Source organism: Lygodium microphyllum, chromosome 6, assembly GCF_053477565.2.
Source record: "Lygodium microphyllum isolate KBCC chromosome 6, Lygodium_microphyllum_v1.1.10, whole genome shotgun sequence".
Classification (NCBI taxonomy): domain Eukaryota; kingdom Viridiplantae; phylum Streptophyta; class Polypodiopsida; order Schizaeales; family Lygodiaceae; genus Lygodium; species Lygodium microphyllum.
This window is the reverse complement of record NC_141140.1, coordinates 114,365,143-114,653,500: the sequence shown is the minus strand read 5'-3', so window position 1 is coordinate 114,653,500 and position 288,358 is coordinate 114,365,143. Positions and strand designations below refer to the sequence as shown.

The 288,358-nt window shown below is 41.2% G+C and overlaps 1 protein-coding gene across 1 annotated transcript; it reads left to right on the top strand.

Annotated features, from left to right (window-relative positions):
• Positions 1-68,320: 68,320 nt before the first annotated feature.
• Positions 68,321-70,841, top strand: LOC148034994 (uncharacterized). Its single transcript, XM_087680752.1, has 7 exons — positions 68,321-68,663; positions 68,716-68,756; positions 68,812-68,935; positions 69,108-69,664; positions 69,761-70,002; positions 70,081-70,672; positions 70,752-70,841. The coding sequence occupies exons 1-7, from the start codon at positions 68,321-68,323 to the stop codon at positions 70,839-70,841; spliced, it is 1,989 nt and encodes a 662-aa protein (XP_087536878.1).
• The last annotated feature ends 217,517 nt before the right edge of the window (positions 70,842-288,358 follow it).

The window sequence follows — 288,358 nt, the reverse complement described above, 5'->3', positions numbered from 1 at the left end:
TCCAACAATAGTAAAATAATCTTCCATGGATTCAATCCAAATTTCTGGCTTTGTTGGAAATTATTGTGGGCGTGCGAACACTCGGACAACCCGTCCGATTCGGACACTCGAACAACCCGTCTGATTCGGACATTCGGACAGCCCGTCCGATCGGACTACTCCGTCCGATTCGGACGCTTGGAGACTCGGATGCTCGGACTCGGACCCACCCTGTCCGATCAGACAAATTAGGACAGACCACGTGCCCGGTCCGAGTCCCAGAATTGGATCCGTCCATAATCGGACACTCGGACCAGTCCGTCCGATTTTAGAAATCGGACCATCCTGTCCGATCGGACCATTCGGACGAATTGGACCACCCAAAATCAGACCAGCCCAGAATCGGACCCCACCCTGGCCCGATTCATTGAACACCTGCCCATCCGATTTTTGAAAATCAGACACTTGGACTCTGAGACTACCACTCAACTCTGACACACCTAGTCCGATTCCCAGAATCGGACCATTGGTAAATCGGACCACTGGTAAATCGGACGTCCGATTCCCAGAGTCGAAAAAAAAAGAAAAAAAGGGGGGAAAACATCAGAACTTGGCCCACTAAGGGACACACTGGAGCATTCCCCAGCGACCTACCCCCTAGTGAACAACGAGAAGCAGCGCAGACCCTAGAACACACTAGAACGGCCAGGACTTGAGTGACAAAGCCTATCAGGCCCGAAACGAGCGAGAGTGAGTAAGACACCGGGAAATTGCTTGCAGCACTCACATTGAATTTCCGCACTTAAAGTACACTTAGGAAAGCTGAAAGCCTGATTGAGCACAAGTGCACAAGGAACAACACACTCACAAGTGACCAAAAGTTGAGAATTGTATTCAGTAATTAAAGGAACTCACTCAGATAAATCGCTCAAAAAACCCACCAATAGGAGAGGACCCAAGACGTAGACAAACACGTGAAGCGCAGGGTAGAACCAAGCAAGGAGCGCCAACGACCGACTAGTCAACCTGATCGAGAGCGCAGCGGGGCGCAAGAATTTGACCATGACAGAAGAAAGCTCAGACCATCGGTCTACTGAGGAGCTCGATGTGAGTGTATTCCCAGACGCTATACAGCAGATGGTGAGCAGTTACGATGCACATGCCTGATACGAGCACCGTGGCAGGACAGCATATGCAATCATTGCAGACCTAGAGGAGGAGAGAAGGCTAGCCCATAAGGCATTGCAAGGCATAGCTGAGTATAATAGGGATCAACAAGCTAGGAGCCAAAGGCAAAGCATGGAGCTACATGAGGTGCAGCGAGTACTGAACTTGGCTGCTGGCCGGAACCGAACAGACCATGAGAGAGCACTAGAGGGAGACCTGACGTTGAGCGAGCTCCTCATGAAACGGCTGCTCGATAACACTGCAGTAGAGCAGAGTGCCACTGCACTAGCGACGTCTCTGCTTGCAAGATTAGGGGCAAACCAGGGCTCAAAGACCCAGGCCAAAATACCGGTTGTTGCCAAGCAACTCAACAAGTACCAACCGCACGACGATCCGTACAGGTTTGTTGAGCAGTTTGAGCAAGTCTACAAAGCCAACGGCCTCAACGACCAGACTCAACGTTTGCAAGTATCCGAACTTTGCTTAAGCGATAAGGGTAGGACATGGTATATAAGCCTGGATGCCACGGAACGAGCCAACTTCAATAATCTCAAGGATCTCTTCGTCAAGAGGTTCGCCGAGCCCGGATACTCCGACAACCTGCTAGTACCCTTGATGAATGCCAAACAAAAGGAGAAGGAGGACATCCACGACTATGTGACCCATGTGAGAAGTCTCTTTAAGAGAATCCCTTTAGGTGAGCGACCGACTGACAGAGCAGTTTCAACTCTATTCATCAGCGGAATTAGAGATGAGGAGTTATATAAGGCATTGGCAGGCAATTCAAGCTTGCAGCGGGACGTGGTGGCTAGAGTTTTTGAGGAAGCCATCAGAGTCGATGACCAGCTAAAAGAGCGAAGCTCTAGGAGCTCAACTCTGGAAGAGACTAACCCACGAAGCTTAGAACGAATGTCAACCTCTAGTGAGCGGTCAAACCCATCATCCCAAGATAAAGGGAAGACCACCGGGATAGACCAAGGCTTGGCTGAGGTCAAGATGGAATTAGCCAAAATACATGTTGAGATGACCAACGTGTTGAGTGTTGAAATGACTTGTTTTTTGGCTGATTTTTGTTGTTTTTGAGAGCTGAATGGTGGATTTTGTGGGATGATTGGTTGATTTGGAAGTGGATTGAGAGTGTTTTGGATGATATTGAGAGTGTTTTGGAAGATCATGATGTTTGTTGATGGTTCTGTGATGTTTTGATAGGTTCTGAATGGTTCTGTTTTGGTTCTGTTTTGTTCTGTTTTGGTCTGTTTTTGTTCTGATTGTCTTCTGTAAAGAGGGATGGAGTATAGATTGATGAAGAATGAGATATTGTGAAAGCTTAGTGAATGGTTTGTGAGAGTTTTGAATGGTTTGAGAGTGAGTTATGTAGTTTTGATGACCTTCTGTAACCTTCTGTAGGTCTTCTGTAGAGCTTCTGCTTCTGTTCTGTTTCTGTTCTGCTTCTGTACTGTAACTGTTCTGGTACTGTTCTGTAGACTGTTCTGTATGCTTCTGTAAGTGTTCTGTGGAATGTATGTGTGACTTTGAGGAAAGTTTTCTAGCCTTGGAAAGAGGTGAATACAAGTGTAAAAGAGCTGAAGGAAGTGGAAGAAGTAGCTGTTGAAGACTCAAGAGAAGACTAGAGTGAAGTGACAGTAGTGAGCTGTGAAGAGACACTGTAGTGGCTCTGGTGACCTTTCATATCAGACATACCTCTTGGGAGGGGTATCCACGACCTAAGAGTGATTATTGAGAGTAATTTTTGAGAGATTGTAGTGAGGATATGATGTATGATTGATGGAGTGTGTGAGAGAGAGTCAGAGATAGCCAATTCTACTGAAACAAAGTGATTGTATATGAGAGATTGAGAGAGAAGACTATGAAGATATTGAAGATGAATACTATGTGATGTATTTCCATTCAAAGATGGTGTACTTCTTTTCTTTCTTTGTTCTATTGATGGATTTTGTGAAGATGTTGAAGAATATGGTTGATTCTATTAAAAACCGTGGGAGATTTACATGATGCTGCATGAAGATTTGTTGTGCTTGGTGTTCTTTTCTTCATTGTGATCATATGAAACATGATAAACAAGCTTGTTGATGTTACAAGATAGATTTTCTTGCAAGAGAATTCCCTTTTCCTTGGTGTTCCTCTCGGGGCTCCATGTTTTTGGTGCGCAGCCGGGGAAACTTGCCATCAACAAGCACCAAAAGAGGCTGAAAATGAAGGAATTGGCATTGCCAAGAAGAGAAGAATTCAATGGATGTTTGTAAAATTCCTTCTTCCACTGAAGAGTTGGAATTCCTTATAATAAAAGCCACTTTTCACAAGAAGTTCATCCCACAATGGCGGAAACATATCACCATCATGATGCATGCTCTATGTGGTGGACAGTTTCCTCTTCCTGTTGAAGCAGCAGAAACTTGCATCTTGGTGGCAAACTGTTTGGGAACAAACTGAAGAGCAGAAACAGAGAGAATGAACATCCATGGAAGATTTGGCATTCATTGAGAAGTTTCCAGACAACATCAAGTGGGAAATTGTGAAGAAGCTACAGGAGTCTTGGTCTGTAGAGGTTCACAGGGACAAGAAGGAAAAGAGTTGGAATTTGTTCGTGGATGCTCAACAGCAAGATACATGGGATGCTTGGTGTACTGATAATCTTCTGTTTGTTCAATTAGCAACCCACTGGAAGTTGGTAGACAGAGTGTTTTTCACAACATACACTATTGAAACCATCAGAAGCTGGCATTACTATGATGATGGCACCACCACAATGCTCAGACGTATGCATTTTGACACCTTCAGAACCGAATACCTTCCTCTGTGCAGTGGCATGAAAGCAGAATTTAGGGACGTTGAAAAGAAAGAAGTAGAAGAAATGTTGGCAAGAGAGTCCTCCAGAGACTGAAGCCTTCTGTTAACCCTCTGTGGAGCACTAACAACATAGTGGAGTCAACCCCCTGATGAATGACGCAATAAAAAGGCAAGCGTTAGAACGAGTCCAGAGGTACGTGAGAAGAGAGAAAGCAAGAATCAGAGCCGAGAGCGAGCTCGCAGCAGAAGCCGCCTTTGACGCCCTTGCGGAACTCTTTACAGAAGTCCCAATGGCACATCAAGCCCTTCCTCCTCCTGCTGGAGGTCCACTTCCAAGCCAGATCCGTCCTGGAAATATTGATGACAGACCAGCGAATGTAGTCCCATTGCCAGTTTTTAAGGGAGAGTACAATGAAGACCCCGATCTTCATGTAGCAGAGTTTATGGTAGCATGTGTGGCTAACAATGCCAGAACCCCTGAGCATTGGTTAGCAATATTCCCCGCCACTTTCAAGGGCGCGGCGTTTCAGTGGTATGAGAGACAAGCAGCAGGAACTTTTGGCACATGGGACGACCTGAAGTTGGCCTTCCTCACTAAATTCAGGCGTGAAGGTTTTGAAGAGCGGATGAGAGAGGAATTTATGAACCTAAGTCAGTCCTCTGGAGAAAGAGTAGAAGCCTATGTCTCACGAATGGAATCCATCCTGAAGAGATGGACTAACCATAATCTAGATGATGGCATTCAGAAGGGAGTGTTTCTCAGAGGATTACAACCAGAAGTCCGTAAGTTTGTGGAGCTACAAAGACCAGCCACCCTGCAAGCTGCAACAGAAGGTGCAAGACTGTACGATGAAGTGGAAGCTAGATTAGCAATGAATACAGGAAGAGGAGTCCTACCTCCTCTGGTGCCAGGAATGATGTACCCACCAAATGCAGTTCCAGGGACTGTTCCCTATCCCTACCAACAGATGCCCCCGGTATCACAGTACAGTGCACCAAATCCTCAGTGGCCACAATCCATGCCTCAAATGATGGTTCAACCGCAACAACAATGGTCCCAACCAATCTCCTCAATGCAAAATCAACAGCAACAGTGGAATCCTACCAACTGGAGCCAACAGCCAACAGTTCAAACAGGAGCACTGAATCAGAACCAGAACAGAGACCCCTCTGTACCAACCCAACCAGTTTATGCAGTGATTACAGAAACTCCTCAAAACCCTCCTGCCAGTACGTCCGGAGGAGAAAGCTTGAAGGATTATTTATCCAACTCAGTTGCAAACATCAAAAAGGAGTTGATGGATGTGATTACAGAGCAACTACAGACGCTGAAAGTGAACACAGCGAGCATATCCAACGTTGCAGGAGCAGGAAGAGATGTGATGCGGTCAAATACTTGGTGTGGTAAGTGTCATCAAGCAGGCCATTTAGCCACTGAATGTACACGAAAACCAACCATCCCTGGAGCCTTCTGTTCCTACTGTTTGCGGAAGAACCATACAGAGGACATTTGCTCTCTGAAGGAGATGCATGATAGACGAAGAAAGGAAGAAGACGCAAGATTCAACCTGCTGGAATCCAAAATGACCACACAAGATATTGGACCCAAACCGAGAGAGTTTGGTCCTAATTTCGGACCCAGAAGATTTCCTTCCCAAAGTTACAGAGGAAGACAGTCTGGCGGTGGTCAGAGATCAGAAGTGGAGTGTTACAGATGCGGAGAAAAGGGCCACATCTCACCAAATTGTCCAAATCCTCGAAGGTCAGTGGATTACAAGCCCTTATGCAGTCGATGCAAAGGAGAAGGCCACACTGCAAAAGACTGTCCAAGCCCAGCCCCAGTGAAAAACAGTGCTACTGATAGTCCGTCCAAGGCCCAAGAGCCTACCTCCAATTTAGTGGAATTGGAAGTTGCTGCCATCACTCGTGCAAAGCAGAAGGAACCACCTATCCAGAAAGAAAATAACCCTCCTGCCAGAACAGTGAAGTTCAGTCTTCCACCAGAAGAACAGAACAGAACAGAGCCTAACAGTGCCGTACAGAGCCCTACAGTGCCACAGAGAGTTACAGAGACAGTTACAGAGGCAGGACCAGAGGTCCAGGATACAGAAGAGGAGGAAGTGCCAGAAGTGGCAGAAGAGGTTTCTGTAATGCCTCTGTTGGAAGAAAGAGGGAAAATGAAAATGGGTGTTGCCCCATTTCCTAACCGGTTAGAGAAGCCAGTGGATCCTATTAAGGAATACGATCTAGTTAGAGATCTAGATACCTTTAAACCAAACCTCACATTCCGACAATTATTGATGCTGTCCCCCAGTTGCCGGAAAAGATTCAAAAGTATACTGACGAAAAGACGTGGTTTAAGGATTGCTCCCTCAACAGTGACAAAGTCCAACAAGGCTCCAGAGCCTGTAAAAGAAGTGGATGTGGCTAATGCTTTTTTAGATCCGGGTACCCCAGAGACTGGCGTGTGGATAGAAGGCTGCTTCATTGCAAATGCACTGATTGATGGTGGTTCATCAGTGAACATTATGACGGATGTGACGATGAAGGATCTAGGCCTACAAGGTGTGCAACCAACCCAATGGCTCATCAGACTGGCGGATCAGAGTAGAATCAAGCCTTTGGGCATTCTCCCATATGTGAAGACTACAGTGGCTGGAAAAGATTATTGGCTGACCTATTTGGTGGTGAAGCCAAACTCTTATGGTACATCCTATCCTCTGTTACTAGGCAGACCATGGCTTTTTGAAGCCCGAGCAAGGACGGATTGGTTTAAAGGAACTTTGATCTTGGGTAGAGGACCCAACAAAGTGGTGCTGAAATTGTATGGTTCTCAAAAAGGACATGGATCCACCTCCTTGGAATTATCTTCTGACTCCCCTAATGAGGTTACGGATGGAACATCAGCAGACGAAGATGCTGTCAAACAGATCCTTCCTAAGAAAACAGTGGCACATTCCTTAACAGTGGATACAGTAAGCCGACTTCCAAAAGATGCAAAGCCATTATCAATGGGTGAATACTTCCTGCCTGAACCAGGAATGACTTCTGAAATCACTTCTGACAGTGAGATAGAAGCATGGATGTACTGCTCTCCCTGTTACATGGCCACAGCAGAGAGAGAAGCAGAAGCAGAGACAGAGGCAGAAGAGGAAACAGAGAATCTATTCTTCTGTTACAGAGCTCCTACAGAGACAGAAGCAGAGACAGAAGCAGAAGCAGAAGCAGAAGCAGAGACAGAGACAGAGACAGAAGAGGATGAATATGATATGGATGAAGAGGATTATGCAAGTGAAATGGAAGAGTCTATCCCACCTGAAGAGGATACATTGGAGGAAGAAGTTCCAGAAGCATCAGAAGCCGATGAGCTTATGCTATGGGACAGAATGGCGATGGTACCATTTGGTCTGGTAAATGGATCTTCTCATATGCAAAACCATTATAAGAAATGGATAAAGAAGAGCAAGCCGTCTTTTAAGTGTGGCTCATGCCGTCCTAACCCATCCTTGCCAAAGAAAGATGATGATGATGCACCGTGCCAACAAGCACCAATCCAACAAACCCAACAGGCATCAGAGGGTCCCTGTTATGTGACGTTCCTGGATGTATCTTCAGAAGATGAGTCTTCAAGCCAGGAGGTAATTAATTTTAAAACCAAACCCGGAACGGCTCTAATTCCATTTCAACATCTTAAGGAGCAACCTAAGTCTACACCAAAAGAAGAAGTGAGTTCTAGTGGGACATCAGAAGAGGACATCACTCCTTTGAAGGAGTCGGATCTGTATCCAGAAGCAGTCCGCGGGACCTTCATCCGTGAAGTAGAAGGTGAAAGGCAGTTAACCTTTGTGGATGCAGAAGGCACTGAACGCCACTTAAAGGTGGGTAGCAGTCTCCCAGAAGAGGAGTTGTCAACTTTGTACAACTTGTTGAAAGAAAATTTGGACGTGTTTGCATGGTCTTACAAAGACCTAAAGGGGATTGATCCCACAATATGTCAACATCATATTGACTTGGAGCCTGATGCCAAGCCAGTACGGCAACGACAGAGGCGAATGAACCCGAATTATTCCACATTGGTGAAAGCGGAGCTGCTGAAGCTTCTAGAAGCCGAGTTCATCTATCCAGTGGCAAATAGTGAATGGGTTTCACCCATCGTGGTTGTACCCAAGAAGAATGGCAAATTGCGAATATGTGTGGATTTTCGAAAGCTTAATTCCAAGACAAAGAAGGATCACTTTCCAATCCCTTTCACAGACCAACTGTTGGACACAGTGGCAGGACATGAACTTTATTCCCTTCTGGATGGATTCAGCGGATACAACCAAGTCCAAATCGCAGAAGAAGACCAATCCAAAACAACCTTCACCACAGAATGGGGGACCTACGCTTATCGAGTGATGCCATTTGGACTCTGCAATGCCCCTGCTACTTTCCAACGAGTCATGATGGCTGCATTTCAAAATCATCTGCATGACTTTATCGAAGTATATTTGGATGACTTCTGTGTCTATAGTTTGATCAGTGAACACTGGGGACATTTGGAACAATGCTTTGACCGATGCCGGGAGTATGGGATTTCCCTCAACCCCGACAAATGCATCTTTGGGGTCTCTTCTGGAGTCTTGTTGGGCCACATTGTCTCAGCACAAGGGATATCAACAGACCCTGCAAAGATCGAAAAGATCTCAGCTCTGCAAGCACCCACCAACCTCAAACAGTTGAGGGGATTCCTAGGCCATGTGGGTTACTACAGAAGGTTCATAGCCCATTTTGCAACAAAGGCAACCTCCTTGCACAAGCTCCTGAGGAAAGATGCAGAGTTTACTTGGACGGAAGAATGTGACAAAGCCTTCCACACTCTGAAACAGTGTCTGATAGAGGCACCCATTCTGCAACCTCCTGATTGGACGAAAGAGTTCCACGTACACACTGATGCATCAATTGAAGGCTTAGGCGCAGTCCTTTGCCAAAAGGGCTCCTCGAAGCTGGATCAACCGATCTATTATGCAAGCCGAAAAGTCACTGATAGGGAACGAAACTATACAGTGACAGAGCTGGAGTGCTTGGCAATGGTGTTTGCCCTGGAGAAGTTTCGCCACTACCTCCTATCTACCCACTTTAAATTTTATGTGGATCATGAGGCCCTGTCCTTCTTAATGAACAAAGCAGATGTGAAAGGACGAATGATGAGATGGCTCCTTTTATTCCAAGAGTTCGACTTTGAGGTGATTACTAAGCCTGGTCGTTCCCATGTTCTGGCTGATCATCTGTCGCGTATCCCACAAACTGCAGACGAGGAGCAGGATGATCCAGACCTCCCTGATGCTTCCCTATTCTTGGTGGAAACTGTAACTCCCTGGTATGCGGATATTGCCAATCTGCTGGCAACCCAACAATACCCTCCTGGTATCTCCAGTCGGGAAAGGAAGAAGCTCATGCTAGAATCAGCCCCATACACCTTGCTAGGTGGTGCACTGTACAAGAAAGGCAAAGATGAAATGCTCAGAAGATGTGTTGCAGGAGATGAGATTGGGATTGTTCTGAAGGCTTGCCACGACGAGCCATGTGGAGGTCACTTTGCAGGAGAAGCTACAGCCAGGAAGGCTCTGCTAGCAGGATATTGGTGGCCTACCATCCACAAAGATTCCTATGATTACTGTAAAAGATGTGATGCTTGTCAAAGAATGGGGAAACCCACGAAGACAAGTGCCATGCCGCTGCAACCTATCCTTCCTTTGAAGCCGTTTGAGAAGTGGGGCATTGACTTCGTAGGTCCGATCGATCCTCCCACCAGAAGGAAACAGAACAGATACATCCTCGTATGTACGGATTATGTCACAAAGTGGTGTGAAGCTAAAGCCCTCAAGCGGGACGATGGTAACAGCGTGGCCCTGTTCATGTACGAGAATATCATCACCCGGTTTGGCAGTCCCTTAGAGCTGGTAAGTGACAGAGGCACTCATTTCCTTAACAAAGTCATGGAGGAGTTGACAGAGTTGTATAAGATCCGCCATCGCAAGTCCACTCCCTATTACCCCAGAGCCAACGGCCAAGTTGAAGTCACCAATCGCATCCTCTGCTCGATTCTGACAAGGACGATTGCCGCACATCGTCGTGATTGGGATGATCGACTTACAGAGGCCCTCTGGGCGTACAGAACCTCCCATAAAGCAGCAACGGGACAAACACCTTTCCAGTTGGTGTATGGTACAGAAGCTGTTTTTCCTGTTGAACTGGAACTACCCTCTTTGAGAGTGGCGATCAAAGAGCGGTTGGGGGATGATGATTCACTGCAACGCCGTCTCTTGCACTTGGAATGTTTGGACGAAATTCGCAGGATGGCTCTACAGTGCATGGAAGCCACGCAAGCTCGACGCAAGGCTTACCATGACAGCTTCATCAAGCACAAGGAGTTCAAAGAAGGTGATTTGGTCCTAGCCTATGATTCACGATTTGGCAAGTTTCCTGGCAAGCTCCAACAGCGGTGGATGGGCCCCTATAAGGTACTTGCAGTCAACCCTAATGGCTCTGTCCAAATACAGACCCTGGATGCCTCTGATGATCCCTTTTTGATCAATGGATATCGCCTGAAGAAGTACTTTCCTCCTTGGGGATCTTGACAATTACGGACACTGGATCTTTTCCCTCGTTGGCGCGGCACTGTACTTCTTATGATGCTACTTCTGATAGCCGTTCTTCAATCACTCCTGCTGAAGTGGATGCAACCCTCTGTTCCCTTAAAACCTCCTTTCAGCCTTGATCTCTTATCTTCTATTTTCCACCAGCGACAGTGGCGAGGTGGTTTCTGACACATGGTCTTTCTACCATTCCCTTGTTCCATTTGAAGAAAAGAGAAAAAGAGAAGAAAAAAACAAAAAAAAAAAACAAAATATATCGGTCATGGGAGAAAAGGACTTAGGTCCCTGTCATGCCGACCTATTCTTCGAGAAAAGGTGGAAACACCCTCGGGGATAGGGAAAAAAGAAAAGAAAGAAAAAAAAAAAAAACAAACAAGAAGAAGAAAAAAAAAACAAATAAACAAATCTGTTATGAGAGAAAAGGAAGCAATTCCCTGTCATAGCAGGCCTCGTTCCGAGAAAAGGTGATAAACACCCTTGGGCGAGAAGCTGGCTGTGGAAAAGGTGGTAACACCCAGCAGTCCAGCAAGTGGATTCATTGATTGATATCCCTAGGATCCAATTCCGAAGCTGCCTCCCTTGGTACGTTGTGTCTTGGGTCTCTTTGCAAAGTGACTAATTGTCCTCTAGCAGATGACATGTTCTATTCACCACAATATTCGATTTGATGGCTACCTCCCTGGGTACGCCTCCTCAACAACTGATGACGCGATCTTCATCGACAACCCCTTGAGTGCTGTGAGCTTTCATCCTAACCGGATGGGGACGTGAGTATGGTTGCCCTCTGTAACTATCAACAGAGAGTGAGACAGAGGGTGGGGCGAGAGACCAGTCTTTTCCCTTCAAATCGAATGAGAGGTGAGAAGTGTGAATGAAGTGTTGCACGCACGGGGTGGGCCTCTCAATGCACAAAGCACAATTTGTTTCTGTGCACTGCACCATAAGGCTCCCTGGCCTTCCTTCTCGCACCGTATGCCGGCACAGGGCGGGATGCACAGTTGCACCATCAAATGCGCACAAGGCATACACCCTTTGCACAAGTGATTGTGAGGATTACATCAATGGGTTTCAGGAAAAGGTTGCCCTCCTGTATTTATCAACAGAGAGTGAGACAGAGGGTGGGTTGAGTGTGACTGGAGTTTCTTCAATCAATTACCGAGAGGTGAGATTGAGGGACATTACGACATTTGGAGTCAGGTATGTTCCCGTTTCCCTATGCACCCACGGGATGGGTCTTTACCATCAACACAAGACACATCACCCTGTTCTGTACACTGCACTGTAAGGCTCCCTTGCCTTCCTCCTTGCACTTATGCCAGATGGGTTGGACGCACTAATGCACCATCCACTGTGCACCCTGGCATACTCCTTCTGCACCATTTCCCCCTTTGTTGATTCCTCAACCGGGTATGAGATATGGGTTTTAATCATTCTTTCTCGTGTGATATTAGTCATGGGGCGAGTGACTGTTCTTTCATTTCGTTTGAGTGACTGTGAGTTGAGTGCAATATCCCTCATCATCGACGGATTTCTTGCGATTCCTTCCATCAGCTACCTCCCTGGATGCTGCTGCGTGGTCCCTGCCATGACGAACGTGTGCCAAGAAGATGCCTTGGTCCCTCTAGCGCCGACAACAACATTGGACGTGCCGTCGACATTCAACCCTGATTTTTGACGAAACGGGCCAAGTTTTTCTAACCCTACAACTTCTGTTTCTTAGTGATGGTCATGTTTTAAGTGTGGGGAAGTTAGTGGATGGTCTGTGGCATGGTCCTGGGTTCCTAATGCTCGGTTAACCCTATCCGTTAAGGTCTTAAGTGTGGGGACGCGTCCCTGCGCGTCTACATTGCATACTCATCTACATATGCCTTATCTTGCTCATGCATGTATACCATGACTTGCTTTTACCCTCCTGGGGTCCCTTCCCACCCGCCCGGTTATGTTTCACTCACCCTTGGGGCTGTTTCCTTGCAGTTTTCCTTCATTCCCTGATTTTGAGGTTTTTCTATGTGAATGCACCCTACGTTCACTTAACTCCAAATCCAACCTTATAGCCCTGTTCCTCCCATTGAACGGTCCATTTTTCCTTCTTACCTACCCCTGTTCCGGTGCACGGTTTTTGAGTTATTAATTTTTGAAGCATTTTACGCAATTTAGACGGTTTTCCATGTGAACGCGCTTTTCTTGCTTCGAAACCGTGATCTGACGTCATAGCCCTGACCAACGCTTTTCCCCTGACATTTTTCCTTTTTATTCCGCATCTTTCCGATACATGGTTTGTCCGTTATTAATTTTCCGGGTTTTTAAGCCTTTCTCGTGCGTATTTTTGACATTTTTTCTATGTGAACTTGCCCTCTTGGCATCGGAATTCCAATTTGATTTGACAGCCGTGTCCGCTGTGCCTTCCCCCACCTTTTCCCTTTTTCCTCTACCCTTTTTCGATGTTCGGATTTTTACTTATTAATTTATAAATGACTTTTCGGGGGTCTTTTTGGAGTTTTTCACATGTGAACCCCTCCTATTTCTGCCGGAACTGCGTTTTAACGTGATAACCCTGTGCCATTCCTTCCTGCGGCCATTTTTTCTTCTTACTGCATGTTATTCCGGTAAACGGTTTGTTCGATTTTAATTTCCGATCCCATTTTCGGGTTTGTTTTTTGGGTTTTTCCCATGTGAACGCGTCTTACCTCAGTCGGAATTCTGTTTTGATGTGATAGGATTGTCGGGCACATCTTTTTGCCTAGTTTTCCTTTTTGCTGCACCTCATTCCGATGCACGGATCTTTCGATATTAATTTTTAAATTGCGTTTTTGGTTCGTTTTTTGTGTTTTTTGCACGTGAACGCCCTTTACCCCTCCCGGAACCCCCGTCCCGTATTTTCCCTGTTTCCCTCCTGTCGTCCTGCCCACTTTTCGTTTTTACGCTATTTCGTTTTGACATCCGGATTGGGAGTTATTAATTTTTCTTTATTTTTACGTGTATTCGCGCGCCCCTTTTGCGCGTGAACGCGCCCGTTTTCGATTTAACGCGTCTCCACGCGCCCCGGTCGTGTCCGCGTACCCCGTACCGTCATCCCAGCGTCGTTTCACTCCCGTCACGGCAAATTTTTTTACCCCGCCCCGCGCACGTGCGCGGGACGGGGATACGTCCGCCATTGCCCCTGCCCATCCATCTTACCCCCCGCCCATTGCCCTTACCTCCTTTTTACAAAAAAACAAAAAAAAAAAAAAAAAAGAAAGATGAAAAAAAAATAAATAGAAGAATTTTTCACCAACGGCCACCTTTCCCCCCCGCCTCTCAACCGCCTTCTTCTCTCTCTCTCTCTCTTTCTTTCTCTCTCTCTCTCTCTCCCTCTCTGCACGTCTTCTTCCTCTCTCCCTTCTTCTTTCTTCTCTCTCCTCTCCCTTCTCTCTCCTTCTTCTCTCCTGCCACCATCGCCTTTCCTTCTTCTTCCCTCTCCCTTCTTCTTTCTTCTCTCCCCTCCCTTCTCTCTCCTTTCTTCTTTCTTCTCTTTCCTCTCCTTTCTTTCTCCTCCTTCTCCCTCCCTGCCCGCCATTGCTCCTCCCCTTCTTCTTTCTCCCCTTCTTCTTTCTCCCCTTCTTCTTCCTCCCTTCCTTCTTCCTCCTTCTTCCTCCCTCCCCTCCTCCCTTTTCCTCCCCTTCTCCTTCCTCCCTCCGTCGCCGCCGCCGAAGCCGTGGTCGACTGCGCCCGCCGCCGAACCAGTGGTCGCCATCGCCGCCCGCCGTAGCCGTGGTCGACTGCGCCCTGTCCCAGCCGCCGACCGCCCGCGCTGCCGCCGCCACCTCGCTGCCGCGCCGCCGACCGCCCGCGCTGCCGCCGCCACCTCGCGCCGCGCCGCCGACCGCCCGACCGCCATCGCTCCTCCTCCCTCCCTTCCACCTCCACCCTCCCACTAACCTAGGTTAGTCACCACCTAACCTAAGTTAGTTCATAACTACCCTAAGTTAATAACTAACCTAACCTAAGTTAGTTAATCAGTCACCTAAGTAACTTAACTAACCTAAGTCACCTAAGTAACTTAACTAACCTAAGTAACCTAAGTGACTTAAGTGATTAATGTGCCTTGTGACTAATGTGACTAATGTGACTAATGTGACTTATGTGACCAATGTGACCAATGTGACTTACTTAATCACAACCTTAATTTTTTCATTAAAAAATTTCAAAAAAATTTCTAAAAATTCCTTCTGTTTTTTGTTAATTTTTGGACCATTGTCTGATAGAAATTGCCTTTCCTATAATTTTAGAAAAATCCCTCTTTCCTAAATTACCCATAAATTGCCAAAAAAAATAGGAAAAATCAATTCAAAAATTATAAAAAATTCTAAAAATTTCTACAAACATTCTAAAAAATTTCCCTCACCTCCCTTGCTCATTTTTTATTTATTCCAACATAAAAACATCACAACTAAAAATCAAATTAAATAAATAAAAATAAAAACCCAACATCAATCAAATTCACACATCTGCTAAGGTGTTATTTGTTGTTTCATCAGTGCTTTTTGCTTTTCCTCTCCTGGGACTCTTCCGTGCGCTTTCCTGCATTTCATACACACCCTGCCAGGTATTTATTTTCTGTTATTTATTTATTTATTTTTTCCCCTTAATCACAATTAATTGTTAAAATAAACCCTTTAATTCACCCACCATGGCACGCGCATTCGCGCTAAACACACATCCTTTTTTTTAAATTAAAATAAACCAGCCGTTCACTTAGCACGCGCTACGTGCGCTACAGAGGCACTCTAAAATTTAAATAAAATCAACCAGCCGTCACATGAGCACGCGCTGGCAAAAAAGCGCTCCACATCACCTTAATTATAATCAATGAATTGCATTTAGAGACCCAGTCGGGAATCGAAGTCCGGGAATCGTATAACTGCACCGTTTAACCTAATAATTGGTAATTAAATTTGTAATAAGGAACCGCCGTTTTCTTATTAAGGTTTATCACCTAATAAAAATTCAACCATTTTTAATAATTGATTAAAATCAACCCTTCATTAAATAATCCCCCCCTCACTGCACTTAATCCCCTTTTTTAATGAACCGTTTCGTGGGATGGGTATACGCAGTTCTTAGTGATGTTTTCGATGGTCCCGTCTTGGTTTATCACAGTTGTCGTATTGATATGTGTTGGATATGGTATGGTTTTGGTTTCCTGTCTTAGTTACGGTTACGGGTACGGTATGTAGTTTTTTTTCTTTTATTGCCTGATACGGGGTTCAGGGTGTTTGTTTGATGCATCGCATGAAGCTTTCGGTCGCATTTGTCTCAAGGTCATGTCAAATTTTTTCTAGGATGTGGTTTGCCTGGGGTTAATAGGTCGAGTTACGTTTTATTGGTAATCCTCTTATCCTTGGTTTTTGTCTGTTGCTTTGCAGGCATTCACCTTGATTGTCTGTGTTTGTGGTGTGTGTGTAACCATCTGAATGGCGCCTTCTCATGCTCCTCCCCCTATTCAATACGTCCCACTAGTTAGTAGGGATTACTCGTCCCTACTTACTTTTGAGCCCCTCACGAAGGCAGGACTTGCTGCTTTTGTGGCCACTCCTTTTCCATTACTTCCAGAGGATCCGTCCGTCTGTGATGAGTTCCTGGCCTCTTACAGCAAGAAGACAGGAGTAGTCCAAGGCATGTCTATGACATTGACATCTCGAGGCTTAGGGAAGGCTCTGTCTTTACCCTTCAAAGGAGAACCTTTTGTGACCACTCGACAGCTCTTCTCTAATGAAGAGATTCTCAAACTGTTGCAGAAGCAGACAAGGGAGGTCCTTGATGTTAAGAAAGTGATAAACTCTTCAGGAGTTTCGTTTTCTATGATCACTGATCCCGTCTGGAAGACCATGTGCCAGTTCCTTCAGGACAGGTTCATGCCTGCCAAAACGCCATCCCACTATTTGTCCAAAGAGCTTTTCACAGCTTCCAGGATGGTGCTGAAAGGAGTTGCCATTGATTGGAGCACATACCTCCTTACTAAGATGGATCAGCATTTTGTTAAAGTCACGAGGGGTAATGTTACCAATGTTACCTACGGATCCTATTTGTCTGCCTTCTTGACCTATTCAGGTTTACAGAAGACTGTACCTCCACCTCCAGCATCAGATCCAGTACCTCCTCCTCCACCTTCAGAAGAGTCCGCACCTATTGACATTGAGGATGATGATTCTCCGCCTCCCTTGGTCATACAGCGCAAACGCTTGAAGAGGGTAGCGGATAAAGCCCCTGCTGTACTTCCCTCAGTACCTATCCCTGCTACTTCTGGCAGTGACCTCCCTGGGTTTCTCACTTGCAATAACCTATTCAGGGCACATAGAGAAGGATCCTTGGAGATCTCCGTTCCTTCCTTAAACAGTCTCGTTTCAGGAGATGCCATTCCTTTCCTCTGCAAGGATATTCAAAGTTCCATTGAGTTGTCCGTGACAGCCTGTGTTCAACAGCTGTACGCATCTTTCTATGAGGAGCTCATGCAGTCCAAAGACCAGTTGCATAAGGCAACATCTGAATTAGCTTCTACTAAGGATACCCTAGCAGATCTATTCAAGCAAATGGAACAGCAAACCCAACTGGTTGCCACTCAGAGTGATGAGATTTCTTCATTAAAGACTCAGTTATTCGAGGCTCAGTCACAGGTTACTAGCCTTTCAGCAGAGAAGGAGAGGATGTCCAGTGAAGCGAAAGAATTCCAAGTTCTTTTAGATGACAAGCTTTCAGCTTTACAAATGGCTAATGACACAGTGGCCAACCAAGCCTCCCAAATCCAGCAGTTGCAAGATCAGCTTGCAAAGTCCCGCTCTGTTCCTCTAAGCCCTCCTGTTCCATTCATTCCTTCTCTTTCACAGCCGGACTTGGCTGCCTTACAGAGACAGGCTACTTTGTGCCCTCTCTTCCAAGACAAAGTGGAAAGATTGCAGTCCAGAATGGACTTGTTATGGTCTACCTTTGAGCAATTTCAGGACTATGTCTTACCAGACCATTCTTTCTTTGTCCACTACCACTTACAGAAGCTGGTCTTCTATATGCAGCTTTCCACGATGGATTTACCTTTTCCAGAGGATGGCTGGAGTGGGGCTTGGTCTGCTGAGTTGTTGACAGAGGTAGTCAGAATGCTCTTTGAAGATTCTGTCACGCCAGACACCATGCTGATGTCATACATGTATCTCCGAGGAGATTTGTTAATTCCAGATGAGGTAGATATGGCATGGTATGTGGGGGATGTGGTCTTACAGGCTGTTCTCTATGTCAATCATTTGGAGTTGCGCATAGCTGATATGTTTCATAGTTATTCCTCCAAAGTAGCTGATTGTCGGGATAATTCATGGCATCCCATGATTGAGTCAGTGGTCCTAAATCAAAGACAAAACACAGCTCCTACCTTTGTACAGAGTACTAACCAACTGAGGATGGATCTCTTAACTTATCTTTCCAAACATAATCCATTTGATGCTACTTTCTTTGATGCCTATCAGAGACGATCTCTTTTGGGACCTTCTGTTCCTACCCTCCTTTATTACCAACAATTGGCTCACCGCTATGCTATATATTTCTCCCTTTGTCAAACAAATTCCACAGTAATTTTACCACTTCTTTTCCAACCTTCATCTTCCCCTCAAATTCCTATTTTCACTTATTGTTCCTTTATTGAGGATAGGGTATTTTCCCCTTCTCCACCCTGTCCTTCACCCCTCATAAATGTACCCTCCACGTTTCCTATTTATCAATTAACACCATTCCTTAGTGATTCCTTACAAATTTCTGCCACTCCTTCTTTAACATTTTCTTCCTTTTATGATTTTTCCTATCCTTCCCTACATCCACTTTCTCTTATTCCATTACCCTCTCCTAGCACTTCCATATCTCAACCACCTCAGTTGGTTAGTGACTGTGCTGGTTTTGATACTCAGATTTCCAGAAGAAGGGGATGGAGTTCAGATGATTGCCTTACAGGACCGCAGATTAATTGGCCAGTAATTCCAGGGGAATGGACAGTTTCAAGTCAAGCTTATCAAAACTATGTTCATTTTGCCCAACAATATTCACAGTCTGCAGATCCCTCAGTGAGATTAACTGCTCACTTTGCTTGGTACCTGGCGTATATGCATAGGCACTCCCATACTGATTCCAAGCCTATCCCAAAGTTGTGCATGAATGTCAATGTTAGCATTGATTCTCAACAGTTGGAGATATTGTATTTTCATGCCCTTTGTTTGCCTAGCAGATACCTAGTCCTGTTGGAAAGGATGTGTTGTCTCCAATTTTTTCAAAATCCTCCTAAAAACTTTGTAGATGAATCCTTATCTATGGATCGATTCAGACAACATCAATCTTTTAAGAGGGATCATCTTCATTGATGCCTTTCCAATGTATGGTGCAAGCTTTTTAATGCCAAACTCTTCTTTTTGAAGAAGTCATTCAGATGGTTGTGTTGTGTATTAGTGTTTGTGTTGTGAGTTCATTTATGTCAAACGAACGTATTGGATCTTGTGTACGAGCTATGTTTTGGAGATTTGAAAAGTTGGGGTCGTGGTTGGAGAGTTGAAGCTGATGCAGAAGAAGAAGAATCAAACTCTTATATCCTTTACAAATTTGTGGTGATTTTTAGTTTGATAAGAAGTGTTACTGTAAAAAGGGTTTTCCTTTCTTTGTATTTTTATATCAGAAACAGGTTATAAGTTGGGGTCGTGGTGGATGGATTCTTTTTGAAAAGATATTGAAGATCAAAGTGAAGCTTTTCCTTGAACTTGTATTACCTTTTTCCTGGGTCGCGAGGACGCTTCCTTATTAAGTGTGGGGATATGTTGAGTGTTGAAATGACTTGTTTTTTGGCTGATTTTTGTTGTTTTTGAGAGCTGAATGGTGGATTTTGTGGGATGATTGGTTGATTTGGAAGTGGATTGAGAGTGTTTTGGATGATATTGAGAGTGTTTTGGAAGATCATGATGTTTGTTGATGGTTCTGTGATGTTTTGATAGGTTCTGAATGGTTCTGTTTTGGTTCTGTTTTGTTCTGTTTTGGTCTGTTTTTGTTCTGATTGTCTTCTGTAAAGAGGGATGGAGTATAGATTGATGAAGAATGAGATATTGTGAAAGCTTAGTGAATGGTTTGTGAGAGTTTTGAATGGTTTGAGAGTGAGTTATGTAGTTTTGATGACCTTCTGTAACCTTCTGTAGGTCTTCTGTAGAGCTTCTGCTTCTGTTCTGTTTCTGTTCTGCTTCTGTACTGTAACTGTTCTGGTACTGTTCTGTAGACTGTTCTGTATGCTTCTGTAAGTGTTCTGTGGAATGTATGTGTGACTTTGAGGAAAGTTTTCTAGCCTTGGAAAGAGGTGAATACAAGTGTAAAAGAGCTGAAGGAAGTGGAAGAAGTAGCTGTTGAAGACTCAAGAGAAGACTAGAGTGAAGTGACAGTAGTGAGCTGTGAAGAGACACTGTAGTGGCTCTGGTGACCTTTCATATCAGACATACCTCTTGGGAGGGGTATCCACGACCTAAGAGTGATTATTGAGAGTAATTTTTGAGAGATTGTAGTGAGGATATGATGTATGATTGATGGAGTGTGTGAGAGAGAGTCAGAGATAGCCAATTCTACTGAAACAAAGTGATTGTATATGAGAGATTGAGAGAGAAGACTATGAAGATATTGAAGATGAATACTATGTGATGTATTTCCATTCAAAGATGGTGTACTTCTTTTCTTTCTTTGTTCTATTGATGGATTTTGTGAAGATGTTGAAGAATATGGTTGATTCTATTAAAAACCGTGGGAGATTTACATGATGCTGCATGAAGATTTGTTGTGCTTGGTGTTCTTTTCTTCATTGTGATCATATGAAACATGATAAACAAGCTTGTTGATGTTACAAGATAGATTTTCTTGCAAGAGAATTCCCTTTTCCTTGGTGTTCCTCTCGGGGCTCCACAACGCGCCCGCACATCCAGTGCGTGTACTGTGGTGGAAACCACTTGTTGCCAGCAAAGTGTCAAGACCCTAGGTCAAGACTTACGCTAACTGCGGTAGGTTCTGCCACGATGCCGCACACTGCAAACTACCACGAAGACTTCCATACTCGCAACCCTACGGCCAGCCTTATCCAGCTAACAGGCCGCAGCCATTCTTTGGAAGGGGAGCCCCGTTAGCCCTACCTGCGCCTAACGATATGAAACCAGCTGTCACTAGAATGGACATAAATCCTACCGGCATTCCTAGACTGCCTGGTCCTTATGTGACCCACCCACCGAGCGACGCTCCCGTACACTACGTGGAGGAGCCCAGTGACGAAGAGACCTACATATACCCTTACGTCTCGCATGACGACGAGGGCAACGTGGTCCTCATGGATTATCGACACGTGCCGGTGATGGCGTTAGGACGAGGATGGGGTAGAGGTCTAGGAGGGCAGCCATAGGATCCGGTCACTTGTTGGACTTGCAAACATCCCGGTCATGTCTGAACACGCTGCCCTGAAAGAGAGTAGCAAAACAGGGACAAAGCTGACCAAAGGTGCGCAGAGTGCAGAATCACCCATCTTTTCATAGACTACCCAAAGCGGAAGTCGTCCTCCGGTTCAACTAATTTGCCGTCCGTCCCATTGGGGCTGTTTGGTATTGAAAACCCCGATGGGGAGGCCACACCTATTCCCTTGCGAGTTATGACCCGAGCCCAAATGAAGCAGGCCGGCATCTCTCTGCCAGGACCTAGCAATCTTGACGCGACCTTAGTAGGAAAGAAAAGCGGAAGGCGAAGAAAGAAGAGATCGGAAGCTAAGGTCGCATTAAAGACCGACAGTGCTACGACCCTACCTAATGGGAAGAAAGTCTCAAATGCAGAGGCAGAGACTTCAGCCCCTAAAACAACCCAAAAGGGAAGCGCTAAGATAGGGAAATATCCGCATCCCAAGCGGCAATTAGAGGCCATAGAAAAGGTGAAGGAATGGGTGAGGGAGGCTCAGCAGTATCTCAAGGATGCTGAACCCATCATAGAGGACGAGATCGATGATCTCTTCAGCATGAGCATGCCAATGTTGCCATCTCAACCTAAGTCGGCCGAAGCCATGGCGCCACCAGCAGTGCCGTTGAGACCATGCAGCCGCGGCCAGTGGCCAGGACAATCTAGGCTAAGAGAAGGACGAGTGTTTGAAAACCTCCTGACCACGTTAGTGACCACGCCTGTAACACTTAGCCTGGGGGACCTGCTTAAGCAACACCCTGCCCTATGGCAAGACCTTAAGCAATGGGTCGAGGGATCGCAAGAGCAGGCCATGGCAGACCCTCAAGACCAGGATGCGGAAACACAATTGCCAAGTTTGATGCTACACTTCGTACCTAAATCCTTGCATGTCAACACCTTTTGGGAGGGCTCTGAGATGCACGCAGTCCTACCGGTCCTAGCCTTGGGTGACACAACAAGGAAGGGAATTGTAGACACGGGAGCCGGGGTTAGTGTGCTTAGCCACGCAGTGCTGCAGACTTGTCATCGAAGATTGGGATAACAGCCTGATCTTCCTTGGCAATAGAACTGACGCCGTAAGAATAGAGATGGACACTTGGAAGACCTCACCAGTCGGCCTAGACGCCATCTCTGCTATGCTCAAAGAAAACACTCAGGTCAGGGAACCCTATGGGTCCTTGACTAAGTATATCCCATGCCCAGAGGATGAGCGGGATTGGATGCACGTTCTCGCTACAATTGACCTGCCATTCTCAGACCATGAGGCGTATGAGCAGGCCATCAAGACAATTGGCAAGACAAATGAGGCACTCTCTACACCTGTCTACATGATGGCAGCAAGCCTCCATGAAAGGCCTAAGCCTGTTACCTTCCAAGTACCATCCAACAAAAGGGAAATCTAGGGGATACTGGAATACCTAGCAGACCAGCTAGCGGGTAACCCAGCTACCAACTTCAAACTACTCGAGGATCTCTTAGAGGATCCTAAGTGGCAATGGACCAAAGTGCACGAGCTGAACCTCGTGTATAACTGGGCCTTGATTCCAGACCAACAAGACGGGGCATTCCAAGCCCTAGGAGACGATGGGCAGTTGAATGACAAAGATTCCTACGATGAATACAAAGACTGCAAATCCTTCAGTGGTGGTGAGAGCGAAGGTGAAGTGGATACCATAGAATACGACACGGATGGACGAGAAATTGAGCACATACAAGCAGACACCAAGCCACAGAAGAGGCAGGCCCTTAGACTGGAGCAAGGAGTCATGCGCATGGAATGTGATCGTGCGTGATTGGAATGTATGGGGGCTATAGACCTGGAGCAAGCAGGCCTAGCCCAATCAGAAATGACACTTAGAACCGAATCGCCATCCGAATTGCTGCCACCAGGGGATACCACCTCTTCTAGCGAAGATGGAGGGTTTGACTCTGAATAATTGGAAGTTACTTCGGATAGCGACCCAGAGATCCCTAGGCCGCCCATGACCAGACGCACCAAGGGGGACTTACCTGTCCACCTGAGACGCAGCTGGTCACACCAGGATAGGGCAAAGCACCCCAAAGATACACAATCAGAAGGGCAGTGAAAGCCGCATGACCTCCCTAAGTGATTCACTAAATTCAAAAAAGGGGATAGGGTAGTGGTTCTGCTAGGTGCCAAGTGCCAAGGGCAAACAAGCGAACCGATCGAAGGACCAGCCAAGGTCAAGGAGGTAAACCTAGCCCTGGAAGGGGAGATACCTCGACCAGTGTTCATTGCCGATGACTTGACTGGTAAGGAAGAGTTGAGTCTTGTCGCTCTCTTGCGGGAGTTCATAGACGTATTTGCCTGGTCCTTAGAAGAGCTACAGGGGGTAGATCCGAGTGTTGTGACTCACAACATACCCATGACGTCGGACGCAACGCCGGTCAAGCAGTGATAGTACCCCATGAATCCAAAACATGCCCATGCTGTCAAGGAGAAAATTGACAAGCTAATGAGAGCTCGATTCATTTATGAAATTGAGCACACAGACTGGGTATCACCCATAGTCATTGTGATGAAGAAGAATGGCAAAATCCGAGTGTGCGTCAATTACAAAAAGGTGAACGCCGCTTCAAAGAGAGACAACTATCCTTTGCCGTACACCGAGCACATGCTTGAGAGGGTGGCAAGCAAGGAAGCCTACAGTTTTCTGGATGGTTTCTTAGGGTACAACCAAGTGCAAGTGCATCCTGCAGACAGGCACAAGACCGCCTTTGCCACTGAGTGGGGCGTCTTTGCGTATGTAGTCATGCCCTTCGGGTTGACCAATGCCCCCGCCACCTTTCAACGCCTCATGTGCGCCATCTTCAAGGACATGCTTCGCAAGGAGTTAGAGGTATTTGTCGACGACTGTGTGTCCATTCGACCTGGATTGAACACCTAGACAAACTCCATGCAGTCTTTGAACGGTGCCGCTTATATCGTCTTTCCCTGAACCCCTTGAAATGTCAGTTTTGGGTGAAGCACGGATGCATCTTAGGACACGTGGTGTCGAAGAACGGCATTGCCATAGACTTCTCGAAGGTCAGGGTTATCGTTGATCTTCCACCCCCAAGTAATTACAAGGGAGTTCAATGCTTCTTAGGTCACACAGGATACTATCGGCGGTTTGTACTGAACTACACACTGATCACTAGGCCATTGTACAAGCTGCTAATTGTCTTCGAGTGGACCGAGGCATGCCAACATGCATATGAAGAATTGAAAAAGGCTTTGAAAACGGCACCGATTCTACGAGCCCCAGACTGCACCATTACCTTCCACGTACACATTGACACTTCTAAGTTTGCTGTGGGGGTAGTGTTGTGCCAACCTGGTGAGCATAACCTAGATTACCTAGAGAGTTTTTCTAGCAGGCAACTCACTGAGACAGAGATGAATTATTCGACAACGGAAAGGGAGGGATTAGCCATGGTGTTCACCGTGAAGAAGTTTCGGCATTACCTATTGGCCACCCGCTTCGCCTTCTTCGCGGAACATCAAGCCCTACTCTATTTAGTGAACAAACCTTGTGCTACAGGACGTATAGCTCGATGGCTCCTCCTGCTCCTAGAATTCGATTTCTTCGTGGTGGTGCGGAAGGGAAAACAGCATTACATGGCTGATCATATGTCCCGTATACCCACAGGAGAAGCCGCTGGACAAGGAATCATGGAGAGTTACCTGGCAGCCACTTATTCCACCTGTCCAGCGAAGGAGATGTATTTAGGGCCGATCTGACACCATACTGGGCAGACGACATAGTCCAAGTGCTCAAGCATGGACTACCCGAACGACCAATAGAACGGGCATGACTTAGGCGCTTGATCCTGAAAATCCAGCCCTAGCTGATTGCAGGCCAACTCTATAGGCTGGGGCAAGACGGATTGCTGCGTAGGTGTGTGTGAGCATAAGATGCATGATGTGCTCTCAGAGGCGCACAATGGCATTGCAGGAGGACACTTTAGCGGAGATACGACAACACGGAAGGTGCTGCAGTCCCAGCTATGGTGGCCCACACTTTTCCACGGTGCTAAGCAATTCTCAAGCATTGTGACGAGTGCCAACGGACAAAAGTCCCGATTCGTAAGGATAAAATGGAGTTAACCCCTGTTATTGCTCACCAACCCTTCGAAAAATGGAGGATTGACTTCATAGGACCCATCAGCCCCGCAGCGCAATACTCACAAGCCAAGTACATCGTGGTGGCCACAGATTACCTCACGAAATGAGCAGAGGCGAGAGCCACACGAAAAAACGATGCTAGGACGACTGCCAAGTTCTTATGGAAGCAAGTAATCTCGTGCTTCGGTTGCCCCATCGAACTGGTTAGCGACCAAGGAACACACTTCATCAACGAAGTGATAGCCCATCTCCTATCCGCCTTTCTTATCATCCATCGCAAATCCTCACCATAATACCCTCAGGCTAATGTCCAGGCGGAATCAACCAACAAAATTCTCATCAACGTCCTGACTAAAGTGGTCTCAGCCTCACGAAGCGACTGGGATAACAAGTTGATGGCAGCCTTGTGGGCCTACCAAACAACTTATAAAACAGCCGTTGGCCAAACACCTTTTAGGCTGGCCTATGGGCTGAAGCCATTCTCCCATTAGAATTCTTCGTCCCTAGCCTGAGAATAGCGCTCCAAGAACGATGGAAAGGGAAGGAAGCATGGACACAACGCTTGGTTGAGCTAGAACGCCTATCAGAGACTCGTCTTCTAGCCATCCACGCACTTATCTGCGAGAAAGCCCGACGCAAGAGCTGGTTTGACAAACATGTCAAGAAACGGGAGTTTGAGCAGGGTGACTTAGTGCTCCTCTACTCAGTAAAAGGACATAAGCAAAAGATGAAATTCAGAGGTCTCGGACCTTTCAAGGTTCGGGCAATCAACCGAACTGGTAATGTCGAGCTTGAGACACTGGACGGCGAAGGAATAGGCTTCTTCAATGGCAGCCGTATCAAGAAGTACTACCCTCCCACTCATCCTTTGCATGAGCCACCAATGTTAGAACCTCCTATCCAAATACGAGTAGCCACAATTACTAAAATCTACGATAATGAGGAGGAGGCTGTAGAACCCGCCTACCTTCATGTCACGATCACTGCCAAGCAAACGTGCTCCTTCAACGCCTTGATTGATGAGGGGGCAGATTTCAATGTCTTAACGCACAAGCATTGGATCCAACTTGGAAAACCACTACTTCATCCCACAATGGCCAAATTAAGCCCATACGGGACTCAATCCTACGCGCGTCTCGGCAAATGCAGAGTCGCCATTTCTATCGAGTCTGAAACTGTCCCCATGCTGTTTTACGTATTGCCGAGTACCACGGACACAGGCATGGAGTCATTGCTTGGGTGAACCTTTAAAAAGCAGACTCACTGCAATGTTGATTATGAGTCGTAGCGCATCCACTTAGCAATCGGCAACGTGCGCATTGTCACAGCTTTCAGCAAGGGCCTCGTAACACCATCACCGTTCACAGGGCCACCGATAGAAACACCCGTAGGCAAGACTAAGGAGGGGGGTAATGCATGTCTGCTGCTCCCAGATTCCCATAAACTGCAGGCCGCAGCAACCAAAGAAAAACCCCAACAGCCTCGCTTGCAATGGGTGCCTAAATAACCTTGAGAACCACCTAGGACTAGATGCGCATGTCTGCATAAGACCTACAACTCTAAATCTAGGAAACCAAGACGTCATCACCGGAAGCGCCACGTGATTAAGCAAATATGGGTTCCTAAAATCCTTCTGCATGTGCAAGGCTACTATGAGGGGAATGCCTCGCTGTGGATCCCTAAAGCCCCTACTGCCAAGGGCACTAGTCCTACGCCGACCTCAAGTCTCATCAACCCATGTCCCCCGATACCTCAAAACCATAGGCTGCAGTGCTCTCCAGAGTCCCAGCCATCCGACTCCTCTATGTGTCGGCCCAAGAGAGTCGCACACACCTATCGACCCAAACAACTGCCACCACCACAGGTGGCATCATCCAACCAGGTCAACCCGCCTCTCTGCAACCTAGCTGACTGTAGTAGCCTAGCTGCTGTGACCGAACCTAATCCACCCATCTTGCCAACAGCCAGGTTGCCGACTCAAAGGGACTCCCAGCAACTCTGTACAGTCAAAACCTCTAGTTCTAGCAAACCTCAACCACCCGTCGGCCTTACGTCCTCCTATGAACGAAAGTCATTTCTAACGCTGGCGCTGACCTTGCAGAGGACATCGGAGATGATGTGGTGGACTGCATCAAACATCTCGATGCCACCTTTGTAGCTCTGGCTCTCAGCTATGACCGCTTGGACTTGGGTCTATTAGCAGAACCCTTTGCAATAGAAGTGCGCAATATGCCTTGCTCTTGGGAGACTTTTGAATTCGCCTTTGCGCAGGCTTCTCGTCTGTCGCTGAGTTGCTCGCTAGCGAGGTCTCCAAAGAGCAAGCCATTAAGCAACACCTCATCACATCATATGACCCACGGACAACGTCTGCCATCACCGACCAAGAGATCACAATGTTATCCCACCTTACTGATACGGGATCACCCTTCTTGAGGTAGTGGTACGCTCTTAGGTTGCCATGGGAAGTTGATGGATGTCGCATAATGACCAACGCCGAACAACGTCGAGCCATCAAAACGGCCGAGTATGATCCCACCTACGTCGCGCCTACCTCGTATAGAGTGTTAACCACTCTTCGGGGTGGACCCATGGACGAGCATACCACAGGGCACCCCTATCTTGACCGCCTCTTAACAGAGGAAGAGCTCCACATCGCAAGCTGCGTTGACTCCGGTGATTTCCTCACAGATGTCCTCACGTACATCACACATGTAGGAATTCGACCCTTTGATCTGGACTGCGCTGCTCAACTAGAATATAACCCCAACTTATACGCTTGGCTCCTACACAAATAAAGATGAACGCCTTGGCCTCACAACCTCCAATCCTAGGACGGATTCTTCTTTTCCAAAGGGGGGAAGGGGTAGTAAGGTGGATAAACGAAATAAAATCTAAAAAGTAAACCAAGTGTGAAACGCTTAAATTGGAGATGCAAAAGTAAAAGGTGGTGATAGAAGTCTGAAAAGCAAAGTTAAGGCTAGGTTCAATAAAATCTGCTATGCTTTTGTTCTTCCAGCAAATTAGTTGCCAAAAAGTACTAAAAATGAAAATGGCTAAATGTGTAGGTAGCGACCATGGCAAGCCAAGAAAAAGCAGACAAGCTTCCCTTCTCGGAGGAGGAACAAGTAAAGTACGGCCTCACGGTGGAAACAAGAGCTTTCAACCAGTTAAAGTTTCGTCACGTCTTCAACCTTGAAGACGTAGCCATCGAAGAACCGGCGGTACGTCAAATCATAGAGCAGTGCCACCTACAAAAGTACCTGGATGCAGTGGGCCGGAGGATAGATTACACCCTGTGCGCTGATTTCTTGCGTACCTTCAACAGAAACAGGGGCACCGTCACGGTGCATGACAAGGAAGCTACCAGACAGGTGCAGATCGAGCTAAACCCCAAGTTGAAGGAAAGGGCACTAGGGCTGCCAAACAAGGTGGAAAGGAAGCAAAAAAGAGACATCTATGCCATGTTGGGGATGGATAAAGTGAAGGTTCACACCAATGACGGAATTAGCCTAGCGGACATCCCCAACCAATAAATTCAGCTGCAGGCAAAGATGGTGCACGCCCTATTCTCAAGCCAGAGATACAACAGCATTATGACTCGAATCAATGTACCTCTGCTCGACAGCATTGCGGCGCAATCGTTGGATGAGGTGAACCTTAATGGGTTCGTGAGAAAGACAATTGAGGCCTCGGCGAAGGCCCTGGAGACAGGAGGAAGAGCCGTGGCAGGAGAGTCCCCGTCGTCCCGATCGACCCGCAAGGCATCATCCTCCAAGGCCTCCACCATAGGGTTTGGAGGTGTCCTTATGGAAATCATCCAAGAAGCGATAGGGCAGGGACAAGCAGGAGAAGACAAAGAGGGAGGTGATGAGGAAAGTGGCGAGTCACCATCACAGTCCCTGCCTCACATAGAAGAGCAGCAGAGGTCGTCTGATGAAACAGAGACGGACGCCGACGAAGAGGGACAATCCCAAGCTACACCACAAAGGCGTGCGGAACAACGAACCAAGGCCCTGCATGGAAAAAGAGAGGAGGAGCGAAAGAAGAAAGAGAAGGAAGATCTGGATAGGGCTCGAAGGGAGTCGGTGAAGAATAAGGAGGAAAGAAAAAAGAAGGCCGAGGAGGAGCTGAGAAGGAAGGAAGAGGAAGAATTGGAGCTGGCAACCCGTCGCTCCATCGAGGAGCAGCACAGAAGAGACGAGGAAGGAGCAGAGGGTCCGCACCAACCTGAGGAACCCGGTCCTAGTACCGGTGTGCCGGAAATCGCGCCCCTGCCCCCTGCAAAAGGAAAAGGAAAGGACCTGATGCTAAGGAAAAAGAAACCTTATGAGCTTTAAACATGAGGGGGTCTTCAATATGTCACAAGGGAAGGGAGATAAGGGATTTTACACACGGGGGTTTTCAATATGCCACGGAAAGGGTATAAAGGTTAAGTCATGAGAGGTATGGAAGGGTTTTTGAAAAGGCACAAGAAAGGGGGGGTGAAAGGGGCTTAAGGGGTTTTAAAAACGGGGGGGTGAAAGAAGACTTAAGGGGTTTAAAACCCGGGGGGGGGGGAGGGGTGGGTAAAAAGAGAGTCTCATAAAGGCCAAGGGGAATGGGGGCTAAGATGGCCCCCCTTTTTGGAAGCTTCCAAGCTTTAGGGAAACGACACGTGGGGGAAAAGTAAACTCCCCAATCGTGATGCGACGGCCAGGAGGTGGCCGCGACGGATTTCCATGGTGGATCAGGGTGGCCGCTGGCGTGTCTATTGTCCAGCGGCCAACAGGGCTGGCTCCTCCCTCTCCACGACCACCCTCTGCCTCTAGCTCGGCGCAACAGGGTGACGACACCCCTCTCCTCTCGGACCACTGCAGTCTCAGGATTCCCTCCCCCTCTTGTTCAGCAGCGACGCCTCCACACTATACCCTTAGCCTGCCCTTTTTCTTATGGCAACAACCCCTTTTCCATTGTCTCATCATCCCCGGCTTAAATAGCTAAGGGGGGGGAATCCTCCCTCTCGACGTGGCGAGAGGCATGGCCTCCTACACCAGCAAGCTCCCAGCGAGGAGCTTCCACTTCCTTGCTATTCCCCTCCCCTTCCAGCACATCAATCGGCTAGGGAGGGGAATATAAAAAAATTTATATTATCCTTTTAAAAAAATATGTTTACATGAACGTTACAAATATATGCATATATTGCTTTGCTTTAACGTTATGACTTTGCAAGATTAAATATAACAAACGTTTTTCCAAAAGATTCACTATCTCAGAGCTTCATTAAGAGTGCAAAGGTAGGAATGAGCACTCATAGGCACTCCATAAGATGTGAATGATATATAACAATAGTTTGGAGATATTTACTTGCTACAAATGGTGTCATTAATCTAAATATGAAGACGATAGGTAGTAAGTGGACTACTGCAAATGATGGCATAATGCTAAATATGATGGCGATAAGTAGTAACTAGACATGACATGATAATCTAGATGGTGGAAATAAATGAGAATTAGCCATCAATGTTGATAGAGCAACAAGATAGTTAGATTCTCTCCCCCTTAGTGGAATCGAGATGTCCTCATCTCGAGATAAACTGAGGATATTGGTGGTTGAGAGTGCTTTCATTTATCCAAGTAGCATCCTCTTCGAGATAATCTTTCCACTGGACAAGGCATTCTCTCAGGGTTCTGGATCTTAATTATCTCTCCCTAATATCTAAGATCCTATCAGGCCTTAGTTCAAGGACTCTTTGACTAGGCATTACAACTTGTTGGTCATCAAGTACATGGTTAGGATTAGGTACATACTTTTTCAATAGGCTGATATGAAATACATTATGAACTTTTAGGTTCTCAGGGAGTTGCAGTTTATAAGCATTAGGTCCTAGGAATTTGAGGATCTTGTATGGCCCACAATACCTTGGACTTAGCTTCTTGCAATTCCCTAAGGATAGAGAACTCTTTTTAGGGCGTACGCGAATGAAGACCATGTCTCCTTCTTCGAAGACTCTTTCTTGACGCTTCAAATCCGCGTATGCCTTCTGTCTATCCTTGGCCACTTGTATGTCTTGTCTTATTGACTTTATTTGGTCATCCATCTCTTCCAACATTTGCCTTGAAGCTTCAACCCTTAGGGTTGGATCAGAAAAGTTTAGGGGACTTCTGCAGTCATGACCATATAATGCTTGGAAAGGGGTCATCTGAATGCTTTGTTGGTAAGAAGCATTGTAGGCAAATTCAACCAAAGGCAAGTATTGAATCCACCTCTTTGGCTCACAACAGCAGTATACCCTCAGCATATCCTCCATGACTTGATTTACTCGCTCTATTTGGCCATCCGTTTGGGGATGGTAAGCGGTGCTAAAGCAGAGTTGAGTCCCAATAGCTTCAAAGATAGCTCTCAAGAAGTGTGATCTGAAGAGAGAATCACGATCACTAATGATTCTTCTAGGTAAACCATGTAGATTGAATATCTCCTTGATAAACAATCTTGCAATGTCTGAGGCTTTATAGTTTGTCTTTATTGGAATAAGGTGTGCAACCTTAGTAAGAAGGTCAACCAAGTCTCCTTATCACATGATTCATAACATGGTATCAGTAGAGATGCACCATTGAGATAGGTTTGTTTTAAAGTTTTAAGTGAATGACAAGGTGCAAGGATTCAAGCAAGCAAGCAATTAGTAAGAAGCTCTCATTCTCTCTCTCTTTTATTTGGATAGTATCTATGGAGGCATAGAAAATAAGGCAAAGAAAATTTCCCAAATCACTCTATGAGATTTGGTGAACAAGTAGAATGATGTATATTTTAAAAGACTAGCCCCTTAGGACTAAGCCCCTGCATTTTCGGCCATTTGAGGTTATTTCAAGTCCCATTTTAGCTTTATAGAGTTGTGAAGAATAACAATTTCAAGGCATATTGTAATTTTGGCTCTATCAACCGTTCTCTGGTGCATAGATTTAAAATCTAAAAGTTATGAGGTATTTTTCAAGAAGAAAAGCAAAAGGTTTATTTGCGAATAGGTTGCGAATTGTATGTATTATTGAGCACACAATAAAAAAAAGGTTGCTTTGGTTATTATTGTGCATATTATGTGTAGGGTATTAGAATATCAAGCTTCCATTACTCTTCAGTCAGTCTATCTTTATGTGTGTGATTGACACTAGCTGGATACACCTGCACACATGTGTGACATTCAATAAGTCAGTGTAATCAGTGACTTAACCATAGTTAGTCTTACTTAGTCATACTTATGTGTGTAAGTCTCTTTTAGTGTGTATGATGGAAGAATAATGCAAGAAGAACAACAATGAGGTGAGGCTCATCTTCTGCTCCACTTTGTCTCTCTTGCTCTCTTCCAACATGGTATCAAAGCTTGAACGCTTGAAACATGGAGGCTTGGTAGTGGCTATTTGACATCAAGACATCAGATCTGAAGAAAACATCATCAAAGGAGACTTTGCTTGCAGTCCATTTTTTGGCAGAAGCTATATCTTGCTACTGAAATGGTTTTTGGAGAAACGGACCACCAACTAGACCATTTTGATGTGGTCTACAACTTTGTAGAATAAAGTTTTTTCAAATTCCTCACAGATTTTAAGATATTCAGCATAGACTTGTGTAGACTGGTCTTTACTACAGTAAACAACAGGTGATTCTAGGACACTGGTGGCTTTCATCCTAGCAATGTATATGCCCTTATTATCATGAACTTGAGCATGATATTGGAGTGTTCAATGCTCAGTTTTGGAGCTTATTTGCAAGCTAGAAACAGTGAACTAGTTGTTGTTCTGAATTTGGAAACAATATACCTACAGGGTTGAAGTATCTGTGATGCTTATTTGCTACTGACAAATGCTTGGATCATACCACTTGAGTGGTAGATGCTTTTTGGGATATTGTGAGTACTGAAAGTCCAAAGTATGGACTGATTTTGTGCTAATTATACCAGGGTGTTGACGACGGGTAATTGTCTATAGGAAGAATACCTATAATCTTCACTTGACATACATGCAATATATTCTAACCGGTTGGACATATATCAACTCTTGGATAGAGTGACAATTGAATTAGATGTTTTGGGGCTTTTTTTGAGGTTCGAATACTCTTTTTTTAACAAAGAAAATACTTCTGGTTATAGTAGTGGGCTGACTGTATTTGGTACTGCTACTTGCATATAGTACAAACATTGATACTTGTATGGACATAGTTTGTTGCTGAGATGTTTTGCAACTACCGTAGAATGTTTTGAATTGATTTGAGCTTGGTTTATGCTCAGTTGACTGTATTTTTTCATTGTTAGAATGCAATTTATAGCAAGCACGTTGTTAATTAAACTGTCTTGAATTGCAGGAAATTGTCATGAATAGCAAGAAACTGGTCCTGAACTGTAGGAAAAGGAGTCAGATACTTACAGGTTGTATACATCACTGAATACCTAAGCTGCAACTATGGAAAATGTTCAAGGCACTAACAATATCATTCAAATTGTGGGAGAAAATCTGGACAACAAAAATTTTTCTTTATGGAAGTTTCACATGAAGAATTTCTTGGTTGGCAGAGATTATTGGGACTTATGTACAGGTGATGAGGCTGAACCTGAAATGCCTGAAAGGAATCCAAAAAATGATTAGAAAAGGGCTCATAAGCTATGAACTGAGAGAGCATGCAAGGTGTTACATTGGTTTTCCTTATGTATATCACATGTTATGACTTTACAGATTACTGGATGTAGTTTCCCAAAGGATGCATGGGACATACTCATGAAGAATTATGAAAATGTAACACATGCAAGAAAGATTTAGCTAAAGGAACAATTCAATAACATGTCTAGGAATGGCAGAAGCATTCAGGCCTACACTGTTGAGATATCGAGCTCCACTCGTGATACGCCAGGGTGACCGTTGTGTATTTATGTCACCGACTTGTCAGTTGCAGACGCAGTTGGTACACCGCCCATGAATAATAGCTACATGATAAATATCCTTATCTACTCTAGTTCGTGGCTCAGTTAGTATGCCACCTTAGTTAGTTGAGTTTGGTTTGAGACCCATATATAGGGTTCTTCTATTTCTTTGTACTTGAGTTCTTTTGGCTTACACAACTAAGAAGAGGAAAACTGTTTTCAGCCTCCATCCTTGTGTGTATTCCCCCATTGTGCAAGCAAGAAAGCTACAAGTGAGACTCCTTCCTTCTCTCCCACAATCTTGACATGGTATCAGAGCCTTGTTCGTGGTAAGGAGCTCAAGAAAGCAAGCCAAGCTCGCGGTGTTCTGGTAAGAGGAGCAGTGTTGCTTTCATTTTCTGTTTTGGGAGAAGATCTCTGCACGTAGCACAGCCGGAAAGTGCAGGAGTGCATTGTCTCAAGTTGAGACGCCCTTCGCGGTGAAGCAAGAGGGTAGTATATGCTACGGGAGAGGGCTTTACCCCTTGGCGACCTTGTTTTTTTTATTTGAGGCCATTTCGGGGCCTGTTTTGGAGACGGAAGTTTTCTGCACGCACTCAGGAAAAGGCCCAGTTTTATGCTTTGCAGCCACTGTTCTACAGGTCAATGAAAAGTTACTGTAGAAATTGCATCGTATGCTTGTGCGCAGAGACATTGGGAGTTACAGAATCATCCCTGTTTCCTGTTGATGCAAAATCGTCACTAGGAAGTGACTGTGTGGTCAAATACCACTCTCGTCAGTTTTGCAGATTTGCCTTTGTGAGGCTGAAGCTGTGTTCTTTGCAGTGACAGAATTTTTTGCAGTGTTCTGTAATGGCGTCTGATTCTCTCTCACAGATTGTCACTGAAAAGCTTGACAAGAACAACTTCCAAGCATGGAAGTTTAGAATGACGAATTTCCTTATGGGAAAAGGATATTGGGAATTTGTTGCAGGAAATGAAGAAGAACCAGTTCTTCCTGATGTTCCCAATCAACAGCAAATGCAGACATTTAAAGCATGGCATGAGAGAGCCAGGAAAGTTATGTATTGGCTGTCTATCAGCATTTCAGACTCTATGATTGTACATATTCAAGATGCAAGTACGCCAAAGGAGGCATGGGATACTTTGTCAAAAATGTATAGCACAAATACACAAGCCAGGAAAATGCAGCTCAAGCAAGAGTTGCATAATGTGTAGAGAGAAAATATGAGCATCAATGACTACCACATGAAGGTGAAGAAGATTGCAGATGCACTTGCTTCCATTGGGTTGCCAGTGGAAGATGATGATTTAGTTTCTGTGACCTTGAATGGTCTAGGAAAGGATTATGCACAGTTTCGGACATCCATTTCAGTTCGTGAAAGATTTTCTGATTTTGAGAAGCTGATTGCTCTTCTAATTTCTGAGGAGCAAAGAAATGGTGGTGCATCTTCTTCAGGAGGAACTTCAAAAGAAGCTGTCTTCTACTCAAATGCTGGAAGAGGTAGAGGCAGAGGTAGAGGAGGCCGATTTGGAGGCCGTGGTAGAAATCAGAATATGCAGCAAACTCAAGAAAACCAGTCCTATGGAGGAGGACGTGGTAACTCTAGAGGCAGAGGGAGCCAAAGAGGTCGTGCTGGATGGCAAAGAGGCCAAAATGCAAACAGTAATATTGAATGCTACTACTGTGGTAAAATGGGTCATATGGCTAAAGACTGCTATAAAAAGCAGAATGACATCATGAATAGAAAACTGCAACAAGGGAATTATACATCTTCTAGTAGACAGGGTGATGATAGAAATGAGCATCTGTTTATGGTGCAGCACATGAACAATTCTGTGACAAGTGCAGAAGAAAGCAACGATGTATGGTATGTTGACTCAGGTGCATCAAACCACATGACAGGTCATGCAGAATGGATGGAGGATGCAAGGAAAATGGAAAAACAAGGATTTGTGGAGACTGGTGATGATACTGCACATCCTATTGTGCAGATTGGAAAAATTCATTTGTCTATGCAGGATGGAAAAACGAAATACCTGTCCGATGTATTTCATGTCCCGAATATCACCAAGAATCTGGTTTCTGTTGGTCAAATGGTTGAGCAGGGCTTGCAGGTCAGATTTAATCCTCATGGATGCTTTGTTGAGGATATGAAAAATAAAGGTCGCTTGATAGCAAAAGGAAAGAAGAAGGGCAGAATGTTTACATTGGATGCAGACATGCCTGAATTGAGTGTAGCAATGTTTGCACATGGGACTGGTGTAGTTGCAGATATTGATATCTGGCATAAACGCATTGGTCATGTTAATGTACAACAACTTAAATCAATGCAGGCCCAAAATATTATTGCAGGATTGCCCAAATTCAAGGTTGCAGAAATACACAAGGTATGTGAAGCCTGTCAGTTTGGAAAACAGGCAAGGAAACCATTTCCTAGACATGTTCAAGAGAGTAAGAAGCCATTGGAATTAATCCACTCTGATGTGTGGACTACTAAAGCTGCATCTCTTGGAGGCTGTCATTATTTTGTCACTTTTATTGATGACTATAGCAGAAAAGTTTGGTATAACCCTTCTACTCGTAAGTTTACAGTGAGAAGGGTTATTGATGAGGGTTATAGCATCTTTTACGAGTAGAAGGGTTAAGCTGAGTAGAAGGGTTATTGATGACTATAGCAAAAAGGGTATAGATGCTATAACCCTTCTACTCGTAAGTTTACAGTGAGAAGAGATGTTGTTTTTGATGAGATGAGTAGCTGGTATAAACCAGTAAATGTGATTGATGATGTAGATGCACAAAATGGTAATGCTGCACAGAATTCACAGCAGCAGTCACAAAATATTAGTGGATCTGGAGCGTCCTCTAGCAGTGGTTCACATTCTTCGCCATGGACAGGCAGATTGAGATCAGGAGAATCTTCTCAAAGTAACGCAGATAGTGGTATGCAGGTATCACGAAAAGGAAAAGAGAAGGTTGATCAGCCCATGTTTGATGTGAATGCAGGTCACTCTTATGTGGATGGTGAATCCAGTGGCTCAGAACAGAGCATTGATGATGAGTTGGGTATTCCTTCTATTGTTACACCTGGAGTAAGGAAGACCAGGATGTTTTGAGAGCACCTGGGAGTGAACCTACTTTGCGCAGGTCTACGAGAGCTAGGTATCTTGTGGATAGGCTGAAATATGATGGATTTATAGCCATTCACTATGCATATATGGTCAAAGTGATATAGGAACCAGAACCCACTTCTTTTGAGCAAGCCATGGGAAAAGAAAAATGGGAGAAAGCCATGGATGAAGAAATGGATGCCTTGGAAGCAAATGCTACATGGGAATTGGTACCTTTGCCTAAAGGTAAAAATGCAATTGGCTGTAAGTGGGTTTATAAGGTGAAGCACAATGCAGATGGTTCTGTGAACAGATACAAGGCAAGATTAGTAGTCAAGGGGTATGCACAAACATATGGCATTGACTATGAAGAAACATTCAGTCCGGTTACAAGGATGGCAACCGTAAGAGCAGTCATTGCTATGGCTGCATCAAAGGGATGGCCTTTACATCAGATGGATGTAAAGAATGCCTTCTTGCATGGTGATTTGCAAGAAGAGGTCTATATGGAGCAGCCACCAGGTTATGTGCATGCTGTTCATCCTGAGTTTGTTTGCAGGTTGAAGAAAGCCTTGTATGGCTTGAAGCAAGCACCTAGAGCATGGTTTGACAAGATAGGACAGTATCTTGTCACTATTGGCTTTCAGATTTCCAAGGCAGATTTCTCACTTTATGTGAGAAAAACAGAGAAAGGTATTATGCTACTTGTCATTTATGTTGATGATTTGATTATGACAGGTGACAGTGATGAAGATATCCTTCATGTGAAAATGCTATTGAAGCAGAAGTTTGAGATGAAGGATTTGGGAGAGCTACGTTATTTCTTGGGCATTGAGGTGATTAGATCACCAAGTGGGATACAGCTCTTGCAGAGGCAGTATGGATTGGACATGCTGTCCAAATATGGGATGACAGGCTGTAAGCCTATTTCAGTTCCTTTGGGGCAGAATGTGAAGCTGAGCGCAGATGCAGGTGAGCTTCTGGAAGACCCTACTATGTACAGACGCATAGTAGGAAGCTTGATTTATATGACTATTACCAGGCCAGATTTGAGCTATGTTGTTGGATTGGTAAGTCAGTTTATGCAGGCTCCAAGGAAACCGCATTTGGATGCGGCTAGACGCATACTCAGGTATGTGAAGTCCACATTGCAGTATGGACTATTTTATGAGACTGGGGTTCAGATACAGTTGCATGGATACACTGATGGTGATTGGGCTGGTAGCATTTCTGATAGACGATCTACCAGTGGATATGTGTTCTCTTTTGGGAGTGTTGCACTCACTTGGAGCAGCAAGAAACAACCTACAGTTGCCTTGTCCAGCACAGAGGCTGAGTACAGGGGTGCAGCAATGGCTGCATGTGAGGTAGCTTGGTTGGCAAGTAAGCTACTTTATGATATGCATCAGCCTACAGATGGGCCAGTTGTCATTTATTGTGACAACATGAGTAGTATACACTTGGCAAATAACCCAGTCTATCATGCTAGAACAAAGCACATTGAGGTGCATTATCACTATGTGCAGGAGAGGGTTTTACTAGGTCTTATTGATCTAGTTTATGTCAACACAGAGGATCAGGTAGCTGACATATTCACGAAGGCATTGGGCGCAGAGAAGCTGCGCAAGTTTAGAGACCTGCTTGGTGTGCAGGAATTGGGATTGAGCTCGAGGGGGAGTGTTGAGATATCGAGCTCCACTCGTGATACGCCAGGGTGACCGTTGTGTATTTATGTCACCGACTTGTCAGTTGCAGACGCGGTTGGTACACCGCCCATGAATAATAGCTACATGATAGCTATCCTTATCTACTCTAGTTCGTGGCTCAGTTAGTATGCCACCTTAGTTAGTTGAGTTTGGTTTGAGACCCATATATAGGGTACTTCTATTTCTTTGTACTTGAGTTCTTTTGGCTTACACAACTAAGAAGAGGAAAACTGTTTTCAGCCTCCACCCTTGTGTGTATTCCCCCATTGTGCAAGCAAGAAAGCTACAAGTGAGACTCCTTCCTTCTCTCCCACAATCTTGACATATACCACAAAGATCAAGAATATAGTGGATCAGCTTGCCACCATTGGATCTTCAGTGTCTGAGGATGATATGATTACAATGACATTGAATGGACTTGGCAAAGAGTATAAAGCTTTGATATGTCTATTTTTGTGAGAGCTAAATCCCCTGATTAGGATGATTTGATTGCTTTGCTGTTGCATGAGGAAGTTAAGCTTGGGCTGAATACAAGTTCTAGTACGTCTCAAACCAGAGATAGTGTTCTTTACACTAGCTAGCGTGGTAGAGGCGGTAGAGGCCGTGGCTCTTTTTGAGGTCGAGGAGACACTCAAAACACTTATAGTAGACAATATCAACAAAATGCCTAGCATGGCAAAAATACATAGGACTAGTGTCAATCTACTGGCTTTAGAGGCAAGGGAAGATAACCCCATAGTAGAGATGGTGGATCCGGTTCATGCCATTCAAATGATCAATCAAATAGAGACAAGAACTTTCATTATTGCAGTAGCTATGGGAATATAGCCAAATATTTTCATAAGAAGCAGGCCTACATGAAAGCCAAGGGTAGATAGGATAGAAATTATACTTCACCTAGCGGAGTTCCTGATGATCAGGGTGACAAGTTGTTTGCTATGCAGCATGTGCCTAAGAATGCATCTAGGCAGAATAGAGATGAGACATGGTACATTGATTTAGGGGCTTCAAATCATATGACACCCCATGGAGAATGGTTTGATGATATGGTCACAGGTTCACATGGTTATGTGTGTATTGGGGATGACACCCAACATGACATTCAGCACACAGAAGTTATTCTGTTGTTGATGCCTGATGGCAAGAAAAAGAGCATCTTGATTTCATCACCCTCTTGCATACAGATCTACTGATACCTTGACCTCAAGCCAATCTTTGTAAAGAATCTAGTCCCCTTGAGCTCATGAAGAAAATCATCAATTCCTAATATAGGATACCTATTCTTCATTGTGATCATGTTAATATCCATGCTCGAGGAAGTTACTATATGTATATCCTCCACATCGTGTGCATTCAAGGCCTATTTATTTATATCCTTATCTGTGAATTTTCCATGAATAAAATCTAACCCTTTTCTATTCAATCTCTAAATGACCCATTTATATTATATCCTTTTGTATGTAAGAAAATGTATAAAAATAGTATTTTAAAAATACCTTATTTTGAACCCACTTGATACACACATATATTCATGAGTAACTTCCCCGAGGATCCATGTAATCAATACACATCTTGAAAGATCCATCTTTCTTTTTAACTAACAAGACCGGAGATGCATAGGGTAAAGAACTAGGTTCAATGAATCCCATTTCAAGAAGCTCGTTGTTTTTCTTGGCTACTTCTTAATGCTCACACTTGGACAATCTGTAGGGTGGCTTATTAATTGGCTTTGAGTCGGGCTCCAAATTAATGGAGTGATCTACTATTCTCTTAGGAGGAAATGAAGTAGGCACCTCAAACAAATCCTTATACTCCTCAAGAAGAGCTTTCAAGGCTAGATGACTTGTTGAATTTGTGGACTGATCTTCAACCTATGTATTCAAGTGCAAAACGAAAATCTATGAGGGCATCTTGTACTCCTTTTTGAGTTGTTGAATGGTGATAAGCTAAAAATCTAATTTACTAGGAATTACCTGTAAATGGATGAGCTATCCATCAAAGATAAACTTGTTGAGATATTTGCAATCACACCTAGTATAGCCTCTTTGTATGAGGTAGTTTGGGCTTAGGACATGCAGGCTGCAGTAATCCCATATGCACAGAGAGGGAAGATTGCTACCCATCCAACAACTATAAAGCATTGTACTTGACTACCACTTTTCATATAGAATGAATACAATGTCATGATGCTTTGTACTTTAAGTTAAGTGTCTTGTCATTGTCAGTCATACACAAGATTGTGTTTATGATCCCAAGTCTCAATATTGGAACCTAATTCACTTGTGTAACAAATAGTGTCTTTCTCTCTATCATCATGAGTTTATTATTCTTCTTCCATCCACCATAGCTCACTGCCATGTCCTAGATCCCGCTCATTTTGACAAAAATCCATATATAACTATGAGAAATCCATGGTGACTTTGCTTAATGTCATCGACTAATCACAACCTAGTTTAATATCTATGGGCTGCATTTCCAAGGTTATCAGATTTACTTTTGCTTCATAATTTTCAGCCAGCTGTAAGGAAACTTATAGGCATATTTGAATGCTTATTATTTCTTCATCATTGGCCATTTGAACTCTTATGGGTTGTTGTAAGTCAGTGGGAAGACAATTCAGGTTTAATGGACTTATTCACATAACTATGTGTACTGCCACTATCTATTAGGATGAACAAATCCATCCCATGAATGTTATCCTTCATACAAAGTGTATTAGGGATTTTAAACTTGTGCAAGCATCCATGGAAATGAAACTAGTGGCAGCAAGTTGCTCATCATAGATCCCTCCTAGGTCAAAAGGAACACTCCCACCTCAATCAAAAGGAAAAGAGTGGGCCCGATCATAAAAATGTTCTTCCCCAACTTTATTCTCAATATCATCATTTTCACTAGTAGGAACAATTGCATTGGCCTCATCAATGTCATCTTTCAAATCCTCAAAGACTAACATACTATGAATGTTTTCTTTTGCATTTTTGTATATACAATTAGTGGCATGATTAGCTGTATACTTTTCCCCACATGTGAAGCATAAGCCTTTTTCATTTCTTTCTTTATAGAGGTCCATATGAATAGACTTTGGACTCATATTGGCTAAAATAGATTTAGATTCAATCTCCCCTTGTTTTAAATCTACTCTTGGATTGTTTGCTTCCCTGAAATTGCTTTGAGGTCTTGAAGCATTGAATGATGGATAAGTCGGCACTCTTAAGTTGTCCTTGGTGTCCATAACTAGGCTAAAATGGGGACTGCATTATATATTTCCTTCCATAGCGCTTCGCAAGCTCAATAGCATTGAGAAGAGTGGTATGGTTTTGCGCCATAGCATTAGCTAATAAGGATGGCTCTAAACCATACATGTACTTGTGGAGTTTAGCTTCATTGCCAATGCTCTCTACATACATAGTAAGATTAAGGAATTGGTTGGTATACTCTTGTACACTTAGGCTTTTTGCTCTAATCCATACCATCACCATACCAATTTCTCTTTTCCAAGAGGAGAGACAAAGACCTTAGCCATAAGTGTCTTGAATGCATCCCAATTCTCTACAAGTATGTTCTCCTTCTTAATGTATCTCCACCAAATATGTGCAAATCCCTCCAAATACAAGGAAGCAAAATGAATCTTCATATCATCAGTTCTAGGGAATATATCAAAGTAAGATTCCAATTTGGAAATCCATTCCTCTAGATCAAATGGTGAAGATGATTGACCATTGTTCTTTGCTAAAATGATCTTATCTTTTAATATCTTTCATGAAAGGGCTGTTGTCCCAAAATAGACTTGCCATAAGTCTTAGGTATGGAACTCCCAAAATAATATGGGGCTGAGAACCAGTATGAAACCTTCCCATTGGTAGAGAACCTCTAGGAAGTTGGGTATTCAACCCAAAAGCTCTGGAATTAGCACCATTTAAATGGCCCGAATAGTCACTTCTAGGGAATATATCAAAGTAAGATTCTAATTTGGAAATCCATTCCTCTAGATCGGATGATGAAGATGAATGACCATTTTACTTTGCCAAAATGATATTATCTTACAGCTCTCTTTCATGAAAGGGTTGTTGTCCCAAAATAGATTGGTCATGATTATTAGTTATGGAACCCCCAAAATAAAATGGAACTCTCCCAATAGGTGGCTGAGAACAAGTACGAAACCTTTTGTTTGTAGAGAACCTCTAGGAAGTTGGGTATTTAGCCCAAAAACTTGGGAATTAGCACCATTCAAACTGCACAAATAGTCATCATGCCTTTGTGAAGTCTTACCTACTTCATATTGGCTATTTGGAATACCCCTTTGTCCAATGATACCATGAACTTGACCATTTTAGTTAGGTGGCTAAAGTGGGACTAAGGGTTCGCTGTTTGAATGAGCTTTCTCCTTAGCTTCTCTGGTTCCCATTTTCATTCGCATCCATTGGGGGAATTGAACCATTATTTGAGTATTAGATTCTACTAACCTGTCAATGTAAGCCTTTATTTTGATAATGGAATCAATCAATTTTGCAATGGAAGACTTTGTTTTGACTAGTAGACAATACTATCTGCCCCGCTCTTGATAATAGCTCCATATGACGTTGGGCATGCCTATTCTCATGTTCACACATGGTATTATTGAGTGCACTAATTTCCCCATGCACTTAAGGCTCTTCAAGGCCCTCTTGAGGTTTATTATCCAACATGGAATCTGTGATTTGTTATGCATACTCATCCTGGGCCTTATTCTTGCATTTACATTGTGCCATAGTAGTGCAATCTTGTAGTATCCCCTGTCACAAAATTGGATATAACTTGATCTAGGAAAATCTTATTCACAAATTTTTTAATTCAAAACAAAGACAAGGATTCCCTCTTTAAGATGAGCTATAGCATGTCATAATAGGTTTAGGACAAAAAAAATCTACAATTCAATCTCTCTGAGTCTGAATTGTCCCGGCCTGCACCTTCTTTCAACCTGTACATATCCTATTTTCACCTGTAAGAGTAAAAATGGTGGTCCCCCAAATGGCTACCAAACCTTGTAGGAGGTTGAATAGGATCTGTGTGGCACCCTATAGTACTCGCACCTATATTTCACTAATGAAATTGGTTCCTATAAAGAGCTATATATACCCTGTAGTGTCTTATAAATTCCTTATTTTGCTTTTGAAGGTAGTTGAGTCTTGAAAAGTGCTTCAATCTTCAATTATCCACTCACTATACCTATGTGAGGGATAAAATAGCAGGATGGACTCCCTACACGTGCTCTTGATCATCGAGAGGTGGGCAAAGTTCCCCCCGCGTCAGTTGGCTACAACCCTTTGGGATCTTTAATAGTGAGAGACGGTCATCTCTCTTTTGTCTCACTATCTCCCCTGGCATCAACCTTTTTCCCCAGTGGGAATATCAACATGGCAATAGTATACTACTCTAATCAATCAGCATGAGATGATTACTAGAATATCCATCCAGTCCTTTTCATGAAATGCGATAGGATGGAAATTTTGACAAAATGGATGGAAAGAGGGTCTTACCAATGCAATTCAAGGACTCACTGATTTCTTGTACTTACCCTTTATAATATTTTAATCTTTGGTAAAGGAAATCAGCTAATCAAGTCAAGGTTATATATCAAAACATTGTAAATAATATACATGTTAGAACAAGATTGAAATGAATCCTCAAACTCAATGTAATAAGATCTAATTAATAGAAAGAGCACTAATCTCTAATCTATTGATCAATTCAGAGAATTAATTGACCAATAATCTCTCATCAACAAGTGGAAAAGCTAAAGCAAGTGGATTATTGAGAAATTTTAGAGATTAAGCAAATGGAATACCTTGATTAAGCTTGAAGAGGATGATTGATGTTAGCTTCAATCCAAATAATAGAAAAGTCCTCCATAATCCACCATGAATCCATCATAAAGCTTGAAAGATCCATAAGATCAGACCATATACGCTCCAATATGGTTGAATCCATGAAGAATCAATACCTCGGGCTTGCTTGAACATTTCAATATCAAATATTCAAGCCTCTCGAAGAAAAGACCCTTCAATATGAGCTTCAAGGTCCTTAATAGGCTGAAATCATTGCAATGTCTTCAATCTTGGAGTCCATTTAACTTCAAAATGATGGTAAAGAATCTGTGGAGGTCCAGAAGGCCCCAAGATTGAAGAAATTTAAGCTCCTAGGTCTGTGGCAATGGCTGCCCTGTTGTGTTTTAGGGTTTTTAGCAAAGGGAAGGAATACAAGGGTTCAAATCTTGTTGGAACTTGCTGGAGATGTTCCCAAGTGAGTGTACTAGGATTTTTCAACCAACCTTGAAGAGATTAGAAGCAAGAGAAGTGTGAAGTAAGAGCAAAAAGATTAGCACATTTTTTGGCACAATTTTCGGGTTGCTACTTAGTCTAATCTCTGCATCAAGTGCCTAACATAGGTGCTCTATTTGATGTACAGGAGATAAAGAATATTTGCCCCATGGTTTGACTGGAAAAAAATGTCACTGGAGAGAAATTTTGATGGAATTCTTGGCAACCACCATTGAATCTTCCATCAAAATCCTAGGAGAGAGAGAGAGAGAGAGAGAGAGAAACTCCACTTGAAAAGGAACCAAAGTTTATTTCCATTCTAAGCCTGGTTAACTTCCAATTGACCAAGTTATCTCAGTATTGCATGAAAATTTGATGATGACTTGCTATTTTAGCCTTCCACCACCATATATGTCCTTAAAGATCTCCAGATATAATCTTCATCTAACTGGGGATGTCTTGCAAGCCACTATACTCACTCTCCATGTCTAGTACATGTAGTACTTGTCTAAATTTGGTTTTTATGGTGAAAAATTAGAATGAAATAGAAGAAAAAAATGGATCGAAGACCAATGCTCTGATACCACTTGTCGAGAAATGAATTAAAGAGAGAAAGAGTAGAGAGAAGACTGCAGAAGAGAGAGATGGAGTGCAAAAGTGAGAGAAAGAGAGTGATGAGGAGAGAGAAATACTAGAATAGGAGAGAGAAAGACAAAAAGAAGTAAGAATCCATTGAAGTTGAGAGCAAGGTAATGAGGAGAAGGACAGTAATGTATTAATGTGTCCAAAAATATGAGAAAAATTACATGTCCCCTCCTTTTATACCTATGTCAGTGTGACATGGTATTACTATTATTTTCACACTAAACCACTATTCTTCCAAGCTTCTTACACTCATTTTACACCATTTAGATGTTTTATGCTTCATTGTTACACACTTGCATATTACTATATTAGTATATGCATACTTATTACTTAACAAATGCATTGGTCAATTTAATAATCTATAATAGATAACTTTTGTCATCGGAAACCCTTGTAGTAGGCTAAATATAAACATTTTATGAGCTATAAAACCTTACAAGTGCATCTATATCAACTTGCTTACGTATGCATCAAATGACTCACATCTAAGATTGCATTTATCTTGCATAAAGCAAGCATGTTGAGGGCTGAAATGATGAACGGGTTGCCTCTTACCCATCCAACCTCCAATCCTCACTAAGAGAACTAAAGAGGGGCACCACCTAGCCAAAGGGAGGATGGGCTAGGACATCCCTTTTCTCAAAGAGAATCAAAAGAACCAAGACACAAATTTACAAGAGAGACTATATGTACTAGACACCCTATTAGAATATTAGAGAGAGAGATGAGAGGGGAGGGAGACAAGAGAAGAGGAGGTAAAGGAAGCTTTCCATTATGTATTTATGGAATGAGAAGATGAGAAGAGAGGGAGACAAGAGGAGAAGAGGTAGATGAAGCTTGCCATTATTCTACATAATAAAAGAACTTACTCATAGCTTACCTCAAAGAGATGGACTAGCATGAGGGTATTTTAGTGTGCACTCATGTGCTTGTCATTGTCATTTTTTTTCTCTCCATTCTCCATGGGCTCTTTATATTGCCTCCATGAGAGATTAGATTAAGCTAATCTTCTTGATTAACATAATCCTAGATGATGTATGGCATCTTTGAAAATATAGAGAATAATGGATGGGACAAGTCTCCACCTTGGTCATCATGCAAGAAGCCAAGGGTGGTGGTAGACAAAATAGAGAAATGGAGCTAGATTACAAGAGGTGGGTGCCCAAAGCACATTATTATAATATATTTACAATGAGGATAGAGTGGAAAGTTGGTGTGGTGAAAGAGAGAAGAAAATTGCATGTGGCCAGCAGTTTGCGCCTTCGTAACTTCAAATCCGTGAAGAATTTGAAAAATGTTTCTTCTATAACTTTGTAGACCAGGTCGAAACCGATCAGGCAACGCAGGAATTTTCTTGAAATTAACTTTTTCTTGGGAGTTATTGAGATTATAAAAAACCGCTTCCAAAAGCTGCTTTGACTTTAGTCCCCCATATATATATAAATACATATAAGCATGTGACAGAAGGGGTCCATGCTTGTAAGCTTTTGTGTAAGATCCAAATGACACCATGATGTGGATATTGACTTGTGTGCTTGGGTGAGATGTCCTCTAATGATGGTGATAGATTCCAAATCTTATTGATGCAGGCGGAACCCATGTGTAGTTGGAGGCTAGTCCTTTGAAAAATCTATGCACTCACTCAACTCCTAGGTGTAATCCATTTCCATCTTCACTAAGATAACCATCCCTTTTACGCTTTACATTGACATGCCTCCTAAGAACTTATTCTCCCAATTTACTAGAGTTATCATAATCAAGAAGTAATGTAGCATACCTAGTGCTCGAAGAGTAAACCCAAAGTGATATGGTAAGCTCTTGATAGGGGTTTTGGCCAAATTTTGTGGTAGTAATCCGGGTTGTAAAAAACCTGGATCATTAGCCCTCCCCTTAGGCTAGAGGCAATCATGCCTCTAGCTTGCTAATGATGGTCCAATAGAGCAAGGAGGACTGCACCCCCTCATTTGTGGCTCTTCATTGAATGACTGCTCCAAAGTATTCATATTTCTTTGAAAATAAGGCTTCAGTCTCACCATCCATTTACCCTTGTCTTGTGAACCTTCCCATCCATGTCACCTAGCTTATAGCTACCATTTGGATATCTCCTTATGACCATGAATGGCCCTTCCTACTTGAACACAAGTTTAGCATCCTTTCTGTTATCAAAGTGGTTATCATAGCGTAGCACAAGTGATCCTTCCCTTATGTGTTTGCTAGCCAGCTTCTTATTAAATGTCTTCCTCCTCTCTTCAGCCTGCATGGAGTAATGTTGGACTGCTACTTCTCTGTCTAACTCAAGCCTCTCTAGATCCAAGATCCTTTCCTCTAACTTCTTATCTTGATTCTTCTCTCGACTGGCTACTAAAACATGCAAATTGGCCAATTCCACCTCTATAGGAAGCAAAACCTCTTGGCCACCATAGACGAGGTGAAATGGAGTATAGCCAAGTGAGGTTTTGAATGAAGTCCTGTAGGCCCAAAGAGCTGCACTCAATTTTTTTTCCCAGTTCTTGGGGTGCATGTGTACTTGCTTGGTAATTATCTTACAAATCAGCCCATTCACTTTTTCGACCAAACCATTACACTGTGGGTAGTAGGGAGTAGAATGCCTATGCTTGATTTTTAGCCTTTCCATTAGCTCCCCTACTAGGTTGGCCCTAGAATTAGGACCCCGATCAGAGATAATTTCCAAAGGCGTGCCAAACCTGCAACAAATATTTTCAAAACTAATGCAGCTCCATCGACTAGACAAGAATAATGGGTGTACCCAGAGCTCCTTTCTCTCAAAAAGCTCTTTATGGACATGAATTATACCATTGTCTCCTTCTGTTATTTGCATATTCTTATGAGAAACTTCTTAGTTGTGAGAAGCCCTTGAACTCGAACAGATTCATGTGCATGTATTCTATAGGTACATATTCCGACCTCAATTCCAAGCTAGCATTGTTGAGTTCTGTAGGGCCACCTACGCTGATCCCGCTTATGGCTACGACCGGTCCCCATGGTGGAAGTCAAGGGGCATTGATCGATTGGCCAATAATTCCGACTTGCAGTTTCAGTTGACCAGGTCTTGCTGTCGCAACCAAAGGGCTCCTTCCCGGCTTGTAGTCCTTCTGGATTGTGAAGGCAAGGCAAGAAGCAGGCCACTCAAAGTGATAGCTAACTGCTGACGAGTTGGATGAACTCCCCACCACCATGGGTCTTGTAGGCCTCCCTATGATAAGTTGACATTGAGTGCTCAACAGTCTTCAGATGACCATTTCAATATCCGCAGATGACAAGTGCTACTCCATATTATACGACTTTCGTGCACTTTGATTTCTACTCCTTTAAGCTAATGCAGAACAAAGGCAACCCTATGTGAGTCATAAATGTCTGTAGCTTCCCATGATAAGGAACAAAATTTCCCTACCCTTCTTTTGTCATCGTGCCATGCTGGAATCGTCATCCTCTCCTTTCCATTTGAGGTGGCCAAATAGGATATTGAAACGGTTTTTCATCTTCGTCTTTCATCCTCCTCTTTTGTTGTCGTCGACTTCGCTCTTCTCTTGTCACCCTTGTTGTCTCTCCCTTTGATGTCCTTCTATCACAGCAGGAGTCACTGATGCTTCGATGCAATCTTTTGCTCATCCCCATCCTCGTCCTTCTTCACCTCCATCATTCCCTCCTTCAGTTAGTCGTTGATTCCTCACCATCTGTGTCGTTGTTATTGTCCCCCCTTCATCCTGTTGCATTCTTTCATATTTATAAAGCTTAAGAAAAACCTTAAAACTAGAATATCAATCTGCTTATTTTGATAAGCAGTCAACAAAAAAAAAATTCAAAGAAAACATTCTTAAAAATATTGTCCTCCTTTTGTTTGAGCATAGAAAAACATTCTCCAATTGACATTAGAGTTTATGTCAACGTGCCACCATACATTTGCCAATTTTAGCAATACCAGCATCCTCTTTTTCTCTGAATTGAAGGGTTCAATCTTTTGTATTTCACATCGAGATCTTATTTCTTCCCATTGCCTATAAATTTGGCACAACATACTTTCACAAGGGTCATATGATTTTTATCACTACAAATGCATGTTGTTGAGCCCATGGGCCTGCAAGCTGCTAGATTCCAAACAAGAGCTTTGTCATTCATTATCTACAAACTACATTGTCACCCCTTCCAATAAGTATGTCAATTTTTGTAGGACACATCATACAAATCATAAGCTCTCCTTTAGCAATACCTTCAGATCAACTAGAATGTATGGGATTTACATTCCAAGAACCACTAGGGCCATAGTGACCCATCATAGAGCCACCTGATGAATAAGTAGAATGATATAGGGGGCCACTAGAAAGTGAGGCATACTGAGTGTTCATTGGAGGCCTATGCGCCCTATTATGAGGATTGTCTTAGAACATTGATGAAATATCATACAATGTTTTTCTTACAAGGGAAGGAGTCCCACACAATTGCATTAGATCATTGATGGATAAGGCACACCGAGAAAGATTTTCTTTTGGCATCACACAATTCTGAGATGCAATAACCTTCCTTATTCAATCAATAACCCGACCTCCTCTACCAATAAGTCATCTGATTTGGCTGTTTAGCACTTATATTGTGAGAGTGGTCAGTATCTTAACACAATTTGAGAGAAAAATAAAGCTCTTATTGAATTAGCTGTTCCAATCTGATAAACAACTCAATGTTTTCCACAACCTCTTTTCACGTTTTTCAAAATCAATGATTCCAAGCACATCGTTTTATTGACAATTATATTGAAACAAAGTATGTTCCCATTAATGAAGCTAGTCAAAGTATCTTACAAGCTCTTTGAGTACCAAGAGTTCAGCCTCTCCAAAGCTCTAATACACAAGCAAAGTCCAAAACCAAGATGGTCTTTTCCTTGGATCCTTGAGCCTTCAAAAGAGTTACCTTTTTTTCCATGCAATGTGCCCTATCGAGAATATGTTTTGAAAAAGAACTTCGTGCCCAATCACTCGTGCGGTTTGCAAATTAGAATCCATGCTATGCAATCAATTGAGTGATGCTCTACACAAAAAAATTTGAATGCATTGAAAATTTTGTGTGTAGCCTAACTACATGTGCTCATGTGTCATGTAAATGCAAACACAAAAGAAATACAAAACAAATGACAAAAAAATTCATAATGATGCTGACTGCTGAAGAGTTCAAAATCTTGGTAGAAGACTCCACCCTTATGTTTGGAGTGGTAGACGTGCATCGTCACGGCATATGCCCCCTCCAAACCTGCACATCCTTTGGCATGTGCCAACTTGTTTACCACTTACATTATTATTCCCACCAGGATCATATGGATAATCATCTGGTTAATATGACAAATAGGTAAGTTGACATAGGTTATCACAACATCCTCTTGGAACATATGGACAAATCAAGGTAGGTATATCTTCATAGATCATCTCTACATCTAGTGGCTTGTTGTAGATCATCATAGCATCCATCATCTTTGGTTGATCATCAAACCATCTCCTAACTCTAATCTTCTCCATATCCACCTTCATAAATGGTGTAAAATTTGGAAAATTATCAACACTATCCAAAGGTCATTTAACCTTATTGTTTCGCAATTGTCTTATATTTTCATTGTACTCTGGCTTCTTTGCTACAACCTACAATTTTCACCCCTTGATGAAAATACCTAGATAAACATAAAATTTGTTGTGTATAAACAACAACACCCAAATCTTTTTGTTGAAATATGTCAACAAACAATACTTTTTTCTAGGAATCCTCAGCACCCAAATTCTTTTGAAGCATAAAACCAACAATTTCGTAATTCATTGTCAGAGAATTGACCTGTAAGACGTATGACATCTCTTGATTTTCAGTTTTCAACAATGCTAGAAGATTCTCAATAGTATCCAAGCACAATAGCCCATCATCAATAATCTTTTCATTAGAATTATTGTCCGCAATCTTCTTCAAGTCAATGTCAGGAAGCAGCTTAAATGTATGTTGTCTTTCTGTCTTCGAATCTTTGGTTTTCAAGGCTTTCTAATATTCACGTACTTACATCTTCTGAACTTCATCCATACTCTACCTGGTTCTGAATAAGAAGGCTGGGAAACTCAATCTTCTCTTTTTTTCTTCTCCTAAACAGGCACTTTGACTCCTTGAGAGTTCACCAATTTGAAAAAATTTGCAAGGGTAGATGAAATTGGGAATGATACTAGAGTTGGCTGCTGTAGTCTTCTAATTATCTTGTTTTGAAGGTCTTTTAGGTTCTTTAATATCTCCTCCATCATATCATTGAGAGTCGGTATTTCAGATGGTCTGTCAACCGTAACAAGAATAGGCATAGGCATGGACATAGAAGTAGGCATAGACACAGGATGAGAAATAGAAGAAGTAGTGGACAGTGCAACATGAGAAGTAGGAAAAGTCGAGGTAGGAGAAGCCATCACTAGAGTTGTTTGCATACTGTCCTGCAAGAGCGAGCCTTCCATCTCCGCCTCTTCGTCAATGTGGAAACCACATCAATAGCCTCTTGCCAATCAGTCTTCAATCCCATAGGCTGTGTATGGTCTTCCAGAATCTCTCCCTACTCATTGTGAAGTGTAGGATCAGTCACTTACAATAATAACTCCACATTGTCTGAGTTTAGGGCTCTTTGCTGAAGTGCATCCAATTGGTTATAACATTCTTCAAAATTGCGCAATAACTCGGATGTTAGGATGATAGACCCATTCTCTAAGTGTCTTTCACGTAGCAATACCGTAATCCTCCAGGAAAATATTTATCTTTGAGCCCCTTCTTGAAGACATTCCAGTTTGAATCTTGCATAAATAAATTAGTCACTCTGACCGGCAAAGCAAGCATGACAAGCCATAGGAAATAGTTGCTCAGTTGGTAGGAAGTCCAAAGAAGCGCATTTGGCTTTCAAAAGATTTAAGATAGGCTGAAACATTGTGGCCATCAAATAATTTATGCTCACTTACCACAGCCTCAATCACTTTTGTTGCACCATGCGTATGCACTTGTTCTTGATGCAACATTCATTGTTGATCCAATTGTTGTTGATGTAGCTATTGTTGCTGCATAAATAAGTGCATCTGCTAATTCTGCATCATAATAGCCGAAGAAAGAGTTTGCAATAAATTCTTCATCTCATCAGTCAAAAAAGAAGAAGCACTCGATAATGAGGTGGGTGGAGTATTCGAAAAGTCTCCCATCTCGATGATCAGAAGTGACGCTTTCATGTCGGGTTCAGCAGGTGTTGCTCAGAATTTGCACAGGGGGATTCTTGAAAATCGCTCACCCCAAGGACACTTTGCGAGATGGAAGCAAAGGATGATGAAGAGCACTCAACTCAAGGTAAATACACAAAGAAAAATAATCCATGGGTTTCTTATTCGATCGATTACATATATTGACAAAGAATTCACAAGTACTCATACATAGATTTCTTGATTTGAAGCATGCAAAGGATAGCCTAGAAGAAGTTTAATAATTCCAATCACAAGAAATCTTCAAAGTTTGGACACAAGAGACCATCATGAAAAGAGAAGCAAATTGGAAGTGTATTTGTTATTGTTGATATGCTACTTTGAAGTAATAAGATTCCATCACCCAAACCATTAAAGGTTTGAATATTGTGATAGGTTTATCACCTCATTTCATTATCCAAGGCTAGACATAATACTCATCATCAACTGCAGAGCTCCTTTCTCTCGAAAAGGTCCTTATACACATGAATTACACCATTATCTCCTGCTGCAATTTGTCATATTCTTTTAACGAGCCGATTGGTTGCGAGAAGCCCTTCAACTCGAACAAATCCACGTGCATGTATTCTGCTGGTACTTATTTCGACCTCAGTTCCAAGACAATATCATTGTCTTCTATAGGCCCATCTGCACTGATCTCGCTTATGGCTATGGCCAATCCCCATGGTGGATGTCAAGCGGCGGTGATTGATTGGCCAATAATTCCGACTTGCAATTCCAGTTGACCAAGTCTTGCTATCACAGTCAAAGCACTCCTTCCTGACTTGTAGTCCTTTTGGATTGCAAAGGCAAGGTGAGAAGCACGCCCCTCAAAGTGATAGCTAGCTGCTGACGTTTTGGATTTACTCCCCACCACCTGAGATCACGTAGGCCTCCCTATGATAAGTTGACGTCGAGTACTCAAAAATCTTCAGATGACCACTTCAATATCCGTAGATGACAAGTGCTACTCCATATTATATGACTTTTGTGCGCTTCAATTTCTCCTCCTTTAAGCTGCTGTAGAACAGAAGCGACCTTATACAAGTCATAAATATCTGCAACTTCCTATGAGAAGGAATGAAATTTCCCTCCCCTTCTTTTGAAGTTGTGCCATGCTAGAATCGTGGACCTCTCCTTTCCATTCAATTGCTTCGTTGCACCATGCGTATGCTCTTGTTCTTGATGCAGCATTCGTTGTTGATCCAATTGTTGTTTATGTAGCTATTGTTGTTGTTGCATACATAACTGCATCTATTGATTATGCGTCATAATAGCCAAAGAAAGAGTTTGCAATAAAGTCTTCATCTCATTGGTCAAAAAAGAAGAAACACTCGATGATGAGGTGGGTGGAGTATTCGAAGCTTCTCGCATCTCGACGATCAGAAGTGACGCTTTCATGTCACGTTAACCACGTGTCGCTTGGAATTCGCACGGAGGGTTCTTCAAAGTTCCTCACCGTCGCAAGGTCGCTTTGCGACACTACAAGGAATTGGACAATTAGCGACGGCGGATATCGGCGTCGCTATTGGCGTCGCTATGGGCGTCGCTATTGGCATCGCTATTTGCGTCGATGCAAATAGCGACGCCCATAGTGACGCCATTTGCGACGCAAATAGCGACGCCAATAGCGACACCCATAGCGACGCCGCAGGAAAAAAAACGCGGCCGAAACCCGAGCGCCGTTTGCGTCGCAAATGCGACGCAAATAGCGACGCCGCAGGAAAAAAAACGCGGCCGAAACTCGAGCGCCGTTTGCATCGCAAATGCGACGCAAATAGCGACGCCCATAGCGACGCCGCAGGAAAAAAAACGCGGCTGAAACCCGAGCGCCGTTTTGATTTCTTTTGTTTCGTCTTTTGAGAGCGAGAGCGAGGGAGAGAGCGAAGTCTTTGTGAGAGAAGAAGAGGAAGAGACTTGCTTCCGCCACGGCCGCCGCCGCCGCCACCGCCATTGTTCGCGAAGGAGAGGAGGAGCCCTCGTTGCAAAGAGAAGCCGCCCACGCTCGCCATATCTCATTGGTGAGTCTCCCTCTCTCTTTCTTTTGCTTGTTGAAGGTTTAAATCGTTCTCTTTTGCTTGTTTAGGAGAGGAAATGAAAGAGAAGGAGAGGGAGAGGGAGAGAGAGGGAGAGAAAGAGAGGGAGAGAAAGAGAGGGAGAGGGAGAGGGAGAGGGAGAGAAAGAGAGGGAGAGTGCATTCTCTCTCTCTCTCTCTCCCTTTTGCTTGTTTAATGTTTAAATTACTTTCTTTTTTGCTTGTTTAGGAGAGGAAACGAGAGAGTAAGAGAGAAAGAGAGGGAGAGGGAGAGGGAGAGGGAAAGAAAGAGAAAGAGAAAGAGAAAGAGAAATAGAGGGAGAGGGAGAGGGAGGGGGAGGAAATAAGAGAGGGAGAGAAAGAGAAAGAGAGGGAGAAGGAGGGAGAGTGCATTCTCTCTCTCCCTCTCCCTTTTGCTTGTTTAATGTTTGAATCACTTTATTTTTTGCTTGTTTAGGAGAGGAAATGAGAGAGAAAGAGAGGGAGAGGGAGAGGGAGGGGAAGGAAATGAGAGAGGGATAGAAAGAGAAAGAGAGGGAGAGTGCATTGTATCTCTCCCTCTCCCTTTTGCTTGGAGGATGTTTAAATCACTTTATTTTTTGCTTGCTTAGGAAATGAGAGAGAAAGAGAGATAGAGAGGGAGAGGGAGAAAAAGAGAAAGAGAGGGAGAGGGAGAGGGAGAGGGAGGGGAAGGAAATGAGAGAGGGAGAGAAAGAGAATGAGAGGGAGAGGGAGAGGGTGAGAGAAAGAGAGAAAGAGAGGGAGAGGGAGAGAGAGGGAGAGAAAGAGAGGGAGAGGGAGGGGAAGGAAATTTAAGATAATAGACTTATTGATAATGGTATGCAATGTGCTTTGCCATGGGCCACGTACTTCATCAAAATGAACCCAAAAGTATTGTTATAGAAGAAGAAACCCTTAAATTGAGTATAGGATAATTTCTCTCAGGTCTTATGACTATGAGTAGAATTGATTGAAATAAATTTTATTACTATAGTTATAAAATTTCATAGATGGCGCGCATTAATTTTAAAATGGATTACTTATACTCAAAGCCGAGATATAACAAATAATTATCTACCGGGACAAACAAATCGTTGAGCATGATACAAGGCCAAGATATAACATCGGAAAATCTCTCAACTACTATATACAATGCAAGATTTATGGTCAACTTGCAACTTGACGTACATCTCCATAAAGCTATCCATTTAAGCCTCGTTTGCTATAATGTAGATAAGATGGCAAATGAAGAAGGTCTTATTGTTCAAGACCGCGAGACGTATCTTAATCAGCGTGTCCCATGTCCTTGCTCTCAATGCAAGTTGGCAATTAGACGAAAACGCCGATTGTCTATAGAACATGTACGACGATTTGGCGAGTTTCAATCTGAGATCATTGATCAGGCGATTGCGGATTTTTAGCAAACGGTAATTTGAAGTTAGCATTTTTCATGCATTGTACTCTGAAGCTAATTGAAAACCATACACAATAAGATTGGGTCTTGTTGGCAAATTTTGTATCCAGGGGGTGATGTCTCGACCCAAGGGGGAGTGCACCCTTTGCGGCCAATTAGAAGAGTTCGTGGACGTGCGATGGATGGATTGCAGGAGCCAATCGACCACTCGCAAGGCCCATCTATACCGTCCATGCCAGAGGAGATAGACAACCTTCCCGACCTGCCTACAATCTTGGAGCCTGAGATGGAGACAATGATCGATACATTGATTCCCATGGATGTTGAGACATCTGACCCGCTTAGAGAGGAAGCATCCATACCATTATATGATGGGTGCCGAGTATCTCAGTTGAAGACATTGCTTGCACTCTTGAGTGTGCAAGCAAAATACGGTTGGAGCGATACGAGTGTGATTGAGTTATTCAGGTACCTTGCACACACGCTTCATTGATTTTTTTTTTAACAGTATTATTGCAAACATTTATGTTTTTTCAAGATGTTTTATGATTTTTTTCAGGTTATTGAAATATCATATATTGCCACCTGCAAATACCATGCCTGAGTCTCGTGATGATGCACGACATGTTTTACGGAAGCTTGGCATGGACTACAATAACATCCATGCATGTATCAACGACTGCATATTGTTTCGAGATGAATACGAGACTATGGAGACATGTCCAAAGTGTGGTGCTCACAGGTATCGACAGGACTTGCAAGGGCAAACCATCCCTCAAAAAGTTCTCAGACACTTTCTGCTCATCCCCCGCATAAACCACATGTTTCGCACGTCTGCCATGGCAAGCTTGACAACGTGGCATGTGCAGAATAGGTCTACGGATGGAGTTCAACGAATATCAGCAGATTCACGCGCATGGAGCCACATTGACTCTACCTTCCCAGGCTTTGCGCGAGAGCCAAGGAATCTTCGGCTCGGTCTCGCCATGGATGGTGTGAACCCATTCGGTCTGCGCTCGACTTCTTACAGTGTGTGGCCTATAGTGCTTGTCAACTACAACATCCCTCCATGGCTTTCTACGAAGAAAGGACATCTCATCCTTAGCTTGCTCGTCCCGGGCCGCTACAAAGTAAAAAATATGGACGTGTATCTTCGTCCATTAGTCGATGAGCTTAAGATTTTGTGGGAGGAAGGGGTCACGGTGCAAGATATGAGCAGGCGCAATGGTCGGCAGTCAGCCAACATTCGAGCCATTCTCATGTGGACGATGCATGACTTTCCGAGATTGGGAGAGTGCTCAAGTGAGCAGACCTTTGTTCTCGCTGGTAATATCTATATTTTATTTCATTCAATCAACTATGCACTAGGTCGTGGATCGCCTTGTAGGTCTGGTTACCTCAGGTTATCATGTATGTCCATTGTGTGGGCCACGGTTAGACTCCCGAAGGTCACGAACCATGAAGAAGTTGGTATATCAAGGACACGCCGCTTTCTTGCCGGAGGATCATGAACTCAGGGAAGGTTTTCTTGGACGACCTCTAGCACGTATGAACGCTGCAAGCTGGTACGAGCTGAAAATGGTAAACCCGGAATCACATCCAAATGGAATTTGACGGTTCTCAGTTTTCTACGAGTTGCCATATTGGACCCACTTACAGGTCGATCCCATGCATATTTTCAAAAATGTGGATAGCTTGCTATGGGACCACATCACAGGAAAGAGAGACACTATAGGGTCACTAGCCGCAGTCGAGTGCTGAAGGGGGAGTGCAGCTTCCTCGTGCTCCCTGGGTTTTGTCTACCAAAGAAGAGCGCATTGTGAAGCAAGTAATCAAGTCTATCCGTACTCTGACGGGTATGATGCGTTCTCTCAGGTCCGCATTTTCTAAAGATGACCAAATGTCTGGGCTAAAATCCCATGATTGGCATAAGATATGTCAGGTTTGTGAACAGAATGGATTTTAATTAGCGTGGACATTTTGAAATTTGAAAAGTGACCATTATTCTTAATGCTTTCTCATTTGTGGCAGTTTGTCCTACCGATCGCGATCGCGGGATGCTTAACTCCAGAAATTCGTGGGGCCATTTACAAGTTGTCGACTTTGGTGCAATGGATCTCACAGAAAGAGATTAAGACGTCCTCTATTGAATCCGCAAGGCGGGGAGCAGTTGAGACGGTCTGTGTCTTTGAGAAATACCTGCCCACTAGCATGCTCACGATACAAGTTCACCTTCTTGTGCATCTTGTGGACGAAGTGGAGATTGCTGGACCTGTCCATACGCGATGGATGTTCTTCCTGGAGCGCTTCATGAAAACTTTGAAAGGCTTTGTGCGACAACGAGCTCGTTTAGAAGGTAGCATGGCGGAAGGTTGGTTGGTGTCAGAGGTGTTAGTGCATATCTCACAATGGCTACCAACGGTGGAACCAGACAATGAAATGCTATGGACGCTGAAGGACGATGATAGGCTGACTGGAGATGTGGTGGTTGGAAATGGGGTAGAAAAAAGAATGGATGCCTCAATGGAAGAGAAGGTGAATCGCTTTTGTATGTTGCACCATACCTTCATGGAGACGTGGCTCGCCAAGTACCAGATTGCAAGGCAAGATCGAGAGGAAGCGCGAGCTGAATTCCGACGCAGTACGCATCACCGACCGATCCGCAAGGCCTTGAGACTCGATATGCAGAGAGGCACTGTTTCAGGGCATTGATCGACCGATTGATAGACGCAGCGGCCCTGTAAGTCACTCATCTTTCTTGTCCGTAGTTACCATGAGATATTTGAATGCATTATTGTATGGTGGATTGATATGTTGTTTCTTTTTCTGCAGAATCCGTTTGATGCTCCTTTGCAGCGGGACGAGCTTTCAGGGGACGAGGATTTGTAGCTCGCCCTTGGATCCTTAGAGCTCACACACCTTTAGTTTTTAGTCGCCCGATCTATGTAGACATTTTTTATGTATTAGTGATATCGTTTCATGATTGTACCAATCGCATTTTATGCGATCATGTATTTATTTCATGTATCAGTTTTATGATTTCAGTATACATTCTTTTTGTTTGCAAACGCTTTGTATGCAGCAGTGCATAAACTATTTTGTATGGCTCTCATACAGCACACAGGCCCTGCCACAAAATTTTTTTTTTCTCTGTTACCGTCGCTATTTGCGTCGCAAATTTACTGCACGCGTCGCTATTGGCGTCGCTATGAGCGTCGCAAATTCTCTCTAACCGTCACTATATGCGTCGCTATATGCGACGCATACAGCGATGATTCTATGGCGACGTCAATAACGACGCTTTTTGCGACGATGGGGGCAAATTTTGTTGTTTGTATTTTCGTCGCTTTAAACGTCGCTATAAGGTCTATATCTTGTAGTGCGAGATGGAAGCAAAGGATGATGAAGAGCACTCAACTCAAGGTAAATACATGGAGCCAAAAGAAAAGAATCCATGGGTTTCTTATTTGATTGACTACATATATTGACAAAGAATTCACAAGTACTCATACATAGATTTCTTGATTTGAAGCATGCAAAGGATAGCCTAGAAGAAGTTCAATGATTCCAATCATAAGAGATCTTTGAAGTTTGGACACAATAGACCATCATGAAAAGAGAAGCAAATTAGAAGTGTATTTGTCATTGTTGATATGGTACTTTCAAGTAATAAGATTCCATCACCCAAACCATTAAAGGTTTGAATATTGCACCAGGTTTATCACCTCATTCCATTCTCCAAGGCTAGATAGAATGCTCATCATCAACTACACCTTTATATCTTGTTTGGTTAGTTGCCATGTATGAGTTTCAGATGATCCACAAGGAATATGATTTTGTATCCGGTGATGAGGATTTTTGGGATTAATCCAATGAGTAGGGAAGAGAAAGAGATATTAGTTAAGCTTTTCAAATTCTCAAACTTTGGGGCGCCCCACGCTCAGCATGACAACTTGCAAAGTGGTCAAAAAGTTCGTTTAAAATTTTTAATACTAATCCAGCTCCACCGATTGGACGAGATTAATGGCCGCAGCATTTCTAAGAGCTCGCTTCTCTCCAAAAGCTCTTTATACACATGAATTACACCATTATCTCCTTCTACAATTTGTCATATTCTTCTGACGAGCCGCTTAGTTGCGAGAAGCCCTTCAACTCCAACAGATCCACGTGCATGTATTCTGCTCGTACATATTCCGACCTCAGTTCCAAGCCAACATCGTTGACTTTTATAGGGCCATCTACGTTGATCCCGCTTATGGCTACGGCCTGTCCCCATGGTGGATGTCAAGTGCCGCTGATGGATTGGCCAATGATTCTGACTTGCAATTCCAGTTAACGAGGTCTTGGTGTCGCAGCCAAAGCACTCCTAGATTGTGAAGGGAAGGCAAGAAGCAGGCCACTTAGAGTGATAGCTAACAGTTGATGAGTCAGATGAACTCCCCCACCACCCCGGGTCACGCAGGCCTCCCTATGATAAGTTGATGTCGAGTGCTCAACATTGTTATCTTCAAATGACCACTTCAATATCCGCAGATGACAAGTGCTACTCCATATTATACTTCTTTCGTGCACTTCGATTTCTCATCATTTAAGCTGCTATAGAGTAGAGGCGACCCCAATGCGAGTCATAAACATCTGCAGTTTCCCATGAGAAGTAACAAAATTTCCCTCCCCTTCTTCTGTCGTAGTCCCATGCTAGAATCGTCGTCCTCTCCATTCAATTCGAGGTGGCGAGATAGGATAATGAAACAGTTTTTCGTCTTTGTCTTTTCATCGTTGTTGTCTCTCCCTTCGGTGTCCTGTCACAGCAATAGTTGCCAATGCTTCGGTGTCCTTCTTCGCCACCGTCGTTGCCTCCTTTTGTTAGCCGTCGATTCCTCACCACCTTCATCGTCGTTCTTGTCCCTCCCCTTCGTCCCGTTGCAGTCTTTCATATTTATAAAGCTTAAGGAAAAGATTTAAACCAGAATATCGATCTCCTTCTTTTGATAAGGTGTCAACGAGAAAAAAATCTTCAAAAAAAACATTGCTGAAAATATCGTCCTCGTTCTTTTGTTTGACTGTAGAAAAACATTCTCTGATTAACATCAAAGTTTATGTCAACGTGCTGCCATACGTTTGCCAATTTTAACAATACTATCATCCTCTTTTTCTTTGAATTGAAGGGTTCAATTTTTATTATTTTACATCGAGATCTTATTTCTTCCCATTACCTCCAAATTCAGCACAATATACTTTCACAACAGTCATATGATTTGTCTTTGGAGTGAGCCCAAGGTCTCGCAGGCTCCTAGATTCCGAACAAAAGCTTTGTCATTCATCATCTACAAACCACATTGTCACCCCTTCCAATAATTATGTCAATTTTTGTAGGACACATCATATAAATCAGAAGCTCTCCTTTCGCAATACCATTGGATCAACTAGAATGTATGGGATATACATCCCTAGAACCACTACGGCCACAGTGACCCATCGTAGAGCCCCCTGATGAATATGTAGAATGATGTAGGTGGCCACTAGAAAGTGAGGCATACTGAGTATTCATTAGAGGTCTATGCACCGTATCATGAGGATTTTCTTAGAACGTTGATGAAATATCATACAATGTTTTTCTTACAAGGGCAGGAGTCCCACATAGTTGCATTAGATCATTGATGGAGAAGGAACATGGAGAAAGATTTGTGTTAGGCATGACACAAGTCAGAGCTACGAAACCTTCTTTATTTGATCAAAAACCTGACCTCCTCTACCAATAAGTCATCTGATTTGGCTGTCTAGCACTTATGTTGCAAGAGTGGTTATTATCTTGACACACAATTTGAGAGGCAAATAAAGCTCTTATTGAATCTGCTATTCCAATCTGATAAAAAACTCAATGTTTTCCACAACATCTTTTGATGTTCTTCAAAATCAACAATTCCAAGCACACTGGTTTCTTAACAATTACATTGAAAGAAAGTGTTTTCCCATTGGTGAAGCTAGTCAAAGTATCTTACAAGCTCTTTGAGTACGAAGAGTTTAACCTCTCCAAAGGGCTAACACACAAGCAAAGTCCAAAAACAACATGGTCTTTTCCTTGGATCCTTGAGCCTTCAAAAGAGTTACCTATTTTTCCATGCAATGTGCCCTATCGAGAATATGTTTTGAAAATAAACTTTGTGCCCAATCACGCGTGCAATTTGCAAATTAGAATCCATGCTATCCAATCAATCGAGTGATGCTCAACACAAAAAATTATGAATGCATTGAAGAATGTTTGCCTAGCCTAACTATATGTGCTTGTGTGTCATGCAAATGCAAACACAAAAATAACACACAATGAAAAATAAACTTATAATGATGCTGACTAAAGAGTTCAAAATCCTGGCACAAAACTCCACCCTCAAGTTTGCAGTGGTAGACGCGTAGCATCACGACATCTGCCCCCACAAAACCTGCACATCCTCTGGTATGTGCCAACTAGTTTACCACTTGTAACATTATTCGCACTAGGATCATATGGGTAATCATCTAAGTAATATGACAAATAGGTCAGTTGACATAGGTTATCACAGCATCCTCGATCATATGGACAAATCAAGGTAGCTATGTCTTTGTAGATTATCTCTGCATCTAGTGGCTTGTCGTAGATCATCATAGCATCCAGATCATCTTTGGCTGGTTGATCATTAGACCATCTTGTGACTCCAATCTTATCCATATCCATCTTCATAAATGATGTAAACTTTGGAAAATCATGAACACTATCCAAAGGTAATTTAACCTTATTGTCAATTGTCCTATATTGTCACTGTACTCTGACATCTTTGCTACAACCTGCAATTTTCACCCCTTGATGAAAATACCCTGGTAAACATAAATTTTGTTGTACACCCAAATCTTTTTGCTGAAATATGTCAGGAAATAATACTTTTTGGTGAGAATCCTTAGCACCCAAATTCTTTTGAAGCATGAAACAAGCAATTTTGCAATTCATCGCTAGAGAACTAATGTGTAAGACATATGACATCTGTTGATTTTTAGTTTCCAAGAATACTAGAAGATCCTCAATAGTATACAAGCATAATAGCCCTTCTCCTCAATCTTCTTTAAGTCAATGTCAAGAATAAACTTAAATCCAGGTTGCCTTTCTGGCTTCGGATCTTTTTTTTTCGAGGCTTTATGATCTTCCCGTACTTTCATCCTTTTGAACGTCATCCATACTCTACTCTGGTTCTGAATAAGAAGGCTAGGAAACTCGATCTTCTCTTTTTTTCTTCTCTTGAACAGGCACTTCGACTCCCTGAGAGTTCCCCATTCTGAAAGAATTTGAAGGGGTAGATGAAATTGGGACTGATACTAGAGTTGGCTACTACTCCCTTCTAGTCATCTTGTTTTGAAGGTCTTTTAGGTTCTTTAATATCTCCTCCATGATATCATTGCTAGTGAGTATTTCGAATGGTCTGTCAACAACAACAACAATAGGCACAGGCATGGACATAGAACTAGGCATAGACACAGGATGAGAAATAGGAGAAGTAGTGGATAGTGCAAGAGGAGAAGTACGAAAAGTCAAGGTAGGAGAAGACATCGCTAAAGGTGTTTGCATATTGTTCTGTAAGCGAGCCTTCCATCTCCACCTCTTCATCAATGTGGAAACCACATCAATAGCATCTTGCCAACAATTAGTCTTCAATCCGATAGGTTGGGTATAGTCTTGAATAATCTTTTCCAACTCGTCCTCAAGTGCAAGATCAGCCCTTTTTTGCAAGAATAACTCCACTGTCTCCGAGTTTAGGGTTCTTTGCTTAAGTGCATCTAATTGGTTGTAGCATTCTTCAAACTCGCGTAATTACTCAGAAGCAACAAGTCCTTTACAATTGGAATGATAAACTCATTCTCTAAATTTCTTTCACGTAGCAATACCATAATCCTCTAGAAAATATTCATCTTTGAGTGCCTTCTTGAAGACATTCCAGTTTGAATCTTGCACAAATAAATCAATCACTCTGACCCACAAAGCAAGCATAACAAGCCGTAGGAAATAGTTGCTCTAGTTGGTAGGAACTCCAAAGAAGCGCATCTGGCTTTCAACAGCTTTAAGATAGGCTGAGACATTGCAGCCACCAAAAAATTTACGCTTACTTACCACAGCCTCAATCAGTTCCGTTGCACCATGGGTATGCTCTTATTCTTGATGCCACATTCATTGTTGATCCAATTGTTGCTGATGTAGCTGTTGCTGCTATTGCATAGATAACTGCATCTGTTGATTTTGCATCATAATAGCTGAAGAACGGCTTTGCAATAAATTCTTCATCTCATCGGTCAAAAAAGAAGAAGCACTCGATGATGAGGTGGATGGAGTAATGGAAGAGTCTCCCATCTTGACAATTAGAAGTGACACTTTTGTTACAACTATATATATCATCTGAAACATTTGACGACCATGTGCCACCCATAGTCTTCTCATCAAATATAGTATCACGTCTAATGATAACCTTTTGAGTAGAAGGATCATAAAATTTGTAACCTTTGGAATGATCTGAATAACCAAGAAAAATAACCTTCAAACCTGGAGGAGTGTCCTTGGGCACATGAATATAAGCAATGCAACCAAATGTGCGAAAGTGAGAGACTGAAGGTGTCTTCCCTGTCCAGATTGTTATAGGAATTTTACCAGTAGGTGCAGTTGTTGGAAGATGATTTTGAATAAAAACGGCTGTTAGAAGTGCTTCAGTCCAAAACTTTCGAGACAAACTAGAGTGTATAAGCATGCAATGTATAGCATTAAGAATAGTGCGATTTTTGCGCTCAGCAACACCATTTTGCTGAGGAGAATAAGGATCTGTAAACTCATGATGAATACCTTGATCCTTACAGAAGTCATCAAATAGATTGGATACACATTCATTGCCATTGTCACTGCGAAGAGTCTTGATAGAGAATCCAGTTTGAAGCTCCATATAGATTTCTTCTTCAAAATCTCCATTGAGAAAAGCCGTTTTAACATCCATTTGGTGAATTTCTAGATCAAATAGTGTTGCAAAAGCCAAAAGCATACGAACAGTTGTGGAGCGCACAACAGGAGAAAATATTTCTTGATAATCTACTCCTTAGTCGTGATGCTATATTTGATGAGAAGACTATGGGTTGCACATGGTCATCAGATGTTTCAGATGATATATATAGTTGTAACAACTTTCACGTCGGGGTCACCAAGTGTCGCTCAGAATTCACACAGGGGGGTTCCTAAAAGTTCCTCGTTGCAAGAACGCTTTGCGACATGGAAGAAAAGTATGTTCAAGAGCACTCAACTCAAGGTAGATACATGGAGAAAAAAGAATCCATGGGTTTCTTATTTGATTAATTATATATATTGACAAAGAATTCACAAGTACTCATACATAGATTTCTCGATTTTGAAGCACGCAAAGGATAGCCTAGAAGAAGTTCAATGATTCTAATCACAAGAGATCTTTGAAGTTTGGACACAAGAAACCATCATGAAAAGAGAAGCAAATTGGAAGTGTATTTGTCATTGTTGATATGGTACTTTCAAGCAATAAGGTTCCATCACCCAAACCATTAAATGTTTGAATATTACAACAGGTCAATCAACTCATTTTATTGTCCAAGGATAGATAAAATGTTCATCATCAGCTGCACCTTCATATCTTGTTCGGTTAGTTGCCATGTATGAGTTTCAAATGATCCATAGGAATATGATTTAGTGTCGAGTGATGAGGATTTTAGGGATTAATACAGTGAGTAGGGAAGAGAAAGAGATATCAGTTAAGCTTTTCAAACTCTCGGAATTTGGGGCGTCGGGGGCTCAACATGACAACTTGCAAAGAGGTCAAAAAGCTTGTTTAAAAGTTTTAACACTAATGCACCTCCATCGACTGGACGAGAATAATGACCGAGTGATGAGGATTTTTGGGATTAATATAGTGAGTAGGGAAGAGAAAGAGATATCAGTTAAGCTTTTCAAACTCTCGGAATTTGGGGCACCGGGGGCTCAACATGACAACTTGCAAAGAGGTCAAAAAGCTTGTTTAAAAGTTTTAACACTAATGCAGCTCCGTCGACTGGACGAGAATAATGGCCGCAGCATTTTGGAGAGCTCCTTTCTCTCAAAAATCTCCTAATACACATGCATTAGACCATTATCTCCTTCGACAAATTTTCATATTCTTCTGACAAGCCACCTAGTTTGCGAGAAGCCCTTCAACTCCAATAGATTCACATGCATGCATTCTGTCGGTACTTATTCTGGTACTTATTCTGACCTTAGTTCCAAGCCAGCATTGTTGACTTCTATAGGGCCATCTACGCTAATCTCGCTTATGGCTACGGCCGGTCCCCATGATGGATGTCAAGCGGCGTTGATAGATTGGCCAATAATTCCGACTTGCAATTCTAGTTGACCAGGTCTTGTTGTTGCAGCCAAAGCACTCCTTCCAGATTTGTAGTCCTTTTGGATTGCAAAGGCAAGGCAAGAAGCATGCCACTCAAAGTGATAGCTAGATGGTGACAAGTCGGATGGACTCCCCACCACCCCGGGTCCCTATGATAAGTTGACATTGAGTGCTCAACAATCTTCAGATGACCATTTCAATATTCGCAAATGACAAGTGCTACTCAATATTATATGACTTTTGTGCATATCGATTTCTCCACCTTTAAGCTGCTGTAGAATAGAGGCAACCCTATCCTCATGTCTATGGTAAGGGGGGGTCTTTAAGGAGGGGAGAGTGGTGATCGACGGCCCCCTTTTTGCCCCCATCACATCCGATCATCTGGGCCGTCGATCACGTTGACTGTGAAATTCGAACGGATATTCGTCTTGTCGCCCAAGTGCCCGGCTCCGCACGTGCCCTACTCCAAATGTGCCCGGCCCCGAGCGTGCCCGGCCTCGAAAGTGCCCAGATCCTGGGGTGCCCGGCCCCGGGCGTGCCCGATCTCGGAAGTGCCCGGATCCTGGGGTGCCCGACCCTGGGCACATTCGGTGCCGCGAGCTCAATTTTGACGTGGGTTCTTTTGGAGAGAAACAATTATCTGTCTGGAACTCTTTCGGCCGATATGTGCAGGCTCACGGGGCTATGGTACTTGTAAGGGTCAGCTCTCTCTGCCTGGAAAAGCTTTAGTCCTGGGATTAGAGGTGATGCAAGCACGAATTCTTCTATATCATGGACATTGACGATGGAGCAGTAGCAGAAGGGTGGTGCGCACAAACTCTGGAGCAAGGAGTGTTGACCCTCAGTATCGATGGCCTGCGAGACGAGAATTTGCTCAGGTGAGTTCCTCTACAGCTTTGTGATCTGTGTTGCACCTGGCATAGAATAAAGAATTCCACTTAATTGCAGTAATTGCAGGGTATGTCATCCATGCCCGTAGTCGATAGCGTAGCCGCACATCATGGTTTAGGGCTTTTGTGTCCAGGTGTGTTGTGGAGTTCGTCCAAGTGCATGTTTCAAATTAAACGTGTGTTTGCTGGCTCCAATAGAATGAAGCCGGGCAAAAGACCCAGATCACAATGGCAGCAAGCCATGCACGTGGCATCAGCACCCCCCCAGACACCCCAAGCACGCTCACCAATGAAGCTCCAATCACAAGGGCAGCAATCACCATCTCCTAAGCAAGCCATGCATGTGGCCTCACCATCTCCCGACGTACCCCAAGTCCCCTCGCCAAGGAAGCTTCGATCGCAAGGGCAGCAATCACCATCTCCCAAGCAAGCCATGCATGTGGCCTCACCATCTCCCGATGTACCCCAAGTCCCCTTTGCCAAGGAAGCTCCGATCGCAAGGGCAAGAAGCCATGCACGTGGCATCACCATCTCCTCAGCAAGCCATGCATGCAGCATCACCATCCCCCGAGACACCCCAAGTGCCATTGCCAAGGAAGCTCCGATCGCAAGGGGAACAAGGCATGCACGTGCCATCACCACTCTCCCCTCAGCCAGCCATGCATGTGGCATCGCCATCTCCTGAGACACCCCACGTGCCCTCACCAAGGAAGCTCCGCTCTGGCAAGTTTATTCCTGTGCGCAAATTTGTGGTGCCGCCGGCTCCCAAAAAGCAAGCAAAGGCGCAACAATCTCCAACCAAGAAACAACTGCCATTTGTTCACATCAATCGGATGCTTTCAAGGGATTTCACTTGTAAGTTTTTATTTTTCGCATATAAGTGGTTTCAATTTATTTTTGCACCGAGGTTTAATTGCATTGCCTAAACAACAGTTAACCATGATGCAGGTACGGAAGAGCCTGCAGACGATCTTGCCCAGGAAGAGGATCCTATCCTTGACAGGCCTTCGGGGCTGATCTTGCCGATGAGGAAGATCAAGCCGCTGCCAGGTCTGCCGATGATATTCGTGATGAAGAACATCAAGTCCCTGCTGCTGACTCGTTGGCCGGTTCGGGGTTGGCACCAAGTGAGTACATTGCATGCCCATTTGGGATGATTTTAAAAACGTATACTATGGATTTCTTGTTGTTCTTGTCTGCAGATCAGAAACTCGCGTCAGAAAATATTGTGTATGAATGATGTCATCAAGTCAGATTAAATTCTGAACATTGTTGTTGTGCCATTTGATGCTTTGCCAGGCGAAACGACGACAAGTGCAGACACACATGGCATTGACCGAGGTGGTCCTAGAGCACGCCCTGGGCCTGTGCACCCCACGGATGATGGTATCGTCCGAGCCTTCGAGATTGTCTTTGACAAGAATGGTCGATTGGCTCGCCGGTGCACTTGTGACCAGTTCTGCAGCAAGCGCACACACTTCTACTATCGACGCTCAGCCATGGAGGAACATTTAAAAGCTGCGCATGGCCTGAACATTGCAGTCCCTGCTGTAGGTAGAATAGGGCCTACTGATGCACGTGTATATGGCACCCACACGGAGTACGAGGAGCATCGTAGCCGCCAGAGATTCGAGGATGTGGAATTCAAGTGGCAGAAAAATAGAAAAAAGCATGAGACTGATTCAATGGTCAAAGGATGGAGGATATACAGTGAGTTGCCAGATTCTCAGAGGATGGGAGGTCCGGAGCAATGGGTGGACGCGTACGTGGCAGAACAGATGAAAAGATACGATGCAAAGAAGGATGATCACATAAAGAGGATCCGTGCTCGCATTGCCGTAGGATTCAATAGATATGTAAGTGTATCTCTGTTCTTCAGATTTTCTGCAGTTGACTTTGTTGGTTTCCATTGATTTTTCTGCAGTTGACTTACTTTTTTGCGCTGCCAACAGTGGAGGACTGCAAGCACAGATGTTGGGGGCCCAGCTCGGACGCAGTCATCGCACCATGCACAGTCGATAGACGCCGCAGATCAGGAGGATGCTGCTGCAGAATACATTGTTGCGGACACACCCATAGAGCTCTTATCGCCAGAGGGGCCTTCATTATCGATCGCATCTTACGACATTACTGTTTTTCCTGGTCGTGTGCTATATGCATTTTCTGATGGTGACAGGGACACACGCAGGATCATGTTCGTATACAATTGATTCTTCTTGTGGATACCTATTTGTTTGCTTCTTTGATTTAACACTTTGATTATGTTGTGCAGATATCGATTCAAGTCAACACGCCTCCAACTGGAGTTGCCAGTACAGGGGGACTTCTTTGAACAATTGAAAGATCCCGCACAGCAGGCCAGCACCTTGGACATGAACTTCTTTGCGCTGTGGATGGAGTTCAGCCTACAGGAGGAAATAAGCTGCAAATTCTGGATTGTTGATCCCTTGTGGGTTGGCTTGGCAGGCACTGCATCTACAAAGTCAAGCTTGGCCAACTTTATGTCTCCGATTGATGAGCTATGTGACATTGTGTTTTTACCCCTGGTCATGAGCGGTCATTGGACATTGTTTGTGTGCTTCAACTGTTCGGGGCATGGGGTGACTCAGTTGCATCAGAAGCCGGGGCTGCTATTCTTAGATCCTATGAACAAGCCACCCACTCCATTGATGTGTGAGATGGTTAAGCTGGCCGTGGAGCAGATATGGGCTGCGGAGCGTCGCCATGAAACCATACTAAGCAACCCTCCTGTGCAGGCGGTGATACCGTGCCAACTGAACGCCGTTGATTGCGGATATTATGTGATGCATTGCATGCGCCTGCTAGTGGAGGCTTGCTTGCAGGGAGTGGTTACGGCATCTTTTGTGAGTATATTTAGTATATGCACTAATATGGATTGATTTAGGTCGGCTCAATCTAATCTGAATCCTTGTCTTCATGCAGCTGACAAAGCGATGGTTCGAGCATGATGATGTTGTGCAGATGAGGAGGACCTTGAGTCAGTGGGTTTCTCGCGTGGCTGGCAATGTCTGAGTGGGTGTTGATCTCTAGCCATAGTTTCATGGGATGTTTTTGAACTGTGGACCTGGGGATGGGTAGAATGCATTGTACATGTTAGGCCATTTTGGCGAGGCTCTTGTAAAGACTTCATGTTTGCATCAACAGCAGTTGACTGTGCATCCGCTTTCTCTTGAGGCGGATCAATTTTGGCTTTGTAAACTGTCAGCTTCCATTAACACGTTCATGTGGCTTGTAAACTGTTGACACTCATTAAGAAGATTACATATTTCTATTTGCAGCTTTGATGTCTACCCTGAGTTAATTTTGCAATTCATGGTAAATTTTGATTATGCCATTTGGGGCTGTGACACGTCTATGCAAAAAGGTGCTAGCATACGTATGTTAATAGGTTAAAACAACACGTTGTAAACATGATCCAATCTTTTAACTAAGAGTCTACCAAAATGGCAACAAGTATGAAATGTGTTTGGCAAATAGGAAATATACAACTGTTCAGGGCACCAAAATAGACATCATGCTTAATAAATGGATATCCTAGCTCTCGCATGGCCAGAGGCAAACCTTTCAGAAAAAGTTTTGTTTGTAAAATCATGATCTTCAATAACAGGAATCATCTCATGCCAAACAATTACTTTTGCAGGCAACTTTATGGTACTTAGGAATTGAAAGTTTAAAAGCCTATGCTGAGTAGATGTCTCATGAGTCGAGATTTAGCAAAATATTCAAGCACCTCAACCTACCTAATATTGCAAGCAGTACACACTTACATGGTGCACATTAAGGGTGTGTATGTAGCACGTAACATACATGTGTGGAGTGCACATGGTATACACATGCATGTCCCGCAATCAATTCAACAGCCTTTGACAGTGTCAATCAACAGAATCCTTGTCAAACAAGCTCACAGATTACCATAGGATCTTCCCAATTTGTTCCCTGTCTACAAAGAGACTATAAAGCTAATGGACACAGCAGTTTTAATTAGGGGCAACCTAACACCACAAGGATATGGCAGGAAGGACATTGACAGAGTAGCAGCACCCATGATGCATAAATTCTGGCATGCATCACTGAAACTGGAAGACAACAAACCGCCAAGCCAGTGTCTCTGTGAATTTATGGCTAGCTCAGAATTTAGTCTGAAATAGTACTTGTTTCTAGATCAATTACAGGTGTTATAGGCGATATCAAGCTGGAGCAGCTAGATAGATGCTAGGAACAGTAGCTCAATGATGGAAGCATAGGGACCATTTCCTATAGGTGTATCTTGTTTCAAACCTTACAATTTTTCTCATGTATGCAGTGTTTTGTCTTGCCTGCTATTTGTTTTGCCCCTACCCGGCAAAATAGGGAAAGAGCAATAAGCACATATATATTAAACAAATACACGCATGTTGACTTGTCTTAGAAAATCCACCAACACCGGTCCAAATTTGATGCAAGAATCTATAAAATCACTTGTAAGAATCAATTGCTCATATATATGTTGTCATTCGACATGTTCACAAAGACAGTGAAAGTTCAAATCACCTATAAGAACCAATTAGCCATATATAGATGTTGTCATTCCACATGTACACAAACAGTCAAAGTTCAAGCTTGAATCACATACATATTATATCCGAAATCCAAAGTTTTATGGCTAACATGTCATGAAAAATAACTCCACTGTCAAACCAAAAATTTAGACTAAAATGTAAAATAGTAAAACTCTAGAATCCCAATAGACAATCATCTTGTGTTCTTGAATTCTGACATTGTGTTCTTAAAAGCATATTTTGACAATCGGGAAAGAATTTCTGCCTTTAAGCTTTTCATTAAATGTAGAAACACTCCAGTGCATAGAGATTGACCCACAGAATATATTAAAAGATCGAAATAGACCCAAAGCCCTTCCTCAGTATCATGCTGACAAAATAGCAAGGCTTTGAAAAATTTGTGAGGGATGATACAACACTATGCTACATAGAGCTGTCAAGCAATCTAAATGCAGAAAAACAGGCTGCTGACTCACACACACAGGAGCAGCCAGCTTTAAAAAGGGCAATCAGCACTTTTGAGATTTACAAAACCAAGGCAGCAGAAACAGAAGGAATCTTAAAAGTAATTTTGGAGTTACTGTATACCAAGTCCAACAATATATTCATAGCAACCACCTCAGCATTGCCGAATGGTTTATCTCAGCTTCCACTAAAACCATGCATAGGAGTGGACTCGAAGGAGTCTTAAGGACCCTCCCAGAAGTTCATGAGGCAGTTGAGGTCCTTCAAATTGATCAAAATCGCTTACAATAAAATTGAGAGCTCTCTAAAGGTGTAGTACTCTTGAAGTTCAAAAATAGTCAGCAGAAAATGACCTGACCATAAACATGACACTCATACTTTGATAATATTAGACTAAGATTAAATGGAGTTTTGCAAGAAGTTAACCACCAGGTTATATTAAGCAATCACCAAAGATGTGATAGATTGACATGCATTTGTGAATTCCAACATATTTGATGATCATGTGTACACTCTGTTGTGTGTCAACCCACAAACTTCACCACTTGTCTCTAGCTTGGACTGCTAAACTTTTTTGCAGTACATGCACATATCCCAAAAGAACCTAATGTCTTAATCTTAAAATATATTTTTACTCATGTAGGCCTTGCCTAGGTTTGAAAAGGATGCATACAAATCCAAGAGAAGCCACAAACATAGCAGCGCCACTAAAAGCATCCACAAACAGCCTCTCTGCCATAAGCATTGAGAATATATAAGCTTCTGGCAAGAGTCCCAGTAAACACTATATCGCTATCATGCATAAGACATAGACCAAGCAACAAGTACCATCAAAAGTAACTTGGCATCCAACTTTGGCGATGCTAAACAAAAGCTAGATTTTTCTTTACCAGTGTGACATAAAGCACATGCAAATACATTACCAAAGACTGACGCAAGTCTGACCTTTCCAATGCCTTTGACAACTGAGAGACATCATTGGCACATGTGACCGAACCCCCATTAGGTGTACATTTTAAGAATATAAATAGGACATACCATGATGTAATGTGCTTCACTGCTTAGAAGCAACACTATCAAAATACTTGGTAGACATGGTATCAGTGGTAGACATAACACATCATAACCAAAGGGATCATAATGATTTGCCATTTTTGATCAATCATTGCATTGAGTTTAGCACCAAGAGCAGGTCCACCATATTTTTGACATGTCCTTGCAGCAGTCGGCTAGTTTTGGTAATTTCCAGCTATTTATGTTTGGCCCAATTTATTGACAGATACATTGTCTTGCAAATTTCAGCACTCTCCGACATCCAGTGGCACTCCTCCCTCGTCCGGTGCTTCTCTCTGTCATCAGCTTCATCCAGTGCCCTCGCTCTGTTGATAAACATGGATGTAGAGCTAGTTAACTATGGTGGATGCAAATCAAACACATGATACATTATCAAAAATGAGAGATTGTAACTCAAGTGAATTAGGTTCCAAGATAGATTAGCTTGGACTCATAAACACAATCTTGAGTGAATTAGGTTCCAAGATGGCAGCCATGGAACCTTGGCCTCGAGCTCAGAAATCCCGAAGATTTTGGTCTCTCCTTGGTCCTCGGGAGTCCCTCTTGAACATTGCTCGAGATTTCAGCCATTAAGAAGAACGGGAAGAAGATCACAAGCAAGGTTTGAAGGCATGCACTTGTGGCCAGCCATGGCTATGGAGTAGGACCTCCAGAGAGCAAGAACCCTCATGGGGAGGTCCTGAAACATCCTGCCCCAAGCTTGATTTCACCCTTTCTTGAGGAAGCATACCCATTTTGGAGCCATGGAGCATTCGGGATCAAATGGAGCTCTCATGGAGGACTGAGGTGGCATCACTGGCTGCCTTCTTCTCCAAAGACTCAAGGGAACTGACTCTTGGCTCTCATTCTCTCCGTTTAAGCCTCTTGTTGAATCCCATCCAATTTTTTGAGAGAATGTATGAGTCCAAGTAGATAATAGGAGACCCAGACCTTGAATGCATGCTGATTCTCATGTCCCAGTCATTTCTCTTTGATCTTATAGTGCTGAAATGGATTTTACTCATGCTGAAGCTTCATTGTGATTATATTTTGCTTACCCATAACCCGTTTGGCTTTTTGTGAATTGGTTGAGCCAAGAAGTGAAAAAAAATCCATCAAAGAAGTGACCCCCCCTTGCCATCAAAGACCCTGAAGGGGTGCACAACCCGGCCCGGGGGGAACTTTGCCCACCTCCCGGTGATCCGGAGCCCAAAAAATTATTACAGGTGCAAGTATATTTGATGGAATAGCCCGAACGCTGATCACTTGAGCCTACAAACCCCTACATGCATTGGTAATGTCATAAACTGCTTGCTAATGTATGGTGGATGCAATGCAAGAAGGGTAGGGAATGCAATATGGAACTGGTCTAAGCAATAAGCTATGGATGCAAAGAATGTATGGCTTTATGGGGCATTCAGAGCCACCATTGAGGCCCTACATGTCTGGGATAAGACCCTCACCATTGGGATAAATAATGCTTCTTGAGGGAGCCTTTGCAGGATATTACAGACAGCCAGTCCTACACAGTCAGCCCACAACAATTGATTACAGCAAAGCCTCTTTGTGTGATTGAGCGCAAGCTCTATAGCTTGACTCGAAGAGGGCATTTTCCCCTTCGATTTAAGCTAAAAATCTCCACATTCCGCCCTACGGTTTCAGAGATACACTCAGTTTTGTACCCAGAGGTACTGTGGGACAGGCAGCGGTCCTACACAGTCAGCCCACAAAAAGTGATTACAGCAAAGCCTTGATCATTTACTGTCGGAGATATTTTTACATAGACTCATAGAGGGGATCGAGGGCTTTCATTTGAATCAGAAAGTTTGGCAATCGGAGTTCCCTAGCTCAAGTTATCATCATTTCTGTAACAGGGGGTCTGTTAGACTGCACTTGGGATGACAAGCCACAAGGGTAAAGCAAAGGCCTAGGAGGAATTTCAGTGTGAAATAAGGGACTCCCATGCCTCGATGAACGATCCTAGCTTAGCCCAGGAGGATCGTGAAGTCTTGTTTGAAGAAGGTGCCTCCGAGATAGATCGCTTATCTCTGCTCAACCAAACCCTATGCCAACATGAGACCCGTCATGCTGATCGACATAGAGAGATGGAGCAACGCCACAGGGAGATGGAAACCCGCCAAGATCAGCGTCATTCCGAGATGATGGCCAAGATGGACTGACTCATAGAGCGCATGGGCGCCCTCATTCCCGCCATTTCCCCCCCCTCGGATCGACCCAAGGAGTATGTCTCTCCCCGTGACGCTAATCGCCCTCCCCCCTTGGAGACCGGGCATAGCTCACAAGGTCTTGGTGGTACCCATGGCATTTCCCATAGCACTTGATCAAATGGCAAGGCCTACCAATAGAGGAAGCCTCTTGGCACCCAGCATCTATATTGGACGAATTCCCACACCTCAAGGAGGCTATGTTGGCTGGCACCTCACTATGACCCCTGTTTTGGGCTGCAGTTTGCATCTGGACAGCCACTTGTTTTGTACCAGATTTGGTCCTGGTCCACTCTCAACCCCATCCTCCATACATGGCCAGAAAGTATACCTCGAGGGCTCCATTCCGACACCTTACTTGCCCTGATCGGAGTTCCCTAGTGGAAGTTATGGCTATTTTTCTCCAGCCATACCATCTGGGACCGCATGTTAGAAATTCCTGGATAGCCCTTTATTTTGTACCAGTTTTGGTCCTGACCTGATTGCAGCCCCGCCCCAGCCACATGGGCTGAAAGTACATCTCATGGGCTCCGTAAAGACACCTCAATTGTCCCATTCGGAGTTGCCCACACAAAGTTATGGCCGATTTCCTACAGCACACTCTTACAGTCCATGACTACATCCCTTGTTTTTTAGGACAAAAACTTTATGAGACGGGATGGTTTGTAATGAACAGGGATCACGGGAATATCTTGTTCAGTGGAGGATAAACCCCGCTACCTTGTTCAGTGGAGGACAAAGCTAAGGTTTGGACAAAGCTATCTTCTCTCTACAAGCTGAAGACCTTTGCCCACCGTATTACCACAGACAAGAAGCTCTAAATGCTTCCCGTCGATGATTCTTCTTCTACGAAGGATCACATCAACAAGATGGAGGAGTTGCGGGATGCGCTTGCATCCCTTGGTAGGACGATATCATCCAAAGGTATGGTGATGATTCTCATTACTCATCTCCCATCTAATATCTTCTACACTAGCTTATTGACCTCTAGATCCCATGGCAACCATTTTGTGGGAGGAGTTAATGTTAGTGTAACACCTCTTCTGTGAGATAGGGCCATGAAAGTATTATCACATGTCCTTTGAAACCATGAAAGTATTATCATCTGTAGTCCAAGATGTGAAACCCTGATGCATTGTTTCCATAAAAAAGCGGACTATGCATACCAACATCACTAAGCATTGTGAGCGCAAATTAAAAACCACGCTTTCACTTGTTGGAACAGTAAAAAAGGAGCCAGCATTGTGGACTATGTAATGGGGTCGCTAGCTTTAATTCCAGAAATTAGGCGATTTGAGATATTTGCCAAGCCCATCAGCATAGCAGCTGACCATGCAATCCTGAAATTTACCCTGGCATGTGGTCAGGCATTTGACATACAAGCTGTTGCATCATGGCTAATGCACATGGGACTGATAATATCACGCAAATAGTTGGAGAAAAGCTAGACAACAAAAACTTTGCATTATGGAAATTCAGAAGGAAAAATTTTCTGGTTGGCAGATGATACTGGGACTTATGTACAGGAGATGAAGCAGCTCCTGAATTGCCTGAAGCAAATGCAACAAATGAACAGAAGAAAGCTCACAGGTTATGGACTGAAAGAGCATGTAAGGTACTGCATTGGTTTTCACTATGTATATCCGATGCTATGGCTATTCAAATCATTGGCTGTGAGTCTCCGAAGGATGCTTGGGATATACTGATGAGAAATTATGGAACCATGACACATGCACGGAAGATCCAGTTGAAAAAACAGTTCAATAATATGTGTAGGAATGGCAGGAGCATCCAGGTGTATACCACGGAGATTAAGACCATAGCTAATCAACTTGCTACTATTGGCTCAAGTGTATCAGAAGATGATGTGATTGCTGTTGCAGTAAACGAGAGGATGTGCCAACTTTGCGGATGGGAGCCAGAGAGCAATTATAGACCTTTTCAGTATGGGATCAGAGCCAATCCCAGCCACGTCCACCCCTCCAGAGAGCAATTACAGACCACAATGAAGAGAGCCGCTCTAAATAGAAACCACAACAACAAAGAATGGGTTGCACTACATTTTTATTTAAGCATGGGTGCCAGGAAGAGACGGAGATCGGAAAGCTTTTACCAAGTAAGCTGAAAGCTGGACACTGTACAATTTCCCTCAAATATGCAAATTCTCAGTATCAAATTCCATTGCCGAGCATTGAGAAACTTGCATTGCATAAACTCTTGTAACAACAATCCAAAAGACTAGAACTGAGATGGCCAATGTACTATAGTGATACTAGAAAACACAGTTGACCCATCATTTTCTGCAAAGCTGTGTGCTCTGACCATGGTACTGAATGATAGAACAGCATCCTCTGTAAGGACATGTGGGACATCAATGTCACCCAAGGCAAAGAAACCAATAAGGACATGTGGGCAATCAACGAGGACGTGTGGGCAATCAATGCCATGCAAGGTAACGAAATCAGGAGAGCCTAGGCATCTCTCTCCACAAGATGGAAATTGGACTAAGGAAAGTCGAACGCTTTTGTAAATACTTTCCAACAAACCTTGGAAGCACCAAATCCTGTCACCAAGAATATGCACAGACCAGTCAAGATCTCTGAGACCAACAAGGCCTCCATTTGAGGTGAATGGTTTCATGTTTTCCTTTACAGCATCAAAGACAGCCATTCCCTCCATTTCTGCGATGTCTGCCAAGCACCATGGTCCTGCTTGGAGAGTACTGCAAGCATTGCACACAGATTCCAGAGTGTGAGTGTAGCATTCCATGTCCATTGGAAGGCTGCTTATCACCTTCTCAATAAGCTCCATTAGAAGAAGACCACATCAATCTGGATCCAAGAGAGTTCTGCGAGAACAAGACTAACAATCAAATGAGCTATGCTGCCATCTCTTATACTGAGAACCGTCAACACCACCCTCACAGAAACCTGACGATGGTGCCTCACAATCTGATCAGACAAAGCCACGTCTTCGATCATAGAAACCAAATAAAGTCATCACAATCCTTTGCAAGTTCAATATATGAACAGCCCAATGGCCATCCACACACCCAAAGATTCATCTGCAAAGTTTCTATGTCAAAGAGTCCCTTCCCACCTCTAACTGTCTCCCTCCCCCACATTCAATACATTTTATCTCGTTTCTCAATCTTGTTTTCCCTCAAAAATATGCATACAGTAGCCTTGGGGTCTGCATAGTTGCCTTTCTGCTTTTCATTAGATATCAGAATAATCAACTGCTGTAGACTGTGTCATGCTGACATGATTATCACGCAATGCCAAACAGAATATGCATACAATATGCAGTTGATTATCTCGTTTGTCAGTCTTGTTTTCCCTCAAAAATATGCATACAATAGCCTTGGGGTCTGCATAGTTGCCTTTCTGCTTTTCATTAGATATCAAAATAATCAACTACTATATACCAGAGGTAGCCATGCAGCTGAGAGAAGACTTGGCCACAGATAGCCCCAGTATCAACTTTGCAAGAGTGAGCACCCAGATATAGACAAATTCACATTTTGAACTGTGATCAGACCCACAAGCAAACAATTGGTGAAGAGCAATCAACTATTCAACAGCTTGGGGGTGTGACAATCAGAAGACCCACGTATCATCATCATTATCATCTCTCAGCAAAGTTCCCCACCAAATGCAAACGATTGCAGAGTTTTCAGAATCAGACAACAACCACAGGCCAGAAAGGCATACTAGACCTGGCACTTGCAGCCAGCTGAAATGCATGCCGTAAAAACATCAACAAAGGATATGACAAAAAGCTGTGGACTCAATGGACATCCCTGCCGCCTAAGAGATCTGTGTCCACAGAGTCCATATAGTCTGCCACAAAGAAACAAACTGACATGTTCGTCCTCAGACAAAAGTTGGGACACAGCAAGCAGTGTGTGGCCCAAGGAGCCGTGCTCTCTACTTAGAGGCCATAGCGGGGGACCAACCTGTATCTGGAGGCCCTAATTGCCTCCATTGAGCTGTCACCTGACATTTGAACAAGAAAGCTCCTTTCCCCCCCTTCGGTTGGATACGCAATGTCTGCAATTGTTCCATCCCACAACATTGCATCGCCATGGAATGCAGTGATTGTAAGACCAGTCAATGTGCTACGAGCAATTTCTGCATTGCAATCTCTAGCACCCAAAGGCAGCATTGCATCACATGTTTTGCAAGAAAATGTGGACCGGCAGTCAATGATTAATGTTTTGCTACAACAATGTGGACACTGAATACGATCTTGCTGAGGAAACCTGATTCGTTTACGGCCTCGTTGATGTTTTTTTGGCAGTGGGCCTGTCTGATTCCTTGGGCGCTTAGGTGAGATTCCAATTTTCGGATCAACATCACTCTTCTTTGCACCATGCCCGAGTCTTGTCTCCATCACATTTGCTTGGATCTGCCGAATACTTCCCCCGGATGGCATCTCAATGGTTCCAGGGACAAGCAATCCAGCTATATGGCTCTGCAATGCTTTCATGTTTTCAATACAGCCCCTGACATCAGCAGCAGACAAAGAGGTTGCTACGTCCTCAAGTCTTTCCAAACTCCGACATAGCTCGCTGATTTCAGCCTGCAGACATGCATCTTTCTGCGATTCCATGATATCCACGTCAGCATCAACATCTTCATGCACCCCAACTACTAGCAATGCTCCTCGCATGGACATAACATGGTCAACCACAGGAAGAGCATCGCGAAGATGTGAGAATTTGGTATGTAAAATTTGTCTTAACCCAAGTAAGTGCTTGCATTCTGTGGTCTGGTCAGGGCAGTCACAATAACTTGCTTGCACGGAAACATTGTACCAAATGTCCGAGTTTGACTCGCTTAAAACCTTGAACAGCATGGACTCCTCACTAACCACTAGGACAGTAGATGGGTCAAGTTCGAAGCGCTTGCATATACGGTATCCCCCTTGCAAGCGCTTTGCATGGTCTTTGGATGCCCCTCTGTGTGCATATCTGCCGGACTCTGCAATCCCCTGCTTCATCTTGAACCATTCAGGAGCGGTTCCACCCATCCTTGTGCCCATCTGACTATCACCAACCAATGCATGCACAAGCTCAGTTATGGATCGATTGATCCTTCCATCTAGCAAGGTGTACTTAATGTACTGCCACAATCGCTCTACCAAGTTTGTCGTGTCAACGTTTCCATGGTAAAACAATCGCCCAAATTTGGGCCACATATATCGCCACTGGGAGCTTCTACCACACCAACCATGAGAAATGTAGCTTGTGACATCTGGAAACTGTGAGTACTCGCGCATGGTTGCATCAAACAATGTGTCAAAGTCTTTCTCACTTGTGCAATGCATTAATTGACTCATTCTCTGGTACAGGCAGTTTCTATCAGCGCTTCCAACCTTTGGCAACAAGTTTTCTACCCAAGCTTTCTTGACATGAAACCAGCATAGTAAAATTCTGCATGCTACCAGCTGTCTTTCAGCATCATGGGACTGCCAGCAGTGTGGATCTTCAGCAATGACATTAAGAAGGGCAGAGTACTCTGTAGGAGACTTGTCGATAACAATAGCCGCTAGTCTCACGTGATCCATTCTTGCAAATACAACTTTGATGGTTACTGTTAGTGCAGCAATCTCCTGTGCAGTCCCTGGATCAGCCGAACACAGCATGAGCCATAGAGGAATCCCATGCCCAATATGGTTTGGTGCGACGGCTGCGTACAACGGAAGACCGAACATATTGGTTTTGAAAGTGCTATCTAGAGCCCATGCATTGTTAGGAGACAGACGCTTGCACATTTCCAACATCCACTCATCTTGCAGTATCAAAATAAATGGTTGCTTTGCCACATTTTCAGCAGTTGGATCATATGGCTGCACATACAACACCTTGCCAGCCTCTTCAACTTATATGCCTCGTGCATCATTGAAACCCAATCATTTTCAGACACCTGACTTCCCATCCGCAACTTGTATGCCAGTTGAGCAACCTCTTTTGGTATCATAAAGAATCTATGTCTTGCCCTATCCAAAAGAGGAACTCTGGACATCTGCCATGTTTCTTTCTTTGAGCTCATTTTTGCTACGTGTTTAATTGAACCCACGTCAAACAAATCATCCACACAACAACGCATTACATTCTCGTGCACGGGTAGATTGTATCTGTCACTACGAGTACCCGGCTGATGCCCTTTGTGATCTGCGTATAGAAATATTGTAGCCCTGTCAAGCGTTGTTTTGTTAACCACATTCACGCGAAAGGGACAGCCACATCGCTTGGATTGTTTAGGTCTTCGCACAGTTGTGCCTCTTCTGTTGGGCTTACCGCTACGATGGCAATCGTACCGTTCATACCTGACATCCGGACAGCTTCTCTTCCATGGCCTGCCCTTTCTTAGCCGACTATTGTGCTTGATCTGAATTTCTGCCAACACTTCTTGCACCTTGTCTATCCGACATTGAAATGTCTCAGTCGCATTCTCTTGGGCCAGCAAAGTATGTTTAAACTCTTCAGCAGATACACGGCGCACTTTTTGACAAGCACAAGCAAGCACCAGGGCAGTCACATAGCCTGTTGGAATCCCATGATGCAAGATATCTGTACACCAATGCTTTTTCAGAAAGCTGAGAGTTTCAGCCAAGCTCCTGTGACATCCGTGATCTCTATCGAAGCGAGCATCCCAAACGATATCAGACCATTCTTCGACCCATGCAATGTAAAGCTTGTCTTTTGACTTCAAGCACAAACGGTCGTTCACAGCAATGCATACATTCTCTTTTATTTTTCGCCATCTTCGTATATCAATGCTCTTGTACGGACATGCATGCCTCAAGCTCTCGATGGTTGCATGATTTGTGCCAGTAATATCCTGAGTCATTGTCTCATACAGCGGCTTTGTAAAGGCTAAATATTTGGATGACAGGAAATCTTGCGCGTTAGGCACATTTGTGTGTGGCCATTTGCGGTTATCACTTGAAGCATCATGGTCGTTTGTGAAGGAGTTGTTCCCTCCATTGGATTCCTCGCTGCTTTCAGAAACAGAAACAGAATCAGCATCTGAGGAGTATACATCTAAAGACATACAATCTTCTCCACTGCTGTCAATGATGTCTGCTGGAATTTGATCCTCTCCAAAAGCATATGCCATGGAGCCTGCCATTTGCAAGGAATGTGTTTACTTAGCAGGGGGGTTGCCTTCTTTGCAGAACGCTTGATTCTATGCATCGCCGATCAGACCTTATCCATTCTGTGCATCCAGATCAAGCACGAATTCCGTTGCACTAATCCATTGCCATGCAAACATTCAAAAGTACCTTATCCAGTCAGTGCATCCAGATCAAGTACGAATTCAGTTGCATTTTGCATTTAAATGTACCTTATCCCTTCAGTGCATACAGAAAAAGCACGATTGTAGTTGCATTCTCCATCCAGATCACACACGAATCCAAATCAAGGCATGAATTCTCCGTGCATGTCGCATATTGGGTGCTTCGAAGGTGGTGCAGGCATTCAAATGTACCTTGTTCATTCATTCAGTGCATCCAAATCAAGGCACGAATTCTCCATGCATGTTGGGTGCTTCGAAGGTGGTGCGAGCTTTCAAATATACCTTATCCATTCATTCAGTGCATCGAGCTGGATCAAGTACGAATTCAGTTAACTGCATTCTCCATCTCTGCAGATCAAGCACGAATCCAGCTGGATCAAGCTTGGCACGATTTCTCCATGCATATCGCGCGCGTACTGGGTTGCTTCAAAGGTGGTGCAAGCCCGGTTTTTTCATTCGAATTTAAACTCTGTTCCATTTTGTTAAAAAATAAAAAAGCAGGGTCGAGCACCCCAGGATCCGGGCACTTCCGAGACCGGGCACGCCCGGGGCCGGGCACCCCAGGATCCGGGCACTTTCGAGGCCGGGCACGCTTGAGGCCGGGCACATTTGGAGCCGGGCACATTTTGAGCCGGGCACATTCGGAGCCGGGCACTTGGGCGACAAGACAGATATCTCGCAATCAACGTGATCGACGGCCCAGATAATCGGATGTGATGGGGGCAAAAAGGGGGCCGTCGATCACCACTCTCCCCTCCTTAAAGACCCCCCCTTACCATAGACACGAGGCAACCCTATGGGAGTCATAAATGTCTGCATCTTCCCATGAGAAGGAACAAAATTTCCCTCCCCTTCTTCTATCGTCGTGTCATGTTGAAATTGTCATCCTCTCCTTTACATTTGAGGTGGCAAGATAGGATATTGAAACAGTTTTTCGTCTTCGTCTTTTCATCCTCGTCTTATGTTGCCATCAACTTCGCTCTTCTCTCGTCACCCTTCTCGTGTCTCCCTTTGATGTCCTTTTGTCACAGTAGCAATCATCGATGCTTTGATGCAATCTTTCTCTCATCCCCCTCTGTCATTTCCTCACCTCGGTCATTTCCTCCTTCAATTAGTCGTCGATTTCTCACGTCCTTTATCGTCGTTCTTGTCCACTCCTTCGTCCCGTTGTAGTCTTTCATATTTATAAAGCTTAAGAAAAAGATTTAAACCAGAATATCGATTTGCTTCTTTTGATAAGGCGTCAACAAAAAAAAAGCTTTTAAAAAAACATTGTTCAAAATATCATGCTCCTTCTTTTGTTTGAGCACATAAAAACATTCTCTATCTGACATTAGAGTTTATGTCAATGTGCCGCCATATGTTTGTCAATTTTAACAATACCATGATCCTCTTTTTCTCTGAATTGAAGGGTTCAGTCTTTAGTATTTCACGTCGAGATCTTATTTCTTCCCATTGCTTATGTTTAGGCTAGAGCTTAGAAGAAGTCATTTTAGTAATTTGTATTGTCTTTTATCTATTTTGGACGTTTGTCAATTTTGATGATTTTTGGAATCTTAAAAATGGAAGGTCGTAGCTTTTCATAGCATGCCTGGGATGTTTGTCAATTCTGATGATTTTTGGAATCTTGAAAATGGAAGGTCATAGCTTTTCATAGCATGCCTGGGATTTAGTTATCTTCGCATGTACGCTCAGGCGGATCATAATGTAACTATGGCGGATTTCTGAATGAAAGATGGAGATGCAATTTGTCAACTTGTGTTGTCTTATTTGCTCTATTCTGATCCTTTGTGAGTCCATATCTGAGCATAGTGAGATAAGTAGTGATGTAGAAAGTGAAATGCTTGTGATGTGAAGATGAATTTTAGTGCGAATTTTGATTTTCTCAATTGTCAAATCGAATGTCAAAATGTCATTTGAAATAGTAAAATTGTGTTTATGAAGGGTGTTCATGGTCGAGTTTGCTCTCTTCTATGGGAGGATGAGTGCTATGCTAAGCAGTGGTTTTGGGGGTAGTTAAATGGGTGGTTATGTTTTTGGAAGTCAGATGCTGAATGATTTCTCATTCTAGAGAATTCACAGCAACCTGTTGACTCGTATTTCACAAGGTGGGCAACACGGTGTGCAGCAACATGCAAAAGGGCATGAAGGTGGTGAAGATAGTGGAAATGCAAAGTGACAGTTTGGAGGATGAGTCAGATTAGAGTATCGAGGAATTGGAGGATATAGAGAATTATGGAGGACTTTTCAATGAATCTAGAGGAGTTGGGCAATTTCTGACTTTTGTAGGAGGAGTAGTATTGTAGCAGGCATTTGTGGTGAAAACAATTGCAGTTTGACCCTTTGGGAATTCGAAGAGGCATATCAATATGTCCTTTAGTACATACAACATCCACATTATCTTCAGTAGGGCATTTGACCCCAAATACACAAAGGAATATGGCAGCAGCGGCTAGAGCGGATTTACACGTCAAGTTTGAGACCTTTTCCAGGAAGTCCATACCAGACCCTGATTGCCATATAGCTCAATTTAAGACAAGGTGGCAGGCCAGAGGATTTGACGAAGTGTATGACGCGTAAGCCAGGATGCGACAATTTCAAGAGACACTTGAGGGAAGAGCCTTGTAGTGGTTGAGAAATTTCAATATAGGGCATTTTGTAGATTATGAACCATTAAGGGATGCGTTTCTGAATAGATTCTGGAAGGAGAAAACTCCAAACGATGTGCTTACAAAAATCAAAGGGATTAAGCAAAGGAAAATGTTTGTGGAGGATTACACTCAGAAATTCAATCAGTATTCGAAGGGGCTTACCAATGCTAAAAGGCCTACATATGAAATGTTGGCTGGATATTACATACATGGTCTGTGGAAAGAATTCCAAAATGCAAGAGCAGGTGTAGATGTCGAAGTTGGTTTTAATGCCTTGGTAGACATTGCAACAAGAGCAGAAAAGAGATTTGGAGTTACAAGTCTGAATTCCTCAAGGAAGAGTTCTCGGGTGAAAAGGAAGGGAAAGAAGGGGAAGAAGAAGAAGAAATCTTTGGATGATAGTAGTAATGATGATTCTGATACAGATATAGATTCAGATACAAATTCCGATTCTGACTCAGAAGCAAGTAGCATTTTAGATTTTGACTCAGATTTAGATTCTGATTTTGATTCAGATAAATGAGATAAGAAGAGGAAGAATAAGAAGAAGGGTAAAGAAAATATCAAGGGGAGTTTAGTTCAAAAGATGGTGGAGAAGAAGTTGAAGGAAGTGGGTATCAAGGGGATTTTAGTTCAAAAGATGGTGGAGAAGAAGTTGAAGGAAGTGGGTGTCAAGCAAAAGCTAGGTAGCAAGAAAGCTCATTGTGACTTTTGTGCAAAGGATGGTCATTTGACAACTATATTCATCTTTGAGTCCCTTCTTGAAGACATTCCAGCTTTAATCTTGCACAAATAAATCAGTCACTTTGACCCACAAAACCTGTGTAACAAGCCGTAGGAATTAGTTGCTCCAATTGGTAGGAACTCCAAAGAAGCGCATCTAACTTTCAAAAGCTTTAAGAAAGGTTGAGACATTGCGGCCATCAAAAAATTTACGCTCACTTACCACAGCCTCAATTGCTTTTGTTGCACCATGGGTATGCTCTTGTTCTTGATGCAATATTTGTTCTTGATCCAATTGTTGCTGATGTAGCTATTGTTGCTCCTGCATAGATAACTACATTTGCTGATTCTACATCATAATAGCTAAACAAAGAGTTTGCAATAAATTCTTCATCTCATCGGTTCCAAGCCAGCATCGTTGACTTCTGTACGGCCATCTACATTGATCCCGCTCATGGCTACGGCCGGTCCCCATGGTGGATGTGAAGCAGCGTTGATCGATTGGCCAATAATTTTGACTTGCAGGTCCAGTTGAATAGGTCTTGCTTTCGAACCCAAAGCACTACTTCACGACTTCTAGTCCTTCTGGATTGCGAAGGCAAGGCAAGAAGCAAGCCACTCAGAGTGATACCTAAGTGTTGACGAGTTGGATGAACTCCCCACCACCCGGGGTCACACAGGCCAATATCCGCAGATGACCACTTCAATATCCGCAGATGAAAATTGCTACTCCATATTATACAACTATCGTGCACTTCGATTTGTCCTCCTTTAAGCTACTGTAGAACAGAGGTGACCCTATGCGAGTCATAAACGTCTGCAACTTCCTATGAGAAGGAACAAAATTGTTCTCCCCTTCTTCTGTCGTCGTGCCATGCTGGAATTGTCGTCCTCTGCTTTCCATTCTAGGTGGTGAGATAGGATATTGAAACAGTTTTTCATCTTCGTCTTTTCTTCCTCCTCTTTTGTTGTTGTCGACTTCGCTCTTCTCTCGGCACCCTTGTTGGCACTCCCTTGGGTGTCCTTCTGTCACAGAAGTAGTCTTGCCGATGCTTCGATGCAATATTTCTCTCGTCCCCGTCCTCGTCCTTCTTCACCTCCATCGTTCCCTCCTTTAATTAGCTGTCGATTCCTCACCACCTTCGTTGTCGTTCTTGTCCCCCCCTTCGTCCCGTTGCAGTCTTTCATATTTATAAAGCTTAAGAAAAAGCTTTAAACCAGAATATTGATCTACTTCTTTTGATAAGGCGTCAATGAAAAAAAAAACTTAAGAGAAAACATTGTTCAAAATATCATCCTCCTTCTTTTGTTTGAGCGCAGAAAAACATTCTCTGATTGACATCAGAGTTTATGTCAATGTGCCGCCAATTTTATCAATAACATCATCCTCTTTTTCTCTAAACTAAAGGGTTCAATCTTTAGTATTTCACATCGAGATCTTATTTCTTCCCATTGCTTGCAAATTCAGGACAGTATACTTTCACAACGGTCATATGATTTGTTTTTAGAGTTCGTGTCTGAGGAGTGGAGGAAATTTATGGATGCATAAGGGGGTGAAGAAAGGAAGTCCAAGCTACAAGCTGGATCTGCTGATTTGAAAGGGCCAACATCAATATTGTCTAATCAATGGCTAATCAAAGCTTATTTACAACAAGTAGATAGAATGTCAAGGAGCTTTTGAAGTATCTTGAAGAGAAAAAGATCTTTAGAATGTGGAGGAAGGCAACAAGATCTTTAGAGAGAAGGCTTGTGGTTCTATTTAGCACAAACTAGGAGATGGGTTTTTGAATGCTACAATGATGATCAATAGGGTGGTTGCTACCTATCCAATTCTACTAATGTGCTAAACAAACCCAATTGCTAGATGTGAGGGAAGCACCATTTTTGCAACCATAAGATTCAAGGGCCCACCTACAACACCATCAACAAGATTTGCCAAGGCCATATTTCGCCAAAGCTACTACAAGAGTTTGAGTCCAAGTTTAATGAGATGAATGTTGCAGATCAAAGAGCCTTAGAGTCTGAGAAGGTGAAATTATTATTGCAAGTAGTGGATCTAGTGCTTCATATGCAATTAGGAGAGCTCTTAGAAGATATATTGTAGCGTATGGGTATCAAGACCAATAATTAATAGTTAGATAGTCAAATAAATAGAATGGGCTTGATCCTCAATACTCCCCCTCAAGCTAAGGCAAGACACTGTACCCAAAGTAACTTTTCAAAGCAACTGAACTTATCTTTACCTAGTGACTTGGTAAAGATATCATTTACTTGGTCTTCAATTTGACATGCAAGAGATCTATCTTTCCTACAAGTACCATCTCTTGTATAAAGTGATAGTGTACCACTATATGTTTTGTTTTGGTATGACCTATGATTCCTCCTATTTCTATGCCTTTTACTATCCCAACATTGGCTCTTGTCTCTATGCCTACACTTGTCTTACCTATGTCTACTTCTATACTTACAACTGCCTATGCCTATGCTAGTGCCAGTACCAATGGTTGCACCACCTGCTTGTATGGCTCTGCCATTCTAGAATGAAGAAATGGATGAGGTAGTTAAAGGTATAAGTGGTCTAAAGCTTGATTTTTCCAAATTTGTAGGGCCATATGCTATAGTTGAAAGAGAAGATCCTTCACAGGCACCTCCAAGAAGGGACTATATTAGGATATTTATTTGTGTGATAAGCCTGAGCACCACTGCGACCCTAGAAACAACTTAGCTATAAATTCTTTTTAGATATTGAGAATGCTACTGACCTCAAGAGAGTGCTTGAAGGCCACATTTTAAGTAGTAAAGTGGAGTTCAATCTAGACAAAATCTTGAGAATAGCCAAGAGGGAATTCCATGAGGAGATCATCAATATCATAAAGAGGAATAGGCATGTAGTATAGACTAGAAAAGGATAGGGTATCGAGATTGAGGAGTTGTTTGATGAGAGTGAGGATGAGGCTCCTGAAGAGAATGCTATAGTATGTGCAAATGTTATAAATAATGCTTAGCTAGGACAATGGTCAAAATAGGTGAGAAGGCTACTCCATGTATTTTTTGCTTGACCATGGGTCAGAGATTATTGTAGTTGTGCACAAAGTCTATGAGATTGAAAAGTAGTTGGTTGATATGGATCAAGGTTGGAAAATGAGAGTTACCAGTAACATTGCAACAAAATTGTATGCTGCATGTCTAAATATCAGGATATTTATAGATGATATATAGGATTATTTTCATTTCTTTTTGTAAGATACTTACTCATATGATGTTATATTGGGTTAGCCCATCTATTATAGTAGCACGAATGGAGACTAAGGTGATGGATGATGGCTTTTCTTATGTAGGAGTCCATAGCAAAGATGGGATGAGAGTAGTTTAGTTAATGATAGTATGTACTAACCATCCTAGGAACATGTATTCTTTAAGGGATGCTACTCTACTCTCACATCTTAGGAGTAGAATTGTTTTCTTCTATTTTTGTTGGGCTTTGTATTGATAGTTCAATTTCTTATCAAAGGGTTTCAGAGTTGCAATGCAATACATATGTAAGAGAATGGAGATATTCAAGGAGACATGTATTACATGATGATGAGCATATAGATGGTATGTATGAGGGTTTGACTTGTGCACATACTATAGAAGAACTTGAGAAAATGCTAAAAATTTAGGATTTGAGTTATTCTAGTGTTGTCTTAGTGCATTCCTTGGATGTGTATATGTGAAGGTTGCATTTATATAGCTAGAGGCTAAGTATCTCAACAAATAGACTTATGAGCTAAATTATTTTGGCAAAGAGGAGAGATGGCTAATTATTCTCAACCAATAGAGTTTTTGAGGGCTGAGGCATCTCAGCAAACAGAGTACAAGGTTGTTTCTATTTAGCCCAAAGAGTGCAATGTTGATCATTTTCAATCCACAAAGTTTAGTATTGTGAATATGCATCATGATTTGAGGTTTTTAAGGGAGTATAAAGAGGCCAAGGTGAAGTACAAAACTATGGAAAAGAAGGTTAACTAGTTGAAGGTCCATTACCTTTTGACAATGATGAGTAGATGAAGAGGGCTGCAAAGTAGCCAAGTTTGAGGGATGTTGCACATGTTGATTATAAGTTTTTAGAAACATTAGAAGAATTAAAGATTGGGAATGATGAGTTCTTGCTTCTTGTAGAAAGACAGTGTTTCATGGATATGTTGGAGAAGCATGGTAGAGCATTTGCATTTTCGCCACAAGAGATTGGATGTGTTGATCTTGAGGTTGTGGCACTAATGGTTATTTTTATGATTTTCGACATTTGGAATCTTCAACCTATTGGAGTGCTTAAAGCACATCTATAAAAATTGATTGAGTTGATGAATGAGAGGTTTTGCATTAATATACTTGATCCATCTTTAGTATCCTATTCAAGTCGATGGTTTACAATGGTTAAGATGAATGAATCTCTTAGGTTTGTTTGAGATTTGCAGCTAGTAAACACAATGACTATCATGAATGCTGGGCTATTTGTTATTTTGGTAATGTGTATTTGGGTATGGTCAGTTTCAACTTGCATTAGAGAGCATAGATTTGACAACCATTAAAACTGTGTTGGGCCTTATCCACAATGTATAGTTTACCACAAGGGGCTACAAATTCAATAGCACATATGATGAATGCTATGAATAAGGTCCTACTACATGATTATATCCCTCAACTTACTTGGCAATTTTTGGATTATGTGTCTACTAAAGATTGCATAGAAGAGGAAAAGGTAGAGACACTTGATGCTCATGGATGTAGACACTTTGTGGTTGATTATATTATGGATTGTGAGAATTATCAAGAGATTGGAAGAGGTGAATTGGACCTTATCACAAACAAAATCAGTTTTTGGAGTGAACAAAGTGCTTATTGTTTGATATATGTGTGGCTACTATGGCACCAAACCTTCTCTTACTAAGGTGGATGCTATTAAGAAAATTACAGAGTTTTACACTTCAATTTCAAAAGTGATAAAGTTTCTTGGAATATGTGTGTTTTACATAATATCCATTTTGCATTTTTTCCATGTAGTAGACGTGTTGTATCAATTGATTCACAAGGGGCAAAAGTTGTGTTGAAATGAGAGGCATACTAGAGCTATGAGGAAGCTCAAGTAGTTATTGCAACTTGCTGACTCCTAGGAAGGTAGATTATGTGAAGAATCAAGCTCACCAACTCTCAACAATCATAGGTTAGTTGTCAATCATGTGTGCTTCAATAAGTGAGTCAAGACCTAACTATGGTTAGGTAGTGTAGTTAAGAGTTAGACCCAGTGTGACCTATCCTTTATTATGTCACTAGTGTAAGGTTATGAATAAATAATGACGAAGAAGTAAGAGAGTACTCTACTGTCTAAGCTCTCTCTATGTCTATGTCTAGAAGCCAAGAGACCTTGAGATCCTGTGAGCTTGGCATTGGTATCTTGGGAGCTAGATTCTGAAAATAGGAGTTGCATTTGACTTGCAAAGGTTCATTGGAAACCATAGTCATACTTGGGCTGATCCCTATCAGAGATTTGGAGGCTTACACTAGGAGAGCTTGTGGAGATTTGCAGAGAAGGTCAATGGAAAGCATTAGAGCTTGTTACAAAGCTTATTTGAAACTAACAAAGCAAGCAAGAAAACAGTGAGATCTGAGCAAATTGTGCCTATTTTTAGATGGAAAAATAGGGGGAAACATTGAGCATGATATGCCTGAGTGAATGTTGGATTTTTTACCTTGTGTACTAAACCTTCTATAGCCTAATGTGATGCCAAGCCCAGCATTAGTCACAACATAAGTAGCCCTACATCAGCCATATCTTGATAGTGTGAAAAATCCTAAATTGCATCTGGTTGTAATAGGGCAAGATCAAGCACTCCTACAACTCTTAAGTGCTTACTAGTCATATTGAACCATCATGAAATCCTTGCCCATGTACATGGCTTCAACCTCATGCATTTAGGCATGGTTAAGCAAAACCAAATATTCAGATCTGAGGGGTACTAGTAGGCTAAAATATGTCTTGAAACTTGGATGGGTTGCATTTGGAACTATGAAGCATGTTGAAGCTTAAATTGGTACCTACAAATTATTGGATCCTTGCCACATGATTTGTGAATATTTTTTGGATGTATTGAGCATTGAATGATCACTTTTAAACTATGTCATGGATGGTTATGATTGAGTGTTGCCTAGTTATAGCCTGTAGGAAATGTTTCTAGCATTGCTACTAGTTGTATGAGCAACTATTGATGCACATATGCCCCTACATTGAACCCCAGGGGTTATGGTATATGTCAAAAATGTTCTAAGGAAATTTTGAGTTGAGGATACTCTTGTTTTAGCAAAGAATATATTGCTAGCCATTCAAACACAATTATTGTTTGTCTATGTGTGGCTACTATGGCACCAAACCTTCTCTTACTAAGGTGGATGCTATTAAGAAAATTACAGAGTTTTACACTTCAATTTCAAAAGTGATAAAGTTTCTTGCAATATGTGTGTTTTACATAATATCCATTTTGCATTTTGTCCATGTAGTAGATGTGTTGTATCAATTGATTCACAAGGGGCAAAAGTTGTGTTGAAATGAGAGGCATACTAGAGCTATGAGGAAGCTCAAGTAGTTATTGCAACTTGCTGACTCCTAGGAAGGTAGATTATGTGAAGAATCAAGCTCACCAACTCTCAACAATCATAGGTTAGTTGTCAATCATGTGTGCTTCAATAAGTGAGTCAAGACCTAACTATGGTTAGGTAGTGTGGTTAAGAGTTAGACCCAGTGTGACCTATCCTTTATTATGTCACTAGTGTAAGGTTATGAATAAATAATGACGAAGAAGTAAGAGAGTACTCTACTGTCTAAGCTCTCTCTATGTCTATGTCTCTTTCTCCCTCTTTGAATCCCCTACATTGAACCCCAGGGGTTATGGTATATGTCAAAAATGTTCTAAGGAAATTTTGAGTTGAGGATACTCTTGTTTTAGCAAAGAATATATTGCTAGCCATTCAAACACAATTAGTTTCAAATTGCTTGTTTGTCTACAATCAGATAGCTTGTTTACATAAGGGGTATGTAGGGGATGAAGTCCACATAAATATATGATATTATTGAGAGATGTTTTGCCACATGTTTGGAGAAGTTTTTTGACAAGCCTTGAGCTAGTATTTACTATTTATTGCAAAGTTTTACTATCATAAAGTTAGTTGACTGAAACTATCCTATTTTAACGGTGAACTATCTATGCATCCAGAATGAACGTTTTGGAACTCCCATGTTTGAAATATGCTCAAATGAGCTAAATTAAACATATTGTATAGTGTAAATAGATGTACTTGGGTTTTTGGGATGCTATACAAATATCTTGGTCAATGAAAGATTTACTTGGTTTTTGTAGGGAGCCAGGCATTGACTGTTAAGATTGCAATGTGAATACATAGAGCTATCATCTTGGGAAATGTTGAAAGGTCAGACAATATCACTCAAATAGTGTGTGAAAAGCTAGATAATAACAACTATGCTATCTAGAAATTTTGTATGAGAAACTTTCTCATTGAGAGATTATATTGGGATTTTGTAACAGGTGTTGAAGTTGAGCCCAAGCTTCCTCAAAAGACTCAACCAACTGCTAAACAACTAAGGGCACGTCATGCTTGGATGCAGGAAGGAGCTCATAGAGTTTTACATTGGCTATCACATTGTATTTCAGATGTTATGCTAATGCAAATTATGAATTGTAAGACACTGAAAGATTCATGGAATATCCGATTGAGATATTATGGTACTACTACAAGTGCAAGAAAGATACAGCTGAGACAAAAATTCAATACCATGGAGAGGAATGCTCTATTCAAGATTATGTAGCAAAGATAAAAACCATTGTAGATCAATTGGCAACTATTGGAACTGAAGTAGAGGATAAGGATTTGGTTGTAGTGACCTTGAAGGGTCTAGGACCTAAATACAAGTCATTTGACATGTCTATTTTAGTGAGATCTGAAATACCATATTTTAATGAGTTAGTCTCATTTCTTACTCATGAGGAGGTGAAATTGGATTTGGCTACTAGCTCAAGTAGCTTGAAAAGCAGGGATGAAATGTTCTACTATAATCAGAGGGGCCATGGAAATCCTGGGAGGGGTTTCTTCTGTGGTAGATGCACTCAAAAAATTGTATCTCAACATTTGCAAAATAAACAAGGCGATAATGCTAGAGGTGGTAGATACTCTTGAGTATGGGAGAGAGCTAACTCTAGGGGCAGAGAATCCTGGTAGTCATAGACTTTGTATGAAAATGCAAACAAGGATAATGAATGTTGCTATTCTGGCAAGTATGTCCACATTACTAAAGAATGTTCGAAAAAGCAAGCAAATCAAATAGGCAAATAGTAAGGTCAATATGCCTCGTCCAGTCATTTAGATGTTATGCTAATGTAGTTTATGAACTGTAAGACACTGAAAGATGCATGGTATATCTAGTTGAGATATTATGGTACTACTACAAGTGCAAGAAAGATACAACTAAAATAGAGATTCAATACCATGGAGAGGAAAGAATGTTCTATTCAAGATTATGTAACAAAGATCAAAACCATTCTAGATCAATTGGCAACTATTGTAACTGAAGTAGAGGATAAGGATTTGGTTGCACTGACCCTGAAGGGTTTAGGACCTAAATACAAGTCATTTAACACATCTATTTTAGTGAGATCTGAAATGCCATATTTTAATGAGTTAGTCTCATTACTTATTCATGAGGAGGTGAAATCGGATTTGACTACTAGCTCAAGTAGCTTGAAAAGCAGAGATGTAGTGTTCTACTATAATCAGAGACGCCATGGCAATCGTGGGAGGGGTTTCTTTCGTGGTATAGGGACTCAAAAAAAATGTATCTCAACATATGCAAAATAAATAAGGTGATAATGCTAGAGGTGGTGGATACTCTTGAAGTAAGGGAGAGTTGACTCTAGGGGCAGAGAATCCTGGTAGTCACAAACTTTGTATGAAAATGCAAACACAAGCAAGCAAATCAAAGAGGAAAAGAGTGGTGAAAGGTTCTTTGTCATGACTTATATATGGAACAAGGCTACTAAGTAGGAGAAATTAGATGACAAATAGTATATCGATACAAGAGCATCAAACCACATAATATCACATGGATAGTGGTTTGATGAAATGAAAGCAAGTACAAATGGCTATATATGCGTTGGAGATTAAACATAGAATGACATAGTTCATACATGAGTTGTTCTGGTGGTCATACCTAATGGTGAAAAGAAGAAATTATATGATGTTTTGCATGTTCCATCAATCACAAAGAATTTGTTATAAATTGTCTAGATGGATAAGGAAAACTTGTAAGTACACTTTAACAAAGATGTATGACTTATAGAGGAATATGGCAAAGGTTAGAAGGTGATTGCAAAGGGACAAAGACATAGTAGAATGTTTACATTGAATCCAAACATTCCTAAAAACTAAAAGTTACAATGTTTGCTCATGATGATATAAATGTTAGAGACATAGATACCTTACATAAATGCATTGGGCACATCAATATACAAAGGCTAAATAATATGCAGCATAAGGAGATTGTTTTGGGTCTGTAAAAATTCAAATATGCCAATTTGGGATATGCATGTTTAGCATGTTAGTTTAAAAAATAAGCTTGGTTTTCCTCTATTAGACATACATGGAACAATAGTAGACCCTACAACTTGTTTACTTGGATGTATGCATATTTTAAATGTCATGCAGAGAAAGAGCTCAATTGTTATGTATGATGCTTATTACGATCTCATGGTGGTGGTGAATATGTGTTAAAGGATTTGACAGGTACTTGAGTGAGCATGGGATCAAGATACAATTGACATACAGTTATACTCCATGGAGTGGCTGAATGGGAAAATAGGGTCATTATGGAAGCAGCCACCAGGGCAATGCTAAATGAGAAAGATATGCCTCTCTCGTGGGCAGAAGTAGTTCAAACTGATGTTTATGTTATGAATTGGACACTTGTAGTAGGTGGCATACATGAGAAGATACCATATGAGAAACTTTATGGATTTAAGCCTGATATTAGACACTGGAAAGTGTTTGGTAGCATTGCATATGTGCTTTTATCTGATGAGAAACATAAGAAACTTGATCCAAAAATAGTAAAGGTTGTATTTATTGGTTACTCATAGGAATGAAAGGCTTATAAATGCTATGTTCCATCTATTCATGAGAATTTGATTATTCATGATGTGGTATTTGATGAGCTAGCATCTTGGTATGGTTCTAAGAAAGTGTTGAGAGTGGAAAAAGACTAAATTTTTGACTACATTTTGTTGTTCTTGAGGCTTAAATTGTTGATTTTGATGGATTTTGAGTGATGATAGTTGTTTTGGAAATGTTTGAGAGTGTTTCGGATGATATTGATCATATTTTGGAAGTTCATGACGATTCTTAGTGGAAATATGAAGCTCTTAGAGATGTTCTGATAGGTTCTGTTGAGGTTCTGATACCTTGTGTTTAGCTTTTGTTTTGTTCTGATTTTCTTCTATATGAAGCATGGATTGATGATTGATAAAGGTTGAAATATTTTGAAATATTATTGAATAGTTTTTGATAGTTTGGAATGGTTTTAGTATGAGTTATGAGGTTCTACTATTCTGTGTTGACCATCTATAATCCTGTGTAGACCTATAGAGCCTCTGTCTCTGCTGTGTTCCCATTCTATTATGTTTTGTAGATCTTTTATAAGTGTTCTGTGGAATGAGGGTGTGACTTTGGGAAAATTTTCTACCTTTTTGAAAGAATGAATCTAAGTTAAAGAGCTAAAACAAATGGAAGAAGTAGTTGTTGAAGACTCAAGAGCAGACTGGAGTGAAGTGGTAGTGAGCTATGAAGAGACACTGTAGTGGCTCTGGTGCCCTTTCATACCTCCTATGTCTCTTGGGAGGTACATCCAAGACCTAATAAGGATTATTGAGAGTGATTATTGATTATTTTATAAAGGAGATGATGCACTATTGATTTAGAGAGAGAGAGAGAGTCGGAGATAGCCGATTCTATCAAAACAATGTGTCTATCTATGAGAGATTGAGATAGAAAAATATGACAACAATGAAGATAAATAATATGTGATTATTTCCATTCAAAAATGGTGTATTATTTTGTGTTTCTTGTTCTATTGATGGATTTCATGAAGATGTTGAAGATTATGGCTGATTCTATTAAATCCGTGGGAGATATCTACTATGATGTTGCATGAAGTTTTGTTATTTTCCTTGTTGTGGTTCTCTAAAGAATGAAACAAAAGCTTGTTGATGTTATAAGATAGATTTTATTGCAGTAGAAACCTCTTTTCATTGGTGATCCTCTTGGGGCTCCATGTTTTTGGCGCATAGCCGAGGAAACTTGCCATCAACAAGCATTAGAAGAGGCTGAAAATGAAGGAAATGGCATTACCAAGAAGAGGAGAATTCAATGGATGCTTGAAAATTTCCTTCTTCCACTAAAGAGTTGGAGATTCTTATTGCCAAAGCCACTTTCTATAAGAAGTTCATCCTACAATGGCGGAAAAATATTACCATCATGATGCAAGCTCTATGTGGTGGACTATTTCATCTTTCTGTTGAAGCAACAAAGATGTGCATCTTGGTGATACATTGTTTGGGAACAAAATGAAGAGTAGAAATAGAGAGAATGACCATCCATGGAAGATTTGGCATTCATTGAGAAGTTTCTAGACAACATCAAGTGGGAGATTGTGAAGAAGCTTCAGGAGCCGTGGTCTGTGGAGGTTTACAAAAACAAGAAAGAAAAGAGTTGGAATAAAAGCTCCATATGTTTGAAGATATAACAACCCTTGGCATGATGTAACCCCAAATGGCCTTGAACTCTTTTATTGACTCTATAAGCATCAACCAATAGTAATAAATAGGTAAGAAAGTGCCTATATGATAACCATTTATCCAATTTTTAATTTGTGATCTTAATCTTATCTTTTATTCTACAACTAATCCTTCTTTGCAACAGTCATAAGCTACACATTTATGTCCCTCCATAGTTGTACTTTTGCATCAATTCCTCCTTGGAGATTCATTACTTTAGCCATCATTTAGGACTTTAATCACTTATTGCTTTTCATAATGTTGAGATGTATATGTGTTGTATCATAGAAGTATCCAAAAGAGAAAAAGTATCCTTAACACAATTTACATGTTTTATGCTTCATTTTTACACACTTGCGTGTTACTATTAATCTTTTACATTAGTATATGCATGCCTATTGCTTCATAAATACACTAGTCTATTTAATATAATTAATGTATAACATATAGCTTTGTTTGTGGTAGAGCCTTATGGATGGCTAAGTAGAAAAAGTTCATGTACTATCTATTGGCTTTCTTATACATGTGTTAAGTGAATCGTATTTAAATTTGCATTTATTTACAGATATCAAGTAAGTAAACACTATTTAAACACTTTTATAAATGTGCTTATAAAAGTGCCTATCATAATGCTTATAACATGTTTATAGACATGCTATCCTCTGGTATTGAAAAAAGCTAGGGAGGTACTAGTTTGAGAAATGTTTATAGACATGCTATCCTCTGGTATTGAAAAAAGCTAGGGAGGTACTAGTTTGAGAAATGTTCATTTCTTTAATTTTGCAAATTTTATAGTGTCATTTGCAAAAAAATCAAAGATACAAAAAATGGTCACGCACAAAAGTATTGCTCTCACCACAACATTTTATGGATAACTATTGCTCCAATTATAAACAAATGAAAAAAATAAATATGTAAAACTAAGCTCGCATAAGAATATATTTCATACTCTTTGCATATATCATGTTCTCTACAATACCAAAAAGATAAACATGAATTTTTTAGTTTGGGTTTCATCTATTAATAGTATTTCTCATGAAACCTAAGCATAGCCTAGCGTAATCTACCCAGGTCTAACCTTAGTGCAACTATTAGTTATGCCGGCCTGTGAGGATCTTAGATGTTAGGGAGAGACAACTGAGATCCAGAACCTTGAGAGAATGCCTCGTCGAGTGGAAAGATTATCCTAAGGAGGATGCTTCTTGGATGGATGAAAGCACTCTCAACCAACAATATCCCTAGTTCATCTCGAGATGAGGACATCTCCCTTCCTCCAAGGGGGAGAGAATGTAATATTCCCGTTTGAAAAATATTACAAAACCAACCTCCCGTGCACCATAAACTCGTGCAAAGATTATCTTCAGTGCCGGTAGTTAATCTATAACCGCACGCGAGAAATGGAGAACTCCGCATTGGCAAATCAGGACTGAGGTTCAAAACCGCATAAACCGCGGGAAAACTCCCTCTTGGGAGGAGGTTAAGTGGATAAAGGTGGAATTATTGCAAATTTTTTTTACTTATCTTCCCCATCCAATGCGTGGCTAAGGGAAAGGGAATGGCTAGGTGGGAGAGGTGGTAACCAAGGGGGAGACGTGGGCTGCATGCACAGCCCACGTGGGGGAGGTCCCCTCTCCCCCTGGACTATAAAAACCCACCTTAAGGGGGGGTAAGAAAGGGTGTTGAAGGAGGAGAATCTGCCATGTGCCACTAGTCATGGAGAACGCCATCCTCACGCCACCGCCTGGAGCTTGACAACCGCCGCCAGCTCCGCCACAGGCTATCACGCCGCCAACATCCCCCGTCAAGTCCACCCTACTTCCTCCCACGAACACTGTCATCTATCTCCACGCCCTTACGTAGCTGTCAAAAGCTTCATAGAAGCTTCACTAGGAAGATTCTAAGGGGCTTCTCTAAGCCCCCCTTCCCATTAGATCCACCACAAGCCCATTCCTAGCTTAGATTTAAAGTCCCCTTCCCGCAAGGCCCCCATCAAACCCATCCCTAGCCCCGGGCTTTGAAGAGAAGAAAAGGAAGCCTATAAGGCCTCTTCCCACCAATCATCCCTACCCCCAGGTCTTTGAAGAGAAGAAGAGGGGCTTCCTTTCTTGGCTCAAAGGACAACCCACTTATTATTGAGTTTTTTCTATGGGTTTTACTGAACTTGCAAATACATGAGATTTCTCATGGTGATGTTCAATTCAGTTCTGTTCGAATCAAAACACACCTGGATCCTAAGAAAAATGTTTCTGATATTTATGACTTCCTCCAATCTTTGAAACCTTAAAACTTGGAAACTCCATTTTATTATTGCTAAATATACTTCTATTGCTTCTCTTTCATGCATATTCATAGCTTGAAAATCCAAACTTTGACTTGTGAGAAAATATACATTTAGCTTATCCTTCGAGTGCATCAATTCATCAAAGCCATATTTTAGAAATCATCAAGTCTGTATTTTAGATCTCATATTATGTTGAATTGTGAATATTGAAATCCATTATTCGCATCTCAAAAAGTGTCCCTGTGGCGAGTGACATTAACAAACCCCCTCGCGCAAATTGCATGCGACACCACATTGACCTACAAAGTATTTATTTCGTTAGTGCATTTAGATATAAGAAGGTTTAATCTTATTAAGATTAACCTTATTTTTAAATTCCACTCCCTCAAGATCTGCAAGTAATTCCATGGATTTATTTTTCCCTATTCTTACGATCTTGTAGGGACTATCCCATTTGGACTCAAGTTTTCCTGCAAATAGTTCTCTATGTGCATCATAATATATAACTAATTGTCCCTTCTTAAAGGTTTATTTCTTTGCTTTTAAATCATGCGAATGCTTCATCCGATGCTTAGCCACTTTTTGGTGCAACTGACCTTGCCAATTGAGCTCATCCAAGTGGGCCAGAGTCATAAAACGCTCGAAAAGGGTATCCTCGTCACCCAAATAATGTTTGATTGCAAATCTTATAGTTTGCAACTCAATCTCTAAGGGAAAAACACACTCCTTCCCGTAGGCTAGCTCAAACGAGGTGTGGCCAATGGATCATTTAAACGTCGTGTTATACGTCCACACTGCCACATATAATTTTGTATCCCAGTCTTGCTTCTTTTTAGACACCATTTTTGATAGAATACCCACAAGTTATTTATTTGTGCTTTCAACTTGCCCATTCGCCCGGGGTTTATAAAGGGTTGTCTTATTATGCTTAATTTTCTATGCTTGAGTCAAGCTTTCAATCACCTTTTTTAGGAAATGGGTTCCACGGTTGGATAATAATTATTTTGGTGGACCAAATTGACATATAATTTGCTCTAGTAGGAAAATGACAGTCTCTTTTGCATTGTCCTTCCTCTTTGCTCCTACTTCTGACCACTTTGTAAAATAGTTAGTCGCCATTATGATATATCTCTTCTGCGTAGAAGAAGAGGGGGCAATAGGACCCACAAATTCGATGTGCCACTTCTCAAATGGAAGTATAGCCATAATCAGAGTAAGTGGTTGCTTCCTATTCTCCCTACTATCATGTGTTGACAAGTATCACATCTCTTGAAATACTCGAATGTGTCCTGGAAAATGGATGGCCATCAATATCTGGCTCTTAAAGCTTTTTGGACAATCAGCTATCCAACAAAGTGCCCTCCACAAGTGGAGTCATGGCACTCTTCCAAAACGAATGGAACCTCGTCAGGCATCACAGATCGGTGATAGATATCATAAAACCCCTACCGATATAGTGTTCCTGCGATCAAAGAAAATTTCAATGCCTACTATCTAATTTTTCTCTTTTTTCAATTTTGATAAACCGGCTCCAGTCTCTCCTATGGATAGGTAACATGTGATAGCAGCATACCAAGAGGGGATCGCAGCTGTATCAATTTTAAACATTTCCTCAATATCACTTCCTTCAACTAAAGTCTCTTTCAGCTCCCTGAAATCCACCAAGCATTCCACAATACCCTGTAACCTTGGTGGCTTACTCCTAATCTCATAATCAAGTTCTTGCAAAGTTATTAATCACTTTTCTAAATGATCCAATGGCTATAGCTTGTTCATCAACAATCTAAGCCCCTCCGCCTTTGTATAGAAAACTACCTTCTCATAGAAGATGTAGTGCCTGAATTTTTTAGTCGCAAATACCATTGCAAGGCAGAACTTCTCCATGTAGGTATAGTTGATCTTTGATATATCCAACTTCTAACTAGCAAAGGCTATCGGATGATACCACTTTTCCTTCCACATTTGGGATAAACAACAGCTAATATGATGCATGGTGGTTGTCAAAAATATGTAGAATATTTTGGCCCTTTTAGATGCTTTTAAAAATGGTTCTTTTACTAGCTCATGTTTCATATCATCAAAAGCTACCTTACAAGGGTCGCTCCATTCAAATAAATAGCTAGAGGATAATAGATTCATTAGTGGTAACGTTCTTTCTACCAGGGCATTTATGAACCTCCGATAGTACCCTACAGATGAGAGAAAGTTGTCTACTTCTTTTGAAGTGTGTGAAGGACTCATGGGGACTATGACCTTGATCTTTTCACCGTCAGTCATGATCCCTACTGAACTAGCCACATGTCCTAGCAATAGCCCATAAGGCACCCCAAATATGCACTTCCGTCAGTTAAGAGCTACGCAAAATTGCCTAAGTTGCTTAAAACACTTCTTTAAAATAATCAACTGCCTTTCTCTTATGGTGGTTATCCCCAAGTCATCGATAAACACTTTCAACTATTTTGGGGAGATGTCATCAAAGGTCTTGTTTATTGTTCATTATCATAAACCACATGCATTGCATAAATAAAAGGTCATTCACATGGTACACAAAGGTACTGAAGATAGTAATGAAAGTTTTTTTCAGCTTATCTACTTCTACAATTTCCATTTGGTTATATCTTATCAAGCAATCCATAAAGAAATATATCTCCCTACCCGCTATCTAGTCCAAAATCTAGTCAATAAAGGGCAATGGGTAGTAGTCCTTAACTGTCTACCTATTCAACTCTCTAAAGTCTATGCAAAGCTAGATTTGATTATTTTTCTTCTTCTTGATAACAATAGGTAAACACCATTCAATGTGTTGAATAGGGGAGATCAAACCAGCTTGTCACAATTTATGTAACTCCTCGAATAGCCCATCCATCAGTTCAAAAGGCATGCACCTTACTTTCTGATGCACAACACGGCTACCTTCCTTTAGAGGAATGGTATGAACAACCAAGCTAGGAGGAATATCTCTCAGTTCATCATAACTCCATGCAAAAATGTCACAAAACTCTTGGAAAAGGGACACATAGTCCTCCCTTTCTTTTGGACTGAGCATGGACCCTAATTTAATTGGTGGCGGATTATTTGGCATACCAAGATCCAGCTCAATCACATCTGTTTCTCTTATTCAAACTTGAGCTTCTATTGGCTCATTTAGAGTTATTTGATAGATGTCCTCCATACTAGACCCTTCTTTGGAATTATCACTTGATGATGTCTCACTAACAAATACATCTTCTAATGTCTCTAATTCCATAGAGGATAGAGGAGCTCTCTCGCTTTGAGGAGACTCAAGGGAAGCATCTACTACCACATGATTGGCATCTCTACCAAAAATCAAAGGACCAGCATGTATATCAACTTCACAATCGGATCACAAGATCCATGGCATTCCTAATAATACTTGATAGCTTGGCCATTCTACCAAACTTAATAAGCCTAAAGTCCACAACGCATCCACACTAGCAACGATCACAAGGAATTTGGTAATACAACCTTCAGTTGTCTTAAACTATCATCAGCCATTCGTAAAATTGTGGAGGCGTCTTTTTGGATTGATAGACCCAGCCTCTCAATCAATTTTGAACTCATGATGTTAACACATGATATTGTATCTACGATAGCATGATTCACTAATATTCCATCAACGTAGGCTGCAACCCTTGGGCAATGTTTTTCAACATGCTTCCACCAATCATCTCTTATTTGCACTATGCCCAAAGGTTCTACGATATACCTAGTATATAGGATCTTTTTAAACTCCTTTTGCACTCCTGGAGATAGCTTAATGAGCTACAAGAGATTCATGTTTGGTCTAACTTCACAAAGAGAGCTTGAAAAATCAAATTCGTGATAATTTGCTAGAGCTCTCTTCTCTTGCCAGAACATTCTCTCTTTTGGTCATTAAACTGGATTCAGTGCTTCCTTCTTAGCTTTCACCTTTCTCCTTGGTAATTCTTTATCCTTCTTGGTGTCAACTTTACTCTCTACAGGTTTTAAAAGGTCCCCCTTCCATGCCGGGATTAAGAACTTGCGTCCCTTTGTTGTCTTGCTTAGCGTTTCCATCGACAGGTTTTACATTGTCTTTCTCACCTTCTCTACCCTTTTGACCTCTCATAATGGCTTGCACATTAGAAGCTTCAATGCCATAACTCTTGAAGGTGCACCCTCTTTAGGGCATCTACTTCCTATCAGATTCTATTGTTTCTTAAGGAAACTTACATCAATGGCTATTTACCGATATTGTTCGGAAATCATGTCAGTGTAGTGCTTCATCATATCCTTAACTTTGCCAAGGACATTCAATGCACTTGACTCATATCCATGATTGTCTATGCATCATTCCATTGGCTTAACAATTTTATTAGGCATTGGTTGCTAACTCATAGGAACAACATTAGGGTTCGATGCTTGGCCTCCAACATTTGGTGGAGCCATCTGACTAGCCATAGGCATAGTCACCATGGGAGGATCTAGCAATAAAGATACATTTTGGACCATGCTTCCTCTCACATTTGGATTAGTCATAGTAGCTATCCCTTGACTTCCATCTCCATTGGTCAATGCCATACACCGCTTATAGTTGGGATTCTACTTCCTGTGGTTGTCTAATGGCAGTGTTTATATCCAACAAAGTGACATTACTTAGCTCCACGTGAATATTGAAATCCATACCATGTAAAAAATATTGCAGTTCTGCTGGGATAGGGATAGAGGCTTGCAATTTGTGAAAGACTTCTTTTAACTTCTTGACATATGCTCGGATATCCTCATGTGGCTCTTCGATGTGGCACATTTAGTACACATAGCCAATATTAACCACCCCTTTCAGGGGCAAACTTCCTTTAAAAGGCTTTAAAAAACAAATCAATAGTGGTTATGGTTTTGGCTTCTAGGCCGTGGTACCATATGGCAGCTCTTTCTTTGAGAGTCATGTTAAAGAACATCATTAAATGTCCTTCATCTTGGATAGGACAGTTGAATATCAACTTCTGGAATTCATTCATGTGCACTTCCGCATCCTCCTCCACTAGCCCATTAAAGATGGGCACGGGGAAATCCACCATTCTAGTAGGTATAGCAATAGGTTGTGCCTCCATGGTAACAACCAGATTTGCTACTACAGGGGTTCGAATAACAAGAACTAGAGCTCCACTCGATGTGGAGTGATTAACTAGAAGGGGAGAAGAACTAGAGCTTCCTCCCCCTAATGGACTGTGTGTGCCAAGCTAGGGGTATTAAAACCTCACCCTTGTAAAGATATCAATCACTACTTTGTGGAGAGTATCTTCTGTTTATCTCAGCCTGCCATTCGGCTTGTTTAGCCCTTTCTTGCTTTTGGAGCTCCCCTTGACAGTTTGGTGAGTCTAGCTCACTAATTTCTAGCATACACTAGAAAATAGGTCCCAATCGACCAAGGCATAGAAACTGCCACTTGTAGACAACTCCTGGCAAATGCACCACCTTTTGGGACCTAAAACGGGCCCGACACTAGGTATAGGCACTAGCTAGGTCTCTAACACTCACAAGACAACCCCACACGGCCTTGCAACCAAGAGCGTCCAAGGGACATACTGCCCTAATTGCTAATGTAGATCTTGTGTTTGTAATAGAATATAGTCCAGCAATTGTTCTTCTTACTTCTCAGAGGGAGATCCCACACATCTTGGTGTAGTACACCAATGTAATACAAACATAAAGGAGACACCTCTCTGACTGAATGCCATGGCCCCACTGCAACTCTCCTACACCGAGAGGATTGGCCCCCGATATGTTGCTCTGACATAAAGAACACATGAACAATCTCTACTCTTACATATTTTGAACGATCTAGGAGATTTGATATTTCCTTACCAAGCTTATACCACGAAACTCTTCATCTACCCTATAGCTCGGATTTTCTTTCACACTCCACATAGATCATGTAATTGGCGATCAATCGCTATGTATCTAGGAGTTACCATGTTATATGCATAATGCAATTGTGGATGACCATTGTGCTCAAGCATTTTTATTATTAGAAACTAGCTAGGTGAAGTGCGAAAACAATCCAATTATTTTTCAACTAATCGTATGTGCCGCATTGATAGAGACTAGGACTGAATTTCTTCGTGCTACTAGTCTCCTTAATTCAAACGATAATCCCTTCTATATGTTGTGCATAGACAAATAAATCAGAATTTGAAACATTTTCAACAAGTAACCACTTTCACAAACCCTCTTCCCTCCTACTGGTTAGGTTTTGCATTCGTTGGGTAGGTGTAGGGTTCAATTTTATGTACTTTTCCATATAAAAATTTATAAAAACACACTATAACATAAAAATAAGGCTTGAATGAGACTTAATCCTCATTCTCCAGCCTTGTAATGCACTCACGAACATAAAATGCATTTTTTCCTAAATTTTTTGTGTAAAAACTAAATTTTATATTTTTTTCTTATTTTTTCCATTTATTTCTTCATAAAAATGAGATATTTCAAGATTATGAGTTGTTACTAATCAAAGACACTCAACATTACTTTCATATGAGTTTCTGTCCCATATGACCCCAAAACACTCAACAAAAACCTCAAAATCCATTATTTTTCTAAAAATCGTAACTTGTAAGTTTTGCGAGAAATTATTATATCATTGTATTTTTTAGTTTTCCTTCATATTTCGGAGAAAATGCAATATATGAAAAATCAAGAATGAAAAAAATCAAGCACTTTCTTCAACCATTTTTCGTAAAACAAAAGAAGTGCTCACTTATGCATAGAAACTGCGTTTACGAGGTTGCCAGCTCATAGATGGGAGCACGCTTCTTCTTTGTTGTTGACTCACTCTCTCAGCCTGATCTACATCCTCCATCGCTCCAATATCATCGTTTTCTCTAGATTCTTCATCACAACCCTCTCCCTTCTCTCTTGAATTGATGCATATGAACAATTGCAAAGAGGAGAGAGAAGAGAGGAGAGAGAAAGACTAAAAATCACATTTCTTAACCCTCCATGAAAAAGGACAAGATTACAGCCATCTCCTTCCTCTCTCTATTTGGACTGAGAATCTTTCTCTCTCTCTCTCTCAACTGATGTAAATCAAAGAGACAGTGATCTAATTTTAAGAGGGCGCAAAAAAAATTTGCACCCCCTATTCCTCAGTTTTTCTATTAATTTGAGGCTTCTTATTAAGCCTAAGGTTAAAACCTCTAAAATAACCAATTCATCTCTTTGTGTTCACACTATCCCGCAAGTGGATATTTTGATTTTGGGTGGGCAAACATGCTCGGATTCGAGATCCGTCTGGACAAATGGCTTCATGACATTGAAATCTATAAACTTGGGACCCGCCACACATTTTTGGCTCCTGTATCCAATAGCTGCTTCTTCATAAAGCCAAACCTTGCAAGGATTAAATGGGGGGTCAAATGACCTCCAATCAATGAATTGAGACTTGCGTTAGATTCTTGATATCAAAATGCATCTAGGAAAACTCCAGCACGACCATTTTCCATTGTTTGATTTTTCATGAAAATTTGGTATTTGGCACTTCCTGGGTACTTCTTGCTCAAAAAACGGCCTCAAATGCTTCAAGCACGGCTCAAAATCGACTCCTAGAATCTAGCTCTCAACGTTTCAGCCACAACTAAATTTCATCTTATGTTAGTACTTTTCCATGGTATTACAACTTTAGCATGATCATTGGTTGATGCCATGGCTGCCACGGGTTCCAACATGCATGTTGCATATCCTCTAGGTTGATGGATGGTTGTGCACAATGTTTCTTGAATAGAGACCGAACCTCCGCCCTTGCCATCATACTAGAGGACGGACTACCGACTAGGTGCTTACTTTCCACGTTATATATAAGTCATCTCTTGTAGAGGATTCAATCTCTATATAATTAATTAGGTCTATTAGGAGATTTTGAATAGGGCACACCAAGTATTTGAGAACCTAGGCAAAACCCATTTTACAAATAGTTTAGTGTAGCCCTAATAGATGAGATTATAGAGTTTAAGTCCCTTTTGGGCCAAGGTTTAAAAACTTCCACTTATTAGTGGCTCCCGACAAATGCACAACCTGTTTAGACTAAAAATGGGCCCTGCTCCCGACAAAACTTTGCATTTGGCTACTTTTGAAATCCAAGGGATATCCTTCTCCACACTCCTAAGAGGGAGTCCCTATACATATTGGTGTAGTACACAACGTAAACACATACAAAGGGAGGGCCCTCAGCTAATTATTGTGGGTTTGCTATAAGAGTTATCCTACACCTCAATGATTAGCCCTAAGATGCGTCGTGAACACATAGAACACATTCAAAATATAAGAGATAATAGATAGTCCTCATTGAATATCCCCCAAGGAACCAAACCTCTAACCCTATAGCTTAGGGGACCTCACATTCTCAATGTAGGTCATTTCTCATAAAAAGAAAGTGCTATGCATCTAGGATGATACCATATGGTGCGTGCAATGCAATTGTGTATGACTACCATACTCAAACAAGTTTATTCATTAACAACTAGCATTGTAAAAGTGCAAAAACAATTCTTTTCATGTCTTTCTTCTAAATCATGACTGCTATGTTGCTTAGGGCTAGTATTGAGCATCCTCATACTACTAGACCCTTTTAATTTTAGACAACAATGTACCCTAGATGCCATGAATCATAGTACATCATAATTTAGAGTATTTCAAACACTTAACAACCCCCTTCTCCCTACCATTTAAAGTTATATATTCCGGTAGGTTTAAGGCATTATGTTCATGTATGTTTCTTTCACGAAAACAATAAAAACCCACTTTAATATAGAGATAATGTTGAATTAAGGCTAAGCATCATGCTTTAGCTCTATCACACATTCACAAACATAAATCCTTTTTTTAATAGATATAAAAAATCTATTTTTTATTAGTTTTTGCTATTTATTTATAGATAATTACTGATAATTACTAATTTATTAGTTTAGATTGATTAATATTATTGAGAATGATTTTCTTATCATATTTCAACCCATAAAAACACTATACACACGATAAAATTGCAATATTGTGGATTTTACATTTAGCATAAAATTATTATGCGACTGATTTTTCTTAATTACTTTAGCATTGCTCATAAATTAGAGCACTCTTAACCAAATACAATCATTTTCAACCATTTACAATAAGATTTTATCATAAAACAATGAGATCTATGACTTACTCATGAAATCAGGTCTTATGATGTACGTATTTTGTAATTGGAGGTCCGCTGATGCTTCCCAATAGCCGTTGCACAATCCTTCCCACCCCGATCTACGCTTCTTTGCACTCCCACATCATCACACGATCAAAATCTTTCATCTCATCTCACCCCCTTCTCTCAAACATTAACCCATATAAACTTACAACAAGAGGAGAGAGGAGAGAGGAGAGAGAAAGACTAAAATCAGGTCTCTTAATTTAATGCATCATTTTTTGAACAATTTATAGTGATGGATGGTGAAGAAGTTGAGTATCTTGCTGCCCTCTCCATTTCTCTTAGTTCCACCGGATGAAAATGCATTTTTTAATCATTTTTTGGGATGCAAAAAAGGCGCCCCCCCACGCGTTTCATATTTGTGCCCTTTGGATTCTCATTAAGCCTTAAACAAGGTTTACGCTTTAAACACAATAACTAGTTCAAAATTTTTCATGTTCATACTTGGCAAAGTGGATTTTCACTAAACGGAGACCCAAACGGACTCCGATTCAAAATCCGATTGGCTGGCCAGTTTCACATAATCAAAATCTATAAACTTGGCCTTTGCTATACAGTTTATGGCTCATGAATCACATAACTTCTTTATAATGTCAAACTTTGCGGGGATAAAATGGGCGGTCAAATTGACTCCAATTGATGAACTGAGACTTTCATTGGGCTCCTGACATTAAACTCTAGGAAAACTCCAACTCATGGATCCACAATGGTTTTATTTTGCATTAAAAATTGGCATTTTATAGCTCCCCGAGCCACTTTTCCACTCAAGAACAGGCTCTAAAGAATCCACTCTCATGCCCAAAAGTTGGAGAGACTCTATAGTCTTAAACAAGGAAGCATTGTGCTCATAGTTCTAACACGATATGATCGATGCCCAAAAGTTGGAGAGTCTCTGTAGTCTTAAATAAGGTGATGCTACACTCTTGTTCTATATAGCTTAGTTTAAGGCCTTGAGCGAATGGATGTTTTCAAACACACAACCCGTTGGTGAGATGTTGCACTCTCTATATGTGCAAGGATTTTACTAGGATATCCATAAAGCTCTGGCTTCGAAAGATCTATTTGATTGTAACATGAAGTATTTCTACCAACAAACCAGTTGCATTGAGATGTTTTTGGCTAAAGAAAAGTCAAGAAAAGGAAATAATATCAACTACTAAAACCATTGATAAACCATGTCGTATAGAGTCGAGTGACTTTAATATGGATTTAGACCTAGAGAAAGAGAGTAGCAATGAGGAGGAGAACTCTAAGGATGACAATTTTCAAAGCTCACAAAGTCCAAAAAGAAGGTCAAGTGCCACAAACCCTCATAAGGCACTCAAAAACCTATAGCTAAAACCCTCGGGTATACATTCGAGCTTTGATTTAAGCTTAGGAAATTTGACATTGGTTGTCAATTACTTCATTGAATGCTTCAAAGGTCTATGACCTTATGGGATTGAAGATTTTATTGGGTCTTATGCTCTTGGCTTTGTACTTGATGTATCTTGGATGCTTGGATGTCACTCATATGAGGATTTGAGCTTTGTTTGCTTCTCTAGCATCTGACTTTTGTTCCAATGGGAGCTTCTTACTTGATACTTGGATGTTACATTGAGCTTTGGATTTTATTCATAGTTGAGCTTGAGCTACTTCAACTTCTGCTCGTGTTCTATAGAATTTTGTATTAATTACGAGAGAAATTCCCTCCATTTAATGCTATTTTAATCATTGTTTGTGGATAGCTCATCATTTGGTCCGTACATCTTATTTTCAGCTTGTTTTGGCACTAATTTTGGGACTATTTGCAAGTGTTACAGCAACTTGTTTGGTCTGTATTGTGCCTCTTTTTCCTATAGTAGTATGTTTGGTCATTCAAATGATAGTGCCATCTTCAACATTGAAAAGTTGGATGGTAGCAAGTAGACTTTTGGAAAACCCAAATTTGGTAGGTTTAGATGCAGAAATCTCAAAAAAGGCTAATCAAATACAAAAGCATTAAGCCTGAAGGTCAAGATCAAGATGTGTGGGATGACTTAGATAAGCTTTGTAGGTCCACAATTTTCCTCTCCCTCGAGAAGTAGCTTTATTTTAATGTTATCATAGATGGGTAGTTTGCATGGGATCTTTGGGAGAAAATCCATAATCTTTATGATAATGAGCATAGCTGTGCTTCTCAGATGTATAGGCTAAAGTAGCTTATGGACCTTTCTATGAAGGAAGATACTAGTGTTTCTCAACATTTAAGCAAGTCTTATGCCATCATTGGCCAGGTGTCATCATAGGATATTGACTTTGAGGACAATCTTCCACATTTTTTCTTGTTGGTCACGCAGCCTAAGTTTTGGGACACATTTTTTACTACTATGTGTGTAAATATGCGTGAGAATGGACTTAAATTTTTTGATGTAGAGGATGCACTCTTGACCAGAGGAGATAAATAGGAAGAACATGTATGCTTCTCATGCTTTGATTGTTTGGGGTCATCGTGATGGTAAGAGCAGGAATGATTGTTGTTGTAGAGACTTACAAAAGTCTCATTCTAAGTCTCTGGACTCCTATCACAGTATGAGTGCATCTGTCCATTTGGAAAATGACTTGGTATTATAGACAGTTGGTATTGGTGATATGTGATTTGCATAATGCTCAATATGTAGCAGCTCTTACAAAGAGTTTTATTTCTACCAGCACACTGGATGATGAGGGTTACTTTGTTTATTTTGGGGATTCTTCTTAGAAGATCACCCATGGGAACCTTGTTCTAGCACGTGGTGCCAAGTTTGGCACTTTATATCCCTTTATTGTAACTGGATCCACAAATCATGTTTTTCTATAGTTACTGTTTGTAGTTAGCTATAGTTTCACATGTATCTCTTTGGCATTGTCGTCTTGGGCACATGTCCTTAAAGAGAATGAAAATTCTTACTCATTTGTAGTATCTTTTGTCCCTTGATTATAAGTGTTTTGTGTCATGTGATCATTGTTTTGTATGCCAAGTAAACATGTAGTATGCATAAGAAGTTTGGCACTCTTTCTATGCATTCTTTCTATGCATGAGTGAGTCTCTCGCTCTTGTTCATTCTAATGTTTGGGAACCTATGCCTTGTCATGCATTAGGAGGCGGGAAGTACTTTATCACATTCATTGATGACTACTCACATAAGGTCTAAGAATATTTGATAAATTTGAAATCTAATGTTTGGCTACCTTTTAATGTTGGCTTGCATTGGTTGAGAACTAGTCTAGGTATAGGCTGAAATGCCTATAGCCAGATAGTGGGAGTGAGTATGTCTCTAAAGCCTCTGAGGAGTTTGTGAGATGAGAGGGTTATCAAGTGTTAGGTGACTGCCCTATACATCACATCCTAGAATGGTAGCAATGTACACTTGATCAATTGATCTCCTTGTAGTACTATTAACTTCAAGTTGTAGAGACGTATGGTATAGAAAACCTCCCTTTGTATGCTCATTTGCGTGTCTTTAGTTGTGAGAATTTCTAGCATGTACAGAAGGATAAGCGCACAAAGCTAGATCTTAAGTCCGTGAAATGCATCTTTCTTAGTGATGGGGATGGAGCTGAGATGGACTATTGTCTATGGGATCCACAGGCTTGGAAAGTCATCTGCCGACATTATGTAGTTTTCCATGAGAAGAAGATGCATAAGTAGTCTGCAAAAATAGTCAAGATATGTAGGGTTATATTTCAAGAGGAGCCTCCTACTCCTATACAATGAACCAGACATCCTACAATAGTAAGCGGTGCTCCGATGCCCATGACTATGATGGTAGACAGAATGTCTAAGCTCCTCAGCCTTAAGACACTCTGCTAAAGTTTGAATTTTTATCGAAAAAAACATATGGGAGTTGGTTCCTTTGCCTGGTGGAAAGCGTGCATTGCCATGCAAGTGAGCATACAAGTTGAAGAGTACCTCTAGATGGCCCAAGCTTGCCTATAAGGCGAGATTGGTTACTAAGGGTTTTAAATAGGAGCATGGTGTTGACTTCAAGGAAGTTTTTTATCCTGTAGTCAAGATGACTATCCTACACCTTGTATTAGCCTTGGTTGCTCATTTAAATCTGGACCTTTATAAAATGGATATTAAGATAGCTTTCTTACATCGGGACTTGCCTAAGGAGATTTATATACAATAGCCTAATGGCTTGGAGGAAAAAGGCAAGAAATACCTAGTGTGTAGATTGAGAAAGAGCCTTTATGGCCTTAAGTAGGCACCTAGGTAAGGGTACTACAAGTTTGATGCTTTTATGCATTCGCAAGACTATACTTGTAGTGATATAGATCTGTGTTTATACATGAAGAAGGCTCGTGATGGCAGTCTTTTGATTTTGACACTCTATGTGGATGACATATTGTTAGGAGAGCTCCTAATGAGTTGGATTTTTTGAAAAGTGAACTCAAGAAGTGTTTCAAGATGAAAGGCATGGGACATGCCTCACATATTCTTGGGATGTGCATTATGTGTGATCGTTCTCAGGGGCGCCTTTACTTGTCATAGAAGGAGTATATTCCAAAAGTCCTTAAGCGGTTTCATATGAAGGATGTTAAACCTATTGGTTGTCCTTTGCCTTCTCATGTGAAGGTGAGACAAGTAAATTTTCACCAGTCTGATGAATAGAAGGTTGAGATGGCCAAGATCACTTATGCATCTGCAATGGGCATTTTGATATATGCCATGATAGCCACTCATCCTAACATAACTTTTGTAGTGGGAGTTATGGCGCTATGTTGTATGGCTATACTTGGTAGGTAACATTAGGATGCTATTAAGGTATCATGCGATACCTAAGGGGCACAACAAATATGTGTATATGTCATGGTGGCTAGGATGTCGGGTTCATGGGGTATATTGACTCTGATTATATAGGGCATATAGATAGTAGGAAATCACCTCTAGCTATGTGTTTGCATTTGATGGGGATGTTGTTTCTTGAATGTCTAGGATGAAAAAATACATGGCCCTCTCTACCATAGAAGCAAAGTATATTGTAGACATTGAGGCTTACAAGGATGCTCCCTAGGTAGGCTGTCGGGTGGCATACCTTGGTATGACTGATGTGGTCCCTACACTGCATTTGGATTCTATGAGTGATGTTTGATTGGCTAAGAATCCGGCCTTCCATACTACGAAGATGGAGCACATTGAGGTGGGGTACTACTTTATTAGATAGGTCATTGAGGACAAGTGTGTTGACCTTGTCAAGATCTCAACTAACCAAAATCTTGTAGATCTGCTCACACAAAAAGTCTCTCAGTAGAGAATTTTTCCTTCCTTAGGGAGTTGATGGGCGTTGGATGAGATGACCTCTATTCCTCATCCTATTGTACTCTTTGTACACATTGCACTTTGTCTTTTCTTTTTCTTTTTCCCTCCTCGCTCGAGACATGCTCACCTTTAAGTGGAAGGTTGTTGGGGGTAAAGGCACCTATGCATAGTCACTGTGTATTACTATACTAATATTACTTGCACCTACACATTGCAGGTGTGGTCGGTACCCAAGCTGTCACTATCACTTCGTTCTTTATTCTTTCAATATCATTTGAATAAAGGGAAGGACGGTCACACATTGTGACCGTTGGAGCTCCCACATCTTGAATCTCTCTCTCTTGCTCTTTTGCTCCATCCACTGCCATAGCTCACACCTCTCTTGCTTCCACTTGTGCGTGCTTCTACTTAGGCTTCTCCCTTCAGTCTAATGCAACATGTCTAAATTGTGAGCCTAGTTTCTTTTTTTGGTAGGTGGGGGAGAGAGAGAGAGAGAAAGTACGCTATGAGCAGTGATGACCAGGCCATGCATGAAGCTTATTTGTGGGGAAGGGTATCGGAAGAGAGAGAGAGAGAGAGAGAGAGAGAGAGAGAGAGAGAGAGAGAGAGAGAGAGTAGGCTATGATGATTTCTATTGTGGCAATAAGGAGAGAGAGAGAAAGAGAAGAGATGCAAAGTTGTGACCTTGACCCCTCCTAGTCAGTTGCGCTAAATCCACAATCATATTTATATTGGATATGGTTTTGTCTAAATATGCATATATTAAAAGATAATCATATTTAAATATGCCATAGAACTTGAATATTACTATTTTTTACCAAGAGACTAGTATTTTATCCAACTGTAGTCTTATCTTTAATATGTTTCTTTTTAAATTTTAGTCTCAGTCTTAAGTAAATGTTTCGTAAAATTCCTTATAAGTTCCAACGCTCTAGTTATAGATTAACTTGATTCACAAGAAGATGTAAGTTGTTTTTATTTAATGTAGGCCTTCAATATTCTCACTCTAATTTTTTATGATTATACTATGCCTTTAATGTTATTATCATTTGATTTGATAAACATTGAGACTAACAAATTTTTCTTAAAATTACTTTGGAAAATTCTTCAACTTCCTAATTCTGTTTGCAAATTCACACTTTCTAATAAAGATAGAGATCTCCAATCAAGGTAAGATAGGTGAGTATTTTACTAATTTTTTTCTAGAATTCTTAGTTAAATTTTTACTTACTACTAAGCTAGAATAACAATTTTATTTGTTATTGTCGATGCTTTGAGTATGAGACCTAGTATTCATAATATTTGTGTCTTATCTTTTGACTCTCTTACTCCCATGAAAGACATCTATGGCACTAACACTAGTTTTTTATCTTATTATAATTGATTGTTTGCGAATAATTAAACTCTGATTGATCCATTGTCTTATACTAGATACTTGGTAAAATTCAAAAAATAAAAACTCATTCAGTTGAAGACATGCAATGGATGATCGCCCATGCCCTTAGTGCTTATCCTATACTACTAGCTCCACATTGAGTAGCTAATAGCAATTGTGGACAATTGCTATCCCACCCTAGGGGTATGATGCTAGGAGGCATAGTCACGGTGGATTCTGTGAGATTTTACAGTGGATTCTATAAAATTTATTTGTTGACCAGGGCTCGTACACAAGGCGGATTCCTTGTGCGAGGAGTTAACAGGGACACCTGTCCTTTTCGGGTGTCAAATTAATTTAATGTGCACGTGGGTGATTCCACAACGAGTGATTCCACAAAATACATATCAAATTAATAGATGTTGATGAGTTTAGAGTGCGCACTCGAATTAAATTAAGGTTAGAATAGTGTTGCAACCTATTTTAATTATTTGTAGCTGAAGACTGCTAGGTATTCACTATTTTTTATTTATTTTATTTATAAAAAATTATGAATGCTTCAAATAATGTGTAGAGCAGGTAGCGGTGGCTTTGGGTAACACTGGGCATTAGCGTAAGTCCAAGTGTAAATTTTATCATTAAATATAATCCAAGCATAAATTTTATAATTATGATTAGTTATCTTAAGTATAATATTTGATATTATGTATTTATATGATGTGATATTATTAAAATTCTTACTCTATTTGTAAGTTATAAGTTTAAACTTCTTTAGTAATAATTAGATCATTGTCCTTATTACTATTAATTTATTTATTTTTAATATAGATTATTTTAGAATATAATATTTAAGATATGCTTTTATTGAAATAATCATTATTTATAGAATACCTTGCTATTTTCTTCATGTGATTAAGTATAGAAGGCTTTTCTAGCTTTCTTTATAAAAGCAACAAGATCGTGTGCAAAACAGAAGAGTAGGGTGGTGAAAACTGAGTTTTTTCCTTTGTCTCTCATCCAAAATTGAAACTTAGAGCTTCAGGAGTCATTTTGGGAGTTTTGACATGCTCCAGACGCAATGGTGATGTTAAAACGTCAAGATTCAGAGCATAAAATTTTCTACAGCAACTGCAACATGTTACAGGATATGTTTTGACTCTTAAAACGTTGTATTTCAATTGATATTTGTACTTTCTTTGTAATTATATGTAAGATATAAATGCAAATATCCATGTAAAATTATAATATATAATTAAGGATGGCAAACCATGGCTTTTGCCATGGGGGAGGTTGGGTCCAATTGTGTGTTTTTCTCTTATCTTTCTCAATCTATTGAGTTAATCAAATCCTCTTATGTATTATAATGGTGTTTGTATTTAATAGTTGAGATGCTTGATTTGCTAGATTTGCCATGTGTTCCGCTTCGTAACATGACTAGACTACCTTCTAGGGCTATAATAGAAAGACCCCTCCAAAAATATCATCAATCTATCACTTCTAGGGAAAGATCTACTTCACCTATGGACACAACACATGCATAGGCACTAGCTCCATGTCTTACTCCACACCTAGCTCCATGTTGTGCCCAATACCCTCATCCTCTAATATTGAAGCTTTTTTCTCTTGGAGGATTATGAGAAATGTTCAGATTAGTGTTCATTACCCTATTGGCATACTAAGCTAATTGATTGCATTTAAAACAATGTGGTCTATTGTTTTTATTTCTATTATTGTTATTTTTGTAGTTGTGTTTTGGCGGAGTATTGATAAGATTAGCATGGCCTTGATTATAATTGATTTGCTAATAATTCACTTGAGCCCTTTTTTCATAGAAAAACATGTTTTTATATTGGGCATTGACCTAGCTCTTCTCATAGGAAAACTCTAGGTCAGTGCCTTTGCTGTTCATTTCCTTTGAGAAGAGCTCCTTGCTATCCATTAGGATTGAGAAAAGTTCCCGGCCAACCGGGACCACCCATCCATAGGACGGACCCATAGCCACATCAACCGCACTTTCCTCAAGGTTGCTTTAGTTGTCTAATTATCTACCACATTTAGTTGGAGATGCATCAAGCAGCTTCCTTAATTAGCCCGTTAGACACTGGTTCCTTCACGTAATCTTAGCACTTGACATAAAAAAGTAGTGTCAAACAAGTTCCTTTTCAACAGGTTATCATATTTATCTTTGGAATACATTCATAAAGTCCAGCCCGCAGGCTTATCCATAATCCGCCCGAAGGCTATCCAGCAATCCACAGGGATTACTAATCAAAGATTCCACCCATAGACTAGTATGCAGGCCTCGAGATCCAATCCCAAGTCACGTTGGCCTCTTGGGCAGGGCCCGGAAGGCAAGGGATTTACGGCCAGAGCCCCCCCTGGCACCCAAGCGTCCTCTTGCTCCAAGTAGCACCCAACGGAGAGAGCTCACGTGGCGGGTTCGATCCACGTTCCCGGCACGGCTAACAACCCCCTTGGTTAGGGTCACGCAGACAGTTGTGGGTAATTGAAGCTGCCTCTCCCTTCAGGCCTTCAACCTGAAGCATTAAATATCTTTCCATCCTTTAGTTCCTTGAGCAAACAATGCAAACAATGCTTTCTAATCTGTTACAAGCACAATCAATTCCAGTGGTCGTTTATTTGGCCAATTGCTAAGGAGTGAATCCTTCTCTTCGAATGCATCCAGCATTCGATCCGGGATCGATTGCGGCTTGGCAAGATCCCCAAGGGTTTGTTTGTTCTCCCTTTTGGCCTTGGGTTAGGGTTGTACCCTATTAACCCAACTTAACCAATACACTAGTATGCGGGCCTCGAGATCCAATCCCGAGTCACGTTGGCCTCTTGGGCAGGGCTCGAAAGGCAAGGGATTTACGGCCAGAGCCCCCTTGGCACCCAAGCGTCCTCCTGCTCCAAGTAGCGCCCAACGGAGAGACCTCACGCGGCGGGTTCGATCCACGTTCCCGGCGCGGCTAACAACCCCCTTGGTTAGGGTCACGCAGATAGTTGTGGGTAACTGAAGCTGCCTCTCCCTTTAGGCCTTCAACTTGAAGCATTAAATATCTTTCCATCCTTTAGTTCCTTGAGCAAACAATGCAAACAGTGCTTTCTAATCTGTTACAAGCACAATCAATTCCAGTGGTCATTTATTTGGCCAATTGCTAAGGAGTGAATCCTTCTCTTCGAATGCATCCAGCATTCGATCCGGGATCGATTGCGACTTGGCAAGATCCCCAAGGGTTTGTTTGTTCTCCCTTTTGTCCTTGGGTTAGGGCTGTATCCTATTAACCCAACTTAACCAATATCTTAGGTTTTATTAACAGTAAATCATGGCAGCTATGTCGCTCCAAATTATTGATTGGTCCTTTGCTTCCAAGAAAATACCTAATTTCTCTTAACTTGGCAAAATTTTCCAAGAAAGGTGATATAACAGGATGACTACTTATCCTCTTGCAAGTTAAACTTGTGCAAGAATCTGCCAATCTTATTCCGAGGAATTGGCAATTCCCTTGTGATCAAACCACAAGATCATGCGACGTTGCAACTTGTTGCACAAGTGTCGCATCTATTCCATGGGATTATTTCACCCATCGAACCATGTCTTCTTGTCACGGAATCATGATTAGATAAGAAGCAGGGTTTAGGGTGTCTTCTTAGGGTAGAAATCCTAGATCGTTCGGTCCTAGGAATTCCAACTCAATCTGAGTTTAATCATTTGAACGAGTGATCCTTAGGGTAGAAACCCTAGATCATTTCTTGCAAGAGCGTCCAATTGTCCCTACATTCCATGAATGTGGGTAGGACCTTTGGGTATGGGGGTTTCGACTTGGCAACAAGTGCGAAACTAGATCAAGTCCTCAACATGCTAAACCCTAGTTAGCACTTGGAGTATTTTATTGTATCCATTTAACCATCCTATGCGAATCCTTTGCAGTTTAGGTGATTTAGGTAATCGAGTTTACTTATCTTGCGACAAGGTCGAACCAATCCTAGGGATGTTAATTTGATCTAAAAGGGGAAAACTAGTTGCGTTACGTCACAATTCAGGTGAGCATGCGATTCATTGCCTCTACATATGACTAGATTTATAATCTCTAACTTTTCTTGTTAAGACTAAAACATATGTTAAATTACGACATAATTCCCATTGATCCTACTAGGACTTGCATTCACGAATCATGCCACTAAGTTTTTAAGATTTTATGCTTAAATGAACCATGCAGCCTTTCCCTAACTACATCTCTTGATGAATGAGGTTCTTCATATGATGAATGTGCATTATGCAACCTTTCCTAACTACTACATAGTTAAATGAGATTCATGCCAATTGAAGCTAGAGTTAACCTATTTCATGCAACCCTTAGAATCTTTTCCATGCTTTGCTATTTCCTACGGCTGATAACGACTTCCTTAATGAATCATTACAAAGAAGATTTGTCTAAAAATGCGACATGTGATTTAATCTTCCATGCCTAATCAAAGGTGTGCTTTAATAATTTCGACCTTGTAAAGCTAGGCAATAGGCGTTCTAGACCGTCACTTTGAAATGCACCAATAAAGCAACTTGCTAATAAAGTCCTAAAATGCATAGACACCTTATGTTTTTTTGTTCATTCCCTTCAAAGTACCAATGACCAATCTTCATATCGTGAGTTACCTCTAGTAAATTTCAAATGACCAATTTATTTCAATTGCATTTAGCTAGGTGGATTTGACAAGCATAAGTGCATCCTAGTTCCATGAAATAACCATGCATAATTGCAATACTTCTACGTAAATCAAAAATAGGAAGAAAACCTGGACTTGTGGACTCGGTGAAATATCCACATGAATACTAGGATATGATCCTCCTACAGGTGTGCCTCGTGACTTTTTAGGAGCCATCGCAGACGTGATTTCGGCTTCTGGTATGCCTTCACGGTTTACGAATTTACTTGCCTTGGTATGCAACCTTAAAATCTTTGCCCGTCTCCCTCGTACGCAGAAATTCCCTTTGAAGTACGGATCCTTGAAGAAGTACCGACTTGCGGAATTTGACTTATGGAAGGCCTTAGGGTTCGGAGTTTGGGCCTTTTCGTAGGACAGGAGGGGTTCGCGAAAGGGTTCTTGTGAATGAGCCTTGCGGAAACGGAGGCTTGAGAGTTATTCTTCTCCTTGAAATTCCGGGGCTAGGAATGGTTTTATGGGGGCTTTGCGGGAATGGGGACTTTAAATCCTAGGCTAGGAATGGGCTTGTGGCGATTGATGGGAAGGGCTTTATAGGCTTCCACTTCTTCTCTTCAAAATCCTGACGGGGGCGGGGGGGGCGGGGGGGTAGGAATGGACTTATGGGGGAAATCTAGTGGGAAGGGGGCCTTAGGGAAGCCCCCTTAGAATCTTTTAAGAAGCTTCTTACTACTATTAGAGACCACGTGGAAGAGAGAGGGGGTAATACATGGCGGATGAAGATGCTCTTGGGAGGGGTGATACCTCCCAAGAGCATCTTGGGTAATACGTGGCAGTGTGCTTGAACGGTGGCTAGTGGCGGATTTGGTACGGCAGCAACGGCAGAGTTGGCGGGCTGAAATAGGCGGCAACCTCCACGGCTGGCGACATCAGCAACAACTTCCTTCTCTCTCTCCACGATAGCCTCAGCACCCCTCCTCTATGCTTTTCTCCCTCCTACCCCTCCCATTAAGGATGGTTTTTATAGGCTAAGGGGGGAGAGGGGACCTCCCCCACGTGGCTGTGCATGCAGTCCACGTCTCCCCCTTGTAACCATTTCTCCCACCTAGCCATCCCCTTCCCTCAGCCACGCATTGGCTGAGGGAAAATAAGTAAAAAATTTTGCTATAAATTTCACCTTTATCCACTTAACCTCCTCCCAAGAGGGAGTTTTCCCGTGATTTATGCGGTTTTGAACCTCGGTCTTGGTTTGCTAATGTGGAGGCCTTGATTCCTCGTGTGCGGTTTATAGGTTACACTCCAATACCAAAAATAATTTTTGCATGAGTTTCATGCGGGGTGCGAGAAGTCGGTTCTAGTAATATTTTTAAGTGGAAATATTACATATCACTCCACAAAAAACCTACCTACTTCAAGAAGAACTCATTCATCCTTACAATGTGATAGGCAGGTGACATGTATTAGTCATGAACTGTGTCCTTGATCTAACTCTAAGTCATTATAGCTCCTAGGGAATTCAATATATGTATATTTTCTATATCACATACGTTGAAGGCCTATTTGTAAATATCATTATATGTGAATTTTTCTTTAATAAAACATAACCCTTTTCAATTCAATTTATAAGTAACCCCTTTATATGGGGCCCTCTTGTATGCCAAAAATGTGTAAAAATTGTATTTTTAAAATCATTTATTTTGAACCCATGTGATACATCCATATATTTATGACTCAGCTCCCAAAGTTATGGCTTCAAAAATAGCTTCATCATGCTATCACTGATTTCACCACAATTGTGCTTCACTTTATCAACCTTAATTATACAATCATTGCTTGATTTTCTCTACTAGTTCCTATAATAGAGAAGTAGTCTTCCATCTGCTCAATCCAAGTTTTGGCATTAACTTCAACCTTCATTTCTTATCCATTAAATTTAGGTAGCTTAACCTACTTGAGAAAAAAAAATCTCTCATTTTCAATCAAGTTAATATTAGCATGAGTTAAAGGTATACTAGTCAAGTGAGCTTGAGGACAATTTGATCTTTTAATTCGACCAAAAGAAAGATATGGTCTTTCTAAAAATTAAATCACGTAAGGAAAATAGCAAAAAATTCCATAAAGAAATCTTATTTTGATAAAATCATATTATAAATATAATATTTTAATATTATTTATATTGAAGAGATAAAGTCAAATAAATTAATAATACTACAATAAAGACCAATGATTTAGTCAATTACTACTAAAAAATCTTAAACTTGTAATTAAAAATTAAAGTAATAATTTCAATAATATAAATTATTGCATAAATGCATTTTATTACATATTATACTTACTATATAGATTCATCTAAAGATGATTTATTGTTGATTATTCTTAAAAATAGTAGTTTATCTAATTTCACCTAATAATTTGTTCACCATAACACTAAATATATTAGCTCCCTTCCATCTATCTAGTAAGCACAATACAATTGGTGCGGTGTCATACTGAATTCTTACGTGTAACAAGTCATGATGATGCAGCCAAGTAGACAATGAAAATCTATGGATATAAGATGATCTTAGTTTTTAATAGTTATCATAATATCTACTGTACAATCCCATGGTGTAAATTGATTCATATCACATTCTTAGCCTTATAAACTAACAAAAAACTCAAAAAATGACAAGTAAATACCATTTTTCATAACATTAAATCCCTTAACAATCAAAAACCATGAAGCCAAGTGGTCTTGACCTCAATAGAGATTTGTCTTTGGAGAGGACAATGCATATATCAAGAAGCATTGATTGGCTAGTGTTGCTGCTAAAATCCCAAATCTGCCACCATCAAATTGTAAATTTGTCACTATCTCCATATCAAGGATTGAGGGATAGATGGTGTTTCTTTGACCATGTCTTGCTCTTCGAACGACAATCCTATTTGTCCTTCAAAAATCTACTAAGTTTTACACTTAAATTTTTTTTTTAGAAGATTCTATTTCTTAAGAAGAGTTAATCATAAGCCTTCAGATTGAGGCTTAGTTATAACTGAATAGCCTTGGTATTGGCAAAAAATGAGGTTTTATCCATTGTGGGTGGTTTTGGGAGAAAAAGTGGATTTGTTATAAGGAGAATAAACCATCAAAACTCACATATCTAAGATCTTTAAAAAAAGACACTTATCATTTTAATCTAGTATCATACTAATCATTGTTATTTTATATAAACTTTGCACCATGCATTCCTTAGTTTGTTAATCACAAATTTTGGACACTTACCCATTTATATCTATAGAGTTTTAAGCTCAATGTTCACTATCTTTTTTCATATATCTCAATAGAATATAAGCTTATAGACTCACATTAAATAGCTCCCATTTGTATATAGATTGTATTTTGTATCACTCTAAGAAAGATCGGGTATATATTCTTTACTTTGTTATTGAGAATCTATATCTACTTAAGCTACTTCCTTCGTCCCACTATAACATCTTGTGCTAGATGACCTTAATTGTTGCCAGGTGGCACCTACGCAAAGGGATGAGCGCCTTAAATGGTTCTCCTTTGTATGTACGTTGGCGGGATGAGCGCCTTAAATGGTTCTTCTTCAATGTGGGGCACGTTCCTAAGAATTGTCTTAGGTGGAAGGTCGATGGGGATGCCCATCCTTTGCGAGCATCGATGCAAGTGTGAACGTGGGTTGGTATCATTTTATCCACACGAGTATTAATGTCTTCGTGAATTAATTATTGTATGGAATTCCAAATTAATTGATTTATGAGGCTAGGTGCAATTATTCAGTTGGTTATTATTCTAACATGATTTCTGAATTTTTGGCAGTTGATGTGTAGAGCAAGGAGAATTGGAAAGGCCTGCCACATGCAAGCATTCTAAATTATATTTCCTCAAGAATTTATTAGGCAAGTATTCGATTATTGTATTAGATGCACCGTTATTTCTTATAAAGCGTGCGCATAGCCTCTATGTAAATATTTATTAGCAAAATAGATTTTAGAAGATATGTTCAAATAAAATATTAATGGTTCTAGAGAGTTGTGGGATGCACAACTTCTAGCATCCATTAATTCAGATTACTCTATCTCTTTTTCAGTTTACACAAACTCTTTATACAAAGAGTGATTGTAAAGAGCCTAAATCTTGGGCAAAGAAGATTTCATAATATTATTATAAATACAGCATGAAGGGAGCTGCCCACTTTATGTTAGGGGGAGATTGAACCCAATCTTGAGTCATTCATCTTACTTTGCCTTCTCTTTTAGTCTATTTTCAATTTCTCATGAGTCGTATGCAATTTTATGAGTAAAAGAGAGAAAGAGGGAGCTTCTTCCATTCGCTACGTGCAAACCATGCATCCATTGCTCACAACAGTGATATTAGAGCCCAGCCTACCTCTTGGGCTTCCAATCGCCTACCCTTTGGTGTGAAGGCGAGGCCTCTGCTGCAAATGGGCTCTATAGTCCATCTCATCACAAACTGACTACACGGCTGGATTCCCAGGCCTTCAAAACCCCAAACCCCTCTATCATAGTCAAGAAATTCTGTGATTTTCCCAGACATTGAAGAATACTCACTCCCACATCATGGAGCCATATTTCATGAAGAGTTGGAGCTTACAGGTGATGAGTAAGCTTAATTAAAGCTTAATTAAAATCCTAGCTAAAGCTTAAGCAAGAGCTGAAGCTCTTTTTTTTGTTTTCGTGGGGGAGGGGCCGTTTTTTGATGCCATGGCAGCATCACGACACATTCTTGTCCAAAAACATGAATTTTTTTAAAAAACTTGATCAACTTATCAAGCTAGTTACATTACTAACTTACTTGATCAACTTCAACCTCTCTTACTCCGAGTCATACACAGACCCTACAAATCTTCACAAGTCATAGCCGACTATCTCTCCCATAGAGGCAAATCTCGTGCAATACTTTCAAGCTTCATAATTTTCTCAAAATTTTCATAAAAATTTCGGGCCTTTCATGCCTACTTCCATCCATAATTTCTTGTCCAAAGACCGTTTAAAATTTTGGTCTTACACGCAAAAATTCTTCAATGACAAGCAAGGCGTCTTTTCATTTGCAAGGCATCCTAAATCTCCGGATCTCTCCATCAAGCAATCATGGCCAATTTCGACTCTGCATCACCGCTTTCTGAGCCAACCTTGGAGCAGAGTATGGATTCAATATCCATGCAACTTGAAGAAGAGCGTCAACATCGCGTACAACTGGAGCAAGATTTGAAGTCCCTCAAGCGTCCTGCCACCACTGAAATTTCTACCAATGACCACAACCTAATCTGCGCCATCAATGCTACTCTGGATGTTCATGCTAGTTGAAAGGAGTCCAAGATAAGCAAGTGTACATTCAATTTTAATTCTTTTTATAGTCTTAAAGATGGTCGCAAAATTCTGTCATGGTTAAGTCAGTTCGAAGCTTATTTTGACAATGAGAAATACTTAGAAAGTGATAAAATTAAATGTGCATCTCATTATTTTATTGAGAAAGTTGATTATGGTGAGATGTCACGCGTAAAAGCATTGATCGTCCTCTCACATGGAATGACTTTCACAAGAAGGTTCTTGCAAATTTTCTCCCTGCACAATTCGAGCTCTACATGCAACAACAATGGGATCTATTCATGCAACGAGAACGTGAGCCTATCCCTCAATACATAGAAAATTTTTGGAGCACTCTCTTGTAACTCCAAATGTGGAGCCAGTGGCCGAATCTACCTTTAAGAGAAAGTATATGTTCGGCTTAATTCCATCCATCCAAGCCGAAGTCAACATGTTCAAGCCCAATAACCTGGACAAAGCCATATCCCTAGCTCACGACATTGAAAAGAAGCAGTCTAAAAACCAAAGGCAATTTTCGGCATCCAACAGTAACAACATGGGTAACAACTTTTGTTTTAATTCTTTCGGTAACTTCAATTCTCAATATGGAAAGAATCATTTTAATCGACAGCCATGGATGCGAATTATTCTTAATAAATCATGGTCAATCTGTTTCGAATTTTAAACCTCCTAATCTATAATTTTGCCTGAATCTGGTGAACCTAGAAATATTAATCCAAGTGTCTTCAATGCCATTTCCAAAAATGTAATTTGTTATAATTGTAAGTGTCCTAGTCATATTGTGAGTCATTGTCCCATGGGCAACACCCGTGATTGGAAGAAACCCATGACGCATCTAAATTTTGTTGGAGTTGAAGAATCCAATGAAGACCTTGAAGCAACGCCCGACTTCGATGAGGCGACACTTAACGGTGAAAATTCTAACGAACTTGAAGACCTTGCTGGTAAAATTTCTATGCATGCCTTATTAAAGATGCGATGTAAAATCAATAATAATGATATGACTGTTTTGCATGATGATGGTAGTACTCATGACTTTGTTTCAGAAAAAGTAGCTAGAAACTTACAACTTAAAACTATTCCATCTGCCTATAAAATTAAGGCTGCATTTCTAGGACAACGATATAATGGTACTAAAGAATATCATAATTTAGAAATTTGTATTGGATCTTATAAGGAAAAGCTAAAATTTTTAGTAGCACCTTTGCAATCTATTGACGTAATTCTAGGAATGCCATGGTGTCACCAATTCAACCCCAATATAGATTACAGCACACACTCAATGCACATTGAGCACAAAGGTAAACAAATTTTACTCGAAGGGTTAACAAAAATTGAATTATTTCTAATTATTAGTCATACCACAGGCGAAGCGAGCTTTGCGTAAACAATTAAAAGCTTTCTTAGTATGGATTAATGAAGTTGATGTTACAACAACTGAACTAACTCCAAAGCAACAACATTTTATTACTAAATTTTTTGATTGCTTTTCTAATGATTTACCTTTACAACTTCCTCCAACGCGACCTGAAGACCACCAAATTGATTTACTTCCTGGTAGTCAACCACCTTGCAAAGCTCCCTATCGCCATAACCAATTAGAACAGAAAGAGATTCAGAAGCAAATTGAAGAACTTCTAAGTAGAAAATTAATGCATCCAAGTAGTTCGCCTTTTGGAGCTCCTGTATTATTAGTTAAAAAGAAAAATCAAACTTACGACATGTGTATAGATTATAGAGCACTTAAAAATAATGGTTAAAAATAGGTATCCAATACCTAGAATAGACGACCTTCTGGATAAACTACAAGGAGCAACAATGTTTAGTAAAATTGATTTATAATCAGGATATCACCAAGTTCGTATGTCTACTTCTGACATTTTTAAAACAGCTTTTCGTACACAATTTGGATATTATGAATTCTTGGTAATGCCCTTTGGACTTACCAACAGACTAGCTACATTTAGTAGAATGATGAACATAATATTTTTGCATTTCTAGCATTATGTAATAGTCTTTTTCGATGACATTCTTGTTTTCAGCAAAACTGAAAAAGAACACGAATAACATTTATCTTTAGTGTTTAGTTTATTAAAACAAAACCATCCATATGCTAACCCTGACAAAAGTTTTTTCTTTCAATCTGAAATAGAATATTTAGGTCATATCGTGTCTGCCAAAGGCATACATACAGATCCACGTAAATTTGAAGCAATTAAGTCTTGGCCAACACCTAAAAATGTCCATGAAGTTCGTTCATTTCTAGGACTAGCTAGCTTCTATCGAAAATTTGTTAGAAACTTTTCATTGCTTGCTTTACCGTTAACTCTTTTGTTAAAGAAAGGTCTTATTTATCGTTGAGGCAACAACAAACAATGATTGTTTGAAATACTTAAGCATGCACTCACACACACACCAGTTTTACAGTTACCTGATTTCAATAGACCATTCTTTCTTGTGGTTTTTTACTGATGCAAGTGGTTCTAGCATTGGTGCAGTAGTGATGTAAGACAATCACCCTATAGCATACTCTAGTTGTAAACTGAAACCGTCTGAAGTTAAATATAGTACATATGATAAAGAATTACTAGTCGTAGTTCATGCATTGCGCATATGGAAGCATTATTTAATGGGTTCGGAGTTTATGATTAAAATCGATCAATAGAGTATTAAACATTTATTTTCACAACCACAAATATTTGATAGAAACATATAGTAGGCATCATTTATTCAATCCTTTCATCCACTCATTCAATATCAACCAGGTAAGGAAAATGTAGTAGCCGATGCACTTAGCTGTCATCATTAAATAATATTTATATCATTTCTACTTCTTCATTAGACACAAGGAAAAATACTTATCTTCAAGATTCCGATTTTCATGATGTTTGGGTAAATTTATCTAACAATCAATGGATCCCTACTAATAACTTTTCTATTCCTGATGGTTTTTTGTTTTATGAAAAATGGTTATGTATTACTAAACCTTTTCGTCATTTCATTATGCAAGAAGTACACGAACCTCCTTACATGGGACATCGTGTTATCATCTCCACACTTAAAAATTTACATGAAGATTTTTTTGGCCAAATATGCAACGTGATGTTTCTAATTTTGTTTCTGACTGCATTGTATGTCAACACATAAAAAGACATCATGGTAAGTCATATGGTTTATTACTTCCATTACCTATCCCTAATTCACCTTGGGAGCAGATTTCTATGGACTTCATTACAGGTTTACCACAAACTTCTTCACAGAATGATATGATATGGACCATAGTTGATAGATTTAGTAAACAGGCTTACTTCATTGCTTGTAAAAAGACCTTAATAAGTGCTGCACAAGCCGCTAACTTATTTCTCAAGCATATTTTTGTGCACCATGGATTGTCGAAAATTATTGTGTCTGACTGAGATCCTCGATTCTGTAATAATTTTTGGATTACCTTGTTTACTAACTTAGAAACTAAGATTGATTTTAGCTCTGCATTTCATCCAAAGACTAACGGTGAAACAGAGGCCACAAATAGCACAATTTTGGATTTACTCTGTGCTTACACAATTTCTTCTCCAGCCATATGGGATAATCATTTGTACCTTCTACAGTTTTCTTACAAGAATACCACTCACACTGCTACACAAAAGGCACCTTTTGAAATTGTTTATGGTCACAAATTGCCAACTCCCACATTTTGTTTAACTCTCAGAAAATACCTTCTATTGATGATTGGATTCAAAATCATTCAAGTCTTTATGAGCAAGTTAAACAAATACTAACAAAGGCCCAATAATCATATGTGAAACAAGCAAATAAAAGGAGGCAAGCTATGATTTATAAGGATGGAGATTATGTTTGGTTACGTGTTGGAAAATGTAGACTCCATAGTGTAGAAAAGAACTCGAATGTTAAATTAGCTCCTCGTTTCTATGGACCTCTTAAAATTCTCCATTGTATTAATCCTAATGCTTACAAATTAGAGTTACCTCATCATTGGAAAATCCACAACACTTTTCACATTAGTCTTTTATGTCCCTTCAAAGGTTCTCTTCTTGTTCACCCTATTTATGAATCACCACCCTTGATTGTTGATGACCATGAAATCCTAATCCCTTAAACAATTATTGATGTTGACTATATGACCACTAGAACTGGAAATACTTATTATTGTCTCTATATCCAGCCAATAGCAATTGAGGACAATTGCTATTGTAACGTGTCCACCTGTCTACTTGTAGAACATGTCTTAGCAGCCCATCGGGAAGAGAGTCCAGAAAGCACCGCGTGGCACTCCCACGGAATGTCACGGGGTTTGTGATCTAGGTCTTCTCGAGTCTGCCATGAAGCGGAAGCATTCCGGCAATTCCCACTTAGGACTGACCTGAATCAGGGTTTTCCTAATGGTCAATTAGCTAAAGACTAGACTTCCGTTTGAATTTAGAAACCCAAGGGCCAAGCGTTGTTGGCCTAGCAAGGTTAGGGTTGGGTTGGGTCAGGAAGACATTCCCAACCCTACATCTTGACCAAACGTATTTCTTGAATAAGGAACACCGTTTGATGGGAGAAATGATCCCACAAGTTAGGTGCGGCACTTGTCTCGTGCAACAAGTTGCAACGTCGCATGGCTTTGTGTTTAAATCACAAGACAGAGTGGCTTTGTGTTTAATTCACAAGATAGATATGCCACTCCTTGGAACAAGGTTGGCAGGTTCTAGTACAAGTCTAATTTGCAAGATGATGAGTAGACATCCTGCTACATCACCCTTCTTTGAGGATGATTTTCCAAGTTTGGGTAATTATGAATTGCCTAGCAAGTAATTGACCCCGCCAATTAGGGCGACGAGGTTGCCCAGGATTTACTGTCTTAGTTTAAGGAACCTAAGGTGTTTGTTAATTTGGGATAACAAGGTATAAACCCTAACCCAAGGATAAAAGGGTAAACAAGCAACAAAACCCTTGGGGATCTAGCCAAGTCGTAATCGATCCCGGATCGAATGCAGGATGCATTCGGAGAGAAGGATTCACACCTTTGCAGTTGGCCAAACAAACGATCATTAGATTGATTGTGTTTGTATAGTTAGGAGCACTATTTGTGCTTCTTTGCTCAATGAACTAAAGCTAGAAAAATAATTAATGCTTCAGGTTGAAGGCATGGAGGGAGAGGTAGCATTAGTTACCTCCGACTATCTGCCTGACCCTATCCAAGGGGGTTGTTAGCCACGCGGGATACGTGGACCGAACCCGCCGCAAGAAGTCTCTTCGTGGGTGCTACTTGGAGCAGGAGGACGCTTGGGTACCAGGGGAGGCTCTGGTCTTGCCTCCGAGTCATGCACAAGAGGTCGACGTGACTCGAGATTGGATCTCAAGGCCCGTATACTAGTCAACGGGTGGAAAATTGGATTAGTAATCCCTAAGGATTGCTGGATTGCCTTCGGGCGGATTATGGATTGCCTTCGAGCAGATTATGGATTAGCCTTCGGGCAGATTATGGATTAGCCTTTAGGATCGATTATATGATGTATTCCAAAGACTGATAAATAAGATCAATTGTTGAAAAGAAACTTGTTTGACATTGTTTTTCTATGTCAGTGCTTAAGTTACGTGAAGGAACTGGTGATTAATTGGCTAATTAAGGAAGCTATTTTTGCTTGTTGAACTAAACGTGGTAGGTAGTTAGACAATTAAAGCAACCCTGAGGAAAATGCGGTGGATATAGCCATGGGTCCATCCTACGGATGGGTGTTCTTGGTTGGCCAGAAACTTTTCTCAAAGGAATTGACATCAAGGAACGATGACCTAGAATCTAGAGTACTAGAGTCCCCGATTTATGTTGTTTTAGGAGAACGGAATGGGACTATGCCTTACGAGTAGAGAGGTCAAGCTTCGCATCCCTCTTGTTTCCCATTCTCCTTGAACCATGTGCAGGATGAATCCGCTTAGACCCTGACGTTTCTGCGTAAAGTAGTTCGTCGACGCTAGTTACTTTTTAGGAACTTGACCATTAGGGAAACCCTGATTCAGGTGGTTCCTAAGTGGGAATGACCAGAATGCTTCCGCTTCATGGCAAACTCGAGAAGACCTAGATCGCAAACCCCATGACATTCTGTGGGAGTGCCGGGCGGCGCTTTCTGGACTCTCTTCCCAATGGGCTGCTAAGACGTGTTCTACAAGTAGACAGGTGGACACATTACAGTTGGTATCAGAGTGAATCAACGAGGAACTAATATCTAAAAGGAAACTTAATGAGGTAAAGTAGAGCAAATGTTGTTGTTAAGAACATTCCCCTTACTTACTTATCGATGCTGGCCTGTAGAATCGTAAAGCATGGAACAAATTCTTGGTGTTCCAGGTTATGTTTATGACTACGATGTGTGCCTCGGATTATCAACGAAGGCTCGATATGATGAATATCCTTGACTGTATCTACAATCCTTCACCCCTGTATGTGGAATGGAGATGGATGGGTGATTCAGGAATTCATTACATAGTTGCCCACCGACTTGCGTACCTTCGGACCAACTTGAAGAGAATCAAGTGGATGGAGAACTTAAAGATCGTGAAGCTGTTCATCTTTGTTGAGGCTCACGCAAACGCAACCCTACATCTCGGCGGCCAAAAGGTCAAGCAGAACACGTATGTGTACGAGGAAGTGACTCGAATAATCTCTGCCGACAGAATCAAGGTGTTGGGACGTTATGAAAAGAATGGGTATCAAAGGAAAGGATACCCTAATCTTCCAATGACCTATCGATTCCTGAAAATCCATGACCCCAATCCATATTAGTACTCAGTTCCCGTAGAGCTGAATGTAACACAATCTTATTCTCTCCAAATTGATATGCCAATGAGCTTGTTCCATCTTCCCAAAAATAATTGTACTCAAAAGGACTATGCCCATCTGAATGAAATAGAATTTTTATGAATGATTATCTTGAATGTGAGTATTGATAAAGAAGTTAAGTGATTAGGTCACTTGGCTAAAAGCTGAAATGAGTATGAAATGTAATGTGAGAAATGCTTAGCAAGTTTTTAATGTTAAGAATCTCAATGCCCAAGCACAACCTGAAGTGCAGATTCCTAGTCCGATCCCTACACCAAGTATGGCCGTGATTCAGGAGAAGACGTTTCTTCTCAAGCAAATCAAGCCACCAGAATTTGATGGCAAAGAAGGGCCGTCCAAACTAATGCCAAAATCTGGATCGGATTCATGGAGGATTATTTCAAAGCAGCAGGTACTGCACCCGCTAACCAAGCAATGCTCGCCAAACTGAAGCTTACCGATGAAGCAAGACTTTGGTGGAAGTAATGGTGCAGAGACCAAGGGATCTCGGAAGGGTCAGATACTTGGGAGAAGCTTAAGAGAGCTGTGCAAGGGAGACATCTACTACCTGCCTATCGCATGCAGAAGATGAACGAGTTCTATGAACTGAAGCAGTTGGGTGGATTATGGATTGCCTTGGAGCGGATTATGGACTAGCCTTCGGGCGAATTATGGATTGCCTTCGGGCGAATTATGGATTAGCCTTCGGGCGGATTATGGATTGCCTTCGGGCAGATTATGGATTAGCCTTCGGGCAGATTATGGATTAGCCTTTGGGTTCGATTATATGATGTATTCCAAAGACTGATAAATAAGATCAATTGTTGAAAAGGAACTTGTTTGACATTGTTTTTCTATGTCAGTGCTTAAGTTACGTGAAGGAACGGGTGATTAATTGACTAATTAAGGAATCTATTTTTGCTTTTCGAACTAAACGTGATAGGTAATTAGACAACTAAAGCAACCTTGAGGAAATTGCGGTGGATGTGGCCATGGGTCCATCCTACGGATGGGTGGTCCCGATTGGCCGGAAACTTTTCTCAAAGGAATTGACAGCAAGGAATGATGACCTAGAATCTAGAGTACTAGAGTCCCCGATTTATGCTATTTTAGGGGGAATGGAATGGGACTATGCCTTACGGGCAAAGAGGTCGAGCTTTGCATCCCTCTCGTTTTCCATTCTCCTTGAACCAAGTGCAGTATGAATCCGCTTCGACCCTAACGTTTCTACATAAAGTAGTTCGTCCAGGGTTGGATGCTAGTTACTTTTTAGGAACTTGACTATTAGGAAAACCCTGATTCAAGTCGATCCTAAGTGGGAACGGCCGGAATGTTCCACTTCGTGGCAGACTCGGGAAGACCTAGATCGCAAACCCCGTGACATTTTGTGGGAGTGCCGGGTGGCGCTTTCTGGACTCTCTTCTCGATGGGCTGCTAAGACGTGTTCTACAAGTAGATAGGTGGACACGTTAGAGCTATCCCACCCCGAGAGTATGTTGCTAGGTGGCACCTACGCAAAGGGATGAGCGCCTTAAATGGTTCTCCATCAATGCGGGGCACGTTTCTAAGAATTACCTTAAGTGAAAGGTCATTGGGGATGCATATCCTTTCCAGGCGTCAATGCAAGTGTGAATGTGGGTGGTACCATTTTATCCACACGAGTATTAATGCCTTCGTGAATTAATTATTGTATGGAATTCCAAATTAATTGATTTATGAGGCTAGCTACAATTATTTAGTTGGTTATTATTCTAACATGATTTACTAGTACCCTGAACTGTGCAAGTGAAAATGCAGCTGGAAAACGAAACATCACCTAGAAGCTTATTAGCTAGAATAGATGAACATTGGCTGGAACGAAACATCAGCTCAATTATCATTAGTTGAATATAGATCGAAACATAAGCTAGATTACTAGTAGCTGGTTAGCTGGAATATAGAGAGAAATTATTAAAGCCACTTATAGCCCAAATGGTGAAACAATAGTTGGTAAGAGAATATAGTAAACCATCATCCATATTGGTGGAGTAATGATGAAATATGGAACTATCAAGTAAAGTAATGTTTAATAAAACACATGGAAATTTCATCAACTACAATGACAAGTAGATAAAGTTGGAGCATTGAAATATCCACAGTGAAAACAATGAAATAGTATTATAGATGAAACAAAATGAAACATAGCTAGAAGAGACGAATCTAGAAGCTAGAACCATCAACTAGAGGAAGAAGACAAGCTCATCAAAATCGGCAACTAGATAATCTTATCGTATGAAATATGCCACCTTATAACTTGGGATACTTATGAAATCAGAAGCATGCTTGGATTTCATAGGATCAAGAAATACTAAGATAACATATAAGAAGACTTAGAAGACCATAGATGTTGATAAAACCACTAGCAGTCCCCAATAGATCGAGCCACTAATATAAACTATTATTAAAATATCAACTACATTGATAATGGAAATATAACTTGAAATATCAAACCATGAGGTAAAGAAAAGCATCATATTAAAAATATAGAAATGATAGAAAATTAATGATAGCCTTGCCTTACAAGATGAAATAATGATGATAAAATTACTAGCTTACCTTGCAAGATGAAATTATAGAAACAATAATATATGGAGACAGACAATGATACAAGGTTATATATCCACCATAGAGACAAGAATATATCAAGACAAACAATGAGAAGCTCAAAAATTTATGAAACATAGATATATGTTTGATCAAAACTTACCCAAAATTTCATAATCATAGCTAAGGCAAACTGTCGTGCACATTTACAAATTTCAAACACCAAATCTCATCAAGAAAGCATAATATCCGAAATTGTGAAAACAAAATCATAAACCATTACCACATACATATTCAAGAACCACATATTTAAACGGACAAGACTTTCTAAAGCTTTAAAGCTTTGATAAACACAAGTCGAGAGTTAAAGCATCCACAAAATGCAATTCTTTTACGATCATGATAAGACTCAAAATAATAATAGATTGTAGCCTTTTGAAAATCCAATTTTAATAGAGCTTTTTGTTGAAAATTGTCATGATAGTCACACAATCAACGCTACCTAGGGCAACCAACGTAAAGTATGTCATGATACAAATTATTTCAAGGACAAAAGAAAGGAAAACTAATCCAATGTTTTTCGTGTGACAACCTTTGCTATTAAAACAAAGGGGTGCTATTTCAATCACGTGAAGACAAGTGTAAAGCATACGCGGACGCAAATCCACTAGTGCTAACAAAGTATGGTGACTATGATGAAAGCAAAGGATGTGGCCGCAATAAGGAATTTTTAATAGATGCCGTATTTTTCATTGCATTTCCTGTGTCGTAGTGTGTAATCTTTAGGAACTTTGCTTTCTTTTCCATGTTGGATGATAGGAAGTCCAAAATTATCAAGCCCTATCTAAAATAATGGATGGAAAACACTGAAAGCGTGATAGACACGGGAGAATGGATGACGGACACGGTAGAATGGAAATAAAGAAGTCTTTAACCTGAAGTTGAGACGGAAGGAGGGGTAGTCAGGCCTCAAATGCATGGAGAGGCTGCATATTCGGCAAGTGACTGCGATAAGCATCGCTTTTGATTCTACCACCGCCAATGCTTTTAGTAGTAGCGCTGTCGTGTTGCTGCGCATCTGAGCCGTGAACACCTCCATTTTTGTTGTGCATTTGTGTTAATTTCTGCGTGTGATTTATTGTTTGTGTGGTGCATTTTAATAAACTACATCCAATGTATGTATATATTCCCTTAAATGTATTGTACACACGATGCTTGTACTAGGAAGGAAAACTTATCCTACCCTTTGTAGACCGTCCTGTTCGTGGGAGCATCCGAGACTTGGGGCAAGCTTACAATGAGTCCTTCTCAGATCCAGATTGTAATCAGGACTCCAGTGATAAGGTCCCTGATTTTGTTGAGACTATGATATATTGTCCAAATGAGGCTGTTTGTATGGTTGGTCACTATGCGTCAAAAGAGGAATTCACAAATGGAAAGATAGGAAGCTAAAGATAGAGGGAGGATTTTCGAAAGGCAGGGATCAGAGGGAAAAGAGGAAGGAAAAAAAAGAGACTAATTGGGGGAAAAGGAGGATTCGAATGGCAAAAGGGAGGGAAAAAAGCTCAGCAAATCCAGGACCTCCCCGAGCTCGAAATGGGTGGCAATGAACTGATGCTTCTGGCGGCGGAAGAATCTTATCAGAAACAGGGGAGGGCCGCAGCCTGACAGAAGAGACCCATCGTTGTAATCCGCCGATTTGCCCATCTCAAGGAAGCGAAATATACAGCCACACATTTCGCAGAAGACCCGAAATGATTCGCATCCCCAGGAAAGGAATTGATTTGCAGAGCACATATACACTCCCCGCTTCCGGCTCGCCCCAACCTTTCCAAACCAAGCTGCCTTTCTCCAGCCTCTCTGAGGCACAGGCCTCTCTCAGTCGTCCCCTCACCTCTGCCGACAACACTCTGATTTCGCTACACTGCGCTTCCCACCATTGCCAGCTGACGCTGTGGAATTGGAGCTCGATACAGGAGGCCCTCCTCCCAGCGATGCGCTTCCCCTATGTGATCTTCTCCGTGCAGCGCCCTTTCAGCTTATTGCTCAAGCACGCCTCCAAGGAGTTTGTTTTCTGAATGGTCGGCATGCATCGAGTGGGTAACACAGGAAATGTCATAAATTCAGTTCGTCCTCGTAGAGAACGGCGCTTGACTTATGTTCTTACAGATTCTAACGACTCCAAGGGATAAACTGCTTGACATTTTGACAGGGGACACTCTTGTTTCTTGCTCGTCTGATATAACTATTAAGACTTGGCGAGTTTTTTTCTGATGGCATATGCACAAAGACCTTACGGCAGCCTTTATGTCTAAAGAGCTAACTGACGTTCTCAGTAGTCCACATCAAGGTTATATTGCAAGAGAGATGGATATGTCTAAAGATACACTGATTAGGCAAGTATTACAAGTGCCTAAAACTGACTGGAGCTTCCAGCCACAGTCAGGGTCTTAAAGCACTAAGAAATACTATTGAAGAGGGCATTTAAAATGGTTGCAAATCAGAATTCTGAACAAGGAAGGTCATTGATGCTGCTCGAATGGAGATGCTGTCTGTGATAAGAGGTAGAAAAGCAGGATTTATGTAAACGATTTGTACCAATGCTGAATATCCTCTGCTTGGTTGTTTTTCTGTTCCTGATATGAGGCAAACAGTGGCTATGAGTGTCTTCAAGAGGTTATGCTGGAAAACAGAGAATAATTATTTTTTTTATGCATACACAATCTCAGTTGAGAACCCTTGATAATCAAAAACAGAAGTTGGATTGCTGAAAGCTTTTGCTGGTCTGATTATAGAATGTTCATGCTGATGTGATCCAAATTTGTTAGAAATCTTTGAAAGCATCTGAAATCAGACGTGTGGAACAACAGAAGGTTCTCTGCACTAAAGGACATACTTGAGTGGATTATTATTTAATGCCCATTGTTCTGCTCAATTTAGCTTGAATGTAAACACTTTTTGAGATACTTCAGATTTTTCTGTACAAGAATTTCCTGTAACTCACCTGACAAGGAATCTAGTGCACTTTGGCATCAAAAATTTGAGTTCTTCTTGTTAGTCTCTTCCATTGCTGTGCCTTGAGCCCCGTGTTCTGCAGCTCTCGCACGATCTCTTTGACATTTCTGGTGAACCCGACGTGAAGTGCTGCGTCATCAGCAAGATGGGAGACTCGCAAGAAGAGATGACAGATGATAATGTCATGAAGAATCTGTTTCAGTCATTCACCATGTATATGCAGCAGCAAGTTCATGCAAAACGAGACAGTGATGCTATGGATGCTTTGAAAGCTGTTCAACAGGAGATGAAGCAGTTTAATGGCCAGCAAGTGTCAACTTACCTGCATTTGTATGAAGAAAAGATGAAGTTTTTTGGTGTTTCTCAAGATGTTTGGAGCCGCTACTTCTTGCGGATTGTGGTGCGCGCTCTTGAAGGTCGAATTGCAGAAATTCAAGAAGCACATGCAGGTTGGGCTGAATTTAAAAAGGCATTAAAAGATGAATATTTCCTGGAAGATACAGGTCTTGTGAATCGCAGGAATTTTTTAGCATGGGTTTCTATGCCTAATAAGGGACTTTCTGTTACCGCTCTTCTGCGAGAGTTTGAAAGCCGTTATGATCAGTTGGATGGGACTGAACAGTAAGCTTTGGAGATGCAGAAAGTGGAATTATTTTTGCAAGCTGCAGATGCTGATTTGCAGGAAAAGTTGGATGATCTTTTGGAAGATCAAGCTACTGATTCAGGTTTAAAGACTGAGTGGAGACATGTTATTGATGCTGTGAATGCTCTTGTCAAGAAGCAGCGCAGGAGAGTTAGATTGCATCGAAACACAGGATCAGTTCCTGAAAAATCCTTAGAGACTTCTTCTTCTACCCCTGCTACTTCTTTGCCTAAGCCTACTCTTCCTGCTGTGAATCCACCAGTTCCTGCTGCTCCAGTGCCCTTATCTGTAGATGATGTTATTAAAGGCTTGGTGGATTTGACGATTGAAGCAGTCAAAGCTGAAGTTGGTAAGTTAAAGGAGCAACTTATGACAGTTCCTGCTGTAGCACCTGCTCCAGTGACTGCTTTTCCAGCTGGTCAAAGAAAAGGGCGACGATGTATTTGGTGTGATAGTACAGAGCACCAACACTGCAGAGATTGTGATGCTTTTCAGGAAGCACGTAGGAAGAATGTAGTGTTCTGGGGACAAGATGGGAAGATATGGCTGACAGAGACTGGCGCTCCTCTTGACACGAACTTCGGTAAGGGAGGTATGAAGAAGCTTGTTGATGATATGGCTGCGCGATCAGCTTATGTGAGTGTTAGAGGAGATGCTTCAGCTTTTGGAGTCCAGCTTGAGCAGAAATCTGATGGAGACTCTGCTTTATGGTCTTCTGCCTTGGAGATAGCGAGAAGAGGGAAAGTTCAAACTTCTACTATGACTTGTGTGGGCTCTAGCATCCGAGGAGAGACCGGATGGGATTCTCCCGTTGACAGGTATTCTATTGTTGCTTATATGGCTAAAATGCAGGGTTTAGATGCCATGGTTGAGGAAAAGAGAAGAAGAGATGAGGAGGGTCCTAGCACCTCCAAAAAGACTAGAGGGGGTGACTTTGTTTCACCACCAGTTACAACTCCACTTATGCCAAATTCTCCAGCTCAAACAGGTTCTGATCAACCAATGGAAGACAAGCAGAAGGAAAAGAAGCAATCAAGAAAAGAGCCAGGATTCAAGCTCTTGTCAGACCTTGATATGCAAACGGATATGAGTAAGATTTTTCATGAAAGAATTTTGAATAGTGAAGTCACTTTTACTGTTGGAGAGGCTCTTGGGATTGCTAGAAGAGAAATACAGGATCAGATGCAGGATCTTTTGCGGAGGAAACGACATGCGATGGAAGGACCTGCTTTACAGGGATTGTGGCATGGAGCTCTTGAGAAAGAGCATGATGATGATGCAGTGATGGTTGAGAATGCTTCTGTTAATCCGCAATTGGAGAAAATAGTGCAACCTATGCAGTATGAAGATGATGAGACCCCTATTCTTATTCCTCGCAGCCATTTTTCACGAAGTCATTGGGCTAGAGCAACCACTGAGACAGTGGTAAGGATTGGAGAGAAACAAATTCCCTTGATTGCTTTAGTTGATCATGGTTCTGAAATTAATCTTATTGCTCGAGGTGTTTATGAGAGTGGCAAGTGGCCTATGGATGCAGAGCATGGCTGGCGCATGAGAGCCGCCAATAATACTTCTGGTGATATGTATGCTGCTTGTCCGAGTATTAGAATTACTATTGGTAATGTTGAAGAGGATTATCATTGCTTTGTTCAGGATTCATGCTCTTATCCGATTATTCTTGGACAGCCTTTCATTACAGAAGCAAGAATGGAAACAAAAGTGATGGATGATGGATCAGCTTATGCACGGATACGCAGTAAAGATGGTATGCGAGCTGTTCAGTTTATGACTGTTGGGGTAAATCATCCGAGAAACAGGGACTCCTTGCGTGAGGCACCACTACCTGCGAAGGAGTTGGATTTTCATTAGGTACCGCTGTCTTGCGAGACGCCAGTGGTACGGAGCGGAGAAAAGAGGAGATCTCGCCTCCTGGCAGCCAGTCTTTCTCCAATAATTTTGTTGGGATTACTTCAGATAGTTCAGCAAGTTATCAGAAAATTTCAGATTTGCCTAGAGCTGCCAGGCAGTACATTGGTCGTAAGGAGAAAGAGTTGAAGAATGCAGGTATTTTGCAAGCAGAAGAGCATGTGGATGGATTGTATGAAGGGATGTCTTATGCAGATACATTGTTTGAGATGAGAGCAATGCTGAAAACTGATGTATGCAAGGGTTCAAAGATCATACCTGTGCAAACCTTGGATATGTTTCAGGAAATTTCTGGTTTTATGCTGCAAACAGAGTTAGAGGCTGAGAAAATTCAGCAAACTGAATTTATGGCTGATCTTGATCAGCTAACAGAATTGCAGAGGGCTGAATCCATTCAGCCAACAGAGTTGAATGCAGAAAAATTTCTGCATACAGAGTTTCAGGATGCGTCTATGCAGTCCATTGAGCCGAGGGCTGAATTCATTCAGCCAACAGAGTTGAATGCAGAAAAATTTCTGCATACAGAGTTTCAGGCTGCACCCATGCAGTCCATAGAGCTAAAGGCTGAAATTTTCCAGCCAATAGAGTTGAAAGATGCTGAAAATTTGCAGAAATTGCAGCAAAGGAAAGAGTGCTTGAATGATGCCAAGGTTGACACAAAATATAAAACAGTTGATAAGAAGGTTAAGTCGGTTGCAGGCCCGCTTCCTTCTGACAGTGATGAACAGATTGAGAAAGCTATGAAGCAGCCTATGTTGAGGGATCCTGCGAATATTGGACATAAGTTTACAGTTGAAACTCTTGCAGAATTGAAGATTGGAAATGATGATTTTTTGCTTCCAGTGGAAAAAGAATGTTTTAGAGAGATGCTTGGACGTCATGGTAAGGCATTTGCTTTCTTTCCACATGAAATTGGCTGCATTAGTCCCGAATTGGTTGCACCTATGGTCATCTTCACTGTTCCTCATGTACCATGGAATATACACCCTATACCTGTGCCTAAAGCACACTTGCCAAAGCTGATAGAGTTGCTGAATGAGAAGATTAAAATGGGAATTTTGGAACCCTCTTCTGCACCTTATTCTAACAGGTGGTTTACTGTACCAAAGAAGAATGGTACTTTGAGATTTATTCAGGATATGCAGCCCGTGAACAAAGTGACAATCAGGAATGTGGGTACAGGTCCAGTTGTGGATGAATTTGCTGAGGCTTTTGCAGGACGAGCCATCTATTCACTAGGTGACTTGTATTCAGGTTATGATCAGTTTCAGCTTGCCTTGGAAAGCAGGGATATTACTACTATGCGGACACCTATTGGTCTTGTGAGGATGTGTACCTTGCCTCAAGGTGCTACAAACTCAGTTGCTCATATGATGAATGCTATGCATAGAGTTCTTCGAGACTATATTCCGCAGTATACCATGCCTTTTCTAGATGATGTGCCTATTAAGGGTTGTGCAGAAGAAGAAAAGAATGAAAGTCTTGATTTGCGTGGATGTAGACAGTTTGTGGCTGACCACTTGATTGCTTGTGAGCAAATATTGACACGATTAGAGGAGGTAAATTTGACACTTTCAGGGCTGAAATCTGTCTTTGCTGTTAATGAAGTCATCATAGTTGGGCATATGGTTGGATATTATGGCAGAAAGCCTTCTCCTGCAAAGGTGGATGCCATAAACAGGATTGCAGAGTATTGCTCGACTACTTCAGAGGTGCGGAGATTTGTGGGAGCTTGTGTATTTTACATGATTTGGATTCCTCATTTTGCTCATATTGCAGATGTTCTCTATCAGCTGCTTCGAAAAGGGCAGAAATTTCATTGGGATGAGAAACATTCAAAAGCCATGCGTAAGCTCAAGAAGCTGTTGCAATCAGCTCCTACTCTACGTAAAGCGGATTATCAGTGTGGACGGCCTATCATGTTGACAGTTGATACTAGCCCTATTGGCATAGGTTGGGCTGTGGGACAGGATGATGCTGATGGAAATAGGTATGCAATCCGCTTTGGAGCTAAAGTTCTTAATGAGCGACAAAGGAGATATCCGCAGATTAAAAGAGAGTTGTGGGGAGTAGTCACTGCACTGAAGTGTGATAAAGGGTATTTTATTGGAGCTTCAGTTATTGTGGAAACAGATTGTTTGCCTTTGCTTGGCATGATTACTAGTTGCTCGACTCCAGATATAGCGATGCTTCGGTGGATTGCCTATATCAAATCATTGAATCCAGAATTTCGACACATAGCAGGGAAAGATAATCCAGTTGCTGACATGCTTTCTAGAGCGAGATATGAGGATGAGGAATCAATGCTTGCAGAAGATGATGAGACAGAGTTAGCTACTTCTGTCCTTACTCATGATTGTCATGTATCTACTGTTGAAGCTTTTATTGAAGAGCTTTATGTTGATGAGTGGCTGCAAATTGGACAGTATCTAAGTTCATTGACTCGAAGAGCTGATTGGACAGATGATGAATTCAAGAAAATCAGAAGGAAGGCTTATGGGTATTTCTTGAAAGATGGTTTTCTTTGGAAGCATCCAAGAAAGAGAGGTGGCTTGCCCTTGAGAGTAGTTTGTGATGTAGCGATGCAAATACAGATTATGCGAGAGTTTCATGAGAGCTCATGGGCTGGACATAGAGGTGTGTGGGCTACCTATGAGAAAATCAAAGATAGATACTGGTGGAAAGGGATGTATAAAGATGTTTCTCGCTTTGTGGAGACTTGCAGGGATTGCCAGTTTTACTCTATAGTGCGACATCGTGATGAGTTGCATCCGACTTATCCACTATGTATGCATTATAAGTGGGTGGTAGACTTGGTTACTTTGCCAGTGAGACTTTGGCAGATGAGATATCTTGTCTTGGCTAGGGAGGATCTTACAAACTATGTTGAAGGAAGACCGTTGCGGACGAAGACCACCACTACAATATGTAAATTCTTGTTGGAAGAAATATTTTGCAGGTATGGATGTATAGGCAAGATTACAGCTGATCGTGGAGAGCTAGATGCTGATGAAGCTAGAGAATTCTTCTCACGGCTTGGGATTAAATTGGCTCTTACTACTGCCTATAATCCAGAGGGAAATGGCAAAAGTGAAAGAGGACATCCGCCTATAGTTAAAGCATTGGCAAAAGCTTGTAGAGGTCGGATTGGAGATTGGCCGAGATTGCTACCTTTTGCATTGTGGGCTGATCGCTCTACACATAGTGTGACTACTGGATACATGCCTGCGGAGTTGATGTATGGGCAAAAACCTGTCATGCCTACTGAAATTTGTGCTCTCACTTGGAGTGTTCTTCCTTGGCATGAGAATTTATCAAGGGAAGAGCTGTTAGCCCTTCGGATTCGTCAACTAGAGAGAAGAACAGAAGATGTGCAGCTAGCTGTTGACCGTTTGAAGGCAGCCCGTCTCAGAAATAAGGACAGGTTTGATTTAAGGCATCGCTTGAGGCCTAGAGCCATAAAAGAAGGGGATTGGGTTCTAGTCTACGACAGTAGTCTAGAAAATCAGCATAGTAGCATGAGAAAAATGGTTCAAAGATGGTTTGGACCGTATGAAGTGAAAAAGGTTTTTGACAATGGTACCTATGAGCTGGCTGAATTAGATGGAACATTTTTGAGGGTGCCTATTGCTGGAAAACGAGTCAAGATTTTCAAGAGAAGAGAGGATGAAGAATATGCACTTGAAGCATTGACAGAAGAAGAGCAAGTAGAAGAAAGACAAGCAGAAGAGACAGAAAACATAGATGATGAAGCTGATGTGGAAACAGGTCCACTAGAATCAGAAGATGGACTTGACCTGTTTGTGGACTTGAATGATCCTGGATAGTTGGCACATTCGGAGGATGCGCAGGTTTAGAGGGGGTGGATGTCGTGTTGCTGCGCATCTGAGCCGTGAACACCTCCATTTTTGTTGTGCATTTGTGTTAATTTCTGCGTGTGATTTATTGTTTGTGTGGTGCATTTTAATAAACTACATCCAATGTATGTATATATTCCCTTAAATGTATTGTACACACGATGCTTGTACTAGGAAGGAAAACTTATCCTACCCTTTGTAGACCGTCCTGTTCGTGGGAGCATCCGAGACTTGGGGCAAGCTTACAATGAGTCCTTCTCAGATCCAGATTGTAATCAGGACTCCAGTGATAAGGTCCCTGATTTTGTTGAGACTATGATATACTGTCCAAATGAGGCTGTTTGTATGGTTGGTCACTATGCGTCAAAAGAGGAATTCACAAATGGAAAGATAGGAAGCTAAAGATAGAGGGAGGATTTTCGAAAGGCAGGGATCAGAGGGAAAAGAGGAAGGAAAAAAAAGAGACTAATTGGGGGAAAAGGAGGATTCGAATGGCGAAAGGGAGGGAAAAAAGCTCAGCAAATCCAGGACCTCCCCGAGCTCGAAATGGGTGGCAATGAACTGATGCTTCTGGCGGCGGAAGAATCTTATCAGAAACAGGGGAGGGCCGTAGCCTGACAGAAGAGACCCATCGTTGTAATCCGCCGATTTGCCCATCTCAAGGAAGCGAAATATACAGCCACACATTTCGCAGAAGACCCGAAATGATTCGCATCCCCAGGAAAGGAATTGATTTGCAGAGCACATATACACTCCCCGCTTCCGGCTCGCCCCAACCTTTCCAAACCAAGCTGCCTTTCTCCAGCCTCTCTGAGGCACAGGCCTCTCTCAGTCGTCCCCTCACCTCTGCCGACGACACTCTGATTTCGCTACACTGCGCTTCCCACCATTGCCAGCTGACGCTGTGGAATTGGAGCTCGATACAGGAGGCCCTCCTCCCAGCGATGCGCTTCCCCTATGTGATCTTCTCCGTGCAGCGCCCTTTCAGCTTATTGCTCAAGCACGCCTCCAAGGAGTTTGTTTTCTGAATGGTCGGCATGCATCGAGTGGGTAACACAGGAAATGTCATAAATTCAGTTCGTCCTCGCAGAGAACGGCGCTTGACTTATGTTCTTACAGATTCTAACGACTCCAAGGGATAAACTGCTTGACATTTTGACAGGGGACACTCTTGTTTCTTGCTCGTCTGATATAACTATTAAGACTTGGCGAGTTTTTTTCTGATGGCATATGCACAAAGACCTTACGGCAGCCTTTATGTCTAAAGAGCTAACTGACGTTCTCAGTAGTCCACATCAAGGTTATATTGCAAGAGAGATGGATATGTCTAAAGATACACTGATTAGGCAAGTATTACAAGTGCCTAAAACTGACTGGAGCTTCCAGCCACAGTCAGGGTCTTAAAGCACTAAGAAATACTATTGAAGAGGGCATTTAAAATGGTTGCAAATCAGAATTCTGAACAAGGAAGGTCATTGATGCTGCTCGAATGGAGATGCTGTCTGTGATAAGAGGTAGAAAAGCAAGATTTATGTAAACGATTTGTACCAATGCTGAATATCCTCTGCTTGGTTGTTTTTCTGTTCCTGATATGAGGCAAACAGTGGCTATGAGTGTCTTCAAGAGGTTATGCTGGAAAACAGAGAATAATTATTTTTTTTATGCATACACAATCTCAGTTGAGAACCCTTGATAATCAAAAACAGAAGTTGGATTGCTGAAAGCTTTTGCTGGTCTGATTATAGAATGTTCATGCTGATGTGATCCAAATTTGTTAGAAATCTTTGAAAGCATCTGAAATCAGACGTGTGGAACAACAGAAGGTTCTCTGCACTAAAGGACATACTTGAGTGGATTATTATTTAATGCCCATTGTTCTGCTCAATTTAGCTTGAATGTAAACACTTTTTGAGATACTTCAGATTTTTCTGTACAAGAATTTCCTGTAACTCACCTGACAAGGAATCTAGTGCACTTTGGCATCAAAAATTTGAGTTCTTCTTGTTAGTCTCTTCCATTGCTGTGCCTTGAGCCCCGTGTTCTGCAGCTCTCGCACGATCTCTTTGACAGCGCTATGCACATATAGCTTAACAGTGATGAGATAGAGAAAAGAACGTTTATTCTTTAATAGCTTTAGTGCTTTTCAAGCGTGAACGAGCAACACTATTCTTGATATTGGAAAGTTTAGTCGTTGTTATGCGATTGATATGCTGAAAGAAGATGCTTTATGCAAGATATGGTGCATGGTTGGAAAACGAAAAAAAATGAAAAGTATGATACGACAGTAGCAGCATTGCGTCATATTTTTTTGGTCATGCATCATATGATCATGAGCAAAACGAAAAACCGTTGTTACATGAGCAGTGATCGAAAGCAAGCCTCACTCACAACCCGATAACGAGACGTTAAGGAGTGCCGGTTGGGGTAATTGACTTTGTCGAATGCACAACACAACTTTAAAAATTCAATTATTCGATCATATACCACAAGCCACATAAAAACAAAACAAAGCCTCTTATAGCTCAAAAAGAATTTAAAACCTGTACACGGGTAGAGCATCACACAACCACAACACAACAAAAATACCAACAATTTAAAAATAAAACAAGTGAAACATATTCTCGTACCTTAACAACCTTGAGCTGATGCTCGGCGCTTTGACACCCAAAAGCTCCAACTTCCAAATTGCATGACAAGAGCTCAAGCATGCGACCCTCCACTCTCCTCTCTCACATAATACAATTGTAATGAAGGGGGAGGGCCCTTAACTCTCCATTCTCATCTCTTTATATAGTTATCTATCCACACTCACACAAATTAGGCTTTTTGCTTTCAGCTTTTGGCTTTTGCTTTTCTACTGACTATTTTCGTTTTTTCTGCTCTATGCCTGTTTGCAAATTGTTTGGATCATAACTTTGTCATTTGAACTCCGAATATAGTTGTTCAGGTACTCAAAACAATCGGAATGCATTTGGTCGACAAGTCATTGTGGGCAAAATTACGAAAATCCATAAAAAATGGGCAAAAATACTGATTTTTGTAAAGCACATCATTTTTCTCCATCTTTTATCTTGGATGACTTATTCCCTTCCTTGGCCTATTGTTCTTTTAATTGCACACACTTTCAGCACACGTCCTTTTTTTCTTCAAGAAATACTCGTTGACGATGTAAAACATACGATCTTTTCATTTGATCCTTGAGTCTTCAAAATAAATATTCTTTGGATATGAACCTGTTTTTTATGCAATGTGTCCTAGCAGGAATATGCTATGAAAGAGAACTCCGTGCACAACCATACATGATTTAGAATAATATGCAATTGATCGAATCCATGACATGCTACCACTCAAACAATGATCACACAAAAATTATGGATGCATTGGAAGAATTGTGCCTAGCCTATCTAGATATGCTAGTGCGTCATGCAAAATGCAAACATAGTTCCTTGATTAATTAAATCCTTATCCTCACCTCTCAACGCTCTTCTGACATATATGATATACTCCACTCCTCCCATCCAATTCTCAAAATCTCTCAAGAAAATGATGGTCCTCAAGATGTTGACCAGATATGAACAACCCATCTCACCATTGACGGCATCCTTCACAACCCTCTAAACTCACCCAATCTCCTTACACACTCAACCAGAGGTTCCTAACTTTGTGATGAGCATCCCAAATATTGTGCATGCAAGAAATGTGCGTGCTCAATGACAGGTGCTCTCTCATGTGCACGTGCATCTAAAACTTACTGCAGATAGCTGTAGTAGACCTTATGCTATGCTAGTGCTCAACGATGATGCAAAACATGCATAATCCCAATCCATGGCATGGAAGTATTTGATAAGAACAGGAGACGACCCTCAAGTGTAGTGCATTAACAAGTGCAACGTGAAATGCTCGTGAACCCATTATCCTTGTGATGTGCAAGAGTCTTGACAAAAAAACATACCTAGCTCCTCAATGTTCGGAAGCTATTGATAAACACAAGCTTCATCCTATTCAAAAAAATACCAAGCTCGACCAAGGCGATCAAGTTTCACACTCAACAAATCAAACAAAATGACAGAAACAAATCTTAAGCTAGACAAATACAAGAAATCCAATTATGAAACAACAAAACAAACTGTCACGCAAACAACTAAGCTAGCAAAAATCAAACCTAACTACCGTTTGGCTAGGGCTTTTCAGTTTTCAGAAAAACACTTGACACCGTCTATAAGCAATGAAGCGTCAATAGCCGTTAAGAGTACAACTTATTTATTGCAGCTTACTGTAGCTCGTCACCCTTTCGATATCCACGGCATGAGAAAGAAGAAAAATCACAGAGTTTAGATAATGTGAGAGAGAGGAAGCAACACTGCTCCTTCAGCGTAGGGTGCAAGAAACAACACAGAGCATAGAATGCTCATCTAGGTGACATGATAGAGATTCCCAGGGTAGGATGCTCCCGGCATGAGAGAGAAGAGAGAGGAAACAACGCATCACTTCACATGCTTTTGACTACTGAGACGTAGACCTGAGATCAACGAACAAGTAAAGGAAGTGCAAGATATGGCAATATCAGAGGTAAAACATAGCCAAAACCATAATCAAATTGAAACGAACAATATGAATTCCGGTGCGTTGCAAGGCAAAACCAAATTCACTGCACACACAGACCAATCTCAAGTGGCAATATAAAGCCATAACCAAATTGTAATTACCATGATTATATCACATCTTCAAAGCCATAACTCAAGTTAAAGCTTGCAACAAAGTATAGCCATAAAGATTTATTAACATATATATGATATAAAAGCAATATATATGAGCAACATAAATATGAAACCATATACATGAAAGTAAGATCTAAGAATGAACAAATAATAAAAACTTATCTTTGCATAATTGTGAAACCTCGCTCTGATACCATGCTGAACAGTGCACGAGGGAGATGAGGAATAGAGGAAGAGAGAGAAGAAGAGAGACACGAGACACCGGAAGTGGAACCCCAGAAGTGCATCAAGTGAGCACACATAGTTGGAATACATAGAGGGAACCAGGGATGCTATACATAGACAAAATATATATAGCTAATAAGTTTAGCATATCTATGTTTACCATTTGATTGCAAATGGAGTACTGATTCCTTCTATAAGGTTGTGGTGGTGAGAGCAATACTTCTATGCATGACCATTTTTTATATCTTCTGAGGCTTATGCAAATGAAACTAGAGGGGTACTAATTGTCTCGTTGACACCGTACAATGTGCAAATTTAAACAAAACTCAGGGAGCTATTGGTTGCAACATTGGTCAAACCAATAGCTCCCTAGGATTTTTCAACACCAAAACATTTGCATACGTATAAACATATTTATAAGCACTACCATAAGCACTTTTGTAAAAGTGTTTGAAAATGTGTCTATTTACATTGATCCGGGTTTTTTACAACCCGGATAACTACCACAAAATTTGGCCAAAACCCCTATCAAGAGCTTACCATATCACTTTGGGTTTACTCTTCAAGCACTAAGTATGCATACTACATTGCTTCTCGATTATGATAACTCTAGTAAATGGGGAGAACAAGTTCTTAGTAGGCATGTCAATGTAAAAGGTAAAAAGGATGGTTATCTTAGTGAAGATGGAAATGGATTACATCTAGGAGTTGAGTGAGTGCATAGATTTTTCAAAGGACTAGCCTCCAACTACACATGGGTTCCGCCTGCATTACTAAGATTTGGAATATATCACCGTCATTAGAGGACACCTCACCCAAGCACACAAGTCAATATCCACGTCATGGTGTCATTTGGATCTTACACAAAAGCTTACAAGCATGGACCCCTTCTGTCACATGCTTATATGTATTTATATATATATGGGGGACTAAAGTCAAAGTAGCTTTTGGAAGCTATTTTTTATCATCTCAATAACTCCCAAGAAAAAGCAAATTTCAAGAAAATTCTTGCGTGACCCGATTGATTTCGACGTGGTCTACAAAGTTGCAGAAGAAATGTTTTTCAAATTCTTCACGGATTTGAAGTTACGAAGGCGCAAATAGCTGGCCACATGCAATTTTCTTCTCTTTCACCACACCAACTTTCCACTCTATCCTTCTTGTAAATATATTATAATAATGTTCTTTGGGCACCCATCTCTTGTAATCTAGCTCATTTCTCTATTTTGTCTACCACCACCCTTGGCTTCTTGCATGATGACCAAGGTGGAGACTTGTCCCATCCACTATTCTCTATATTTTCAAAGATGCCATACATCATCTAGGATTATGTTAATCAAGAAGATTAGCTTAATCTAATCTCTCATGGAGGCTATATAAAGAGCCCATGGAGAATGGAGGGAAAAAAAGGACAATGACAAGCACATGAGTGTACTTTAGAATACCCTCATGCTAGTCCATCTCTTTGAGGTAAGCTCTGAGTAAGTTCTTTTATTATGTAGCATAATGGCAAGCTTCCTCTACCTCTTCTCCTCTTGTCTCCCTCTCTTCTCATCTTCTCATTCCATAAATACATAATGGAAAGCTTCCTTTACCTCCTCTCCTCTTGTATCCCTCTCTCATATTCTAATAGGGTGTCTAGTACATATAGTCTCTCTTATAAATTTGTGTCTTGGTTCTTTTGATTCTCTTTGAGAAAAGGGATGTCCTAGCCCATCCTCCCTTTGGCTAGGTGGTGCCCCTCATTAGTTATCTTAGTGAGGACTGGAGGTTGGATGGGTAAGAGGCAACCCGTTCATCATTTTAGCCCTCATTTTTTGTGCCCCCGCTGAGGAGTTCTCAAGCTACGCTCTACAACGTCTATGAAGAAAGAAACATCTAAGGAGTTGTCCTTTTCTTCAACGAGTGTTTGTCAAGAAATCACTAAGGAGGAATCTTGATCAAAGCCTATTCAAGGGATTCACCGCTCAAGAGTACCACTATGGTCTCCAAAAGAAGCTCAAGAGAAGAAGGATCTTTATCGACAAATGGCACATATGTGGGTAAAGCAAGTTAATTACACACACCCTTCTTTGCTTCATGAGAAATCTTGCTCTCATCAAGTCTCTAGGTCAAGGCATTGTGTTGAGTGCTTGGTGTCTAGTGTAAAGACACTCCTTAAGGAGCTTCTTCTTCAAGTGGTGAAGGAGCTTTCAAATTCAGGGATTAACAAGTTTTTGGAGGGTGAGTTACACATCAATGGTGTGCGGTATTGGCAAGAGGCTACATATGGTGATGTGCTTCAACTACTACTAGCAAGAAGACTCAAAGTAATTGAGAAGGTAGCTATCGAAGCCTATGAACTTTACGAGGCTGATGATGGTCACACAAAAGCTACGCTATGAGCAAATCCTTCGCATCTCTCGAATGGTGGGATCTAAGAGGCCATAGCTTCAACAACACGCTTCATGAAAGTTTGTAGTGAAAATTTATAGTTAATGCATAAATGACTACTCCTACTTTCTACAACTTTCAATCGGTTCAAAACATTCGGGTGGATGTGTACATTAGTAGAAAGATACATTTTTAGTAAAGGTTGGTCTTCTATTTTGGAGCTGAGAGGTTGAGAGAGATCTTGTTGTCCCCTGATCCCATAATACTCCCTATTTTGGATTATAACATCTCCTTTAATGTGCACATATTCATACTACTCTAAGTGTATCCCATGAACCATAGGAATTTGTACGGACCTATCCGTCCATTTGCTAGACAAACCGTGTATATAATCATTAGCACAAAGCTCAGGTTTCAAAATATTATAAGGGGTTTATTGGGCCCTCGTCGTCTTGCTGAGATTAATGCATCTATAAATCTATTTATTCTACCCTTAATAAGATATGACTTGGGCCTAGACGTGTTCATCTTTATTTTGTATTGAGCTAGATCAACATATTCCTATCATGGCGTTTCCAAGTTTTTTTGGGCACAAAGGGGAGAAATCTCTAGACTTTTTGGATGACTTAGAAATGGCCTTCCTAGTCATAGGCCGGGATGATGAAGCAACCAAAGTACGGGACTTCCCTTTAGTTCTAAAGGGTGATGCTCGAGTGTGGTATCAATCTCTCTCAGAGGCTACAAGGGGAAATTGGGAGGATCTCAAGACTGCATTCATGCACCAGTACCAAGATACAGAGCCACCTGAAGATATTTGGAGACAACTCTTAGATCTTCGCCAAACCTTACCAGGGGAGTACCAAGCATATGAAGGCATGTTTATAAAATTGTGGGATAAATGGACAGCCTCCTTAGTCGAGGGAGAAAGAGTACCTGATTGCCTTAAGAAAGATTGTTTTCTAGCCAGACTCCATCCTCTACTAAGGGAGAAAGCCTTTTGGTCTCTTGAATGTGGCAATAGACCTAGATGTATGCAATACTAACAACACTTCACCCATTTGATTACAACCCTGTTCAACATCAACAGCTTCAACTTCATAAAAGAAACAAATCTGATTTATAAACTGGCTACTCAAAAACTGAAGTCCTTTACGTCCCTTCTTGCTATTTCAAAAAGAGATACTCTACAAGTTGTCCGTTGATCAATACTATATAAGAAGCACCAAGATAATCTCTATGGTGAAGACTAGACTATTGTTATTTCAGAGAGGAACACTCTACAGGTTGTTTGCTGATCAGTACTGTATGATGAAGATTGTCTAAAACGTGCGCTTACAACCTTGGATAGTACAATAATAGAATAAACTCTATTCACGATTTCATCTCTGCATGAACAAACCTCACAAGGCTCTGAGATAAAGAATTTATTCACTCGTCAAGAACATTGGTGGAGTGGTCAAAGGAAAGTTTCCCACATCCTATGAAGAATCAATCACTTATACGAGGGAGAAAGATAGAAAATTGAAGTATCAAGCCCAGTTGAAGGGGGGAGTTGAGCCCATACAGGTTTTACCAACCATGCCAAGGCCTAGAGAAATAGCAGAGGCCCCACCTGAATTGGAGATACCACAACAAGAGCTCCTACAACACATTACTAATCAACTTGAAATCCTTTCACTAAATTTGGTGCAAGGAGTACGGCCCCCTCCCCTCATAAATGAAGGCAATCGATGTCCAAGGAGACAAGAAAGAGAGTATGTTTGCTATAATTGTGGGGAGACTGGCCATGGTATGTACTTTTGCCCTCATCCCACGCATTTTCCAAGAAATGGGCTCCAACCAAGAAGGAGGGAACAACAAGTGACGCCACCTAGGGAAAGGTTTGTTCCACCGAATCTAGGGCCTCCACCGTCGGTTCAAGTTCTCCAGCATCCTCGACCACTTGCAGAGGTGCCTCCCTTGCCTGTCTAGCCAGAGAATTATGATGTCAGGATAATTAGTTTAGATGAGAGTGATGTCAAAGGGAAGGCCAAAGTAGTAGAGGTTGAAGCAATGCCGGTGAAGAAAGCCCGTAGAATTAAGAGAATGGAGCATACACCACCAGAGGAGGTTGAAAATATAGAAGAGGAGGTAGAGTCTTCAAAGGCTGCAAAGACACGCAATAGTAAAAAGAGGAGGGATCGCTCACGCCGACACATTGAGCCAAATGATTTTTCCCTGGGTAAAGGTACTAGACCTTATGATTTGTTTGCTGATGTGAGGGATCAAGGGCCAAAAATTTCATGGCCACAATTACTACATCTATCTCCAACAGTGCGGCGACAATGGTCCAAGATAGTAAGCATTAGATCCATGAAGAATAGACATGTGAATGCAATCCAGACTAGAAAGATGAAAGATATTGTGCCTCTAGTGGAAGCCAAAATCAATGGGCAGAGAGTGTCAAAGACATAACAAAATTTTTGACCCCTTTGCAAGTTTTCATGATGAGTGTCGAGTGCCTCAATTTGCGAGAGTTTGCAAAGCTTAACTGATATCTCTTTCTCTTCCCTACTCATTGGATTAATCCCAGAAATCCTTATCACTCGACACAAAATAATATTCCTATGGATCATCTGAAAGTCATACATGGCAACTAACCGAACAAGATATGAAGGTGCAGTTAATGACGATCATTTTGTCTAGCCTTGGAGAATGAAATGAGGTGATAAACCTGTTGCAATATTCAAATCTTTAATGGTTTGGGTGATGGAATCTTATTACTTGAAAGTGCCATATCAACAATGACAAATACACTTCATATTTGCTTCTCTATTCATGATGGTCTTGTGTCCAAACTTTGAAGATCTCTTGTGATTGGAATCATTGAACTTCTTCTAGGCTATCCTTTGTGTGCTTCAAATCAAGAAATCTATGTATGAGTATTTGTGAATTCTTTGTCAATATATGTATTAGATCGAATAAGAAACCCATGGATTATTTTTGCTCCATGTATTTACCTTGAGTTGAGTGCTCTTCATCATCCTTTGATTCCATCTTGCAAAGCGTCCCTGTGGGAAGCAACTTTCAATTAGAAATCTATGTATGAGTATTTGTGAATTCTTTGTCAATATATGTATTAGATCGAATTAGAAACCCATGGATTATTTTTGCTTCATGTATTTACCTTGAGTTGAGTGCTCTTCATCATCCTTTGATTCCATCTCGCAAAGCGTCCCTGTGGGGAGCCACTTTCAATTAGACCCCCCCACGCGAATTTCGAGCGACACCTGGTGAGCCCGACATGAAAGCCTCACTTCTGATCGTGTCAAGATGGGAGACTCTTCAAATACTCCACCTACCTCATCATCGAATGCTTCTTGTTTTTTGACCGATGAGATGAATATTTTATTGCAAACTTTTTCTTCGGCTATTATGATGCAGAATCAACAGATGCAGTTATCTATGCAGCATCAACAGCTACATCAGCAACAATTGAATCAACAACGAATGTTGCATCAAGAACAAGTGCATATGCATGGTGCAACAAAAGCGATTGAGGTTGTGGTAAGTGAGCGTAGATTACAATGTCTCAGCCTATCTTAAAGCTTTTGAAAGCCAGATGCACTTCTTTGGAGTTCCTACCAACTGTTGGAGAAACTATTTCCTACGGCTTGTCACGCTGCTTTGCCTGTCAGAGTGACTGATTTATTTGTACAAGATTCAAAGTGGAATGTCTTCAAGAAAGGGCTCAAAGATAAATAATTTTTGGAGGATTATGGTATTGCTACGCGGAAGACACTTAGAGAATGGGTCTATCATCCCAACAAAGTACTTGTTGCTTCCGAGTTATTATGCGAGTTTGAAGAATGTTACAGCCAATTGGATGCACTTCAATGAAGAGCCCTAAACATTGGAGAAAGTGGAGTTATTCTTGCAGGCAGTCGATCCTGCACTTCAAGACAAGTTGGGAGAGCTTCTTGAAGACTATACGTAGCCTATGGGATTGAAGATTGATTGGTAGGATGTTGTTGATGTGGTTTCTGTTAGCTATATATAGTGTTAGCTATATATAGTCTGTCTATATATAGCGCCTCCTATCATGTGTGCTCAGTTTACACACTTCCAGGGTTCCACTTTCGATTTCTCATATCTCTCTTCTCTCCTCTCTTCCTTTCGTCTTTCGTCTTCCTCGCAATTTCCAACATGGTATCAGAGCCCAGCAGCGCCTGCGAGAGATGGCGGCACACTGCCGACCCTATGAGGCCTAAGCCTATAACTGCAACAAGAAAGAAAGGCGAGGGAAAAAGCTAGAGACGAGGACAAGAAGATGGGGCAGAAAAGCGAGTTCTTCGTCTCCACCTTCTTCTACGGCATCCGGTTTTTAATGCAACCTGAAAGGACAAAGCACCAGCCATGGCACGGTGCCACAGGACGATCCAGTTACGAGAGAGTGTTCTTGGAGAAGAAGGCAAGCAAACTGTGTGAGAGGAAAGACGGAAGGCAAAGAAAGAGAGAGAAAAAGATTTATGAGAGCGGAAGCGCTTTCTGAAGTGCTTTCTGGTAACGATATTCTGCTATTCCAAGAACAAAGCTGTTGCTGAGGTATAGCAAATCTGGATATGCATCCTTGTGTAGCTACAAAGGTAAGCTGTTGCGGCTTTGGCAAAGGCTTGTGCGAACTTCATCCGTTGACAACAAGATTTCACTCAGGCAGGAGGAGCTTCTCTTTTGCAACATTCATCCATAGTGTTAGCTATATATAGCTAACAGTTTCCACATTGAGAAGAGGCGGAGATGGAAGGCTTGCTTGTAGAATGGTATGCAAACACCTCTAGCGATGTCTTCTCCTACCTCGATTTTTCCTACTTCTCCTATTGCACTATCCACTACTTCTCCTATTTCTCATCTTGTGTCTATGCCTACTTCTATGTCCATGGCTATGCCTATTCTTGTTCCGGTTCACAGACCATCTGAAATACCGACGGTCAATGATAAGATGGAGGAGATATTAATGAACCTAAAAGACCTTCAAAACAAGATGACTAGAAAAGAGCAGCACCAAAATCTAGTATCACTCCCAATTTCATCTACCCCTATAAATTCTTTTAGAATGGCGAACTCTCAGGGAGTCAAAGTGCTTGTTGAGGAGAAGCGAAAAAGAGAAGATCCAGTTTCCCAGTCTTCTTATTTAGAACCAAAGTAAAGTATGGATGAAGTTTAGAACATGAAATTATGGGAAGACAGAAAGCCCCGAAAATAAAAGATCCGAAGCCACAAAGGCAACCTAGATTTAAGTTGCTTTCCAACACTGACTTCATGAAGATTGAGGAGAATAATTCCAATGAAAAGATTAATGATGATCAACTATTGTGCTTTGATACTATTGAGGATCTTCCAGCATTGTTGAAAACTAAAAATCAAGAGATGTCATATGTCTTAAAGGTCAATTCTCTAGCAATGAATTGCAAAATTGTTGGTTTCATGCTTCAAAAGAATTTGGGTGCTAACGATTCTGAGCAAAAATTATTCTTTGCTGACATATTTCAGCAAAAAGATTTTGGTGTTCCTATTTATACACAACAAAATTTATGTTTACCAGTGTATTTTCATCAAGGGGTGAAAATCACAAGTTGTAGCAAAGAAGCCAGAGTACAGCGACAATATAAGACAATTGACAATAAGGTAAAATTACCTTTGGACAATGTTAATGATTTTCCAAAGTTTACACCATTTATGAAGATGGATATGGATAAGAATGGAGTCAAGAGATGGTCTGATGATCAACCATGATCTGGATGCTATGATGATCAACAATAAGCCACTATATGCAAAGATGATCTATGAAGTCATACCTACCTTGTTTTGTCCATATGATCCAGGAGGATGTTGTGATAACCTATGTCAACTTACCTATTTGTCATATTATTCACATGATTACCCATATGATCCTAGTGTGAATAATGTTGCAAGTGATAAACATGTTGGCACATGCTAGAGGATGTGCAGGTTTGGAGGAGGTAGATGTCGTGATGCTACTACCACTGAAAACCTAAGGGCTGAGTTTTTTGCTAATGTTTTGAACTCTTTAGTCAACGTCATTATGAGTTTACTTTCTGTTGTGTGTTTTTTTTGTGTTTGTATTTGCATGACACATGAGCACATGTAGTTAGGATAAGCACAAACTCCTCAATCCATTCATAATTTTTTGAGTAGAGCATCGCTCGATTGATTATGTAGCATGGATTCTAATTTGCAAAGTGCAGAAGTGATAGGGCAACACAAAGTTCTTTTTGAAAACATATTCTCGATAGGGCACATTGCATGGAAAAATAGGTAACTCTTTTGAAGGCTCAAGGATCCAAGGAAAAAACCATCTTGGTTTTGGACTTTGCTTGTGTGTTAGTGCTTTGGAGAGGCTGAACTCTTGGTACTCAAAGAGCTTGTAAGATCCTTTGACTAGCTTCACCAATCGAAAAATACTTTGTTTCAATGTAATTGTCAAGAAAACCGTGCGCATGGAATTGTTGATTTTGAAAAACATCAAAAGAGTTGTGGAAACATTGAGTTGTTCATCGCATTGGAATAGCAAATTCAATAACAACTTTATTTGCCTCTCATATTGTGTGTCAAGATAATGATCACTCTTGCAATATAAGTGCTAGACAGCCAAATCAAATGACTTATTGGTAGAGGAGGTCGGGTTATTGATCGAATAAGAAACGCTATTGCAGCTTAGAACTGTGTCTTCATCAACATTCTAAGACAATCCTCATGATGCAGCGCATAGACCTCCAATGAACACTCAGTATGCCTCACTTTAGAGTGGCCACCTACATCATTCTACTTATTCATCAGGTGGCTCTATGTTGGAACACTATGGCCCTAGTGGTTTTGGGAATCTATATCCCATACATTCTGGTTGATCCAATGGTATTGCTAAAGGAGAGCTTATGATTTGTACGATGTGTCCTACAGAAATTGACATAATTATTGGAAGGGGTGACAATGTGGTTTGTAGATGATGAGTGACAAAGCTCTTGTTACGAATCTAGAATCCTGTGAGACCATGGGCTCAACAACATGCATTTGCAGTGATAAGACAAGAACTCTAAAAACAAATCATATTACCGTTGTGAAAGTATGTTGTGCTAAATTTGCAGGCAATGGAAAGAAATAAGATCTCGATGTGAAATACTAAAGATTGAACCTTTCAGTTCAGAGAAAAAGCACATGGCAGTATTGTTAAAATTGGCAAATGTATGGCGTCACGTTGACATAAACTCTGATGTCAATCGGAGAATGTTTTTCTATGCTCAAACAAAAGGAGGACAATTTTTTGAACAATTTTTTTTTCGTTGACACCTTATCAAAGGAAGCAGATCGATATTCTCGTTTAAAGTTTTTTCTTAAGCTTTATAAATATGAAAGACTGCAACCGGATGAAGGGGGGGACAAGAACGACAACGAAAGGGGGTGAGGAATCGACTACTAAAAACTAAAGAAGGGAACGATGGAGGTGAAGAAGGACGAGGACGGGGATGAGAGAAAGATTGCATTGAAGAATCAGAAATTGTTGCTGTGACATAAGGACACCGAAGGGAGAGACGACAAGGGTGAGGAGAGAAGAGCGAAGTCGACGACAACAGAAGAGGAGGATGAAAAGACAAAGATGAATAATTCTTTCAATATCCTATCTCGCCACGTCGAATTGAAAGGAGAGGACGACGATTCCAGCATGGCACGACGACAGTAGAAGGGGAGGAAAATTTTGTTCCTTCTCATGGGAAGTTGTAGACGTTTATGACTCGCATAGGGTCGCCTCTATTCTACAGTAGCTTAAAGGAGGAGAAATCAAATTGCATGAAAGTCCTATAATATGGAGTAGGACTTGTCATTTGCAGATATTGAAGTGGTCATCTAAAGATTGCTGAGTACTCGACGTCAACTTATCATAGGCCTGCGTGACCCGGGGTGGTGGGGAGTTCATCCGACTCGTCAACAGTTAGCTATCACTCTAAGTGGCTTGCTTCTCCCCTTGCCTTCGCAATCCAGAAGGACTACAAGCTGGGAAGGAGCACTTTGGCTACGATAGTAAGACCTGGTCAACGAGAATTGCAAGTCGGAATTATTGGCCAATCAATCAATGCCGCTTGACATCCACCATGGGGATCGACCGTAGCCATAAGCAGGATAAGCGTAGATGGCCCTACAGAGAAGTCAATGATGTTGACTTGGAATTGAGGTCGGAATAAGTACTAGCAGAATACATGCATGTGGATCTGTTGGAGTTGAAGGGCTTCTCGCAACTAAGCGGCTCCTTAGAAGAGTGTGACAAATTGCAGAAGGAGATAATGGTGTAATTCATATGTATAAAGAGCTTTTTGAGAGAAAGGAGCTTTGTGAAATATTGCGGCCATTATTCTCATTCCGTCGGTGGAGGTGCATCAGTATTAAAACTTTCAAACAAACTTTTTGGCCTCTTTGAAAGTTGTCATGCTAAGTGCCGGGTACCCCAAACTCCAAGAGTTTGAAAAGATTAACTAATATCTCTTTCTCTTCCCTACTCACTGGATTAATCCCAAAAATCCTCATCACTTGACACAAAATCATATTCTCATGGATCATCTAAAACTCATACATGGCAACTAGTTGACAAGATATGAAGGTGCAGTTAATGACGAGCATTTTGTCTAGCCTTGGAGAATGAAATGAGGTGATAAACCTGTTGCAATATTCAAACCTTTAATGGTTTGGGTGATGGAATCTTATTACTTGAAAGTGCCATATCAACAATGACAAATACACTTCATATTTGCTTCTCTATTCATGATGGTCTTGTGTCCAAACTTTGAAGATCTCTTGTGATTGGAATCATTGAACTTCTTCTAGGCTATCCTTTGCATGCTTCAAATCAAGAAATCTATGTATGAGTACTTGTGAATTCTTTGTCAATATATGTAATCGATTGAATAAGAAACCCACGGATTCTTTTTGCTCCATGTATTTACCTTGATTTGAGTGCTCTTAATCATCCTTTGCTTCCATCTTATAAAGCATCCCTACGGCAAGCGACTTTCACAAACCCACCTGCATGAATTTTGTGTGACACCATTGCCAAGTATACCAAGGCCAAGATGCAAAGGTCTATGTCTTGGTCACTGCCTTAGTCATTGCCTTGGAGTGGCGCCCGCCTGTGACGGCATAACGCCTAGTGCATCCTCACCCATTTATTCATCAACTTTTATCTTTGCACTGCAAAAAGGGAGCCCCCCCTGACGTCGTCAAAAACGCTAAAGGAAAAGTGTTCTCTCTTTATCATTGATGACGTCATTAGAAATTCTAAAAAGCAAAGCATCCTCTCTTTATCCCTCCCCTAATTACTACATAAATAGGGCTAGAGCGTCGCATCAAACACACACTGGCACACTCACATACATAAAATCCATGTAAAAGTCTCTCTACTGTTAATATGACGAAGTTCTGCTACAATCAACCTCTCTCTCTCTCTCTCTCTCTCTCTCTCTCTCTCTCTCTACCCCTATGCGAAATCACTGCTCAAATCCATCAGCTTCTTCCATGGCTCCCAAGAGACCTCAAGATGATGAGAGCGAGGTCATGCTGAGAGCACTTCCCAATATAAAGAAGTAGTTGCTAATGAAACATAAGTCGAAGTTAGCCTCAAATCCATTCAACCCAAAGGACAGGTTATTCCACAACAAACCGAGATTGCAACCATAATCTGTAATAAGGATGGATGACCGAATAGAGATAACTAGGTTAGTACATAAGAAAAGGATCACAATTAGTTAGAACTTACTTAAACTTAGAAAAGCATGTTAGTATTATCAAATGATTTTTAAGAAGGAACACGAGAATTGATGAAGGTTATAGATTCTATGCATCGCATATATTGACAACTATGTTAAAAATGTTTTAGGGTTATGACTTCTCTTTGGATTTGTGAATGGATAGTTATGGCTCCTATGCATCCGGGCTTGCACAGCCATACAAGTTGTGGATTGTGGTGGTTCGGGACATTGGGATCCCCACCAACCCGTTTAGCATAGGTGCAAGAAGGAAGGCTAGGGAGCCTTGTAGTGCATTGCACAGAACAGAGTGACGTGTCTTGTGCTGATGGCAAAGACCCATCCCGTGGGTGCAGAGGGAAACGGGAACATACCTGACTCCAATGGTCATAACGTCCCTCAATCCTCTCCTCTCAATAATTGATTGAAGAACCATTCGTCACACTCAACCCACCCTCTGTCTCACTCTCTGTTGAAAGATCCAGGAGGGCAACCCATTTCTGAAACCCATTGATGTAATCTTCACTGTCACTTGTGCAGAGGTTATATGCCTTGTGCGCATTTGATGATGCAACAGTGCATCCCGCCCTCTGCTAGCATACAGTGCAAGAAGGAAAAATGAAATGAAAGACGAAGGCGCACCAGAAAATATATGGAAACACAAGAAGTGCAAAAAAGTCCTAAATCAAGGAGAAAGGCGCACAAAAAAAAGTACAAGTCAATATTTTTGTAAAAGAGCACATGATACATCATGATTTATTTTTAGAGTATTGGCCCTCTCACCTGTGTAAATTGTAAAGGTAGATGAGCGGTAGGAAGGAAGCTAGGAAGATAGGAGGACAATGGGAAAAAGAACCTAGGCCACGGCTGCCCATGTAAAAAAGGGGATAAGGGAATGACTACCCAAAAGGGATTTAGGGTTTTGTATGTAAAGTTGAAAAGTGAATGAGAAGCTCTTTCTTGGTGTGTAGCAAAAAGCTTCTTCTGCTTCTTCTCTTCTTCTTGCCTTCTTGTGTGCGCTTGAGTGTGAGAGTGAGGAAGTGTGAAAGACTGAGGGAGTCAATTTGTGAGAGTAAGGGATCAAGAAGAAAAAGCTCCCCATCTCCTCTCTTCATCTTCTTCTCTTCTCTTCTCTTCTCTTTTCTTGTCTCATGCGACTATGAAGGATGGAGATTGACAGAGAGGGATTGAGGTTGCTTGAGCTTGCATCGAGGATCATGGAGCTACACTGTGCAAGAAAGAGGAGGGTACTCGATCGAGCTATGTGAGAGGTAGCCATGGCCACTCAGCTTGAAACACTTGACGAATAAGTGGTCCCTAGGTCTCAAGGTTGAGCAGAAAGCTCCCTTCAATAATACATAGAAAGAATGGGAATTTGTAATGTGTACGTCCCATTTAGTTGGTTCAATACCAATCAGGAATCCCCCTTTACTAACAAACTGATGGATATCTCCCTTCTTAGCAATGTTCAGGCCCATGATTAAAGCTTTGTATTCCACCATATAATTGGTAAATCCAACCCCAAGATAAACAACAAATTTCATCACGGCTCTACATCAAGAGTCTTTAATAACTACCCCTATACTCCCTTTTTTGTTGGGACCCTTGGATGCTCCATCAAAGTACATTGTGTACGTCTACAATGGGTTAACACAGCCTACCATCGTCACCTCTACTTGTAATTATGATAAAAAAAAATTAGCATATTCAGAGGATGTACTAAAGGCTCCATCCCACCTTCTTCATTGAATACAACAAGGATGTTTGTCAAGATTCACAAGCAGTGATGATGACTGAAGACTTTGATTTCCTAGACAAATGATCCATCCACTTGCTCAGTCACTTTATATCCTTTACTGTACTAGATAAGCTTTCCATGATGATATCTTTGCTCCAAGTATGAATGTTCCAAGTAAGGAATAAGCCACCCAATACCATATTGGGGAATATGGGAGTTTCCTATTAGTTTGGGACACATGGCCAAATCTTTGGATTCTTCATAACTTGAGCACGATAACTCCAAATTGAGTGCTCTATAGCTCAATAGATTCCATTTTTCAAGCGCTTTCCAATGATAGATCACATCATATGGTTTTGAGAAACTTATGGGTATGTTATCCATGTGCCACCTTTTTAGTATTCAAAAAATGGGAATTGGGAGATTCCCAAACTCACTAATATTGTGTTACCCCATAAACTAATGTTTTCTCTTATAGGTTTCTAATAAGCCCCATTGTCCTGAAGCTGCGCGTCCACCATTGAAAATTTGAGGGCAGAGTTTTTCACCAAGATTTTGAAAACATTAGTCAGTGTCATTAGGGATTTATTTTCTGTTGTGTGTATCTCTTTTGTTTGCATTTGCATGATGCACAAAGCACTTGTAGTTAGGCTAGGCATGAATTCTTCACTGCATTCATATTCTTTTTGTAAGTATCATTCGATTGATTGCATAGCATGGATTCTAATTTGCAAACTCCACGAGTGATTAGGCACGAAGTTCTTTTTCAAAACATATTCTTGATAGGGCACATTGCATGGAAAAACAGGTAACTCTTTTAAGGCTCAAGGATCCAAGGAAAAGACCATCTTGGTTTTGGACTTTGCTTATGCGTCAATGCTTTGGAGAGGTTGAACTCACGGTACTCAAAGAGCTTGCAAGATACTTTGACTGGCTTCACCATTGGGGAAATACTTTCTAGAAGAAAACAAACAATAATTTGATAGAAGTCATGCAATAAAGGAAATTGGTTTACTCCTTGGAATGGAGGATTTGCTAGAAATTAAGTAAACAGAGTTCTTGTCAGCTCTTCTGGTGCCACTATGTAGCCAAGAGGATTCACTGCTACTGAATCCTCCCATTCAATTGATTGGAAGCTGATTTTGGTGCTTATATAACATATGGAGAAGAGATCGTGGACCATAAATTGATCAAATTTAAACATCAAGAAAACGGTGTGCTTGAATATGTTGATTTTTTGAAAAATACATCAAAAGAGGTTGTTTTCAGAACTTTGGAAGTGGAGAAACATCGTGTTGTCTATCAGATTGGAATGTCATATGCAACAAGAGCTTTATTTGCCTCTCAAATTGTGTGTCATAATGTGGCAGCTATTGATGTGAACATGGGATGCCCAAAATCTTTTTCATTAAATGGAGGCATGGGTGCAACAGTTTTATTTTGATTAGACACCATACATGAGAAAGATTTTCATTACATCAAAGATGCAACTAGGAACTTGTAAAGAGGAGGAAAAGCTCAACAACGTAAGTGTTGATGACAACTAGGGACATTAATAAGAGAGCTTTTTTTTCAAAAGCTTGGTGCCAGTATTATCAACGACGCTTTCATCGATGGCTTTTTTGAAGTTTTTTTGAGGTGTTGGACAGTTATAAAAGTGACATGGGAAGGGAGAGAAGACGGAAGGTGACAAAGAACGAGACACAGCATATGACGTAGCTGAGGGGGAAGTCAACAACATCAAAATAGAAGAGAATGAGGAAAAGACAAAGAGGGAGAAGAGGTGACATCGGAGGACAAGTCTGAAGATGATCAAAGGAAGAGATGTGGAATGGCAAAGACCTACAACAAAAGAGACGGGCAAAGGTGATAAAACAGAATGTAGAAGAAGAACCTGATGAAGAAGGTGACAGGGTGTTGTACAAAGGGAGAGGCAGCACATAAGCTGTGGTGGAGAAAAAGGATGAGGACGAGGTGAAACAAGATATGGAGGTGACGAAGAAAAAGTTAAGTTGTTGCGAAGCTGACGACAAGCCTGCAGAAGTTGGAAGTTGCTGAAAGTAGGATGGGAGGCAAAAAGAAGACAAACGCGGGGTGACAAAGAAAAGGGATGAAGAAGACTGCAATGACGATGAACATGAGGAAGGAGCCGAAGTCGAAGGAAACCTGCAGTAAAAGCCGGAAGGCCATCAAGAAATGATCAAACGCAATTATTCATCGGAAGGAGAAGTCATCTGCAGTTGAAGCTTTTACTTACGATGGACCCAAAGCCTTCGATTAAGCAACTTCCATGTTTCCAAGCTATTTCTCTCAACTGGACTTTCACCTTAAGATTCACTGGAAGGATCTCTTACTGATGAATTCCAGACATGTTGTGATTAAAAGCTTGATCAACTCTATCATATTGAAGTTATCGAAGAGTAAAAGGAAGACTGCGAGGGTTAGTTTTTGTCTGTACATCTTTTCTTGGTTCAAAGGGCAACCCACTTACTGATGAGTTTATTCTATGGGTTTATTGAACTTGCAAATACATGAGATTTTTCATGGTGATGTTCAATTCAGTTCTGTCCAAATCAAAACAAACCTGAATTTTGAGAAAAATGTTGCCAATATTTATGACTTCCTCCAACCTTTGAAACCTTAAAACTTGGAAAGTCCATTTTATCATTGCCAAATATAATTCTATTGCTTCTCTTTCATGCATATTCATAGCTTGAAAATCCAAACTTTGAATATCTTGTGAGAAAAGATACATTGAGCTTATCTTTCCAATGCATCAATTCATCAAAGCTGTATTTTAGATCTCATATTATGTTGAATTGTGAAGATTGAAATCCATTATTTCCATTTGAAAAAGCGTCCCTATGGTGAGCAACATTTATGAAAACCCCCTTCCCCCCCATGCAACTCGCGTGCGACACCGCATTGACCTACAAAGTATTTATTTCATTAGTGCATTTAGAGATAAGAAGGTTTAATCTTACTAAGATTAACCTTATTTTTAAATTCCACTCCCTCAAGATCTGCGAGTAATGCCATGGACTTATTTTTCCCTATTCTTACGATCTTGTAGGGACTATCCCATTTGGATTCAAGTCTTCCCGGAAACAATTCTCTATGTACATCATAATATAGAACTAATTCTCCCTTCTTAAAGGTATATTTCTTTGCTTTTAAATCATGCCACTACATCATCCGATACTTTGCCACTTTTGGTGCAACAGACTTTGCAATTTGAGCTCATCCAAGTGGGCGAGAGTCATAAAGCACTCGAAAAGGGCATCCTCGTCACCCAAAGAATGATTGATTGCAAATCTTATAGTTTGGGAAAACCAAGATCCAGCTCAATCACATTTGTGTCTCTTATTTGATCTTGAGCTTCTATTGGCTCATTTAGAGTTATTTGATAGATGTCCTCCATAGTGGACCCTTCTTTGGATTTTTCACTTGATGATGTCGCACTAGCAGATACATCTTCCAATGTCTCTAATTCCATAGAGGATAGAGGAGCTCTCTCGCTTTGAGGAGACTCAAGGTAAGCATCTACTACCACACGATAGGCACCTCTACCAAAAATCAAAGGACCAGTAGGTATATCAACTTGACAATTGGATTGCAATATCCATGGCCTTCCTAACAATACTTGAAAGCTTGGCCGTTCTGCGAACCTAATAACCCTAAAGTCCACAATGCATTCCACAATAGCAACGGTCACAAGGACTTTGGTAATACAACCTTCACTTGTCTTAAACTGTCATTATCCATTCACAAAATTGTGGAGGCATCTTTTTGGATTGCTAGACCTAGCCTCTCAATCAATTCTAAACTCATGATGTTAATACATGATCCTATATCTATGATAGCATGATTCACTAGTATTCCATCAATGTAGGGTACAACCTTTGGGAAATGTTTTTTAGCATGCTCTCACCAATCATCTCCTATTCACACTATGCCCAAAGGTTCTACGATATACCTAGTATATGGGATCTTTTTAAATTCCTTGCACACTCCTCGTGACAACTTAATGAGCTACAAGAGATTCACGTCTAGTCTAACTTCATAAAGAGAGCTTGACAAATTAGATTCATGATAATTCACAAAAGCTCTCTTCTCTTGCTAGACCATTCTCTCTTTTGGTCATTAAACTGGCTTCAATGCTTCCTTCTTAGCTTTCACCTTTCTCCTTGGTAATTCTTTATCCTTCTTGGCGTCAGCTTTACTCTCTAAGGGTTTTAAAGTTTCCCCTTCCATGCCAGGATTAAGGACTTGCTTATCTTTGTCATCTTGCTTAGGGTTTCCATCAACAAGTTTTACATTGTCTTTGTCACCTTCTCTACCCTTTTGACCTCTCCTAATGGCCTGCACATTAGAAGCTTCAGTGCCATTAACCCATACAACCTCAATGAGGCTAACTCCAGTGCCACTAGGCAGCTCCTCTATAGAGCCTTACCTATTTGAAATATTTTTTTCAGCCCATCATCGTGCTAAAGATTATTCCCTTTCGCACGATGGTTAACAGGACCTAGCTATCTACTATCTCATTGGAGAGAGCTAATCTTACTCCAACAGGTGGCAACCAAATGGCCAAACTTCCCACAAATATTATATTTAACATTTGGGCAATTTATAGGGTAGTGATGGCCACCACACCATTTACAACTGAATCTTGAAGGTGCATCCTCTTCAGGGAGTCGACTTCCTATCAGATTCTATTGTTTTTTAAGGAAACTTACATCAACGGCTATTTTCCGATATTGTTTAGAAATCACATCAGTATAGTGCTTCATCATATCCTTAACTTTGCCAAGGACATTCAATGCACTTGACTCATAGCCATGATCATTTATTCGTTGTTCCATTGGCCTAACAAATTTATTGGGCATTGGTTGTGCTGACTCATAAGAACAATGTTAGGGTTTGATGCTTAGCCTTCAACATTTGGTGGAGCCATCTGACTAGCCATAGGCATAGTCATGGTGGGGGGAGCTAGCAATAAAGACACATTTTGGACCATGCTTCCTCTCACATTCGAGTTAGTCATAGTAGCTATCCCTTTATTTCCATTGCCATTGGTCAATGCCACATTATTTCCCAAAACTAGACCCATATTAAGGTTGGTTTGAGAGGCATACACCGCTTGTAGTTAGGATTCTACTTCTTGTCTTTGTCTAATGGCAGTGTTTACATCCGACAAAGTGACACTACTCAGCTGCACCTGAATATTGAAATCCATACCATGCAAAAAATATTGTAATTGGGCAGCAAGTGGGATAGGGATAGAGGCTTGCAATTGGTGAAATACCTCTTTTAACTTCTTAGCATATGCTCAGATATCCTCATGTGTCTCTTCGACGTGTCACATTTAGTACACGCAGTCAATATTGACCACCCCTTTCAGGGGCAAACTTCCTTTGAAAGGCTTTGAAAAATAAATCAATAGTGGTTATGGTTCCGACTTCTAGGCCATGGTACCATATGGTAGCTCTTCCTTTGATAGTCATTTTAAAGAACATCATTAAATGTCCTTCATCTTGGATAGGATAGTTGAACATCAACTTCTTGAAATCGTTAATGTGCACTTTTGCATCCTCCTCCGCTAACCCATTAAAGATGGGCAAGGGGAAATCTAAGGCTTGCAAATCTGCCATTCTAGTAGGTATAGAAATAGGTTGTGCCACCATGGTAACAACCGGACTAATTACTATAGGGGTTTGAATAATCGGAACTGGAGCTCCACTCGATGTGGAGTGACTAACTAGAAGGGGGGAAGAACTAGAGCTTCCTCCCCCTAATGGACTGTGTGCCGAGCTAGGGTTATTAAGACACTGCCCTTGCAAAGACATCAACCACTCCTTTATGGAGAGTAACTTCTATTTATCTCAGCCCACCATCTAGCTTGTTTAGCCCTTTCTTGCTTTTGGAGCTCTAGTTGACAATCTGGTGAGTCTAGCTCACTAATTTCAGGCATACACTAGAAAATAGGTCCCAATCGACCAAGGCACAGAAACCGCCACTTGTAGACAACTCCCGACAAATGCACCACTTGTTGGGAACCAAAACAAGCCTAACACTGGCTACAGGCACTAGCCGGGTCTCTAACACTCACAAGACAACCCCACACGGCCTCGCGACTAGGAGTGTCGAAGGGACGCACTACCCTAATTGCTAATGTAGATATTGTGTTTATAATAGAACATAGTCCAACAATTTTCCTCCTTACTTCTTAGAGGGAGATCCCACACATCTTGGTATAGTACACCAATGTAATACAAGCATAAAGGAGGCACCTCTCCGACTGAATGCCCTGGCCCCACTGCAACAACTTTCCTACACCGAGAGGATTCGCCACCCAATATGCTGTTTTGACATAAAGAACACAAGAACAACCTCTACTCTTATATATTTTGAAGGATCTAGGAGATTATATATTTCCTAACCAAGCTTATCCCACGAAACTATTCGTCTACCCTATTGCTCAGATTTTCTTTCACACTCCACGTAGGTCATGTAATTGGCAATCAATTGCTATGCATCCAAGAGTTACCATGTTATATGCATAATGCAATTGTGGATGACCATTGTGCTCGAGCATTTTTATTATTAGAAACCAACTAGGTAAAGTGTGAAAACAATCCTTTTACGATTTTTCAACTAATTATACGTGATACATTGATAGAGACTAGCACCAAATTTCTTCATGCTACTTGTCCCCTTAATTCAAATGATAATACATTCTATATGTTGTGCATAGACAAACAAATTAGAATTTGAAACATTTTCAGCAAGTAACCACTTTCACAAACCCTCTTCCCTCCTAGCGATTGGGTTTTGCATTCGTTGGGTAGCTGTAGGGTTCATTTTTATGTATTTTTCCATATAAAAATCTATAAAAACGCACTATAACATAGAAACAAGGCTTGACTAAGACTTAATCCTCATTCCCTAGCCTTGTTATGCGCTCACGAACATAAAATGTATTTTTTCTAAATTTTTAGGCATAAAAACTAAATTTTCTCTTTTTTTCTATTTTTTTCATTTATTTTCTCATAAAAATGAGATATTTCAGAATTATGAGTTCTTACTAATTAAGGACACTCATCATATCAATTTTTGTTCCACATGATCCCAAAACACTCAACGAAAACCCCAAATTTCATTATTTTTATAAAAATCGTAACTTGCGAGTTTTACGAGAAATTATTATATTATTGTATTTTTAAGGTTTCTTTCATATTTTAGAGAGCATGAAATATGAAAAATCAAGAACAAACAAAATCAAGCACTTTCTTTAACCATTTGTCGTAAAACAAAAGAACCACTCACTTATGCATAGAAACTGCGATTTCGAGGCTCCTAGCTCATAAACGAGAGCACGCTTCTTCTTTGCTGTTGACTCACTCTCTCAGCCTGATCTACATCCTCCATTGATCCAACATCATCGTTTTCTCCGAATTCTTCATCACAACCCTCTCTCGAATTGATGCATACAAACAACCGCAAAGAGGAGAGAGAAGAGAGGAGAGAGAAAGACTAAAAATTTAGATTTCTTAATTCTCCATGAAAATGGGCAAGATTACAGCCATCTCCTTCCTCTCTCTATTTGGACCGAGAATCTTTTTCTCTCTCTCTCTAAACGCGGATGTGAATCGGAGAGGCATCGATCTGATTTTAAGAGGGCACAAATTTTTTTTGTGTCCATCTATGGGATCCACAGGCTTGGAAAGTACTCCATAGCCATGATGTAGTTTTCCATGAGAAGAAGATGCATAAGTAGTCTGAGAAAATAGTCAATATATATAGGGTTATATTTCAAGAGGAGCTTCCTACTCCCGTACAATGAGCCAGACATCTTACAATAGTAGTTGGTGCTCCGGTGCCCATGACCATGATGACACAATATGCAAGCTCCTAAACCTTGAGACAATCTGCTAGAGTTTGAGTTTTTAAAGAAAAATCATACATGGGAGTTGGTTCCTTTGCCTAGTGAAAAGTGTGCATTGTCGTGCAAGTGAGCATACAAGTTGAAGAGTACCTCTAGATGGCCCAATCTTGCCTATAAGGTGAGATTGGTTACTAGGGGTTTTAAATAGGAACATGATGTTGACTTCAAGGAAGTCTTTTGTCCTGTAGTCAAGATGACTATCCTACACCTCGTATTAGCCTTGGTTGCTCATTTAAATTTGGACATTTATTAGATGGATGTTAAGATAGCTTTCTTACATGGGGACTTGCATGAGGAGATTTATATACAATAGCTTAAGGGATTTGAGGAAAAAGGCAAGCAATACCTAGTGTGCAGATTGAGAAAGAGCCTTTATGGCCTTAAGTAGGCACCTAGGTGAGGGTACTACAAGTTTAATGCTTTTATGCATTCAAAGGACTATACATGTAGTGATATGGATTAGTGTTTATACATGAAGAAGGCTCATGATGGCAGTGTTTTGATTTTGGCACTCTATGTGGATGACATATTGCTAGGAGAGCTCCTAATGAGTTGGATGTTTTGAAAAGTGAGCTCAAGAAGTGTTTCATGGGACATGCCTCACACGTTCTTAGGATGTGCATTATGCATGATCGTTCTCAGGGGTGCCTTTACTTGTCATAGAAGGAGTATATCCAAAAGGTCCTTAAGCGGTTTCATATGAAGGATGTTAAACCTATTGGTTGTCCTTTTCCTTCTCATGTAAAGGTGAGCCAAGCAAATTGTCAATAGTCTGATGAATAGAAGGTCGAGATGGCCAAGATCCCTTATGCATCTCCAATGGGCATTTTGATATATGCCATGATAGCCACTCATCCTAATATAGCTTTTGTAGTGGGAGTTATGGCAGCACGCTGTATGGCTATACTTGGCCGGTGACATTAGGATGATATTATGGGTATCATGAGATACCTAAAGGGCACAATAGATATGTGTATATGTCATGGTTTCTAGGATGCAAGATTCATGGGGTATACTGACTCTAATTATGTAGGGCATATAGATAGTAGGAAATCCACCTCTAGTTATGTGTTTACATTTGATGGGGGTCTTGTTTCTTGGATGTGTAGGATGCAAAAAAAAAGGCCCTCTCTACCATAGAAGCCAAGTATATTGTATCCATTGAGGCTTCCAAGGATGCTCACTGGTTAGGCTGTCTGCTGGTGGCATACCTTGGTATGACTGACGTGGTCCCTACATTACATTTGGAGTCTATGAGTGCTATCTGGTTAGCCAAGAATTTGGCCTTCCATATGAAGATGGAGCACATTGAGGTGGGGAATTACTTTATCGGAGGACAAGTCTGTTGACCTTGTGAAGATCTCAACTAACCAAAATCTTGTAGATCTGCTCACAAAAAAAGTCTATGAGTAGAGCATTTTGCCTTCCTTAGGGAGTTGATGGGAGTTGGATTAGATGACCTCTATTCCTTATCCTATTGTACTATTTGTACACATTGCACTTTGTTTTTTTCTTTTTCTTTTTCCCTCCTCACTTAAGACACACTCACCTTTAAGTGGGAGGTTATTGGGGGTAAAGGCGCATGTGCATAGTCATTGAGTATTACTATACTACTATTACTTGCACCTACACACTGTAGGTGTGGCCGGCAGTACCCGAGCTGTCACTATCACTTCATTCTTTATTCTTTCAACATCATTTGAATAAAGGGAAGGATGATCACACACTGTGACTGTTGGAGTTCCCACATTTTGAATCTCTCTCTCTTGCTCTCTTGCTCCATCCGCTGCCATAGCTCACACCTCTCTTGCTTCCACTTGTTCATGCTTCTACTTGGGCTTCTCTCTTTAGCCTACTACAACATGTCTAAATTTTGAGCCTAAATTCTTCTTTTGGTGAGTGGGAGGAGAGAGAGAGAGAGAGAAAGTATGCTATGAGCACTAATGACGAGGCCACGCATGTAGCTTATTTGTGGGGAAGGGTAGAGGAAAAGAGAGAGAGAGAGAAGAGATGCAAGGTTGTGACCTTCATCCCTCCTAGTTAGTTGCACTAAATCCACAATTTGTTGCGACGCTCATTAGTAGTTGTAATATTTCCACTCGAAATATTAAGTTGACTATAAAACCTGCACATCTTGCAAAGAAGCAGTGCAAAATAATCCCCCGCATCGAATAAAGTCGGTGGCTAAGTGTTCCCTCCACGCACAATGTTAAAATCCGGCTCCATGTCGCGCAAAAGAGGCCGGGGTTTAAAACCCGCAAGCCGCACGAGAAACACACCTTACATAAAGGCAAATGGATAAATGATTAAAGTAGTGCAAATTTTTTTTATTAATTACCCCTCCCCTCAACCGATGCATGGCAAGGGGAGAGGGAGTGTGTGGAGGAGTGAGTTAAGTGGAGAGAGGGAGAAGTGTGGTGTGGGGATGCATGAGGGAGGGAAGGCATGAAAGCCTCCACGTGTGTGGATCTCCCCCCCTCTTTACACACTATAAAACCTCCCCCCTGGAGCTTGGGGGGGAGGCATGAAAAGAAAGAAGAGGAGGGCGTGCTGTCAGAGAGCGCCGCCACGCCAGGAAGCCACCGCCACACGCCCCCCGCTGCCGCCTAATGCAACACTGCTGCTACCTCCACTCTATCATCACCATCATCATTATCACCTCCACCTTCGTCATCAACATCTTCTCCCACTAAACAATTTCTTCTCTCTTCATGTAGCTTCTGCCTAGAAGCATAGAAGCTTCTAAAAAGAAGGCTTCTATAAGCCTTGTTCATCCTCACCACTGCGGGTTTAGTCAAAAATCACATTCTGCAAGGGCTGTGTCCCACGCAGAATAGAAAATCCAGGGCAGGAAGGAATTCGATATGCGGAAGAGTCAAGGAGGAGTTGTTGGACCAGAATTCAATGGCTCCCAAGAAAATGGCAAGAGGCGCACATGCGGGAGGTTCTTCCCCAAGCATACGCATGGACATCCCTACGAGCCCTCAAGCCCAGGTTCTTAAAAGAATGATTTCGCATTAAAGCAATGCTTTAGGCACGATTAATTTCCATGGGGAGAATGCATTTACGCAAGTCTCTAAATCTCGTAGTTAAGTTAAGATACATTTGGAAATTTATCCCCTTGGACAATTTACAAAAATTAGTGCATGTCATGCAATTGGGTTGCTTACATTTCCAAGTTGAAATTCCTAAGCACATATTGCTTAGGGTTAAAAGATGAAATTGTTTAAATGCATCCTGATTGGCCGCGGAAAAGAACAAGCGTATATTGCATTTAGGCAATAACTTCCTTGTTGTGATTCGCATGAGAAAGTTGTTAACATCCGTTAGATGTTTTCCAAAGAACTGCATAGCATGAAAATGGAACCATGGACTTGCATGTTGCATGTGAAGATGCTTGTAGAATGGATTAAGTTAACATTAGTCTTATAATATTCGTCATTCATGAACTTCATTCATCGAAGTTGTATCTAGAAAAGGTTGCATGTTACATATTTGTCATGCATGAACTTCATTCATCGAAGTAGTATCTAGAAAAGGTTGCATATCATATTAAAGCCTCAAATTCAATTACATTAAACAAAAGGTTGTAAGCATAGTTTCTTGATGTAAATCTTTGTAGGTTTTATGCAAGTTATTCTCCAAATTGTCATTCGTCATGACTTTAGCAAGAAAAGAAAGGGTTATTGCAAACCTTATAGTACATGGAGGTAATGAATTGCATATTTACACTGTAACGTGTCCACCTGTTTCCTTGCAGGACACGTCTTAGCAGCCCATCGGAAAGAGGGTCTAGGAAGCTCCACCTGGCACTCCCATGGAATGTTACGGGGTTTGCAATCTAGGTCTTTCCGAGTCTGCTACGTAGCAGAAGTATTCCGGCCATTTCCACTTAGAACCGACCTAAATCAGTGTTTTCCTACTGGTCAAACTCCTAGAACGGCAGCTAGCGTCGAACTCTAGGCAAACTACTTTAGGCAAAAATGTCAGGGTCGAAGTGGATTCATGCTGCACTTGGTTCAAGGAGAATGGGAAACGAGAGGGATGCAAAGCTCGACCGCTCTGCCCATAAGGCATAGTCCCATTCCATTCCCCTAAAACGGCATTAATCGGGATTCTAGTAACCTAGATTCTAGGTCAACGTTCCTTGCTGTTCATTTCCTTCGAGAGAAGTTCCCTACTGTGCATTTCGTTTGAGAAAAGTTTCCGGCCAATCGGGACCACCCATCCGTAGGATGGACCCATGGCCACATCCACCGCACTTTCCTTAAGGTTGCTTTAGTTGTCTAATTACCTACCACATTAACTTGGACACACACAAAACAACTTCCTTAATTAGCCAGTTAGACACCGGTTCCTTCATGTAATCTTAGCACTTGACATAGAAAAATAGTGTCAATCAATTTCCTTTTCAACAGGTTATCTTATTTATCTTTGGAATACATCCATACAATCCAGCCCGTAGGCTAATCCATAATCCGCCCGAAGGCTATCTAGCAATCCACAGGGATTACTAATCCAAGATTCCGCCCATAGACTAGTATGCGGGCCTCGAGATCTAATCCCGAGTCGCGTTGGCCTCTTTTGCAGGGCCCGAAAGGCAAGGGATTTACGGCCAGAGCCCCCTGGCACCCAAGCGTCCTCCTCCTCCAAGTAGCGCCCAACGAAGAGACCTCTCACGGCGGGTTCGGTCCACGTTCTCGGCGCGGCTAACAACCCCCTTGGTTAGGGTCAGGCAGACAGTCGGGAGTAACTCGTGCTGCCTCTCCCTTCAAGCCTTCAACCTGAAGCATTAGTTATCTTTCCATCTTTAGTTCCTTGAGCAAACAATGCAAACAATGCTCCTTAACTATTACAAGCATAATCATTCTAGTGGTCGTTTTTTTGGCCAACTGCTAAATAATGAATCCTTCTCTCGGAATGCATCCAACATTCGATCCGGGATCAACTGCGACTTGGCAAGATCCCCAAGGGTTTGTTTGTTCACCCTTTTTTGCTTGGGTTAGGGCCATACCCTGTTAACCCAACTTAACCAACACCTTAGGTTTCATAAATTAATAGTAAATCCTGGCGACCATGTCGCTCTAACTTGTTTGATCCTTTGCTTCCAAGCAAATACCTAACTTCCCTTAATTTGGCAAATCAGCCAAAGAAAGGTGATGTAGCAGAATGACTACTCATCCTCTTGCAAGTAGACTTGCGCTAGAACTTCCCAACCTCATTACAAGGAGTGGTAAATCTCTCTTGTGATTAAACCACAAAGCCGTGCGATGTTGCAACTTGTTGCACAAGTGTCGCACCTAACTCATGGGATCATTTGAACCATTGAACGGCATTTCCTGGTCAAGGAATTACGTTTAGACAAGACGCAGGGTGTGGGGTGTCTTCTTACAAACCCAACCCTATTTGTACTAGGCCGACAACATTCGGTCCTAGGGTTTCCAAACTCAATACGAGTTTTAGCATTAGGTTGAACAATCCTTAGGGTAGAAACCCTAGATTGTTGTTTTGCATGAGCGTCCAATTGACCCAAACATTAAGTGAATGTGGGTAGGACCTTTGGGTTTGAGGGCTTCGACTTGGCATCCAAGTACAATACTAGGTTGCATTTCTGACATGCCAAGCCCTAGCTAGTACTTGAGGTGTTTATTGTGTCGACTAGTTATGCCTATATGAAACCCTAATAGTTATAATATCACAAGTGATTTGGGTAAATTGACCTAGTTGTCTTGCGCGACAAGGACGATTCTTTCCTAGAGATGCTAAACTAGTTTCCAAGACGACACAATACATGTAAACATGCGAATCATTACTTCTATGCACCAAAAGGTTTGCAATAACCTTAACTTTTCTTGCTAAAGTCATTACGCATGACAATTTGGAGAGTAACATACATAGGACCTACTAGGCTTTACATCAAAGAATCATGCCTACAATCCTTTTGTCTAAGCTTTAAAATTTCATGCTTTGATGAGCCATGCAATCTTTTCTAAATGCAACTCGATGAAATGAAATTTACGAATATGTAACATGCGACCCTTAGATACAATATCGTAAATCAAGTTCATGCAAGACTAAGGCTAGTGTTGACTTAATCCATTTCCAAGCATCTTTTTCATGCAACTTACAAGTCTATGGTTCCATTCCCATGCTATGCAATTTTTTGGACAACAACTAACGGATGATAACAATTTTTTCCTCATGCGAATCACAATAAGGAAGTTATCGCCTAAAAATAGCATATGCTTTATTCTTTCCATGGCCAATAAAAAATGCACTTAATGCATTCAAGCTTGTCACTTTGAAACGCATGGAAGAAAACATGCTACTAAGCTCGTAAGATGGATAGGTAACTTACATTCATAGCATTGGAAATGCAAATAAACCAATTGCATGACATGCATTAATTTTGGTTAGTGGTTCGAGTAGGCAATTTTCCCCCAAATGCATTTTAACTATGCTAGGTGAATTAGAAAGATGCATAAGTGCTTCCCTTTCCATGAAAGTTATCGTGCTTAACGCATTACTTTTGCGTGGAATCAAAATCGTAAAACCTGGGCTTGTTGGCTCGGGGAGATGTCCACGTGTATATTTGGGGAAGAGCCTTGGGAGCCATCGTTATGCAGCGTACTTTTGTTGCAATAGCTTCCCTCGCGTTGTACGCGCGTCCCGAAGACTTACAGTCTGCAAATTTTCTCTCCTGCGCGGGATCAGGCCCTTGGAAGCTTGGGTCTTGAACCTTGGGAATGAGATGTGTGCACATGGCCTAAGGAAGTTGGGATTTTTTTCCCTCAGGGTCAATCCCTGTGTAGAAGGCTTAAGGCCTTGCCTTTAGAAGCTTCCAAGAAGCTTCTAGGCCCCTCTCCTCCAGCCATGCATCGGTTGGGGAAAGGGATAATTATTTAAAAAATTTTGACTTAACCTTACCATTATCCATTTTTGCCCCTTCAAAAAGGGTGTTTCCCCGTGGCTTTTACGGTCTTCAACCCCGGCCTCGATTTCACAATGCGGAGGCCTCATTTTTGCGCGTGAGGGGTACGGATTAAGCTGCCAATAATTACGATGTGGGAGATAACCTTGCACAGGTTTTACGCGGCGTGCGGGAAGTCAAGTTCAATAATATTTTTGAGTGGAAATATTACATTCTCTCCCCCTTGGAGGAATCGAGATGTCCTCATCTCCAGAAGAACTGGGGGTATTGTTGGTTAAGAGTGCTTTTATCCATCCAAGTGGCATCCTCCTCGGGATAATCTTTCCACTGGACAAGGCATTCTCTCAAGGTTCTGGATCTCAATTGTCTCTCCCAAACATCAAAGATCTTGTCAGGCTGTAGCTCAAGGACTCCTTGGCTAGGCATTACAACTTGTTGGTCATCAAGTACATGGCTAGGATTAGATACATACTTCTTCAGTAGGCTAATATGAAATACATTATGAGCCTTTAGGTTCTTAGGGAGTTTTAGTCTATAAGCATTGGGTCCTAGGCACTTGAGGATCTTATATGGTCCACAATACCTTGGACTTAGCTTCTTGCATTCTCCTAAGGATAGGGAACTATTCTAGATTATTAAATAGAGTAATGCATTTGTTAAGTAATAAGTATGCATATACTAATATAGTAATATGAAAGTGTGTAACAATGAAGCATAAAACATCTAAATTGTGTAAAATGAATGTAAGAAGCTTGGAAGAATAGTGGTTTAGTGTGAAAATAATAGTAATACCATGTCACATTGACATAGGTATCAAAAGAGGGGACATGTAAATTTTCTCATCTTTTTGGACACATTAATACATTATCGTCCTTCTCCTCATTGCCTTGCTCTCAACTTCAATGGCATCTTACTTCTTTTTGTCTTTCTCTCTCCTATTCTAGTATTTCTCTCTCCTCGTTACTCTCTTTCTCTCACTTCTGCACTCCATCTCTCTCTTCTACAGTCTTCTCTCTACTCATTCTCTCTCTTTAGTTCACTTCTCGAAAAGTTGTATCAGAGCATTGGTCTTTGATCCATTTTTTTCTTCTATTTCATTCTAATTTTTCACCATAAAAACCAATTTTAGACAAGTACTACATGTACTAGACATGGAGAGTGAGTAGTAGTTGCTTGAAAGACATCCATAGTTAGATGAAGATTATGTGGTTACTTTTCAAGTGAAGTTTCTCTCTCTCTCTCTCTCTCTCTCTCTCTCTCTCTCTCTCTCTCTCTCTCTCTCTCTCTCTCTCTCTCTCTCCAAGATTTTGATGGAAGCTTCAATGTTGGTTGCCAAGAATTCGATCAAACTTTCTCTCTAGTGACATTTTCTTCTAGTCAAACCATGGGGCAAAGATTCTTTGTCAAAGAGAGAACTAAAGAGAGAGAAATAGGAGAGAGAAGACTGCAAAAGAGAGAGAAAGACTGTAGGAAGAGAGAGAAAGAGAGTGAGGAGGAGAGAAATACTAGATTTGGAGAGAGAAAAACAAGAAAGAGAGAGAAGCTATGGAAGCTGTGAGCAAGATGGGAGAGAGGGGCAGTAATTGTATTAATGTGTCAAAAAGATGTGAAAAACTACATGTCCTCTCCTTTTATACCAATGTCAGTGTGAGATGGCATAAAAGCAATATTATTTTTTACACTAAATTCTTATTCCGAGCTTCTAACAATACATCCCTTCCCACAAGTTTTTGTCCTCAAAAACAAACTTGAAAGACTAGAAAAGGATGGATAGAACAGAGTACTACTCTGTTTTTACGGCTTTACAAATGGAAAAATGAATGAAGAATGACCAACATATGGACTAAAATTGAAGAAGAAGAGTAGGCCTCACCTATATACATGATCTAGAATACTTCAAAAGTATATGGAGCCATAAAATCTTCATCAGACAATCTCAAAATGAGTAGACAGCTTGCTGTGTAAACAGACCTTGCTAGACCAAATCTGCCATAACTTTTAGTAGAAGTGTCCAAATGAGTCATGCCATATATTAAAACCGATCTCTTGAAGAGTACTTTAAGTTTATGTAGATAGCTTAATTCTAAAACTTAGGCACGATAAATTTTTTTTCTAAAACAGCGTGCTGTCCTGATCCTGTCTGCACCATAACTAGCTCCATAATCAATAGGCTTCAGCCACACTAATATATCTCTTAAGAAAGAAAACTCATCCAATATAGAATCAGACCTCCAAGAGCTTCCTCAGGTAGTAAACCTCTCCATTTGATCAAATATTCCATGATAGAACGAGATCAAAGCTTCTTCTTACGCTGACCTGTAACAATCTCTAGGATGTACTAAATAAGACCTTCTTCATCAATAGGTGGTAGCTCATCAATTATATCCACTGGATCACCATAAAAAGGCTTGAGCTGACTAACATGAAAGACATTGTGAATCTTTGTGGAAGAGGGAAGCTCTAATCTGTATGCCAAGTCTCCAATGCGCTTAAGGATACGGTAGGGGTTATAAAACCTGTGAGCAAGCTTATTACTAGATCCATCTTTTAATGTAGAGTACCTAGACTTGGGCACCTTTAGTAAGACCAACTATCCTTCTTGGAACTCTAAAGGCCGCCTCTTCTCATCAGCATACATCTTCATTTGGTCTTGAGCTTTCCTAAGACTTGCATTGCTAAAGAAGGGTTTGCATTCTTTCAAACTCTTCCTTCCCATGATCCTTTCATTAAAGATGACTGTGGGTAAATGCACCTTGTAACCATATAGAGCCTCAAAGGGTGAAACTCCAATACTAGTGTGGGTAGAGTTGTTATAAGCAAACTCAGCCAAGTGTAGCCAAGAATCCCATGAAGTTTGGACATCATAGCAAAAATGGTGAAGATAAGTCTCCAACCATTTATTAACTCTTTCTGTCTGTCCATCAATTTGTGGATGATAGGCCGGAGATGGAGCCAATTTAGTGCCTATAGATGTAAATACCGCTTGCCAAAAGTTACTCATAAACTTTGAGTCTCTATCATGAACAATCACATGCGGTAATCCATGTATTCTAAAAATCTGCTCCATAAACTGATTGGCCACTTGAGAGGTAGTAAATTGGATCTTGGTTGGAATAAAATGGGCTTCCTTGGTGAGTCTATCTACCACCACATATATACTATTCCATCCCTTCTTGGTAGTAGGCAAGCCAGTAATGAAATCCATAGTAATATGAGTCCATTTACATGTAGGAATAGGTAATGGTTATAATAAACCTCCTGACTTATGGGTGTTGTCCTTATTCTGCTAACAAGGCATACATTTCATGACAAAGTCCTTGACATCTTTCCATAGTCCTTTCCAATAGAAACTTTTGTTGATCCTATCATAGGTCTTGGAAACTCTTAAATGTCCAGTTAAAGACAAAGAATGTAGTTCCTCCATAATTTTTCGTGTAAAAGAAGAGGTAGAAGGAATGACAATCTTGCCTTTCAACAAAATAAGGCCAATTTTGAACCGATAATGCGAGTTTTCTTCCATAAGACCTTGCTGTAATTTCTGAAAAATATGGTTGAATTCTTCATCGAAAAGATAAGCCTCCTATAGTTCTTCAATCCAATCATTATGCAACTCAATCATAGCTAAAACTTTGCAAGCCCACATACGAGAAAGAGAATCAGCCACTATATTGTCTTTGCCCCTCGTATGAGTGATGCCAAAATCATAATTCTGTAGTGTAGCTACCCACTGACACTGCTTAGGAGTAAGATTGGACAGAGTAAGGAAATACTTAAGAACCCAATGATCACAGTGTACTCTAAATCGGCTGCCATACAAGTAATGGTTCCTTTTCTTAATTGCATGAAAAATAGCCAACATCTCTTGGTCATAAACATTCATGGCCATTTCTTTTTTTGAAAGCTTACGGCTCTCAAAGGCAATCACTCTATGCTTCTGTAGCAAAAAAGCCCCAATGCTAGGGCCAGTAGTATCACACTGTATGGTAAATTCTTTGGAGAAGTCCTAGCATACTAAGATGGGAGGAGAGGTAAGGAGTCCCTTTAACTGGTTGAAGCTACTATCTACAAGAGCATCCCAAAAGAAAGCCTTCTTCTTCAACCTATCAGTCAAAGGAGCTGCAATAGCTGTATAATGCTTGATGAATCGGTGATAGAATGAAGATAAACCAAGGAATCCTCTAAGAGAGGTAGTAGTAATGGGTGTTGGACAATCTTTTATACATTGCACCTTCTTGGGATTAGCATGTATTTCTTTTTCACTGACAATATGTCCCAAGTATTCCACTTCAGTCTACATGAAAGAACATTTCTTCTCCTTAGCAAAAAGCATGTGATGTCCCAATATATCAAAAACCCTCCTCATATGTGCCAAACGATCTTATAAAGTCTTACTGTAGATTAGAATGTCATAAAAGAACACCAAGACAAACTGAAAGAGGAAAAGCTGTAAAATCTTATTCATCAGGCTCTGGAAGGTAGTTGGAGAATTTGTAAGCCCAAATGGCATCACTAAGAAATGATAGAGCCCTCGATTAGTCCTGAAAGCAATCTTGACTTCATCACCCTCTTGCATGCGAATCTGATGATATCCTGACCTCAAATCAATCTTTGTAAAGAATCGAGCCCCCTTGAGCTCATCAAGCAAATCATCAATCTTAGGTATCGGATACTTGTTCTTCACTGTGATCTTATTAAGATCCTTGTAGTCAATGCACATTCTAAAAGATCCATCTTTCTTTTTTACTAACAGAACTGGAGATGCATAAGGTGAAGAACTTGGTTCAATGAATCCCATCTCAAGAATCTCCTTGATTTGCTTGGCTACTTCCTCTCGTTCACACTTAGATAATCTGTAAGGTGGCTTATTGATTGTCTTTGAGTTGGGCTTCAAATCAATAGGGTGATCTACTGCTCTCTTGGGAGGTAATGAAGTAGGTACCTCTAACAAATCCCTATACTCCTCGGGAAGAGCTGTCAAGGTTGGATGGTTTCTTGAATTATTGGGCTGATCTTGCATCTCTTTATTCAAATTCAAAACAAATATTTGTGAGTGCCTTTTGTACTCCGTTTTGAGTTGTTGAATGGTAATAAGCTGAAAATCTGATCTACTAGGAATTCCTTGTAAATGGATGAGCTGTCCATTGAAGATAAGCTCCATATACAACTATGAGAAATCCATAGTGATCCTGCCTAATGTCATCAACCAATCACAACTAAGTACGATTTCTATAGGCCCCATTTCCAAAGTAATCAGGTTTACTTTTGCTTCAAAATTTTCAACCAGCTATAAAGAAACCTGTGGGCATATCTGTGTGCTGATTTATTCTTTACCATTGGCCACTTGAACACTAATAGGCTGTTGTAAATCTGTGGAATACAATTCAGCTTGTCCATGATGGACTTATTCACAAAACTATGGGTATTGTCACTGTCTATCAAAATGAACACTACCTTTCCATGAATGTTACCTTTCATACGGAGTGTATTAGGGCTCTTAATCCTGTCCAAGCATCCATGGAAATAGAACAACTAGTGGCAACAAGTGTGTCATTACAAGTCCCACCTAGATCAAAAGGTACACTTTAACCTGGATCAAAAGGAAAGGATTCAGCTGGATCATAGAAATACTCTTACCCAACTTCTTCCTCAAGAACTTCATTTTCAGCATTGAGTGCAATTGCAATGGCTTCATCCATCTCATCTTCAAGATCCTCAAAGACTAACATACTTTGAAGCTTGAGTTTGACATTTCTATATACAAACTTTAAGGCATGATTAGGTGTATACTTTTCCCCACACTTGAAACATAAGCCTTTCTCCTTTCTTTCTTTGTACAGATCCATAGGAATGGACTTAGGATTCATGTTGGCTGAAATGGATTTAGGCTTATTGTTCCCTTGTTTGAATTCAACTCTAGGACTGTTTGATGTCCTGAAATTACTTTGAGGTCTAGAAGCATTGAACGGTGGATAATTTGGCACCCGTAAGCTCCCATTTGGCACATGACTGCTGCTATAAGTGTTACCAACTTGCCCTTGTTTAAAAATAGTCCTTGGTTGTCCAAAACTAGGTTGAAATGAAAATTCTCTTCTATATTTTCTTCCATAGCACTCCGCAAGTTCAATAGCCTTAAAGAGAGAAGTAGAGTTTTGTGCTATGACATCAGCTGATAAAGATGGCTCTAAACCATACATGTACTTGTGGAGCTAAGCCTCATCACTGATGCTTTTCACATACATTGTTAGGTTGAGAAATTGGTTAGTGTACTCTTTTACACTTAGGTTTCTTTGTTCCAAACCATACCATCTTCATGCCAATTTCTCTTTTTCAAGAGGGGAGACAAACACCTCAGCCATAAGTGCCTTGAAAGCTTCCCAAATCTCTACAAGTAAGTTTTCCTTTTTGATATGCCTCCACCACGTATGGGCAAATCCTTACAAATGCAAAGAAGCAAAATTAATCTTCATGTCATCAGGTTTGGAGAATATGTCAAAGTAAGATTCCATCTTAGAGATCCACTCCTCTAAATCAGATGGTGAAGATGATTGACCATTAAACTTGGCTAAAACAATCTTGTCCTTTAGCTCTCTTTCATGGAATGGTTGCTGTCCCAAAATAGACTGATCATGAGTACCATGCATTAAACCCCAAAATTGAGATGGAAATCTCCCAATAGGTGACTGAGAATAACTATGCAATCTTCTTGTTGGTAAAGGACCCCTAGGAAGTTGAGTATTGAGCCTAAAAGCTTGAGAGTTAGCTCCATTCAAACTGCCCAAATAGTCATCATGCCTTTGTGAAGTCTCATCTACTTCATATTTGCTATTTGGGATGCCTCTTCATCCAATAATCCCATGACCATGACCATTTTGGTTAGATGGCTGAAGTGGGACTGAAGGCTTACTGTTTGAATAGGCTTTCTCCTTAGCTTCTTTAGATCCCATTTGCATCTGCATCCATTGAGAGAATTGATCCATAATTTGAGCATTATATTCCATTGTCAATAGAAGCTTTTGTTTGAGTTGTTAAATCTACTAACTTCTCAATGGAAGACTTCGTTTGATCAATAGACAAAACCATTTGCTCCATTCTTGATAATAGGGCCTCATGATGTTCTCTATGTCTTTGTTCATGTACGCACAAGGTATCATTGAGTGTACTGATTTTCCCTTATTTTTGAGGCTCTTGAGGGCTTTCTTGAGGTACATTGTCCAACATGGAATCACTGTTTTGGTAAGCATAATCATCCTGGACCTTATTTTTACCCTTATGCCCTGCCATAATAGTGCAGTCCTGCAATACCCCCTGTTAGAAAAATGGCTATAACTTTTGCTAGGAAACTCTGATTTCAAAATTTTTTAGTTCTAATTGAAGCCAAGAATGCCTCTTCAAGATGAGTTGTAGCACACTATAACAAATTTAGGACAAAAAATTCTGCAACTCAATTTTTGAGTCTAAAAACTGTCCAAGCTTGCACCTTGTTTTGATCTATAAATGCCATGTTTTGACTTTGTAAGGTGAGATAGTAACCCCCAATGGTTACCAAACCCTATAGAAGGCTGAGTAGGACCTATGGGTATCCTGTAGTACCTACACTTGTACTTCATTAATAAAGGGTGTACCTGTAGCAACCTGTAAATGCCCTGTAGTGCCATGTAAAATCCATATTTTGATCCTGAACATACTTGAGTCTTTGGAAACTCTTCAATCTTCAAATCTCCACTCATTGTACCTATGTGAGGGATAAAACAGCATGAGAGGCTTTTTACACGGGCTCCGAATCATCGAGAGGTTGGCAAAGTTCCCCCCGGGTCGATTGGTTGCACCCCTTCGGGATTTTTGATAGTGAGGGAGGGTCACCTCTCTTTTGTCCCACTATTTCCCCCAGCATCTACCTTTTTCCTTGGTGGGTATATCAACATGGCAATAGCATTCTATTCTAATCAATCAGTATGAAATGCATTGCTAGAATATTCATTCAGCCCTTTTCATGGGATGCAATTGAATGAAATCTGGAAAATTTGGATAGGGAAAGGGTCTTACCAATGCAATTCAGTGACTCACTAATTGCTTTAGTACTTACCCTTGTACAATATTTCAGCTTGGGCAAAAGAATTCAACCAAAAGAAGTCAAGGTTATGCGTCAAACTTGGAAAATGATATCTATGATGAAGTTATGATTGAATCAATACTGAAATTCAATGGAATAGGCTAAGATTAATGAGGAATAACACTAATCTCTGATCTATTGCTCAGTTCAAAGAATTAATTGATCAATAATCTCTCATCAACAAGTGGAAAAGCATTAACAAGTGGATTATTGAGAGATTTCAAAGATTAAGTGAAAGAAATACCTTGATTAAGCTTGAAGAAGATGATAGATGTTAGCTCCAATCCCATTGATGGAAGAATTCTTCAAAATCCACCATAAATCCACCATAAATCCACCATGGAGTTTGAAATATCCACTAAATCAATCCATATGAGCTCCAATATGCTCAAATCCATGAAGAATCAATGCCTCGAGCTTGCTTGAACACTTGAATATCAAGGATTCAAGCCTCTTGAAGAAAAGCTCCAAAATAAACCTTGAATATGAGCTCCAATGTCTTCCACGGGCGGAAATCTTTGCAATTTCTTGAAGAATCCTCATTGAGATGATGCCACGGGCTGAATTGATAAAGAATCCTCAAGAAGTTGTTGAAGAATGAGAGCTTGAGCTGAAGCTTTCATGGCTGCCCATGGACTATTCATGTAGGGTTTCAAGAGAGAGAAAGGATGAAGAATACAGCCCCATCTTGGAGTCTACACATGAGAGAATTGAAGTAATCAATGCCAAAGACCATTTAGAAGCATCAATGTTGAAGATCGACTGAGGATTAGTGAGAAACAGGCTGAAAAAAAGCAGCGCAAATTTTAGGCTGGTGTCCTGCACATCTGGCTGATCTTCCAGTCCATAAAATGGTATGCAACCTATGGCATTTGATGCCTAGAAGGCCATTATACAAGCCATTGCTGAAGGAGAGCAAAGATTAGTGAATAAGGAGAAGATCTTAGCTGAAGAACTCCATGGAAGCTTGGCCAAAGCTTGGAGAAAGAGGAAAGGAAGACCTCTTTTGAAAAGTAACCACAATTTAATCCCAAACTAAGCTCGGTTAACTCTCCTTTACCCTAGTTACCTCCAATTTTGCATGAAATTTGATTATGATCTGCCATTTCAGCCATCCTCCGCCATATCTGACCTTGGAGATCTCCAGATGTAGTTCCAACAAGATTTCAACCCTTGTCATCCTTCCCTTTGCTGAAAACCCTAAAACACAACAGGGCAGCCATTGCCACAAACCTGGGAGCTTAAATTTCTTCAATCTTGGGGCCTTCTGGACCTCCAAAGCTTCTCTACCATCATTTTGAAGCTGAGTGGACTCCAAGATTGAAGACATTGCAATGATTTCAGCCTATTAAGGATCTTGAAGCTCATATTGAAGGTTTAGTTTGGGTCTTTTCTTTGAGAGGCTTGAATTTTTGATATTCAAATGTTCAAGCAAGCCTGAGGTATTGATTCTTCATGGATTCAACCACATTGGAGCATATATGGCTTGATCTTATGGATCTTTCAAGCTTTATGATGGTATTACATTGAATCTCAGGATTCATTTCAATCTTGTTCCATCGTGGATATCATTTACAATGTTTTGATGTATAACCTTTACTTGATTAGCTAATTTCATTTACCAAAGATTAAAATATTGTAGAGGGTAAGTACTAGATATCAATGAGTCCTTGAATTGTATTGGTAAGACCCTCTTTCCATCCATTTTTTCAAAATTTCCATCCTATTACATTTCATAAAAAAGACTGAATGAATATTTCAGTAATGCACCTCATGCTGATTGATTAGAGTAGTGTACTATTGCCATGTTGATATTCCCATTGGGGAAAAAGGTGGATGCCAGGGGAGATAGTGAGACAACATAGAGGTGACTGTCCCTCACTATTAAAGATCCCAAAGGGGTGTAGCAAACCGATCTGGGGGAAACTTTGCCCACCCGATGATCAGGAGTGCATGTAGGGAGCTCATCTTGCTGTTTTATCCCTCACACATGTATAGTGAGTTTAGAATTGAAGATTGAAGCACTTTTCAAGACTCAAGTACCTTCAAGAGCAAAATAGAGAATTTATAGGACACTACATGCTATATATAGCTCTTTATAGGTACCAACTTCATTACTAAAATATAGGTGTGAGTACTACACGATGCTCAAGATCCTATTCAACCTCCTATTAGGTTTGCTAGCCATTTGGGGAACCACCATTTTACTCTTACAGGTTAAAATAGGGTATTTACTACAGGTTGAAACAAGGTGCACCTCGATAATTCAGACTTAGAGAGATTGAATTGTAGAATTTTTTTGTCATGAACCTATTATGACATGCTATAGCTCATCTTAAAGAGGGAATCCTTGTCTTTGATTTGAATTAAAAATTTTGTGAATAAGATTTACCTAGATCAAGTTATATCCAATTTTGTGATAGGGGATATTGCAAGACTGCACTACTATGGCACAACATAAATGCAAGAATAAGGCCCAAGATGAGTATGCACAACAAATCACAGATTCCATGTTGGATAATAAACCTCAAGAGGGCCCTGAAGAGCCTCAAGTGGATGGGAAAATTAGTGCACTCAATAATACCATGTGTGAATATGAGAGTAGGCATGCCCAACATCATATGGAGCTATTATCAAGAGTGGAGTAGATGGTATTGTCTACTAGTTAAAACGAAGTCTTCCATTGCAAATGCAAATGGGAACCATAGAAGCTAAGGAGAAAGCTCATTCAAATAGTGAACCCTTAGTCCCACTTTAGCCACCTAACCGAAATGGTCAAGGTCATGGTATTATTGGATGAAGGGGTTTTCCGAATAGCCAATATGAAGTAGGTGAAACTTCACAAAGGTATGATGACTATTTGTGCAGTTTGAATGGTGCCAATTCCCAAGATTTTGGACTGAATACCCAACTTCCTAGAGGTTCTCCACCAATGGAAGTTTCTTACTCGTTCTCAAGCACCTATTGGGAGAGTTCCATTTTATTTTGGGGGTTCCATACCTAATAATCATGACTAGTCTATTTTGGGGCACCAACCCTTTCATGAAAGAGAGTTGAAAGATAAGATCATTTTGGCAAAGTAAAATGGTCATTCATCTTCACCATCTGATCTAGAGGAATGGATTTCCAAATTAGAATCTTACTTTGATATATTCCCTAGAAGTAATTATTCGGGCCATTTAAATGGTGCTAATTCCCAAGCTTTTTGGCTGAATACCCAACTTCCTAGAGGTTCTCTACCAATGAGAAGGTTTTGTACTGGTTCTCAACCCCATATTATTTTGGGAGTTCCGTACCTAAGATTTATGACCAGTCTATTTTGGGGCAACAACCCTTTCATGAAAGAGACTAAAAGATAAGATCATTTTAGCAAAGTACAATGGTCAATCATCTTCACCATTTGATCTAGAGGAATGGATTTTCAAATTGGAATCTTACTTTTATATATTCCCTAGAACTGATGATATTGACTTCCTTGTATTTGGAGGGATTTGCGCATACTTGGTGGAGATACATTAAGAAAAGGTACGGTGATGGTATGGATTAGAGAAAAAAGACCTAAGTGTACAAGAGTATACCAACCAATTCCTCAATCTTACTATGTATGTAGAGAGCATTGGTGATGAAGCTAAACTCCACAAGCACATGTATAGTTTAGAGCCATCCTTATTAGCTAATGCTATAGCACAAAACCCTACACTATTTTCAAAGCTATTGAGCTTGTGGAGAGCTATGGAAGAAAATATAGAATGGAGTCCCCATTTTAGCCTATTTATGGACACCAAGGATAGCTTAAGAGTGCCGAGTTATCCATCATTCAATGCTTCAAGACCTCAAAGAAATTTCAGGGCAGCAAACAATCCAAGAGTAGATTTAAAACAAGGGGCAACAAGTCTAAATCTATTTTAGCCAATATGAATCCAAATTCTATTCCTATGGACCTCTACAAAGAAATAAAGGAGTCCCCATTTTAGCCTATTTATGGACACCAAGGATAGCTTAAGAGTGCCGAGTTATCCATCATTCAATGCTTCAAGACCTCATAGAAATTTCAGGGCAGTAAACAATCCAAGAGTAGATTTAAAACAAGGGGCAACAAGTCTAAATCTATTTTAGCCAATATGAATCCAAATTCTATTTCTATGGACCTCTACAAAGAAATAAAGGAGAAAGCCTTATGCTTCAAATGTGGGGAAAAGTATACAGCTGATCATGCCACCAAGTGTTTATACAAAAATGCAAAAGTCAAGGTTCATACTATGTTAGTCTTTGAGGATTTTAAAGATGACATTGATGAGGCCAATGCAAATTTACCTACTAGTGAAAATGATGATATTGAGGATGAAGTTGGGAAAGAAATTTTTTATGATTGGGCCGATTCTTTTCCTTTTGATCCAGGAGGGAGTGTTCATTTAAACCCAGGAGGGAGTTATGATGAACCACTTGCTACCACTAGTTGTTCCATTTCCATGGATGCTTGCACAAGTTCTAAGAGCCCTAATACACTTTGTATGAAGGGTAAAATTCATGGGATGGATTTTTTTATCCTAATAGATAGTGGCAGTACACACAATTATGTGAATAAGTCCATTAAACCTGAATTGTCTTCTCATTGACTTACAACAGCCCATAAGAGTGCAGGTGGCCAATGGTGAAGAAAAAATCAACACTCAAATATGCCCAAAAGTTTCTTTACAGCAGCTGGCTGAAAATTATGAAGAAAAATTAAACCTGATAACCTTGGAAATGTGGCCCATAGATATTGTATTGGGTTGTGATTGGTTGATGGCATTAGGAAAAATCACTATGGATTTCTCACAGCTATATATGGAGTTTATCTTTGATGGATAGCTCATCCATTTACAGGTAATTCCTAACAAATCTGATTTTTAGCTTATCACCATTCAACAACTCAAAAAGGAGTACAAGATGCCCTCACAGATTTTTGTTTTGCACTTGAATAAAGAGGTTGAAGATTAGTCCACAAATTCAACAAGTCATCTAGCCTTGAAAGCTCTTCTTGAGGAGTATAAGGATTTGTTTGAGGTGCCTACTTCATTGCATCCCAAGAGAGCAATAAATCACTCCATTAATTTGGAGCCTGAATCAAAGCAAATTAATAAGCCACCCTACAGATTGTCCAATTTTGAGCATAAAGAAGTAGCCAAGCAAAGCCTTGGGTAAGTTACTCATGAATATATGTGTGCATCACATGGGTTCAAAATAAGGTATTTTTAAATTACAATTTTTTTAGATTTTTTACATACAAAGGGGTATAATATAAAGGGTTTATTTGCAGATTGAATAGAAAAGGATTATGTTTTATTTATGAAAATTTCACAGATAAGGATATTTATAAATAGGCCTTGAACGCACGCGATGTAGAGGATATACATATAGTAACTTCCCCGAGAGCAAAGCAAGGAGCTTCTTGAAATGGGATTCATTGAACCTAGTTCTTTACCCTATGCATCTCCGATCTTGTTAGCTAAAAAGAAAGATGGATCTTTCAGGATGTGTATTGATTACATGGATCCTCGGGGAAGTTACTCATGAATATATGTGTGTATCATTTGGGTTCAAAATAAGGTATTTTTAAAATATCATGTTTATACAGTTTTTACATATAGAAGGGTGTAATATAAATGGGTTTAGAGATTGAATAGAAAAGGGTTATATTTTATTAATTTAAAATTCACATATAAGGATATTTATAAATAGGCCTTGAATGCACATGATGTAGAGGATTGATGTAGAGGATATACATATACTAACTTCCTCGTGTATGGATCTTAACACAATCACAATGAAGAATAGGTATTCTATACCTAGAATTGATGATTTGCTTGATGAGCTCAAGGGGGCTAGATTATTTACAAATATTGTCTTGAGGTCAAGGTATCAGTAGGTCCGTATGCAAGAGGGTGATGAAATCAGGAGTGCTTTTAGGACTCATCGAGGGCTCTATTATTTCCTAGTGATGTCATTTGGGCTTACAAATGATCCAGCTACCTTCTAGAGTCTCATAAACAAGATTTTGTAGCCTTTCCTCTTTCAATTTTTCTTAGTATTCTTTGATGACATTTTGATTTATAGTAAGACCCTTCAGGACCACTTATCACACATGAGGAAAGTTTTTGATATATTGAGGCATCATAAAATCTTTGCTAAGGAGAAGAAATGCTCTTTCATGTAGATTGAAGTGGAATACTTGGGACATATTTTCAGTGAAAAAGGAATCCAAGCTGACCCCAAGAAGGTGGAGTGTGTTAAAGATTAGCCAAAACCTACTACCACTACTTAACTTAGAGGATTTCTTGGTCTATCTTCATTTTATCGCCGATTCATTGAACATTATGTGGCTATTGCAGCTCCTTTGACTGATAGGTTAAAGAAATAAGCTTTCTTTTGGGATGCTCTTACTGAAAGTAGCTTTAAACAATTAAAGGGAATCATTACTTCAGCTCCTATTCTAATATGCCTGGATTTTTTGAAGGAGTTTACCATACAGTGTGATACCAATGGCCGAGGCATAGGGGCTGTTTTGTTACAAGAGCATGGAGTGACTACCTTTGAAAGTCACAAGCTTATAGATAAATAAATGGCTATGAATTTTTATGACCAAGAGATGTTGGCTATCTTGCATGCAATAAAGAAATGGCACCATTATTTTTATGGCAGTTGATTCAGAGTTCAAAGTGATCATAGGGCCTTAACTATTTCGTCGCTTAGTCCATTATTACTCCTAAGTAGTGTAGGTGGGTAGCTACATTGTAAAATAATGATTTTGACATCAGACATACGAGGGGCAAAGACAATGTAGTGGATGATTCTCTTTCTCATATGTTGGCTTGCAAAGCTTCAATAATGACTGAGCTACATATTGACTGGCTTGAAGAATTACAGGAGGCTTATCTTTTGAATGAAGAGCCCAGTCATATTTTTATAGCAAGGTCTTATGGAAGATAACTTATATTATGAGCTTCAAAATGGCCTAATTTGGTTAAATGGTAAGACTATCATTCCCTGTACTTCTTCTTTTACACGAAAATTATGGAGTTGCATTCTTTACCTTTATAGACTGGACAACTTGGAGTTTTCAAAACCTATGATAGGATCAACAAAAGATTTTATTAGAAAGGATTGTGGAAATATGTCAAAGATTTTTTATGGGACCTAAAATGGGCCGGCACTGGCTATAGCACTAGTCGGACCTCTAACATGCACAAGACAACCCCACGGCCTCATGGCCAAGAGCGTCTACAGGACACATTGCTCTGCCCATCAGTACGTACATTTTGCATTTGTATCGTGTTTGTAGTCCAACCATTAACCTTCTCAGACTCCTTAAAGGGAGATCCTAAAAATTTTGGTGTAATTCACCACGTAGACCAACATAGGAGGCACCCCTCGGCTGATTGCCGCGGCCCCACTGCAACCCTCCTACACCTTGGGAATTGGCCCCTCGATGACTTGCTAATGTGTATAACACATACCAAACAGACTCCAATCTTGATACCAATATTATATCATTCCAGGAGTGTACCAGTCCTCACTTACTTGCCCCCTTGGACCCACCGTCTAGACCTATAGCTTGGGTGCCTTACTCTCTCAAGCGTGGGTCATTTATAATTCAACCAATTGCTATGCATGCAAGGGATAGATACCATGCGTATGATTCTTGCAATAGTGTATGCCTTGTTGTGCATAAACATTTATGGTTTAAAATCACCCTATGTGTCGTGCAAAAACAACCCTTTTAATGAATTTTCGCTAATACGCAATGCTTCCTTGTAGGAACCTAGCACCAAGGCGAATCTCGTGCTACTAGATCCACTATTTCCAAATAAACCGCATTGATCCTAAATGTTATGCATAAAGAGAATAATCATACTTTGTATTATTTCAACGCTTAAACTGTTATATAATATCATCCTCCCCCTCACTATTTAAATTTTGTTGCGTTGCATAGGTGTAGAGGTTTTTTAATGTCATTTTTGTATATAAAAGCAATAAATACGCACTTTAACACAAAGGACAAGGGCCAAAATGAGGCTAACCTCATGCTTCAACCCCGTCAGACATTCACATACATAGATCTTATTTTTCCATTTTTTTCGAATGCAAGAAACCCATTTTTTTCCATTTTTCTCTATTTTTGTATTTATTTTTAATAGAAAATAGGTATTTTTTGTTTTTTTTAAATGATTGATCATTGGAACTGAATTTCAACATTTTCCCTTATTTTATCCCATGTCCACTCATTTCCCCCACTCAAAATCAAAGAAACTATCAATTTCCATCAAAATTTGTGGTTTTTCGGGTTTTGAAAATTGATAATTGTTGTAAATCAATACGGGTTCTGCATAACAGTGATTGTAGCCCTCAAAAATAATTCAAGGAACATTCAAATAAAATTTTAGCTCATGTACACACCATTTAGACCATGAACGATAAAAAACAAGCGAAATTCTTTCATAAAATAGAGCATACAGCCTTTTTGCGTGTTTCGGGTTTTTTGAAAATTTAATTGGGACTATGTATCAACCAACCAGCCATGAATTTCAGTATAGATCTTCAGTCTTTAGCCTCCTCCGCCTCTTGGAACAATCCGGTGCCTCCCAGACAAGCATCCATCTCCCGATTTTCTTCTTGATTCTTGCCACATGAATTTCCTCTATGCAAGAGAGAGAAAGAGGAGAGAGAAATATTGAAACTACATCTCCACAACTAGGCAGCTATTCCATGCACAAAGATAGGCAATGAGGAGTGAAGGTAAAGTGCCTCTCAGGCATCCAGGCAGTTGGGGGGGTTTCTTTCAAGTGCCATAGCCCCCTCTCCATGAATCGTCATTTCCTGATGATGGCACCTTCCTCCTCGTGGCTGAAAAATAGGCCCCTTCCCCACAAAATCCAAAAATTAAGGGGGTCCCAAAGTGTAACGTGTCCACCTGTTCATTCATAGGACACGTCCTAGCAGCCCATCCGGAAGAGAGTCCAGAAAGCGCCGCCCAACACTCCTAAGGAATCACACAGGGTTTGCGATCTAGGTCTTCTCGAGTCTGCCACCACGAAGCGGAAGCATTCTGGCCGTTTCCACTTAGGACCGACTTGAATCCAGGTTTTCCTAGTGGTCAAATTCCTAGAACGGTAGCTAGCGTGGAACCCCAGGCGAACTACTTTATGCAGAAACGTCAGGGTCGAAGCGGATTCATGCTACACTTGGTTCAAGGAGAATGGGAAACGAGAGGGATGCAAAGCTTGACCTCTCTGCCCGTAAGGCATAGTCCCATTCCGTTCCCCTAAAACAACATAAATCGGGACTCTAGTATCCTAGATTCTAAGTCATTGTTCCTTGTTGTCAATTTCCTTAGAGAAAAGTTCTTGGCCAACCGGGACCACCCATCCATAGGACGGACCCATGGCCACATCCACCGCACTTTCCTCAGGGTTGCTTTAGTTATTTAATTACCTACCACATTTAGTTTGACACACAAAAATAGCTTCCTTAATTAGATAATTATTCACCAGTTCCTTCATGTAATTTAAGCACTGACATAGAAAAACAGTGTCAAACAAGTTCCTTTTCAACAAGTGATCTTATTTATCAATCTTCAGAGTACATCATAATAATCCAGCCTGAAGGCTATCCATGATTCGTCTGAAGGCAATCCATAATCTGCCCGAAGGCAATCCAGCAATCCTCATGGATTACCAATCTAAGTTTCCACCCGTAGACTAGTATGCGGGCCTTGTGATCCAATCCCGAGTCACGTCAGCCTCTTTTGTAGGACTCGGAGGCAAGGGATTTACGGCCAGAGCCCCACTGGCACCCAAGCGTCCTCTTACTCCAAGTAGCGCCCAACGGAGAGACCTCTTGCAGCAGGTTCCGTCCACGTTCCCAGCGCAGCTAACAACCCCCTTGGTTAGGGTCAGGCAAACAGTCGGGGGTAATTGATGCTGCCTCTCCCTCTAGGCCTTCAACTTGAAGCAATTAATTATTTTCCAGCCTTAGATTCCTTGAGCAAAGAGTACAAACAGGGCTCCTAACTGTACAAACACAATTAGCGCAGTGGTCATTTATTTGGCAAACTTCTAAGGTGTGAATCCTTCTCTCTGAATGCATCCAGCATTCGATCCGGGATCAATTGCGACTTGGCAAGATCCCCAAGGGTTTGTTTATATTACCCTTTTATCCTTGGGTTAGGGTTTATACCCTGTTAACCCAATTAACAAACACCTTCGGTTCCTTAAATTAAAACAGTAATTCTTGGGCAACCTTGTCGCCCTAACTTGAATTGGTTAATTACTCGTTACCCTAACTTAGCAACTCAGTAGTAGGATTACTCATCCTCGTGCAAGTTATACCTGCACTAGAACATGCCAACCTTGTTCTAAGGAGGGGGAACTCTACTTTGTGATTTAACACAAAACCATGTGATGTTGAAACTTGTTGCATAGGAGTCGCATCTGACTTGCAGGATCATCTTTCCCATCAATCGGCATACCTTGGTCAAGCAATAGGTTTGGTCAAGATGTAGGGTTTGAGAGTCCTCTTGACCCAACCCAACCCTAATCTTATTAGGTCACAAGGCTTGGCCCCAGGGTTTCTAAACTCAATCGGAAGTCTAGTATTTGACCAAATGATCCTTAGGGTAAAACCTAGATTGTTCTTGCATAGGCGTCCAACTAACCCTAACATTCTGTGAATGTGGGCAGGATCTTTGGGATCGAAAGTCTTGATTTGGCGTCCCAAGTGCCATACTAGGCAGAATTTTTAATGTACTAAACCCTACCTAGCACTTTGAAGTGTTTGTCGTACCAACTAGTTGTGCTTTTACGAATCCCTTGAGGGTTATGCCATTACAAGCAATTTACCTAAAATAATCTAATTGTCTCGCGATGAGAATGATCTTCGCTTAGAAGAGATGCAAATACTTTTCCTAAGAGATACAAATAACTAAATTCAAGATACAACGCTCCATGCAAGTATGCGAATCATAGACTTTTACTTCTATGCAACTATAATGTTTGCAATGTCCATTTCCTTTCCTTGCTAAAATCATGGTGATTGACAATTTCATGGCTAACTCATATAAAAACCTACGTTGAGTTCCAACAAGAATTATATCTATACCCCTTTGTCCGATGCATCGAATTCATGATTTAATATGAAATGGATCTTTTTCTAAAACAACTTCGATAAAGAGGTTCATGCATGACGAATGTCCTAAGACTATTATTGACTTAATCCTTTCAGCGGCACTTAATCCGACTTAAAAATGCAAGCATCCTCGCATGTGACAGGCAAGTTCATGGTTTCCTTTTCATGCCATGCAATTCTTTGGACAACATCTAACGGATGTTAACGATTTTCTCATGCGAATCATAACAAGGAAGTTATTGCCTGAATGCAATATGCGCTTGTTCTTTCTTGCAAGGAAGACAAGGGTGAATTTAAACACATTTTCATCCTTTTAACCTATGCAATATGCATTTAGGATTGTCACTTTGGAAATGCAAGCAAAGTGCAACATGCAACTAAAACTCGTAAGATGAATGAGTGATTTGCATTCATAACTTTCCCATGAAAATTAAACGTGCCTCGTGCATTCCTTTTATGCTGAATTAAACTTCTAAGAACCTGGGTTTGAGGACTCGCAATGATGTCCACGTGTAATCTTGGGTTGGAGGCTCCCGCATGAGCACCTTGCGTCTTTTGTTTGGGGGCCATCGATGACGTAGACTCTTGACTCCGCAAATCGTCCTTTCCTTTACCCGATCTATGAACTTCCTTTGGCAAATGAGTCTCAAAATCTGCCTACTTCCCCCTCGCGCAGGAATTCCTTTTACAGGATGTGGGTTTTAAGAAACTGCAGGTAAGTCATGTGGACAAGGCTTATGGAAGCTTTGTCTTTAGAAGCTACTTGTCCTCTGTTACAGTAATGTGGTGTGGAGAGAGAAGGTAAGATGATGATGAGGATAAGAATGAAGATGATGATAATTGTGATTGATGACAATGGGGTGGGTAGGCGGCTGTAGTGCGACAACCGGCGGCAGCAGGCGGACTTCACGACGGTAGCTCCTTGGCGTGACGGCCATCTTCACGGCAGCCTCCACTCTCTCTCTTCTCTCCCCTCCTCCTCAAGCCTAGGGAGGGGGTGGTTATATAGGCTAAGGGGGAGGGGGGAAGGTAGCCCCCATCAGTCGGGCTGCATGGCACTCCCTGTGCCCTCCACATCTCAAGCTTTTTCTCACACTCCCTCTCCCTGCCATGCATCGGCTAAGGGGAGAGGGTTACTATTAAAAAAAATTGCACTAAAGTTATCCATTAACTTGATTTTCTTTGTGAACGGTGTTCCCGTGCGGCTTGCGGGTTTTGGCCTCGGCCTTATTTGCACAACACGATTGGGGATTATTATCACGCGCGCGGGGTAAGCCTTTAACTGCCAACATTTTTCGATGTGGGAGATCACTTTGGGGTGCCTTATTGCGTGGGGTGTGCAGGGTTTAAGGTTGAATTTATATTTTGAGTGGAAATATTACATTCTCTTCCCCTTAGAGGAATGGAGATGTCCTCATCTTGAGAAGAACTGGGGATATTGTTGGTTGAGAGTACTTTCATCCATCCACGTGCATCCTCTTTGGGATAATCTTTCCACTAGATGAGGTATTCTCTCAAGGTTCTGGATTTCAATTGCCTCTCCCTAACATCTAAGATCTTGTCACGCCGTAGCTCAAGGACTCCTTGGCTAGGCATTACAACTAGTTGATCATCAAGTATGTGTCTAGGGTTAGGCACATACTTCTTCAGTAGACTCATATGGAATACATTATGAACCTTTAGGTTCTCAGGGAGTTGCAGTCTATAAGCATTAGGCCCTAAGCACTTGAGAATCTTGTAGGGTCCACAATACCTTGGACATAGCTTCTTGCATTCACCTAAGGATAGGGAACTCTTCTTTGGGTGTATGCGAATGAAGACCATATCTCCTTAAGCGAAGGATCTATCTTGACATTTCAAGTCCACGTAAGTCTTTTGTCTATCCTTGGCGGCTTGGATATCCTGTCTTATTGACTTGATTTTGTCATCCATATCTTCCAGCATCTGCTTTGAAGCTTCAACCCTTAAGGTTGGATCTGAAAAGTTTAAAGGACTTCGACAATCATGCCCATACAATGCTTGAAAAGGGGTCATTTGAATACTTTGTTGGTAAGAAGCATTATAGGAAAACTCAACCAGTGGCAAATATTGGATCCACTTTTTGGGTTCACAGAAGCAGTGTGCCCTTAGCATATCCTCAATGATTTGGTTGACTCGCTCCATTTGACCATCGGTTTGGGGATGGTAAGCTGTACTGAAACAGAGTTGAGTCCCAATTATGGCTTCAAAGATAGCCCTCCAAAAGTGTGATGTGAAGAGAGAGTCATGATCACTAATGATTCTTCTAGGTAACCCATGCAGTTTGAATATCTCCTTGATAAATAACCTTGCAATGTCTGAGGCTTTATAGATTATCTTAACAAGGATAAGATGTGCAACCTTGGTTAGCATATCAACCACAACCATAATTGAGTTGTAACTTGGGGTAGGCCAACAACAAAGTCCATACTAATGAATTCCCATTTCATTTGGGAAATGTCAAGTGGTTGTAACTTCCCTGGCATTTTGACATGTTCAGCCTTGATGCACTGACAAGACAAGCATTCAGTGACATATTTGAGAACGTCACCTTTAAGTCTTTTCCAATAATAGCTCTTTCTAACTGCATTGAGGGTCTTGGCATAGCCAGGATGCCCTAAAAAAGGGGAGTCATGAGCTTCCGAAAGTATCTTTTGCTTGAGTGACTGGCTTGCCGGTATACATAATCTCATTCTATAGAAGACAAGTCCACTATTGATAGAGAATTATTGATAATTTGCCTATAGCTCAGGTCTTGGTCCTTGATAGGGATCTCCCTTAACATCTTCTGATAGGTTGGATCATGGCATGCCTCTTCTTTATCTAGCTCAAGTATTGGGTTGTTTGGCATGGATACCTTTGTGGCTAGAGATCTAGCTGTTGATGGATCTTGCAGGATCAGAGAATTTAGAAAAGCCTTGCGACTGAATGCATCGAAAACTACATTCTCCTTTCCAGGCCAGTATTTGATTTCAAAATCATACTCCTCCAGTACTTCAATCCATCGATGTTGCCTCATGTTGAGCTCATTTTGGGTAAAGATCCGTTTGAGACTTTTATGATCCGTCACTAGGGTAAACTTGTTACCCAGCAAGTAGTGTCCCCAAAGCTTGAGAGCATGGATGATAGCTAACAGCTCCAGATCGTAGGTAGCATAATTCCTCTCATGGCTCTTCAACTTCCTTGAATAGTATGCTATAGGATGACCTTCTTGCATAAGCACACATCCTAAGGCAAGTGTGCTAGCATCAGTTATCACTTCAAACTCCTTACTAAGGTCTGGAAGTTTCAGGATAGGTGCTGATACCAAACTTTGCTTTAGTTTGTCAAAGCTAGATTGTTCACCAGTTGACCATAAAATCGATGTTTGCCTCTTCAATAGATCCGTCAGTGGTGCTGCAATCAAATCATAGTTTTTGATAAAGACCCTGTACCATCCTGTCAATCCAAGAAAACTACATATTTCTTTGAGAGTTGTTGGTGTTGGCCATTTTAGAACATCTTTGATCTTGGCCGGATCCACTGAGATTCCTTCTGCTGATATGATGAATCCCAGATATTCAATGTGTTGCTTGAAAAATGCACACTTCTTCTTCTTGGCATAAAGCTTGTGTGCCCTCATTGTCTCAAGGACGATGCAAAGCTAGGGTTCATGATCTTCTTCTTGTTTGGAGTAGACTAAGGTATCGTCGAAGAAGACGATTACCAAGTCATCAAGATATGGCCTAAAGATATCCTGAATTAGCATGTTGAAGGTAACAGGAGCATTTGTCTGCCCGAATGACATGACTAGGAACTCAAAGTGTCCATATCTTATGTTGAATGCCATATTTGGGATATCCTCTTCCTTGATCCTTATTTGATAATATCCAGACCTGAGATAAATCTTGGAGAAGATCTTCACACCTTGAAGATGGTCAAGAAGTTCATCTATCTTGGAATGGGATATTTTTTCTTAATGGTTGATTGATTCAACCCTCTGTAATCAATACATAGCCGAAGCGTTCCATCCTTCTTCTTCTAGAATAGCACTAAAGTTGCCCATGGTGAACTGTTAGGATGGATGTAGCCTTGATCTAACAGTTGCTTAAGTTGCTCCTTCAGCTCAATTGCTTCTGGGATGGACATTCTATAGGGCCTCTTTGCAATTGGTGCAGCTCCTGGCACTAGCTTGATTTCATGATCAACTTTCCTTGAGGCGGAAGTTCTGTTAGCTCTTAAGAAAATATGTCTGCATACTCCTTTAGCCATGAAGGTTCTTCACTAGACTCCCAATTCTGATCTAGCTTATTTAGCTTAATCAAATAGACAGGTAGAACCTTTCTAACTCATTTTATTATCCGAGATGTATTGGCCAGTTGAATTTTTGGCTTCCCAGCCTCTCTTTGAGTTGTGACCAATTCCCCTTTAGAATTTGGAAAGGAAACTTGGCCCTTTCCATAGTGAATGTGGGCATCATTAGGTTTAAGCCAATCCATTCCGAGCAAACACTTATGGATACCTAGGTTCATAACCCTGAATCTGACCGAAGTCAACTTTCCTCCCAGTAGGAATTCCACCTTAGCAGTTTGTGTGGTATAAGTGATCTCACGACCATTTGCTAATTCCAGAAACAAGGTGGGTGCATCTTTTATGGCTATTCCTAATCTTTTTGCACAAACTGGTGAAATAAAGAAATGTGTACTGCCACAATCAATCAAAGTCTTAAAGATTTTACCTTGATAATCCGATGGAGTCTGAATCACAAAAAATTGAGGATTCGGGCCTTTCTTGTGAAGCGCGGCATGAACTGTTACCCTCTCAAAGTCTGCTTCCATGGTCAGGTCTTCTTCATCATACATCTGCTTGTTGGCAACATAAGCAGTTCTTCCTCTGCCCTGGGTAGCGGCTCCTTATCCACGAATGGTTCCTTGGGATGGTCCTTGACGTTGTCCTCTACCAAGCTTGGGACATTGCCTTTTGAAATGACCATGCTCGTTGCAATGGAAACAATGGAGATTGCGGCCATTACCTTGCATAGGAATGAAGTTATTGGCAGTGTTTGCCCTAGCTTTCTTCCTTTGTCCTTGGCTTTGTCCCTGCGTTCTCTTGGCCTAGGACCTATACACTCCTTTGTTTTTATTCTTGTAAGACCAAGTCTTGTTACTTCTTGGCCTGGTTTGCACTTCCTGTATTATGGGCGCAGCTCGAATGAGTGCGTCCTGAAGATCTGCTAGGCGCATTGATTCAAGGCAGGTGTTTATAGGTGGGTTTAATCTGGCACAAAACTTCGACACCTGTTGTGTCATATCCATTTGTGGCGCATACTTCAAAAGAGAGATGAACTTTGAGTAGTGTGCGTCAAGAGATAAACCAAGCTGTTTCAGCTCATAGAACTCGTTCATTTTCTGCGTACGGTAGGCAAGTGGTAGATATCTTCCGCGCACAGCTCTTTTAAGCTTTTTCCAAGTAACTGACCCTTCCGAGATCCCTTGGTCTCTGCACCATTGCTTCCACCAAACTCTTGCTTCGCTGGTAAGTTTCAGCTTGGCGATCATTGCTTGGTTAGCGAGTGCAGTACCTTGGAGCTTCAAAGTAATCCTCCATGGATTCAATCCAGATCTCGGCATCAGTTTGGATGGACCTTCCCTTGCTATCAAATTCTGGTGGCTTGATTTTCTTGAGAAGAAACTTCTTCTCCTGAATCACGGTCGTACTTGGGGTAGGGGTCAGACTAGAAATCTGCACTTGGGGTTGTGCCTGGACATTGGGATTCTTAACATTAAAAACTTGCTAAGCATTTCTCACATCACATTAACATGTCCAGTTCAGCTTTTGGCAAGTGGCCTAATCACTTAACTTCTTTATCAATACTCACAGTCAAGACAATCATTGATAACAAGTCTGTTTCATTCATATGGGCATAGCCCTTTCGAGTACAATTATTCTTGGGAAGATGGAGCAAGCTGATACATTGATTCGGGGAGAATAAGATTGTGTTACATTTAGCTACGGGAACTGAATAATAGTATGGATTGGGATCATGGATTTTCAGGAACCGATAGGTCATTGGAAGATTAGGGTATCCTTTCCTTTGATACCCATTCTTCTCATAACGTCCCAATACCTTGATTCTGTCGACAGGGATTATTCGAGTCACTTCCTTGTATACATACGTGTTCTACTTGACCCTTCGACTGCCGACATGTAGGGTTGCATTTGCGTGAACTTCAAGAAAGATGAACAACTTCACTATCTTTAAGTCTTCCAATCACTTGATTCTCTTTAAGTTGGTTCGAAGGTACGTAAATCGGTGGATAGCTATGTAATAGATTCTTGAATCACCCGTCCATCTCCGTTCTACGTACACGGGTAAAGGGTTGTAGATGTGGTCTATGATATTCATCATATCGATCCTCCATCGATAATCTGAAGCATGCATCACGGTCATAAACATAACTTGGAATACCAAGAATCTGTTCCATGCTTCACGACTCTGCAAGCAAGCATCAATAAGTAAGTAAGGAAATATTCTTAACAGCAACATTTTCTCTACTTCACCTCATTAAGTTTTCTTGTAAAATATTAAATCCTCGTTGGTTCGCTTTGATACCAACTGTAACGTGTCCACCTGTTCATTCGTAGGACACATCTTAGCAGCCCATCGAGAAAAGAGTTCAAAAAGCGTCGCTCGACATTCCCACGAAATGATACCGGGTTTGCGATCTAGGTCTTCCCAAGTCTGCCACGAAGTGGAAACATCCGGCCGTTCCCACTTAGGACCGACCTGAATCAGGGAAATTCCTAGAACGGTAGCTAGCGTCGAACCCCAGGTGAACTACTTTACGCAGAAATGTCAAGGTCGAGCGGATTCATGCTGCACTTGGTTCAAGAAGAATGGAAAATGAGAGGGATGCAAAGCTCGACCTCTCTGCCCGTAAGGCATAGTCCCATTCAGTTCCCCTAAAATAGCATAAATCGGGACTCTAGTATCCTAGATTCTAAGTCATTGTTTCTTGTTATCAATTTCCTTCGAGAAAAGTTCCCGGCCAATCGATACCACCCATCCGTAGGACGGACCCATGGCCACATCCACTACACTTTCCTCAGCGTTGCTTTAGTTATTTAATTACCTACCACATTTAGTTTGACACGCAAAAACAACTTTCTTAATTAGATAATTATTCACTGATTCCTTCACATAATTTAAGCACTGACATAGAAAAATAGTGTCAAACAAGTTTCTTTTCAACAATTGATCTTATTTATTAGCCTTCGGAATACGTCATAATAATCCAGCTGGAAGGCTATCCATAATCCACCTGAAGGTAATCCATAATCCGTCGGAAGGCAATCCAGAAATCCTCAAGGATTACTAATCCAAGTTTTCGCCCATAAACTAGTATGCGGGCCTCGAGATCCAATCCCGAGTCACGTCGGCCTCTTGTGCAGGACCCGGAGGCAAGGGATTTATGGCCAGAGCCCCCTAGCACCCAAGCGTCCTCTTGCTCCAAGTAGCACCCAACAAAGAGACCTCTCGCGGCGGGTTTGGTCCACGTTCCCGGTGTGGCTAACAACCCCCTTGGTTAGGGTTAGGCAGATAGTCAGGGGTAACTGATGCTGCCTCTCTCTCTAGGCCTTCAACCTGAAGCAATTAATTATTTTCTAGCCTTAGATTCCTTGAGCAAAGAGTACAAATAGTGCTCCTAACTGTACGAACACAATCAACCCAGTGGTCACTTATTTGGCCAACTACTAAGGTGTGAATCCTTCTTTCCATGCCTTGCTTACCACTATTGATTGCAACGGTACTGAGATGGAATGCAAAAAAGAATTATGCAAATGGGTCAAGGTGACATGTCAAGCAAGACAAGCTCCCTAGGTATTTCCTACCCTTGATATGCCTTGAAAAATTGTGGGGGATGTGTAAAGGGCTAGGGGACTAGGGATGGAGGAGCAGCGGAGCCAACCAACCAAGGTCACTCAATGTACCTAATTTGAGGACCCCTAGGTGTTGTGCTATGATCGTGAGTGCTTTGTTTCTTTTCTTTTCTTTTCTTTTCTTTTCTTTTCTTTTCTTTTTTCTTTTTTTCCTTTTTTGGGATAAAATGAATACAACCAATGCAATATATTGGGGCTATCGATCTTTCATTTGGAATGAGAAATATCTATATCCAAAGGTTGTGAAAGATAGATATTGCAAACATGATTGTGTTACTAGCCTCGATGCTAGAGAAACAATTGTTGAGATGGAGAGAGATACTTGAGATTTTGCAAATCTCTTTGTAGCATGTGAGATATCGGTACAATTGAGGTAGCAACTGGAGTGAGCTATGCATGGACAACGAACAAAGCATCTGACGAATTGAATCCTAGTTGATGAAGAAATGTTTGTCACACTGCTCAAAGCATGACTCCTACCCTAATGTAGAGTTTGTCCAAGAAAGAGAGAGTAGCCGATGACTATGCATTAGGCCATGCTTAAATGCAATGTGTGCTTTCTGCAGGGGTGATTTTCTCTTCCCGTGGGGATTCTTTCATGCCTCTTTGTTCTTGGCATTTCTGTCGCTTTCTACATAATGGTTCTTTGTGGGGTTGGTGGTCTTCATTGTCAAGAAGTGGTGCGCAGATCAGTCGCAGTATGCTCACGTAGTGAATCCCGGAAGGTCCCCAAGAACAATGAACTCTACCTTTTTGCACAAATTACAATGTAAAAGCATGAACGACAAGAGCAAGAGACCAATTGGGTTCAATCTCCCCCCATGCCTTGTGTGAGCACTTCACAAAGCATGTATTTTATGTATATTTCCATCTTCATGCTCAATAATAGCCCAATTTACAAAAATATGACAAGCTTTTAGCTTTTGAGTTTGCTTTTACAAAAATAGGAAATAAAGCTAATGGACGGTGCCCATAGAGTCTTGCACGCCCAACACAATGTCACAAATAGAATTAACATATCCGTGCGCATAGGCGCATACAAAATAATAATAAATAATCGATGCCTCAATAGTCATGACAAAATATAGGCGTGGCGCCTATCAAAATATAATCCATAGGTCGAATACTCGCTAGACTCCAATGCTTTCCTCCGCCACTGCTGCTATCTCTACACATCAACTGAAGCATTCACAATCGTTAGTAAAATAATACAATTAAATCGACAAAAGTGAATACCTAGCAGTCTTCAGCTACATAAATAAATCAACTGGTTAGAAATAAATCCTAACCTTAATTTATTATGAGTGCGCACTCTAAACTCATAAACCTTTATCAATTTAATATGCATTTTGCGGAATCACCCGCTATGGAATCACCCATGTACACACTAAATTAATGAAACGCCCGAAAAGGACAGGCGTCCCCATCAACTTCTCGCACAAAGAATCCACTTTGTGTATGAGCCCCGGTAATCAAAGTTTACGGAATCCACCGTAAAACCTCACGGAATCCACCGTGGCACGGAATCCACCGTGGAATATGCCTCCTGGCATCATAGAGTCAGTGTCTATGATAGCTTCTGGTTCAAGTATTTTAGTCTCTTCCTCTAATAAAGGTGGGTTTTCATAAATAGGGTGGACATGTAATTGGCCTATAAATGGTCTCAATAAACTAATGTGAAATGTATTGTGAATTTTCCAATGAGATGGTAATTCTAACTTGAATGCATTATCATTAATTTTATGAATGATTCTAAGGGAGCTAGTTTGACAACTGGATGTCTATCTACACTTTGCAGTCTACGTTTTTCTATTCTCAGCCAAACATAATCATCAACTTTGAAATTCATGGCTTGTCTTTTCTTGTTGGCTTGTTTGGTATATGATTGCTAGGCTTTAGCAATCATATCTTTAACCTCATCAAAAATACTGTTATGCATACTAGCAATATCATCAGCACTCTGAATTCTATTAGACAAAGATGCAACAGGTGTAGATAATCTATATCCATAAATGACTTCAAACGGTGCTTTCTTTGTAGATGTGTGTGGTGTATTGTTATATGCAAACTGTAATAAATGCAAATGAGTGTCCCATGTCTGAGGTTTAGAGATAGTATATGCACGTAAAAGATCTAGAATGGTGCTGTTTGTGGCTTCTGTTTTTCCATTAGTTTTTGGATGAAATGCAGATGAGAAATCAATCTTTGTGCCTAGATTAGCAAACAGGGTAATCCAAAAATTATTACAAAATCTAGAATCACGATCTGAAATAATCACTTTTGGCAATCCATGGTTAGTAAAAACAGTTTTCAAAAACAATTGTGCTGCTTGTGATGCTGTTAAAGTTTTCTTACATGGAATGAAATATGCTTGCTTACTAAATCTATCTACAACTATCCAAATCATATCATGGTTAGATTTAGTATTTGGTAAACCAGTAATGAAATCCATAGAAATTTGTTCCCAAGGTTTAGATGGAATAGACAAAGGCATTAGGAATCCATACTGTTTACCATGATGTCTCTTAACTCTTTGACAAATCAAACATTCAGAAATGAAATTAGATACATCTGCATCCATATGCAGCCAATAAAAATCTTCAGTTAACATACGTAATGTAGATATGATACCTCTATGACCTTGATATGGGGGACAATGAATTTCATTCAAAACAAAAGATCGGAATGGAATAGTAACACACAGTCTCTTTTCATAAAACATAAATCCATCATTATATGACAATGAATCAACAGGAATGAAATTATTTTGAACTAATTTATTCCAATCAGAATGAAAAGTAATATCCTGGTGATATGTATCTTTCATAGCAATCAAAGAATCAAAAGATATGACAGAAATATTATGAATTGCAGGTCTTCTACTCAATGCATCAGCAACTACATTTTCTTTTCCAGGTTGGTATTGAATGATAGGATGAAAACTTTGAATAAAGGAAGCCCATTTGATATGACGGTCAGAGATTTGGGGTTGGCTAAGTAAATGTCTAATACTTTGCTGGTCGGTCTTTATCATAAATTATGAACCCATTAAGTAGTGTTTCCACTGTCTTAATGCTTGTACAACTGCTAATAATTCTTTGTCATAGGTGGAATATTTCAGCTCAGAGGGTTTCAGCTTACAACTAGAATATGCTATTGGATGATTGTCTTGCATTAGTACGGCTCCTATTCCTGATCCGCTAGCATCAGTCACAACTAGAAAGAATGGTCTATTAAAGTCAGGCAATTGTAAAACAGGGGCATTGGTTAATGCATGTTTCAGTAAGTCAAAGGATTTCTGTTGATTTTCGGTCCATTGATAAACAATTCCTTTCTTGAGAAGTTTTGTTAATGGTAAAGCAAGTAATGAAAAATTACGTACAAACTTCCTATAGAAACTAGCAAGACCAAGGAATGAGCGTAACTCATGCACGTTTTTAGGAACAGGCCAATTCAATATTGCATCAATTTTCTTAGGATCAACTTTAATTCCTTCAGATGATACAATATGACCTAAATACTCAATTTCTGTCTTAAAGAATTCACTCTTTTCAGGATTTGCAAACAGTTGATTTTCTTTCAATAATTGAAAAACTAATGACAAATGCTCATAATGCTCTTTCTCATTTTGACTAAACACCAAAATATCATCAAAGAAAACAATCACACAGTACTGATATTTCAGAAAGATACGGTTCATCATTCTACTAAAGGTAGTAGGTGCATTAGTCAATTCGAATGGCATGACTAAGAATTCGTAATGACCAAATTGTGTTCTGAATGCAGTCTTAAATATGTCAGATATATCTAGCCTCACCTGATGATAACCAGACTTAAGGTCAATTTTACTAAATATAGAAGATCCTTGCAGTTTATCCATAAGGTCATCAACTCTAGGTATAGGATACCTATTCTTTACAGTGATCTTATTTAAAGCTCGGTAGTCAATACACATACGATAAGTATTATTCTTTTTCTTGACTAAGAGTACAGGTGCACCGAATGGAGAACTGCTAGGTCGAATTAAACCTCTATTTAGTAATTCTTCAACTTGACTCTGGATTTCTTTTTGCTCTATCTGGTTGTGCCTATATGGTGCTTTGCAAGGTGGTTGTGTGCCAGGGATCAAATCAATCTTATGGTCTTCTGGACATGAAGGAGGTAAACCTGGTGGTAGGTCTTCTGCAAAACTATCCTTAAAATATGCAAGAAATTCCTTATGCCTAGGGTGCATATGATTTTCCTTTGCTTGCAATTCATTCACCCAAATGAGATATGATTTACTACTCTTGCGTAATGCACGTTTAGCTTGAGTATGCGAAAGCAGTGGAAAAACATTAGATGCATGCATACCATATAATGTAATAGATTTTCCTTGAAAATTAATATTCATAGTGTGTGTGGAATAATCTATATCTGGGTTATGCTGGTGTCGCCAAGGCATACCTAAAATAATGTCACTCGACTGTAATGGAACAACTAAGAAATTTCTTCTTTCAGTGTATGAACCAATTTGAATCTCTAAGTCTTGCACTTCTTGTGTACCATTATACCTAGTGCCTAAAAATGCAGCTTTTATGCGATAATACGTAGGTACAGTCTGTAATTTCAATTCCTTTACCAATTTTATGCCATATGTTTGAGCATAGCCTTTTGCAACCAGTCTAACCTTAAACCTGCTAATGGAGTTGTCTGCATTATGCTTGACTTTGTAAACCCACTTACAACCAATAGCTTTCTTACCCCTAGGCAAGGGTACCAAATCCCAAGTCTTGTTGGCTTCTAATGTAGCCATCTCCTCATCTATTACTGCATCCCAATGAGCATGATCAACAACATCCTCAAAACAAGTGGTCTCAACATCCTCAACTAGTTTCACCATATAAGCATAATGGTGAGCTATATAACCTTCAAAACCAAATCTTTTAATAGGGTATCTGACCCTGCTAGATCTGCGTACCACCGGATCACTCAATGGAGCCTTTACATTACTATGAGCTCTTTATACACCTGGCGTCTTGACTGAAGGAATGCCAAGCTCATCATCCAAACTCTCCAAACCACTAGAATCTCCATCCAATCCCAAATGACTGGTAGATGTATCATTACCATCCATCACTTTCTTCTTTTCTTTGTCTTTCCTGCAACACTTATAAATCCTTTTGAAGATGTGGGGCTACTCCTTAGTCTCCCAGACCAAGGGCTCACTGTACCAAATGATGCTTTTGGTCCATTAAGACTCTGTGATTCTTGTTTATCTTTCTGCACATAGCTTTCCTGATCATTATTATCATCCAAAACATCACTAGTAGGTATATACCAACTTCCCATCTCATCAAAGATAACATCCCTGCTCACTCTAAACTCACTTGTGAGACAGGGTTATAACAGCGATACCCTTTCTGCTCTAAAGAGAATACAATAAAAACACATTTTTTTGCCTTTGGATCAAGCTTCTTCCGTAGCTCATCTGGCACATGAACGTATGCAATATAGCCAAATACCTTCAAGTGCAATACATCGGGCTTCTTGCCAGTAAAGCATTCTTCAGGAGTCATCCCATGAACTACAACTGTGGGAGTTCTGTTCATAATGTAAATAGTAGTATGGACAGCCTCAGACAAAAAATATTTAGGCATATTCTTTTCAGCCATTAATGCCCGTGCAACTTCTGCAACGTGCCCATTTTTTCTTTCTGCAACACCATTTTGCTATGGGGTATATCTGCAAGTAAATTTCCTCTTTATCCCATGAGTCCTCAAGAAGCCACCGAACTCATTAGAGAGGTACTCTCCCCCTCCATCTGATCTCAAAAACTTCACTTTTAAGCCTATTTCTGTTTCAACAACTGCCTTAAAAGATTTGAAGTGCTCAAACACATCACTCTTTTCCTTCATGAAGTATACCCATAGCTTCCTTGAACAATCATCAATAAATGTGACAAAGTATTTGCTACCACCAAGAGATACATTTTGTGTAGGCCCCCGGACATCTGTATATAGTACATCAGGTATGTTTCTGCTCACTTCTCTATCATGTGGAAAGGGTTGTCTCGCCTGGTTACCAAACTAGCATACTTCACAGAATTTATGCAATTATGCAACTCTAAAAGAAGGCAACCCTGTAACCATTCCTCTGGACTGCATTAATTTCAACCTTTGCACATTTGCATGTCCAATATGTTTATGCCATATTTGAATATCTGCAACTACTCCTTTTCCTTTAGCATACATAGTAGCATCCATTGCTATAACGTATCCACCTGTTATCTTCAAGACACGTCTTAGCAGTCCATCGGAAAGGATGTCTAGAAAGCTCCGCTCGGCACTCCCATGGAATGTTACGGGGTTTGCGATTTAGGACTTTCTGCGTCTGCTACGTAGCAGAAGTATTCTGGCCATTCCCACTTAGGACCGACATGAATCAGGGTTTTCCCTATTGGTCATTTCCTAAACGACAACTAGCGTCGAACCTGAGTGAACTACTTTACGTAGAAACACCAGGTCCGAAGTAGATTCATGCTGCACTTGGTTCAAGGAGAATGGGAAACGAGAGGGATGCAATGCTCGACCTCTCTGCCATAAGGCAGAGTCCCATTCCGTTCCCCTAAAATAGCGTAAACCAGGATTATTGTAACTTAGACTCTAGGTCAATGCCCTTGCTGTTCGTGTCATTTGAACAATCTTTTTGGTGTCCACCAAGATTGAGAAAAGTTCACGGCCAACCGGGACCACCCATCCGTAGCACGGATCCATGGCCACATCCACCACACTTTCCTCAGGTTGTTTTAGTTATCTAATTACCAACCACATTTAGTTGGACATGCATCAATCAGCTTCCTTAATTAGCCCGTTAGGCACTGATTCCTTTATGTAATCATAGCACTTGACATAGATAAGCAATGTCAAACAAGCTCCTTTTCAACAGCTTATAATATTTATCTTGGGAATACATTTATAACATCCAACCCATAGGCTTATCCATAATCCGCGCTCGAAGGCTATCAAGCAATCCACAAGGATTACTAATCCAAGATTCCACCCGTAGACTAGTATGCGGGCCTCAAGATCCAATCCCGAGTCACGTTGGCCTCTTGTACAAGACCTGGAAGGTGAGGGATTTATTGCCAGAGCCCCCTCTGGCACCCAAGCATCTTCCTGCTCCAAGTAGCGCTCAACGAAGAGACTTCTCGCGGCGGGTTCGGTCCACCTTCCCGGCGCAGTTAACAACCCCCTTGGTTAGGGTCAGGCAAGCACTTGGGGGTAATTGAAGATGCCTCTCCCTTCAGGCCTTCAAACTAGAGCATTAGATATCTTTTCATCCTTTAATTCTTTGAGCAAACAAAGCAAAACAGTGCTCTTAAAACTGTTACAAGCACAATCATTTCCAGTGGTCGTTATTTGGCCAATTGCTAAGGAGTGAATCCTTCTCTCTGAATGCATCCAGCACTCGATCCAGGATAATTTGCGACTTGGCAAGATCCTTAAGGGTTTTTTTATTAACCCTTATATCCTTGGGCTAGGGTCGTACCCTATTAACCCAACTTAACCAATATCTTAAGTCTTATTTAGCAGTAAATATGTTATTCCAATTTACTGATTGGTCCTTTGCTTCCAAGAAAATATCTAATCCCCATATCTTGGTCACTTTACCCAAGAAAGGTACTATATCAGGACGATTATTCATCCTCTTCCAAGATAACTTACATAAGAATTTGCCAATCTCATTCCGAGGAATTGGCCATTCCCTTGTGATCAAATCACAAGATCATGTGACTCTGCAACTTGTTGCCAAGTGTCGCATCAAAACTGTGGGACTATTTACCCATCGAATGGAGTCTTATAATCACGAAATCATGATTAGATATAACAATCCATTTCTGATTGCATTAGGCCGGCATTGTCGGTCCTAGGGTTCCAAGTTCAAATCGAGTTTCATCTTTTTAGCGAGAGATTCTTAGGGTAAAAACCCTAGATCATTTCTCGCAAGTATGTCCTACTGTCCCTACATTCCGTGAATGTGGGCAAGTTTTTAGGGTATAGGAGTTTCAGCTTTGGCAATAAGAGCGATTAGGTCACGTCCTCAACGTGTTAAATCCTATTTTAGCTCTTTGGGATATGTTGCATTGAATTAAACCTTCCTAAATGAGTCCATCACGGTTTTTAGGTGTTTAGGTTTAAACCAATTTACTTGTCTATTCTTGGAGATATTTATGATACCATTTTCGTAACCACATGATGTATTGTCTATGTATGAGTAGTTTTATAATCCTTAACTTTTCCAACTAAGATCAAAGCATAAGTTAAGTTATGGCATAATTCCAATTGATCCTTTTATAACATGCATTTAAGATTCATGCTACTAAGCTTTAGGGTTTTATGTGAACCATGTAGCTTTTCTATCTTCATTTCTAAATGAGATATTCGTATGCTAAATGAGCATTGCACAACCTTTCGTAACTATTTACGTAGTTGATTGAGGTTTAAGATAATTGACTAGAGTTTAATCTACTTCATGCAGTTCAAGAATCATTTCCATGCCTTGAAAATTCCTATGGATTATTGGCAACCTTCTTTAAAGAATCATTTCGAAGAAAAGATGTTCAATAATGCGACATGCGATTTATTCCTTCCATGCATAATCGAAGTATACTATCATTCTTTTGAGTTGTAAAGATGGGCATTAGTTAGTCTAAGTTCGTTACTTTGCAATGCTTAAAAAGCACTTGCTCGGAATGCATAGAGATCTTATGCTCTTATTTTTCATTCGTTGACTACAAATAACTGATTCCTTGATCGAAGTTTATTTACTTTAATTTAGCCAAAGTATTTCAATGAAAAAAAGTGCATCCTAATTTCATAAATGATCCATGCACAATCGAAATATTACGACGTTAATCAAATTTAGGAAGAAAAACCTGGACTTGTGGTGAAATGTCCACATGGATGTTAGGAGATGATCCTTCTGCATTTGCGCCTTGTGCCTTCTTAGGAACCATCTCGAATTCGACCTTTTCGCCTTGGATGTAGATGATCTTGGCCATCTCCTTCGCACGCAAAACTCCCTTTGTGACTGTGTGCACCATATTTTGGAATCGGCTTTAGAAGGCTTTATAGGTTTCTTCTTGATTCCCGAGAATGCAAGGTGAAAGGATGCTTCAGGCCCTGGTTTGTAAAACCCGGCTAATGAAATGAAAAGGGGGAAAAAGGGGCTTACTTCGTGGGGGGGTTATATATAAATAAAAACACAAGGAAAGGGCCTTATGAAAGCCTCATAGAAAGGGGGCTTTAAAGTCTTTTAAGGAATTTTGTGGAGGGGTAAATAAAAGGGGTATAAAATAAGCTTGGAAAGGCTTTAATCCTGGCGGTTTTTGGGGTTATAAAAATCTACCTAAGAGGCAATAGGAAAGGGGTTTAAAGGTGGCAAGGACTTATATATCAATGGGGAAAAAGAAGGTGTAAATGACCACCTGTGAGGGGTTAAATCCCAGGGGGTGGAAAAGGGGTTAAAAAACCTTCAAGAGGAAGGCTTAAAAGAAACCCACAGAAACCACGTGGAGGGAAGGGAATGACTTAACAGCAGCGTGTTGGCGGCAAATGGAGATCTTCAGCGGCTTCTTCCCTCCATGATGGTGCACTTAAGCCTTCAAGCGGCGGTCTTGCTCCTTCTTGACTCCCCTCAGACTGACGACATCCCGTCCTATCTCACAGCCTTCCTTCTCCTCTACCGTAGTGGCAGCACTGTGATGGCTTTCCTCCTTTTCTACTCCCCTCCCACAAGCTTTTATAGCTGAGGGGAGGGGATCCTCCCTCCCCCACGTGGCCTTACGCATGGAATTTGCCCTTCTGCGAGCTCCAACAAGGAGCTTAATCACCTTTGCTATTCCTCTCTCCTCCAGCACACCTGTCAGCTGGGGAAAGAGGGGATAATAAAAAAATTTGTCATATTTCTAAAAATTATCCCTTTTGGCCTCCTAAGAGGAGGTTCATATGAAGAGCACGGGTTTTCATTAACTCATAGTCCTAAATCTCAATTGGCCCGTGGAGACCGTACTATTCGTGACCACAATGCCGGTATTCCCTTGCGTGAGTATCATGGGGTTTAGAAATATTATCACGGAAATATTACAATCTCTTCCCCTTGGAGGAATTGAGATGTCCTCATCTCGAGATAAACTGGGGATATTGATGGTTGAGAGTGCTTTCATCTATCCAAATGGCATCCTCCTCAGGATAATCTTTCCACTAGACGAGGCATTCTCTCAAGAGATCTCAATTGTCTCTCCCTAACATCTAAGATCTTGTCAGGCCTTAGTTCAAGGACTCCTTGACTAGGCATTACAACTTGTTGGTCATCAAGTACATGGTTAGAATTAGGTACATACTTCTTCAATAGGTTGATATGGAATACATTATGAACCTTTAGGTTCTCCGGAGGTTCAAGTCTATAAGCATTCGGTCCTAGGCACTTGAGGATCTTGTATGGTCCACAATACCTTGGACTTAGCTTTTTGCAATCTCCTAAGGATAGGGAACTCTTCTTTGGGCATACGCGAATGAAGACCATGTCTCCTTGCTCGAAGGTTCTATCTTGTGTTGAAGGCTGTTCTTGGGATATCTTCATCCTTGATCCTTATCTGATAATAACCTGACCTGAGATTAAACTTGGAGAAGGTCTTCGCACCCTGAAGACGATCAAGAAGCTCATGTATTCTAGGAATAGGGTACTTGTTATTGACAGTTGATTGATTCAACCCTCTATAATCAATACATAGTCAAAGTGTTCCATATTTCTTTTTCTGGAATAGTACTGGAGCTCCCCATGGTGAATTGCTAGGACGGATGTAGCCCTGATCTAGCAATTGCTTGAGTTGTTCCTTCAGCTCAATTGCTTCGGGTATGGACATTATATAGGGTCTCTTTGCAATTGGCATAGCTCCTAGTACTAGCTTGATCTCATGATCCACTTCTCTTTGAGGCGGGAGTTCTGTTAACTCTTCAAGAAATACATCCGCGTATTCCTTTAGCCATGAAAGTCCTTCACTAGACTCCTGCTTCTAATCTAACTTGTTGAGCTTAATCAAGTAGATAGGTAGTCCTTTTATGACTCCCTTTATAATCCGAGATGCCTTGGCTAATTGAATTTTTGGCACTCCAGCCTCACCTTGAGTTGTGACTAAATCCCCTTCAGAGTTCCGAAAGGAAATTTGGCCCTTTCCACAATGAATGTGGGTGTCATTAGGTTTAAGCCAATCCATTTCGAGTAGACACTCATGGATACCTAGGCTCATGACTCTGAATTTGACCAAAGTCATCTTTCCTCCTAGAAAGAATTCCACCTTAGCACTTTGCCTGGTACAGGTAACCTGACGACCATTTGTCAATTCCACAAGCAAGATAGGTGCTTCTACTATGGCTAATCCTAATCTTTTTGCACAAGCTGGTGAGATAAAGGAATGTATACTGCCACAATCAATCAAGGTCTTCAAACCTTTACCTTGATAGTTTGACGGTGTCTGAATCACCGAGAACTGGCGATTCGGCCCTTTCTTGTGAAGAGCAGCATGGACTGTCGCCCTTTCAAACTCTGCTTCCATGGTCAGATCTTCTTCTTCTTCGCACATTTTCCTATTGGCAACGCAGGCGGGTCTTCCTCTGCCTCAAGTAGCGGCTCCCTGGCCACGGCCAATTCGTTGGAAAGGTGCTTGACGATGTCCTGCTCCAAGCTTGCGACATTGCCTCTTGAAATGACCGAGTTCGTTGCAGTGGAAACAACGGAGGTTTTGGCCATTGCTTTGAGTAGGAACAAAGTTGTTGATATTATTAGTCCTTGCTTTCTTTCTTTGTCCCCAATTTTGACCTTGAACTCTCTTCATTTGAGGCCTAAATGCTCCTCTGTTTGGGTCATTGAAAGGCCAAGTTTTATTACCTCTTGGCCTAACCTACACCTCCTGAATTATAGGCGCAGCTCTAATGAGAGCGTCCTAAAGATTTGATGGGCGCATAGATTCGAGATGGGTATTCGCTAGTGGGATTAAACCAGCACAAAATTTTGACACCTGTTGTGTCATGTCCATCTGTGGCACATACTTAAGAAGTGAGACAAATTTAGAGTAGTATGCATCAAGAGTGGGTTCCAACAGTTTTAGCTCGTAGAACTCATTCATTTTCTGTGTGCGATAAGCAGGTTGTAAGTATCTTCCCTACACGGCTTTCTTCAGCTTCTCCCAGGTAACGGATCCTTCCGCGATCCCTTGATCTTTGCACCATTGCTTTCACCAAAGCCTGGCTTCGCCGGTGAGCTTTAGCTTGGCGAGCATAGCCTGGTTGGCGGGTGCAGTACCGGCTGCAGTACCGGCTGCTTCAAAGTAATCCTCCATGGATTCAATCAAAATTTCAATATTTTCTTGGACGGACCTGCCTCTCCCATCAAATTTGGGCGGCTTAATCTGCTTGAGAAGAAACTTCTTCTCTTGGGTTATAGCAGTACTTGATGCAGGAGGCAAACTGGGAATCTGTGCCTGGGGTTGTGCCTGGATAAATGTTTCTTAATGTTATTACTCGTTAATCGTTATGATTTATATTTCATCTTCATTTTAGCTATCAACCAAGCAATCTAACCACTTAACTTCTTATCAATTCTCATGAACAAAACAGACATTGATAAAAAGATGTCTTATTGCATTTATATGGACACAGCCCTTTCGGAATACAACATTTCTTGCGATGATAAGCCAATTGTTTACATTTACTTTGGGGAGAATAATGCTATATTACATTTATCTACGGGAACTGGATAATAGTATGGTTTCGGGTCATGGATCTTCAGGAATCGGTAAGTCATTGGAAGATCAGGGTATCCTTTCCTTTGGAACCCATTCTTCTCATAGCGCCCCAACACCTTGATCCTGTCGATGGGGATTACACGCGTCACTTTCTCATATACATATGAGTTCAGCTCAACCCTCCGAACCTCGAATATGTAGAGTTGAGTTTACTTGAGCCTCCACAAAAATGAACAGCTTCAGGATCTTCAAGTTTTCCAACCACTTGATCCTCTTGAGGTTGGTTTGGAGGTATGCAAATCGGTGGGTGGCTATATAGTAGATTCCTAAGGCACCCGTCCATCTTCGTTCCATGTACAAAGGTGATGGATTATAAATACGCTCTAGGATGTTCATCATCTCAACTCGTTGATAATCCGGGGAATGCATTGCAGTCATAAACATGATTCGGAACACTAAGAACTTGTTCCATGCTTCGTAATTCTGCAAGACAGCATCGAAAGTAACGAAACGTTTGTAACATCAACATTTGCTTTACTTTTTCTTATTAAGATTTCTTAAAGCAAATCCTTTGTTGGTTTGCTCTGATACGAACTGTAATGTGTCCACTTGTTATCTTCAGGAGACGTCTTAGCAGTCCATCGGAAAGGATGTCTAGAAAGCTCCACCTGACACTCCCATGGAATGTTATGGGGTTTGCGATCTAGGACTTTCTGCGTTTGCCACATAGCGGAAGTATTCTAGCCATTACCACTTAGGACCAACCTGAATCAAGATTTTCCCTATTGGTCATTTCCTGAAAGGCAACTAGCATCAAACCCGAGCAAACTACTTTACGCAGAAATGCCATGTCCGAAGCGGATTCATGTTGCACTTGGTTCAAGGAGAATGGAAAATGAGAGGGATGCAATGCTCGACCTCTCTGCCATAAGGCATAGTCCCATTCCGTTCCCCTAAAACAGCGTACATCGGGATTATTGTAACTTAGACTCTAGATCAACGCCCTTGTTGTTCGTGTCATTTGAACAATCTTTTTGCTGTCCACCAAGATTGAGAAAAGTTCCCAATCAACCGGAACCACCCATCCGTAGGATGGACCCATGGCCACATCCACTGCACTTTCCTCACGTTGTTTTAGTTATCTAATTACCTACCACATTTAGTTAGACATGCATCAATCAGCTTCCTTAATTAGCCCGTTAGGCACTGGTTCCTTTACATAATCATAGCACTTGACATAGAAAAGTAATGTCAAGCAAGTTCCTTTTCAATAGCTTATCATATTTATCTTTGGAATACATTTATAACATCCAGCCCGTAGGCTTATCAATAATCGGCCCAAAGGCTATCCAGTAATCCACAGGGATTACTAATCCAAGATTCCACACGTAGACTAGTATGCGGGCCTCAAGATCCAATCCCAAGTCATGTTGGCCTCTTGTGCAGGGCCCAAAAGGTGAGGGATTTACGGCCAGAGTCCCCTCTCGCACCCAAGCATCCTCCTGCTCCAAGTAGCACTCAACGGAGAGACCTCTCGCAGCGGGTTTGGTCCACCTTCCCGGTGCGGTTAACAACCCCCTTGGTTAGGGTCAGGCAGGCAGTTGTGGGAAACTGAAGCTGCCTCTCCCTTCAAACCTTCAACCTGAAGCATTAGATATATTTTCATCCTTTAATTCTTTGAGCAAACAAAGAAAAAAAATGCTCTTAAAACTATTACAAGCACAATCATTTCCATTGGTTGGTATTTGGCCAACTGCTAAGGAGTTAATCCTTCTCTCCGAATGCATCCAGCACTCGATCCGAGATCAATTGCGACTGTGCAAGATCCCCAAGGGTTTGTTTATTAACCCTTATATCCTTGGGTTAGGATCGTACCCTATTAACCCAACTTAACCAATATCTTAAGTCCTATTTAGCAGTAAATATGTTATTCCAATTTACTGATTGGTCCTTTGCTTCCAAGCAAATATCTAATCCCCCTATCTTGGTCACTTTACCCAAGAAAGGTACTATATCAGGACAATTATTCATTCTCTTGCAAGATAACTTGTGTAAGAATCTGCCAATCTCATTTCGAGGAATTGGCCATTCCCTTGTAATCAAATCACAAGATCATGCGACTCTACAACTTGTTGCTAAGTGTCGCATCAAAACTATGGGACTATTTACCCATCGAATGGAGTCTTAGAATCACAAAATCATGATTAGATATAACAATCCGTTCCTGATTGCATTAGGGCGACATTATCGGTCTTAGGGTTCCAAGTTCAAACTGAGTTTCATCTTTTTAGCGAGAGATCCTTAGGGTAAAAACCCTAGATCATTTCTTGCAAGTATGTCCTACTGTCCCTACATTCCGTGAATGTGGGAAAGTCTTTAGGGTATAGGAGTTTCAACTTTGGTAATAAGAGCGACTAGGTCATGTCCGCAATGTGTTAGATCCTATTTAAGCTCTTTGGGATATGTTGCATTGAATTAACCCTTCCTAAATGAGTCCCTCGCGGTTTTTAGGTATTTAGGTTTAAACCAATTTACTTGTCTATTCTTGGAGATATTTACGATACCATTTTCGTAACCACATGATGTATTGTCTATGTATGAGTAGTTTTACAATCCCTAACTTTTCCAACTAAGATCAAAGCGTAAGTTAAGTTATGGCATAATTCCAATTGATCCTTTTATAACATGCATTTAAGATTCATGCTACTAAGCTTTAGGGTTTTATGTGAACCATGTAGCTTTTCTATCTTCATTTCTAAATGAGATATTCGTATGCTAAATGAGCATTCCACAACCTTTCGTAACTATTTTCATAGTTGATTGAGGTTTAAGCTAATTGACTAGAGTTTAATCTACTTCATGCAGTTCAAGAATCATTTCCATGCCTTGCAAATTCCTACGGATTATTGGCAACCTTCTTTAAAGAATCATTTATTTCTTTGTCCCTGATTTTGACCTTGAACTCTCTTCATTTGAGGCCTAAATGCTCCTCTGTTCGGGTCATTAAAAGGCCAAGTTTTATTACCTCTTGGCCTAACCTGCATCTCCAGATTTATTGGCGCAGCTCGAATGAGAGCGTCCTGAAGATCTGATGGGCGCATAGATTCGAGACGGGTATTCACTGGTGGGTTTAAACTAGTATAAACTTTTGACACCTGCTGTGTCATGTCCATCTGTTTGGCGGCGCATACTTAAGAAGTGAGATGAATTTAGAGTAGTATTCATCAATAGTGAGTCCCAGCTATTTTAGCTCGTAGAACTGGTTCTTTTTTTGCATGCGATATGCAGGTGGTAAGTATCTTCCCTGCACGGCTCTCTTCAGCTTCTCCGAGATAACGGATCCTTCCGCGATCCCTTGATCTCTTTACCATTGCTGCCACCAAAGCCTGGCTTCGCCGCGGTGAGCTTTAGCTTGGCGAGCATAGCCTAGTTGGCGGGTGCAATACCGGCTGCTTCAAAGTAATCCTCCATGGATTCAATCCAAATTTCAGCATCTACTTGGACGGACCTGCCTCTCTTGTCGAATTCGGGCGGCTTAATTTTCTTGAGAAGAAACTTCTTCTCCTGGATTACAACAGTACTTGATGTAGGAGGCGAACTAGGAATCTGTACCTGGGGTTGTGCCTGGATAAAGGTTTCTTAACGTTATTACTCGTTAATCGTTATGATTTATATTTCATCTTCCTTTCAGCTATCAACCAAGCAATCTAACCACTTAACTTATTATCAATTCTCATGAACAAAACATACATTGATAAAAAGAAGTCTTATTGCATTTATATGGGCATAGCCCTTTCGGAATACAACATTTCTTGCGATGATAAGCTAACTTTTTACATTTAGTTTGGGGAGAATAATATTGTATTACATTTATCTACAGGAACTGGATAATAGTATGGTTTCGGGTCATGGATCTTCAGGAATGGGTAAGTCATTGGAAGATCGGGGTATCCTTTCCTTTGGAACCCATTCTTCTCATAGTGCCCCAACACCTTGATCCTGTCAGTGGGGATTACACGTGTCACTTCCTCATATACATATGAGTTCAGCTCAACCCTCCAACCTCGAATATGTGAAGTTGAGTTTATGTGAGCCTCCACAAAAATGAACAGCTTCACGATCTTCAGGTCTTCCAACCACTTGATCCTCTTGAGGTTGGTTTGGAGGTACGCAAACCTGTGGGTGGCTATATAGTAGATTCCTAAGGCACCCGTCCATCTTCGTTCCACGTACAAAGGCGATGGATTATAAATATGCTCTAGGATGTTCATCATCTCTACTCTTTGTTGATAATCCGAGGAATGCATCGCAGTCATAAACATGACTCGGAACACTAAGAACTTGTTCCATGCTTCGTAATTCTGCAAGAGAGCATCGAAAGTAAGGAAATGTTTGTAACAACAACATTTGCTTTACTTCTTCTTATTAAGATTTCTTTAAAAAAATCCTTTGTTGGTTTTCTCTGATACCAACTGTAATGTGTCCACCTGTTATCTTCACGACACGTCTTAGCAATCCATCGGAAAGGATGTCTAGAAAGCTCCGCCCGGCACTCCCATGGAATGTTACGGGTTTTGTGATCTGGGACTTTCCGCGTCTGCCACGTAGCGGAAGTATTCTGGCCGTTCTCACTTAGGACCAACTTGAATCAGGGTTTTCCCTATTGGTCATTTCCTGAACTGCAACTAGCATCGAATCCGAGTGAACTACTTTATGCAAAAATGCCGGGTCCGAAGCGGATTCATGCTGCACTTAGTTCAAGGAGAATTGGAAACGAGAGGGACGCAATGCTCGACCTCTCTGTCATAAGGCATAGTCCCATTCCGTTCCCCTGAAACAGCGTAAACCAGGATTATTGTAACTTAGACTCTAGATCAACGCCCTTGCTGTTCGTGTCATTTGAACAATCTTTTTGCTGTCCACCAAGATTGAGAAAAGTTCCAAGCCAACTAGGACCACCGATACGTAGGACGGATCCATGGCCACATCCACTGCACTTTCCTCAGGTTGTTTTTGTTATCTAATTACCTACCACATTTAGTTGGACATGCATCAATCAGCTTCCTGAATTAGCCTGTTAGGCACTGGTTCCTTTACGTAATCATAGCACTTGACATAGAAAAGCAATGTCAAACAAGTTCCTTTTTGATAGCTTATCATATTTATCTTTGGAATACATTTATAACATCCAGCCCATAGGCTTATCCATAATCCTACCGAAAACTATCCAGCAATCCACAGGGATTGCTAATCCAAGTTTCCGCCCGTAGACTAGTATGCGGGCCTCGAGATCCAATACTAAGTCACATTGGCCTCTTGTGCAAGGCCCGGAAGGTGAGGGATTCTCGGCCAAAGCCGTCTCTAGCACCCAAGCATCCTCCTGCTCCAAGTAGCGCTCAACAGAGAGACCTCTCACAGCGGGTTCGGTCCACCTTCCCACCGCGCTTAACAACTCCCTTGGTTAGGGTCAGGCAGGCAGTCGGGGGAAACTGAAGCTGCCTCTTCCTTCAGGCCTTCAACTTGGAGCATTAGATATCTTTTCATCCTTTAATTTTTTGAGCAAGCAAAGCAAAACAGTGCTCGTAAAAGTGTTACAATTACGAGCAAGATTATCCATTTACTATAGTAGTATATTTTAGTTAAATCCTAAAGGTATAGAAATTATATCTTGGACCATTAGTCTTATTCCTTTCGCAATGAATCATTGTAAATGGTTAAATTCATGAAAGGTTTCTTTCGTTTCTCAAATTACTAGGAAGATATCATTGCTAATTGCACATCTTAGCAAGGGAAATGTTTGTTATTTGGCATGAGTTCATTTGCAAGGAAAAAGAAAGTTTAAATTGAATTGTATTCACTGAAAAGTAAATTGTCACAAGGATAGCAAAACCGTGACAAGACGATTAATATTACCTTCCAAAAGATAACTAAACCAATCTAAACATAGAAATATTCATACCCTAAGAACTTGACTACTTTCCTTATTGTAGGGTCAATAAATTCGTAAAGATAAAGAACTAGGGTTTGTTCCCAAGGTTCTTAAAAAAAGAAACACTATGGTGCGCAGATCGGACGCAGTATGCTCACGTAGTGAATCCCGGAAGGTCCCCAAGAACAATGAACTCTACCTTTTTGCACAAAAAACAATGTAAAAGCATGCACGACAAGAAGCAAGAGACAAATTGGGTTCAATCTCCCCCATGCCTTGTGTGAGCGCTCCACAAAGCATGTATTTTATGTATATTTCAATCTTCATGCTCAATAATAGCCCAATTTACAAAAATATGACAAGCTTTTAGCTTTTGAGTTTGCTTTCTACAAAAATAGGAAAATAAAGCTAATGGACGGTGCCCATAGAGTCTGGCACACCCAATCTCAATGTCCAAATAGAAATAACATATCCGTGCGCATAGGCGCATACAAAATAATAATCAATAATCAATGTCTCAATAGACATAACAAAATATAGGCGTGGCGCCTATCAAAATATAGTCCAAAGGTCGAATACTCGCTAGACTCCAATGCTTTCCTCCGCCACTGCTGCTATCTCTACACATCAACTGAAGCATTCACAATCGTTAGTAAAATAATACAATTAAATCGACAAAAGTGAATACCTAGCAGTCTTCAGCTACATAAATAAATCAACTGGTTAGAAATAAATCCTAACCTTAATTTATTACGAGTGCGCACTCTAAACTCATAAAAGTTTATTAATTTAATATGCATTTTGCGGAATCACCCGCTATGGAATCACCCATGTACACACTAAATTAATGAAACGCCCGAAAAGGACAAGCGTCCCCATCAACTTCTCACACAAAGAATCCTCTTTATGTATGAGCCCCGGTCATCTAAGTTTACGAAATCCACCGTAAAACCTCACGGAATCCACCGTGGAATATGCCTCCTGGCATCATACCCCCGGGGTGGGATAGCAATTGACCTCAATTGCTATTAGCTCAATGTGGAGCTAACAGAGTGGGGAAAGCATTTAAGTCTCTAGCGTGCATCCATTGTGCTTCCTCTATAGGATGGTTCTTAAATTTGACTAGATATCTAGAATACCTTCGGCCAGTTCTAGTGGTCATGTAGTCAGTGTCTATGATGGCTTCTGGTTCAAGTATTTCAGTCTCTTCTTCTAATAAAGGTGGGTTTTCATAAACAGGGTAGATAGGTAATTGGCCTCTAAATGGTCTCAATAAACTAATGTGAAATGTATTATGAATTTTCCAATGAGATGGTAATTCTAACTTGAATGCGTTATCATTAATCTTATGAATGATTCTAAATGGTCCATAAAATCTAGGAGCTAATTTGACAACTGGATGTCTATCTACACTTTGCAGTCTACGCTTTTCTATTCTAAGCCAAACATAATCATCAACTTTGAAATTCATAGCTTGTCTTTTCTTGTTGGCTTGTTTGGTATATGATTGTTGGGCTTTAGCAATCATATCCTTAACCTCATGAAAAATACTGTTATGCATAGTAGCAATATCATCAGCACTCTGAATTTTATTAGACAAAGATGCAACAGGTGTAGATAATCTATATCCATAAATGACTTCAAAAGCTGCTTTCTTTGTAGATGTGTGCGGTGTATTGTTGTATGCAAACTGTAATAAATGCAAATGAGTATCCCATGTTTGAGGTTTAGAGATAGTATATGCACGTAAAAGATCTAGAATGGTACTATTTGTGGCTTCTGTTTGTCCATTTGTTTCTGGATGAAATGCAGATGAGAAATCAATCTTTGTGCCTAGATTTGCAAACAGTGTAATCCAAAAATTATTACAAAATCTAGAATCACGATCTGAAATAATCACTTTTGGCAATCCATGGTTAGTAAAAACAGTTTTCAAAAATAACTATGCTGCTTGTGATGCTGTTAAAGTTTTCTTACATGCAATGAAATATGCTTGTTTACTAAATCTATCTACAATTGTCCAAATCATGTCATGGTTAGATTTAGTATTTGGTAAACCAGTAATGAAATCCATAGAAATATGTTCCCAAGGTTTAGATGGAATAGACAAAGGCATTAGTAATCCATACTGTTTACCATGATGTCTCTTTATTCTTTGACAAATCAAACATTCAGAAATGAAATTAGATACATCTGCATCCATATGCGGCCAATAAAAATCTTCAGTTCATGCGTAATGTAGAAATGATACCTCTATGACCTTGATATGGGGGACAATGAATTTCATTCAAAACAAAAGATCGGAATGGAATAGTAACACACAGTCTCTTTTCAAAAAACATAAATCCATCATTATATGACAATGAATCAATAGGAATGAAATTATTTTGAACTAATTTTTGCCAATGAGAATGAAAAGTAATATCCTGGTGATATGTATCTTTCATAGCAATCAAAGAATCAAAAGATATGATAGAAATATTATGAATTGCAGGTCTTCTACTCAATGCATCAGCAACTACATTTTCTTTTCCAGGTTGGTATTGAATGATAGGATGAAAACTTTGAATGAAGGAAGCCCATTTGATATGATGGTCAGAAATTTGGGGTTGGCTAAGTAGATGTCTAATGCTTTGCTGGTCGGTCTTTATCATGAATTCTGAACCCATTAAATAGTGCTTCCACTGTTTTAATGCTTGTACAACTGCTAATAGTTCCTTGTCATAAGTGGAATATTTGATCTCAGAGGGTTTCAGCTTAGAACTAGAATATGCTATTGGATGATTGTCTTGCATTAGTACGGCTCCTATTCCTGATCCGCTAGCATCGGTCACAACTAGAAAGAATGGTCTATTAAAGTCAGGTAACTGTAGAACAGGGGCATTGGTTAATGCACATTTCAGTAAATCAAAGGATTTCTACTGAGTTTCAGTCCATTGATAAACAATTCCTTTCTTAAGAAGTTTGGTTAATGGTAAAGCAAGTAATGAAAAATTACGTACAAACTTCCTATAGAAACTAGCAAGACCAAGGAATGAGCGTAATTCATGTACATTTTTAGGAACAGGCCAATGCAATATTGCATCAATTTTCTTAGGATAAACTTTAATTCCTTCAGATGATACAATATGACCTAAATATTCTATTTCTGTCTTAAAGAATTCACTCTTTTCAGGATTTGCAAACAATTGATTTTCTTTCAGTAATTGAAAAACTAATGATAAATGCTCATAATGCTCTTTTTCACTTTGACTAAACACCAAAATATCATCAAAGAAAACAATACTGATATTTCAGAAAGATACGGTTCATCATTCTACTGAAAGTAGAAGGTGCATTAGTCAATCCGAATGGCATGACTAAGAATTCGTAATGGCCAAACTGTGTTCTGAATGCAGTCTTAAATATGTCGGATCTATCTAGCCTCACCTGATGATATCCGGACTTAAGGTCAATTTTACTAAATATAGAAGAGCCTTGCAGTTTGTCCATAAGGTCATCAACTCTAGGTATAGGATACCTATTCTTTACAGTGATCTTATTTAATGCTCGGTAGTCAATACACATACGATAGGTATTATTCTTTTTCTTGACTAAGAGTACAGGTGCACCGAATGGAGAACTGCTAGGTGGAATTAAGCCTCTATTTAGTAATTCTTCAACTTGACTCTGGATTACGTTTTTCTCTATTTGATTGTGCCTATATGGTGCTTTGCAAGGTGGTTGTGTGCCATGTATCAAATCAATCTTATGGTCTTCTGGACGTGAAGGTGGTAAACCTGGTGGTAGGTCTTCTGCAAAACAGTCTTTAAAATATGCAAGAAATTCCTTATGCCTAGGGTGCATATGATTTTCCTTTGCATGCAATTCATTCACCCAAATGAGATATGATTTAGTATTCTTGCGTAGTGCACGTTTTGCTTGAGTATGCGAAAGCAGTGGAAAAATATGAGATGCATGCATACCATATAATGTAATAGATTTTCCTTGAAAATTAATATTCATTGTGTGCGTGGAATAATCTATATTTGGGTTATGCTGGTGTCTCCAAGGCATTCCTAAAATAATGTCGCTTGACTGTAATGGGACAACTAAGAAATTTCTTCTTTCAATGTATGCACCAATTTGAATCTCTAAATCTTGTACTTCTTGTGTGCCATTGTACCTAGTGCCTAAAAATGCAGTTTTTATACGATAATGCGTAGGTACTGTATGTAATTTCAATTCCTTTACCAATTTTGCTGAAATAAAGTCATGAGTACTACCATCATCATGCAAGATAGTTCTTTCCTTTCCATGCACTATACATTTCATAGTCAACAATGAATGTGGGGTAGGCATACCTGGTAAAGTGTCGGAAGTAGTAGTAGGATCATCCTCATCTTCAGTGAAATTTGGCATATCCTCTTGCTCGTCTTCGTCCATGGCTCCAAGATAGTTGATATGTGCTGGTGGCTTCTTTGAATGACAATTTGCTGCGAGATGCCCTGGCTGGTGACACTTATAGCATACTATTGGCTTGGCTTTGGTTACATTATTTGCAATGGCTGGAAGTTTGGATACATTTGGATTTACTTGCGGTATAGGCTTAGGATTTGGATTGACATTGGAGGGTAATGCAGGTGGTTTAGCCCAATTCTTGTGGAAAGATGGTGATGAGAAACAACCTGGATTAAACCTTCTAAAATTGGAATTGAATTGTTTAGATCCATAATTACCGTTGACTTGGAATTGCTGTGGTCGTCTGTCTCTTCCGCGTAACTTATCTTCAGTGTCGTGAGCTAAGGAGATGGCGTCTTCAAGGGTAACAGGTTTGAACATGTTCACTTCAGCGTAGTAATGTCCAAGAAGTCCAGACATATACTTCTGCTTATGTGTCGTCTCTGGTACGTCTTCAAGCATGCGTAGCTGTAAGAGTGCATTCCAAAAACGCTCTGTATACTGTGGAATAGGCTCACGATCTCGTTGTTGAAGTAAATCCCATTGCTTGATAGCCTTCTCATGAAATTGCGGTGGAAGGAAATTCTGCATGAACTTCTTCTTGAAATCTTCCCAAGTAGCAGGACATTCTATGCTCTTGCGTACTACAGTCCACCAAACTGATGCTCTGTCTATCAGATGATTAGTAACACACTTGATTTTATCTTTTTCGGGATAAGTTTCCTCATGGAAATAGTCATCAAACTGACTAATGAATGATAAAACAGTCTTTCCTTCTCGTATGCCAGTGAAAGTGCGAAACTTGAAACTTCATTTATTTATCTTGGATTCCTTGCGAATGGTTTGTGCTTCAAGAGTGGCGTCGATGGTACGTCGAATCAAATCTTCAGCTTGAGGTTCTTCTTTATCGGTGGACGCTCTTTGTAGTTTTGTCAATTGCGCTTGCAATGCTTGCCTAGCCCTTCGCTCTTCTTCCAATTGCAACATAATTAGATCCAGCTTTTGTTCCATGGTAGGCTCAAGTAAGTCGTCTTCAGCCATAGGATCATCCATATGTGGGGTTGTCATCCTATAAAACTCAATAAACCTTTCTCACTCAAAATCAGGTTAGCGGGATGAGCGTAGCTCAAATTCGGGGTTAGAAGGCTATGTATTTTTGGGTATTTCTTTGTCTATTTTCAGAAAATCTGTAATATTTCTGTCTCCGTTTGCTGAAAGTACTCCAACGAACTTGTAGATAGGTAGAACACCTTGTCACAACAACTTTCTAGTTCAGAGTTTTTGCATAGGAACAAGTCTTCTGGAGTTTTGAGCACTAGTCAGTTCTGACTCCAGTTGACTAGTCTGATTTGCAGAGTTGCAGACTTAGGAGACTTACAGAGTTGCTGACTTGCAGAACTTAGGCCGACTTGCAGAACTTACAGAACTTGATTCCACTTGACTTGTAGAACTTGACTTTTGCGGTGCAGGACCCGGAGTTTGTAGACTTGTTTGCCCTGTGTGACTTGTAGAAAGCTTAAAGCTTTAATTGATTTAAGAGATTAAGCTTAATACCTTAATGGAGTAAAAGGCGGCGTCAAATTTCGTGGAGGGGGGGCCGTTTTTGCCCGCGCGGAAAAATCGGAGGCATCTTCTGACACCATGATTGAAATTTGTGGAGCTTCTTCAATTCTCTAAGCCTTTAAGCTTCAAGACTAAGCTTTTTTGAAGAAAAAAGATATGAGCTTCTTACTGTATATCCACGACTTCATGTAGGAGATGGATACGTGGTCCTCCGCCTACAGACCCTGGTCCTTCGCGATTTGACAGTAGAAACAGGGGTTCTTGATCGCCAAAAGTCTGCCTGTATCGACGGTTCGCGATGAGATTGACTATAGAGCCCGATCGTTCCTGGAGCTCCACCTTCGCCCGAGATTGGTAGCGATTGGAAGCTCTTGATCTCTGCTCCGCTCTGATACCACTGGTGCGCAGATCGGACGCAGTATGCTCGCGTAGTGAATCCCAGAAGGTCCCCAAGAACAATGAACTCTACCTTTTTGCACAAAAAACAATGTAAAAGCATGCATGACAAGAAGCAAGAGACAAATTGAGTTCAATCTCCCCCATGCCTTGTGTGAGCGCTCCACAAAGCATGTATTTTATGTATATTTCAATCTTCATGCTCAATAATAGCCCAATTTACAAAAAATATAACAAGCTTTTAGCTTAGGAAAATAAAGCTAATGGACGGTTCCCATAGAGTCTGGCACGCCCAATCTCAATGTCCAAATAGAAATAACATATCCGTGCGCATAGGCGCATACAAAATAATAATCAATAATCAATGTCTCAATAGACATAACAAAATATAGGCGTGGCGCCTATCAAAATATAGTCCAAAGGTCGAATACTCGCTAGACTCCAATGCTTTCCTCCGCCATTGCTGCTATCTCTACACATCAACTGAAGCATTCACAATCGTTAGTAAAATAATACAATTAAACCGACAAAAGTGAATACCTAGCAGTCTTCAGCTACATAAATAAATCAACTGGTTAGAAATAAATCCTAACCTTAATTTATTACGAGTGCGCACTCTAAACTCATAAACGTTTATTAATTTAATAACTTCAGGTTAAAGGCCTGAAGGAAGAGGCAGTTTCAGTTACCCCCGACTACCTGCCTAACCGTAACCAAGGGGGTTGTTCACCGCGCCGCGAACGTGGACCGAACCCGCCGTGAGAGGTCTCTCCGTTGAGCTCTACTTGGAGTAGGAGGACGCTTGGGTGCCAGGGGGGGCTCTGGCCACCGTAAATCCCTCGCCTTCCGGGTCGTGCATAAGAGGCTAACGTGACTCGGGATTGGATCTCGAGGCCTGCATACTAGTTTACGGGCAGAAGCTTGGAATAGTGATCACTATGGATTACTGGATAGCCTTCGGGCGGATTATGGACAAGTCTACGGGCGGAACTCCTTGTATTTCAAAGATAAAATGATGAAATGTTGAAAAGAACTTGCTGGATATTGTTTTTCTATGTCACGTGATAAGATTACGTGAAGGAACCAGTGATTAACAGGATTAATTAAAGAAGTTGATTGTTATATGTCAAATTAATGTATTAGATAATTACATAACTAAAACAAACGAGGAAAGTGCGGAGGATGGGCCATGGGTCCGTCCTATGGTTGGGTGGTCCCGGTTAGCCGAGAACTTTTCTCAAAAATCTCGAAGAACAGCGGGATGATCATCATCATCAAAACGAATAACGAGAATGATGACCTAGAGTTACGTCTTACCCGATTTACGCTGTTTTAGGGGAATGGAATGGGACTATGCCTTATGGCAGAGAGGTTGAGCTTTGCATCCCTCTCGTTTCCCATTCTCCTTGAACCAAGTGCAGCGTGAATCCGCTTCGGACCTGGCGTTTTTGCGTAAAGTAGTTCGCTCGGATCTGACGCTAGTTGCTGTTAGCTAATGACCAATCAGGAAAACCCTAATTCCGGTCGATCCTAAGTGGGAACGGCCAGGATACTTCCGCTACGTGGCACACGCGGGAAGACCTAGATCGCAAAACCCGTAACATTCCATGGGAGTGCCAGGCGGAGTTTTCTAGACATCCTTTCCGATGGACTGCTAAGACGTGTCCTGGATGATACTAGTGGACACGTTACATACTCTTTTTCTCTCTTTCGTTCACTTATTGACAAGTGGTATTAGAGCATTGGTATTTGATCCATTTTTTTCTTCTATTTCATTCTAATTTTTCACCATAAAAATCAATTTCAAACAAGTACTACATTGGTTATTCAGATCATTCCAAAGTTTACAAATTTTATGATCCTTCTACTCAAAAGGTTATCATTAGTCATGATGCTATATTTGATGAGAAGACTATGGGTGGCACATGGTCATTAGATGTTTTAGATGATACACAGTCTTTGCTTAGTGCATTTCCTTACTTGCTTTGTGAGTCTACTAATTCTGATGATCATAGACCTCCAGATGATACACAGTCTTTGCTTAGTGCATTTCCTTACTTGCTTTGTGAGTCTACTAATTCTAATGATCATAAACCTCCTTCACCTCCAAAGAAGATTGATGAAAATTTGGAGATATATGTCAATCTTCCTATTGAGATAGAGCATGGATTCTATTCTATTGAATATGGTGTCTTTGATGATGCTATGCCTATCCAAGAGAATCCAATATCGTATATGGAAGCTATCAATTTGTCTCAAAGGGATCAATGGCAAGAAGCTATGCAAGCTGAGTACGATTCTTTAATCTCCAAAGGTACATGGATTCTTACTGAACTCCCCCCAAATCGTGTTCCTATCAAATGTAAATGGGTTTATAAAACCAAGACCAAAGATGATGGCTCGTTTGATAAGTTCAAAGCACGACTTGTTGCAAAAGGTTACTCGCAGATTGCATGAATAGATTATCAAGAAACATTTTCTCCCATTGTGCGCTCCACAACTGCTCATATGCTTTTGGCTTTTGCAACACTATTTGATCTAGAAATTCACCAAATGGATGTTAAAATGGCTTTTCTCAATGGAGATCTTGAAGAAGAAATCTATATGGAGCAACCTGAATGTTTTATGATTGCAGGAAAGGAGCATCTTGTATGCCAGCTTCATCGTGCATTATATGGATTGAAGTAAGCCTCTCATGCTTGGTATATTAAGATTGATCAGTTCCTCACATCTAAAGGTTTTGTTGCATGTTTTGCTGACCCAAATCTTTACATCAAAAGGGAGGACAAATGTTTTATTATTCTTGCTCTATATGTTGATGATACTATTCTTGTGTCAAATAATATTGCTTTCTTGGATGCTATGAAGAAGCTTTTATCGACTGCATTTGAAATGGTGGATCTTGGTGAGATACATTCTTGTTTGGGTATTCAAGTTCAATGACACCGACAACAAGGCATTCTTCTTCTTCTCCAGACAAAGTTTATTAATGATATTGTTAAGAAGTTTGGGTTGACAAATGCGCACTCTGCCAACACTCCCATTCTTTCAAGCTCTACCAAGGCTAACTTTTTGGGACAGTATCTTTCTTCCCCTTCCACTATTCATTGGAGTGCTGCAAAACGTATTCTTAAGTACCTCAAGGGTACTAAGGAGTTTGGTCTTATTTATCGTCATCGAGAGGATTCTTCTTTATCTTCTTCAACTTCTCTTGACCTTATTGGATATACAGATGCTGATTGGGCAAGTTCACATTTATCCATGCGATCTACAAGTGAGAATTGTTTCTTTGTAAATGGATGTTTGGTTTCTTGGTACAGCAAGAAACAACGATGTGTTGTGATTTCTACAACTGAGGCCGAATATGTTGCTGCATCATTAGCAGCTCGCGAGCTAATTTGGCTTCGACAACTACTTGCAGATTTGGGGCATCCTTCATCATCTAGTACACCTCTTCGATGCGACAACCAAAGTGCTATTAGTCTTACCAAAGACTATATACAACATAGTAAATCAAAGCATATTGCTATTCATTATCATTATGTTTGACATGAAGTCAAGAAAGGTTCCATTATGGTGGAGCATTGTCCCAGTGATCAAATGGTTGCAGACATCTTCACAAAATCTCTTAGTGAAGCTCGCTTTAGTTCATTAAGACATGCACTTGGTATTGTTCCAAGTTCTTGTCTCACTGATTGAGGCATGTATCATTGTATTCAAGAAAACTTTATAGTAAATCATTTTTGTATCGTAGCTATGTGTAGGGGCTCGGGTTTTTCCCTTGTTCTCCCCAAGGGTTTTTTCACTCCCAGCCAAAGACCTTTGTTTGAGTGGGGATGTTACAACTATATACATCATCTCTCACTTGACTTGGGTCTCACCTATATATCCTAGCTCTACATCAATATGAATCATTCTTTGGGAGCATGTCTTGTGTATCTCTCTCGTACTCTCTCTCTCTCTCAACACAAATAAGGCCGAGGCTAAAACCCGCAAGCCGCACAAGAACACCCTTCTCCTAAAAAGGGGAAAATGGATAAATGATTAAATTTAATGCAAAATTGTTTTAATAACCCCTCCCACTCAACCGATGCATGGCAGGGGAGAGGAGTGTGAGAGGGAGTGAGTTAAGTGGAGAAGCATGTGGAGGAGAAGGCATGCAATCATGCCACGGAGGTGGCTATCCCCCCCCTTAGCCTATATAACCACCCCCTCCCCAGGCTTGAAGGAGGGGAGAGAAGAGAGAGAGTGGAGGCTACCGTGAAGATCACTGCCATGCCAGGGAGCTGCCGCCGTGAAGTCCACCTGCTACCGCCGGTTGCCGCACTGCAGCCGCCTACCCACCCCATCGTCATCATCATCACAATTATCATCATCTTCATCCTTATACTCATCATCATCTTACCTTCTCTCTCCACGTCACATTACTATAATAGAGGACAAGAAGCTTCTTTAGAAGCTTCTAAAGACAAAGCTTCCATAAGCCTTGTCCACACGGCTTATCCTCGGTTTCTTAAAGCCCACAACCTGTAAAAGGAATTCCTGCGCGAGGGGGAAGTGGGCAGATTTCTGAGACTGAGTTGCCAAAGCTTGGAGGGAGTTTGGAGATCGCATAAAGGCGAGGAAAAATCATGGAGTCCAAGTCCACTACATCAACGTTGGCTCCAAAGCCAAAGACGCAAGGCGCACATGCGGGAGCCTCGAACCCAAGTTTACACATGGACATCGCTGCGAGTCCTCATACCCAGGTTCTTAGAAGTTTAATTCCGCATAAATGGAATGCATTGGGCACATTTAAATTTCATGAGGAAGTTATGAATACAAATTACTCATTCGTCTTACGAGTTTTAGTTGCATGTTGCTCTTTGCTTGCATTTCCAAAGTGATAATCGCAATTGCATATTGCATAGGCTAAAAGGATGGAAATTTGTTTAAATGCATCCTTGTCTACCTCGCATGAAAGAACAAGCGCATAATGCATCTAGGCAATGATGTCCTAGATATGATTTGCAAGAAATAATCATTAAAATCCATTAGAATATTGTCCAAAGAATTGCATTGCATGATAAGGAAACCATGAACTTACCTGTTGCATGCGAGGATGCTTGAATTTTTAAGTCGGGTTAAGTGCCGGGTTAAGTGCCGAAAGGATTAGGTCAATAATAGTCTTATGACATTCATCATGCATGAACTTCTTTATCGAAGTTTTTTTGGAAAAAGATGCATTTCATATTGAATCACAAATTCAATGCATTGGACAAAAGGGTTATAGATATAATTCTTGTTGAAACTCAAAGTAGGTTTTTATATGACTTAGCCGTAAATTGTCTATCATTATAGATTAGGCAAGGAAAAGAAATGGTCATTGCAAACCTTATAATTGCATAGAAGTAAAAGTCTATGATTCACATACTTGCATGGAATGTTGTATCTTGAATTTAGTTATTTGCATCTCTTAGGAAAAGTATTTGCATCTCTTCTAAGCGAAGATCATTCTCATCGCGAGACAATTAGATCCTTTTAGGTAAATCGCTTGTAATGGCATAGCCCTCAAGGGATTCGTAAAAGCATAACTAGTTGGTACGATGAACACTTCAAAGTGCTAGGTAGGGTTTAGCACGTTAAAAATTATGCCTGGTATCGCACTTGGGACGCCAAGTCGAGACTTTCAAACCCAAAGGTCCTACCCACATTCATGGAATGTGTGGGTTTATTGGACGCCCATACAATAATGATCTAGGGTTTTTACCCTAAGGATCAAATGACCTAATACTAGACTTCTGAGTGCCCTAGGGCGAAGCGTTGTGACCTAGTAAGATTAGGATTGGGTTGGGTCAAAAGGACTCCCAAACCCTACATCTTGACCAAACATATTTCTTGACCAAGAAATGCTGTTTGATGGGAGAAATGATCCCATGAGTTAGGCGCAACACTTGTGCAACAAGTTGCAACGTCGCATGGCTTTGTGATAGATTTGCCACTCCTTGGAACAAGGTTGCTAGGTTTCAAGTACAAGCTTAATTTGCAAAAGGATGAGTGGTCATCCTGCTACTGAGTTGCCAAGTTAGGGTAACAAGCAATTGACAAATCAAGTTAGAGCGACGATGTTGCCCAGGATTTACTGTCTTAACTTAAGGAACCTAAGGTGTTGGTTAATTTGGGTTAATAGGGGGTAAACCCTAACCCAAGGATAAAAGGGTAAACAAACAAACCCTTGGGGATCTTGCCAAGTCGCAATTGATCTCGGATCGAATGCTGGACGCATTTGGAGAGAAGGATTCACTCCTTAGCAGTTGGCCAAGTAAACGACCACTGGATTGATTATGTTTATACAGTTAGGAGCACTGTTTGTAATTCTTTGCTCAATGAACTAAAGATGGAAAGATAATCAATGCTTCAGGTTGAAGGCCTGGAGGAAGAGGCAGCATTAGTTACCCGCGACTGTCTGCCTGACCCTAACCAAGGGGGTTATTAACCGCGCCAGGAATGTGGACCGAACCCGCCGCAAGATGTCTCTCCGTGGATGCTACTTGGAGCAGGAGGACGCTTGGGTGCCAGGGGGCCTCTGGCCGTAAATCCCTTGCCTCCCGGTCCTACACAAGAGGCCGACGTGACTTGGGATTGGATTTTGAGGCCCGTATACTAGTCTACGGGTGGAAACTTGGATTAGTAATCCCTGAGGATTGCTAGATTGCCTTCAAGAGGATTATGGATTGCCTTCGGGCGGATTATGGATTAGCCTTCAGGCTGGATTATATGATGTATTCCAAAGATAAGTAAGATTAATTGTTGAAAAGGAACTTGCTTGACATTGTTTTTCTATGTCAGTGCTAAGATTACGTGAAGGAACCAGTGACAAAACGACTAATTAAGGAAGCTGTTTTTGCGTGTCAAATTAAATGTGATAGGTAACTAGATAACTAAACAAACCCTGAGGAAAGTCGTGTCCTGCAAGTGAGCAAGGTCCACATCCACCGCACTTTCCTCAGGCCTGCAAGTGATTAAATGTGATAGGTAACTAGATAACTAAACAAACCCTGAGGAAAGTGCGGTGGATGTGGTCCTGCAAGTGATCAAATTAAGAGAATCTAGAAAGATGGAAAGATAATCAATGCTTCAGGTTGAAGGCCTGGAGGAAGAGGCAGCATTAGTTACCCGCGACTGTCTGCCTGACCCTAACCAAGGGGGTTATTAGCCGTGCCAGGAATGTGGACCGAACCCGCTGCAAGAGGTCTCTCCGTGGATGCTACTTAGAGCAGGAGGACGCTTGGGTGCCAGGGGGCCTCTGGCCGTAAATCCCTTGTCTCCCGGTCCTACACAAGAGGCCGACGTGACTTGGGATTGGATTTTGAGGCCCGTATACTAGTCTACGGGTGAAAACTTGGATTAGTAATCCCTGAGGATTGCTAGATTGCCTTCAAGAGGATTATGGATTGCCTTCGGGCGGATTATGGATTAGCCTTCGGGCTGGATTATATGATGTATTCCAAAGATAAGTAAGATTAATTGTTGAAAAGGAACTTGCTTGACATTGTTTTTCTATGTCAGTGCTAAGATTACGTGAAGGAACCAGTGACAAAACGACTAATTAAGGAAGCTGTTTTTGCGTGTCAAATTAAATGTGATAGGTAACTAGATAACTAAAGAAACCCTGTAGAAAGTGAGGTGGATGTGGCCATGGGTCCGCCGTCCTACGGATGGGTGGTCTTAGTTGGCCGAGAACTTTTCTCAAAGAAATTGACAACAAGGAAACGATAACCTAGAATCTAGGAAATAGAATGGGACTATGCCTTACGGGCAGAGAGGTGGAGCTTGCATCCCTCTCATTTCCCATTCTCCTTGAACCAAGTGCAGCATGAATCCGCTTCGACCGTGACGTTTCTGTGTAAAGTAGTTCACCTAGGGTTCGATGCTAGCTACTGTTCTAGGAAATTGACCACTAGAAAAACCCCGATTCAAGTCGGTCCTAAGTGGGAATGTCTGAAAGGCTTCCGCTTCGTAGCAGACTCGGGAGGACCTAGATCACAAACCCCGTGACATTCCGTGGGAGTGCCGGGCGGCGCTTTCTAGATTCTCTTCCAGATGGGCTGCTAAGACGTGTCCTGCAAGTGAGCAAGTGGACACGTTACAAATTGATCAGAAAATGATGCATTAAATTAAGAGATCTAATTTTAGTATTTCTCTCTCCTCTCTCCTCTTGTTGTAAGTTTATATGGGTTAATGTAGGAGAGAAGGGGGTGAGTTGAGATGAAAATTTTTGATCATGTGCTGATGTGGGAGTGGCAAGAAGCGTAGATTGGGGTTGGAAGGATTGTGCGATAGCTGTTGGGAAGCATCAACGGGCCTCCAATTACTAAATACGTACATCATAAGATGTGATTTCATGAGTAAGTCATAGATTTCATTGTTTTATGATAAATTTTTGTTGAAAATGGTTGAAGATGATTATATATGGTTAGAAGTGCTCTAATTTATCAACAATGCTAAAGTAATCAAGAAAAATCAGCCGTATAATAATTTTATGCTAAACACATAAAACCCGCAATATTGCAATTTTATCGTGCGTATAGTGTTTCTATGGGTTGAAATATGATAAGAAAATCATGCTCAATATAAATAATCAATCTAAACTAGTAAATCAATAACTAAAAATAATTTTTATAAATAAGTAGCAAAAAGTAAGAGAAATTGAAGTTTTTGTATCTTAAAAATAAGAAAAAATAAGATTTATGTTTATGAATGTAGGATAGAGCTAAAGCATGAGGTTTAGCCTTAGCTCAGCCCTATCTCTATGTTAAAGTGGATTTTTTTTGCTTTCGTGAAAGAAACATACATGAAAATAATGCCTTAAACCTATCCGAATAAATAACTTTAAACAGTAGGGAGAAGGGGGTTTTGAGTGTTTGAAATACTCTAAATTATGATGTATTATGATGCATGGCATGTAGGGTGCGTTGTTGTCTAAAATTAAAAGGGTCTAGTAGCATGAGGATGCTCGATACTAGACCTAAGCAACATAGCAATCACGATTTAGAAGAAAGACATGAAAAGAATTGTTTTTGCACTTTCATAATACTAATTGTTAATGAATAAACTTGTTTGAGTATGGTAGTCATACACAACTGCATTGCACACACTATATGGTATCATCCTGGATGCATAGCACTTATTTTTTATGAGGAATGACCTACGTTGAGAATGTGAGGTACCCTAAGATGTAGGGTTAGAGGTTTGGTTCCTTAGGGGATATTTAGTGAGGACTATCTATTATCTCTTGGATTGATCAATTAAAAGAGTGGAGCTTGTTTCGAATGTATTCTATGTGTTCATGACACAACTTGGGGCCAATTCTTGAGGTGTAGGATAGCCGTTATAGTAGACCCATAATAATTAGCCAAGCGAAACTCCCTTTGTATGTGTTTAGGTTGTGCACTACACCAATATGTGTAGGGACTCCCTCTAAGGAGTGTGGAGAAGGATATCCATTGATTACAAAAGTATAAAAATACAAAGTTTTGTATTTGAGGTTAGGGTATCATATCCCTTAGGCACTCCTAATTGCAAGGCTATGTGGGGTGGTTTCAGGTGTATAGTACAAGGTAAGCTAGTGCCTTAGAGCCAATGTTGGGCCCATTTTAAGTCCCAACAAGTTGTGCATTTGTTTGGAGCCACTAAAAAGTGGTGGTTTTTAACCGTGGCCGAAGAGGGACTTAAAAGTTATAACCTTATCCTTTAGGGATGCGCTAAAGTTTTTGTAAAATGGGTTTTCCCTACGATCTCAAATACTTGGCATGCCCTACTCAAAATCTCCTAATAGACCTAATTAATTACATAGAGATTGAATCCTCTGCAAGAGATGACTTATATATAACATGGAAAGTAAGCACCTAGTTGGCAGTCCATCCTCTAGTATGATGGCAAGGACCGAGGTTCGCCTCAGTGCAGTCTCTATTCAAGAAACATTGTGCACAACCATCCATCAACCTAGAGGATATGCAACATGCATGTTGGAACATGTGGTAGCAATGGCATCAACCAATGATCATGCTAAAGTTGTAACACCATCGAAAAGTACTAACATACTGGAATTTAGTTGTTGCTAAAACATTGAGAGCTAGATTTTAGGAGCTGATTTTGAGCCATGCTTGAAGCATTTGAGGTTGTTTTTGGAGCAAGAAGTACCTGAGAAGCACCAAAGACCAATTTTTTATGAAAAATCAAACGGTGGCAGATGGCCGACGAGATGGATTTTTCCTAGATGCATTTTGTCTCGGTTCGTCGATCGAAGGTCGTTTGACCCCTCACTTAATCCCCGTAAGGTTTGGTGTTATAAAGTAACTACTGGATATGTGAGCCAAAAAGTGTGTGGCGGGTCCCAAGTTTATACATTTCAACATCATAAAGTCACCTATCCAGATGAATCTCGTATCCGAGTCTAATTGCACACCCAAAATCGGAATATCCACTTGCGGGACAGTGTGAACACAGAGAGATGAATCGGTTATTTTAAAGGTTTTAACCTTAGGCTTAATAAGAAGCCTCAAATTAATAGAAAAACTAAGGAACCAGAAGGGGGGGCGCAAAGTTTTTTTGCACCCTCTCAAAATCAAATCAGTGCCTCTCCGATTCACATGCATTTAGAGAGAGAGAGAAAGATTCTCGATCTAGACAGAGAGAGGAAGGAGATGGTTGTAATCTTGCTTGTTTTCATGGAGGATTAAGAAATCTGATTTTTTAGTCTTTCTCTCTCCTCTTTGCGGTTATTCATATGCATCAATTCAAGAGAGAAGGGGGAGGGTTGTGATGAAGAATCCATATAAATTTTTGATATTGGAGCAATGAAGGATGTAGATCAGACTGAGAGAGTGCCTCAATGGCAAAGAAGAAGATTGAGCGACCTCCCGTTTAAGAGCTACGAGCCTCGGAATCGCAATTTCTATGCATAAGTGAGTGGTTCTTTTGTTTTACAGAAAATGGTTGAAGAAAGTGCTTGATTTTGTTGTTCTTGATTTTCCATATTGCATTTTCTGTGAAATATGAAAGAAAACAAAAAAAATACAATGATATAATAATCTCTCGCTAAAGTCTAAGTTATGGTTTCTATAAAAATAATGGAAGTTGGGGTTTTCGTTGAGTGTTTTGGGATCATATGAGACAGAAATTTATACGAAAATAATGTTGAGTGTCCTTGATTAGTAAGAGCTCATAATTCTAAAATATCTCATTTTTATGAAGAAACAAATGGAAAAAAATAGGAAAAATAAGGAACATTTTTTTTTCATGCCTAAAAATTTGAAAAAAATACATTTTATGTTAGGCATTGTACCAAGGCAGGAACACATCTTTCACTAGTGCAAAGACTCCTGCTTTCTTGAACCGCAAAGGTTTTGCTCGAACAACTGGGAGTTGATAAGATGCAAGCGCCAAGCATCAACTCCAGCTCCCCAAAATCATCTCCCTCTTTTAAAACTCGAGAACTTTTTGCATTATCGTGAGCACTGTTCTCAGGTTTTGTGCCCGCTTTGATATCATGTGCTGCAGAATTGTCATGGTGCCCTGAAACAGAGTCCCTGATTTTTGACCCAGCTTCATTCAATGGCTTCTTCTTCAAAGGCTTTGCACTGCTTGCAACACCATCCTCGACAATCTCATTAGAGTATTCAGTGAGCAATGAAACTGTTGATCTTTGGCTTTCAGGAATAGAAGAGCTGCCCTTCGTCAGAGTTGTGCTGCCAATATCATCATGTTCTGTTTCACCTCAGACAAACTTTGCCCCATTACATCCATCCTGTCGACTGACAGTCTCAATGCTTCTTGATCCATGTGCCCCCAAAAGCACGACACCCCTCCTCCCCCTTTAGCTTTGCAATCTTGATTTTCTCCCCAGATAGCTCAATTTTATTGCGAAGGTGCTCAAGAGCTGCCTTCTTTGGTCCAGCAGTAAGTTTTATCTCTAATGCAAGAGATGACAATTCCCATTCCACATTCCGGATCTTCAAGTAATTGTCCTCAATAAACCTTTCTAGCCTGCTCCTCGATGCTTTTCTTCACAATCGCATGTTCCTTCCATAGTAATATCCTTCCCTTTTTTTGCCATTCATTGCTTTTTCTTCCCTAGGCCTACCAGACGCCCCAGAAAATCAGCCCTGTTTTTGACCAGAAAAGCGGCCCAGCCACTCCCAATTGAGCACTCTCTTGAAAGAAAATCCCTGATGCAATCACAAGATCGCTTCACTCAGAGAGGCTCTTGACACAAGTCTGTAAATTGGTTTAGTCGGTGTAGAGCAAACACCAATAGCTGTTTCCAAAAAATTCTACCAAGGATTTACATCCTCTTCAATGAGATGATCGTTGTGCATGGTGTTCTTTAGAGACACACTTTTTTTGGTTGATGTTTAATTCATCCTCAAAATTCAGGGAGCAAAGCTTGCTACAACCCACACAGCACCAGGCATCATTGTGGTTCAGGTGTAGGAGCCTCTTCTAGACTCTCAGCTTGACATACTTATACCAACCAAAAACTGCTTGTCACCCTCACTATACTCAACATATGCTGAAAGCAAGTTGTGCCATGTCATTGAATTGTGCTCTGACAACCCATTGAACACATTCTCTGCTTCCTCCATATCTCCATACATACCATATATAGTCAGAAGACCACTACAGACAGAAATGTCTAAACTATAACCCATCCTAGAGGTATCAGCATGCAATGCCCTTCCAATCTCCAATACGTCGATGACTTTCCGATTAGGATATGGCTCACCTTTCTTCAAAAGGGTGCTGCATGCCTGAAGGCTAATGAAAAATGTTGCCTTGCAAGGAATACAACCTTCTTCTTGTATTTGTTTGTAGCATCATAAAGTGCTTTCCACTTGACCCTGCTCAACATAGGCTGAAAGCATCCCATCATGCCCACCATTGTTGAAGGAGGATCTATGAGGTGCAACCCCAACTGAAAGGAAAGGCAGCAAAAGACCCCTCTCTCTACTATACTGCCCACGCAGAACAAAAATGCAAACACAACGACTAAGTATGTACAAAATAACAAATGTCACACACACAATTTTTTGGTGGATTCCACACCTCGGATGCGTAGCAGTATGACATCCACCCCCTCTGATCCTGCGCATCCTCCTCCGAATGGGCCAACTACCCATGATCATTGTCTTCAAGATCCATGAAGAGATCAATCTCTTCATTGTATATTTCCGGTATATTAGCAAGATTATCTGTCATATCATCTGTCTCTTCTACTGGAGTTTCTTCTCGTTGCTCTTCTCTTGCAAATTCTTCCAATGCATAATCCTCATCATCTCTTTTCTTGAAAATCTTGATTCTTTTTCCTGCTATAGCCACTCTAAGCACTGTCCCATCCAATTCTGTCAGCTCATATGTTGCATTATCAAAGACATGTCTAACTATATATAGCCCAAATCATCTTTTCACCATCTGGCGAAGAATCTGCAATAACTTCTTCAATTTCCGCATGTCTCTAGTGTGGCTCTCATCCCATAAAAATTTCTGCCCTTTTCAAAGTAGCTGATATAAACAATTTGCTATGTGTGCAAAATGGGGTGTCCAAATCATGTAAAACACACAGGCTCCAATGAATCTCCTTACCCCTGAAGTGGTAGAACAATACTTCGTAATCTTGCCTATAGCATCCATGTAATATTTCCGTTGTAAATATTTCCAACCCGTATGATACTCATGCAAGGGAATGACGGCATTGAATATTTGGACAGTGAAATTGTACAATCTCCATTGGCATGAACAAGACCAAAGTCAAGGAAACCCGCTTATGCTTGTGTGAACCCCCTCTTGGAAAGAAATCAAGATGAAATTTTGGATTTATGGCATTTTTTAAAAAAAAATCCAGCCAACGATCGTGCTGGAGGAGAGAGAGGGGAGCTGCTATGACTTAGCATCTAGCTGGAGCTCGTAAGGGAATGTAGGCATGCATGATGCCGCGTGGGGGAGGGAGGACCCCCTCCCCCTCACCTATTTAAGTGGTATGGGATAGCCAGGGAGGCAGGCTGCCGCGAAGGAGGAGCCGTGAGGAGGCTGCCGCGAAGGAGGGGCCATGAGGAGGCTGTCGCGAAGGAGGGGCCGTGAGGAGGCTGCCGTAAAGGGAGGCTGCCGCGAAGGAGGGGCGGTGAGGAGGCTACCGTAAAGGGAGGCTGCCGCGAAGGAGGGGCCCGTGAAGAGGCTGCCATAAAGGAGGCTATCGTGAAGGAGGTGTTGAAGAAGGGAGAGACTACGCCAGACTGTGGGAGGCTCGAAGCTACCATTGTAGATGTGTGTGGAGGAAGGAGGACTGGGGCAACGAGTTGTCGTGCTACACCGTGAGGAGAAAAGGGAGCCGCCAGCTCAGACGTACGCCGCCGCCTGTGACAGAGCCCACCGCTACCATTGCCGAAAGCTGCCAACTTTGCCTGCGGCTTGATACGCCACCACCATGCCAAGTCAAAGTCCACCCTTTTCCATCCAGCCATTCGATGCCATTTCAACCCACGTGGTAATATCACGCTATTGTCCGTGATCAGAAGCTAGAAGCTTCTTATTTGGAAGCTTCTAAGGGGCTTCCATAACACCCCTTCCTACCAGATCACACAATAGGCCCATCCCGGGCTTTGAAGAAAAGGAGGCGATAAAGGCCCTTCCCACTAGATTTTCCACCAATCATCTTTTCCTCCCCAGGCTTCGAAGGGGAAGCCTATAAACCCTTCCCATCGATCACCCACAAGCCAATTCCTAGCCTCGGAATTTTGAAGAAAAGAAGAAGAAACTTATAAAGCTCCCTTCCCGCAAGACCCATCGTAAGGGCCTTTCCGCAAATAGGCTTCAAAGCCCACAAGCCATCCGTAAACCCATTCCTAGCCACCCCGGGTTCTTCCCAAAGAAGCTCATAAAGCCCCTTTTTCCGCAAGCACCGTTCATCTCAAGTCCCGCGAAGGAATCTCCTATGTATGATGGAGAAAGGCAAAGATCATAAGGCTGCATACCAAGGTGAGTAAATTGGTAGACCGTGAAGGCAAACCACAAGCCAAAATCATGCCTACGATGGTCCCTAAAAAGCCACAAGGCGCACCTGCGGGAGGATCTTCTCCTAGTATATACGTGGATATTTCCCGGAGTCCACATATCCAGGTTTTATCTATTTGGATTCCACACAAAAGTATTGAATTAGTCACGATAACTTCATGGATTAGGAAGCACTCATGCATGTTCAAATTCACCTAGTCAAGTTAACTGCAATTGGAAAATGAATTGGCTATTTGAATAATTTACTAGGATTAGCTCAAAATATGAAAATTGGTCATTGGTACGTTCAATGGGATGAATGAAAAGAACATAAGGTGTCTATGCATTTTTAGGACCTTACCAATAAGTTTCCTTTTGTGCATTCAAAAGTGACGAGCCTAGGTCAACTGTTGCCTCATTACAAGGTTGAAATTATTGAGGTACACTTTTTTTACTAGGCATGGAAAGCTTAATGGCATGTCACATTTTTAGATAAATCTTCTTGGTAATGATTCATTAAGGAAGTCGTTATCACTCGTAGGAAATAATAAAGCATGGGAATAATTCTAAGGGCTGCATTAAATAGGTTAACTCTAGCTTCAATTGGCATAAATCTCATTTAACTACGTGTAATTAGGAAAGGATTGCATGTTGCACACTCATCGCACGTAAGAATTTCATTCATTCAGTGTACGAATATTTCTTTCAGAAATGTAGTTAGGGAAAGGCTGCACGGTTCATTTTAACATAAAACCCTAAAAGCTTAATAGCATGAATCGTGAATCCAGGTCCTAGTAGGGATCAATGGAAGTTATGTAAATTTTAGCAGGTGCTTGGTCTTAACAAGAGTAGTTAGGGATTGTGAATCTAGAGGAAATGAATCGCGTGCTTACGTGAGTTATGACATAATGCAACTAGTTTTTCCCCTCTTAGATCAAGACAATATCTTTAGGAATGGTTCGTCCTTGTCGTAAGACAAGTAAACGGGTTTACCCAAAACTCCTAAACCACAAAGGACTCATTTAGGATGGTTAAATCGATACAATATACTCCAAGTGCTAGCTAGGGTTTAGCACATTAAGGACTTGACCTAGTTTCACGCACCTGTTACCAAGACGAACCTTTAAACCAAAGGTCCTACCCACATTCACGGAATCTAGGGCACAATTGGACGCTCATGCATAAAACGATCTAAGACTCTACCCTAAGGATCACTCGTTCAAATGATGAAACTCGGATTAAGTTGGAATTCCTAGGACCTTGTTGGCCTAATGTAATTAGGAATGGGTTGGGTAAGAAGACACCCTAAACCCTGCTTCTCGTCTGGAGATAATTCCGTGACAAAAAAAAACGCCATTCAATGGGTGAAATGATCCCATGGAATAGATGCAACACTTGTACAATAAGTTGCAACGTCACATAGACTTGTGGTTTGTTCACAAGAGAGTTTTGCCATTTCTTGGAATGAGGTTGGCAAGTTCTTGCAAGAGGATGAGTAGTCATCCTGTTATATCACCTTTCTTGGGAAAAATTGCCAAGTAAAGGGAAGTTAGTTATTCGCTTGGAAGCAAATGATCAATCAATAAATTGGAGCGACATGGTCGCCAGGATTTACTGTTAATAAAACCTAAGGTATTGGTTAAGTTGGGTTAAGAGGGTATGGCCCTAACCCAAGGACAATAGGGTGAACAAACAAACCCTTGGGGATCTTGCCAAGTCACAATTGATCCCGGATCGAATGCTGGATGCATTCGGAGAGAAGGATTCACTCCTTAGAAATTGGCCAAATAAACGATCACTGGAATTGATTGTGCTTGTAACAGTTTAGAAAGCACTGTTTGCATTGTTTGCTCAAGGAACTAAAGGATGAAAAGATATCTAAAGCTTCATGTTGAAGGCCTGAAGGGAGTGGCAGCTTTAGTTACCCCGACTGCTTGCCTGACCCTAACCAAGGGGGTTGTTGACCGCGCCGGGAACGTGGACGGAACCCGCCGCGAGAGGTCTCTCCGTTGAGTTCTACTTGGAGCAGGAGGACGCTTGGGTGCCAGGGGGGGATCTGGCCGTAAATCCCTCGCCTTCCGGGTCCTGCACAAGAGGCTAACGTGACTCGGGATTGGATCTCGAGGCCCACATACTAGTCTACGGGCAGAAGCTTGGAATAGTGATCCCTGGCGGATTACTGGATAGCCTTCGAGCGGATTATGGACAAGCCTACGGGCGGAACTCCTTGTATTTCAAAGATAAAATGATGAAATGATAATAAAGAATTTGGCTGATATTGTTTTTGTATGTCACGTGATAAGATTACGTGAAGGAACCAGTGCTTAACAGGAGTAATTAAAGAAGCTGATTGCTATATGTCAAATTAATGTGTTAGATAATTACATAACTAAAACAAACTGAGGAAAGTGCGGAGGATGGGCCATGGGTCCGTCCTACGGTTGGGTGGTCCCGGTTTGCCGGGAGCTTTTCTCAAAAATCTCGAAGAACAGCGGGATGATCATCATCATCAAAACGAATAAATGAGAGCAATGACCTAGAGTTACGTCTTACCCGATTTACGCTGTTTTAGGAGAACGGAATGGGACTATGCCTTATGGCAGAGAGGTTGAGCCTTGCATCCCTCTCGTTTCCCATTCTCCTTGAACCAAGTACAGCGTGAATCTGCTTCGGACCTGGCGTTTCTACGTAAAGTAGTTCGCTCGGGTCTGACGCTAGTTGCTGTTAGCTAATGACAAAATTAGGAAAACCCTAATTCAGGTCGATCCTAAGTGGGAACGGCCAGGATACTTCCGCTATGTGGGAGACACCGGAAGACCTAGATCGCAAGTCCCGTAACATTCCATGGGAATGCCGGGCGGAGCTTTCTAGACATCCTTTCCGATGGACTGCTAAGACGTGTCCTGGATGATTCTAGTGGACACGCTACAGTTGTATCAAAGCAAACCAACAAAGGACTTGTTTTTAAGAAATTTTAATAAGAAAAAGTAAAGCAAAAGTTACTATTCCAAACATTTCCTTACTTCAATGCTATCTTGCAGAATTATGAAGCATGGAACAGGTTCTTAGTATTCCGAGTCATGTTTATGACCGCGATGCATTCCACGGATTATCGACAAAGGGTTGAGATGATGAACATCGTAGACCGCATTTACAATCCATCGCCTGTGTACGTGGAACGGAGATGGATGGGTGTTTCAGGGATCTATTACATAACTGCCTATCGACCTGCGTACCTCCAAATTAACTTGAAGAGAATCAAGTGGATGGAGGATTTAAAGATCGTGAAGCTGTTCGTCTTTGTTGAGGCTCACGCAAACGCGACCCTACAGGTCGGGGGTCGAAGGGTTAACCATAATAAGTATGTGTACGGGGAAGTCATTCAAAGAATCCCTACCGACCGAATCAAGGTTTTGGGGCGTCATGAGAAGAATGGATATCGAAGGAAAAGATACCCTAATCTTCCAATGAACTATCGATTCCTGAAAATCGATGACCCAAATCCGTACTACTACTCAGTTCCTGTAGCTGAATGCAACAACATCTTATTCTCCTCGAATTAATGTATCAACTTGTTCCATCGCCCCAAGAAATAATTGTACCTCGAAAGGGCTATGGTGATATGAATGGAATAAAACTTTTTTTTAAATCAACGATTGTCTTGACTATGAATATTGATAAAGAAGTAAAGTGATTTGGTCACTTGGCTAAAGGAATATGCGGACGTAGTTCCTGAAGAGTTAACAGAACTCCCGCTTCAAAGAGAAGTAGATCATGAGATCAAGCTAGTAATAGGAGCTGCGCCAATTGAGAAGAGACCCTATAGAATATCTATACCGGAAGCAATTGAATTGAAGGAACAACTCAAGCAAGTGCTAGATCAGAGGGCTACATCCATCCTAGCAGTTCACCATGAGAAGCACCTCTACTGTTCTAGAAAAAGAAAGATGGAACACTTCGACTATGTATTGATTACAGAGGGTTGAATCAATCGACAGTCAGGAACAAATATCATATTCCTAGAATAGATGAGCTTCTTGATAGTCTTCAGGGTGCCAAGATCTTCTCCAAGATTATCTTAGGTCTGGTTACTATCAGATAAGAATCAAGGAAGAAGATATCCCAAAGACGACCTTCAACACTAGATATGGACACTTTGAGTTCTAGTTATGTCATTAGGGCTTACGAATGTGCCTGCCACATTCAATAGGTTAATGCAGGATATCTTTAGACCATATCTTGATAACTTCGCTCTCGTCTTTTTTGATGACACTCTGGTCTGTTCCAAACAGGAAGGAGATCATGAACCCCAACTTCAGATTTTCCTTGAGACAAGGAGATCACACAAGCTGTATGCTAAGAAGATGAAATGTGCATTCCTCAAACGTCAGATTGGTTATTTGGGATTCATCATATCAGCAGAAGGAATCTCAGTGGAACCGGCCTAAGTCAGAAATGTTCTAGGATGGCCAAATACCAACAACTGTCAAAGAAATATGCAGCTTTCTTGGATCGACAAGATGGTATAGGGTCTTCATAAAAAACTATGCTTTGATTGCAGCACCTTTGACAGAATTATTGAAGAAGCAAACGTCCATTGCATGGTCAACTGCCGAACAAACTAGCTTTGATAGGTTGAAGCAAAGTTTGGTATCAGCACCGATCCTAAAACTTCTAGACCACAGTAAGGAGTAGAGGTAGTAACTGATACTAGCATGCTTATGTAGAAAAGTCATCCTATAGCCTAATCTTCAAGAAACTGAAGAGCCATGAAAAGAATTATGCTACCCATGATCTTGAACTTTTAGTTGTCAAGCTTTGGAGACACTACCTGCTGGGTAACAAGTTTACACTAGTGACTGATCATAAAAATTCTCAAGTGGAACTTTACCTAAAACAAGCTCAACATGAGGCAATGTCAGTGGATTGAAGTGCTGGAGGAGTGTGACCTTAAGATCAAGTACCGAACTGGAAAGGAGTATGTAGTTGCCGATGCACTCAGTCGCAAGGCATTCCTTAATTCTCTAATCTTGCAAAATCCATCAATAGCTAGATCTCTAGCCACAAAGGTGTCCATGCCGAACAACCCCATACTTGAGCTAGCTAGAGAGGAAGGATGCCATGATCTAGCCTATCAAAGGATGCTAAGGGAAATCTCTATCGAGGACCAGGAACAAAAGCTAGAGGCTAAGTATCATGAATTCTCTGTCAATAGTGGACTTGTCTACTATAGGACGAGAGTATGTATACCAGCAAGCCAGTCACTTAAGTAGAAGATATTGTGGGAAGCTCATGATTCCCCTTTCTCAGGACATCCTGGCTATGCCAAGACTCTCATTGCAATTAGGAAAAGCTACCATTGGGAGAGGCTTAATGGTGACATTCTCAAATATTTTACTGAGTGTTTGTCTTGTCAAACGTATCAAAGACAAACATGTCAAAATGCCAGGGAAGTTGCAACCACTTGACGTTCCCCAAATGAAATGGGAATTCATCAGTATGGACTTTGTTGATTGGCCTACCCCAAGTTTAGGGAGGATACCACTCCATCATGGTTGTGGTTGACATGTTGACTAAGGTTGCATACCTTATTCTGGTAAAGACAAACTATAAAGCCTCTAACATTGCAAGGTTGTTTGTCAAGGAGATATTCAAGCTACATGGGTTACCCAGAAGAATCATTAGTGATCATGATTCTCTCTTCACATCACACTTCTGGAGAGCTATCTTTGAAGCTATTGGGACTCAACTCTATTTTAATACAGCTTACCATCCCCAAACTGATGACCAAACGGAGCAAATAAATCAAGTCATCAAGGACATGCTTAGGGCACACTGCTGCCGTGAGCCAAAAAGGTGGATTCAATACTTGCCTTCAGTTGAATTTGCCTACAATACTTCTTACCAACAAGGTATTCAGATGACCCCTTTCCAGGCATTGTATGGTCATGATTGTCGAAGTCCCCTAAACTTTTCTGATCCAAACCTAAGAGTTGAAGCATCAAGACAGATGTTGAAAGACATGAATGATCAAATAAAGTCAATAAGACAAGACATACAAGCGGCCAAGGATAGACAAAAGGCATACGCAGATTTGAAACATCAAGTAAGAGTCTTCGAAGAAGGAGACATGGTCTTCATTCGTGTGCGCCCTAAAAAGAGTTCCCTATCCTTAGGAGATTGCAAGAAGCTAAGTCCAAGGTATTCTTGACCATACAAGATCCTTAAGTGCCTAGGACCTATTGCTGATAGATTGCAACTCCTTGAAAACCTAAAGGTTCATAATATATTCCATATCAGCCTATTGAAGAAGTATGTACCTAATCCTAACCATGTACTCGATGACCAACAAGTTGTAATGCCTAGTCAAGGAGTCCTTGAACTAAGGCATGATAGGATCTTAGATGTTAGGGAGAGACAACTGAGATCCAAAACCTTGAGAGAATGCCTCGCCGAGTGGAAAGTTTATCCCAAGGAGGATGCCACTTGGATGGATGAAAGCACTCTCAACCATCAATATCCCCCAATTTATCTCGAGATGAGGACATCTCGATTCCTCCAAGGGGGAGAGAATGTAATATTTCCGTTGTAAATATTTCCAACCCGTATGATACTCATGCAAGGGAATGACGGCATTGAATATTTGGACAGTGAAATTGTACAATCTCCATTGGCATGAACAAGACCAAAGTCAAGGAAACCCGCTTATGCTTGTGTGAACCCCCTCTTGGAAAGAAATCAAGATGAAATTTTGGATTTATGGCATTTTTTTAAAAAAAATCCAGCCAACGATCGTGCTGGAGGAGAGAGAGGGGAGCTGCTATGACTTAGCATCTAGCTGGAGCTCGTAAGGGAATGTAGGCATGCATGATGCCGCGTGGGGGAGGGAGGACCCCCTCCCCCTCACCTATTTAAGTGGTATGGGATAGCCAGGGAGGCAGGCTGCCGCGAAGGAGGAGCCGTGAGGAGGCTGCCGCGAAGGAGGGGCCATGAGGAGGCTGCCGCGAAGGAGGGGCCGTGAGGAGGCTGCCGTAAAGGGAGGCTGCCGCGAAGGAGGGGCCGTGAGGAGGCTACCGTAAAGGGAGGCTGCCGCGAAGGAGGGGCCCGTGAAGAGGCTGCCATAAAGGAGGCTACCGTGAAGGAGGTGTTGAAGAAGGGAGAGACTATGCCAGACTGTGGGAGGCTCGAAGCTACCATTGTAGATGTGTGTGGAGGAAGGAGGACTGGAGCAACGAGTTGTTGTGCTACATCGTGAGGAGAAAAGGGAGCCGCCAGCTCAGACGTATGCCGCCGCCTGTGACAGAGCCCACCGCTACCATTGCCGAAAGCTGCCAACTTTGCCTGCGGCTTGATACGCCACCACCATGCCAAGTCAAAGTCCACCCTTTTCCATCCGGCCATTCGATGCCATTTCAACCCACGTGGTAATACCACGCTATTGTTCGTGATCAGAAGCTAGAAGCTTCTTATTTGGAAGCTTCTAAGGGGCTTCCATAACACCCCTTCCTACCAGATCACACAATAGGCCCATCCCGGGCTTTGAAGAAAAGGAGGCGATAAAGGCCCTTCCCACTAGATTTTCCACCAATCATCTTTTCCTCCCCGGGCTTCGAAGGGGAAGCCTATAAACCCTTCCCACCGATCACCCACAAGCCAATTCCTAGCCTCGGAATTTTGAAGAAAAGAAGAAGAAACTTATAAAGCTCCCTTCCCGCAAGACCCATCGTAAGGGCCTTTCCGCAAATAGGCTTCAGAGCCCACAAGCCATCCGTAAACCCATTCCTAGCCACCCCGGGTTCTTCCCAAAGAAGCTCATAAAGCCCCTTTTTCCGCAAGCACCGTTCATCTCAAGTCCCGCGAAGGAATCTCCTATGTATGATGGAGAAAGGCAAAGATCATAAGGCTGCATACCAAGGTGAGTAAATTGGTAGACCAAGAAGGCAAACCACAAGCCAAAATCATGCCTACGATGGTCCCTAAAAAGCTACAAGGCGTGCCTGCGGGAGGATCTTCTCCTAGTATATACGTGGATATTTCCCGGAGTCCACATATCCAGGTTTTATCTATTTGGATTCCACACAAAAGTATTGAATTAGTCACGATAACTTCATGGATTAGGAAGCACTCATGCATGTTCAAATTCACCTAGTCAAGTTAACTGCAATTGGAAAATGAATTGGCTATTTGAACAATTTACTAGGATTAGCTCAAAATATGAAAATTGGTCATTGGTACGTTCAATGGGATGAATGAAAAGAACATAAGGTGTCTATGCATTTTTAGGACCTTACTAATAAGTTTCCTTTTGTGCATTCAAAAGTGACGAGCCTAGGTCAACTGTTGCCTCATTACAAGGTTGAAATTATTGAGGTACACTTTTTTTACTAGGCATGGAAAGATTAATGGCATGTCACATTTTTAGATAAATCTTCTTGGTAATGATTCATTAAGGAAGTCGTTATCACTCGTAGGAAATAACAAAGCATGGGAATAATTCTAAGGGCTACATTAAATAGGTTAACTCTAGCTTCAATTGGCATAAATCTCATTTAACTACGTGTAGTTAGGAAAGGATTGCATGTTGCACACTCATCGCACGTAAGAATTTCATTCATTCAGTGTACGAATATTTCTTTCAGAAATGTAGTTAGGGAAAGGCTGCACGGTTCATTTTAACATAAAACCCTAAAAGCTTAATAGCATGAATCGTGAATCCAGGTCCTAGTAGGGATCAATGGAAGTTATGTGAATTTTAGCAGGTGCTTGGTCTTAACAAGAGTAGTTAGGGATTGTGAATCTAGAGGAAATGAATCGCGTGCTTACGTGAGTTATGACATAATGCAACTAGTTTTTCCCCTCTTAGATCAAGACAATGTCTTTAGGAATGGTTCGTCCTTGTCGTAAGACAAGTAAATGGGTTTACCCAAAACACCTAAACCACAAAGGACTCATTTAGGATGGTTAAATCGATACAATATACTCCAAGTGCTAGCTAGGGTTTAGCACATTAAGGACTTGACCTAGTTTCACGCACCTGTTACCAAGACGAACCTTTAAACCAAAGGTCCTACCCACATTCACGGAATGTAGGGCACAATTGGACGCTCATGCATAAAACAATCTAAGGTTTCTACCCTAAGGATCACTCGTTCAAATGATGAAACTCGGATTAAGTTGGAATTCCTAGGACCTTGTTGGCCTAGTGTAATTAGGAATGGGTTGGGTAAGAAGACACCCTAAACCCTGCTTCTCGTCTGGAGATAATTCCGTGACAAAAAAAAAACCCCATTCAATGGGTGAAATGATCCCATGGAATAGATGCAACACTTGTGCAATAAGTTGCAACGTCACATAGACTTGTGGTTTGTTCACAAGAGAGTTTTGCCATTTCTTGGAATGAGGTTGGCAAGTTCTTGCAAGAGGATGAGTAGTCATCCTGTTATATCACCTTTCTTGGGAAAAATTGCCAAGTAAAGGGAAGTTAGGTATTCGCTTGGAAGCAAATGATCAATCAATAAATTGGAGCGACATGGTCGCCAGGATTTACTGTTAATAAAACCTAAGGTATTGGTTAAGTTGGGTTAAGAGGGTATGGCCCTAACCCAAGGACAATAGGGTGAACAAACAAACCCTTGGGGATCTTGCCAAGTCACAATTGATCCCGGATCGAATGCTGGATGCATTCGGAGAGAAGGATTCACTCCTTAGAAATTGGCCAAATAAACGATCACTGGAATTGATTGTGCTTGTAACAGTTTAGAAAGCACTGTTTGCATTGTTTGCTCAAGGAACTAAAGGATGAAAAGATATCTAAAGCTTCAGGTTGAAGGCCTGAAGGGAGTGGCAGCTTCAGTTACCCCCGACTGCTTGCCTGACCCTAACCAAGGGGGTTGTTGACCGCGCCGGGAACGTGGACCGAACCCGCCACGAGAGGTCTCTCCGTTGAGTTCTACTTGGAGCAGGAGGACGCTTGGGTGCCAGGGGGGGCTCTGGCCGTAAATCCCTCGCCTTTCGGGTCCTGCACAAGAGGCTAACATGACTCGGGATTGGATCTCGAGGCCCGCATACTAGTCTACAGGCAAAAGCTTGGAATAGTGATCCCTGGCGGATTACTGGATAGCCTTCGAGCGGATTATGGACAAGCCTATGGGCGGAACTCCTTGTATTTCAAAGATAAAATGATGAAATGATAATAAAGAATTTGGCTGATATTGTTTTTCTATGTCACGTGATAAGATTACGTGAAGGAACCAGTGCTTAACAGGAGTAATTAAAGAAGCTGATTGTTATATGTCAAATTAATGTGTTAGATAATTACATAACTAAAACAAACTGAGAAAAGTGCAGAGGATGGGCCATGGGTCCGCCGTCCTACGGTTGGGTGGTCCCGGTTAGCCGGGAACTTTTCTCAAAAATCTCGAAGAACAGCGGGATGATCATCATCATCAAAACGAATAAATGAGAGCAATGACCTAGAGTTACGTCTTACCCGATTTACGCTGTTTTAGGGGAACGGAATGGGACTATGCCTTATGGTAGAGAGGTTGAGCCTGGCATCCCTCTCGTTTGCCATTCTCCTTGAACCAAGTACAGCGTGAATGTGCTTCAGACCTGGCGTTTCTGCGTAAAGTAGTTCGCTCGGGTCTGACGCTAGTTGTTGTTAGCTAATGACCAAATCAGGAAAACCCTAATTCAAGTCGATCCTAAGTGGGAACGGCCAGGATACTTCCGCTACGTGGCAGATGCGGGAAGACCTAGATCGCAAGTCCCGTAACATTCCATGGGAATGTCGGGCGGAGCTTTCTAGACATCCTTTCCGATGGACTGCTAAGACGTGTCTTGGATGATTCTAGTGGACACGATACAATCCACCTTCTCAAGTGAAGGTTTCCTGCCATAATACCCACACATATGTCCAACAATGACAACCTCATATACTCCAAAAACAGATTTTTTCCCTTATAGTGTCAAGTTCACTTCTTCTAACCTAGCCAAAATATTTTCACAAGATGAAATATGATCAGCCACAAAGTATTTGCATCCCTGCTCATTTAGACTCTCATTCTTCTCTTCTTCTGCACACCCCTTAATGGGCACATCATCCAAGAAAGGCATGGTAAGCTGAGGAATGTACTTAGGAAGGACCTTATGCATGGCGTTCATCATATACGCAACAAAATTAGTGGCACCTAGAGGCAAGGTACACATCCTGACAAGCCCAATAGGAGTTCTCATAGTGGTTATGTCCCTACTTTCCAAAGCCAGCTGAAACTGATCATATCCCGAATACAAGTCACCTAAAGAATAGATGGCACGTCCAGCAAATGCTTCTACAAACTCATCTACAACTGGACCTATACCAACATTCCGGATAGTAACTCTGTTTACTGGTTGCATGTCCTATATAAATCGGAGAGTGCCATTCTTCTTTGGAACCGTAAACCACCTATTTGAGTATGGTGCATGATGGCTCTAGGATTCCCATCCTGATTTTCTCATTCAACAAGTCAACTAGCTTTGGCAAGTGTGCCCTAGGCATTGGAATAGGTCGGAGGTTCCATGGAATATGAGGAATAGTAAAGATCACCATAGGAGCAACAATATCCGGATTCACACATCCAATCTCATGCAAGAAGAAAGAAAATCCCCTTCCATGTCGCTCAAGCATATCATGAAAGCATTGCTTCTCTAAAGGTAGCAAAAAATTACCATTTTCAATTTTTAATTCAGCAAGAGTCTTTGTTGAAAATTTATGGCGTATATGCTCTCTATTCCTCAAAATTGGCCGCTTGGTAGCCCTCTCCATTTGCTGATCACTGTTAAGTGGAAGCGATCCAGCTACCAGCTTCACCTTCTTATCCAAAGTCTTGTATTTCGTGTCAACCATGGCCTCATTATGATCCTCTGCATTATTCAAATCTTGCTATAAATCAGCAATTCTGGACTCTAGTGGTTGAATATCCTCAACCCTCTGCTCTATGGATTGCATGGGAACAGCCCTAAACTCTAGATGCTGAAATATTTCAGCAGTAAACTCTGTTGGTTGAAAGTTTTCAGCCCTCTATGTCTTTGTAGGCTGATCATAATCAGCCGCAAACTCTGTTTGCTGAATTTCTTTAGCACTGAACACTTTTTGCTGAGTTACCTCAGCCTCTGACTCTATCTGTGACACAAAATCTGAAATTTCATGAAACATGTCCAGGGACTGCACTTATACATTACTGTGATAACTCTGCATATCAGTTTTCAGCATATTTTCCATCTTTGTCATCGTATCTGCACAAACCATACTATCATACATCCCATCTATAAGCTCATCGTCCTCTAAAATATCTTCTTTTTTCAAATTTTTCTCCTTCCTACATATGTACTACCTGGCAGCTCTAGACAACTTAGAAATCTTCTGATAACTCATTGAACTGTTTGCTGAAATTCCAACAAAATTGGAGGAGAAAACACTATTGCCAAGAGGCAAGAACTCCAATCTCCTCTGCTCTGTACCAGCGTCATCTCGCGAGACAATGGTACCTAATGAAAACCCGAATCCCTCACAGTGGGCAAAGGTGCATCTCGAAGAGTATCCCTGTTTCTAGCATGATTTACACACATAGTCATAAACTGGACTGCTCTCATACCATCTTTACTACGAGTCTGTGCATAAGCAGATCCATCATCCATTACTTTCGTTTCCATGCGCATCTTTGTGATGAATGGCTGTCCAAGAATTATGGGATAAGAGCATGAATCCTGCACAAAGAAATGGAAATCCTCCTCTACATCTCCAATAGAAATCCTGACATTGGGACAAGCAGCATACAAATCACCTGCAGTATTGTTGGCAGCTCTCATACGCCACCCATGCTCTGCATATCCATAGGCCATCTATTACTTTCATAAACTCCATGAACTATGAGATTAATCTCTGAACCATGATCCGCCAAAGCAACATATGGCACCTGTTTCTCTCCAATTTTTACCATTGTTTCTGTAGTTGCCCTAGCCCAATGACTTCGCAAAAAATGACTATGCGGTACCAAGATAGGCTCATCAGTTTTAGCATAATGCATAGGCTGAACCCTCTTCTCTGTCTGCGAAAAAATAGAAGCATTCTCAACCATAACCTCATCCTCATCCTCATCCAGCTCCCCAATCAAAAATCCCTGTGTATCACTAGTAGGCAATGCATGTCTTTTTCTCTTTAGTACTTCTTGGAACTGATCTTGAAACTCTCTTTTCGAGATGCCCAAAACCTGAGAAATAGTAAAAGTCACCTCACTGCCAAGTATCTTGTCATTAAAGATTTTCTTCATATTCGTAATGTCTCAATGTTAGACATTAATCTAAATCCTGGCTGCTTTCTCTCTCTAGGCTCTTGCCTCTTCTGTTTCTTTTGAGCATCATCCATTTGTCGTTCTAGCCTTGGTCTCAAAGACGGCCCTGCAATAGGTGGAGTAACAAACTCACCCCCTCTAGTCTTTTTAGCTACATTTGGATTCTCTTCATCCCTCTTATGCTTCTCCTCAACAAGTACATATGCTCCCTGAGACTTAGCCAAGTAGGCATAAATAGTATACCTTTCAACAGGCGAATCCCAACCTGTCTCAGATCTGATGCAAGAACCTGCACTAGTCAAAAGAGTCTGCTGAATTTTCCCCTTGTTTTCCGTCTCCAAAGCATATGTCCATAATGCTGACTGATTCTCTTATCCTTTCTCAACTTGGACTCCAAATGTAGAAGCATCTCCTCTAGCTGCCACATAAGAAGTATGTGCAACCATATCATCTACTAATTTCTTCATTCCACCTTTCCCAAAATTGATAGCAAGCGGAGCTCCTGTTTCAGTCAACCAAATCTTGCCATCTTGTCCCCAAAATACCAAATTCTTCCTCGCATCTTGAAAAGATTCACAATCCCTGTAATGCTGACGGTCTTTACTATCACACCAAATACATCTTTGATCTCTCCTAGGTGCACTAGGAGCACTCTTAGGTGTAGTAGGAGCACTAGAAGAAATAGTAGGTGCAGTCGAAGCAAACTGCTCTTTCAATTTTCCCACCAATTCTGCTTTAACTGACTCCAGTGTCAAATCCGTTATGCCTTTGATTATGTCATCAAGAGAGGAAGGAACCGACAGAGCAGATGGTTTTTGAGCAGAAGGAGCTGGCATCGGTCTTGGAATAGGAGGAACAGGAGGATTAGAAATAGTACGCACTGGCATAGGCCAAGTAACTGGCTGAGGTAGAGAAGAAATGATAGGAGTAGAAGTAGACATAGGAGCAGAAGACGGCGTCGGTGTCATAGATCCATTCTGTAGGCGGGTCTTCCATATCCTCCTCTTGGTCAAAGTCGTGACCGCATCCTAGGCATCTGGCCAATCCGTTTTAAGACCCATAGGCTTCGTGCGATCCTGAAGAAGCTCTCCTAATTCTTCCTAAAGAGCACGATCTGAAACTTGCAAGAAAAGCTTAACTTTCTCAATATCCAATGCTCTTTGTTCAATGGCATCAAGCTGACTATACCTCTCTTCAAATTCTCGTATCAATTTTGAAGCAGCTAGGACCTTTGTTTGGCATGTAGACCCACCCTCGGAATGACCGCTGTGTAGCCATCCCAAAGTCCTCGAGAAAATACTCCTCTTTCATGCCTTCTTAAAAACTTGCCAATGCAAATTTTGAAGGAAAAGATCAGTCACTTTTACCCTCAAGGCGGGTGTGAGAAGGCAAAGAAAATATTTACTTATAAGTCCTGTTGGTACTCCAAAAAATCACATCTTGATCTCATACATCTTCAAATAAAGCGATACATTACAGCCATCAAATAGCTTATTTTCAACTGCTTCAATCGCCTTAGTCGTGCTGATTGCATTCTCTTGCTCTGAATATAGTTGCCTTTGCTGAGACAACTATTGTTGTTGCAACTGCTGCTGCTGTTGCTGCATATACAATTTTTTCCGCTTATTTTGAAGCTACATATACATAGACATATTCTACAAAATGTGCTTTAAATCATCCGTTGATGTACTTGAAGCAGAAGTCGATGATGAAGCTAAAGTAGAGGACAAAGCAGGAATCGTAGAAGAGGTTGAAATGGATGCTGAAGTATCTACAATCCTAAAATTTAAATACGACGCTTTCACGTCGGGTTCACCAAAGATGTCGAAGGGTTTTCGAAAGCAAAGTCGCGACCACAGAGGACCTTGACTAATTTCAGGATAGAAGATCAATCAAGCAAGATCACGATTCAATTTGAAAGAAGGTCACCTCGATTTCAGATAATGGCCCTATAATCAACTTGTTCAAGCCTTTTGGTCTCTTGAATGTGGCAATAGATCTAGATATATGCAATACTAACAACACTTCACCCGTTTGATTACAACCCTGTTCAACATCAACAGATTCAACTTCATAAAAGAAACAAATCTGATTTATAAACTGGCTGCTCAAAAACTGAAGTCCTTCACGTCCCTTCTTGCTATTTCAAAAAGAGATACTCTACAAGTTGTCTGTTGATTAGTACTATATAAGAAGCACCAAGATAATTTGTATGTTGAAGACTAGACTCTTGTTATTTCAGAGAGGAACACTCTGCAGGTTGTTGCTGATCAGTACTGTATGATGAAGATTGTCTAAAACGTGCACTTACAACCTTGGATAGTACAGTAATAGAATAAACTCTGTGCATGATTTCATCTCTGCATGAACAAACCTCACAAGGCTCTGAGATAAAGAATTTATCCACTGGTCAAGAACATTGGTGGAGTCCAGCAGACCCTTATAGTTTAAAGGAATAAAAGGAGTTCCACATTCAATCTTGATTCGAATCCCATTCTGAACCAAAAATCTATAGGCATTGTACCAAGGCAGGAACACATCTTTCACTAGTGCAAAGACTCCTGCTTTCTTGAACCGCAAAGGTTTTGCTCGAACAACTGGAAGTTGATAAGATGCAAGCGCCAAGCATCAGCTCCAGCTCCCCAAAAGCATCTCCCTCTTCTAAAACTCGAGCACTTTTTGCATTATCGTGAGCACTGTTCTCAGGTTTTGTGCCGGCTTTGATATCATGTGCTGCAGAATTGTCATGGTCTTCTACTTGCTAATCGGCTTCCTTTGCAACTGCTTCATTGTCATGGTGCCCTGAAACAGAGTCCCCGGTTTTTGACCTAGCTTCATTCAATGGCTTCTTCTTCAAAGGCTTTGCACTGCTTGCAACACCATCCTCGACAATCTCATTAGAGTGTTCAGTGAGCAATGAAACTATAGATCTTTGGCTTTCAGGAATAGAAGAGCTGCCCTTAGTCAGAGTTGTGCTGCCACTATCATCATGTTTTGTTTCACCTCAGACAAACTTTGCCCCATTGCATCCATACTGTCGACTGACAGTCTCAATGCTTCTTGATCCATGTGCCCCCAAAAGCATGACACCCCTCCTCCCCCTTTAGCTTTGCAATCTTGATTTTCTCCCCAGATAGCTCAATTTTCTTGCGAAGGTGCTCAAGAGCTGCCTTCTTTGGTCCAGCAGTAAGTTTTATCTCTAATACAAGAGATGACAATTCACATTCCACATTCCGGATCTTCAAGTAATTGTCCTCAATAAACCTTTCTAGCCTTCTCCTAGATGCTTTTCTTCACAATCCCATGTTCCTTCCATAGTAATCTCCTTTCTCTGTTTTGCCATTCATTGCTTTTTCTTCCCTAGACCTACCACACGCCCTAGAAAAGCAGCCCTATTTTTGACCAAAAAAGCGGCCCAGCCACTCCCAATTGAGCACTCCCTTGAAAGCAAATCCCTGATGCAATCACAAGATCGCTTCAGTCAGAGAGGCTCTTGACACAAGTCTGTAAATCGGTGTAGTCGGTGTAGAGCAAACACCAACAGCTGTTTCCAAAAAATTCTACCAAAGATTTACATCCTCTTCAATGAGACAATCGTTGTGCATGGTGTTCTGTAGAGACACACTTTTTTGGTTGATGTTTAATTCATCCTCAAAATTTAGGGAGCAAAGCTTGCTACAACCCACACAGCACCAGGCATCATTGTGGTTTAGGTGCAGGTGCCTCTTCTAGACTCTCAGCTTGACATACTTATATCAACCAAAAAGTGCTTGTCACCCTCACTATACTCAACATATGCTGAAAGCAAGTTGTGCCATGTCATTGAATTGTGCTCTGACAACCCATTGAACACATTCTCTGCTTCCTCCATATCTCCATACATACCATATATAGTCAGAAGACCACTACAGACAGAAATGTCTAAACTATAACCCATCCTAGAGGTATCAGCATGCAATGCCCTTCCAATCTCCAATACATCCATGGCTTTCCGGTCAGGATATTGCTCACCTTTCTTCAAAAGGGTGCTGCATGACTGAAGGCTAATGAAAAATGTTGCCTTGCAAGGAATACAACCTTCTTCTTGTATTTGTTTGTAGCACCATAAAGTGCTTTCCACTTGACCCTGCTCAACATAGGCTGAAAGCATCCCATCATGCCCACCATTGTTGAAGGAGGATCTATGAGGTGCAACCCCAGCTGAAGGGAAAGGCAGCAAAAGACCCCTCTCTCTACTATACTACCCACACAGAACAAAAATGCAAACACAACGACTAAGTATGTACAAAATAACAAATGTCACACACACAATTTTTTGGTGGATTCCACACCTCGGATGTGTAGCAGTATGATATCCATCCCCTCTGATCCTACACATCCTCCTCCGAATGGGCCAACTACCCATGATCATTGTCGTCAAGATCCATGAAGACATCAATCTCTTCATTGTATATTTTCGGTATATTAGCAAGATTATCTGTCATATCATCTGTCTCTTCTACTGGAGTTTCTTATCATTGCTCTTCTCTTGCAAATTCTTCCAATACATAATCCTCATAATCTCTTTTCTTGAAAATCTTGATTCTTTTTCTTGCTATAGGCACTCTAAGCACTGTACCATCCAATTCTGTCAGCTCATATGTTGCATTATCAAAGAGATGTCTAACTATGTATAGCCCAAACCATCTTTTCACCATCTTGCAAAGAATCTGCAATAACTTCTTCAATTTCCGCATGGCTCTAGTGTGGCTCTCATCCCATAAAAAATTTTGCCCTTTTCAAAGTAGCTGATATAAACAATCTGCTATGTGTGCAAAATGGGGTGTCCAAATCATGTAAAACACACAGGCTCCAATGAATCTCCGTACCCCTGAAGTGGTAGAACAATACTCTGTAATCTTGCCTATAGCATCCACCTTCTCAAGTGAAGGTTTCCTGCCATAATACCCACACATATGTCCAACAATGACAACCTCATTTACTCCAAAAACAGATTTTTTCCCTTATAGTGTCAAGTTCACTTCTTCTAACCTGGCCAAAATATTTTCACAAGCTGAAATATGATCAGCCACAAAGTATCTGCATCCCTGCTCATTTAGACTCTCATTCTTCTCTTCTTCTGAACACCCCTTAATGGGCACATCATCCAAGAAAGGCATGGTAAGCTGAGGAATGTACTCATGAAGGACCTTATGCATGGCATTCATCATATGCGCAACAGAATTAGTGGCACCTAGAGGCAAGGTACACATCCTGACAAGCCCAATAGGAGTTCTCATAGTGGTTATGTCCCTACTTTCCAAAGCCAGCTGAAACTGATCATATCCCAAATACAAGTCACCTAAAGAATAGATGGCACGTCCAGCAAATGCTTCTACAAACTCACCCACAACTGGATCTATACCAACATTCCGAATAGTAAGTCTGTTTACTAGTTGCATGTCCTGTATAAATTGGAGAGTGCCATTCTTCTTTGGAACCGTAAACCACCTATTTGAGTATGATGCATGATGGCTCTAGGATTCCCATCCTGATTTTCTCATTCAACAAGTCAACTAGCTTTGGCAAGTGTGCCCTAGGCACTGGAATAGGTCAGAGGTTCCATGGAATATGAGGAATAGTAAAGATCACCATAGGAGCAACAATATCCGGATTCACACATCAATCTCATGCGAGAAGAAAGCAAATCCCCTTCCATGTCACTCAAGCATATCATGAAAGTATTGCTTTTCTGAATTTAGCAAAAAATCACCATTTTCAATTTTTAATTCAGCAAGAGTCTCTACTGAAAATTTATGGCCTATATCCTCTCGATTTCCATTTTCTGATCACTGTCAAGTGGAAGCGGTCCAGCTACGAGCTTCACCTTCTTATCCACAGTCTTGTATTTTGTGTCAAGCATGGCTTTATTATGATCCTCTGCATTATTCAAATCTTGTTGTAAATCAGCAATTTTGCACTCTAGTGGTTGAATATCCTCAACCCTCTACTCTATGGACTGCATGGGAACAACCCTAAACTCTGGATGCTAAAATATTTCAGCAGTAAACTCTGTTGGTTGAAAGTTTTCAGCCCTCTGTGTCTTTGTAGGCTGATCATAATCAGCCGAAAACTCTGTTTGCTGAATTTCTTCAACACTCAACACTTTTTGCTGACTTACCTCAGCCTCTGACTCTATCTATGACACAAAATCTGAAATTTCATGAAACATGTCCAGGGACTGCACTGATACATTACTGTGACAACTCTGCATATCAGTTTTCAGCATATTTTCCATCTCTGTCATCGTATCTGCACAAACCATACTATCATACATCCCATCTATAAGCTCATCATCCTCTAAAATATCTGCTTTTTTCAAATTTTTCTCCTTCCTACATATGTACTACCTGGCAGCTCTAGGCAACTTAGAAATCTTCTTACTCATTGAACTGTTTGCTGAAATTCCAACAAAATTGGAGGAGAAAACACTGCTGCCAGGAGGCGAGAACTCCAACCTCCTCTTCTCTCTACCACCGTTGTCTCGCGGGACAACGGTACCTAATGAAAACCCGAATCCCTCACAGTGGGCAAAGGTGCATCTCGAAGAGTATCCCTGTTTCTAGCATGATTTACACACAGTCATAAACAGGACTGCTCTCATACCATCTTTACTACGAGTCCGTGCATAAGCAGATCCATCATCCATTACTTTCGTTTCCATGCGCATCTCTGTGATGAATGGATGTCCAAGAATTATGGGATAAGAGCATGAATCCTGCACAAAGAAATGGAAATCCTCCTCTACATCTCCAATAGAAATCCTGACACTGAGACAAGTAGCATACAAATCACCAGCAGTATTGTTGGCAGCTCTCATATGCCACCCATGCTCTGCATATCCATAGGCCATCTATTACTTTCATAAACTCCATGAACTATGAGATTAATCTCTGAACCATGATCCGCCAAAGCAACATATAGCACCTGTTTCTCTCCAATTTTTACCATTGTTTCTGTAGTTGCCCTAGCCCAATGACTCCGCAAAAAATGACTACGCGGTACCAAGATGGGCTCATCAGTTTTAGCATAATGCATAGGCTGAACCCTCTTCTCTGTCAGCAAAAAAATAGAAGCATTCTCAACCATAACCTCATCCTCATCCTCATCCAACTCCCCAATCAAAAATCCCTGTGTATCACTAGTAGGCAATGCATGTCTTTTTCTCTTCAGGACTTCTTGGAACTGATCTTGAATCTCTCTTTTCGAGATGCCCAAAACCTCAGAAATAGTAAAAGTCACCTCACTACCAAGTATCTTGTCATTAAAGATTTTCTTCATATTCATAGATGTCTCAATGTCAGACATTAATCTAAATCCTGGCTGCTTTCTCTCTCTAGGCTCTTGCCTCTTCTCTTTCTTTTGAGCATCATCCATTTGTCGTTCTAGCCCTGGTCTCAAAGATGGCCCTGTAGTAGGTGGAGTAACAAACTCACCCCCTCTAGTCTTTTTAGCTACATTTGGTTTCTCTTCATCCCTCTTATGCTTCTCCTCAACAAGTACATATGCTCCCTGAGACTTAGCCAAGTAGGCATAAATAGTGTACCTATCAACAGGCGAAGCCCAACCTGTCTCAGATCTGATACAAGAACCTGCACTAGTCAAAACAGTCTGTTGAATTTTCCCCTTGTTTTCCGTCTCCAAAGCATATGTCCATAATGCTGACTGATTCTATAATCCTTTCTCAATCTGGACTCCAAATGTAGAAGCATCTCCTCTAATTGCCACATAAGAAGTATGTGCAGCCATATCATCTACTAATTTCTTCATTCCACCTTTCCCAAAATTGATAGCAAGCGGAGCTCCTGTTTCAGTCAACCAAATCTTGCCATCTTGTCCCCAAAATACCAAATTCTTCCTCCTTGCATCTTGAAAAGATTCACAATCCCTGCAATGCTGATGGTCGGTACTATCACACCAAATACATCTTTAATCTCTCCTAGGTGCACTAGGAGCACTCCTAGGTACAGTAGGAGCACTAGAAGAAATAGTAGGTGCAGTCGAAGCAAACTGCTCTTTCAATTTTCCCACCAATTCTGCTTTAACTAACTCCAGTGTCAAATCCGTTATGTCTTTGATTATGTCATCAAGAGAGGAAGGAACCGACGGAGCAGAAGGAGCCGGCATCAGTCTTGGAATAGGAGGAATAGGAGGATTAGAAACAGTAGGCACTGGCATAGGCCAAGTAACTCGTTGAGGTAGAGAAGAAATGACAGGGGTAGAAGTAGACATGGGAGCAGAAGACGGCGTCAGTGTCATAGATCCATTCTGTAGGCGGGTCTTCCATATCCTCCTCTTGGTCAAAATCATGACTGCATCCTGGGCATCTTGCCAATCCGTTTTAAGACCCATAGGCTTCGTGCGATCCTCAAGAAGCTCTCCTAATTCTTCCTGAAGAGCACGATCTGCAGCTTGCAAGAAAAGCTCAACTTTATCAATTTTCAATGCTCTTTGTTCAATGGCATCAAGCTGACTATAACTCTCTTCAAATTCTCCTATCAATTCTGAAGCAGCTAGACCTTTGTTTGGCATGTAGACCCACTCTCGGAATGACCGCTGTGTAGCCATCCCAAAGTCCTCAAGAAAATACTCCTCTTTCATGCCTTCTTAAAAAGTTGCCAATGCGAATTTTGAAGGAAAAGATCAGTCACTTTTACCCTCAAGGCGGGTGTGACAAGGCAAAGAAAATATTTACTCATAAGTCCTGTTGCTACTCCAAAAAATCCCATCTTGATCTCATACGTCTTCAAATAAACTGATACATTACAGCCATCAAATAGCTTCTTCTCATTTTCAAATGCTTCAATCACTTTAGTCGCGCTAATTGCATTTTATTGCTCCGAATATAGTTGCCTTTGCTGAGACAACTGTTGTTGATGCAACTGATGCTGCTGCTGCATATACAATTGTGTCTGCTGATTTTGAAGCTACATATACATAGACATATTCTGCAAAATGTCCTTTAAATCATCCGTTGAAGTACTTGAAGCAGAAGTCGATGATGAAGCTAAAGTAGAGGACAAAGCAGGAATCGTAGAAGAGGTTGAAATGGATGCTGAAGTATCTCCCATCCTGAAATTTAAATACGATGCTTTCACGTCGGGTTCACCAAAGATGTTGAAGGGTTTTCGAAAGCAAAGTCGCGACCACAAAGGACCTTGACTAATTTCAGGATAGAAGATCAATCAAGCAAGATCACGATTCAATTTGAAAGAAGGTCACCTCGATTTCGGATAATGGCCCTATAATCAACTTGTTCAAGCCTTTTGGTCTCTTGAATGTGGCAATAGACTTGGATATATGCAATACTAACAACACTTCACCCGTTTGATTACAACCCTGTTCAACATCAACAACTTCAGCTTCATAAAAGAAAAAAATATGATTTATAAACTAGCTGCTCAAAAACTGAAGTCCTTCACGTCCCTTATTGCTATTTCAGAAAGAAATACTCTACAAGTTGTCCGTTGATCAGTACTGTATAAGAAGCACCAAGATAATCTGTATGCTGAAGACTAGACTCTTATTATTTCAGAGAGGAACACTCTGTAGGTTGTTTGCTGATCAGTACTGTATGATGAAGATTGTCTAAAACGTGCGCTTATAACCTTGGATAGTACAGTAATAGAATAAACTTTGTGCACAATTTCATCTTTGCATGAACAAACCGCACAAGGCTCTGAGATGTTGAGTTTATCCACTGGTCAAGAACATTGGTGGAGTCCAGCAGACCTTTATAGTTTAAAGGAATAAAAGGAGTTCCACATTCAATCTTGATTTGGATCGCATTTCAAACAAAAAATATATAGGCATTGTACCAAGGCAGGAACACATCTTTCACCAGTGCAAAGACTCCTCTTTCTTGAACCGCAAAGTTTTTGCTCGAACAACTGGGAGTTGATAAGATACAAGCCTCAAGCTCCAGCTCCCCAAAAGCATCTCCCTCTTCTAAAACTCAAGCACTTTCTGCATTATCATGAGCACTGTTCTCAAGTTTTGTGTCGGCTTTGATATCATGTGCTGCAGAATTGTCATGGTCTTCTACTTGCTGATCGGCTTCCTTTGCAACAACTGCTTCATTGTCATGGTGCCCTGAAATAGAGTCCCCGATTTTTGACCCAGCTTCATTCAATGGCTTCTTCTTCAAAGGCTTTGCACTGCTTGCAACACCATCCTCGACAATTTCATTAGAGTGTTCAATGAGCAATGAAACTGTAGATTTTTGGCTTTCAGGAATAGAAGAGCTGCCCTTAGTCAGAGTTGTGCTGCCAATATCATCATGTTCTGTTTCACCTCAGACAAACTTTTCCCCATTACATCCATACTGTCGACTGACAATCTCAATGCTTCTTGATCCATGTTTCCCAAAAGCATGACACCCCTCCTCCCCCTTTAGCTTTGCAATCTTAATTTTCTCCCCAGATAGCTCAATTTACTTGCGAAGGTGCTCAAGAGCTGCCTTATTTTGTTGAGCAGTAAGCTTTATCTCTAATGCAAGAGATGACAATTCACATTCCACATTCCAGGTCTTCAAGTAATTGTCCTCAATAAACCTTTCTAGCCTACTCCTCGATTCTTTTCTTCACAATCGCCTATTCCTTCCACAGTAATCTGCTTCCCCTGTTTTGTCAATCATTGCTTTTTCTTCGCCAGGCCTACCACACGCCTTAGAAAAGTAGTCCCCCTTTTTTACCAGAAAAGCGGCCTAGCCACTCCCAATTGAGAACTCTCTTGAAAGCAAATCCTTGATGCAATCATGAGATCACTTCACTCAGAGAGGCTCTTGACACAAGTTTGTAAATTGGTGTAGTCGTAATAGAGCAAACACCAACAGCTGTTTCCAAAAAATTCTACCAAGGATCTACATCCTCTTCAATGAGACGATTGTTGTGCATGGTGTTCTTTAGAGACACACTTTTTTTTATTGATGTTTAATTCATCCTCAAAATTCAGGGAGCAAAGCTTGCTACAACCCACATAGCACCAGGCATCATTGTGGTTTAGGTGCAGGTGCCTCTTCTAGACTCTTAGCTTGACATACTTATATCAATCAAAAATTGCTTGTCACCCTCACTATACTCAACATATGCTGAAAGAAAGTTGTGCCATGTCATTGAATTGTGCTCTGACAACCCATTGAACACATTCTCTGCTTCCTCCATATCTCCATACATACCATATATAGTCAGAAGACCACTACAAATAGAAATGTCTACACTAGAACCAATCCTAGAGGTATCAGCATGCAATGCCCTTCCAGCTAATGAAAAATGTTGCCTTGCAAGGAATACAGCCTTCTTCTTGTATTTGCTTGTAGCACCATAAACTACTTTCCACTTGACCCTGCTCAACATAGGCTGAAAGCATCCCATCATGCCCACCATTGTTGAAGGAGGATCTATGAGGTGCAACCCCAGCTGAAAGGAAAGGCAGCAAAAGACCCATCTCTCTACTATACTGCCCACGCAAAACAAAAATGCAAACACAACCACTAAGTATGTACAAAATAACAAATGTCACACACAACTTTTTGGTCAATTCCACACCTCGGATGCGCAGCAGTACGACATCGTCACTTGGTCGGTTGGGCCCTATTTTGTAATGTATGCCAGGAACTAGTGAGCTAGACTCACCAGACTATCAAGGGGTACTCCCTTTCTTGTTGGGACCTTTGGATGATCCATCAAAGTACATTTTGTAGGTCCACAATGGGTTAACGCAGCCTCCATCATCACCTCTACTGGTAATTATGATAATTAAATTTTAGCATATTCAGAGGATGTACTAAAGGCTCCATCCCACCTTCTTCATTGAATACAATAGGGATACTTGTCAAGATTCACAAGCAGTGATGATGACAGAAGATGTTGATTTCCTAGATAAATGATCCATCCTCTTGCTCAGTCAATTGGGAGGGACTAATGTGGTTTGCATTGGAGGAGTTTTGGTGGTGGTGCAGATGAAAGTGGTGGGTACCACTTTGTTGGACTCATTGGTTTGTGATAGCGTTATTGAAGTTGGTGATAGTGCTGGTTTTTCTTGGGAGTTGCACTTATGGGATGGCACATGTGTTGATGTTTTGGGGATTTTGTGGGTGGCGCGATTCTTTGGTGGCTTACAGGATGATAAAGGATAAGAATTCAGAGTTGAGTGTTGATGAAGAGCTGAAAGTACTTTCCTTGGAGCCTTCAATACATGCAACTGAGAAACCTCTCATATGTGGTCTCTCATTAGGGATATTGCTAGTCTTCTTATGTGCACAATACATAGTCTGATTACTTTGGGAGATAGGTCGAACTCTAAGCGAACTCTAAGCAAGCCGATGTTGAGATATCGAGCTCCACTCGTGATACGCCAGGGTGACCGTTGTGTATTTATGTCACCGACTTGTCAGTTGCAGATGCGGTTGGTACACCGCCCCTGAATAATAGCTACATGATAGCTATCCTTATCTACTCTAGTTCGTGGCTCAGTTAGTATGCCACCTTAGTTAGTTGAGTTTGGTTTTGAGACCCATATCTAGGGTTCTTCTATTTCTTTGTACTTGAGTTCTTTTGGCTTCCACAACTAAGAAGAGGAAAACTGTTTTCAGCCTCCACCCTTGTGTGTCTTCCCTCATTGTGCAAGCAAGAAAGCTATAAGTGAGACTCCTTCCTTCTCTCCCACAATCTTGACATGGTATCAGAGCCTTGTTCGTGGTAAGGAGCTCAAGAAAGCAAGCCAAGCTCGTGGTGTTCTGGTAAGAGGAGCAGTGTTGCTTTCATTTTCTGTTTTGGGAGCAGATCTCTGCAGGTAGCACAGCCGGAAAGTGCATGAGTGCATTGTCTCAGGTTGAGACGCCCTTCGCGGTGAAGCAAGAGGGCAGTATATGCTGCGGGACAAGGCTTTAGCCCTTGGCGACCTTATTTTTTTGATTTGAGGCCATTTCGGGGCCTGTTTTGGAGGCGGAAGTTTTCTGCACGCACTCAGGAAAAGGCCCAGTTTTATGCTGTGCAGCCACTGTTCTACAGGTCGGTGAATAGTTACTGTAAAAATTGCATTGTATGCTTGTGCGCAGAGACATTGGGAGTTACAGAATCATCCTTGTTGCCTGTTGATGCAAAATCGTCACTAGGAAGTGACTGTGTGGTCAAATACCACTTTCGCCAGTTTTGCAGATTTTCCCTTGTGAGGGTGAAGCTGTGGTTTTTGCAGTGACAGAATTTTTTGCAGTCTTCTATAATGGCATCTGATTCTCTTTCACAGATTGTCACTGAAAAGCTTGACAAGAACAACTTCCAAGCATGGAAGTTTAGAATGACAAATTTCCTTATGGGAAAAGGATATTGGGAATTTGTTGCAGGAAATGAAGAAGAACCAGTTCTTCCTGATGTTCCCAATCAACAACAAATGCAGGCATTTAAAGCATGGCATGAGAGAGCCAGGAAAGTTATGTATTGGCTGTCTATCAGCATTTCAGACTCTATGATTGTGCATATTCAGGATGCAAGTACGCCAAAGGAGGCATGGGATACTTTGTCAAAAATGTATAGCACAAATACGCAAGCCAGGAAAATGCAGCTCAAGCAAGAGTTGCACAATGTGCAAAGAGAAAATATGAGCATCAACGACTACCATATGAAGGTGAAGAAGATTGCAGATGCACTTGCTTCCATTGGGTCACCAGTGGAAGATGATGATTTAGTTTCTGTGACCTTGAATGGTCTAGGAAAGGATTATGCACAGTTTCGGACATCCATTTCAGTTCGTGAAAGATTTCCTGATTTTGAGGAGTTGATTGCTCTTCTAATTTCTGAGGAACAGAGAAATGGTAGTGCATCTTCTTCAGGAGGAACTTCAAAAGAAGCTATCTTCTACTCAAATGCTGGAAGAGGTAGAGGCAGAGGTAGAGAAGGCCGATTTGGAGGCCGTGGTAGAAATCAGAATATGCAGCAAACTCAAGAAAACCAGTCCTATGGAGGAGGACGTGGTAACCCTAGAGGTAGGGGGAGCCAAAGAGGTCGTGGTGGATGGCAAAGAGGTCAAAATGCAAACAGTAATGTTGAATGCTACTACTGTGGTAAAATGGGTCATATGGCTAAAGACTGCTATAAAAAGCAGAATGACATCATGAATGGAAAACTGCAACAAGGGAATTATGCATCTTCTAGCAAACAGGGTGATGACAGAAATGAGCATTTGTTCATGGTGCAGCACATGAACAATTCTGTGACAAGTGCAGAAGAAAGCAATGATGTATGGTATGTTGACTCAGGTGCATCAAACCACATGACAGGTCATGCAGAATGGATGGAGGATGCAAGGAAAATGGAAAAACTAGGATTTGTGGAGACTGGTGATGATACTGCACATCCGATTGTGCAGATTGGAAAAATTCCTTTGTCTATGCAGGATGGGAAAAAGAAATACCTGTCCGATGTATTTCATGTCCTGAATATCACCAAGAATCTGGTTTCTGTCGGTCAAATGGTTGAGCAGGGCTTGCAGGTCAGATTTAATCCTCATGGATGCTTTGTTGAGGATATGAAAAATAAAGGTCGCTTGATAGCAAAAGGAAAGAAGAAGGGCAGAATGTTTACATTGGATGCAGACATGCTTGAATTGAGTGCAGCAATGTTTGCACATGGGACCGGTGTAGTTGCAGATATTGATATCTGGCATAAACGCATTGGTCATGTTAATGTACAGCGACTTAAATCAATGCAGGCCCAAAACATTGTTGCAGGATTGCCTAAGTTCAAGGTTGCAGAAATGCATAAGGTATGTGAAGCCTGTCAGTTTGGAAAACAGGCAAGGAAACCATTTCCTAGACATGTTCAAGAGAGTAAGAAGCCATTGGAATTAATCCACTCTGATGTGTGGACTACTAAAGCTGCATCTCTTGGAGGCTGTCATTATTTTGTCACTTTTATTGATGACTATAGCAGAAAAGTTTGGGTGTATTTTATGAAAAAGAAAAGTGAAGTTTTTGGGCATTTCAAAACTCTTAAATCTATGGTTGAAAAAGAAACAAGTCTACAGATAAAATGCCTAGAGGGGGAGAGTACCTCTCAAATGAGTTTGCAAGGTTCCTGCAAGAGCATGGCATAAAGCAGCAATATTCATGCAGTCATACCCCACAACAAAATGGAATTGCAGAAAGGAAAAACAGGCATATTGGAGAGGTATCTCGTGCTATGCTCAATGAAAAAGACTTGCCAGATTTTTATTGGGCTGAAGCAGTTGCTACAGCAGTCTACATAATGAACAGGACTCCCACTGCAGCAATACATGGAATGACTCTAGAGGAGAGGTATACTGGTACGAAACCAGATATTTCTCATTTGAAAATTTTTGGTTGCATTGCCTATGTACATGTGCCAGATGAGTTGAGATCCAAGTTGGATCCAAAAGCTGAGAAATGCATCTTTATTGGTTACTCTCTGCAGCAAAAAGGGTATAGATGCTATAACCCTTTTACTCGTAAGTTTACAGTGAGCAGAGATGTTGTTTTTGATGAGATGAGTAGCTGGTATAAACCAGTAAATGTGATTGATGATGTAGATGCACAAAATGGTAATGCTGCACAGAATTCACAGCAGCAATCACAAAATATTAGTGGACCTGGAGCGTCTTCTAGCAGTGGTTCACATTCTTCGCCATGGACAGGCAGATTGAGATCAGGAGAATCTTCTCAAAGCAATGCAGATAGTGGTATGCAGGTATCACGAAAAGGAAAAGAGAAGGTTGATCAGCCCATGTTTGATGTGAATGCAGGTCACTCTTATGTGGATGGTGAATCCAGTGGCTCAGAACAGAGCATTGATGATGAGTTGGGTATTCCTTCTATTGTTACACCTGGAGTAAGGAAGACCAGGGATGTTTTGAGAGCACCTGGGAGTGAACCCACTTTGCGCAGGTCTACCAGAGTTAGGTATCCCGTGGATAGGCTGAAATATGATGGATTTACAGCCATTCACTATGCATATATGGTCAAGGTGATACAGGAACCAGAACCCACTTCTTTTGAGCAAGCCATGGGAAAAGAAAAATGGGAGAAAGCCATGGATGAAGAAATGGATGCCTTGGAAGCAAATGCTACATGGGAATTGGTACCTTTTCCTAAAGGTAAAAATGCAATTGGCTGTAAGTGGGTTTATAAGGTGAAGCACAATGCTGATGGTTCTGTGAACAGATACAAGGCAAGATTAGTAGTCAAGGGGTATGCACAAACATATGGCATTGACTATGAAGAAACATTCAGTCCGGTTGCAAGGATGGCAACCGTAAGAGCAGTCATTGCTATGGCTGCATCAAAGGGATGGTCTTTACATCAGATGGATGTAAAGAATGCCTTCTTGCATGGTGATTTGCAAGAAGAGGTATATATGGAGTAGCCAGCAGGTTATGTGCATGATGTTCATCCTGAGTTTGTTTGCAGGTTGAAGAAAGCCTTGTATGGCTTGAAGCAAGCACCTAGAGCATGGTCTGACAAGATAGGACAGTATCTTGTCACTATTGGCTTTCAGATTTCCAAGGCAGATTTCTCACTTTATGTGAGAAAAACAGAGAAAGGTATTATGCTACTTGTCATTTATGTTGATGATTTGATTATGACAGGTGACAGTGATGAAGATATCCTTCATGTGAAAATGCTATTGAAGCAGAAGTTTGAGATGAAGGATTTGGGAGAGCTACGTTATTTCTTGGGCATTGAGGTGATTAGATCACCAAGTGGGATACAGCTCTTGCAGAGGCAGTATGGATTGGACATGTTGTCCAAATATGGGATGACAGGCTGTAAGCCTATTTCAGTTCCTTTGGAGCAGAATGTGAAGCTAAGCGCAGATGCAGGTGAGCTTCTGGAAGACCCTACTATGTACAGACGCATAGTAGGAAGCTTGATTTATATGACTATTACCAGGCCAGATTTGAGCTATGCTTTTGGATTGGTAAGTCAGTTTATGCAGGCTCCAAGGAAACCACATTTGGATGCGGCTAGACGCATACTCAGGTATGTGAAGTCCACATTGCAGTATGGACTATTTTATGAGACTGGGGTTCAGATACAGTTGCATGGATACACTGATGCTGATTGGGCTGGTAGTATTTCTGATAGACGATCTACCAATGGATATGTGTTCTCTTTTAGGAGTGCTGCAGTCACTTGGAGCAGCAAGAAACAGCCTACAGTTGCCTTGTCGAGCACAGAGGCTGAGTACAGGGGTGCAGCAATGGCTGCATGTGAGGTAGCTTGGTTGCATAAGCTACTTTATGATATGCATCAGTCTACAGATGGGCCAGTTGTCATTTATTGTGACAACATGAGTAGTATACACTTGGCAAATAACCCAGTCTATCATGCTAGAACAAAGCACATTGAGGTGCATTATCACTATGTGCGAGAGAGGGTTTTACTAGGTCTTATTGATCTAGTTTATGTCAACACAGAGGATCAGGTAGCTGACATATTCACGAAGGCATTGGGCGCAGAGAAGCTGCGCAAGTTCAGAGACCTGCTTGGTGTGCAGGAATTGGGATTGAGCTCGAGGGGGAGTGTTGAGATATCGAGCTCCACTCGTGATACGCCAGGGTGACCGTTGTGTATTTATGTCACCGACTTGTCAGTTGCAGATGCGGTTGGTACACCGCCCCTGAATAATAGCTACATGATAGCTATCCTTATCTACTCTAGTTCGTGGCTCAGTTAGTATGCCACCTTAGTTAGTTGAGTTTGGTTTTGAGACCCATATCTAGGGTTCTTCTATTTCTTTGTACTTGAGTTCTTTTGGCTTCCACAACTCAGAAGAGGAAAACTGTTTTCAGCCTCCACCCTTGTGTGTCTTCCCTCATTGTGCAAGCAAGAAAGCTACAAGTGAGACTCCTTCCTTCTCTCCCACAATCTTGACAGCCGAGAGTATTGTCCTACACTTGAGGACCCAAATTGTGTATAGACTGTGGTGCAGATATTATGTGAGTACATGTGCATACTTAGATATTACATAGTTAGAAGATTGTTGGTCTAGTTCCTCGTAGCAATGTGTTGATGAAACAAGGGTTCAATGCGGCAGAAAAAAATTTTGATGTTGAGGAGAAGAACGCTAAGGTGGAATTCTTTCTGTGAGGAAAGACAACTTCGGTCAAATTCAGGGTCATGAGCCTAGGTATACATGAGTGTCTACTTGGAATGGATTGGCTTAAGCCTAATGACACCCACATTCATTGTGGAAAGGGACAAATTTCCTTTTGGAACTCTGAAGGGGATTTAGTCACAACTCAAGGTGAGCGTGGAGTGCCAAGAATTCAATTGGCCAAGGCATCTCGGATTATAAAGGGAGTCAGAAAAGGACTACCTGTCTACTTGATTAAGCTCAACAAGTTAGATCAGAAGGAGGATTCTAGTTAAGGACCTTCATGGCTAAAGGAATACGTGGACGTATTTCCTGAAGAGTTAACAAAACTCCCACCTCAAAGAGAAGTGGATCATGAGATCAAGCTAGTACCATGAGCTATGCCAATTGCGAAGAGACCCTATAGAATGTCCATACCGGAAGCAATTGAGCTGAAGAAACAACTCAAGAAATTGCTAGATCAGGGCTACATCCGTCCTAGCAATTCACCATGGGGAGCTCCAGTACTGTTCCAGAAAAAGAAAGATTGAACACTTCAACTATGTATTGATTATACAGGGTTGAATCAATCAATTGTCAAGCACAAGTACCCTATTCCTAGAATAGATGAGCTTCTTAATCGTCTTCAAGGTGCGAAGATCTTCTCCAAGATTGATCTCAGGTCTGGTTATTATCAGATAAGGATCAAGGATGAAGATATTCCAAATATGGCCTTCAACACAAGATAGAACCTTTGAGGAAGGAGACATGGTCTTCATTCGCGTACGCCCAAAGAAGAGTTCCCTATCCTTAGGAGATTGCACAAAGCTAAGTCCAAGGTATTGTGGACCATACAAGATTCTCAAGTGCCTAGGACCTAATGCTTATAGACTGCAACTCCCGGAGAACCTAAAGGTTCATAATGTATTCCATATCAACCTATTGAAGAAGTATGTACCTAATCCTAACCATGTACTTGATGACCAACAAGTTGTAATGCCTAGTCAAGGACTCCTTGAACTAAGTCCTGACAAGATGTTAGATGTTAGGGAGAGACAACTGAGATCCAGAACCTTGAGAGAATGCCTCGTCCAGTTGAAAGATTATCCTGAGGAGGATACCACTTGGATAGATGAAAGCACTCTCAACCATCAATATCCCCAGTTTATCTCGAGATGAGGACATCTCGATTCCTCCAAGGGGGAGAGATTGTAATATTTAATATTTCTAAACACCATGATACTCATGCAAGGTAATACTGGCATTGTGGTCACACGGACAGTACGGTCTCCACGGGCCAATTGAGACTTACGACTATGAGTTAATGAAAACCCGTGTTCTTCATACGAACCTCCTCTTAGGAGGCCAAAAGGGATAATTTTTAGAAATATGACAAAATTTTTTATTATCCCCTCTTTCCCCTAGCAGACAGTCGTGCTGGAGGAGAGGGGAATAGCAAAGGTGATTAAGCTCCTTGCTGGAGCTTGCAGAAGGACAAATTCCATGCGTAAGGCCGCGTGGGGGAGGGAGGATCCCCTCCCCTCAACTATAAAAGCTTGTGGGAGGGGAGTAGGAAAGGAGGGAAGCTGTTGCATCGTTGACACTGCCGTAGAGGAGAAGGAAGGCTATGAGATAGGACGGGACATCGCCAGCAGTCTCAGGGGAGTCCATAAGGAGAAAGAGCGTCGCCCGAAGGGTTAAGTGCACCGTCACGGAGGGAAGAAGCCGCTAAAGATTGCCATTTGCCGCCAACACGTTGCCATTAAGTCATTCCCTTCCCTCCATGTGGTTTTTGTTAACCACAGAAGCTTCTTGGAAGCTTCTAAGGGGAGGAGCTAAGCCCCCCTTCCTGTGGGTTACTTTTAAGCCTTCCTCTTTTGAAGGTTTTTTAACCGCTTTTCCACCCCTCGGGATTTAACCCTCATAGGCGGTCCTTTACACCTTCTTTTTCCCCTTTGATATATAAGTCCTTGCCACCCCTTTCCTATTGTGTAACGTGTCCGCTAGTATCATCCAGGACACGTCTTAGCAGTCCATCGGAAAGGATGTCTAGAAAACTCCGCCCGGCACTCCCATGGAATGTTACGGGTTTTGTGATCTAGGTCTTCCTGCGTCTGCCACGTAGCGGAAGTATCCTAGCCATTCCCACTTAGGATCGACCGGAATTAGGGTTTTCCTAATTGGTCATTAGCTAAGAGCAACTAGCGTCAGACCCGAGCGAGCTAAAAAATGCCAGGTCCAAAGCGGATTCACGCTGCACTTGGTTCAAGGAGAATGGGAAACGAGAGGGATGCAAGGCTCAACCTCTTTGCCAGAAGGCATAGTCCCATTCCACTCCCCTAAAACAACGTAAATCGGGTAAGACGTAACTCTAGGTCATCGCTCTCGTTATTCGTTTTGATGATCATCCCACTGTTCTTTGGGATTTTTGAGAAAAGTTCCCGGCTAACCGAGACCACCCAACCGTAGGACGGACCCGTGGTCCATCCTCCGCACTTTCCTCAATTTGTTTTAGTTATGTAATTATCTAACACATTAATTTGACATATAACAATCAGCTTCTTTAATTAATCCTGTTAAGCACTGGTTCCTTCACGTAATCTTATCACGTGACATAGAAAAAAAATATCAAGCAAGTTCTTTTTTAACATTTTATCATTTTATCTTTGAAATACAAGGAGTTCCGCCCGTAGGCTTGTCCATAATACGCCCGAAGGCTATCCAGTGATTCCCAGGGATCACTATTCCAAGCTTCCGCCCGTAAACTAGTATGCGGGCCTCGAGATCCAATCTCGAGTCACGTTAGCCTCTTGCGCAGGACCCGGAAGGCGAGGGATTTACGGCCAGAGCCCCCCCTAGCACCCAAGCATCCTCCTGCTCCAAGTAGAGCTCAACGGAAAGACCTCTCGCGGCGGTTCGGTCCACGTTCCCGGCGCGGTCAACAACCCCCTTGGTTAGGGTTAGGCAGGCAGTCGGGGGTAACTGAAGCTGCCTTTCCCTTCAGGCTTTCAACCTGAAGCATTAAATATCTTTTCATCCTTTAGTTCCTTGAGCAAACAATGCAAACAGTGCTTTCTAAACTGTTACAAGCACAATCAATTCCAGTGGTCGTTTTATTTGGCCAATAGCTAAAGAGTAAATCTTCCTCTCCGAATGCATCCATCACTTGATCCAGGATCAATTGCGACTTGGCAAGATCCCCAAGGGTTTGTTTGTTAGCCCTATATCCTTGGGTTAGGGCCATACTCTATTAATCCCAACTTAACCAATACCTTAAGTTCTATTAGTAGTTATTCCAATTTACTAATTGGTCTTTTGCTTCCAAGCCAATATCTTATCCTCGTATCTTGGTTACTCTAGCCAAGAAAGGTACTATATCATGACGATTATTCTCCTCTTGCAAGATAAACTTGCGTAAGAATCTGCCAATCTTATTCCGAGGAATTTGGCCATTCCCTTTTGATCAAATCACAAGATCATGCAATATTGCAACTTGTTGCACAAGTGTCGCATCTATTCCATGGGATCTTTTCACCCATCGAAGCAGGGTTTAAGGTGTCTTCTTACCCAACCAATTCCTAATTGCACTAGACCAACAACATTTGGTCCTAGGGGTTCCAACTCAATTCGAGTTTCATCATTTGAATGAGTGATCCTTAGGGTAGAAACCCAAGATCGTGTCTTGCAAGCGCGTCCAATTGTCCCTACATTCCGTGAATGTGGGTAGGACCTTTGGTTCAAGGGTTCGTCTTGGTAACAAGTGCGTGAAACTAGGTCAAGTCCTTAACGTGCTAAACCCTAGTTAGCACTTGGGTTATTTATCATATCGGTTGAGCCATCCTATGCGAATTCCTTGCGGGTTAGGCGATTTAGATAATTCGATCTAACTTGTCTTGCGATAAGGACGAACCATCCCTAGAGATGTTAACTTGATCTTAAAGGAGAAAGCTAGTTGTAACATTTCACAATTCACCTAAACGCGTGATTCATTGCTTCTATGTACCCCTAAAATTCGCAATAACCCTAACTTTTCTTGTTAAGATCAAAACGCATGTTAAATTGCGGCATAACTTCAATTGATCCTACTAGGACTTGCATTCAAGAATCATGCCCACGTTTCTTTTTCTAAGCTTTTAAGATTTCATGCTTCAATAAACCATGCAGCCTTTCCCTAAATACAACTCTTGATGAATGAAATTTTTCATATGACAAATGTGCAACATGCGCTCCTTTCCTGACTACAACGTAGTGAAATTCATGCCAAAAAAACTAGAGTTGACCTATTCCAATTTACAATCACATGCCACACGCAAATTCCTAGAATCATTTCTGCGCTCTTCTATTTCCTACGGGGTTAAGGACTTTCCCTAATGAAATCATTCAATGAAGAATTGTCAAAAAATGCGACGTGCAATTAATCTTTCCATGCCTAGTCAAAGGTGCGCTTTAATAATCTCAACCTTATAATGATAGGCAATAGGTGTTTTAGGCCGTCACTTTGACATGCACGACAAGGCAACATACTATTAAGGACGTTAAATGGATAGACAATTTCTTTGTATGACTCAATTTCATGTCATGAACTAATTCTAATCATTGTTTGAATAGTCGATTTATTTCCAGTTGCATTTAACTTGACTAGGTGATTTTGAGCATGCATCGGTGCTTCCTAATCCATGAAGTTATCGTGATTAATGCAATGCTTTTGCATGGAATCAAAATTAGTAAAAACCTAGACTTGTGGGCTTGGGGAGATATTCACGTGAATATTAGGAGAAGAAACTCCCGCAGGCGCACCTTGTGACTTTTTAGGGCCCATCGCAGGCGTAATTACAGACTTTCGAATTGCCTTTATCCTTACCCGATCGGTGAATTTACTTGCCTTGGTACGTAGCCTCAAGATCTTGCCCTTCTCCCTCGTACGCAGGAGATCCCTTCCAAAGTGTGGATCCTTGAGAATACCGGCTTGCAGAATTTGGCCTTATGGGAGGCCTTGCGGGGTTGGAGCTTGGTTTGTGGAAATGGGGCTCTTACAAAGTTCTTGGAAATGGGGATTTTATGAATGGAGTTTCAAAAAAAATTGAGGCCTTACGAGGATGTTCTTGGAAAGGGCTCTTGCGAATGGGCCTTGCAAGAATGGAGGCTTTAGAGTTCTTCTTCTCCTTCCCTAAAATCCTAGGGCCGGCCTTTTGGGTGATTGGTGAGAAGGGCTTGTAGACTTCCCCTTCTTCTCTTCAAAGTCCGGGCTAGGGGGGGGGCTTGTAGGAGTTACAATGGGAAGGATGGATTTAAATTCTAGAGGGTAGAGTGGACTTAAAGAAGATTCAATGGGGAATGGGTTAAAATCCGGCTAATATGGCTTTATGTGAGTCCACGAGAAGGGCTTTAAAAGAAAGCCGGGGGATAAAGTGGAATTACGAAGATTCAAGGGAAAAATGGCTTAAAACTGTCTAGTGTGGGAATCCATGAAAGGGTAAAATAGTTTTGTGGAATGCAAGGGGAGCAAGGCTTAAATTCCCGGGTTTGAAAAAAAACCACTTGAGAAGGTAATAGAAAAAGGGGCTTAGAGAGCCCCCCTTAGAAGCTTCTTAGAAGAAGCTTCTGACTTTTAGTCAGGATTAACGTGGAAAAGAAAATCTTATGATGGCCTCCTCAGGAAATGGCGGCGGCCTGACGTGGCGGAACAAGCGAACTGGACGGGGCGGCGATGACCAGCGGCTTGCAGCGAGTACGGTGGCGGCCTCCCTCTCTCATGGCATTGACAGCATCAGCACTATCTTCCCTTCCTCTCAACCATGACCTCAGCACGGTAGCTTTCTGCCTCTTCTCTCTCTCTCACGGTGCATCACAGCACATTGGCCGCCATCTCCCTCCTCCTCCCCCCTAATTATAAAGGTGAGGGGAGGGGATCCTCCCTCCCCCACGCGGCATCCTGCATGGCCATACCCCCCCTCAGGCATCCAGCAAGGATGCTCAGTCATCCTTGCTATTCCCCTTCCCTCCAGCACGACAGTCGCTTGGGGAAAAAAAGGGAAAAAAAAAATCCCTTATTTTCAATCTATTATTCTCATGACCTCCTATTAAGAGGAGGTTCATGTAAGGAATGCGTGCTTAGAAATCGGGAATGTCACATTCTCTCCCCCTTGGAGGAATCGAGATGTCCTCATCTCGAGATAAACTGGGATATTGGTGGTTGAGGGTGCCCTCATCTATCCAAGTGGCGTCCTCCTCGAGATAATCTTTCCGCTAGTCGAGGCATTCTCTCAAGGTTCTGGATCTTAGTTATCTCTCCCTAACATCTAGGGTCCTATCAGGCCTTAGTTCAAGGACTCCTTGACTAGGCATTACAACTTGTTGGTCATTGAGTACATGGTTAGGATTAGGTGCATACTTCTTCAATAGGCTGATATGGAATATATTATGAACCTTTAGGTTCTCTGGGAGTTGTAGTCTATAAGCATTAGGTCATAGGCACTTGAGGATCTTGTATGGTCAACAGTATCTTGGACTTAGCTTCTTGCAATCTCCTAAGGATAGAGAACTCTTCTGTGGTCGTACGCGAATGAAGACCATGTCTCCTTCCTCGAAGATTCTATCTTGTTGCTTCAAGTCCACGTATGCCTTTTGTCCATCCTTGGCGGCTTGGATGTCCTGTCTTCTTGACTTTATTTGGTCATCCATTTCTTCCAACATCTGCCTTGAAGCTTCAACCGTCAAGGTTGGATCTGAGAAGTTTAGGGGACTTCGACAGTCATGACCATTCAATGCTTGAAAAGGGGTCATCTGAATGCTTTGTTGGTAAGAAGCATTGTAGGCAAATTCAACCAAAGGCAAGTATTGAATCCACCACTTAGGCTCTCGACAGCAGTATGCCCTAAGCATATCCTCGATGACTTGATTTACTCGCTCTGTTTGGCCATCCGTTTGGGGATGGTAGGCAGTGCTAAAGCAGAGTTGAGTCCCAATAGCTTCAAAGATAGCTCTCTAGAAGTGTGATGTGAAGAGAGAATCTCGATCACTAATGATTCTTCTAGGTAACCCATGTAGCTTGAATATCTCCTTGATAAACAATCTCGCAATGTCGGAGGCTTTATAATTTGTCTTTACTGGAATAAGGTGTGCAACCTTGGTAAGCATGTCAACCATAATGGAATTGTATCCTCCTCGAACTTGGGGTAGGCCCCAACAACAAAGTCCATACTGATGAATTTCCATTTCACTTGGGGAATGTCGAGTGGTTGCAACTTCCTTGGCATCTTGACATGTTCGATTTTAATACGTTGACAAGAGAAACACTCAGTGACATATTTGAAAATTCCACCTTTAAGACTCTCCCAATAGTAGCTCTTCCTAACTGCATTGAGAGTCTTGGCATAGCCAGCATGTCCTGAGAAAGGGAAATCATGAGCTTCGCACAATATCTTTTGCTTAAGTGACTGGCTTGCTGGTATACATGCTCTCATTCTATAGTAGACAAGTCCACTATTGACAGAGAATTCATGATACTCAGCCTGTAGCTTTTATTCATGGTCCTTGATAGAGATTTCCCTTAGCATCTTTTGATAGGCTGGATCGTGGCATCCTTCCTTTCTAGCTAGCTCAAGTATTGGGTTTGTTTGGCATGGACACCTTTGTGGCTAGAGATCTAGCTATTGATGGATTTTGCAAGATTAGAGAATTAAGGAATACCTTGCGACTGAGTGCATCAGCAACTACATTCTCCTTTCCAGGTCGGTATTTGATTTCAAGGTCATACTCCTCCAGCACTTCAATCCACTGACATTGCCTCATGTTGAGCTCGTTCTGGGTAAAAATCCATTTGAGACTCTTATGGTCAGTCACTAGTGTAAACTTGTTACCCAGCAGGTAGTGTCTCCAAGCTTGACAACTAAAAGTTCAAGATCATGGGTAGCATAATTCTTCTCATGGCTTTTCAGTTTCTTGGAGATTATGCTATAGGATGACTTTCTTATATGAGCACACATCCTAAAGCAAGCATGCTAGTATCAGTTACTACCTCAAACTCCTTACAGTGGTCTAGAAGTTTTCGGATTGGTGCTGATACCAAACTTTGATTCAACTTATCAAAGCTAGTGTGTTCGGAAGTTGACCATGCAATGTTTGCTTCTTCAGTAAGTCTGTCAAAGGTGCTGCAATCAAAGCATAGTTTTTGATGAAGACCCTATACCATCTTGTCAATCCAAGAAAACTACGTATTTCTTTGACAGTTGTGGGTATTTGGCCATCCTAGAACATTTCTGACTTAGGCCGGCTCCACTGAGATTCCTTCTACCGATATGATGAATCCCAGATAACCAATCTGATGTTTGAGGAATGCACATTTCTTCATCTTAGCATACAGCTTGTGTGACCTCCTTGTCTTAAGGAAAATTTGGGGTTCATGATCTCCTTCCTGTTTGGAATAGACTAGAGTGTCATCAAAGAAGACGAGCACTAAGTTATCAAGATATGGTCTAAAATATCCTGCATTAATCTATTTGAAGGTGGCCGGCACATTCGTAAGTCCTAATGACATAACTAGGACTCAAAGTGTCCATATCTAGTGTTGAAGGTCGTCTTTGGGATATCTTCTTCCTTGATTCTTATTTGATAGTAACCAGACTTAAGATAAACTTGGAGAAGATTTTGGCACCCTGAAGACTATCAAGAAGCTCATCTATTCTAGGAATATGTTATTTGTTCTTGACTGTTGATTGATTCAACCCTCTGTAATCAATACATAGCCGAAGTATTCCACCTTTCTTTACCTGGAACAGTACTGGAGCTTCCCATGGTGAACTGCTAGGACGGATGTAGCCTAGATCTAGCAGTTGCTTGAGTTGTTCCTTCAGCTCAATTGCTTCCGATATAGACATTCTATAGGGTCTCTTCACAATTGGCGCAGCTCCTATTACTAGCTTGATCTCATGATCTACTTCTCTTTGAAGTGGGAGTTTTGTTAACTCTTCAGAAACTACGTCCGCGTATTCCTTTAGCCAAGTGACCAAATCACTTTACTTCTTTATCAATTTTCACAGTCAAGACAATCGTTGATTTAAAAAAAAGCTTTATTCCATTCATATCAGCATAGCCCTTTCGAGGTACAATTATTTCTTGGGGCGATGGAACAAGTTGATACATTAATTTGAGGAGAATAAGATGTTATTGCATTCAGTTACAGGAACTGAGTAGTAGTACGGATTGGGGTAATCGATTTTCAGGAATCGATAGTTCATTGGAAGTTCAGGATACCCTTTCCGTTGGAATCCATACTTCTCATGGCGGCCCAACACTTTAATCCTGTCGGCTGGGATTACACGGGTTACTTCCTCATATACATATGAGTTCATTTCAACCCTTCGACCTTGAATATGTAAAGTCGAATTTACGTGAGCTTCCACAAAAATGAACAGCTTCACGACTTTCAAGTCTCCCAACCACTTGATCCTCTTTAGGTTGGTCTGTAGATAAGCAAACCGATGGGCGGCTATATAGTAGATTCCTGAAGACCCCATCCATCTTCGTTCTATGTATAAAGGTGATGGATTATAAATCTGCTCCAGGATGTTCATCATCCCAATTCTTTGTCTATAAAGGGGAGAATGCATTGCAGTCATAAACATGACCCGAAATACCAAAAACTTGTTCCACGCTTCATAATTCTGCAAGACAGCATTGAAGATGAGAAAATGTTTGGACAGCAACGATTTCTTTACTTCATTTTATTGAGATCTCATAAAAACAATTCCGTTGTTGGTCGGCTCTGATACCAACTGTAACGTGTCCGCTAGTATCATCCAGGACACGTCTTAGCAGTCCATCGGAAAGAATGTCTAGAAAACTCCGCCCGACACTCCCATGGAATGTTACGGGTTTTGCGATCTAGGTCTTCCCGCGTCTGCCACGTAGCGGAAGTATCCTGGCCGTTCCCACTTAGGATCGACCAGAATTAGGGTTTTCCTGATTGGTCATTAGCTAAGAACAACTAGCGTCAGACCCGAGCGAACTAAAAAACGCCAGGTCCAAAGCGGATTCACGCTGCACTTGGTTCAAGGAGAATGGGAAACGAGAGGGATGCAAGGCTCAACCTCTCTGCCAGAAGGCATAATCCCATTCCGTTCCCCTAAAACAGCGTAAATCGGGTAAGACGTAACTCTAGGTCATCGCTCTCGT

Excerpts from the sequence above, each read along its gene's own strand:
- LOC148034994 (XM_087680752.1), top strand. The coding sequence starts at position 68,321 with ATGCACGTGGCATCACCATCTCCTCAGCAAGCCATGCATGCAGCATCA. Across the intron at positions 68,757-68,811 it reads AACAGTTAACCATGATGCAG|GCCTTCGGGGCTGATCTTGC; the intron begins GTACGGAAGAGC and ends TATCCTTGACAG. Across the intron at positions 68,936-69,107 it reads CGGTTCGGGGTTGGCACCAA|GCGAAACGACGACAAGTGCA; the intron begins GTGAGTACATTG and ends ATGCTTTGCCAG.